The 247,214-nt window shown below is 42.1% G+C and overlaps 12 protein-coding genes across 22 annotated transcripts; 7 read left to right on the top strand and 5 right to left on the bottom strand.

The window, feature by feature from the left end:
- Window positions 1–8,234: 8,234 nt before the first annotated feature.
- On the bottom strand, window positions 8,235–13,984 carry LOC106024310 (E3 ubiquitin-protein ligase TRIM39-like; the record flags this gene model as incomplete). Its single annotated transcript, XM_013133974.1, has 2 exons — window positions 8,235–8,821; window positions 13,975–13,984. Coding segments are annotated over 2 exons (597 nt in total), but the record flags the coding sequence as incomplete, so codon positions are not given.
- Window positions 13,985–16,642: 2,658 nt separating this feature from the next.
- LOC105030746 (butyrophilin subfamily 1 member A1-like) lies at window positions 16,643–23,418 on the top strand. Its single transcript, XM_020046439.3, has 8 exons — window positions 16,643–16,735; window positions 17,029–17,121; window positions 19,554–19,904; window positions 20,022–20,303; window positions 20,873–20,989; window positions 21,076–21,093; window positions 21,949–21,975; window positions 22,600–23,418. The coding sequence occupies exons 2-8, from the start codon at window positions 17,052–17,054 to the stop codon at window positions 23,142–23,144; spliced, it is 1,410 nt and encodes a 469-aa protein (XP_019901998.3). The 5' UTR covers window positions 16,643–16,735; window positions 17,029–17,051; the 3' UTR covers window positions 23,145–23,418.
- Window positions 23,419–30,671: 7,253 nt separating this feature from the next.
- LOC105030745 (butyrophilin subfamily 2 member A1-like) lies at window positions 30,672–52,537 on the top strand. 2 transcript variants are annotated; one of them, XM_034292505.1, is made up of 16 exons: window positions 30,672–30,734; window positions 31,110–31,202; window positions 34,417–34,767; window positions 35,035–35,316; window positions 41,594–41,710; window positions 41,871–41,903; window positions 42,072–42,092; window positions 42,219–42,236; window positions 42,966–42,995; window positions 43,094–43,120; window positions 44,130–44,147; window positions 45,869–45,889; window positions 47,723–47,743; window positions 49,237–49,257; window positions 50,139–50,165; window positions 51,142–52,537. In XM_034292505.1, exons 2-16 carry the CDS (start codon window positions 31,115–31,117, stop codon window positions 51,669–51,671), a joined length of 1,605 nt encoding a protein of 534 aa, XP_034148396.1. In that variant the 5' UTR covers window positions 30,672–30,734; window positions 31,110–31,114; the 3' UTR covers window positions 51,672–52,537. The 2 variants fall into 2 exon arrangements, 1 of the variants encoding a protein (XP_034148396.1); XR_004575788.1 differs by lacking the exons at window positions 35,035–35,316; window positions 41,594–41,710; window positions 41,871–41,903; ... (8 more) ...; window positions 50,139–50,165; window positions 51,142–52,537 and adding an exon at window positions 32,299–32,794 and having other exon boundaries at window positions 34,417–34,497.
- An 11,727-nt stretch (window positions 52,538–64,264) lies between these two features.
- LOC105030739 (butyrophilin subfamily 1 member A1) lies at window positions 64,265–70,859 on the bottom strand. 2 transcript variants are annotated; one of them, XM_034292516.1, is made up of 9 exons: window positions 70,778–70,859; window positions 70,532–70,600; window positions 66,548–66,898; window positions 66,142–66,423; window positions 65,709–65,822; window positions 65,377–65,409; window positions 64,919–64,951; window positions 64,525–64,545; window positions 64,265–64,411 (listed from the first exon to the last, which is right to left on the bottom strand). In XM_034292516.1, the coding sequence occupies exons 2-9, from the start codon at window positions 70,596–70,598 to the stop codon at window positions 64,359–64,361; spliced, it is 954 nt and encodes a 317-aa protein (XP_034148407.1). In that variant the 5' UTR covers window positions 70,599–70,600; window positions 70,778–70,859; the 3' UTR covers window positions 64,265–64,358. The 2 variants fall into 2 exon arrangements, with proteins under 2 accessions (XP_034148407.1, XP_034148408.1); XM_034292517.1 differs by lacking the exons at window positions 64,265–64,411; window positions 64,525–64,545 and adding an exon at window positions 64,598–64,648.
- A 3,104-nt stretch (window positions 70,860–73,963) lies between these two features.
- LOC105010157 (butyrophilin subfamily 1 member A1) lies at window positions 73,964–104,156 on the top strand. The gene is made up of 13 exons (XM_034292508.1): window positions 73,964–74,003; window positions 74,343–74,417; window positions 79,234–79,584; window positions 79,708–79,989; window positions 84,840–84,956; window positions 85,600–85,620; window positions 86,654–86,674; window positions 87,661–87,681; window positions 91,084–91,104; window positions 91,674–91,694; window positions 92,568–92,585; window positions 102,560–102,586; window positions 103,499–104,156. The coding sequence occupies exons 2-13, from the start codon at window positions 74,348–74,350 to the stop codon at window positions 104,020–104,022; spliced, it is 1,494 nt and encodes a 497-aa protein (XP_034148399.1). The 5' UTR covers window positions 73,964–74,003; window positions 74,343–74,347; the 3' UTR covers window positions 104,023–104,156.
- A 7,251-nt stretch (window positions 104,157–111,407) lies between these two features.
- On the top strand, window positions 111,408–136,790 carry LOC117592744 (butyrophilin subfamily 2 member A1-like). Its single transcript, XM_034292509.1, has 11 exons — window positions 111,408–111,498; window positions 111,727–111,817; window positions 112,008–112,100; window positions 115,475–115,825; window positions 115,947–116,228; window positions 125,753–125,869; window positions 126,030–126,083; window positions 126,252–126,272; window positions 127,310–127,327; window positions 135,077–135,103; window positions 135,734–136,790. The coding sequence occupies exons 3-11, from the start codon at window positions 112,031–112,033 to the stop codon at window positions 136,264–136,266; spliced, it is 1,473 nt and encodes a 490-aa protein (XP_034148400.1). The 5' UTR covers window positions 111,408–111,498; window positions 111,727–111,817; window positions 112,008–112,030; the 3' UTR covers window positions 136,267–136,790.
- A 14,273-nt stretch (window positions 136,791–151,063) lies between these two features.
- On the top strand, window positions 151,064–156,824 carry LOC117594521 (zinc finger protein RFP-like). The gene is made up of 3 exons (XM_034292386.1): window positions 151,064–151,217; window positions 151,427–151,453; window positions 156,292–156,824. Exons 1-3 carry the CDS (start codon window positions 151,163–151,165, stop codon window positions 156,822–156,824), a joined length of 615 nt encoding a protein of 204 aa, XP_034148277.1. The 5' UTR covers window positions 151,064–151,162.
- A 5,842-nt stretch (window positions 156,825–162,666) lies between these two features.
- Window positions 162,667–194,784, top strand: LOC105008264 (butyrophilin subfamily 1 member A1-like). The gene is made up of 14 exons (XM_034292507.1): window positions 162,667–162,705; window positions 173,933–174,025; window positions 177,852–178,202; window positions 178,319–178,600; window positions 178,975–179,091; window positions 179,263–179,283; window positions 179,479–179,499; window positions 179,786–179,806; window positions 180,260–180,280; window positions 180,372–180,392; window positions 180,496–180,522; window positions 186,748–186,765; window positions 192,897–192,923; window positions 193,836–194,784. Exons 2-14 carry the CDS (start codon window positions 173,956–173,958, stop codon window positions 194,363–194,365), a joined length of 1,527 nt encoding a protein of 508 aa, XP_034148398.1. The 5' UTR covers window positions 162,667–162,705; window positions 173,933–173,955; the 3' UTR covers window positions 194,366–194,784.
- A 2,135-nt stretch (window positions 194,785–196,919) lies between these two features.
- LOC117594520 (putative GPI-anchored protein pfl2) lies at window positions 196,920–197,567 on the bottom strand. The gene is made up of 2 exons (XM_034292385.1): window positions 197,047–197,567; window positions 196,920–196,989 (listed from the first exon to the last, which is right to left on the bottom strand). The coding sequence occupies exons 1-2, from the start codon at window positions 197,565–197,567 to the stop codon at window positions 196,920–196,922; spliced, it is 591 nt and encodes a 196-aa protein (XP_034148276.1).
- A 2,017-nt stretch (window positions 197,568–199,584) lies between these two features.
- Window positions 199,585–212,861, bottom strand: LOC105008233 (aftiphilin). Of its 6 annotated transcripts, XM_029120072.2 has the most exons (9): window positions 212,679–212,861; window positions 212,147–212,265; window positions 211,785–211,944; window positions 210,736–211,255; window positions 209,055–210,226; window positions 208,191–208,420; window positions 204,890–205,016; window positions 201,668–201,766; window positions 199,585–201,200 (listed from the first exon to the last, which is right to left on the bottom strand). In XM_029120072.2, the coding sequence occupies exons 4-9, from the start codon at window positions 211,178–211,180 to the stop codon at window positions 201,177–201,179; spliced, it is 2,097 nt and encodes a 698-aa protein (XP_028975905.2). In that variant the 5' UTR covers window positions 211,181–211,255; window positions 211,785–211,944; window positions 212,147–212,265; window positions 212,679–212,861; the 3' UTR covers window positions 199,585–201,176. The 6 variants fall into 6 exon arrangements, 5 of the variants coding, with proteins under 5 accessions (XP_028975905.2, XP_028975906.2, XP_034148299.1 ...); XR_002196832.3 differs by lacking the exons at window positions 211,785–211,944; window positions 212,147–212,265 and having other exon boundaries at window positions 199,585–200,964; window positions 201,107–201,200; XM_029120073.2 differs by lacking the exon at window positions 212,147–212,265.
- A 2,631-nt stretch (window positions 212,862–215,492) lies between these two features.
- On the bottom strand, window positions 215,493–226,626 carry LOC105008256 (galectin-related protein). Of its 4 annotated transcripts, XM_020046888.2 has the most exons (6): window positions 226,298–226,626; window positions 225,611–225,712; window positions 225,152–225,240; window positions 222,522–222,711; window positions 221,536–221,723; window positions 215,493–216,183 (listed from the first exon to the last, which is right to left on the bottom strand). In XM_020046888.2, the coding sequence occupies exons 1-5, from the start codon at window positions 226,328–226,330 to the stop codon at window positions 221,580–221,582; spliced, it is 558 nt and encodes a 185-aa protein (XP_019902447.1). In that variant the 5' UTR covers window positions 226,331–226,626; the 3' UTR covers window positions 215,493–216,183; window positions 221,536–221,579. The 4 variants fall into 4 exon arrangements, with proteins under 4 accessions (XP_019902447.1, XP_019902446.1, XP_010865832.1 ...); XM_020046887.2 differs by lacking the exon at window positions 215,493–216,183 and having other exon boundaries at window positions 220,298–221,723; window positions 226,298–226,623; XM_010867530.4 differs by lacking the exon at window positions 215,493–216,183 and having other exon boundaries at window positions 220,298–221,723; window positions 225,611–225,706; window positions 226,298–226,621.
- Window positions 226,627–230,477: 3,851 nt separating this feature from the next.
- Window positions 230,478–246,740, top strand: LOC105008391 (ABC transporter G family member 20). The gene is made up of 20 exons (XM_034292283.1): window positions 230,478–230,690; window positions 231,733–231,877; window positions 232,735–232,894; window positions 233,399–233,553; window positions 234,757–234,864; window positions 235,415–235,508; window positions 236,580–236,654; window positions 237,056–237,230; window positions 237,703–237,799; window positions 237,990–238,158; window positions 238,866–238,966; window positions 239,495–239,565; window positions 240,002–240,051; window positions 240,930–240,986; window positions 241,166–241,236; window positions 242,387–242,475; window positions 242,748–242,851; window positions 244,071–244,230; window positions 245,544–245,648; window positions 246,539–246,740. The coding sequence occupies exons 2-20, from the start codon at window positions 231,741–231,743 to the stop codon at window positions 246,643–246,645; spliced, it is 2,085 nt and encodes a 694-aa protein (XP_034148174.1). The 5' UTR covers window positions 230,478–230,690; window positions 231,733–231,740; the 3' UTR covers window positions 246,646–246,740.
- Window positions 246,741–247,214: the final 474 nt, after the last annotated feature.

Here is a 247,214-nt window from a genome sequence, read left to right as displayed (position 1 = left end):
TCTACCTAAACCACACATGAACCACTACTACTGGATGTTCTGTTATCTCTACCTAAACCACACATGAACCACTAATACTGGATGTTGTGTTATCTCTACCTAAACCACACATGAACCACTACTACTGGATGTTCTGTTATCTCTACCTAAACCACACATGAACCACTAATACTGGATGTTCTGTTATCTCTACCTAATCCACACATGAACCACTAATACTGGAAGACTCATGTTTCAGAGATCAACCCAGTAAAATGTTGTCCTCCACTTGTATTTTCTCCACTGATGTTGATGTCATGATGTCATTGTATTTATCATAGCGTTTCTCTCCACAGTGGATGTGACTCTAGACCCTGATACTGCACATCCACAACTCATCCTGTCTGATGATGAGAAACAGGTGTGATGTGGAGACATAAAACTGAATCTACCTGACAACCCAGAGAGGTTTGATCCTACTTCATGTGTCCTGGGTAAGGAGGGCTTCTCCTCAGGGAGATTCTACTATGAGGGTCAGATGAAGGAGAAGACTGGAAGGACTGTAGGAGTTGCCAGAGTGTCAGTCAACAGGAAGGGGAATATTACATTGAACCCTGAGGATGGATACTGGACTGTGAGGCTGGATGATGGAGTGTAACAGGCTCTCACTGGCCCCTCTGTCACCCTCTGTGGATTATGAGGAAGGACAAGTCTCCTTCTTCAATGTGGAGGGCAGGTGTCACATCTGCTCTTTTACTGGACAAACCCTCACTGAGTAACTCTATACTTACTTCAACCCTGGTTTAAACTCAGGCCCCCTGGTCATCAGTCCTGTATATGTTACTGACTGCCTGTTTAAATCAAACATCCCACTGGTCATCTGTCCTGTAGATGTTACTGACTAACTGTTTAAATCAAACATCCCACTGGTCATCTGTCCTGTAGGTGTTACTGACTGACTGTTTTAAATCAGACAACCCACTGGTCATTTGTCATGTAGATGTCACTGACTGACTCTTTTAAATCAGACAACCCACTGGTCATTTGTCATGTAGATGTCACTGACTCTCTTAATCAAACAAGGCAAATACAAACAGTTCACAAGGCATTGATAAATGTTAGAACAATTAATGTGAGATTTACAAAAACCTTTATTTCTTCCCCTCTGCTCCCCACATTGTCGATCATTGTTCTATGTTGTCGTGTTGTGTTTCCGTCAGCTATATGTTTCAGATATAACAGATGAGTGCATTTGTTTTGCTGCTTAAGTCAGCCCTTTTCTTTCGTTGTTTTGGTTGTGCTCGGTGTTTAATTAACATCGACTACCTTCTGCCATGGACAGGTGTGGGCTATTCCTTCGTTATTTCTTCATCAATTAAGCAGCTCTCAGTGCAAGTGAAACAGGCTATCCTTTAAAAAAATCCATCAGAGAGATGGCAGGAAAATTAGGAGTGGCCAAATCAACCTTTTGGTACATTCGGAGAAAAAAGTATGCACTGGTGAGCTCTGCAACACAAAAAGGCCTGGACGTCCATGGAAGGCAACAGTGGTGGATGATCGTAGTATTCTTTCCATTGTGAAGACTACAGTAAATAACCATGTAAAAGTAGTAATTTCATTGTAAAAGACAATACCACAAAAACTCATTATTTTTTACAAAAAAATGTAAAGTGTATTCAGTGTACAGAATATTATATACAGTAAATGGTTTCATCTCAACCTAGTACTATTATGTGACCCTGCTGATTCTGCTCAACAGTTTAACCTCTGAGTCTGGTAAGTACAGTCATTACAACACTGTGTGTGAGAGCATGCATTCTTGCATGTTACTACAACCTCACATTTTGATGAATGCTACTTAGAAATGGTCAAACACAGAGGTAAAGTTGTTTAATATAGTCAGAGATTCGACAGCCATTTCACAAACAGTATGTGACAACTGCGCCCTCTGCTGCTTCACCTCCACCTGCAGCAGACAGGCTCCAGCGTTCTGACACCACCGTCCATCTCATCATGCATTTCACCTGTGTCTTGTTTAGCGCACCTGGTTCTCATCCTCATCATTCCCCCCAGTATAAATGTTCCCTCTGCTCCCCCTGTCTTTGTGTGTTATTGTCTCTGTATGCCCAAAGAGCTGGGTCACGCTTCGCTCATTTATATTGATTTACTAGAACATATTAAAAGACTGTGATCATTACGCCGTTCTCCTGCTCCTCCTTGTTCCACCCTCGAAGACGTGACACAGTGAGGGAGAAAATTATTTGATCCCTTGCTGATTTTGTACATTTGCCCACTGATAAAGAAATGATCCGTCTATAATTTTAGTGGTGGGTTTATTTGAACAGTGAGAGACAGAATAGCAACAAAGAAATCCAGAAAAACGCATGTCAAAAATGTTATAAATTGATTTGCATTTTAATGAGTGAAATAAGTATTTGACCCCTCTGCAAAACATGACTTAGTACTTGGTGGCAAAACCCTTGTTGTCAATCACAGAGGTCAGACGTTTCTTGTAATTGGCCACCAGGTTTGCACACATCTCAGGAGGGATTTTGTCCCACTCCTCTTTGCTGATCTTCCCCAAGTCATTAAGGTTTCGAGGCTGACGTTTGGCAACTCGAACCTTCAGCTCCCTCCACAGATTTTCAATGGGATTAAGGTCTAGAGACTAGCTAGGCCACTCCAGGACCTTAATGTGCTTCTTCTTGAGCCACTCCTTTGTTGCCTTGGCCATGTGTTTTGGGCTATTTTCATGCTGGAATACCCATCCACAACCCATTTTCAATGCCCTGACTGAGGGAAGGAGGTTCTCACCCAAGATTTGACGGTACATGGCCCTGTCCATCGTCCCTTTGATGCGGTGAAGTTGTTCTGTCCCCTTTGCAGAAAAACTCCCCCAAAGCATAAAGTTTCCACCTCCATATTTGGCGGTGAGGATGTTGTTCTTGGGGTCATAGGCAGCATTCCTCCTCCTCCAAACACAGCAAGTTGAGTTGATGCCAAAGAGCTCGATTTTGGTCTTATCTGACCACAACACTTTCATCCAGTTCTCCTCTGAATCATTCAGATGTTCATTGGCAAACTTTGGACAGGCCTGTACATGTGCTTTCTTGAGAAGAGGGACCTTGCGTGCGCTGCAGGAATTCAGTTCTTCACGGCGTAGTGTGTTACCAATTGTTATCTTGATGACTATGGTCCCAGCTGCCTTGAGATCATTGACAAGATCATCCCGTGTAGTTCTGGGCTAATTCCTCACCGTTCTCATGATCATTGCAATTCCACAAGGTGAGATCTTGCATGGAGCCCCAGACCGAGGGAGATTGACTGTTCTTTTGTGTTTCTTCCATTTGCGAATAATCACACCAACTGTTGTCACCTTCTCACCAAGCTGCTTGGCGATGGTCTTCATCTTCATCCGCTTATCCGGTATCGGGTCGCAGGGGCAGCAGCTCCAGCAGGGGACCCCAAACTTCCCTTTCCTGAGCCACATTTGCCACCTCTGACTGGGGGATCCCGAGGCGTTCCCAGGCAAGTGTAGAAATATAATCTCTCCACCTAGTCCTGGGCCTACCCCGAGGTCTCCTCCCAGCTGGACGTGCCAAGAACACCTCCCTAGGGAGACATCCTGGGGGCATCCTTACCAGATGCCCGAACCACCTCAACTGGCTCCTTTCGATGTAAATGAGCAGCGGCTCTACTCCGAGTCCCTCACGGATAGCTGAGCTTCTCACCCTATCCCTAAGGGAGAAGCCAGCCACCCTTCTGAGAAAACCCATTTCAGCCGCTTGTACTCGCGATCTAGTTCTTTCGGTCATGACCCAGCCTTCATGACCATAGGTGAGGGTAGGAAGGAAAATTGACCGGTATATCGAGAGCTTTGCCTTCTGGCTCAGGTCTCTTTTCGTCACAACGGTGCGGTAAAGCAAATGCAATACACTCCCAAAGCTTAAAACATTTCGGGACGGATCTTGTCAATCCCCGGAGCTTTGCCACTGTGGAGTTGTTTGACTACCTCAGTGACTTCTGCCATGGAGATTGACGATGCTTCCCCATCAGCCTCCAGCACTGCCTCCACTATAGAGGGCGTGTTAGTGGGATTTAGGAGTTCCTCAAAGTGTTCCTTCCATCGCCCAATTACCTCCTCAGTTGAGGAGTGTACTCCAAATCTCAGCTCGTTACCTGTTTAAAAAGGCATCTTACTTCACTCATTAAAATGCAAATACATTTTTGACATGGGTTCTCTGGAATTTTTTGTTTTTATTCTGTCTCTCACTGTTCAAATAAACCTACCATTAAAATGATAGACTGATATTTTTTTTGTCAAATGTACAAAATCAGCAGGGGATGAAATAATGTTTTCCCTCACTGTACATTGGCTGTATAGCCATTATTAAACATATATGTTTACGCAGTAATGTTTTCCTAAATTGCCTTACAAACTTCATTAAAACTGGGTTTGATTTTTACAACCTTGAGATTTTAGATTTTAGAGGAAGATACTGAATGCATTGTCTATAACACCCAAATGGAAAATCTTTGTTCCAGGAAAGCCATAGACGAAACAACCCTTTCTGAAATCTGAAAGTTCACAGCACCTGAAATATAATGATTTCAAAATATTTACTTTTCGTGACTGTAAAAGCTTTGCGGGGGTCCCAAAAGGAGTGGCACCTCGTACACTCCTTCAGTAAATAAAGATCATAGGTGGCCCAAAGGTTCCTTTTTGTCCGGTCACTTTGGTGTCATATAAGAGGACAATACACAGTGCCTCTAAGCTAGAGAGGCGGAAGACTGATGCTCAACCCGCCCAAAAAAGAGGGTCCAAAGACAAAAAGGCCAGGGACAAATATAAGGGTCTAATGGTTAACGTACCAGTCATTGCTCCACACTCATTGTTTTATACACAGGGACGCTCTGGTTCAAAGGCCCTTGATAGTTAGCGTAGTGGTGTGCTTGAAACAGACATTAACATTGTAATTGCGTGTCCTAAATGGCTGGCAAACCTGGCTTACTTAGTAGATACTTTTAATGGACTGAACAAACATGTCATTAGTTAACTTTTTTTTTTGTGATAACATTTTTATTGTTTTCTAGATACGACAAATCAACACAAAACAACATAACACAGCATAGAACAAACATAACATGCATTTACACACACATGACCTATACATTTACACATGCACATGACCTATAAATGTACACATACACATGACCTATACATTTACACATACACATGACCTATATATTTATACATACACATGACCTATATATTTATACATACACATGACCTATATATTTATACATACACATGACCTATACAGTATATTTATACATACACACAACCTATATATTTATACATACACATGACCTATACATTTACACATACACATGACCTATATATTTATACATACACATGACCTATATATTTATACATACACATGACCTATACAGTATATTTATACATACACACGACCTATATATTTATACATACACATGACCTATACATTTACACATACACATGACCTATACAGTATATTTACACATACACATTTATCCCTTCCCACCCACAACACCAGCATTTCAAAATCCATTTATATACATAATGATTTCAGCCTATCAAGAACTGTATTCCACATGTTAATGATGTCTGGTTTTGCATCATGCAGTCAAGATCATGCAGTCAAGCTCAAGTTGAGCAATATCTATGAAGGAATAGATCCATTGCTGCTGGGGCTGAGTGTGAGGGGGCTGCCAACGTAAGAACATCATTCTCTTGGCTGCTGTTAGACCAGCAAGCCAGATCCTTCTTTGAATGTTAAATTCAATGAGGAGTCATCATTCAGCAAGACTATTTTAGACGGATTTGGGATACATTTTGTCAAGATACTAGTCAATGAAGATGTCACAAAGCACCAAAAGGACAAAACCTCTGGGCACTCTCAAACCATGTGAATAAAACAGAGGTTGTGTTCATGTTCATCTGAAATAGTTTTCTTGGAGTCTGGTATGTAGTGTGCAAAATTATATTGTGTCATTTGGTGATTTTGGTTTCTTGATGGTAATGTAACACTGGATCAGACAATGCTCCAATTACTGTTTACTGGTATGGCTTTATTCACATTTAAATGAATTGGTCCCCTGAACCCCAGCGGATTCCATATGCACATAGTGCAGAACGAAGTTGCCAACAGAAAAAAAAGAAGAACCAGGTAGATTGTGTTGAATCTTTAAGTCTTGAAATGTACGCAGGGTGAAGCCGTCCACAAAATCAGATAGAACATGATCCCTCTCTCCCTCCATGCAGGAAATGACATTGTTCTGGTACCCATGATTATAAAAAAGTGTCATATAGAGGTGATGTTTAATAGTACATTTGCAATCATTTCCCATTAAACGCCAAGTCACTAGTAACATTATGTGAAATAATAGGACCAAAAGAAGATTTTACCTTTTGTAATTGAGATATTGCAATATATTAAATCTTGGAGTCTATACGGCTTTACTAGGTTCTCCTCTAGGGACCGCCAGCCTGCTGGGATATTAGGGTTCAACCACATTCGTAACGGCCGCATCATGAAGGCCCAAAAGTATAATTTAACGTTCTGGGAGATTTGGACCCCCATCTATCTTTTGTCTCTGTAAAATAGACATTTGTATATGGGGTCGCTTGTCCTTCCATACACATTTGGTGATCAATGTCTGCAGTTTCTTCCAATATCCCAGTGGAGGTGAAAGTGGAATCACAGAACTGTGAAAGTGAATTCATGGAAGTACATTCATTTTAATAATAGAAACAGAAGTCTGGATAGAATTAGAAATTGATTGTTTTGACAATTTTTGAAGGTCTAATTCTATTTGTTTATAAACAGATTTTTTTTTGATGGTGGTAGTATTCTGTATAGCAGGATGTATATCAATTCCTAAATATTTAAAATGACTGACAACAGGAATATTAAGAGAGAGGGGGGTGTTCTTCATGCTCTCATTGCCCAATACATTTTATAGCCTGAAATTAAACTGAATTCTTTAAAAATATTGTGAAGCGTTGGTAAAGGATGAGGACCATCGCCAGTGTATAAAACATAATCTGCATGAAGGGAAATATGGTGGTCAGAGTTCTAAGCAGTGATAAGGAGTATGTGTGGACTGACAGCCTGTCTGAGCAAGTGGTTCCAACGATAAAGCAAAAAGTACACTGCTAAGAGAACAGCCCTGCCCTGTCCCTCTGCCAGTTGAGAAATGTGTTGAAGAGTGTTTCCCAGTAAGGACCGCAGCAGATGGGTTGGAATATAATTCTTATCATATTAATAAAAATTTCTCCAAAGCCCATATGTTTGAGCACTGTCCAAAGGTACTGCCATTTAAGACGGTCAAAAGCCTTCTCAGCATCTAATCAGAGAATAGCGGTAGGTTATTTCAGATCTGAAGCTGCATATGTAGAAGACGGCAAATGTTGTCAGAAACCAGTGTTTTTATAAAACCTGCTTGATCATGATGAACAAAAGGTGTTCTAGTCCTCAAGCTTATACTTTGCCATATAATTTGACATATATATATAAAAAATACGATAATGGGCACGTTCCAAATAATTGATTTATTTGCATCTTGTGAAAAAGATCCTTCAGACATTGATTACTGAACCATATCTAGTAATATTTTCCTTAAACACTCCCAAAAACTAATAAGTAGCTCAGGCAGGATTCCATCAAAGCCAGGGAATTTCCCTATAATCGTAATATGGACAGCCTCCTTGAACTCCATTAAGCTGATCGGATAATCTGATTTTCAGGCAAAAGAATTAAAGAGTTGTCTGAGATTAAGCGTTTTAAGAAACTAGCTTGATTTTTCAGTCATCATGCACAGTCTTTGATCAATATAAATCTGAAAGAAATAGCAAAACACACTGTTAATTAGCTTTGGGTCTGTTTGCACTGCCCCCTGTGTAGATTTTACTGCAGTAATATTGGCAAACCCCTCATTGTAGACGACTGGGGCGTGCACTATTAAAATAATCATTTTGTCATGCTTTGTGCATGATGAATTCTGCACGTTGTCTGGATATTTTTATTTTTATTTTCTGCACACAAACCATATTATGATATGCAAGGCTAGTTGGTGTGTATTCAATTTCAGTGTTGTGGAACAAATTCTTTGACAGAAATATGTAGTCAATTCTAGAGAAGGACTTAATGGTTTATAGAGCGCTGAAGGAAGTGTGGAGATTTTACTAGAGTTTTCTAGACTCCATGACTTTATTCAGGACTGACAGGTATTTCCTCATAGACCTCTGGCTGTCCACAGACCTGGGTGTGGGGATTTACAGGACAAATTACCAATGGAGCTGAGTTTAAAGAATCATAACTGACACCAGGGCTAAAGACTGGATAGAGATTCTCAGTGAAGGTTTGACCAGTAAAAGAGTAGATGTGACACCTGGCTTCCACATTGAAGAAGGAGACCTGTCCCACCTCATAATCCACATAAACCCCCACCTTCTGGGGCTTCTCTCTCAGGGAGAGGGGGAGAGTGGGATAAGTGAGAGCCTTATGAAACCCATGTCTCAGTCCCACAGTCCAGAACCCAAACTCAGGTCTCTCTATAATCTCCCCCTTCCTGTTGACTGACTCTCTGGCCACCCCCAAAGTCCATCTGTTCTTCCCCTTCACCTGAACCTCATAATAGAAACTCCCTGAGAAGCCCTCCTTACCCAGGACATAGGATTCATAATCAAACCTCTTTGGGTTGTCAGTTAGACCCTGGCCTGTGTCTCCACGTCTCACTTGTTTCCCGTCATCAGACAGGATGAGGTAGGGATGTGCAGTATCAGGGTCCAGAGTCACATCCATTGTGGAGAGAAACACTATGATAAATACAATGACATCATGACAGCAACATCAGTGGAGAAAATACAAGTGGAGGACAACATTTACTGTGTTGATCTCTGACACATGAGTCTTCCAGTATTAGTGGTTCATGTGTGGTTTAGGTAGAGATGACAGAACATCCAGTATTAGTGGTTCACATGGGGTTTAGGTAGAGATAACAGAACATCCAGTATTAGTGGTTCACGTGGGGTTTAGGTAGAGATAACAGAACATCCAGTATTAGTGGTTCATGTGTGGTTTAGGTGGAGATAAAAGAACATCCAGTATTAGTGGTTCTTGTGTGGTTTAGGTGGAGATAAAAGATCATCCATGTTAGTGGTTCATGTGTAGTTTAGGTAGAGATAACAGAACATCCATATTAGTGGTTCATGTGTGGTTTAGGAAGAGATGTTAGATCAGTAGCAGCATGATCATCAGTGACAAGCACTAATGTTTATAATACATGATTCATCCTTAATGATGGTAAATAAATGATAGTTATAACAGGTTAATACTCTGTATTGTAGAGTATTCATGAGTTTTTACCAGATGGTATTGAGATCAGTATTAAAATTCATTCACATAGTAACTCTGGTAGAAAAAAAAACACTGACCTGCATGTCTTCTGATGGCTTTAAAAACTGAAATATAAATAAAGAGTCGGGTTGATTGTGACAATGAGACACATAATGAAGGATATTATAAACTAGTGTGTACATTTGTGTTGTGTAATCCAGCCTCAAACTATGCAGACATACACAACCATAACTTTAATCTTAGTTAAATAGCACTGAAATTGTGAACAATTATGTAATAGTTTTTGTGTTGGGAAAAACTGCCTAGAATTTATCTAGTGGGATGTAACCTTTGATCTGTGTGACCTGATGTTCTATAATTAATCAATGGGTGGGCTCATGACCATGTCACTGGCCAATCAGGGCTGTGTATTTATAAATTTTCCCGATTATGTTTCCTGTAGCCAACACCATCAGAGTGAGGGCAGATAGAGACTTGGTTGAAATAAAATAATCATTCATAATTATTGTCCTTTAATAAAAAGTGACTAATTAGACACAGAGATGTTGAAAAGAAAAAAAGTGATAGTAAATATCTGTCTGTTTGTCTGTGCATGCGTGTGTATTTTAAAAGGAAACTAAGGCAAACATCAATGCCATGCGAGAGCAGCGCCAGAGGGGTATATTTCTCTCTGCCCACTAATGCAATTTGGCAGAACTGTGAAACAATGGTTTCTAGGTGAACATGTTCTGTCACAGAGAAAACACCACTGGGAAACCCCAATTGATTGTGGTAAATATACCATACATGTGATTTGATAAAAGTCTCAGGTTTTTAAGTTAAAATCTCTCTTCCAAAAACTGCTTGAGGGCTTGTGGAGTGCATGACAGATCTACTGAGAAAACTCCTTGTACTTGATGAATGATGTACACCACTGGCGGCTGGGTAACCCCCGCAACCACCACAAGGTGAGGAGGGGGGCCACACCCCAAGGGCCCCACCCCCTGAATAGCTAAAAATAAGCTTGGTTTATATAAACCAGAAAAGGAATCAGGCAAGCCAAGTTCAGCCGGCCCACAATTAGAAGTAATGAATGTTGATACCATAACAGTAAACAGTTTTTTTGTCGGTTGCTACTGAAGGTTGTAGCGAGCAAAGTCTTTGTCTATCCTGACCCAAAAAGCATTCACAGGAATATAATTCGAAAATCCTAAAGAAATAGTCGCAATATAGCAGTAAACAATTTTCTTTTAGGCTTACAGTATTATAACGTAGCTCCTGAAGGTTGTAGCCATCAAAGTTTTAGTCTGTTCAGAACAAATCCTAATGCATAATTTATTTTGACAATAATGAGATTCAAACACGGGACATCTTGTCTGGTTGCCCACATCTCAAACCGCTACGCTATTTAACAAGGAGTAGTCAGGCAGTCATTCACTCAATAAGACACATTCGCACTTCTAGGCCGGTGTTCTGCCAAAAACATCCCGACTTGCTTGCTTGTTGAGAGGACAGTTTAGCCTACATATTTCACTAATCTTCGTAGAAAAAAAGTGTCGGCAAGGTCATTCTCCTGCCTGCTGAAATAATGTCTATCGTTTTTGTTTAAAAAATTTTCCCCCCTCTTTTTCAGTACTGAATATGTATAGTTAAAGGTAGACCGCCATCAGTCTATTGACACAGAAGGCAGTTGTGTAAGACAATAGATGGGAATAGGGTGTGAACATTGTCACTAATTAGCTGATCTTTTTGCGCACAATTATGTTTTTGTCTAGTGTGCCGGGATTCAGCAAAACATACCAACCAATACGTAGGCCCTATCAAACCACAGGCTGCCATATATAATGACAGTGATCACAGTAAGAAAGTGCTTATAGCCACACAAAACCAGGAGTATGATCTCCGTACCATTTATATAATAAACTAAATGTAGTTATTTATATTGTTATATTGTTTATATATGTACAAATATACATTGTTATATTTATATACATATATTAGGATATTACTAACCATTATCCTTCCAGAAGTCATCTGTAATATAGAGTAGATAGAAGACAGAGAGAACATCATAAACATGTCAAACAGTAGATGTAGTCTTTTTAGTAAATAATTACAATGTATGCATAACCTGGGTTAGGGTATGGATTATTGTTATAACATAATCTGATGTAAAGTACATTTAAATGTTTTATCTAACTCAATTTAATCAATTACATAGCCAACTGGGCGTTAACTGGTAAAACATTTATCTCCTACTGCAATTCCCATGGTCTGTACAGTGACCTCCGAGTGAGGACAGAATAATGACTTGTGGCCTTTCTTTGACTCCCTAGTCCACCTGTTTTTTTATGTCTCATTACTGAATACGTCTGGTAAATAGATGTAAGGGAATGTGACTATAACAGTGGCATAGCCTGAATTTTAATGTTGATGGGCATCTTAAAATGAGCGGGCATGTATATTATTACACGTAGGCTATAATGTCTGTATTAAATGTTGTCTGTATTAAATGTGGGCATTTTCAAGTGTTTGTGGACTGCGTGTGGAAACTAAAAAGCATTGCGCTTACACCATAACAGTTAACTTTACTGCATGAAAGGCTAACATGGAGGCGCCGATGTGATTACTAGCACCTAAACATTTCAAAGTAATATTTTTTAACTAATACAGACAAGAATATCATCATCATCATCATAATCTTCCGCTTATCCGGGGCCGGGTCGCGTGGGCAGCAGTCTAAGCAGGGATGCCCAGACTTCCCTCTCCCCAGACACTTCCTCCAGCTCTTCCGGGGGGACACCGAGGCGTTCCCAGGCCAGCCGGGAGACATAGTCCCTCCAGCGTGTCCTAGGTCTTCCCCGGGGTCTCTTCTCGGTGGGACGGGACCGGAACACCTTCCCAGGAAGGCGTTCCGAAGGCATCCGAAACAGATGCCCAAGCCACCTCAGCTAACCCCTCTCGATGTGGATGAGCAGCGGCTCTACTCTGAGCTCCTCCCGGGTGACCGAGCTTCTCACCCTATCTCTAAGGGATCGCCCAGCCACCCTGCGGAGAAAGCGCATTTCAGCCGCCTGTATCCGGGATCGTGTCCTTTCGGTCATGACCCAAAGCTCATGACCATAGGTGAGAGTAGGAACGAAGAATGACTGGTAAATCGAGAGCTTCGCCTTACAGCTCAGCTCTTTCTTCACCACGACAGACCGATACATCGACCGCGTTACTGCAGAAGCTGCACCGATCCGTCTGTCAATCTCCAGTTCCATCCTTCCCTATCTCGTGAACAGGACCCATAGATACTTAAACTCCTCCACTTGAGGCAGGCACTCTCCACCAACCTGAAGTGGGCAAGCCACCCTTTTTCGACTGAGGACCATGGCCTCGGATTTGGAGGTACTGATTTTCATCCCCACCACTTCAAACTCGGCTGCAAACGTCCAAGTGCATGCTGAAGGTCCTGGCTTGAAGGGGCCAACACGACAACATCATCCGCAAAGAGCAGAGACGAAATCGTGTGGTCCCCAAACCTGACACCCTCCGGCTCCTGGCTGCGCCTAGAAATTCTGTCCATAAAAATTACGAACAGAACCAGTGACAAAGGGCAGCCCTGCCGGAGTCCAACATGCACAGGGAAAAAGTCTGACTTACTGCCGGCAATGCGGACCATGCTCCTGCTTCGGTCGTACAGGGACCTGACAGCCCTTAGCAAAGGACCCAGGACCCCATATTCCCGAAGCACTCTCCACAGGATGCCGCGAGGGACACAGTCGAATGCCTTCTCCAAATCCACAAAACACATGTGGATTGGTTGGGCAAACTCCCATGAACCCTCCATCACCCTGTAGAGGGTATAGAGCTGGTCCAGTGTTTCACGGCCTGGACAAAAACCACACTGTTCCTCCTGAATCCGAGGTTCTACTATCGGCCGTATTCTCCTCTCCAGAACCCTGGCATAGACTTTCCCGGGGAAGCTGAGAAGTGTGATCCCCCTATAGTTGGAACACACCCTCCGGTCCCCCTTCTTAAAAAGAGGGACCACCACCCCGGTCTGCCATCCCAGAGGCAAGGTCCCCGACTGCCACGCGATGTTGCACAGGCGTGTCAGCCAAGACAGCCCCACAACATCCAGAGACTTGAGATACTCAGGGCGGATCTCATCCACCCCCGGTGCCTTGCCACCGAGGAGTTTCTTAACCACCTCTGTGACTTCAGCCCGGGTGATGGACGAGTCCACCTCTGAGCCCTCATCCTCTGCTTCCTCAATGGAACAAGTGACGGCGGGATTGAGGAGATCCTCGAAGTATTCCTTCCACCACCCGACGACATCCCCAGTTGAGGTCAACAGCTGCCCACCTCCACTGTAAACAGCGTTGGTAGGGCACTGTTTCCCTCTCCTGAGGCGCCGGATGGTTTGCCAGAATCTCTTCGAGGCCAGCCGATAGTCCTTCTCCATGGCCTCACCGAACTCCTCCCAGGCCCGAGTTTTTGCCTCCACAACCACCCGGGCTGCAGCCCGCTTGGCCTGTCGGTACCCGTCAGCTGCCTCAGGAGTCCCACAAGCCAACCAGGCCTGATAAGACTCCTTCTTCAGCTTGACGGCATCCCTTACCCCATGGGGAAAGGCCCGGCCACCAGGTGCTCACGAACGAGCCCCAACCCCGGGCCTGGCTCCAGGGTGGGGCCCGGCTGCGCCATGCCAGGCGACGTCACAGGACACAAATTATTTTTCATCATTAAGGGGTTTTTGAACCGCTCTTAGTCTGACCCGTCGCCTAGGACCTGTTTGCCTTGGGAGACCCTACCAGGGGCATATAGCCCCAGACAACATAGCTCCTAGGGTCACTCGGGTACTCAAACCCCTCCACCTCGTTAAGGTGGCAGTTCAAGGAGGGGTCTGAAGAACTATGATAGTGCAAAACGAGTAGCAAAGTCAACCTAAAGTTCGCTAGTTATCATTATTAGTTAAAACACCAACATGACATAGCTAAATGAAAAGGTGAAAAGTAATCCATACATGAACATGAAAACCCACCTGTTCAGTTTGACCGGTTAGCAGGTGCTTGTTGGTCAGTTTATTTTCAGACTGACCAACAGCTGTTGCTATGGAACCTCCAGGGGTGCGCTGTTTGTCTAGAACAGAGGTGTCAAACCGGTTCCACGGAGGGCCGAGTGTCTGCAGGTTTTTGCTCTCTCCTTGTACTTGATTGGTTAATTAGGTCACTGATTGGTTAGTTTCTACCCTCACCTGGTTGTGTAGGTCTGAACTGTGAACCAATTTAAAGGAAAAACCAAAAACCTGCAGACACTCGGCTCTTTGTGGAACCGGTTTGACACCTGTGGTCTAGAAGAAGGTGGCTGTACTGGAATCAGATTAACTGTTCCGAATGCTACTTGAGAAAATTAATAGATCAGCTCTTACTTTTAATTGCCTGAGGCCAATGGCCCTGCTCTATTGAATTGATCTACTGGAGTAACGGCCTCTAGGCTGACCAATCAGATTTCAGGGGTGGTGTTTGCCACCTCAAGCCACCCTCTGGACACGCCCCTGCATTGGATCACCTGAGCTGTCCTTCATGGAGGCTAAAGACTTAATGATCCCTGTCACTCCAGCAGCTGATTCTGGAACACTGCTAGAGTGTCACACACACACTGATGGATGGACACTCACTGACCAACACATGTGTAGATACAGCTGTACAAGATTAAAGATTGAACATGAATGAATGAGCCCATTTGTTGATGATCAGGAATGGGTTGAAAAGGTTTTCAGGAATCTGCTGTTCTGTTTGGACAGTAAAGTAGATACATGTTGTGTAATACACTGGCTGAGGTCTAAACAAAGAGTGAACCACTTTAATCTTCCTTATTCCCCAGATATCTCAAATCAATATGCTGTTTTTAATTTATTTCAAAGTTTTCAATTTATCCTCAAGGTGTGTGAAGTTCTTTATACAGGAAAATATATCTAAGAGTCATTTTTCTTTGTATTTCCATAAGATGTCCTTCATAACAACAATTAGCTTACCCACCTGACTCTAATAATGAACTAATCAAATCTAACTGACCCACCTGACTCTAATAATGAACTAATCAAACCTACCTGACCCACCTGACTCTAATAATGAACTAATCAAATCTAGCTAACACACCTGACTCTAATAATGAACTAATCAAACCTAGCTGAACCACCTGACTCTAATAATGAACTGACTCTAATAATGAACTTTTCAAACCTAGCTGACCCACCTGACTCTAATAATGAACTAATCGTGGTCTCCACTTTAGAATACAGCTAGTTTATTAAATGTGAAAGCTGGGGCTGTTTGGGTAATATATAAACCAATCCAGTCTCCTAAGATGTAAAAGACCATCCCAGGTGTTGAGTGGAGAAGAGAAGGTAGAAGCTGGATGAGAAGTGTACAGTGAGTACAGATGTGTAGTAGCCAGCTGCCTCATCTCTGACCCTGGAGGAGGGGGTCTTGATGGGGGGACGTTCCATCCTGAGAGTTGGGGCTGAGTCCACTGCTGCTCCAGGTTGGGACAAAGGCTGTGGTGGGGGTTGTTCTGTCATGTTGTGAGTTGCACTTTACTATAAAGACTTAACAGTGACTTATTTCATCCATGTGCCCTCTGATCTGATCTTATCATAGGTTTAGCAGGCAATCGTCTGTTCTAATTGTAATCACCATTGCTGACCATGGCATGAAAGCACCGATGGAGAATTATGAGGAACTCAGTACAGTAGTTAATAATAAGCTGAACTTTGGCCTGACAAAACCCCAATAAAATACATATATAAAACAATACAGGTTTACTGAGTGACTGATTCATAATATAATTACACTCACCAGCCACTTTATTACATTCACCTGCTTGTTAACGCAAATAGCCAAACAGCAAATCATGTGTCTGAAACTTCATGTAGAAAGCACACAGACATGGTCTTTTTAAAGAAAATTAAATATTCAACATATTAGTGTATAAATACCACAATTCCTAGTAGCCTAACTAATAAAAAATAAAATAATGTTAAGATATCTTTGTGTGCCATAACATTAGGTTTAAGGGATTTGGGAGTATATCATAATAATACATCTCCCAAAACGCCCTCAAATTTTGTATGTGAAACTTTTTCAGGTGTTTTACTTTTAAACTATTAATGCTGCTTGAGGATTAAGGAAATCTATAGAGTTGTAAGACTGTGACCTTAGGACTCTGTGAATGTACTGTGTTGGCTGAGGAGTCATATGTTAATTTCATTTTCATTCACAACATCTTTGTTAACCTTTATTTACCAACCGAAAGCCGGTCTGGATAAGAATGTCTGCTAAATGACTAAAATGTCAAATCCTCTCTGTCATGCTGTAAACTGGGTAAGAATATCTGAAGAAATCGATGTCTAAGTCATTTTGGCTGTTATTAAACTAAAGCCTGGATTCACAGAGCAGAGCTTGTTAATAGCATAGTTATGCCAATCATGAAGGGTTTGACATTCTGTGAAATGGTAAATTATATTTTGACAAGTGATCTCATAACTCTAAATTACTAGTTATACAATTTACTGCTTAAACGAAACAGAACAATTTTAAAAACTGCTGTTAGGAGGTTGTAGTCAGTTCTGTTTGTTGAGTGTTTTTGATCACTATGATTTCTGTTTCTTTGTTAGACCAACTGTCTCCTTCAGGAATAATGGTGACTGGACCAAACAGTTTGTATGTGACTCTGCTGATTCTTCTTTACAGTTTAACATCTATCTCTGGTAACTATAGTCATTACTTCTGTGGGTGTATATATATTTTTCCAATAGTGGTCAAGTCAGAAAAAAGGTAAATAATTGGGACCATTTTTGGTTGAAGGGTAGACACAGCAAAATCAACATTTGAACTTAGGCTGGTGTAATTAATATCACCAAACTATGAAAAATATACATCATACATCATCATGAAAATCCAATCACGTGAATTAAGCCTGAATCACCTGGTTTGATTTTGCTTGAAAGACCTGACATCACGTTGTCGTCTCATTTTAATACAGCCAATCATATGCTTGTTATTCATTTATTACTCAGAAGGGCATTTATTTACTCATACAGGCATGCATTTACTCATATGGGTATCCATTTACTCATACGGTCATCCATTTACTCAAACGGGTATGCATTTACTCATACAGGTATGCATTTACTCAGACGGGCATGCATTTACTGAGACGGGCATGCATTTACTCATACAGGCATGCATTTACTCAGACGGGTATGCATTTACTGAGACGGGCATGCATTTACTCATACAGGCATGCATTTACTCAGACGGGCATGCATTTACTCAGACGGGTATGCATTTACTCAGACGGGTATGCATTTACTCAGATGGGCATCCATTTACTCAGACGGGCATGCATTTACTGAGACGGGCATGCATTTACTCATACAGGCATGCATTTACTCAGACGGGCATGCATTTACTCAGACGGGTATGCATTTACTCAGACGGGTATGCATTTACTCAGACGGGTATGCATTTACTCAGATGGGCATCCATTTACTCAGACGGGTATGCATTTACTGAGACGGGCATGCATTTACTCATACAGGCATGCATTTACTCAGACGGGCATGCATTTACTCAGACGGGTATGCATTTACTCAGACGGGTATGCATTTACTCAGATGGGCATCCATTTACTCAGACAGGCATGCATTTACTCAGATGGGCATGCATTTACTCAGACGGGTATGCATTTACTCAGATGGGCATGCATTTACTCAGACAGTTATGCATTTACTCAGATGGGTATGCATTTACTCAGACGGGTATGCATTTACTCAGATGGGCATGCATTTACTCAGACAGTTATGCATTTACTCAGACGGGTATGCATTTACTCAGACGGGTATGCATTTACTCAGACGGGTATGCATTTATTCAGACAGGTATGCATTTACTCGGATGGGCAAGGTGAATGTCATAAGGTGGTGGAACTGTTTTTTGACTTGTTTTATTGGTAATTCCAACGAGTCAACAAATGAATGTACAGTGAGGGAAAAAGTATTTGATCCCCTGCTGATTTTGTACGTTTTTCCACTGACAAAAAGTCTATAGTCTATAACCAGTCTATAATTTTAATGGTAGTGAGAGTGTTATAAATTCATTTGCATGTTAATTTTCCCTCACTGTACATGATGAAAATATTCATCTGGAACCAAGGCCTTAGTCAGGGTGGAGGGAATTATGAACAGTTCCAAGTACCAGGCAATTTTGGCACAAAACCTTCAGGCGTCCATTAGAAAGCGGAAGATGAAGAGGAAGTTCAACTTTAAGCACAACAACGATGAAGATTAAAATTTTGGAATGATCCAGCCAGAGCCCAGACCTGAATCCAATTGAACATCTTTGGGGTGACCTGAAGAGGGCTGTGCACAGGAGATGTCCTCGCAATCTGACAGATTTGGAGCGCTTTTGCAAAGAAGAGTGGGCAAATATTGCCACGTCAAGATGAGCCAGGCTAATAGACTCCTCCTGTAATAAAATCAAAAGGTGCTTCATCAAAGTATTAGTATAAGGGTGTGCACACTTATGCAACCATTTTATTGTTTGTTTGTTTTTTCTTAAAGATTTCAGTTTGTTTTTCAATTGGATTGTTCACCTTTTAGGTCACATTAAAGGTGGAAAAAGTTCTGACAGGATTTCACTTTGTCTCATTCTTTTACATCACAAACACCTGGCATTTTAACAGGGGTGTGTATATTTTTTATATGTTTTCCTTCTTGGAGAGCCTGTAGAACTTTACAAATAGTGAATTGATCACTGTTTTCCAAAAAAAATTATCAGAAACATCTGTGTCCTTTGTACATTACAATACTCCAGAAGTAGACATCTGAATCTGCACTAACTAAAACTCAAAACACCAAAATAGGGTTTCAACATTTCCAATACTGCCCCCAGTCTCTGGTGAGGTTTTTAAAAATAATTTGATTAAGTGATGTTGCAACAGAGTGATGTTTCAAAACATATCTGTCATAATATTCTGGCAAAGTTTACAATTTGTTTATGTTGGTGTCAGGTGCCAATAGTTTAGATCTTACGAAACAGTGTTTTAACATTGCATGAATAACATATCATTTTCTGTAGTCTTTAGCGGTGGCTAATGCCCTTTCACAAATTCTCCTTAATTTTTGTATTTTCTGTTCAGTGAAGTTTGAAGTTCTTGGTCTACCTAAACCCATTGTTGCTGTGGCTGGTGATGACATCATTCTACCCTGTTACCTCAAACCCAACATCAGTGTTGAGGACATGACAGTGGACTGGCTGAACCTGGACTACATAGATGAACGTGTCTATCTTTACCAAAATGGAAGAATCATCCTGGAGGATCAGATTCCCTCCTACAGAGGAAGAACATCACTGTTTAAAGAGGAACTGTGGAGGGGAAACACCTCTTTAAAACTGACCAGGGTACAAGGGACTGATGAGGGACAGTATAAATGCTTTATTAAATCACAGAACTGGTATGACGATGTTACTATTCAAGTCCTTGTTAAAGGTGAGGTTCACTTTCATGTACTAAATTAAATGACGGTCACCTCTTTCCTTTGTATGACTGTATACAGTCTATGGTGGTTGTCATCAGTTAACATTCAGTCTATCTGTGTGTCTGTAGCTGTAGGATCCAGGCCAGTGGTGTCCATTGAAGGACACAGAGATGGAGGGATGGGTCTGGTGTGTCAATCTGAAGGCTGGCACCCTGAACCTGATCTGGTGTGGCTGGACAGTAAAGGAGTCAGTCTCTCTGCTGGACCTCCTGAGACACACAGAGACATAAAGGGATTCTACACAGTCAAACAACATGTCATTGTCCAGGAGACTGACACCAACCTTTTTACCTGCAGAGTCCTACAGAGACGAATCAAGGAAGAGGTGGAGACAGAGGTTCACATCCCTAGTGAGTAACACAATATAATCAATGAGGAGGTGGAGACAGAGGTTCACATCCCTAGTGAGTAATACAAAATAATCAATGAGGAGGTGGAGACAGAGGTTCACATCCCTAGTGAGTAATACAATATAGTCTTATTTAGGTGACATGAAATACTGGAGATATTTTCATGTTTTAGTGTACTGGAATGTATTACAAAAGAAAAAATGTAAAAGGATATTTCAGACAGTAATGAACAGAAGTGTTGAGTATCTTAGACTTTCACTGCTGTGGTGTATTAATGTAAAACCCTGTTGTTTCATGTCAAATGAATTGTGTGTTTATGTGAGTTGTTTCATGTCTAATGATGTGTGTGTTTAGGTGAGTTGCTTCATGTCTAATGATGTGTGTGTTTAGGTGAGTTGCTTCATGTCTAATGATGTGTGTGTTTAGGTGAGTTGTTTCATGTCTAATGATGTGTGTGTTTAGGTGAGTTGTTTCATGTCAAATGAATTGTGTGTTTAGGTGAGTTGCTTGATGTCAAATGATTTGTGTGTTTAATGAGTTGTTTGATGTGATGTGATTTGTGTGTTTAGGTGAGTTGTTTGATTACACAACTCCATGGAGGCGGTCCTTCATTGTGTTATGTTGTTTGGGAGTCTTCACTGTGATTGGGTTAGCCCTGGCTGTCTATTGGACACATATAAAGAAAGGTAATTGACATGTATGTTTATTTAGAAAAAACAAATAAAAAAGCCATGTTTTTTTCTCATTATATTCTATCTATTTTACCTTACAGATGACCTAAGGGAGTATGGTGAGTAAATACACACACTCGCATATTAAACACACATGATTTCATGGATTGACAAAATGCCATTTATAATATAATTAGCAAGCAAGCAAGTTTATTTATATAGCACAATTCATACATCGAAGCAATTCAATGTGCTTTACAAAGAAAAATAAAATAAAAAATATAAAAATACAATAACATAAAAACAAATACGCAAATGAAAACATCCAAACAAATGAAAACATCTTCAAAATAAAAATACAATAAAAAACATATAAAGATTATAAATGGGATAAAAACATAGGAAGCTATAAGGCTAAACAGTGTGGTTAAGTTTGGTTAAGTGGTTAAATGCTCAGTCATAGGCACGTGAAAAGAGAAGTGCTTTTAACCTGGATTTAAAAATGGATACGTTTGGGGCACGTCTAAGATCTTCTGGTAGTTTATTCCAGTTGTGTAATGCATGAGTGCTAAACGCAGCTTCTCCGTGTTTAGTTTGGACTCTGGGCTCTACTTGCTGACCTGTGTTCATGGATCTAAAAGCTTTGCTCGGTTTATATTCTTCAAACATATCAGAAATGTATTCGGTTCCCAACCATTAAGTGATTTATAAACTAAAAGCACCACTTTGAAATCTATTCTGTAACTGACTGGAAGCCAATGCTCTGAGTGTTGTGCTCTGTTCTCTTGGTCCTGGTTTACATTCTAGCAGTCAGGATGAACATAGTATTTTATAAAATCATTAATCAGGATGAAGAAAATAGTATATAATACCATTAATTTGTAAGAAACAAGTATGTTGCTTCATTTTAGTTTAGATATTTTTTTTCATTTTGCATGCATTTGAATCTGACAAGCTTTTTATTTGTGTTTCAGTTTTTGATGTCATCAGAAGACATGCAGGTCAGTGTGTTTCTCTCCACCAGAGTTACTATGTGACTGTTTTTATACTGACCTCTGGACCATCTGGTCTAAACTCATAAATACTCTACAATACTATTATTAACCTGTCTTAACTATCATTTATTTACCTAAATGTTGTACTTTGATCATATGTGTCAATGACAGCTGTCAGCATATATGTGAAATGTTAAATAAAGATAAATAATATATAAACATAAGAGGTGACCTGGATGTTCTGTTATCTCTACAAAAACCACATATGAACCACAAATACTGGATGTTCTGTTATCTCTACCTAAACCACACATGAACCACTAATACTGGATGTTCTGTTATCTCTACCTAAACCACACATGAACCACTAATACTGGATGTTCTGTTATCTCTACCTAAACCACACATGAACCACTAATACTGGATGTTCTGTTATCTCTACCTAAACCACACATGAACCACTAATACTGGATGTTCTGTTATCTCTACCTAAACCACACATGAACCACTAATACTGGAAGACTCAGGTGTCAGAGATCAACACAGTAAATGTTATCCTCCACTTGTATTTTCTCCACTGATGTTGATGTCATGATGTCATTGTATTTATCATAGTGTTTCTCTCCACAGTGGATGTGACTCTAGACCCTGATACTGCACATCCACGACTCATCCTGTCTGATGACGGGAAACAAGTGAGACTTGGAGACAAATACCAGAACCTCCCAGACAACCCAGAGAGGTTTGATACAACTCTAAGCATCCTGAGTAAAGAGGGCTTCTCCTCAGGGAGATTCTACTATGAGGTTCAGGTGAAGGAGAAGACTTGGTGGACTGTGGGTGTGGCCAGAGAGTCAGTCAACAGGAAGGGGGTAATTATAGTGAGACCCAGGTATGGATACTGGACTATTTGGCTGAGGGATGGAGTGTATAGGGCTAATACTGACTCCCCTGCCCCCCTCCCCCTGAGAAAGAAGCCCCAGAAAGTGGGGGTGTTTTTGGATTATGAGGAGGGACAAGTCTCCTTCTTCAATGTGGAGGCCAGGTGTCATATCTACTCATTCACTGGACAAACCTTCACTGAGAAACTCTATCCTTATTTCTTCCCTGGTCCTAATGATGCTGGTAAAAACTCAGCCCCATTGGTCATCTGTCCTGTAGATGACACTGACTGACTGTTTGAAACAACTCACTGGTCATCTGTCCTGCAGATGTCTATGAATGACTGTTTTTACATTAAACCATGCAAGTATTAACAGTTGACAATGTGAAATATCAGAACATTTTTAAGTGAGTTTTTAGATTTACATAGATCTTTTATATTTCTGGTATCACTTGCATTATTTCTGTTGTGATAAGAATGTGTATAATATCTTTGTGTTCACTGTGATATATGACAGTATGTGCTGTCAAGCAAATATAAAAACAAATACTCAAATGAAAACATCAAAATAACATCATAATAGTAAAAAATAATATAAAAAAATATAAAAAGAATAAAAATGGGATAAAAACATAGGAAGCTATATGGCTAAACAGTGTGGTTAAGTGCTCAGTCATAGGCATGTGAAATGAGTATTGTTTTTAACCTGGATCTAAACATTGATATGTTTGGGGCACATCTAAGATCTTCTGGTAGTTTATTCCAGTTGTGTACTAGCTGACCTGTGTTCGCAAATGTTCTTCTTTGTGATCCAAACACCTCGAACATAGAATCGTCTCTCCAGATCTTAAACTTTTCTTTATAGTGGCCAGTGTGACACATTACTTTTTCTTTGCAACTCTGCCTAGAAGGCCAGCATCTCTGAGTCGCCTCTTTACTGTTGACGTTCAGACTGGTGTTTTGTTGGTACTATTTAATAAAGATGCCAATTAGTGGTCTGTTTCTCAAACTAGACACTCCAGTGAATTTTATCCTCCTGCTCAGTTGGGCACAGGGGCCTGGCATTCCTCTTTCTATTCTGCTTGGAGTCATTTAGTTCTTTTCTGAGAAGGGAGTAGTATACAGCATTGCAAAAGTGTTTTCTAATAATCAATTCGACTTTTAAAATGATAAACTTTTATTAACAAACCGAACATGCAATTGGAAAACAGGAGTGATGGTTGCTGATAATGCGCCACTGTACACCTACGTAGATATTCCATTAAAAGTTAGGTATTTCAAGCTACAATAGTCATTTACAACATTTACAATGTCTACACTGTATTTCTGATCAATTTGATGTTATTCCTGAGTGACCCCAAACTTTTGAACGGTACACCATCCATGATACATACACCATCCATGATACATACACCATGCATGATACATACACCATGCATGATACATACACCATCCATGATACATACACCATGCATGATACATACACCATCCATGATACATACACCATGCATGATACATACACCATCCATGATACATACACCATGCATGATACATACACCATCCATGATACATACACCATGCATGATACATACACCATCCATGATACATACACCATGCATGATACATACACTATGCATGATACATACACCATGCATGATACATACACCATCCATGATACATACATTTATAGCTACCTATGAATAGATATACTGACCATCCATGAAACAAAGGGAGCCATGAATGGAAGGACTGATCATCCATGAAACATATAGAGGGCGCTATGAGTGGAAAAATTTACCATCCACGAAACCAAATTATAGTTTTATGGTAACCAAGCATTCGTTTCTAAACAATGCAGCATTACAATTAAGATATTCTGTATGCTTATTAAATAAATCAGTTGAACCTAAAATCAGACATTTATGTATTATTTTTCTTAAACCTTTGAATAATCAATATACAGTATAGTAAATTTAAGGTTTATTAACAGATTTACCAAAGTTGGTCCAGGTATGAAATGACACAGGCCAAGACGGGGTTTGGGCCTTCCTCTTCTGTTCTCTAGTAAGACGAGGTCAATGACATCGTAGATCAACAGGACAACTCCTAAATCGAAAGACAAAAATCACAATGATATTTACTTTTTTCATTTTTTTCAAACTTTAAGACACCATTTTGGGGACTTCATTCAAACATTTTCATATACAGTTTCAATGTAGAAAATAAAAATAGCCAAAATGATAGATATCTGGGAGGCTTTACTTATTGGCACAGCTTCTGGCCAAGTTAACTCCCAACAAATGCTTCTTATGCTTGTAGAATATCAATGGTTTCTTTTTTAACCGTTTTAGGGTCCTTTGAATGTGTTTGGGGTTGTCTTGATGTAAAATACCAAACCTTTAACAGAGACACAGGGTTTTGACACTGATTTGAAAATTTTACTTCAATAACCCCTTTTTAATATGTTGATTTGATAATGTCGTTCCACATTTAAGACCCCCCAGGACCAGAGTCACACAGAACCCTGTATCCCACTGCTGGTTGGACTCTGAACATCAGCAGGGTCACTGTTGAATGTTCCTGGATGGGAGACCAGATGCTGCTGGAAGTGGTGGAGGACCAGTAGGGGGCAGTCTTCCCCCTGGTCTAAATATCAAACCTCAGAACTGTAAGGCGACATTGATCTGTGTATGTTTCAATCTTTTAGATGGGATATTAAATTGGTTTTCTGACCTTTTGTGGTCACTAAATATGCCATGTCATTTTTAAGACATTAACCCTGGTATCCTGGACACATACATTTCTAGTCATTTTTAAGTATGCTATGTCATTTTAACCAATAAAACATTTAAAACAACAATAAATAACGATAATACATCTTTGACGCCTCTGGGATAAACCATCATGCGGTTGGTCCTCCATCACAACAGATGACAGTAGAAAGCTTAAAAGAAAAACAAGTGACACTCCCCTTTACACTAAACAATGATTAAAGTCAGGGTTACACTTTATATTGAGTCCCAGTTTCCAACTAAAGATAGTAAAAAAAAAAAAAAGACTTTCAACAAACTGTCTGATAAGCAACTGCTTGCTAAGGTTAGGGTTGTGGTTGAAGTTAAGGTTAGTGTTATGAGATAGTTAATTCAAATACTACTCAGAATCCAGAGATAATCTATAGAGCATCTATAGAGACAATCATTGCATATATGAGATGGCTTTACATATGTGTTAACCGTCCAACTACAGAGGTGTAGTAATGAACTACCGATTTCACCCGTCCAACTACAGAGGTGTAGTAATGAACTACCGATTTCACCCGTCCAACTACAGAGGTGTAGTAATGAAGTACCGATTTCATGAATTTCTAATAAGGTTTATTTGCTGTTTATTCCATCCATGTGTATTTGAGGGGGATCTGTTGGAACTGGGTGTCGGCCATACAGACTGTGGTGTCAAATGGCTCAAATGGTGACAGCAGCGTTGCCGAAAACAAACTGATGTTACCTTCTGATGGGAACGGTACGTGATCAACGAATAAATGTCCATACACATTGACTCCGGCAGCTAGGAACTTTGTCTCCTGAGTTTCCCACTTGTAATTCCGACATGAGGCTCATTCAAGAGTCAATTTCCACTGGGAAATAACTGACCGATCAGGAACCCAAATTTATGACTGAAAGTGCTTTTTTCTTTAGTAAAGGATCCCACAGCAATCTACAAAAAAGTATGTTAAACTGTATCTAAATACTAATTATACTGAACATTAAAAGGGTTTCTTGTAGATTTTTGCAATAGCACTCTGTGACATTAAATATAATTTCTATCAATTCTGTGATTCCTAAAAAATGCCCAATAAGGTATATCTGCGGACCGCAACTTGGGGGCGTTACTTAATATGGGGGTTCCTGAATATTAAGTTACAGCCACTGAATATTAAATTACGCCCACTGATGTTCGCCATTGGTCAGTATAAATGGGTGTTCCTGAATATTAAGTTACGCCCACTGATCGCCATTGGTCAGTTTGGGGACATCCTGGTTGTCCAAAACCATTTGTTTCAGGATTGAAGGATTGCCTCTAAAAATAGTTTTAAATGTTTTGGTTAGTCAAGAATGAGACACTGGTGGTTTAGAAAGCTGCTGAGTGCAGTTATAAAAGACACATATATATGCCTGCCACTATGCCTGCCATGGTCAGTTTTTCTTTAAGAAGCCATTGATTGGTTATATGTGATACAGAAGAGGGTCATCATTTGGAGGTTAACGGTTGAGAATGCTGCTTATTGCAGTTACAAAATAGTAGATCTAAGCTCATGTTACAAAGTGAAACAGGCCTCCCTTTTGCACAAATGTATAAAGGATTACCATTTATGCATTTTCCATAGATTCAACATATTACACAAATGTGAACATTTGAGCAACAACTTCAGTGTCAGCTGAACTGTTCTGAAGGTCCCTTGCAGAGACCTGTGGGTTCTGCTGTGTAGATCTGACAATTTTTCAAACAAATCATTATAATGGTTTGTTCTTCCTTTGATTTTGTTCAATTTAACAGCATTTTTCTAGAAAGTTGAAATTAGTAACTGGAAGTGTTGAATTTTCTATAGCCTGTTGCATATAGGTGGCAAGTTTCATTTTGCATCATGTAGAGGTCAGGTCAACATCTGTTTACAGAAATAATATTTTTTCCAGGGGGGTGCCTACAGCAATGACGAGGTTATGGACTTCAAACATTGTTGGGAGGAATATACAGTATCTCTCAAAAGTGAGTACACCCCTCACATTTTTGCTAATATTTGATTATATCTTTTCATGTGACAACTGAAGAAATGACACTTTGCTAGAATGTAAAGTAGTGAGTGTACAACTTGAATAACAGTGTAAATTTGCTGTCCCCTCAAAATAACTCAACACACAGCCATTAATGTCTTAACCGCTGGCAACAAAAGTGAATACACCCATAAGTGAAAATGTCCAAATTGGGCCCAATTAGCCATTTCCCCTCCACAGTGTCATGTGACATGTAGTGTTACAAGGTCTCAGGTGTGAATGGGGAGCAGGTGTGTTAAATTTAGTGTTATCGCTCTCACACTCCCTCATACTGGTCACTGGAAGTTCAGCATGGCACCTCATGGCAAAGAACTCTCTTAGGATCTGAAAAAAAGAATTGTTGCTCTACATAAAGATGGACTAGGCTATAAGAAGATTGCCAAGACCCTGAAACTGAGCTGCAGCATGGTGGCCAAGACCATACAGCGGTTTAACAGGACCGGTTCCACTCAGAACAGGCCTCGCCATGAACGGCCAAAGAAGATGTGTGCACGTGTTCAGCGTCATATCCAGAGGTTGTATTTGGGAAATAGACCTATTTGGGAAATAGCCAGTATTGCTACAGAGGTAGAAGGGGTGAGGGTCAGCCTGTCAGTGCTCAGACCATATGCCGCACACTGCAACAAATTGGTCTGCATGGCTGTCCCAGAAGGAAACCTCTTCTAAAGATGATGCACAACCAAGCCTGCAAACAGTTTGCTGAAGACAAGCAGACTAAGGACAATGCTTTACTGGAACCAGGTCCTGAGGTCTGATGAGACCAAGATAAAGTTATTTGGTTCAGATGGTGTCAAGCGTGTGTGGCAGCAACCAGGTGAGGAGTACAAATCAAGCATGGTGGTGGGAGTGTCATGGTCTGGGGCTGCATGAGTGCTGCCGGCACTGGGGAGCTACAAGCTGTACACTCACTACTTTACACTGTAGCAAAGTGTCATTTCTTCCCTGTTGTCACATGAGAAGATATAATCAAATATTTTCAAAAATTGAGGGGTGTACTCACTTTTGTGAGATACTGTAAGTGTTACATGGCTTGGAATTGATTATCTGAGGTCTAATTTATCCCTAATTCATCCTAAAAGTTGATTCAATAACACAGATTACATGTAGAACAGGTCCAAAAGAGCACAACAGACATTACTGAAAGTCAATTAACGTAGTCAAAAAGCATGAATTTAATGGCATAACCTAAAAATAAAAAATAAAATATGCCAGTTAGACATTTAAACATTTAATCACCCCATCAAATATTCAAAACATTACATTCCAACAATGACAAAACTAAACTGTTTCTCTGTAATTTGTATTTAGCTTTGCCCACATTCTGTAGGCTTTGGTTTCATCCTATCATGTTGAATGGCCAAGTGAACACTTCCAAAACACTGTCCAGTTAATCTTGCTAAACAACTGATGTTTCTTGTCTCTTTGTCTCATCAAACTATATTGTGTTTTCTTGATCTTGTAATTTTTGGTGTGTGGAAAACAGCATTAAATGATTGTTTAAAGACAGCTAATAGGTCTCCTCATCAACAAAAATAATTAACAGAGAAGCTCAAAAGTCCTCTTTTGTCTATTTCTTCCATGAATGTTTTAGTGTCTTCAAAATTATAAAACAAAAACATGAATGGGGAGAGAGCTTCTTGTTCTTCCTCTAGAGTTGAAGCCTCTCTGTGTATCTGCACAGCACCCTGTATTTCCTCATCATTCAGGGGTGAGGACTTGTACCCGGTCTCAGAAGAGGCCCGTGTTGGCATTTACCCAGACAACAGCATCCCCCAGGTCAACAATGCATCTTGGCTACCGAAATGAAAGATCACAACAATCACATAGAAGTAAAGATGTACAAAGTACTAAGTAAAAGTACTCAACTGGGTTCGACTGTGTTCACCACTTTAGGGAAGTATCTAATTAGGATCTAAGTAACCAGGTAAAGGGAGTTCAAAACAAACCAGTGATCAATAAAATAAAAAGGAAGAGTGTAAATTATCATTTAAGGTCATTGGTTAGTTATGAACTCTGTTTAGTAAATTTAGCTCATCCTTAGTAATTTCCCAAAACTGGTAAACACAGCCAAATACTTTTAACACAACTGTGTAGAAGATGGCTATGACAAATTATTATTCTGTTTACATTTCTATATAATGACAAATAGTATATATGAAGCTAAAAAGATAAATGGATCTTGCCTGCTTGCATATAGTGATAGGTGCATCAAGCATCTTTGGTTAGTTATAACGTACCCTAATTGACTAGAGCTGTCTAACAAGTGGGATGAAAAAAGCTACGTTTTTGTCAGCTTTATTCTGAAAGTCCTGAAAGTCCTGACTGTTTTCCAGTAACAGACAATAAGTGGGTGTGGTTGTTGGAATGTGCTCTGTCATTCCATTAATTTCACCGACGTGCTGTAATCCGTAGCGTCATGCTGGCAGCATTAGAGATTCCGTAGCAACAATAAGACTTCCGGTTTTGGGATTTTGCCTACAAAATAAATGTCCGCGGCAAAACGCGATATTAATAATATTACATGAATCGGTTTTGCCCCTATGCTTAGTGTATAATGTAAAAATGTACTGTAGGAACATGAAAATGCAAATAAATTAAGGGGGCACTAAGAATTTGCAATTGTTGCTTGCATTTTACTCCTCCCATACCATTGGCCATGTATACATGTTATAACTCAATGGAAATATATATTGCTTTATACAGACAAAATCTATTGTATACGCCGCAGTGAATGTATTCTAGGAAATGTTCAGGAGACTGAAAATTTCAGGGGCATGGTGTATTTGCAATTGTTGCTGGTATTTTACTTACGCCATTTCACTTTTGCCCTTGGAACGTGTTCTAATAGCCACTTTCATTGAAATTACACTTCAATATGATCAAAAATGAATTGTTGTCAATGTTTTGAGAGTTACATTTTATTAAACAATTAATAAACTCAATTTGTCAGTGGAAGTAATACGTTCTCTTTATTTTGAAAATTTAAAAACCGAAAGTGTTTCTTTAATGTTGCTCACAAGACGCTGGTACAAGACGCTGTTGCTGAAGTAACGGTATGGCTTTTTATATCTTTAAAATAATGAAGGTTTTTAATCGTTACATTTTGGCAAAATAACGTAACCCAACATTCGTATAGCAAATCTTAGTTACTGGTTTTGTCTGTCAGAATCTTTCCCCAACAGGTCAACATTCTGTGCAAAGTCAAACAGCAAATTGCCATGTCATTGACATTACTCTCTGAAGTCTTAATGTATTTGTAAAAAGAAATACTGCTTAAGCAAATCAAGTTGTTTAACTGTGAGGATAATTTGAAAATAATTCAGGCTAAAGAATAACAAAGTACATGTTGTTTCCTAAGTGAGGTAAAGGCAGGCTAATTATGGTAGTTGTTTTGGTTGATGTGTTTTTGATGTCTGTTTCTTTGTTAGACCAAATGTCTCCTTCAGGAATAATGGTGACTGGACCAGATAGTCTGTATGTGACTCTGCTGATTCTCCTCCACAGTTTAACCTCTGTGTCTGGTAACTACAGTCATTACGTCTCTCTGTGTATATGAGCTATTCCACTTAACGTGTCAACAAACGTGGATTGTTATTTCATTGACACATTCCTAGACTGTGTTATTGATTTATTGGTTTGTATGAAGTATGTTATAAAATGTCCCTGCCAGTATTACATGTAAAATGTTAGACTATAATAATTGCATCTATGTGTGGACCATGTATCATCCTCTATGAATATTACTGGTTACTAGTCTGGTGGTGAATGACTGCTTCCTGTATCTCACCACTATCACAGTCTCTCTAGTCTGGTGGTGAATGACTACTTACTGTATCTCACCACTGTCACAGTCTCTCTAGCCTGGTGGTGAATGACCACTTACTGTATCTCACCACTGTCACAGTCTCTCTAGTCTGGTGGTGAATGACTACTTACTGTATCTCACCACTGTTACAGTCTCTCTAGTCTGGTGGTGATGAATGACTACTTACTGTATCTCACCACTGTCACAGTCTCTCTAGTCTGGTGGTGAATGACTACTTACTGTATCTCCCCACTGTCACAGTCTCTCTAGTCTGGTGGTGAATGACTACTTACTGTATCTCCCCACTGTCACAGTCTCTCTAGTCTGGTGGTGAATGACTACTTACTGTATCTCACCACTGTCACAGTCTCTCTAGTCTGGTGGTGAATGACTACTTACTGTATCTCACCACTGTCACAGTCTCTCTAGTCTGGTGGTGAATGACTACTTACTGTATCTCACCACTGTTACAGTCTCTTTAACCTGGTGGTGAATGACTACTTACTGTATCTCACCACTGTCACAGTCTCTCTGGTCTGGTGGTGAATGACTACTTACTGTATCTCACCACTGTCACAGTCTCTCTAGTCTGGTGGTGGGCCTTTATTTACATTTACATTTAAGTAAATTAGCAGACTCCAAACATGGATGAATACATTTGAGTGCTTTCTTACTGTATTAAAAGGAGTCGGTTTTGTTTTCTTCCTATTAATGTTTCTTACTTTTTAATCTTTAAGCAAAACAATATTATTCCACTTCCTAGAAGATAAGCCTTTCAGGAACAATAACTTTTTGTCTTGTTTTCACTTCAGAACCAACTATACAGGACCAGGCAGTAAAGCAGCTTGGGGGAGAATAACATAATCAATGACACTATTCTACACTACAACTATACTCAATGACACTATACTACTACTGCCAGTCTACATTGCCTTTGGAACATATTCAGACCTCTTTCCTGTTATGCTATAGACATTTATAATTGATAAAAATGATAATTTATACAAATTAAAAAATTGCTATACAAAACAAAAATGACTAAATAAGACTACTCTTTATAAATGTTTGCCGGTTTAGTGAAAATAAACATCTATAATAAAAGGTCTCATTCTTCACAGTGCATGTCAAAGCAAAAAAACAAGCCAGTAAGTCCAAGGAAAACTTGTTTCAAGGGATGTATCTGTGGAAAGCTATACATTATTGTTATAGCATTGAAGGTTCCCAAGACCACAGTGGGCTCCATCACTGTGAAATTTGAAGTTTGGAACCACCAAGACTCTTCCTGGGGCTGACAAACTAATTTACCGGGTAAGACAGGCCTTGGTCAGTGAGGTGACCAAAACCCAATGGCCACTCTAACAGAGCTTCTATAATGGTTCTGGTGAGGGTTGAAGGAACAATTAACAGAGTAAATGAAGAGCAGATCCTTAAAGAAAACATTTGTTTGTCCGTTTCTGCCATAGAACAAGTTCTAGAATTATTAATAACGTACCAACAAACCTGGCAATGTCTGCAACGTATGGCAGTTTGCCATGGGACACTTTGTAAAACACTGGTAATTCTAGAATTTTTCACACAACTACTCATGAATGTGCTTAAAGCTACAGGTATATCATGGTTTACTTTTTGGGGACTTTTACCACTTTTAGTAACAGCTGGTTAATTGAGGAAAGTTTCCAGAAATACCTGCCAAAGTTGGTTTCACTGGTAAATAATTAGATCAGTACATTTTATACATTGGAATACAGCAGAAGAAGATTTGTAATTTTGACCTACAACTCAAAACTTCTAAACAATCTTTAGACTTTGACTCTGGCAATCATTAAACAGTTTTCCAGGAACACTGATGGTTTTCTCTAATATTTGTTTGGATCCCACTAGTTGTGATGTTACAAAGGACTTAGGTTAACCATGGTCGACGTCCGCGATCCCGCGGACAGTGCTAATTTGCATAAATATTACGAAAAATAGATTCTCCATAATCGTCCGATTCCAATGGTATATTATTTGTAGCCACTTTCCTGAAGCGTTCGGTGTATAATTGGGGTTTTCCGTGTATAATATGGGTTGTATAGTTGTATAGTTTGGGTTGCTATGAGAACTTTTCACCAGGCAACGACATTGCCTATTCATCTTAGAAAGGCTCATTTGTACATCAGTATAAATATTACAAGCGTGTACATCACTATATATGATGTTTTGAACCATAATACATCGTTTGTATTATATATAAGATATAAAAATTAATATTTAGTCAAAATAGTAGGGGGATGTTCTTGAGTTTTTGGGAAGAAGTTGGTAATTTTTCTGAGTTTATAAAATATATAAGTCCAAACGTAACTAGCGATCTAGTGCCGTTTTGAGTCATTACACCTATTACATGGGATTTTACATTCAATCTTATTTATTTCATAATGTTTTATTTCTAGGTAGAAGAACCAAATTTTTTGGGGGTGCCTATATTTTTTACCTTCTATTATATAATTATTTCATTATTTTCAACCCAATTACAGTGTAATTTGATAGTAAAGGCATGAAAGTATGAGGAAATACCATTGACACAAAATCTCATAATGCTTTCAAAAAAAAATCTTGATGCTGAATGGCAGAAATGTTTTCCGAAAACAATTTTTTTGCCTGTCAAACAGATGAGTTTTATAAATAGTGACCCAGAAGTCTGTTTTTATGTGTTTTTATTGTAGCCAGAGGGGTTGCTATTAAAAGGATACATCATAATAGGTTGTATCTGTTACAGAAATGAATCTAGGACCCAAAATGTCCCACTAGTGAAATCCGGCCGAAAGCCCCATAGGCTACCAAGGGTAATGGATCTCACTGCTGTGGACAGTGAATGAATCAATAATGGAAAAGTTTGTGTGTCTTTAGCTATTGCAGTTCAATTCTCCTTGATTAATATATTTTCTTTTCAGCAAAGTTTGAGGTTCTGGGTCCAACTGAACCCATTGTTGCTGTGGCTGGTGATGACATCATTCTGCCCTGTTACCTCAAACCCAACATCAGTGTTGAAGACATGACAGTGGACTGGCGTAACCTTGACTTTGTAAATTATCCTGTCTATCTATACCAAAATGGCAAAAACATCTTAGAGGATCAGAATCCCTTCTACAGAGGAAGAACATCACTGTTTAAAGAGGAACTGTGGAGGGGAAACACCTCTTTAAAACTGACCAGGGTACAAGGGACTGATGAGGGACATTATGAATGCTTAATTAAGTCACAGAGCTGGTATGATGATGTTGAAATTCAAGTCCATGTTAAAGGTGAGTTGTATTTCTTGTAAAAGTTATAATTTAACAAAAATGAAATGCCATGCACTAGTCCTTTATATTAGTGCAGAGGTATTCAACTCTGTCACTATGAGGTCTGGAGCCTGCTGGTTATCTGTTCGACATTATTATTAGTTGCATCCACCTGGTGTCCCAGTTCTAAATAAGTCCCTGATTAGAGGGTTGGAATCAAAAAACTTGTGTATTAGTGTATACAGCCTGTCTCATCAGTTAACATCCAGTCTATCTGTGTGTCTGTAGCTGTAGGATCCAGACCAGTGGTGTCCATTGAAGGACACCGAGAGGGAGGGATGGGTCTGGTGTGTCAGTCTGAAGGCTGGCACCCTGAACCTGATCTGGTGTGGCTGGACAGTAAAGGAGTCAGTCTCTCTGCTGGACCTCCTGAGAAACACAGAGACTTAAAGGGATTCTACACAGTCAAACAACATGTCATTGTCCAGGAGACTGACACCAACCTCTTTACCTGTAGAGTCCAACAGAGACGAATCAAGGAGGAGGTGGAGACAGAGGTTCACATCCCTAGTGAGTAACACAATATAATCAATGAGGAGGTGGAGACAGAGGTTCACATCCCTAGTGAGTAACACAATATAATCAATGAGGAGGTGGAGACAGAGGTTCACATCCCTAGTGAGTAATACAATATAATCAATGAGGAGGTGGAGACAGAGGTTCACATCCCTAGTGAGTAATACAATATAATCAATGAGGAGGTGGAGACAGAGGTTCACATCCCTAGTGAGTAACACAATATAATCAATGAGGAGGTGGAGACAGAGGTTCACATCCCTAGTGAGTAATACAATATAATCAATGAGGAGGTGGAGACAGAGGTTCACATCCCTAGTGAGTAATACAATATAATCAATGAGGAGGTGGAGACAGAGGTTCACATCCCTAGTGAGTAATACAATATAATCAATGAGGAGGTGGAGACAGAGGTTCACATCCATAGTGAGTAACACAATATAATCAATGAGGAGGTGGAGACAGAGGTTCACATCCCCAGTAAGTAACACAACACAGAATTACTTAACTCACACAAAATACTGCAGGCATTTTGATGTATCAATGTACAGTACAGGTGCTGGTCATGAAATTAGAATATCATCAAAAAGTTGATTTATATCAGTAATTCCATTCAAAAATTGAAACTTGTATAATGTATACATTCATTCCAGACAGACTGATATATTTCAAGTGTTTATTTCTTTTAATTTTGATGATTATAACTGATAAATTATGAAAACCCCAAATTCAGTATCTCAGAAAATTTGAATATTGTGAAAAGGTTCAATATTGAAGACAGCTGGTGCCACACTATAATCAACTAATTAACTCAAAACACCTGCAAAGGCCTTTAAATGGTCTCTCAGTCTAGTTCTGTAGGCTACACATTCATGGGGAAGACTGCTGACTTGACAGCTGTCCAAAAGACGACCAATGACACCTTGCACAAGGAGGGCAAGACACAAAAGGTCATTGCTAGAGAGGCTGGCTGTTCACAGAGCTCTGTGTCCAAGCACATTAATAGAGAGGCGAAAGGAAGGAAAAGATGTGGTAGAAAAAAGTGTACAAGCAATAGGGATAACCGGACCCTGGAGAGGATTGTGAAACAAAACCCATTCAAAAATGTGGGGGAGATTCACAAAGAGTGGACTGCAGCTGGAGTCAGTGCTTCAAGAACCACCACTCACAGACGTATGCAAGACATGGGCTTCCTTGTGCATTCCTTGTGTGAAGCCACTCTTGAACAAGACACAGCGTCAGAAGCGTCTCGCCTTGGCTAAAGACAAAAAGGACTGGTCTGCTGCTGAGTGGTCCAAAGTTATGTTTTCTGATGAAAGTAAATTTTGCATTTCCTTTGGAAATCAAGGTCCCAGAGTCTGGAGGAAGAGAGGAGAGGCACATAATCCACGTTGCTTGAAGTCCAGTGTAAGGTTTCCACAGTCAGTGATGGTTTGGGGTGTCATGTCATCTGCTGGTGTTGGTCCACTGTGTTTTCTGAGGTCCAAGGTCAACGCAGCCGTCTACCAGGAGGTTTTAGATTACTTCAAGCTTCCTGCTGCTGACCAACTTTTTGGAGATGCAGATTTCATTTTCCAACAGGACTTGGCACCTTCACACATATTTTCTGAGATACTGAATTTGGGATTTTCATTAGTTGTCAGTTATAATCATCACAATTAAAAGAAATAAACATTTGAAATATATCAGTCTATGTGCAATGAATGAATATAATATTACTGATATAAATCAACTTTTTGATGATATTCTAATTTTATGAACAGCACCTGTACATATATCAAAGAAAGGTTTTACGCCATTAAAAAAGAAGATAGCGTTTATTTTCTCCAGTAGCAAGTGGCAACAAAGGATGCAAAGATGGCAGCCCCAGCTCTCCTTGTTAAAGTTCATGATACTCCTACCAAAGCCACGTGTCCAGCTCCCATTTATTTCAAATCGATACGTAGCGTCGACAAGCGATTAGTGCAGCGGAAGTGTTTACCAGTACACCGAAGAAGGAGGAAAAAGAGAGGCAAATGTGCGGGTATCCTATGTAGATTTTGGATGAGATTCTGCAAACCGCCACTATCAAGCATTTTACTCACACAGGTTCAATCCCTAGACAATAAAATGGACGAACTACACGCACGGATTAACTTTCAACAGGACATTGCAAACTGTTGTGTGCTAGTGTTCGTAGAAACCTGGCTGGATCCCATGGTGTCAGACTTGTGCGTCACCCCTGCTGGCTTCTCTGTCTTCAGGCAGGACAGAACGTCTGAGTCAGGTAAACATAAGGGAGTAGGGGTCTGCATTATGGTCTAGTCTCACAGGGGGAACGAATGTTGCGGTATTTTCAACAAGGACTAGTGGACGCCCACCCTGAGGCAGCCTCTGTTGTTGTTGGTGATTTTAATAAAGCTCATATAAAAGTTTTGCTGAAATGCCACCAGTACATTAACTTTCCTACCCGGGGTGATCACACCCTTGACCATTGTTATTCACAAATATGAAATGGATACAAACCCCTCCCCTGCCCGGCTTTCATAAAGGCAGATCATACACCAATCCTGCTCCTCTAATCCTATATACAGTGACTAAAACAGGAAGAAACTTTCTCGCTGGAATGAGGAATCCATTACTGCCCTACAGGACTGCTTTGAAACAACAGATTGGCAGGTGTTCTGTGATGCAGCCGATGGGAACACTGTCTCAGCATATATTTCCAAATGCATCAACGATGTCGTCCCGAGGGTCAGTGTGAGGACTTTCCCCAACCAAAAGCCCTCGGTAAATGTTAATGTCCATGCTAAGCTCAACGCATGGTCCTTTACCTATAACTCTGGGGACCTGGAGGCTTTGAGGAGATCCAGATATGACCGACGGAAGGCTATCAGAGATGGAAAAAGGGACTACAGGGATAAGGTGGAGTTTAACTATCACAGCTCTGACCCCAGGCGCATGTGGGGAGGACTGGGACATCACAGAATACAAAGGGAGGAATAGCAATGATATTCGTCCCAGTGCCTCGCTCCCTGACGAGATCAACATCTATGCACGGATTGAAGCACAATTCCTTTGGTGAGACTTGCTGAGGACCAGGACGACTGCACTCTGCCCCTAACCACGGCTGACGTGAGGAGGGTTTTTAAAATAGTGAACACTCGGAAGTCACCAGTGTCCTCAGGGGGTGCGCCGACCAAATAGTGGAGATCTTCACCTCCATATTCAACCTCTCCCTGTCTCTGTCTGCAGTCCCTCCTGCAGACAGAGGCCACCATCATCCCCGTATTAAAGATGCTTTCCATCACCTGCCTGAACGACTACCTCCCTCTAGCACTGACACGTTTATGAAACAACTGAAAACCTCCTTAACAGACTTTGCAAGGCAGTGTCAGAGTCCAGTACTGCAAAGGGAGTAGTGCAACAAGGTCCCTGAGAGGCAGTACTAAGTAGGGGGCGGGTGGGTATGGTTAGTGATGGGTCACAGGGTTCAGCAGGGTTACAGTAGATGAGAAGCTTTTCCTGAGCCTGCTGGTGTGGGAACAAAGAGACCTGTACTGCCTGCCTGATAGGTAGGAGGGCAAACAGTTTGTGGCATGGATGTGAAGGGTCCCTAATGATGCTGTGCGCCCTATGCAGGCACCGCTGACGTTGGATTTCTGCAAAGGCTGAGAGCTGGGCACCAGTGATGTGCTGAGAGCTGGGCACCAGTGATGTGCTGGGAGCAGGGCACCAGTGATGTGCTGGGAGCTGGGCACCAGTGATGTGCTGGGAGCTGGGCACCAGTGATGTGCTGGGAGCTGGGCACCGGTGATGTGCTGGGAGCTGGGCACCGGTGATGTGCTGGGAGCTGGGCACCAGTGATGTGCTGGGAGCTGGGCACCGGTGATGTGCTGGGAGCTGGGCACCAGTGATGTGCTGGGAGCTGGGCACCGGTGATGTGCTGGGAGCTGGGCACCAGTGATGTGCTGGGAGCTGGGTAGAAGTGATGTGCTGGGAGCTGGGTAGAAGTGATATGCTGGGAGCTGGGTAGAAGTGATGTGCTGGGAGCTGGGTAGAAGTGATGTGCTGGGAGCTGGTTAGAAGTGATGTGCTGGGAGCTGGGTAGAAGTGATGTGCTGGGAGCTGGGTAGAAGTGATGTGCTGGGAGCTGGGTAGAAGTGATGTGCTGGGAGCTGGGCACCAGTGATGTGCTTGGCAGGTTTTCACAACTCGTTGCAGGGCCTTCCAGTCGGACCAATCACATGGGTGCAGTTAGTCAGAATGCTCTCGATTGTGCAGCGGATTAAAGTTCACAAGGATCTGGGAAGACAGGTGGGCCTTCTTCAGCCTCCTCAAAAGGTACAGGTGTTGCTGTGCCTTTTTGACCAGGGCGGAGGTGTTGAGGGTCCAGGAGAGGTCCTCTTAGAAGTGGACACCTAGGAATTTGAAGCTGGACACGCTCCACCTCAGTACCATCAATGAGAACTGGGGATTGCAGCCTTTGGACTTCCTGTAATCCACCATGAGCTCCTCAGTTTTCTTTGCATTTAGGGACAGATTGTTTTCCATGCCGCCAGGCACTTGACCTCCTCCCTGTAGGCTGACCCGTCATTGTCACGGATCAGGCCTACCACCATGGTGTCATCTGCGAACTTGACGATGGTGTTTATAACTGTGTACAGGAACATAGTTGTGGGTGAATAGGGAGTACAGGAGCGTCTGGGGTGTGTTGGTCAGGAAGTCCAAAGACCAGTTGTAGAGAGATTGTTGACCAGCCTAGAGGGATTGACCATGTTGAATGCTGAGCTAAAGTCTATCAATAGCATTCTCACACAGGTGTTTGTTTTGTCCAGGTGGGTCAACGCAACATGTAAAGCTGTGGAGATGTGGTGTACTCTGTAGACCTGTTCAACCAGTAGGCCAACTGGTAGAGATCCAGTGTTGGGGGGAGGCAGGACTTAAGGTGGGCCAGAAATTGTCTTGTGAAGCACTTGATTGTGGGGGTGGATGCCACAGTTTGGAAGTTATTCAGGCTAGATGCGGTCGACTGCTTCGGCACTGGCACAATGTTTACGGTCTTGAAGCATGTGGGATAACCGACTGGGCCAGTGACAGGTTGAAAATGCCAGTAAAGACCTCGCCAGTTGCCCAGCACATGCTCTGAGCACATCAGGACCAGCAGCCTTGCGTGCATTCACCCTGATCAGTTCAGATGACACTTCTGTGGTGGTTGTCTGTGGGGAGTTCATCTTTAATGGCTGGATCTTAGATGTCCCTGTCAAAGCGAGCGTAGAACCTGTTTAACCCGTCGGTGATGGAGACATTGCTGGCTGTGGGGGTGGGGTTATTTGGCCGGTAGTTTGTGATGGCTTGGATGCCCTGACATGTGTGTCGGGGTTGGGAGTTATTGTTGAAGTGCTCCTCAGTCTGCAGTTTGTGGTCGTGTTTAGTCATCTTGATGCCCCTTTTCAGGTTGGCCTTGGATGTGCTGTAGGCCTCTGCATCGTTGGATCTAAAAGCGGCGTTGCATGCCTTCAGGAGTTGTCCGACCTTTCTGTTGTTAGATTCTTTCCAAGTTTGTTCCATGAACAAAGTAAATGCAACCGGAAGTCAGGGGAGAGCCATCTTTATTCAGCATGAGTCTATGATTTTGACCTTGAATTTTTCTCTAATTTTCTCTCTCTCCAATAATTACAGAGTTAAAACAGTCCTTTATACCAGGGTACATAGGAGGTGGCCACTGAGCATAACCAACCATTACACACTCCAATACCCTCCAATAAGAAAGATTGTATGGTATGTTCCAACCTATGGTCATTGGACCTATCCATATAGCCTATGTCAGTCACATGGACAACTCCTATCAGGAGGTATGGACAAAATGTGTGGGGCCCATCAGTACCAGGCAACACGTCCTATCTATGGTCCTTTGTTCAGAGTTAGTCAGCACATCTGTGTTGTGTTAAGTTTCTCATGCCCATTTCCTACCACTGCTCATCGGCTTCTGGTTGGGGAAGGTCTTTATTAGTTTATGGGTGGTGACATTGTTGATGTAGATGTTTTTTTTAGATTAGATTCAACTAATCTTAAAAAGTAATCCAGAACGGAAGAAGCATATGTTTCATTGTTCGTATGGGAGTCAAGGGTGGCTTGAGTGGCAAACAAACTCCAGTAACGAAGTAAGGTGACTAGTTACTTTATGGGAACTGTAACTACTAACTGTAATTAGTTACTTTTAAAGTAACGTTCCCCAACTCTGCTGATTAAAAAAGGGTTTTGTTTGATGTCTAATGATTTGTGTGTTTAGGTGAGTTGTTTGATTACGCAACTCCATGGAAACTGTCCTTCCTTGTGTTATTCCCTTTGGGAGTCATCACTGTGATTGGGTTAGCTCTGACTGTCTACTGGATACATAAAAAGAAAGGTAATGGAGACATTATATTAACATTTAGTTATTAACAAAATACAGTTTCTTCCCAATGCTATTTTCACACATAGACACATTCTCATTTCATAGTGGTTGTATTATATAGACAGAGGATAGTATATTACACCTGCAGGTGATAAGAATGTTTTATCTCCAGGTGCGAAAATAGATCAACTCATCCAACATCAGGGTAAGTAGTGTTTTAGTGTCTCTAATCCAGATTACTCTGTCATGTTTATTATGTTCCCTCTGTCTTCTATCTACCACACATTACAGATGACCTCAGGGAGGATTGTGTTGAGTATTATTCTATGTTTAGTATGTGAATCATTGACTCTATGTATCTGTTTATCTACAGAACAACAGAAATCTGTGCTGGGTAAGTAATGTGGTGTTTACAGGATCCAGATTACAAACTAATGACTGTAAGTATTAAACAGACTACATCTACTGGTTGACATGTTTATAATGTTCCTTTATAATGTTTTATTACTCTGTATTACAGCATACCTATGGAAGAATGGTGCGTAGCATTACAAGACATTCTATTATAGTACTGTATGTATTGTTCATGGTTATGATGGTCTCAATGTCTTCCATCTTTTATATACATTACATACAGATGACCTCATAATGGAGACCAGTTGAGCAGTACCAGATATACTCACTAGTCTCTTTATTGAGCCCTCCATAAGTATTGGGACAGTCAAGTCACAATTGCTATGTTTGCTGTACAGTGAAGGCATATGAGAATATGATTTGATGCATAATTAGAGAATGTCACCTTTTATTTCTGTCCATTTCAAGCAAGCAAGCAAGTTTATTTATATGGTAGATTTCATGCATAAAAGCAATTCAATGTACTTTACAAAGAAAAAGAAAAAAATACAATAGAATAAAAAAAAATGCTAGAATATAACAATGGGCACTCTAACCACTTTAAATAACAAGGGGGACTCTAACCACTTTAAATAACAAGGGGGACTCTAACCACTTTAAATAACAATGGGCACTCTAACCACTTTAAATAACAAGGGGGACTCTAACCACTTTAAATAACAAGGGGGACTCTAACCACTTTAAATAACAAGGGGGACTCTAACCACTTTAAATAACAAGGGGGACTCTAACCACTTTAAATAACAAGGGGGACTCTAACCACTTTAAATAACAAGGGGGACTCTAACCACTTTACTATACTGAATGTAGTGTTCATGTCTATGATGTTCTCACTGTCTTCTATCTACTATAGACAAGACTGATGACCTAAGGAAGGAGAATGGTGAGTAGTATCATATATATGTGTTCTACTATATATTCTACTATACTGTATGTATTGTTAATGTCTATGATGTTCTCACTGTCTTCTATCTACAATAGACAAGACTGATGACCTCCTAAACCTTGGTGAGTATCCTTCATACATACTGTGTCTTAAGAAAGTATTCCTACCCCTTCACTTTCTCCACGTTCTGTTGTCTTTTAGACTTCATTTACATCAATCAAATCAATCAAATACATTTTATAAAGCACTTTTTACTTCAGTAAGGAGTGCTGGTTGGAAAGCTGACACTCACTCTTTGGGCCCAAACAGAGACAGACTGGAGCAGATTCAACAGAGAACAGATGAGAGACACACATTTAGACTCAGCGTGTCTATTTTCCACCTTTCTTTCTGGGTGGCATTGAAGTCCCTTCTTCACCTGATTATTTCTAAGCAGAGGCAGCTGGGCCCAGGTGGGGCTTTCCTCCCCATCCCAGTCCAGAGTAATCCAGAGGCAGCTGGGCCCAGGTGGGGCTTTCCTCCTATCCCAGTCCAGAGTAATCCAGAGGCAGATGGGCCCAGGTGGGGCTTTCCTCCCCATCCCAGTCCAGAGTAATCCAGAGGCAGCTGGGCCCAGGTGGGGCTTTCCTCCTATCCCAGTCCAGAGTAATCCAGAGGCAGTTGTGCCCAGGTGGGGCTTTCCTCCCCATCCCAGTCCAGAGTAATCCAGAGGCAGTTGTGTCCAGGTGGGGCTTTTCTCCCATCCCAGTCCAGAGTAATCCAGAGGCAGCTGTGCCCAGGTGGGGTTTTCCTCCCATTCCAGTCCAGAGTAATCCAGAGGCAGCTGGGCCCACGTGGGGCTTTCCTCCCATCCCAGTCCAGAGTAATCCAGAGGCAGCTGGGCCCAGGTGGGGCTTTCCTCCCATCCCAGTCCAGAGTAATCCAGGCTCTCCTTTCATTTCTTTACACCTGCTTTGGCCTACCTGGAATATTCTCTCTCTCTTGGTGTGTGCTGTCAGAGGTGCTGATATATGTGGCGAGAGACTGATGTCCCAGCGCACCACGAATAATACATACACACATACATATATATTACTACATCGTACTATATCATGGTGATGATGTTCTCACAGTCTTCCATCTACTCTACAGATTACCTGTGGAGAGAGGGTGAGTACATCATACGTACATAAACACACATACACACAGACACACACATACAACACACACAAGCACACAGACACACACACACATACAACACACACAAGCACACAGCCACACATGCAAGCACAGACACACACATACAACACACACAAGCACACAGACACACACACACATACAACACACACAGGCACACAGCCACGCATGCAAGCACAGACACACACAGTGGTGTGAAAAAGTTTTTGTTATTATTAAGGGAAAACAAAATCCAAACATACATGGCCCTGATTGAAAAGTGATTGACCCCTACAACCTAATAACTGGTTGGGCCACCCTTTTTCTGAAATGCAGTGTTACTTTTACACCAGATGTCATGGGGGACACACCTTCCAAAAAGTTCAACTTTTGTCTCGTCAGTCCACAGAGTATTTTCCCAAAAGTATTGGGGATCATCAAGATGTTTTCTGGCAAAAATTAGACAAGCCTTAATGTTCTTTTTCCTCAGCAGTCTTGGAACTGCCATGCAGGCCATTTTTACCCAGTCTCTTTCTTATGGTGGAGTCATGAACACTGACCTTAACTGAGGCAAGTGAGGCCTGCAGCTCTTTGGATGTTGTTGTGGGGTCTTTTGTGACCTCTTGGATGAGTCGTCGCTGCGCTCTTGGGGTAATTTTGTCGACCGGACAATCCTGGGAAGGTTCACCACTGTTCCATATTTTCACCATTTGTGGATAATGGGTCTCACTGTGGTTCGATGGAGTCCCAAAACTTTAGAAGTGGCTTTATAACTTTTCCAGACCGATAAATCTCAATTACTTTCTCATTTGTTCATGAATTTCTATGGATCTCAGCATGATGTCTAGCTATTGAGGATCTTTTGGTCTACTTCACTTTGTCAGGCAGGTCCAATTTAAGTGATTTCTTGATTGAGAACAGGTGTGGCAGTAGTCAGTACTGGGTGTGGCTAGGGAAATTGAACTCAGGTGTGATAACTCACAGTTTTCACAGGGGGGGGCAAAAACTTTTTCACACCACTGTACATAAACACACATGCAATGCACACAAGCACAAACATGCCACGGAATGCATTCATGTGAGGACAGTAAATGTAGCAACATTATAAAGTACTTTCCCTACTTCCCAGCCTCAAACCCTAAATGTCAGACTTACTCTAACACTTACCCTATCCTTATCTTATCCCTAACCTTATTAACCTAACTTTTATGCCTAAACATAACCTACCCTAACACCTAAACCTAACCCCTTAAAGCCAGTTTCACAGACACAGATTATGATTAGTCCCTGAATGCAAAATAAAGTTCAATAGAGATATTCATTCAGTTTGAATTTGTTAGTCCAGGATTAGGCTCTATCTTTGTCCGTGAAACCGGCCCTTAATGTGTTAACTTAATCCTTTTCCTAATTGTAAACCTAAAATCCTTTCTAACCTTAATCTTAATCTCAACCCTTAAAATTGGTACTGTGTATGTGAGGACTAGACAAAATCTTCCCAAAATGTCCTCCCTTAAATAGTGTAAACAAACAGTGAGTACACAAATTATACACACATGATTGGTCAACTCAACCAAGAAGGGAAATCATATTTTAGTGTTGTTAACCCAGATTACATATACTACACATGACTATAAGGATTTACTAAACAGAATACATGTACTGGTTGACATGTTTATAAAATACTCACTGCTGTCCTTCTACTCTGTACATGACAGCATACCTCAGGAAGGAGAAAGGTAAGTAGAGTTATAATGTACACTGATGAGTCAAACATTATGACCACTCACAGGTGAAGTGAATAATATTGAACATCCCCCAACAAAGGCACACGTCAGGGTCTGGGTAGATTAGATGGTAAAAAACCATCAGTTCTCGTAGCCAACATGTTGGAAGTAGGAGAAATGGGCACTAATAAAGACCAGAGTGACTCTGACAAGGGCCTAGTTACGGTGAGACGACTGGGTCAGAGCATCTCTGACATGGCAAGACTTATGGAGTGCTCTTGCAGTGGTGAGCACCTACCGACAGTGATGAGTACCTACCGACAGTGATGAGTACCTACCGACAGTGATGAGTACCTACAGACAGTGATGAGTACCTACAGACAGTGATGAGTACCTACCGACAGTGATGAGTACCTACCGACAGTGATGAGTACCTATAGACAGTGGTCTTAGGAGGGACAAACCACTGACAGGGTGTTGGGCGCCCAACACTCATCGATGACGAGGGCAAAGAAGGCTATCCTGTCTGGTCTGAACCGACAGAAGGTCTACTGTGCTGCAAGTCACAGAAAAGTTTAATGATGGTTATGGGAGGAATGTGTCACAACACAGAGTCCATCGCACCCTGCTGTGTATAGGGCTGTGTAGCCACAGACTGGTCAGTATCCATGATGACCCCTGTCCACCGTCGAAAGTGTCTACAATGGGCATGTGAGCACTGGAACTGGACCTTGGTGTTGTGGAAGAAGGTTACCTTGCCCTGTTTACCTGGGAAAGTGATGGCACCAGGATGCACTGTAGGAAGACGACAAGCTGGTGGAGGGAGTGTGATGCTCTGGGTAATGTTCTGCTGGGAAACCCTGGGGACGGACATTCATGTGGATGTCAATATGACTTGCCACCTACCTAAACATCATTGCAGACCAGGTACGCCCCTTCATGGCAAAGGGATTCCCTGATGGCAGCTGCCTCCTTCAGCAGGATTATGTGCCCTGCCACACTGCACACATTGTTCAGGAATGGTTTGAGGAACATGATGAAGATGAAGAGTTCAAGGTGTTGCCCTGCCCTCCAAATTCCCCAGATCTCAATCTGATTGCTCATCTGTGGGATGTGCTGGACCAAAAAGTCTGATTCATGGCGGCTCCACCTCGCTACATACAGGACATGAATGTGGGGAAATGTAGAATATACATTGATAGAATAATATAGTTGTTATAATAGAATTGTGAGTTAAAAGCTAGACCCCCCCCCCCCATATAATAGTTTTTGTCATTTCAGTTATTTTATTAATAATGGTTATTTAATTATTCAGTACATGCATGTACATTTGTAGTATACAGCTATGTGATGGGTGTCCAGTTGGTGGCAGTAAGCCAGAGGAAAACCCCCCGGAGAAAAACCTAAAAGAGGAAATAAGAGTTAGTTCACGCGAGGTTTAACGAGATTATCAGTTTAGTTATTTTGTACTGTGTGGTACGGAGCTGTTGCAAATTACGCGGGCTGAATAAAAGTCCCCAACCAAATCACATGCTTGTCCATTCCTTCAAGTGTGCTACATGAAGGATCTGCTACTAATATCTTGGTGCCACAGGACACCTTCAGGGTTCTTGTAGAGTCCATGCCTCGGAAGGTCGGCGCTGTTTTGGTGGCCCACAGAGCATATTAGGCATGTGGTCATAATGTTTTGACTCCTCAGTGTATATTCTAATCAATCAATCACAAATTATTTTATAAAGCCCTTTTTACATCAGCAGTTGTCACAAAGTGCTTTTACAAAAGTGTTTAAAAAGAACGAACAACATGTTTATGATGTTCTCACTATTTTATTTATAAACATTACAGATGAACTCAGGAAGGAGACTCGTGAGTAATATCTATCTATTTGTATGCATACATACATACAGTATCTCACGTAAGTGAATGCACCCCTAACATTTTTGCTAATATTTGATTATATCTTTTCATGTGACAACACTGAAAATATGACACTTTGCTACATTGTAAAGTAGTGAGTGTACAGCTTGTTTAACAGTGTACATTTGTTGTCCCCTCAAAATAACTCAACACACAGCCATTAATTTCTAAACCGCTGGCAACAAAAGTGAGTACATTCATACAGCTCTGGAAATAATTGAGAGACCACTCTTAATTTTTCTCAAATCAGCATCTTTACATGTAAGGCAGCCATTCCATTCCAGTGTCTGTTAAATTTCAACTCATGCACACCTCATTTTACTTAATGAGGTACTGATTAGGTAATTACCTGAACCAAATCTAATTTAACAAGGACAAGTATAAAAACCACTGCTGTGGTCAAAGCTATCCTCTTGCAATAGGACCAGCTGGATGGCAAAAACAGTGCAAGTAGTACCTCAAATGTAATTTGAATAAAAAAACAACTATTCTGCATGACAAAAGAAAAGCTTTGAGTGAGGAAAAGAAGGGTTCAATTCTGGCTTTACTGGCAGAGGGATAGAGTGAGCATCACGTTTCCATCCTGATAATTTCAAAGATGGTTGTTCATAAGAACAAGGTCAAGCAACAGACATTGGGGACAACAAAGCTACAGACTGACAGAGGGCAAAAACGACTGTCTACTGACCGAGATGACATCAACTCATTCGAATGTCACTCAACAACCGTAGAATGACATCAAGTGACCTACCAAAACAATGTCAAACAGCAGCTGAGATGAAGTGCACGGCGAGGACGGTTCGAAGCAGGCTCCTAGGGGCAGGGCTGAAGATGTGCAAAGCTAGAAAAAAGTCCTTCATCATCTGTCAGTATATATGTGTTAACTCCTTGTAAATACCTGGATTTCTGCAAACATTGGAGTCATACTCTTGCATCCCTGGACTGTGAATGTTTACATGGTGTGTAAAGAAACATTACAACGTACAAATGTTTGTGTTTTATTAGTTTAAGGAGATCTGTGTTTGTCTGTTGTTGTGACATAGGTGAGAGATCCGATCACATTTTATAATCAATGTCTTGATTATCAATCTGAGTAATCTTAAAGGATTCACATACTTTTTCTTGCCACTGTAGAACCGCAAACTCACACACACACACACACACAGACCCAAATACATAGAAAATGTACATACATATATGAACACACACATATAGGCACGTAAAAACACACAGAAACACATAGACCGGTCCTCATTTTGATAGCAATTTGAGTAGACAAATGACACCATTGGTCAAGTCAACCAACAGCAAGGTCAGTAGTGTTTTAGTGTCTGTAACCCAGATTACACACTAATGAATGTAATGATTTACTAAACAGACTACATCTACTGGTTGACATGTTTATGATGTTCTCACTGTCTTCTATTTACTCTGTATTACAGTTGATCTCAGGAAGGACTATGGTGAGTATTATTTCACACACACACACAGTCTGTGTTCTTTGAAGGGAGAGAGACAGAAAATATAGCAAACACCACATTCGTTCTTTTCCTCCTGTCCTCCTTTTGTACCCCACTTTATTACCATGGACAAGAGGGAGGTGTGGCGGTGTGGCGTTCACTGTATTCCCCTTTGAGCTACTCCACCACCACATATGTGAACTCCTCTTCCCTTCCCCTTGATTGGTCCATTATTTCCAAATGGAACTCATAGGAGACCTTGTTTGTAGAAAGTTTTGTTTACTCAGGTTGCATTTTGAAGTGGTCAAACACCAACCCTATCCCAGGGGTAGCTGACCCAAATCCAGAACATGGTTAGTACCCGCTTCTCAGGGTTAACCCCAGAAACATGGTGACAAAATAACCAGTGTGAAACTTGGTCAAAAACAAAAGCACGCTGTTACCAACAGCTACACTGGAACTCTGTTTTGGTCCCATCACACAGCAAACCTTTCTCGTTACAGTTTACTGGCTTAATCTAAGTGAAATAGCTGTTGTAGCTAGCTTGTAAAGTAAATGTAAAAAAAAATATCGAAAGATGAACTGGTCACATTCTCTGCCAATTTTTTATTAACAAAGTTGTCAGAGCAGAGTTAAGTGAATCATGGGACCATAACATTGATTGATGTGCATGTAACATTATTTGTGTGGCAGAGAAGACGTAACATTTATAGTTTGTTGAATGTAAAGTAGTAGTAAATGTCTTTACAGTGTAAAAAGGCCTTACCAGTTTGCAAGGTTGGAGACCTGGACTATACAACACAAATATACACAGTCATTAATAATATCATTCATCATTATGTTGCTCTTTGTCAGAACCAACCAACTCTTTATTTGTATTTCAGTTTTGGAAGCCATCAGAAGATATGCAGGTCAGTGTGTTTCTCTCCACCAGAGTTATTACAGTGAGGGAAAATATAATTTGTTCCCCTGCTGATTTTGTATGTTTGCACACTGACAAAAAATGATCAATCTATAATTTTAATGGTAGGTTTATTTGAACAGTGAGAGGCAGAATAGCAACAAAAAAATCCAGGAAAACTTTTATAAAAAAATTATAAATTGATTTGCATTTTAATGAGTGAAATACGTATTTGATCCCTCTGCAAAACATGACTTAGTACTTGGTGGCAAAACCCTTGTTGGCAATCACAGAGGTCAGACGTTTCTTGTAGTTGGCCACCAGGTTTGCACACTTGTCAAGAGGGACTCCAAACACAGAAAGTTGAGTTGATGCCAAAGAGCTCGATTCACACTTTCACCCAGTTCTCCTCTGAATCATTCAGATGTTAATTGGCAAACTTCAGACGGGCCTGTACATGTGCTTTCTTGCGCAAGGGGACCTTGCGGGCGCTGCAGGAATTCAGTCCTTCACATGGGTTTGCCACCATGTACTAAGTTTTTTTTTTGCAGAGGGGTCGAATACTGATTTCACTCATTAAAATGCAAATCAATGTATAAAATTTTTGACACACGTTTTTCTGGATATTTTTGGTGTTATTCTATCTTTCACTGTTCAAAAAAACCTACAATTAAAATTATAAACTGATAATTTCTTTGTCAGTGTGCAAACGTACCAGATCAGCAGGTGATGAAAATAAAAATCCACACATGTAAACCACACGTGAACCAGTAATACTGGATATTCTGTTATCTCTACCAAAACCACACATGAGCCACTAATACTGGATGTTCTGTTATCTCTACCTAAACCACACATGAACCACTAATACTGGAAGACTCATGTGTCAGAGATCAACACAGTAAATGTTGTCCTCCACTTGTATTTTCTCCACTGATGTTGATGTCATGATGTCATTGTATTTATCATAGTGTTTCTCTCCACAGTGGATGTGATTCTAGACCCTGATACTGCACATCCAGAACTCATCCTGTCAGATGACGGGAAACAACTGAGTCCTGTAAGCATAAAACAGGATCTCTGTGACAACCCAAAGAGGTTTACATATTATCCCATTGTCATTGGGAAGGAGGGTTTCTCCTCAGGGAGATTCTACTATGAAGTTCAGGTGAAGGAGAAGACTGACTGGACTTTAGGAGTGGTCAGAGAGTCAGTCGACAGGAAGGGGGGGATGACAGTGAGCCCTGGTAATGGATTCTGGACTGTGTGGCTTTTGAATGGAGGTTATAAGGCTCTCACTGACCCCCCTGTCCCCCTCTCCCTGAGAGAGAAGCCCCAGAAGGTGGGGGTGTTTGTGGATTATGAGGAGGGACTGGTCTCCTTCTTCAATGTGGAGGCCAGGTGTCACATCTACTCTTTCACTGGTCAAACCTTCACTGAGAAACTCTATCCTTACTTCTATGCTGGTTATGACTCAGAACCACTGGTCATCTGTCCTGTAGATGTCACTGACTGACTGTTTTAAATCAAACAACCCACTGGTCATCTGGATAACTCTTTATAATAAGATGCCCTAAAGGGTTTATAAAGGCTTTATTATGATGCTATTAATGTTATTTAATAATTTTTAATGTAGTATACACCATTTATTAACCATTATAACACATTGCTCAAAAGAGTGCAATAACTCGTCAGTTCTTGCCAAATAGTTGGCCAATATATTATTTCAGTAAATGCTTTATTTCAAGTGTTCATAAAGCATTTACAACTGCTTCTATGATGACCTGTTATGTACCTGGTTGTGAATGTTTGCAGTTGGACAATGCAGTTCTTTGCTGTTATTTTCCCCCTTTTGGGTTTGACGTGTTGGTGCTGTCCCATGAACAGCGGTTGGTTTAATGTCTAATTATGTTTCTTTGCCCATATTTACAACTGACATCATGTAATCATATTATTATACTTACCCTTCACTATATCATTTAAATTATAACACACTTTTATTCAATAATCCATATTTAGTGTGTGCACCAATGTGAATTGTAACTGTACATACCTTTGGTCTTCAGTCTTCTCATTCTTCAGTCTTCACGCTTCATCTTTTCTTATTTGTTATTTACTTTTACCTTGATCGCCTATAACCATTTACAAATGAGTAAGAATGAGTTATAAATGCTTGAAAGGATACCTTATTATAAAGTGACACACAAATTACCGTTTATAAAGGATTAACAGGCAGTTATAACTGCTGGAACGATACCTCATTATCAAGTGACACACAAATTAACGTTTATAAATGATTAATAGGCATTCATAACTGCTGAAGGATACTATATTATGGGCATGAAAAGAATGAAATTAAGCTTGATTGAACAAGTCATTATAGTACTAACTGACAACTGCACAAAGGACACTAGGTAGGAAATATGATGCCCCATTACTAACAGGTCCCACACACCCTGTCCATACCACTTGTTCATACTACCTGTCCATACCACCTGCTAAGAACTGTGTATGTAACTGTCATAGGACTCTCTGAATAGACCCTTGGACCACAGGCTGGAACATAACATACAAAGATAAAACTTTCTTATAATTTACTAATGTTTGGCTATGACCATTGAACACCTCCTGTGTCCTGACATAGAAGACTGTGTTAACTTTGTAATCAATGGAGAGCATGTAATAACTATGGAAGATCAACATCTTTGACTCATGCTAATAAAGTTGAGCTAATTATAATACCCCCCTGACTTCTGGTTTTATGATTTCATTCATGGATCAAAAGTGGAGTGAATGACACCGTATTATAAAGTGAAATACCAATTACCATATATAATGCATTAATAGGCATTCATAACTGCTGAAAGGATACCTTATTATTAAGTGACACACTAATAACCATATACAAATGAGTTATAACCACTTATAATAAGGACACCTTATTTTAAAGTGATGAACCAATTACCATTTCTGAATGAGTTATAAACATCCATCCATCTTCTTACGCTTATCCGGGGCCGGGTCGCGGGGGCAGCAGTCTAAGCAGAGATGCCCAGACTTCCCTCTCCCTAGACACTTCCTCTAGCTCTTCCGGGGGGACACGAGGCGTTCCCAGGCCAGCCGGGAGACATAGTCCCTCCAGCGTGTCCTAGGTCTTCCCCGGGGTCTCCTCCCGGTGGGACGGGACCAGAACACCTTCCCAGGAAGGCATTCAGGAGGCATCCGGAACAGATGCCCAAGCCACCTCAGCTGACCCCTCTCGATGTGGAGGAGCAGCGGCTCTACTCTGAGCTCCTCCCGGGTGACCGAGCTTCTCACCCTATCTCTAAGGGATCGCCCAGCCACATTGCGGAGGAAGCTCATTTCGGCCCAAAGCTAATGACCATAGTTGAGAGTAGAAACGTAGTTTGACCGGTAAATCGAGAGCTTTGCCTTGCGGCTAAGCTCTTTCTTCACCACGACAGACCGATACATCGACTGCATTACTGCAGAAGCTGCACCGATCCGTCTGTCAATCTCCCGTTCCATCCTTCCCTCACTCGTGAACAAGACCCCTATATACTTAAACTCCTCCACTTGAGGCAAGAACTCTCCACCAACCTGAAGTGGGCAAGCCACCCTTTTCCGACTGAGGACTATGGCCTTGGATTTGGAGGTACTGATTTTCATCCCGACCGCTTCACACTCGGCTGCAAACCGTCGCAGTGCACGCTGAAGGTCCTGCTTCGGTCGTACAGGGACCTGACAGCCCTTAACTAAGGACCCATGACCCCATACTCCCGAAGCACCCTCCACAGGATGCCGCAAGGGACACAGTCGAATGCCTTTTCCAAATCCACAAAACACATGTGGATTGGTTGGGCAAACTCCCATTAACCCTCCATCACCCTGTAGAGGGTATAGAGCTGGTCCAGTGTTCCACGGCCCGGACGAAAACCACACTGTTCCTCCTGAATCCAAGGTTCTACTATCGGCCGTATTCTCCTCTCCAGTACCCTGGCATAGACCTTCCCGGGGAGGCTGAGAAGTGTGATCCCCCTGTAGTTGGAACACACCCTCCGGTCCCCCTTCTTAAAAAGAGGGACCACCACCCCGGTCTGCCATCCCAGAGGCACTGTCCCCGACCGCCATGCGATGCTGCAGAGGCGTGTCAACCCAGACCGCCCCACAACATCCAGAGACTTGAGGTACTCAGGGCGGATCTCATCCACCCCCGGTGCCTTGCCACCGAGGAGTTTCTTGACTACCTCAGTGACTTCATCCTGGGTGATGGACGAGTCCACCTCTGAGCCCTCAGCCTCTGCTTCCTGAATGGAAGACGTGATGGCAGGATTGAGGAGATCCTTGAAGTACTCCTTCCACCGCCCGACGACATTCCCAGTTGAGGTCAATAGCTGCCCATCTCCACTGTAAACAGCGTTGGTAGGGCACTGTTTCTCTCTCCTGAGGCGCAGGACGGTTTGCCAGAATCTCTTCGAGGCCAGCCGATAGTCCTTCTCCATGGGCTCACCGAACTCCTCCCAGGCCCAATTTTTTGCCTCCACAACCACCCGGGCTGCAGTCCGCTTGGCCTGCTGGTACCCGTCAGCTGCCTCAGGAGTCCCACAGGCAAACCAGGCTTGATAGGACTCCTTCTTCAGGTTGACGGCATCCCTTACTTCCGGTGTCCACCACCGGGTTCGGGGATTGTCGCCTCGACAGGCACCGGAGACCTTACGCCCACAGCTCTGAGCGGCCGCTTCAACAATGAAGGTGGAGAACATGGTCCACTCGGACTCAATATCTTCAGCCTCCCTCGGGATCCAGTCGAAGCTCTGCCGGAGATGGGAGTTAAAGATCTCTCTGACAGGAGACTCGGCCAGACGTTCCCAGCAGACCCTTACAGTACGCTTGGGCCTGCCGAGTCTGTCCAGCTTCCTCCCCCGCCATCGGATCCAACTCACCACCAGGTGGTGATCAGTTGACAGCTGCGCCCCTCTCTTTACCCAAGTGTCCAAGACATACGGCCGCAGGTCAGATGAAACGACAACAAAGTCGATCATCGACCTACGGCCTAGGGTGTCCTGGTGCCACGTGCACTGATGGACACCCTCATGCTTGAACATGGTGTTCGTTATGGACAAACTGTGACTAGCACAGAAGTCCAATAACTGAACACCGCTCGGGTTCAGATCAGGGGGGCCGTTCCTCCCAATCACACCCCTCCAGGTGTCACTGTCGTTGCCCACGTGGGCGTTGAAGTCCCCCAGTAGAACGATAGAGTCCCCAGTCGGAGCACTTTCCAGCACCCCTCCCAGAGACTCCAAGAAGGTCGGCCCGTAGGCACAAACAACAGTGAGAGACCTATCCCCGACCCGTAGGTGCAGGGAAACGACCCTCTCGTTCACCGGGGTAAACTCCAACACATGGCGGCAGAGCTGGGGAGCTATAAGCAAACCCACACCAGCTCCCCGTCACAGAACGCAAGAAAATGTTCATCATTAAGGGGTGTTTTGAACCGCTCGTAGTCTGACCCGTCACCTAGGACCTTTTTGCCTTGGGAGACCCTACCAGGGGCATATAGCCCCAGACAACATAGCTCCTAGGGTCACTCGGGTACTCAAACCCCTCCACCACGTTAAGGTGGCAGTTCAAGGAGGGGGAAATATATTTTGATAGCAGAAATGTCTTTTGAATAAAGTTAAATGTATTTAGACATGGTTATTAAATACATTTTAGAGTATAAGGTGAAATACATTTTGATACCTGAAATGTATTTTGAATTAAGATACATTTATTTGACATATATTCATCATATATTCTACATACATTTTGCATTGCAAAAATATGTTTATTTTCCATATGTGACAAAACCGCAGGATTGGATTTGAACCCGGGTGTCCCACGTGAGAGGCCGTGTCTTCAACTACTACGTCATGCATTAACATCACGCCAAGTTTGAATATGTCACTAGGCACCATTAAGCGTTGTGTTAAAATGAGTAACATTTCTTATCAAGTTTACCTCCATCACAAATAGCATCTATGAACTATGGCTTTTGCCACCGGCCGTTTTAACAGCTTATTAGCCATTCGTGAATAACATTGATACAATAACTAACAACACAGGCAGTGATGCCGACAGGCAATTGGCCCCTACATGTGTAAATATGTATGACAGGACAGACGAAGACACAAGCAGGGATAGGAAGGGATAAAGGAACAAACGCATTCTAACCACACCCATTTTACCGTATAAGGATTGTTCTGTGTTACTCCGTGAGGGGCCTCACGGTTTATTCTGTAAACTGTGAAGCTTCTCTCTATTTGCAAATAAACTGCTAATTGTACCACGAGAATTTTGTCTCTGTACTTTCTTCCATTTAGAGTTCTAATTGATGGAATTACCATCACCACACATAATCATCACAGTATAACACCATGTCAATTAAACTTCAGGGGTATCAATCTGTCCAGTTAGGAAGCATAAGTGATTGTGAATCAATGTCACCTGTTTTGGTGCAAATTAAAGTGACAACAGGTGCACTGGAGAGGCAACAGCAAGACAACCCACAAAACGGGAATGGTTTTGCAGTTGGTGGCCACAGATAGTTGCTCTCTCCTTATCCTTCCTGACTGATTCTTCTCTAGTTTCCTACCAGTAGTGTCCTTGTCACTACTGGTAGCATGAGTCTATTCAGGTTGCCTAGGTAGTCCAGCTCCTCCAGGATGACACCTCCATACGTGCCGTCGCCAGAAGGTTTGCTCTCCTAGTACAGTCTCAAGAGCATGGAGGAGATACCAGGAGACGGGCCGTTACACAAGGAGAGCTGGACAGGGCCGTAGAAGGGCATCAACCCAGCAGCAGGACTGTTATCTGCTCCTTTGTGTGAGGAGGAACAGTAAATTTAGGGGCACTGCCAGAGCCCTACAACTCCAGCAGGTAACTGGTGTGCATGTTTCTGACCAAACTGTCAAAACAGACTCCATGATGGTGGCTTGAGGCCCCATGTACTCTAGTAGGAACTGTGCTCACAGCCCAGCACTGTGTAGCTCGATTGCCATTTGCCAGAAAACACCAGAATTGGCGCCCTGTTCTCTTCACAGATGGGAGCAGGTTCACACTGAGCACATGTAACAGTTGTGAAAGAGGCTATAGATGCCGTGGTGATTGTTAGCCTGCCAGCAACATCATCCAGCTTGACCGGTATGGCGGTGGGTCAGTGGTGGTCTGGGGAGGCATATCCTTGGATATGCATGACCCAGCGGTGGGTTAGGCATATCCTTTGAGGATCACACAGACCTCCGTGAGCTAGCCAACGGTACCCTGACTGCTGTTAGGTACTGGGATGAAATCCTCAGACCCATCGTCAGCCCTTATGCTGGTGCAGTGAGCCCTGGGTTCCTCCTGGTGAAGGACAAAGCCTAACCTCTTGTGGCCAAAATGTGTAGGCAGTTATGGAATAAGAAGGCATTGATGCCATTGGCTGGCTCTCACTTTCCATGGACCTAAATAAAATTGAGAACCACTGCAACGTTATCTATCGGTGCATCCTCGCCGCCAAGTAGCGCCACAGACTGTCAAAGTCTTCTATTTATCAAATGCACAGAGTAACACAGCGTTATTCTGAACAATACAATGATTGTTGTATTGGGCATGGCACACAGCTTCTACACAGTAAGATTTAAGCAATATGTAAAGCAAACATATAGCAGAAATACACAAAGTAATCTAGCAGCAATTTTAAAGAGTGTATTATGGGCAATATGAACAATATGGGTAGAATTGTTGAATATTATAAATATGATATAGGTATAATATGCCTGTGAATGGTAAATTAATGAATGGTCCAGGAGCTCACTGATGCTCAGATCCAGGTCTGGGAGGAGATCATCCAGGACACCATCTGCAGTCTCATCAGGAGAATGCCCAGACATTGTCAGAAGTGCATACAGCCATACTCACTACTTTTTTTAGCAGTGTATTTATCTTGTTTTGTGGTTTATTAAAGAGCAGTGGTTCACATCCCGCTGCAGCATTTCATATATACCAAAGACAGCAGATTAGACAACATAGGACAGTAAAGGACTCATTTCTTACTTTGTGGTAGTTATGACAACAAAAACCCAACTTCATGAAGCCGTGAAATCAGCTGCTGAGAAATATCAAGGCGCTCATCTAAACTTTAATCCCTCTGCAATGTTAGATTCTGTCCATTTTTTATCCATGAACAAAATTAATGCAACCGGTAGTCAGGGGAGAACCTTTATTTGAACCTTTATTGAGTCCAAGATGTTGTTTTTCCATAGTTCTTCCATGTTCTCCAATAATTACAAAGTTAACACAGTCTTTTATGCCTGGACACATAGGAGGCGGTCAGTGGTCATAACATACCATTACACAGTCCATAATCCTCCAGCACATCCCTTCCAATATCTGTCTTCCAATCACATACAGTGGATATAAAAGGTCTACACACCCCTGTTACAATGCCAGGTTTTTTTGATGTAAGAGAATGAGACAAAGATAAATCATGTCAGAACTTTTTCCACTTTTAATGTGAACAATTAATTGTGAACAATTAAAATGAAAAACATACTGAAATCTTTGAGGGGGAAAAATGAAAAATAAAAACCTTTCAATAACCTGGTTGCATAGAAGTAAAATACATGCGTATCATGAGGTAAAGACAGGCTTCCTCACAATGGTATGTTCCAACCTACGGTCCATGGGCCTACTCATAGAGTCTATGACAGTCACATGGAAAACTCCTCCCAGGAAGTATGAACAGAATGTGTGAGGCTCATCAATAACAGGCCTAGAAAGACCTAGAAATATCATCTAGCTGCTAACTGACCTTGAGGCACAGAATGGTATGTTATGTTCAAGACATTTTGAAATAAAGAATAAATAAATGAATGCAATTATTCATCTTTTTCATTATTAAATAAAAAAATCTCCCCCTCACTCTGAGCTCCAGAACTCCCCTCACAGGTTCAATGATGTTCAGATCTGGTGATTGAGGAGGAAGGCAGATAACATCATCCTGGTGTTCATAAAACCCTTCTAGAATGCGTTTAGCATATTGTGTGGCGGATTATCATCCTGGAATAATGCAACAACATAAGGGGACAGTATTTGCACCAATGAAGTGCACCTGCACATTATGGTCAAACGCATTGTTTGTCTTTCTGCAAACGTAAACCTGTCGGAATGTAGGGAATCTGGTGAAATATGACTCCTCGGACCATATACAATTTTTCCAATGCTCATGTGTCCAGGTTATATGCTCCTTACCAACTTGTGTGTCTGTTTGAATTGGATTAGATACAAGCAGTTCCCGAATGGCAGCCAAGCCATATATTCCAACTATGTTTAACTCACAATGTACAGTTTGTGTTGATACTGGGTCACAGAGATGCCGACTCAAATCCATGCGTGTCACATAATTATCAGATTAACGGCTGTCCGTGCCCTTTCGCAGGCAGTCAGTTGATGGATGGCTGTCGGCTCAGATAGCTGTTCCTCAGCGCCCCCATTTGACACCCAGGGATTAAGGACACCCAGGGATGCGTAGTGCTTGTACACTGTCCGTGGTGCTCATTGCCAACCTTGATACAAAAAACGAATACTCAAAAGGTATACGGACAAGTCTCAAAAAACAAGAAGATACAACACATAGCCAAAGCCGAATCTCCAAAGATAAATGCATGCTGCGTGGCAGCAGTAAAAACAAAATGAAGTTGTCTTGCCACCTGTATCACAGAACTCCAAATGTGGCCTTGCTGTCCAGCCTGGCACTGATCAAGGTCCTCATTAGGTTGTCAATGTCCAGACTGTCTAGAAAAACCGTGAGGAATTGGTACAGTTTAATGTGGTTTTCAGCTTCTTTGAAAAAATGTATTTGTTTGTGGATGGAGTTTGGACATACTTGTGTCTATGTCTTTTACCGTGCTACAAGGAGAACCACCGAAGATGTCTCAGAGCATGTTCTCCACCACTGCATCATCTCGAAGTGCTTGCATGCTCTTTCTAAGCAATTCGGTAAATGAGGGCACCCAATGCGCTGGCTTTGGGGTTCTGTAAACTCCTGGCCACCAACTCGCAGGGCTCGAAAAGTGCTTCGCAACACAGGAGGCCAAAGTGGGTTTTAGCTCTCATTGCTTGCTTAAACTGGCCTCCGATCTTGGCTCTAGCATCTCCCCTCACACCTTTGTCATCCTTAAGCTGCTCCACAGTTCCAATGATTTCTCTGTAGGCCCAACAAGCACACTTGATAGCTATTGTTCGTATGCACTGTCTTGTTGGACATACGGCCAGTATGGTAACTACCTCTTCGCAGCCAAAAATTGACTTGCAGAGTTCCTAGCATTTGGATCACAGATTACCACAGCTATGCCCTGAACCAAGTTCATGGAATCACCTCATGGGCGGCCACTTGTGGTCAAGTGAATGGTTGGCACAGTGGATGAACAGAGACTCCAGGCATAGTCCTTTCAGTCAAAACAGTATCCTTGAAGATGTTCACCCTGAGAAACACATCTGTGATGCACTTGCACAGAGTCCCTCCGCTGCTGTCGGGAGCATTGTAAAACCCAAGGAAATCAGAGTGAATCTCCATGTTCTCATCTACTTATTGCAGTGTTTTGACCTGTGACATGAGCTTAAATGGTGGGGGCATGGCTCCTGTGTTCCCTATCAGTCCTGGGGAGGGTGCCTTGGTCATTTCGGACGTGTTGGACTTGGCCGAGAGTCTGCCTCTGCAAACTCACTGAATCTTCTTTTTGTTTTGAGGCTTTCCAAAAAAGTATTTCGACATTTCCTACCTAGTGTCATTCATACAGAGATAGTTAGTACTCTCATACATTGTGTCAAGTTAAAATTAAATTACATTTCATGCCCATAATCTCTCACCCAGATCCATGCCTCGACACAATCCGGTCTCAGACCTCATCAGACAACTCCTTGGACTTCATGGCTTGGTTTTTGCTCTGACGTGTACTGTCAGGTGTGATTCCATGAGTCAATGAGTCAATGTCAGGTGTGGTTCCTTACACAGTGTGTGCCTTTCCATAAGGAGTCAATGAGTCAATGTTAGATGTGATTCCTTACACAGACAGGTGTGTGCCTTTCCATAAGGAGTCAAAGCATTGTGTGTAGATTGATGAGAAAATATGGGAATTTAATCAATTTCAGAATAAGTCCTTTACATAAAAAACGAAGTTAAAAGAGAGAGGTCTGAATACTTACGAATGCACTGTATGTACTGTCAGTTGGTAATCAACATAATGTGATAGTAATATAATGTGACCTCTGCTGCTGTGATTTGTTAGGTCATGTGATATATCAAGGGCAAATAACATGCATTGGATAAATTATTGTTTCTTGCTGGTTTTAAAACAGTCCTTCTGTAATTTCTACAGGATGACAAGTGAGACAGTGTCAGTATCACCTGGGCAGAACAGTGGATGGACTGTTTCATTATTAAATATGCAGCCATTGAAGGTGTAGATACGACAACTGGCCTCCACATTGTAGAAGGAAACTTGTCCATTATTAAAATCCACTAAGACCCCCACCATATGGGGCTTCTCTGTCAGGGATAGTTTGGAGAGGGGGTTAGTGGCAACCTTGTACTTTCCATTCCTCAGCCACACAGTCCAGAATCCATTATCAGGGCTCAGTGTAATCTTCCCCTTCCTGTTGATGGACTTTCTGGCCACTCCTAAAGTCCACTCTACATTCCCTGTCACCTGAACCTCATAGTAGAAACTCTGTGAGGAGAAGCCCTCCTTACCCAGGACATAGGGACAATAATCAAACCTTTCTGGGTTGTCAGGACAATTACGTTTTTGGTTTCCCATTTTCACTTTTTTCATGTGATTAGACAGGATGAGGTAGGGATTTGCAGTTTTTGGGTCTAGAGTCACATCCTCTGTGGAGAGAAACACTATGATAAATACAATGACATCATGACATCAACATCAGTGGAGAAAATACAAGTGGAGGACAACATTTACTGTGTTGATCTCTGACACATGAGTCTTCCATAATATATTTAGGCAATAAGGCATGAGGGGGTGTGGTATTTGGTCAATATACCACAGCTAAGAGCTGTTGTTAGGCACCATGCATCACAGCTTAGCTGTGATATACTGACAATATACCACAACACCTGAGATGCCTTATTGCTATTATAAACTGGTTGGCAATGCAATCAGGGCAGTAAAATGTGATTTGACGTGACGTGATGTGACGTGATGTGACGTGATGTGATGCCTGTGGTGTATGTTGTCATTTACGATGTCATATCAACATTCAGGATTTGAACCACCCAATTTATAAATACACACATCTCCACTCAGCACAGGCAGCACTATTACAACAAAAGTCTGGGATTCTTTGTGCAATCTGTATTTAATTCTAAACATGTATTTTCTGTGTTCTGTTTTGTAGTGTAGCAGCAAAATGTTGTTGAAATGTTAAGTGAAAATGCTGAGGGAAATGCTTAATTTTTTCTTGATAGGCTACGAATATGCTTATCAATATGAATAATATGATAATAATATAGCCAAACCAATTCAATGCCATACATTTTATTTAAAAGATATAGCCTACGACATTAAGTATACTTGAAGTGAAAAGTGCCTATATGTTTACCTTTTGTTTAAGTTTTGACAAAAACTGAATGGTGAGAATTCCCTGTGACCAGAGTGTTTGTTTGTGAAAGGGTTGGGAAAGGCTTGAAGTGGTGGAGCGCTGGAGCGATGCACACAAATTGCTCCAAGAGTAATGAGCAGCATTTGCTGAACAGCTGAACTTTGCTCACATACTCTGGTACTTAATATTTATGGTAACACTCTATTTCTCAGAATCCCAATTTCCACCAGTAGGTGTTCAACGAAAAATAATACTATCAACAAGAAATCTACAAACTATTGATAAGTTAGGGTTATTGTTAGGATTATGTTTAGAATAAGGTTAAGGCTGAGGGTTATGATAAAGGTTAAGGTTAGTTTAATAGATGGTAACAATGTTACTGATAGTCAGTAGATTATCTGTAGAGCAACTACAGATACAGTTTTGGGACTCATAAAATACAGTTTTACCATATGTATGAGTTTTGATCAAATCCAGTCAGAGCACTGTTCCTCCTCAAAATAAAACAATAGAAACATAGCATAAAACCAACCTTTATATTGTTCTCTTATAGTTTCAATATCTGAAATATAGAGTAACAGTATGTTGGTGATGACAATGAATAACCTATTAATAAAAATATCTACAATAACTACTATGAGTGCATAGGTGTGTTTTCACCTCAATCTATGCAGACTTATGAGAATGTTTAAGTGAAATAGCGGACATCTGACAATAGATTAAATAGTAATGTACCTAAACCCCAGAATGCCAAACACCAACCCAGACTTACACAATGTAATAAAAAATTAATCCAAATAAATATAACATAACAATACAGAGAAGGAATGTAAAAAAGATGGAAGACAGAGAGAACATTGTGAGTCTTGAAAGTATGTGAACCATTTCTACATAATAATCTAAATTACCCCATACATTTGACTAATTCCATATTTTGGTTTAGGAAATCAGGCGTTTAGTAGAATAATTATTTAAATTAATTAATTAAAAAAAAAGGAATAAGTGCAGCTGCAGACATAAGTGAACCCCAAGTTGCACTGGTTAAATCAAGTAGGTAAGTAGAATCATAATGGGTTGGTAGATAATTGTGTGTCAACCAATCGAAGTAGGGATTAGGATAGAGTTTGAAGAAAAATATCCAATCGAGATGTTGTGACATTACCTGTAGAGGGCAGTAAGTGCCACACACCCCTCCAACCTCACCTAATTGAGTTCTGTAAGGAGTGGCTATAGGAAATGTTCACTCCAAGTTATTGCTACTAATGGAGTTGCCTCAAGCTATTGAATGAAGGGGTTCACAGTTTTTTGCACACATGAAATAATTTTCTTATTAAAAACTATGAAAATATACAATATGGTATGTTTGTGTCCTTGAATTGGTATGTATGTATGTGCAATGAATTGGGGTTTAGATAAGGATTTCCTGAGTTTATTTAAAAATGTTATACAAAAATAATGACCATCCCTGTGTGGTTCACACACTTTCAAACTGTACATATAAACACTGGAAGGTGTAGACTACTGTAGTGCAACATACAATGATCTTTAATGCAGTAAAAATCAGCTACTTAAGATTTCTTAATCTTAAGATAATACCAATCTCCTCCTCATGGCGGCCTGTAGACATGTAGAATGGATGGATGGCAGTGAGAACATTATAAAAATGTACACAAATACATATATATTACATAGAACATTTACATATATATATAGTTTTTCTCATAACTTACCAAGCCCCTTCTGAAGTTCACCTGTACGTATGTAGAGGACAGTAAGAACATTAATGATCCATGTGTCAGAGAATACCTCTCTAGTCTAGAGTGCTTCTACAGACTCAAACTCTTCTGAAAAACCCTGTTCCATATTACCCTTTTTACATCAGCAGTTGTCAGAAAGTGCTTTTACAAAACACCCAGCCTGAAACCCGAAAGAGCTAGAAACAACAGCGTTGATGAACAGTGGCTAGGAAAAACTCAAAACTGGGCTGTGCCCAGAGTGATGGGGGGGGGGTGGTTGTACAGTGGAGTGGAAGCCAAAATCATCAGGTATCATCAGCTACTTGATCTGCAACACAAACAATATATAGGGCTTTCTATATATTGGGAGATGAAGGACTCTACTTACCAATCTGATGATAAAGTTCTTTATTTCTTTTATCTATGGGAGACAGTGATTATAAACATGTGAACTAGAACATACAGTTCCGGAACAAATTAAGAGACCACTGCACCTTTTTCTTTCCTTTTCAAAAAAGTTGAAAAGGAATGTTTGAAGTGAGGAACAGAAGGGTTAAAATTAAGAGACTACTGCAATTTTAACCCTTCAGTTCCTCACTCAAAACTTTCCTTTTCAACATTTTTGGAAAGGAAAGAAAAATGTGCAGTGGTCTCTTAATTTGTTCATGAGCTGTATAGGTGTAATCCATTTTTTCTGGAGCTGAATGGGTGTAATCTGGGTTAGTGACTGGTTAATCTCTCATGGAGAGACACTGTAAACTCAACTTAAGCATTTAAATTAAACAATAATTAGCCTTAATAATAATAATAATAATAAGATACCGGAAAAACAAAATCACTACTCACCCTGATCCTGTTTGAGCTTATTTACTTGCACACCTGTTGATTGAAGTGCAAAATCAGTCAAAGTGTAAATATATTATTCACTTGTATGTGTAGAATGGGTTGCAAGCAGGAGGCAGGACATTTTCAATAAAAGAACAAAACAAGGTTACAAATGGAAACCAAAACAATGGCACACAAAATGCAAGAGGTTAAAATGAGGTTAAATAAAGACAGTGATCAGGGACACAGGTGAGGACAATGACAAGGAACAGGTGTCTGTGCTCTAATACAATGTAGTGTGTCCTACATATTAATTTAAAACAATTAAAACATTCATGTCAGGTCTGCATTACCTTTCTTATGCATCCAGTAGACAGCCAGAACTAACCCAATCACAGTGATGACTCCCAAACAACATAACACAATGAAGGACAGTCTCCATGTGGTTGTGACATCAAAAAACTCACCTAAACACACAAATACACACTCAACAATCCTTTAAAACATTAAAATATCAAAATATATCCAATGTTTCATGTCACCTTAATAATACTATGTTGTATTACTCACTAGGGATGTGAACCTCTGTCTCCACCTCCTCATTGATTATATTGTATCACTCACTAGGGATGTGAACCTCTGTCTCCACCTCCTCATTGATTATATTGTGTTACTCACTAGGGATGTGAACCTCTGTCTCCACCTCCTCATTGATTATATTGTATTACTCACTAGGGATGTGAACCTCTGTCTCCACCTCCTCATTGATTATATTGTATTACTCACTAGGGATGTGAACCTCTGTCTCCACCTCCTCATTGATTCGGCTCTGTAAGACTTTGCAGATAAAGAGGTTGGTGTCAGTCTCCTGGACAATGACATGTTGTTTGACTGTGTAGAATCCCTTTAAGTCTCTGTGTTTCTCAGGAGGTCCAGCAGAGAGACTGACTCCTTTACTGTCCAGCCACACCAGATCAGGTTCAGGGTGCCAGCCTTCAGATTGACACACCAGACCCATCCCTCCCTCTCTGTGTCCTTCAATGGACACCATTGGTCTGGATCCTACAGCTACAGACACACAGACAGACTGGATGTTAACTGATAACAGACTCAGACTGTATAAAGTCATATAAAGGAATGTGGTGACTTTCATATTACTGTAGTTAGTTAATTACTAGCAAGCGAACCTCACCTTTAACAAGGACTTGAATAGTAACATCATCATACCAGTCTTTTGACTTAATAAAGCATTTATATTGTCCCTCATCAGTCCCTTGTACCCTGGTCAGTTTTAAAGAGGTGTTTCCCCTCCACAGTTCCTCTTTAAACAGTGAAGTTCTTCCTCTGTAGGAGGGAATCTGATTCTCTTGTATGATTCTTCCATTTTGGTAACGATAGACACGTTCATCTATGTAGTCCAGGTTAAGCCAGTTCACTGTCATGTCCTCAACACTGATGTTGGGTTTGAGGTAACAGGGCAGAATGATGTCATCACCAGCCACAGCAACAATGGGTTCAGTTGGACCAAGAACCTCAAAATTAACTGAAGAGAAAAGGGCAGATTTACAGTTTGAAAACATTAAAATGTCACTCTCATCTGCACTGATCTGAAATATATTTAATCATAGGGAGGAGGCCTCAGAAGAGTTGTTTTTGTGAGCTTGCCTCTTGTCTCTCCTCCCCCCACCCAATCTCTGTCACCGGTACAACCACCACTTCCCATTCACCCTGAACACAGCACATCCTCCTGGTCCCACCGATTCAACCACCACTTCCTATTCACCCCGAATGCAGCACATCCTCCTGGTCCCACCGGTACAACCACCACTTCCCATTCACCCCGAACACAGCACAGCCTCCTGGTCCCACCGGTATAACCACTACTTCCCATTCACACCGAATGCAGCACATCCTCCTGGTCCCACCGGTATAACCACCACTTCCCATTCACCCTGAACGCAGCACATCCTCCTGGTCCCACCGGTATAACCACCACTTCCCACTCACCCCGAACGCAGCACATCCTCCTGGTCCCAATCACTTGAATTCTAGACACCTGTTCCTATTCTCACCTGTGCATTTAAGCCTGCCTGTTTCCTTCTCTCCCCATGAGGTATTGATTGTGACACTGTGACTGGGGTTTCCTGTTCTCAATTGACATCTGCACAGACCTGTTCTGCCTGTCCCGGCTTTGTTGCCTGCCTTCTGATTCAGTACCGTAGTCCATCGGATTTCCTGACGCCTGAACACTATTGCCTCTGGCTTCACTCTATCTGGGTCCAAATCGTATTCGAGTTTTCACCTATATAGTTATTTTTTCCATCAGTTCAGATGAAGGTGTTGTGTAATGAGAAATGTCTGTTGAGGAAGAGTGGACGTGTATTCCATAAAGAGGAGCGTCTGGCCCCACCAAGTCTCCAACACACTTTTGGTGATGTTAATCATGTACCCTGCATAAAATGTGCTTCTCTGAAGATCTGGAACACCAGGTGTGGGCCATCAGCCTCCTGAGCTCACCAGGAGAGGTGTGAAACTCTGACGCCTCGTTTCCACTGGTGCTTTACCCGTTACCAGGGCTACACCAGTGATTTATGCTAATGTTGGCTCTAGATTTTCCTGTTTCCACTATACATTTGGTACCAAGGACTTAAGGAGGGGCTCAGATGGGGATGGAGGAGTAAACTATCAGTTAGATTTGGTTTTCAGGCTATGAAAAATAAAAGGTGATATTTTTCTGATAGTAAAATAAAGTAAACAATAACACTATGCTCAGTTTGTTTACAATATGGCATTTTAACTTTAGTAATAAAACACATTTCTTCCTTAAACAACTGTGACTGGCTTCTTCTCCACCTACACTCGTAATACAGCAACTAAGCCAGTGAATTCCTTATTTAGTTTAATACAAGTATTTTGTCAAAACTATCTACAGTTAATAGAAGGATTTGGGAATGTTACAAGGTAATGTTGTGTTGTTATAGGTTCTGCAGGCAACATCTCAGTCTCGCCACTACGTATTTCTACTGAGTCAATGGTATCATACCACATTTGTTCATTGCATCTCTTTCTGTTGAGTCTTTGTTTTCCTGTAGTGATGAAATTATTTATTTAATCATGGATTTGTTTGTTAGATTGGATGAAACCCATCACAAAAAGCCTAAGACTAAGCAAATCATACAGCTTGCTCTTCAAATAGCACAACATGCGCGTTTTCACAGCACATAATGCATCAAATCGCAAAATCCACCCTAAAGTCCTAAATCCTGGGACTTGGCGGCAAGTTAGAGCCGGGCTACTTGGGCACTGGCACCGGTCTTTTGTCAATGGAAACAGAACATTTTCTGGACTTTGGGGTAAATCAGCAGTGTTCGGCACCAGTGGAAACGAGGCATGAGTGAACTGGAATGTCACTAAATGCATGATATTGTGGACATTTTTCTTTAGTGTTTCGATTACCCTTGATCCCCATAAATGGATGAATCGTCTGATATGCTTTATTGTACTGTATGGGTTATGGATCAAGAACATTGTAGAAATGTTTGTCCTTGTTGCATGTCTGACAACAACTGGCGGCAACGCCTCGTCCATTCGATTATTATTCAATCATTAAGTGGGACAGTTTCTGTCCTTTGTGTTCATTGTGTTTGCCACGGTAAAGTAATGCTAATAACTATTTGGGGGAGTGTTTTCAGATTTTAGAATAAATAGCCATGTTTCCAAGAAGTTCTTGGAGTTTGTCATCGTTAAAGAGATCTCCCAACACATCGTGTTGTAGTCATATTTAGGAGTTTGTCATCGTTAATGAGACCTCCCAACACATCGTGTTGTAGTCATATTTCTGAGTTTGTCATCGTTAATGAGACCTCTCAACACATCGTGTTGTAGTCATATTTAGGAGTTTGTCATCGTTAATGAGACCTCCCAACACATCGTGTTGTAGTCATATTTAGGAGTTTGTCATCGTTAATGAGACCTCCCAACACATCGTGTTGTAGTCATATTTCTGAGTTTGTCATCGTTAATGAGACCTCCCAACATCTGGTGTAGTAGCTTGCTGTTTACCCAAACACTTGTAACTATGTTCGGTATGACAAGTGTATTACTGGATTGGAATAATTTGTATTACTTCAATGTCGATTATGTTACTTGTTCATCTTTATCAATCCCCTAAGGCTACTGATAATTTCACACATATATACGTCTAAATGACCAGACTTCGAAGCAGTCTGGTTAAGCCCAGGAACATAAATCATTGACTTGTCATCACTGAGTCCTGGGTTTCTTAACATTCTGTGTAGCCCCAGGAACACATGCCTTTTTACTGTACGGTTTGTGTTAAACAACCTACACCTTATGGGCGCTTATGATAACTGATATAGGTACACACACATATGTAAGTCAAAGTGACCAGATTTGACATCCCAGAGTTCTGGGTCTCTGAACAGTCAGGGTGGTCCCAGGGACACATGCCATTGTGGGCATCCCTGAGTTCTGGGTCTAGGTTGGTCCCAGGCACACATGCCATTGTGGGCATCCCTGAGTTCTGGGTCTCTGGGTAGGCCCAATAACACATACCATTGTGGGCATCCCTGAGTTCTGTGTTTCTGACACATCATTTTAATGTCAGGCTCGCTAACCTTTACAAAGGACTTCCAACATATGGTCATTTATGATAACATGTATTTACTAACAATATGGAGTCAGTTTATATACATATATTTATCACTACGGTTATGTTCCCTTGCATTCATTTCCCTAGCTGACCCCCTGTAACCTTCACTACCTTTCTCTCACACGTTTACTACAAAGGAATAGAGACTAAGACAGTAACCTACTTTAGACCAGTTACCCAAAGACTACAAATGAGACAATTGATAATTACACACCATTGTTTTACTACTCTTTTGAAGACAAAGATTTAATTTCTCAGACGCTCCTATACAGAGCAATGTACAGTACTGAGTGCAATTATTTTCTTACTTGCCCAACATGGGAATCAAACCCACAACCCCGGTGTAATAAGAGCCATGTACTGACAACTGGTTCATAGTTCATACAAAGAACGTGAGAGAGTAAATAATTATACCACTGTACCAGATCCTGCTGTGTGGAGGAGATGCAGAAACACAGACATGTATTGAAAGCAGTGAGACAATATATTATTATACTACTGTACCAGATCCTGCTGTGTGGAGGAGATGCAGAAGAGTCACAACCAGACAGTGCAGTCGAGTCACCATCATTCCTGAAGACGAACATTACATTTGTAAATTATAGATGTCTAATATAATGTAAAACCAGGAAGGCAATGCTTTAACACTGCTTATGCAAAGCAATAGGCTAAACATTGGATAACATATTATAACAAGCTAACATTAATGTAATTCAGTATATTCAAAAGCAAAGTAGTCAATACTATTACCAAAGTGAATCGTTGCCTTTCCAGACAATTTGCTGTTAACTGCAACCTTGCCAGATGATCATTCTAGTGTGATTTATCAAAGCTATTTTCATGAGCCTATTTTCTTCTTCCACTTTCAATTCATTTTAAGAACCTGATTAACTGCATAGCTGCACTCAACTGTAGTGTAGTGAGTTCAGTATCAGATGACCAGTATTGACTGGGTGACTGAGTTTTGCTGTGGATAACAAGTTCCTCCTTCATGTGGACGACATGACCCAGCAAGAGGAGCTATGTAGCCAAAATTTTGTTATAGAAAACACTTCATCCTGGGACATAATCATAATATTAATAAATTATATTTGTATTGCACTTTACATTTCATCAATCTCAAAGTGATACAGAGCATAAAAAAATACAAAAGAAATAAAGGGCCATACATTTTATAAAAGGCTTTTTTTAAAAGATACGTTATTAGGTCTCTTTTAAAAACATCTGTATTCTGAGGGGCCCTCAGGTGGTCAGGGAGGGCGTTCCACAGCCTTGGAGCTGCAGATGAAAAAGCATGCTACAGAGCTTGGTTCTGGGAGTTTGGAGGGTGTTTGTGGTTGCAGATGGGAGGGTACGTAAGGAAGTCTGGGGGGTGAGGAGTTCCTGTAGGTAAAGGGGAGCATGTCCGTAAAGGCAGTGGTGGGTGAGGAGGGAGACCTTATATTCAGTTCTGAGTGGGACAGGGAGCCAGTGAAGAGATTTCAGGATGGGGGTGATGTGGTCTTGCTTGCGCACCCTCATCAAGATCCTGGCAGCGCTGTTCTGGATGTATTGTAGTTTCTGGATGCTCTTGCCAGAGATCCCGATGAGGAGTCCATTACAGTAGTCCAGCCTGGACGAGACAAAGGTGTGGACAAGCTCTCTGCATCGGCCAGGGTGAGTGTTGGACGGAGTTTGGTGATGATCTTGAGGTTATAGAATGATGTTTTACATCTTACATGATGATATTAGTCTTTGGCAAACCTAAGGAATTGTATATGCTTCTGACAGATATTTACAGTACATATTATTCAGCCCTTAATGGCTCTCTCAACATTCAATGACAATTCAGTTCTTATGTAGCCAGAAACAAATAGCAGACTCCAAATGCAAAGCACAGAATGAAGACAAGACTGACTAACTAGAAACATCTGTTACAACAACTGTCTCAGTATATTTGGTACCTTGAAATACGTAGAGCAGGTGGACTGCATAAGAAGTGTTGTCATTTCTAAATGGTGAATCCAATAAGTAGTCAAATGCCGATATACACCACTAAAAAATCTCATATCTCGATGCAGGAAATATATTGAAGATCAAAATCTTTACAGTACATTGTGTAATTTGACAACAAAATGAAATAGAAACCGTCAATGGAAAACAAAATCACCAAAAAATTGAGGGCTGTATTGAAACTCACTCTTACAATCAAAGTAAACAGTTGAAATCACAGGCTGTTCCATATTGTGTGAATTTCATCACAGCAACTCATAATGTGACTCAGTAATGAGAATGGCCACCACATGCCTGTATGCTCTCCTGACAACGTCTGGGCATGCTCCTGATGAGATGGTGGATGGTTTCCTGGGGGATTCTGCCTAAAGGCTCAGCCCACCTGCATCTACTGATCCACCAGTAATCGGAACATGCATCCAAAAATTTCATGTATTCTTATAAATATCACCCAGCACAGCCGAAGAGGAACCCTCAAAGTCTGGCTCCTCTCTAAGTTTCTTCCTAGGTCTCATTCTCACTGTGCACCAATTATTTTGGTGTATATGCACTTTGTGACAACTGGCAATGCAAAAAGGATTTTAGGTGAGGTGGGTCGGGCATCTGGTAAGGATGCCCCCAGGACGTCTCCCTAGGGAGGTGTTCTTGGCACGTCTAGCTGGGAGGAGACCTCGGGGTAGGCCCAGGACTAGGTGGAGAGATTATATTTTGACACTGGCCTGGGAACGCCTCGAGATCCCCCAGTCCGAGCTGGCTAATGTGGCTTGGGAAAGGGAAGTTTGGGGTCCCCTGCTGGAGCTGCTGCCCCCACGACCCGATATCGGATAAGCGGATGAAGATAATTAAGATCTAAATGTTGTTTACTCTATATCACCTAAGTAGTAGTACAGAATTATAAACTGGGTAGTCAAACACTAAATGATGATTATCTGTAAGATCTGGTACAAGTTAGTAACAGGTTCATAATAGTAGTAACGCAGGACATTTCAGGTGATTGTCTGATATACAATGTAAAGAAATGTATCCAGGCGTTCTGTGTCACTTTGTGCCTAAAACAAACCTTAGTTGTTGTATATTGGTCAAATACTACACCCCTTCCTGCCTAATTGCTTAAATATCTTAAATCACCATTTATTATTGAGACAACTGAAGTATGAATATTAAAGAATGACTGACAAAAAAGGTCATTCAAATAATCCTATTAAATATGGAAACGCATTCAATCCATGTCAAATACACATACATAAGTCCCAGGGTTCCTTTGAGTTTCGTTGTGGCCCATGATTTCCGCAAAGCAAAACGCCAGCAACAATTGCAAATACACACAAATGTTTTTGCATATAATCACTCTATAGAGTCTCCTGAACATTTCCCAACATAATTTTACAATATACACTAAGCACAGTGGCAAAACAGATTATTTTAATATTATTATTATCGCGTTTTAACGCAGACTTTTATTTTGAAGGCTAAATACGAAAACCGGTAGTATTAGCATGACGCCAATACAAGCTAGGCTGTTCCGGATAAGTCGGTTGGCAGTCTCTCTCAATCATTTTAAAAAGCATTTTTTGGAATAAGATATCGCACGCATCCGAACAATTAGCAACAACGATGTTTTCTTTTGTAGCCTACTATCCTTTCCATCCGCCAGAAATGCTACGTTGCTTTGGTCTGAAACTGTGAGATAACCACGCCCCATTCATTTGAATATATCAAATGTGTCGTTATGAAATACAATTTTTTCTTTTTATATTTTTGTAATTTTTTTTATGACATACAAGTCACTTGAAATAAATAAATGTGGCATTATGAAATAAAAGTTAATTGAAATAAATAAAAGTAGTCATCTGAAAAAATAAAAAAATAAAGAAATAAAACCTATTTATTCATATATTGACTCCATTATAAACATTTAAAAAGTCATACCGTTATTTCAGGTTACTTTCATTTTCACTCTCCGTACCGTCTCCCTGAAATAACGGTATGACATTTTAAATGTTTATAATGGATGTTTTTAAGCCCTTCCTTATTGGCAAAACAAGATAAACCTATATTCATATAGCAAAGAATAATAATAAAAAAATTTTCTGTCACAATATATCACCAAAAGGAAGTCAAACCGCAAATACCCATGTTCTGGACGTTGCGCTCTGAAGTATTTATGTTATTGTAAAAAAAAAAAAAAGCTTAAATATGAATTTATATATTTTTTATGAAACTATTGTTAGGATAAATAGATGAAGCTAATGAAACTAGTTCTGTTTGATGCTTTTGACCTTCATGATGTCTGTTTCATTGTTAGACCAACTGTCTCTTTCAGGAATAATGGTGACTGGACGAGATAGTCTGTTTGTGAGTCTGCTGATTCTCCTCCACAGTTTAACCTCTGAGTCTGGTAACTACAATCATTAATTATCTCTGTGTATATTAGTTATTCCACTTAATATGTCAACAGACATTAATTGTTATTTGAAACATACCTAGACTGTTCTCGATGCAGTCCTGTTGGTTTGCATACAGTATGTTAGAATTGCCATTATTACTGACTGGGCCAGATCCCAAAAGCAATCCTTTAGAGTCTCCTGGACATGTAGAACTTTAACCCATTTAATTCTGAATATCTGGTTCAGAGAAATTTCAGTGTACTAGTTATTACTTTAATGTACACTACCATTCAAAATGTTGGGGTCACTTAGAAGTTTCCTTGTTTTTGAGGCATATGGAAATATCAAAACATCAAATTGATCAGAAATACAGTGTAGACATTGCTAATGCTGTAAATGACTATTGTAGCTGGAAACGGCTGATTTTTTAATGGAATATCTGTATAGGTGTACAGAGGCCCATTATCAGCAACCATTTGTCCGGTGTGTTTTGCTAATCCAAATTTATAATTTTAAAAGGCTTTGTGACCTTTGGCAATAATGTTATCACTGCTGAAAACTGTTGTTCTGAATACAGACTTTCTTTAGACTATTTATGAATCTTAAGAATCAGCAATTGCGGATTTGATTACAGGCTCAAAATGGCCCGAAACAAAGACGTTTCTTCTGAAACTGGTCAGTCTATTGTTCTGGGAATTAAATTCCATGCGAGAAATTTAGGTAAGGAACTAAAGATCTTGTACAACGTTCAGTACTACTCCCTTCTAGGCAGAGTTGCAAAGAAAAAGCCATATCTTAGACTAGCCAATAAAATAAAATATTTAGATGGGAAAAAGAACACAGACACTGGACAGAGGAAGATTGGAAAAAAGGACAGCATCCCGGATTCACCTCATTACTATTGACGTTGAGACTGGTTGGTGAAATGCCTTTGGTTTCGTTGTTTTTGTAAGGAAACAATTTAAAGGAACATTTTATATCTCGGGACCTCTTGTCCTGCCTACCTGCAACCGTGACAGAATTATCCATCCTCCAAAGACGCAGCAAAGCTGGACCATGGAGGAACTCCTCAGGAGGATGGTCCAAAAAATGTATCATTCTTTCTCGCTTTTGAACTCACTGCACAGTGGTGACACCTGCTGGTCAGGAATAAATGTCAGGTTTTATGTTTAAAAATACTTATTTTCCATAACGTCCTACAAGACTTTGTGGCGCAGTGGTTAGACGAAGGGAATTGGAATGCAAGGTTCATGTTCCACATTCTTCTTGCCTTTCCAGCTAGCATTTTTCAACTGTGCATCTTTTCTAATTTTCTTAAGGCAAGAGTGTCATAAGATATATTAAATACAACCAATTACTGGTGTATGGTCCAGGCTGTGGTGAATCTCTATGCACCTGGGGGTCATAGTTAGGGCCTGACAGCAGAGATGTTTAGAAGCGCTGCTATTTTTTGCTGTGCGTGTCTGGGATGGCAGCACACTCGGGTAGACGTTGTGGATGAACCTGTGTGTACGTGCTGCGCCGTCCTCCCTCTTCAAGAGCGGATGACTCGGCTGGCTGGTTTTGCTGTCCGAGGAGGACTCCTTTGCTGAGGAGTCGGCTTTTTCCACTAGAGCATAGCTCTAGCGGTGTCCATTGTCACTGAGAAAACCTGACTGATTCTTCGGATGGTTTGTGGTTTTGATCAGCACTTTTTCACTACTTCTTCAATCACATTGAATCCAATGATTGGTTGGACAGCAACAGTGGGGTCAGTAGACACCAAAATAGGGACTAGCAGTATCTTGTCTGGGTGTTGGTCACAGTCTAAGTGAAACTCTATCTCCACCCAGCCATCAAAAGGTATTTCAGTTTGATTTGCTGCTAATGCAACCAATGGCTCTGACAACAGTTCAACAAGTGGCCGGGCTGTGCTGTGTGGAAAGTGTTGCTTTCTCCACTCATTATTGATTAAGCTTGCCTGAGCTCCGGTATCCCACAGAGCCTCAGTTGCCACATTGTTTAGATGACACCGGACCAGACATCTCTTCCCAATGAGATTTATGAGCTTGGCGTTGGCAGGGAACATGGCCGGTAGGTGTGTCACAGGTTGGCTGACTTTTATCTGACTGTGTCGTAGCAGGAAGACTGTCTCTTTTCTCACCTGATACAGTTAACCTGGGACATGGAGAGTGGTTGGGCTACTGTGTGTCCCGGCTCAGCAGCCCCCTCCTGTTTCCCTGCGTCAGCCTCCTCTGCCTGAAGCCACGGGAAAGATGGCCCTCCTGTCTACAGAGGTAGCAGTGCCTACATGATTCACCAGCCTGCGCTTCTCTGCAAGCCTGGCATCTTCATACCTCACAGCTGAGGATAGTGCGCCTGTATCGGCACTGGGGTGTGACTTTGTTGCCTCTAACGTCTGACTGAAAAAAATAAATTATCTCAAGAACATCAGCTTTGAGACCCTCAATCAGATTAGTGGTGTCTGGATCAAGGTCTTTACCCTGTCATTGTTTCTTTTTTGTGAATCCTGTTGCACCTTCCCTTTTCCAAATTTTTTCGTTTGTGTCTGTGTCTTTGTTGAGCGACAACTGACTGTTACTGGCATGTTGCTCAGTGTAGATCTCATTTACTTTTGTGGACTTTAACCCTTCAGAAACCAGCCTGTATCTACAGGACATGTTGTTTAACCATTCAGAAACCAGCCTGTATCTACAGGACATGTGGTTTAACCATTCAGAAACCAGCCTGTATCTACAGGACATGTAGTTTATCCATTCAGATACCAGCCTGTGTCTACAGGGCTTTTGCTAGAGGGTTGTGGTATTGGTTGAATGTTGGTCACTAATTTTAACAAATATTTAATTTGATCCCCAACTGCATAGTATCAACTTTAAGAACTTGGCACTCTAAGGTAACTGTGACAAATGTTGACCTGGCAACCACTAGGTCGCTCGTCTTACCTGCTTGCTAACTCACCTCATGCTGTGTTTTGATGAACTCCCACAGCTAGCGTCTAGATGCTCTGAGCCAATCAGAAAACAGGAGAAGAAATCACTATTAAAAGTCAAAGAGGGAGAATTGGAGTGTGTTTCTTGTGTGTGCACACAGCTGTCTACATTATTAACTATAGTCAGTTTGAACATGTCAATAGCTAATCAGGAAAAGGTGCTAATTTCTCTTGCATCTGAACATAAACCAAGCGCCTATATGCCCGAGTCTTGTTTAGAGAAACTAACATTGAAAGACCATGACAGCACATCTACCAGCCTGTTTTATGTTGATCAGAGTGATCTGAAGATCATTAATGTGTTACCTCCATTTCTGAGTTCTCAGTACTTCCCCATACATCTCCTCTACTCTGGTCTACATAGTTGACTTACGTCCATGTTCATTTAACCACCTGCCCATGTCTGTTCCTGTTGGTGTGGTAGTGATGGAAAATGTATTTACATGCAATTAACATACTACATGTTAATATATAAAACGACACACGTATGCTGCTGAACATTAAACTCCAAAGAAAAAGAATCAGTGAGCATGTTTTCCACAGCTTGACTGAGAGGACACCATAGAGTCAATCAATCAGTCAAATTTATTTATAAAATTTGTTTATACATTTTTGGGACGGTGACAGGGGTTGGGAAAAGCAATTTTATCATCTATACTTGCTGCAGTGCCTAGTGGCCCCACCAGGCCTGTCAATCAATCAATTCATCAATCAATCAAATGTATTTATAAAGCCCTTTTTACATCAGCAGTTGTCACAAAGTGCTTTACAGACACACCCGGCCTTAAACCCCAAAGAGCAAACAACAGTGTTGAATTTCAGTGGCTAGGAAAAACTCCCTAAGAAGGTCGAATTTTAGGAAGAAACCTAGAGAGGACCCAGGCTCAGAGGGGTGACCAGTCCTCTTCTGGCTGTGCCGGGTGAGATATTAAGAGTCCAATTGGAATAAGATATACATTTCTCTGGGCTAAATCCAGAGTCTATTTGATTCTAGACTAGGTCAAAAGTATGACCAGGTGGACAAGGACAGGGACAGCAACGGGCCACCCCAAACCAAGTAATCCGCAGGTGTGGACCAGGACCTCATCTCCTCCTAAAATTTAAAACTGGAGGAGACTGAGAAAAGTTAGTAGAGTCATCTGGTGTTACTGGGGGAAGTTTCATTAGACCCACACTACTGAGTCATCTGGTGTTACTGGGGGAGAAATTATTAGACCCACGCTGCTCTCATAGTGGAAGACTATGATGTTGATGGTCTGTGGTTTATGGATGAAGAGGTCCCAACATTTTTGTAAACAGAGTTGTAATTTGCACAACTTTTAATCACGTTATTTCACTTTGTCATTATGGCCAATTGATTGTAGTTTAACAGCAAAAATGTTTTGAGTGAATTATAAATTTGGTATTTAATAACATAATGTGAAGAAAGTGAAGGGGTGTGGATACTTTCTGAAGGCACCATATTTGCAATAAAGACCAAAAGCTATGCTTGAATCCTGAAAATGGAATCCTGAAAAATGATTTGTTTGTCAGTTTCTGCCATAGAACAAGTTCCAGAATTGAAAATAACTTGACACCAATTCTTGCAATGGCTGAAACGTATGACAGTTTGTGTTGGAACACTTTGCATCGCATTCAGTTTAGAATTGTTCACACAACTACTCATGAGTGTGGCTAGAACTCAAAACTACGATTATGACTCAAACACTCTTTAAATTCCAGTCGTTTTTATGTTACAAAGGACTTAGTTAATGGATGGATCAAACATGTGATTGTCTGTGTGTGTAGTAGTGGCTATTGCACTTAAATTCTTTTTCATTTCTATATTTTCTATTCAGCAAAGTTTGAAGTTCTTGGTCCAACTGAACCCATTGTTGCTGTGGCTGGTGATGACATCATTCTGCCCTGTTACCTCAAACCCAACATCAGTGTTGAGGACATGACAGTGGACTGGCGTAACCTTGACTTCGTAAATGATCCTGTCTATCTATACCAAAACGGCAAAATCATCTTAGAGGATCAAAATCCCTCCTACAGAGGAAGAACATCACTGTTTAAAGAGGAACTATGGAGGGGAAACACCTCTTTAAAACTGACCAGGGTACAAGGGAATGATGAGGGACTTTATGAATGCTTAATTAAGTCACCAAGCTGGTATGAAGATGTACAAATTCAAGTCTTTGTCAAAGGTGAGATTTATTCGTAATAAAAGTAATAATTTAACAAAATTTCAATGACTTGCTCTAGTCCTTCATGTAAATGTATCCATCCTGTCTTGTCAGTTAACATCCAGTCTATCTGTGTGTCTGTAGCTGTAGGATCCAGACCAGTAGTGTCCATTGAAGGACACAGAGAGGGAGGGATGGGTCTGGTGTGTCAATCTGAAGGCTGGCACCCTGAACCTGATCTGGTGTGGCTGGACAGTAAAGGAGTCAATCTCTCTGCTGAAACTTCTGAGACACACAGAGACTTGAAGGGATTCTACACAATCAAACGACATGTCATTGTCCAGGAGACTGACACCAACCGCTTTACCTGCAGAGTCCTACAGAGACGAATCAATGAGGAGGTGGAGACAGAGGTTCACATCCCTAGTGAGTAATACAATATAATCAATGAGGAGGTGGAGACAGAGGTTCACATCCCTAGTGAGTAATACAATATAATCAATGAGGAGGTGGAGACAGAGGTTCACATCCCTAGTGAGTAATACAATATAATCAATGAGGAGGTGGAGACAGAGGTTCACATCCCTAGTGAGTAACACAATATAATCAATGAGGAGGTGGAGACAGAGGTTCACATCCCTAGTGAGTAACACAATATAATCAATGAGGAGGTGGATACAGAGGTTCACATCCCTAGTGAGTAACACAATATAATCAGTGAGGAGGTGGAGACAGAGGTTCACATACCTAGTGAGTAATACAGTAATTGTATTGTTTTGGTGACATGAAACACTGCAGGTATATTAATGTATCAATGTACGGTTTATACTTCAAAGAAAGGGGTTGAGACATCAATAAAGAGTTGAGTGTGTATGAAGTGTGGAAGCATAGCCCCATATAAGAATGTGAGAGGTGGAAAACACAAGTAATTAATCAATCACTTCTTTTACATTACCCAAAACAAAAAGACCCTGTGGGTGGCTCCTCTCGAACTTGCAAACTAATAATACTGACTCTCTAAATGCCACAAAAAGGGGGTCTAAATAGGTTTTAAAATGTGTGCATTAAGGCAGAAACTAATGATTGTGAAATAACCCAAGCTTTCCTAAAGAGCACATAGCCACCATGGACAAAACCTACAGCAAATTTACAGTACAATGAACAATAAGGGAATGGGTGTTAAGAATATATAATCATAATATAAGCAAGAAATCACAATGTGGGGGTGCACTGCAAACATGTTATTTTTAAGCAAACGAAGAATCCTACTTAACTTGTAAAACAAATAGTTATATAAATGACAGCAGCTATACGTTACTTCCCTCTTGTCCAAATGACTCCGCCCCATTTTGGGGGAACAAGCTGTGTAAAAGTGCCTGTGCCGGTGAAGACCACTGGTGTAGACACTGGCACCAAATGGAAATATTACTGGCACATAAAAAAATAATCTGCTGTGTCACGTTTTGTGAGTCAAACAAGAAAATAATCTTACACTTTTTTTTACTTCCATAAAAAGCAAAGGAAAGTAAAGTTAGAGACCTCTGCCTCACATTAATTATTTGGTGTGATGCAACGATAATCAGTAAATGTCTGCATGTGTATGTGAACTGTATGTGAGTGGTGAGGATGGAATTGTTACTGTCTACTGTAAGTTATAGATTACCTTATAGTAGTAGTATGCTAGCTATTTAGCCTACTAAACATGTTAGCGATAGTAATTAGTTTACAGTAATGTCACATTGGACAGACTACCAAAACAGCAAAATAAAGTGAAAGATTTATTATATCTGTAAAAGGATTTTTATTTAATTAAGTGAGATACAATAAGTTAGTTACATACCCACTGCTCAAAACACAAGGGAACACTTAAATCACACACTGAGTCTCAATGAATGAAATATATTAAAGTAAAAAATCTTTACATTGTGTCATTTGTTCAGAACAATGACATAACAATGATCAAGGGAAACCAAAAGCATGAACCAATTGAGGGCTGGATTCAAACTCATCAAGTTTGTCAAAAGTAAACAGTTGAAATGACAGGCTATTCCATCTGTGAATTTAGTCATGGCAACTCATAATGTGCCTCAGTATTGTGTATGGCCCCCACATGCCTGTATGCAGTCCTGACAACGTCTGGGCATGCTCCTGATGAGATGTCGGATGGTGTCTGAGGATTTCATCCCAGTACCTAACAGCAGTCAGGGTACCATTAGCCAGCATGTGGAGGTCTGTGTGACCCTCCAAAGTAATATCTCCCAGACCATCACTGACCCACCGCTAAACCAGTCATGCTGAAAAATGTTGCAGACAGCATAATGTTCACCACGACATCTTCAGACTCTTTCACGTCGGTCGCCTGCTCCATGTGAACCTGCTCCCCACTGTGAAGAGAACGGGGCGCCAGTGGCCGACCTTCCAATTCTGGTGTTCTCTGATTATTCCAGATAGCAATTCTGTAGTGAGTAATCGGGAGAATCGGGACCATTCCCGCTGGGCTGCAGGTTTTTGGGATGTGACGAGGGTTGGGAAAAGCAATTTTATCATCTGTACCTGCTGCAGTGCATAGTGGCCCCACCAGGCCTGTCAATCAATCAATTCATCAATCAGTTAAATGTATTTATGAAGCCCTTTTTACATCAGCAGTTGTCAAAAAGGGCTTTTACAAAAACACCCGGCCTTAAACCCCAAGGAGCAAACAACAATAGTGTTGAATTTCAGTGGCTAGGAAAAACTCCCTAAGAAGGCTGAAATTTAGAAAGAAACCCAGAGAGGACCCAGGCTCAGAGGGGTGACCAGTCCTCTTCTGGCTGTGCTGGGTGAAATAATAAGAGTTCAATTGTAATAATAAATGCATGTGGGCTAAGTCCAGAGTATTTAAACTTAAACCAGGTCAGAAGCATGACCAGATGGACAAGGACAGGGACAACACGGGGGAGGGAGGAGGTGTCAGCATAGTGGGAGCTGAAATCGTCAGGTATCGTCTTGATCTGCAACACAACCAGGAGGACTTTGGACAGGGACAGCAACGGGCCCCCCAAACCAGGTACTCTACAGGTGTGAACCAGGACCTCAAGTTTAAAACGGGAGGAGATTAGGAAAATTCAGAAAATGCATTCCTCATATCAACAACGATTTATAATGGAGAAGGAGAACTGACCCTACTCCCCCAGCACAATAATATAGCAGCATAAGACCTTGGGACTGAGACAGGGGGGTCCGGTGACACTGTGGCCCTATCCGGGGGAGGCCCCGGACAAGGCCCAACAGACAGGAAATCAATCCACCCACATTGCCAAGCATCAACCAAAGGGACACCCACCAACCAAAACCACCCTGAATGAGGGCTGAGTATTGCCAGTACAGCCCAATTGCACAAGTGCGCAACAGAGAGACAACAACAAGCCAGTAACTCTTCCCCCGAAAGGCATTGGAGGGAGGGCATCCCAGTGGTGACGAGAGCCCATCTGGCAAGACAGCAAGGGTGGACAGTATCAAGCCTTCTGGTCACCTTCACGCCCCTGGGCCAGGCTACACCTAATCATAGACCGTGCTGTACAGATTAGTTTTTGGTAGACACTTGAAAGTTTGCACTGAGTTTGCATTTCTAACCTTAATTGGCAGATCATTCCACTGTAGTGGAGCTCTATTAGAAAAATGCCCTGCCTCCGGGTGTTTGTTTAGAGATTCTAGGTCCAATTAAAAGGCCTGCATCTTGCGATTCTAGGTATGTATGGCTGGATCATTTCAGTGAGTTAAGTAGGAGCAAGTCCATGTATTGATTTATAGGTTAACAATAAAACCTTAAAATCAGCCCTAACCCTAATAGGCAGCCCGTGTGCAGCACTAATTGAAGTTTATTTATAGATTTGTCAGGGTAACCGGAAAGAAGAGCATTGCAGTAATCTAGTCTAGAAGTAACAAAAGGATGGATTAGTTTTTCTGCATCAGTTTTTGATAGAAAGTTTCAGGTTTTTGCAATGTTTCGAAGATGGAAATAAGCAACTCTTGAGACATATTTTATATGTTCATCAAAGGAGAGGTCAGGGGTAACACCAAGGTATCTTACAGTTTTTTGGGATACGACCATGCAGCTGTTGAGGTTCACAGTGAGATCTGCAAACAACACTCTTTGTTTCTTGGGTCCTAAAACGAGCATTGCTGTTTTTCTTGAGTTTAAAAGTAAAACGTTCTCTGTCATCCACTTCCTAATATCTGAAAGTCCCGGTGTAGTAAAGTTGGGTAAAAATATTGTGTTGGTAAACTCTTAAAGTAGAATTTGTCCAATTAGTTTATATAGAATACATTCGAAAAAGTTTGGCAGGTAGCCAGGTAGGTAACAGCAGGCAGCTTATAGCACATCAACAATTCCACAATGCAATGTGGCTGCAGGCAGTGCATGACACAGGCGCTGTTGATGTGCAGTAGAGCGGCCCACTCTCCAACGCTGTTCACATGTTACATTATCTATTTGTATACAAACACACAAGCTCTGTTCATGTGTTACATTATCTATTTGTATACAAACACACAAGCTCTGTTCGTGTGTTACATTATCTATTTGTTTACAAACACACAAGCACGATAATCCGTTCTTGTGGTTGTTTTCAGTTGCAAACTACAAACAAACTTACAAACAAACTGACTGCTGACTACAAGATTTTGACACTTGCAGGGACACAAACACTATGGTGGCTTTCAGGGCTTTCAGGGCTTCACAGCCAGAGCCAAGGGCAAAGACAGCCAAGACCATCGTGAAATTCCTTCCATAAATTAAGATGGTCAGCTGCTCTTCAATTTCAGTCACACTGTTTAAATGATGTTGGCATATAGAGTGCTCAAATTATATTGTCATACAGTAAGTGAATGAGACCTTCTAATAAACATCTTGTACTGATGAAGTGTGACAGAAATTCCCATTATAAAAACAGCAGAGTGTAGTATCTTGTTCCTATGGAGCATCTTATTACTATAGAAGTTCTTTGATGGTAGTTTTCTTAATGTTTACCTCTGCTACATTTGTCAGTCAGTCACGCCTGCACGCTTTGGATGATAGATCACAAAAAATGAGAGGCTTAAAGGATTTCAGAAAATAACTGTTTAACATTTTCAAGTGGGTTGAGATGAAAAACAGGGTGGGTGAAGCCTCCCTAAATAGGCCTCCCTAAATAAATCACCAATGTATCAAATACATTTCCAGTGCTGTGTGTTATCAGTGTAAAACCATGTTGTTTATGATTAATAAACCCTTTTGTTTTTATGTTTTGTGTGTTTAGGTGAGTTGTTTGATTACACAACTCCATGGAGACTGTCCTTCCTTGTGTCATTCCCTTTGGGAGTCATCTGTGTGATTGGGTTAGCTCTGACTGTCTACTGGATACATAAAAAGAAAGGTAATGGAGACATATATTAACATTTAGTTATTAACAAAATACAGTTTCTTCCCAATGCTATTTTCAACCTAGACACATTCTCATTTCATAGTGGTTGTATTATATGGACAGAGGATAGTATACTACACCTGCAGGTGATAATAATTTTTTATCTCCAGGTGCGAAAATAGATCAACTCAACCTTAAACTAACCTCAATTAAGTAACATTTATGCCTAAACTTTACCTAGATGTAATGCCTAACCTTAACCCTAAACTTAACCAACAACGCCTGGACCTTAAAGAAACCCCAATTCTAACTATAAAATTGTAAGTTTGACCCTAAACCTAAACCCTGAGCCGGAAATTGACTTCTGCCTCACGAGGACCGGCAAAATGTCCCAATTAGGTCAGGTTTTACTATACTCATTGGGACATTTGGTCCCCATTCATCCCCCCCCCCCCACACACACACACACACACACACACACACACACACACACACACACACACACACACACACACACACACACACACACACAGTTCTGTTTTATATGGATTATACCTCACAACTGACTTCAGAAAGGACTATGTTATCTTTCTATTTGTATACATTCATACATTAATGTGAGTCTCATTGACTCTATGTATCTGTTTATCTACAGAACAACAGAGATCTTTGCTGGGTAAGTAATGTGGTGCTTACAGGATCCAGTTTTATAACGTCAATAAGAAATAATGTCAGCAGGTGTTTTATTGTTTATCTATATGTGGTAAAGGGAAGCTGAACATAACATGAAACCTATTCTGACCTATAGAACTGTGCAAAAGTCATAGGCCACCTGAGAAAATTGTATAAAGCTAATTATTCAGGCAGAAATTTTTCATTTGCTTTTAGAAACTACATGATATTATAACAAATATAAAGAAGCATAGTACAATATAAAGTAGGGAGCATTCCATGTTGACCAAAAGATAATTGATATCTGTCAGGGTTGAGTGGGGTGTGCAGGAAGTGAGCACAGACAGGACAGGAGTTCAAAGAGACAGGTCAGTTTAATCCAAGATACTCAACATAAACACAACAGTGTCTAACAACAAACAATAACTTATCCAGACAGAACTAAATACACAGGAAAATGAGGAAACTGGGCACAGGTGAGTACAAACACAGGTGAGATTAATTAAACTGATTAACTGAGTCTGTGAGGGAAGACAGGAAGGAAAGACCAAATAAGGAGAAGACAAAATGAAAACCTAGACTGGAACATTTCCATTAGGCTGGGATCGTTACAATATCTTACAAGGTTTTCAGCCATCTCAAAACGTATCAATTACCTACCAAGAAAATATACTTTTTTCACAGCTACTATTTCTATTCCTTATTTTGAGAGGAAAATGTGGAAAGACAGAAGTGAGAAGTTTTTCTGAAAGAGCAAATACACATTTATCACCAAGATAAACAGCTTTAAACCATGTTGTCATGTGGCCTAAGACTTGTGCACAAACACACACAGACACACACAGAATTGTTCATAAATACACAGGCAACCACCCACACATACCACCTGGTCACCTCAAACAGCAGGGTCAGTAGTGTTTTAGTGTCTGTAACCCAGATTACACAGTAATGACTGTAATGATTTACTAAACAGACTACATCTACTGGTTGACATGTTTATGATGTTCTCACTGTCTTCTATCTACTCTGTATTACAGATGACCTCAGGAGGGACTATGGTGAGTGATATCTCACACAAGCACACACTCACACACACACTCACACATTACATCAGTACCCATGGGATTACAGATTTCCTATAGAAGAATGGTATGTCTACAGAGCACACAACTACAGTCAAACACACACGAACACACACACACACACACATAGTGTTCATAGCACACAACTACAGTCAAACACACACACACACAGTGTTCATAGCACACAACTACAGTCAAACACACACTCACACACACACACACACACACACACACATAGTGTTCATAGCACACAACTACAGTCAAACACACACACACACAGTGTTCATAGCACACAACTACAGTCAAACACACACTCACACACACACACACACACACACACACACACACACACACACACACATAGTGTTCATAGCACACAACTACAGTCAAACACACACTCACACACACACACACACACACACATAGTGTTCATAGCACACAACTACAGTCAAACACACACACACACAGTGTTCATAGCACACAACTACAGTCAAACACACACACACACAGTGTTCATAGCACACAACTACAGTCAAACACACACTCACACACACACACACACACACACATAGTGTTCATAGCACACAACTACAGTCAAACACACACAAACCCAGAACTGACTTTCTCTTCATCCAATCCCCAAACCCTGAATTTAACCCCAAACATAATGAATGGGATCGTGTGTGTGAGGAAGTTCTTACTTGTCCTCACTTAAATAGTATAAAACTCAGACTGGTCCTCGAGTGACAGCACTTCGAGGTACAGAGATTACAAGATTGATTAGATTAAAATCAACTTTATTATCATTGAACATATATAAGTACAGTACAACGAAATGCAGTTAGCTACTAACCAGAAGTGCAAATAGAAGACGGCAGAAAATGTACAATTTTAAATATATTTATATTACAAGTGGAATGTTTATGTTGTTCTCACTGTCTTCTATCTACTCTGTATTACAGATGTCCTCAGTAGGGACTATGGTGAGTGATATCTCACACACACACACACACACACACACATACACATATTACAGATGACATCAATACCCATGGGATTACAGATTTCCTATGGAAGAATGGTATGTCTAAAGAGCACACAACTACAGTCAAACACACACACACACAGTGTACATAGCACACAACTACAGTCAAACACACATGAACACACACACACACACACAGTGTACATAGCACACAACTACAGTCAAACACACATGAACACACACACACACACACACACACAGTGTACATAGCACACAACTACAGTCACACACACACACACACAGTGTACATAGCACACAACTACAGTCAAACACACATGAACACACACACACACACACACACACAGTGTACATAGCACACAACTACAGTCAAACACACATGAACACACACACACACACACACACACACACACAGTGTACATAACACACAACTACAGTCAAACACACACATACCCAGAACTGTATTCAAACCGAGGACAGAAGATGTAGTACACTTTTTTTTTTGTACATTTTCAAAACTCTCAGTACAAATATCCAAAGTGATCACACTTGTAACGCAGCTAGTCATTCTTTCAAAACCTGATGTAATGTTTTCAGTCCACATGATCATCGTTTCAAACACAAGATTATTGTAATCTGTAATGAGAACATTTGGTTTAATCACCAAAACACAACAGTATGATCTTCTTTCAGTTTAGTACTTTTAACAGTCAGTTCATCCAACAGCAAACAATACAAGATACATGTTTCAAATCAGCCTTAGAAGTGCTGAAATTAATATGCTATAGTACTATAAAATACATATTACACAGTTACACATTAGGCAATACACTTACATTACTTACATTTACATAATCTATCATTTCCAAAATATCTCTCCTATGTGTAATCAAGTGAAGGATCAATGAAGACATCCTCAATCATTTGGGCAAATTAGTTTTTATTTTTCAGATATAATTGTAACATAGTTATATTTTCTATAATGTAACTAAATGAGAACAAAACACAACAATTAGTGCACACATTACATTAATTTGGCTCAAGCCTGTCTTGAGCATTTGGCCATAGATTCTCGTCCACATCACAATGAATGTTTTCATTGTTCAAGCACCTTGGAAAAAATCTTTTGGCATGACGAATCCATGCTTGACATTGGTCTACATTGATGTCATCACATGCATCATCCATGGCCTGAAGGAGGGTGGCACGCTCAAGGGGATGGCGATCATAGACCTTCCACCTCCATGCTGAAAAAAATCCCTCAATAGGGTTGAGGAAAGGAGAGTATGGAGGCAGGTAGAGGGTCATGAATCGAGGATGGGTCTGAAAACATGCTTGAACTACCTCTGCGTGGTGAAAACTGACATTGTCCCACACAATTACATATGTGACCCCTTCACCTTGACAGGCCAGCTCAATTTCATTGAGAAACTCAATAAGATGTGTAGCATTATAGGAGCCAAGTAATGGCCTACGTCCTAGGACACCATCTTCAGAGATAGCTGCGCACATAGAGATGTTTCCTCCACGTTGTCCAGGCACTTGGACAGTGGCCCGTTGGCTGATAATGTTACGTCCACGGCGACGAGTTTTGGCAAGGTTAAAGCCCGCTTCATCAACAAAAACGTACTTGTGATGGTTCACATCAGCGTCAAGCACCATAACCCTCTAAAAAATATAATTTGGTTAGTTCTTTTTACAGTGTTGTTCCAATATACATATGATGCAAGTGATGCTTCAAATAGTAACAGTAAAACAATATACAGTATAGTGCTGTACCTGAACATACTCAGCCCTTAGTTGTTTCACCCGGTCATTGTTTCTCTCAAAAGGCACCAGGTAAATGTGTTTCATTGATACCTGGTGCCGCTTTAAAAGGCGGGCTACTGTTGGTAGGCTGATGGATGCCACATTGGCAAAGGTGTCATTGTTCTCCTCAATTGCCTGCTTTATTTCTGACAGCCGTATATCATTCCTGGCCCTCACCATTTCCACCACTGCCAACTCTTGCTGGTCGGTCAGCACACGGCCACGACCACCACTATGGGGTTTTCTGTTAATTCTAAGCATAGAACAGAGAATACTATCAATAGATCATGCTGTACAAATACTGTAACATGTTACTAACATGCATTACAATTTACTGTGAATGTAATAGTATACATCTTCCACATTTACCGGTTTTCTTGGCGAAAGGTTCGGATGATAGAATTGACAGTTTATCTTTTTAGATTTGGCTCAACTAATCTGGCAGCTTCTGCCATAGTAAGGCCTCGGTTCACCACATGATCAACGATGATGGCCCGGACTTCATTAGAGACAACAGTTCTGCCTCCCCCTCTCCGATGACCAACCCTTTGATGGGCCCCATGCCCACCTCTCTGACGGATCCCATGCCCACCTCTCTGACGGATCCCATGCCCACCTCTCTGACGGATCCCTCGTCCACGAGCTCTTCCAATTCCTTGCTGTCTATCCTGGTCCATGTTGAAAGAAATTGACAGTGTTTAGACCCTCACTTTTATATCTAATGACCAATTGTGGTTACCCCATCTGAAATCAATTAGCAATAACAAGTTTTCATCAGGTGTGGTTATTTTACATGTTCTTACAAACACATATTTTATTTCTATAGTTCTCAAAATCCATATACTGTATTGCTGAAATGGAAATATATATGTTTACCAAATGGTTAAGTGATTAACCATTAAGATCAGTTGGATTAAGTGTTGGTCAAATGTATTTGCACAAATCAGATGAGAAGCATATCAAAAGTATTGTGAGCATTGCATTGTGAAAGACAATTACTTCATATGAAAGGTAAGTCTTGATGACACACTGATTAGGTGTGGTGAAAGAGTGAATGTGTAATTTTGTGCGTTGTACTTAGTCAATTGAACATGTGATTACATGTTTGAAAAAAAAAACTTTTTGATGATCTGCTTTGAGTTTTGTACTAACAGTTGTGAGGTTTTACCACATACTTGCGATAATAGTACCAAAGCGAATAAAAAAAACTGTAAAAAAAAGACATTCTCTACATCCAATCCCCAAACCCTAAACTTAACCCCAAGCATAATGAATGGGATCGTGTGTGTGAGGAGGTTCTTACTTTCTAAAGATGTCCTCAAATAAATAGTATAAAACTCAGACTGGTCCTCACTATGACAGCACTTCGAGGTACAGAGATTACAGGATTGATTAGATTAGATTCAACTCTATGGTCATTGAACTGTATAAGTACAGTACAACAAAATGCAGTTAGCATCTAACCAGAAGTGCAAATAGAAGACGGCAGAAAATGTACAATTCTTACGTATATTTATATTACAAGTGGAATGTGTATATGTTCTCACTGTCTTCTATCTACTCTGTATTACAGATGTCCTCAGTAGGGACTATGGTGAGTGATATCTCACACACACACACACACACACACATTACAGATGACATCAATACCCATGGGATTACAGATTTCCTATGGAAGAATGGTATGTCTACAGAGCACACAACTACAGTCAAACACACACACACACACACACAGACACAGTGTACATAGCACACAACTACAGTCAAACACACACACACAGTGTACATAGCACACAACTACAGTCAAACACACATGAACACACACACACACAGTGTACATAGCACACAACTACAGTCAAACACACACACATAGTGTACATAGCACACAACTACAGTCAAAAACACACACACACAGTGTACATAGCACACAACTACAGTCAAACACACATGAACACACACACACACACACACACACAGTGTTCATAGCACACAACTACAGTCAAAAACACACACACTTTCCAAAATATGTCAGCACATATTGTTCTGTTTTCTATCGATTATACCTCACAACTGACTTCAGGAAGGACTATGTTATCTTTCTATTTGTATACATGCATACATTAGTGTGAGTCTCATTGACTCTATGTATCTGTTTATCTACAGGACAACAGAGCTCTGTGCTGGGTAAGTAATGTGGTGTTTACAGGATCCAGTTTTATAACGTCAATAAGAAATAATGTCAGCAGGTGTTTTATTGTTTATCTGTATGTGGTAAAGGGAAGCTGAACAAAACATGAAACCTATTCTGAACTATAGAACTGTGCAAAAGTCATAGGCCACCTGAGAAAATTGTATAAAGCTAATTATTCAGGCAGAAATTATTAATTTGCTTTTAGAAATTATATGACATTATAACAAATATAAAGAAGCATAGTACAATAAAAAGTAGATCAAGATGTAGTACACTTAAAAATAGATATTCTCTACATCCTATCCCCAAACCCTGAACTTAACCCCAAGCATAATGAATGGGATCGTGTGTTTGAGGAGGTTCTTACTTTCTAAAGAATCCCTCACTTAAATAGTATAAAACTCAGACTGGTCCTCACTATGACAGCACTTCGAGGTACAGAGATTACAAGATTGATTAGATTAGATTCAACTCTATGGTCATTAAACAGTATAAGTAGAGTACAACAAAATGCAGTTAGCATCTAACCAGAAGTGCAAATTGAGGAGGGCAGAAAACAAGTATTAAGTATAGTGGATGTTAAAAGTGGAATGTATAGATGTGCAATGAAAGCAAATGCAGTACAAATGGCAATACTAAATGAGCAATAAGGCAAATAGTGGAGGGCAGAAAGTTTACAAGTATTAGGTAAAGTGGGATAATAGTTGTTTGGGTACAAAAGGCATTTGGTCAGTCGGTCCACTCTAACAGCAGGGATTTAGTTGATCTAACACTAATGACTGTGAGGATTTGCTAAACAGACTAGATCTACTAGTTGACCTGTTTATGATGTTCTCACTGTCTTCTATCTACTCCACACACTACAGATGACCTCAGGAAGTATGGTGAGTAATATCTTACATACATGTTTGTTTTTATATCCATGTGGGGACTAAATAATGATGACTTATTTTCCCTGTCCTCTAACCCCAAAATCATCCTAACTCTGATCTCCACCTAGAATATTATGTTACTGTATGACTCAACTCAAATTGTACATTTTACCGTAAACCTAACCTCTTACTGTATGACTTAACTCCAATTAGAGGTTTCACTGTAAACCTAACCTCTTACTGTATGACTTAACTCCAATTGTACGTTTTACCGTAAACCTAACCTCTTACTGTATGACTTAACTCCAATTAGAGGTTTCACTGTAAACCTAACTTCTTACTGTATGACTTAACTCCAATTGTACTTTTTACCGTAAACCTGACCACTAAGCTGGAAATAGTATGTTCCCTTGTGGGGACTGAATTGTAAGTTGAAACACAGTGAACGGATGTTGGACGGGTGTTCAGGACCCTGGAGGGATTTATCAACAGAAATCACAGGAGGAGGAAATCTCTAAACAAAACTGCTGTGGAAGGGAGGTCACCTCATCTGGGGTAGAGGTTTTGGGGGTACGGGTGCCAGCATTTTAAAAGTTAGACAGCCCCTTGTCTCCAGCTGGTGATTCTTCTCTGATTCCTGATTGGTTGAGGCTTCTGCAGCTTTCTCTTCTTCCTACCCAGAACAGTTTCCCTGGTCTCCTCTGATCTTCCCCTAAATAAAGCCTGATGGGGGTACAGATGTCACTCGTTTAATTCCAGTGTTTTCTTACCACGGTAAGATCAGGTAGATTGCGTCAACATACGGCATCAAACTGTGATGCACTATTCCAAACAAATGGGGGAGCTAGAACGCTGAAAATGCTATTAGTTCTCGAAAATAGTTTTCTAAATGACAGTACACACAATGTTCTCCTACAATAATAGGTTATAACGAATTTAAAAGTGAAATGTTTCTAGTTGTAACTTCATCACTGATATAATTACGAAATGTTTTAATGAACAAATACACCGATAGCCTACTGAGAAATAAAGACTATTTGTTTAAACATTTCGAATTATCTTTCGAAATAAGCATTTGAAATAATAAAATACAAAGCAGAACTGTTTATTACGATCCTAGTTTTGAAGTACAGCATGGTAGTAAAACACATCTTATGACAGTTGGTGAATAGGCAGTCAGAGAACTGAAGGTACATGAAGGCTGTGGTAGAAAGCCTACGCTACACAGCTTGCCAGTGGATCACACAACCAGGCCACGGTGAGGGGGAGGAGTCATCTAATAGGGGACATTTTCGCGAGCTGCATGTCATTGGAATGTTTGATGACAGTGGACAAGAAGTTAGCCAGCAATCCATCAAATGCCAAATACGTTTTCCATGACATACAAAATGAGATTTGCTGTATTGGCTGATATGATACGAAATTAAATCAGTGAAGAGGTGAGGGATGCAGAGTACTTTGCTGTTTTGTTGGATGAAAGTAAAGACATCAGTAAAAAGGAACAGATTTCAGTGATCGTGATCGTAATCAATGCCATCTCAGAAAAGCGCACAGATGAAACATGGAAAGAAATCCGAAAGCTGGCGGAAGACCTGTGCGCAAATACAGGATTTGCAACACGGGCTCCACTGCGTGAGAGAAGGCAAACAGCTCGACATCCGGAGGATTTTGTTGTGGATACCCCATTAGAGAGAGCACTCATAGACAGCATGGATTACCTGAAAACGCACTCTTTCTATCCTGTTATAGACAGTTTGGTAATGGAGATGGCGCTTTTCAACAAAGACAAATTATGCACTTAGAGGTGTGCCAGCCCTAAACCCCAAACACACATTTTCTGGACAAACAGCGCATTCCATACCGTCACATGGAATCAGTGAGGAAAACCTGTCTGCAGAGATCTACCTGGCTCGCCGGCTACTGCAAAGGAAAGATGAACAGGGACACACTATCACAATCACTCAGGAGTTCATATCCCTCATGAAGCCTTACAAAGATGCATTTGTAGACTTATACAAACTGATATGCATATCTCTGATATCAGTAAGCTGTGAGCGCAGTTTAACTTGTCTGCGTCGTTTGAAAATCTACCAGAGGAACAGCAGTGGGGACTCTCAAATCAGTAACCTGGTACTGTTGGCAACACTGAGAGAACAAGGACCCTGGACAGTAACACAATTATTGATGCCTTTACACTCAACAAGACAACAGGCAGGTTGTTTTGTTATGAAGATTTCTAATGGTGAGTGCAATTTCCCTCTCTGTTGCCTATTAGAAATGTAATGCATTTGTGGTTGAGGCACAATTTCGGACTCCTTATAGTTATCTATATGCTCATTCATATAACATGTAACAGAATACTGTTGATTTATCAGTGGAGGTGTTAACAAACATAAGTCCTGTGGTTGAATTGTGCACAAACCTGTGTCTGTTAACTGCATATATTTCTTCATTATTTTGTACAGTTTAAAGTTCGGGATAAAGTTCTCTGCCAATCACGGGAATGCAGGGTATGCGTGGTCAGTAAGCCTGCTCGTGGTCGGTGGAGCAGAGGGGGGCAGGTTGTTTAATACATTCTCCCTCTGGTTTGCTGGTTTATTAGACTGCTGCGCAGCGGGTGTGTGTATCTGCCTGTGTACTGTGTGTCTAGGGAAACTATAAATTTAAGAGCACACACACTGAAACGTCGAGCTTCCCCGTAGCACCAACAAAACAACATCTCTGACGCCGCCACCTCCCATCTCCCATCTGTTGCACCAACTACACTGGGTGGTCCAGCTATGGCCTTGAAGTCCATCCATCCATCCATCTTCTTCCGCTTCATCTGGGGCCGGGTCGCGGGGGCAGCAGTCTAAGCAGGGATGCCCAGACTTCCCTCTCCCCAGACACTTCCTCTAGCTCTTCCGGGGGGACACCGAGGCGTTCCCAGGCCAGCCGGGAGACATAGTCCCTCCAGCGTGTCCTAGGTCTTCCCCGGGGTCTCCTCCCGGTGGGACGGGACCGGAACACCTTCCCAGGAAGGCGTTCCGGAGGCATCCGAAACAGATGCCCAAGCCACCTCAGCTGACCCCTCTCGATGTGGAGGAGCAGCGGCTCTACTCTGAGCTCCTCCCGGGTGACCGAGCTTCTCACCCTATCTCTAAGGGAACGCCCAGCCACCCTGCGGAGAAAGCTCATTTCGGCCGCCTGTATCCGGGATCTTGTCCTTTCGGTCATGACCCAAAGCTCATGACCATAGGTGAGAGTAGGAACGTAGATTGACCGGTAAATCGAGAGCTTCGCCTTGCGGCTCAGCTCTTTCTTCACCACGACAGACCGATACATCGACCGCATTACTGCAGAAGCTGCACCGATCCGTCTGTCAATCTCCCGTTCCATCCTTCCCTCACTCGTGAACAAGACGCCTAGATACTTAAACTCCTCCACTTGAGGCAGGCACTCTCCACCAACCTGAAGTGAGCAGGCCACCCTTTTCCGACTGAGGACCATGGCCTCGGATTTGGAGGTACTGATTCTCATCCCCACCGCTTCACACTCGGCTGCAAACCGTCCCAGCGCATGCTGAAGGTCCTGGTTTGAAGAAGCCAACACGACAACATCATCCGCAAAGAGCAGAGACGAAATCGTGTGGTCCCCGAACCTGACACCCCCCGGCCCCTGGCTGCGCCTAGAAATTCTGTCCATAAAAATTATGAACAGAACCGGTGACAAAGGGCAGCCCTGCCGGAGTCCAACATGCACTGGGAACAAGTCTGACTTACTGCCGGCAATGCGGACCAAGCTCCTGCTTCGGTCGTACAGGGACCTGACAGCCCTTAGCAAAGGACCCAGGACCCCATATTCCCGAAGCACTCTCCACAGGATGCCGCGAGGGACACAGTCAAATGCCTTCTCCAAATCCACAAAACACATGTGGATTGGTTGTGCAAACTCCCATGAACCCTCCAACACCCCGTAGAGGGTATAGAGCTGGTCCAGTGTTCCACGGCCCGGACGAAAACCAGACTGTTCCTCCTGAATCCGGGGTTCTACTATCGGCCGTATTCTCCTCTCCAGAACCCTGGCATAGACCTTCCCGGGGAGGCTGAGAAGTGTGATCCCCCTGTAGTTGGAACACACCCTCCGGTCCCCCTTCTTAAAAAGAGGGACCACCACCCCGGTCTGCCATCCCAAAGGCACTGTCCCCGACCGCCACGCGATGTTGCACAGGCGTGTCAACCAAGACAGCCCCACAACATCCAGAGACTTGAGGTATTCAGGGCGGATCTCATCCACCCCCGGTGCCTTGCCACCGAGGAGTTTCTTGACCACCTCAGTGACTTCAGCCCGGGTGATGGACGAGTCCACCTCTGAGCCCTCATCCTCTGCTTCCTCAATGGAAGATGTGACGGCGGGATTGAGGAGATCCTCGAAGTACTCCTTCCACCGCCCGACGACATCCCCAGTTGAGGTCAACAGCTGCCCACCTCTACTGTAAACAGCGTTGGTAGGGCACTGTTTCCCTCTCCTGAGGCGCCGGACGGTTTGCCAGAATCTCTTCGAGGCCAGCCGATAGTCCTTCTCCATGGCCTCACCGAACTCCTCCCAGGCCCGAGTTTTTGCCTCCACAACCACCCGGGCTGCAGTCCGCTTGGCCAGTCGGTACCCGTCAGCTGCCTCAGGAGTCCCACAAGCCAACCAGGCCTGATAGGACTCCTTCTTCAGCTTGACGGCATCCCTTACTTCCGGTGTCCACCACCGGGTTCGGGGATTGCCGCCTCGACAGGCACCGGAGACCTTACGTCCACAGCTCCGAACGGCCGCTTCGACAATGGCGGTGGAGAACATGGTCCACTCGGACTCAATATCTCCAGCCTCCCTTGGGATCCAGTCGAAGCTCTGTCGGAGGTGGGAGTTAAAGATCTCTCTGACTGGAGACTCGGCCAGACGTTCCCAGCAGACCCTTACAGTACGCTTGGGCCTGCCTAGTCTGTCCAGCTTCCTCCCCCGCCATCGGATCCAACTCACCACCAGGTGGTGATCAGTTGACAGCTCCGCCCCTCTCTTCACCCGAGTGTCCAAGACATACGGCCGCAGATCAGATGAAACGACAACAAAGTCGATCATCGACCTGCGGCCTAGGGTGTCCTGGTGCCATGTGCACTGATGGACACCCTTATGCTTGAACATGGTGTTCGTTATGGACAAACTGTGACTAGCACAGAAGTCCAATAACTGAACACCACTCGGGTTCAGATCAGGGGGGCCGTTCCTCCCAATCACACCCCTCCAGGTGTCACTGTCGTTGCCCACGTGGGCGTTGAAGTCCCCCAGTAGAACGATAGAGTCCCCAGTTGGAGCACTTTCCAGCACCCCTCCCAGAGACTCCAAGAAGGTCGGGTACTCTGCACTGCCGTTCGGCCCATAGGCACAAACAACAGTGAGAGCCCTATCCCCGACCCGTAGGCGCAGGGAAACGACCCTCTCGTTCACCGGGGTAAACTCCAACACATGGCGGCAGAGCTGGGGAGCTATAAGCAAACCCACACCAGCCCGCCGCCTCTCACCATGGGCAACTCCAGAGTGGTGAAGAGTCCATCCTCTCTCAAGGAGTGTGGTTCCAGAGCCCAAGCCGTGCGTAGAGGTGATTCCGACTACCTCCAGTCGGAACCTCTCGACCTCACGCACTATCTCAGGCTCCTTCCCCGCCAGCGAGGTGACGTTCCACGTCCCTAGAGCTAGTTTCCGTGTCCAGGGATCGGGTTGCCTAGGCCCCTGCCTTCGACTGCCGCCCGATCCTCTACGCACCGACCCCTTATGGTCCCTCCTGTGGGTGGTGAGCCCACGGGAAGGCGGCCCCACGTCGCTCCTTCGGGCTATGCCCGGCCGGGCCCCATGGGGAAAGGCCCGGCCACCAGGCGCTCGCGTGCGAGCCCCAACCCCGGGCCTGGCTCCAGGGTGGGGCCCCGGCTGCGCCATACCGGGCGACGTCACGGAACTCAAATAATTTTTCATCATTAAGGGGTGTTTTGAACCGCTCTTAGTCTGACCCGTCGCCTAGGACCTGTTTGCCTTGGGAGACCCTACCAGGGGCATATAGCCCCAGACAACATAGCTCCTAGGGTCACTCGGGTACTCAAACCCCTCCACCACCCCTCCACCGCCTTGAAGTCGGTTTTGTTTATTTGTAGTTGGCGAGTCCACACATCTAATATAGTAAAACTATCTAATTTAGCATTATTGGGTGTTAGGTACAACTCTTATTATTTCTTAGTTCATTATCTGTATTTTACAATTCTATAACCTAATTAACATAAACCTTTAATAACTTCCTATCCAGATGACAGGCATCTCTAAAACTCTTGCATTTTGTTCACTGACTTTCCTTGTCTAGGTTACACCCCTTAGATTTTCCATTTTCAATTTAATAGATTTTTAGCAAGTTTATTTATATAGCACAATTCATATACAGAAGCAAATTAATGTGCTTTACAAAGAAATTTATAAAACATAGAATAAGGAAATAGAATAAAAACATAGGAAGCTATAAAAGCTGCAATGCTAAACAGTGCGGTTAAGTTCAAGTGCTCCATCATAGGCGTGTGAAAAGAGAAGTGTTTTTAACCTGGATTTAAAATTGATATGTTTGGGGCACATCTAAGATCTTCTGGTAGTTTATTCCAGTTGTTTGCAGCATAACTGCTGAATGCATCTTGTCCATGTTTAGTTTGGACTCTGGGCTCTATTAGCTAATCTAAGAGCCCTGCTCAGTTTATATTCTTCAGACATATCAGAAATGTATTCGGGTCCTAAACCATTCAGTGATTTATAAACTAAAAGCACCACTTTAAAATCTATTCTGTAACTGACTGGAAGCCAATGCAAAGATTTAAGAACCGAAGTGATGTGTTCAGTTCTCTTGGTCCTGGTTAACATTCTAGCAGCAGCATTCTGAATGAGCTGCAGTTGTTTTACTGTCTTTTTGGGGAGTCCAGTTAAAAGGCCATTACAGAAGTGAACCTTATTAGAGATAAAAGCACTTTTTCTGTCCACTGAACACAATTAGTGCAACCAGTATTCAGGGGACAATATTTTTTCTATATTTCCATTCAATCAAAGGAGAAATGCAAACATTTATTTTACCTAAATTATTAAATAGGACAACAAGTAGAGGTCAGTGTTTGGAAGTCGCAAGCTTGATTTCTACTTCTCCATAGTTGAACATAAACCTCTCTGTGAAGTGCCTCAGAGGAAGGGGTTTTGGGTAACTGTAGCTCACAGAGGAGCTTTTATGCCTCCCAATACTTACCAATGTGTTGTGTTTTCTGGGATGCTGGGGGTCAAACAAACAGTGACCCCCAGCATCATATCTGATGAACATGGAGGGATTCAATACATTCACTACCTTCTTTCTCCTGTCCATGTTTCTGCTCTCAATGCAATGAGCAGTGCTACATCTCTTTGTTTACAACTTTTTACCATTTCCGTTTGCAAGCTCAAGCCTCTGGCCTTTTCCTTCGATCAGAGGTTGAAATGTTGAAGTAGCAGAGCATCTGGGTTGTACCATTCATTAGTCATTAGTGTGTTATGAGGAGAGACACAGGGAACTGATATCAGATGAGTGTTCAGTGTCCTGGAGGGATTTATCAACAGAAATGACAGGAGGAGGAATCTCCAAACAAGACTGCTGTGGACGGGAGGCTGGTTCATCTGGGGTCACCTCACTGGTGGAGGTTTAGTTGTTTTGGGGGCCAGTTGTTTAGTTGTTTGGGTGACCTGTGTTCCCCTCATCTCCAGTTGGGGATTCTTCTGTCTCCTAGTTTGTTGAGGCTTCTGCACCTTCCACTTCTTCTTCTCTTCCTGTCCAAATTGTTTCCCTGGTCTCCTTTAATCTGCCCCTAAACAAAGTCAGATGGGGGCAGGTGGGCCTGGTTTAGGGGAAGCTGCCAAACTGTGTTCAGGTCCAGTTGGGGTTTTGTCCCATTAGTAATGACAGGCCTTGCTGAGATATTTCAACCCAGTCTGCTGGAAGTGATAGGGCCGAGGCTTGTATCCTGGTAACAATATCACATGATTGATGGCGTTTGAAGCTTCTTGTGGTGTATTTGAATGATCACTCTGTGTTCTATTAAGTTAGACTGTTCATGATGCTTATGGATGGATTGCTCATGCCTGGTAGTTGTTCTGGGTCTGTCAGAGTAAAGAGCAAGATGTTAAACCTTCAGCCTCGATTCTGTACCATTATTGAAAGTAAATGTTATAACGTGTTTTAAGGTACATCCACCCTCCACTCAGGTAACATTACATTAATAACAGGTAAAATACAACACTTCAGACCAATGATCCAAGCAATCATGTGACAGTGTTTTAAAGACATGGTGCTTCCAAACATATGTGACTAAACTAACCTAGTCAACAGTCTAATTATCTAAAACTAATGACATTCACAAATTAACCGGTGAATGTAAAAACATTTCTCCTACACGTCATTCATTATCAGTAACAAGTGGGTATCCACAATACTGTAGGGTATTGTTAGAATGGTCTTACATATTTGGTAGAGACATCAGCTGGCTGACAGGCTAGCTCAACGTGTGGAGCTGTGGATGGATATGTCACTATCTTAGAAAGCCTGGTTCCAGTCCCAGACAGACACATGGCACATGTAAGGCTCAACCTGTACAGAGCACATGCCCCTTTGCTACCTAGTGGTCCTTCCAATTGACATGTGCCCCTTTGCTACCTAGTGGTCCTTCCAATTGACATGTGCCCGTCCGTCTCTGTGACATGCGTCGCCCTGTCTGATGTCTGATAACCAGGTGATTAATGAGGTCTCATGGAGATGTATCATTCAGATGTATGATCACCAGGTGATTAATGATGTCTCATAGAGATGTATCATTCAGATGTATGATCACCAGGTGATTAATGATGTCTCATAGAGATGTATCATTCAGATGTATGATCACCAGGTGATTAATGACGTCTCATAGAGATGTATCATTCAGATGTATGATCACCAGGTGATTAATGTCGTCTCATAGAGATGTATCATTCAGATGTATGATCACCAGGTGATTAATGACGTCTGAAGCTTTGTTTGATCCTTGTCTTTTTCAAAGCGGACTGCAGATGTCATTCTCCACTGACTGGCACCAGGACTTTCCTTCATGCCAAGTTATTTACGAGTGCTTCCTATATATTACACATGAATGACCTCTATTGGTCACCATATTTAGTCATTCATTTTTTTAAATTTTTTTAGCATTGTAAGTCCAGCAGTGGAGCAGCAGGTTGATTCACCGACTCTCAAAAAACATCTTGTTGTCGTGTGAGATCAAATCCAGATCATGTTACACTTTAAGAGTGCAAACAATACTGTTTATTGTTGTTTAAATAATTTATTCCTGACCAGCAGGTGTCTCCACTGCGCAGTGAGTTCAAAAGCCTCTAGACAATGAATTATTAATTGGTCCAATTTGACGAAATCCTCAACTGCTTCAGAAAGCCTTGATTTCCCATCACTACCTATCATTACCCAATACTGCTGAAGGAGGGCTTCTCTGAACCACACTAATTAATGTAGTAAAACAATCATCACACACACACACAAACATACACACACACACACACACACACACACACACACATACATACACACACACGTGACTCTAATATTACACACACATTACTGTAAGGTTTTAATCAACAGAAAATGTGTCCCATCTGAACATGATGAAAGTCCTTTTATCCACACAAAACACCATTATTTTCAGTGTTATTTCAACCAGCAGCATTGAAATATCCTGACAGATGAAGGGAAATCACTTTAATCTGCCCTACTGTCATTATACTGTATACTGCTGGTATGTTAACATCCATTATGTCAATCAGAAGGAATTATTATACTTCATAGTATGAGAGTGGTTTGAAGATCACATATATACTCAGTAGTTTATAATACCATTCATCATTGTTATAACCAACTGACTCTCTTTATATTTCAGTTTTTGAAGCCATCAGAAGACATGCAGGTCAGTGTGTTTCTCTCCACCAGAGTTACTATGTGACTGTATTTATACTGACCTCTGGACCATCTGGTCTAAACTCATAAATACTTTACAATACAGAGTAGTAACCTGTTTTAACTATCATTTATTTACCTAAATGTTGTACTTTGATCATCAGTCATGTGTCTTTGACAGCTATCAGCATATATGTCATATATCAAATATGAATAAATAGTATATTAACATAAGAGGTGACCTGGATGTTCTGTTATCTCTACCTAAACCACACATGAACCACTAATACTGGATGTTCTGTTATCTCGACCTAAACCACACATGAACCACTAATACTGGATGTTCTGTTATCTCTACCTAAACCACACATGAACCACTAATACTGGATGTTCTGTTATCTCTACCTAAACCACACATGAACCACTAATACTGGATGTTCTGTTATCTCTACCTAAACCACACATGAACCACTAATACTGGATGTTCTGTTATCTCTACCTAAACCACACATGAACCACTAATACTGGATGTTCTGTTATCTCTACCTAAACCACACATGAACCACTAATACTGGATGTTCTGTTATCTCTACCTAAACCACACATGAGCCACTAATACTGGATGTTCTGTTATCTCTACCTAAACCACACATGAACCACTAATACTGGATGTTCTGTTATCTCTACCTAAACCACACATGAACCACTAATACTGGATGTTCTGTTATCTCTACCTAAACCACACAAGAACCACTAATACTGGATGTTCTGTTATCTCTACCTAAACCACACATGAACCACTAATACTGGAAGACTCATGTGTCAGAGATCAACACAGTAAATGTTGTCCTCCACTTGTATTTTCTCCACTGATGTTGATGTCATGATGTCATTGTATTTATCATAGTGTTTCTCTCCACAGTGGATGTGACTCTAGATCCTGATACTGCACATCCCAACCTCATCCTGTCTGATGACGGGAAACAAGTGAGACGTGGAGACATAGACCAGAATCTCCCTGACAACCCAAAGAGGTTTACATATTATCCCTGGGTCCTGGGTAAGGAGGGCTTCTCCTCAGGGAGATTCTACTATGAGGTTCAGGTGAAGGAGAAGACTAAGTGGACTATGGGAGTGGCCAGAGAGTCAGTCTACAGGAAGGGGATGATTACACAGAGTCCTGGAAATGGATACTGGACTGTGTGGCTGTGGGATGGAGAGTATCAGGCTCTCACTGACACCCCTGTCACCCTCCCTCTGAGAGAGGAGCCCCAGAAGGTGGGGGTGTTTGTGGATTATGAGGAGGGACAGGTCTCCTTCTTCAATGTGGAGGCCAGGAGTCACATCTACTCTTTCACTGGTCAAAACTTCAATGAGAAACTCTATCCTTACTTCTACACTTATCACAACCCACTGGTCATCTGTCCTCTACATCTTACTGACTGACTGTTTTAAATCAGACAACCAGAAATCAGACAGACAATCAGAAATCCAGGATGGAGAACAGTTGGCAAGAATATGAAATATGAGAACATTTATGTGAGACCGTTGATGTTTCTAGTACCCATACTATGTGATTTGTGTGGAATTATATGAATGTATGTTTCATTGGAAGTTAAATGTGCCTATCAATCAATCACATGTATTTATAAAGCCCTTTTTACATCAGCAGTTGTCACAAAGTGCTTTTACAAAATACCCGGCCTTAAACCCCAAGGAGCAAACAACAGTAGTGTTGAATATCTAGATAATGAGAACAACAGAAACATCTGTGTTTAGATTCTCTCTCAGTTGGTCACACTCTGCCAACCCCATTAATGTGAAATGTTTATATTGACCATTTAACATGGGGGTCCTTTGGGGGTTTTGTGGAAATATGATCTGTGTCAGGTAGACACCCCCTTCATTGTATTTACCAGCTAGCAACCATCTTTACACTAATATTGATTTGAACAGCCAAGAGGAAACACTTACTGCAATAGTTTTAATAAAATGTGAATTCTGTCCCTTGACTTTCGACGGGTTTGTGATTAACAACAGAGATCACTATACAAAAAGACTGTTTGTCTTACATTTATTACTGTGTTTGTTGTCTCTCTGTTCTGTTGTGTGTTTTTAGCAGCAGCAAAATATTATATATTAGTTGGTTTATAAATACTCATCTGTTAATTACTTTTCAGGGGAGGAGAGATGAAGGGAAGGAGGAAGGAGATTAACATGGATGGAGAGAAGGGATGAGAGATTGATGGAAGGGATGAGAGATTGATGGAAGGGATGAGAGATTGATGGAAGGGATGAGAGGTTGATGGAAGGGATGAGAGATTGATGGAAGGGATGAGAGAGAGAAGAGAAGCAGGGAGGGGGAGAGAGGGAAGGTGTAGAGAGGGTGGAGGAAAGGATGGATGGAGAGATTCAGAGATGAGAGAGGGAGAGAATGGATGGAGGACGAGGAAGGAAGGAGCAAGAGAGAGAAGAGGGACAGAGGGCAAGAAGGAAATACAGAATTAAAAATTCAGGTACGAAGGAAGGAGGTGAGGAGGGTGAGGGAGGAGGGTGAGGGAGGTGGGTGAGGGAGGAGGGTGAGGGAGGAGGAATCTGAATCAGAGTTGATTTGGGTTCAGGTGTTCAACCCATCAGTTCTCCCCAACTAATTAATGTGCCAGAGGGAGTTGCCATGTTTCACTAATTATAGAGAACAGAGAGGCTTTATTTGGATAGTTGATATGTAGATGCTTTACAGACTGTCTACAGACCACCAATAACATTTAAATTAACTACTAACACCCACACTTACTTTAATCCTCATCTAATCCCTAAACGTAACCCTTTCCCAAACAGTTATTCTAAATCTAACACTAACCTTAACCTTATCAATCATGAACTGTGTTTGTTGATGGGGTGAATATCTGTAGGATCTCTACAAATGGTCGTTTTTACTAAATAAACTGTAACCAAGTGAACAAGTGAAACACTTCAGGAAAGACAACTGGGATGAACACAACATAGGAGTCTGGAGGGACAAGAATCCCCGGGGAGCAACAGAGAACCTGCAGAACCAAGGACTGACCTCCTCATAGGAGGAAGCAGAGAGAAGGGAGCGGAGGAACGTCTACCAGCAGGAGAACAGTAGAAGAACCCCTATAGTGGAACCTCCTCCCTAAAGATCATTTCTACTGTCACACCGGTCAACAAATGTCCCTCCATCCACAAGCCTGCTGTTATGTCATTACTAAACAACACAAGGAAATGTCCATCAGTCAGATCATCACCAAAAGGCTGTCCTTGTATCTAGCTGGAGAAACTGATCTGGGGTCTGTTTTCTATTTTCCTAATAAATGGTGAGGATGAGGGGAAGCTGATCCCAGATCTGTATTTAGGGAAAACCTCACCCTGATCATTAGATTAGATTCAACTATATTGTCATTGAAGAAGTACAGTACAATGAAATGCAGTTAACATCTAACCAGAAGTGCAAATAGAAGAGGGCAGGAAATGCTGTGATGGGGAGAGAAGACACTCTCTCCTCTGGTTCCGTCTCCTCCTCCTCCTCGTCATCTTCCTCCCTCCCTGCTCCCAGTTCTGGGTCCTGTGTAAGTGATCTGAGGGTACCATGCCAGCTGGTACTGGATGTCCTGTTCCCAGATTCACCTGGTCCTCCCAGCTCCTCACCCCCAACAGGGAACCTCTCTTGGGGGGGGCAGAAAGGCCAGGGGGGCCCTGAAATGGGAGGATGGGCTCCAGGCTGGTTAGCTTACAGTGTCCTCGTTCTGCCAGCTCCATCTCGTTGAACACAGAGAAGTCTGCAAACCCTGGCTCCTGGCTGGGGCCTCTCAGACCAGCTGGTACAAGACCTGTGGAGAATGAATGGATCACAAATATTACTACACATTTAACAACTATCACACCTGAAACTGAAAAAAAGTGTGGAAAAACCCCATTACCCCCTGGTACACAAAACCCCCTGACAAGTCAGCTGAGCCCTGATGTTGTGGTTAAATCTAAAGGCCTTGGTGAACTCTTATCCCTCACAGGGTTGTAGGCTACATGTTCCATGCTCATTCACACTAGTGCATTACATTTGACTAGGTCAGAAGTTGAGCACTACAGTGTACAGAACATTGTGAGTGCACTGTACCTGTTTAACGGCCAGCAATAATAATAAATAATTATAAAAAGGCCCGGCGCCAGGATGAAGTTTGTCTGTTTATCGATCTCCTCCGGGTGTGTTTCAGTCCTAAATACAACTGAATACAAAAACACTAAGCCCCTTAAGACCCTCATGGTGCCTTGGGCAGGGAATGATCGTGTAGGTGACTGTATCGATGCCTGTTCAAAACGCTGCAAACGTAAATAAATCGTTCCATTGTTCATTTTGTCATTCTTATTTGTGTCATGATCACGTTTAATGTGTTTGTACTTAGACTATGTATAGCCTGTACGGGAAACAGTTTGAGATGTTTGTTGACCCTGCAGCTCGAACGCAGAGTGGATACGGTCGTTAGTTGTGGTAGAGTGCAGTGCGCACAAATTAACTTGTGATACAACATCTGCATCTACCATCGGTCATGTTTTATATTCATATCCTTTCATCATTCACACCTACCAAAATCAAATCCTCAACATAGGCAACACAACAGGTGTGGTGTAATAAACACCATATAAGGACCTTTTCTCCTTAAGATACATGATATGTGGAAATGCTATAACAAATGACATGAACCTCTCATACAACCATGACTACATCTACTGTATCTGAATCAATGAACATTTAGGATTGCTAAACATGTGTCCAGTGTCCCTGGTGGCGAACTGCCCCAGCAGCGACATCATGTTTTACAAGGTTAAGCTAAGAACAAAAACAAATAAATCGTACACACACCTCAAGTTCAGATATCAAGGTACTGAAAAGGTAAAACATCCTACTCACCCTGCCAGACCTCGGTCATTGTATAGCGCCCAGCAATGGATAGATACGCATTCACAATCTATGTGAATCTATGTAAATGCATTCTTTAGGGTGTATTTTGCCTTTTGGCAGGTGGATGTTCCTCCAGCTGTTGGTGAAGTGCATGTTTGTGTGCATGTTGTGATGACCCAGCCAGTGGATCCAACAATTTCTTCAATTTGGCAGGGATCCTCTCCTCTGGCTGGACATAATGTATTAAATGGTCCATGTTGATGTTGATTTGTTTTCTCCCCCTGACTGCCATAAGGTCAGCTGGTTTCCCCTGCAGTAGAAGGATTTTAAAGGGTCCCAGCATATCTGACTCCAGCTTGCCCCTTTTCCTTGCTCCTGTCTAACATTCTTACGGAGAACTAAATCCCCTACTTGAAAATCATCCTCCTGGCCTCTCTTGTTTTCTTTTTCAGATCCTGTCCTGGCTTTTCTTTACATTGGCCTTTACTTCTTCACATACAGAGTCCAGCCTATGGAGGCTTTTTCAGGTGTCCTCCATCTGTATCAGGCTTTGTCTTCTATGTCCTGCCGCAAATCACAGTAAGGAAGTAGAGAATATGTACAGTATGTATGTATGTACGTATGTATATAAATGGGAACATTGCGCAGTCTTACTTCATACTCTTTTTCCACCTCTGAGGGGTACCTCGCCTCCCTCCCAAACATTAGCAAGTATGGGCTGTACTTTGTCATCATCCACTTCTTTGATTCCCAGCCTCTGACACAACCCATAGTTGACCTTTACCATGAGATGTTGGACAAACATTAAACCAGTCAGCACAGCACTAGACCTACTTTCACAATGGAGACACAGAATGTATCGTTACTGTACCTTGTTGCAAAACTCTGAGCCCTGGTCTGTGAGCAGTTTTTAATTGGTTACAATTCTTAGTTGACACTAATTTTTTTAACTGTTGTTTTGGAAAGAGTACATTTTGTCTAATTTGAAATAATGTAGAATTTCTTCAGACAGAAAATCTCGGATCTGCTGATGTCCTTAAAATGGGGTCCAGGATCCACCTCCCAGAATCCTTTACTAGACCCCAACACAGAGTTAAATTCACATAAACCCCAGTATGTGTTAAATCTAATTAAGTCACTTTGGACAGAAGTCTGTTTTTAACAGTATGATCAAACGATAGAAACCACAATTTTTAGAAAGACAATGTGTGTATCCCAAATGGGCCCTAATACACTCATATTGACCAGGGTCCTATGGAACATGTAGGGAATAGGGAACCATTTGGGACACAATCCTTTGTCTTTAATTAGAGTAAACAATGCATTCATTCTAAATGACTTGATGTTTCTATGACCGGTTCTCTTCACTAATACTGAATGAGTCCTGAAGGATTAACACTACAACTAATGAACATGAATCAATACAGGATGGATGAGGTAGCTGATAAGGAAGAAAAACAAAGAACCTGAGGATTCCACAGTATTAACTGAAGAGACTGTGAAAGACAGTGGTGAACACATCTACTCTAGAGAGACAGTGAAAGACAGTGGTGAACACATCTACTCTAGAGAGACAGGGAAAGACAGTGGTGAACACATCTACACTAGATAGACAGGGAAAGACAGTGGTGAACACATCTACTCTAGAAAGACAGGGAAAGACAGTGGTGAACACATCTACACTAGAGAGACAGGGAAAGACAGTGGTGAACACATCTCCACTAGAGAGTCAGGGAAAGACAGTGGTGAACACATCTACACAAGAGACAGGGAAAGACAGTGGTGAACACATCTCCACTAGAGAGACAGGGAAAGACAGTGGTGAACACATCTACACTAGAGAGACAGGGAAAGACAGTGGTGAACACATCTACACTAGAGAGACAGGGAAAGACAGTGGTGAACACATCTACACTAGATAGACAGGGAAAGACAGTGGTGAACACATCTACATTAGAGAGTGTGATGGTAATTCCATCGAACGACACTATTAAAGGAGTAAGAAACAGAGACCAAATTCTCTTGGCACAATTTAACCATTTTATTATTATTTTCAAATAAGAGAGACGCGTCAAACGCTTACAGACATAATCATCCAAGGAGTCTCTAATGTGATACATGAACAGCTCGTATTTATCACAGTTAAAAGGGGTGTGGAAAGTTGTTGTCCTAACTCAACAGAGCACATTCCCTTTGTTCTATTACTACCTAGGTTTCACAAGGGGCAAGCTATCCTCCCCCACATGGGTAACCTCTTCAACTCTAGGAGAAGACTCACAGCACCTGGACAAACAACAGATAGAAACTGATGGGTTATACAGATGCGCAGATAAAGAGTAACCATTTCATCTGCTGATACCAGTCAATGATGCGCCCTAGGCAATGAACTAATCAAACCTAGCTGACCCACCTGACTCTAATAATGAACTAATCAAACCTGGCTGACCCACCTGACTCTAATAATGAACTAATCAAACCTAACTGACTCACCTGACTCTACTAATGAACTAATCAAACCTAGCTGACCCACCTGACTCTAATAATGAACTAATCAAACCTAACTGACTCACCTGACTCTAATAATGAACTAATCAAACCTAGCTGACCCACCTGACTCTAATGTGGAATTAATCAAACCTAGCTGACCCACCTGACTCTAATAATGAACTAATCAAACCTAGCTGACCCACCTGAATAATAATGAACTAATCAAACCTAGCTGACTCACCTGACTCTAATAATGAATTAATCAAACCTAGCTGACCCACCTGACTCTAATGAGGAATTAATCAAACCTAGCTGACCCTACTTACTCTAATAATGATCTAATCAAACCTAGCTGACCCACGTGCCTCTAATAATTAACTAAATGTGGTCTCTAGTTTAGAATACAGCTAGTTTATTATGTGGGAATGTTGGGGCTGTTTGGGTAATATATAATACAATCCAGTCTCCTAAAATGAAGACCATCCCAGGTGTTGAGTGGAGAATAGAAGGTAGAAGCTGGATGAGAAGTGAACAGTGAGTAGAGATGTGTAGTAGCCAGCTGCCTCATCTCTGACCCTGGAGGAGGGGGTCTTGGGGGGGGCATACCATCCTGAGAGTTGGGGCTGAGGCCACTGCTGCTCCAGTCAAGCTGGGACAAAGACTGGGGTGGTTTGTTCAGTCATGTTGTGAGTTGCACTTTACAATAAAGACTTTACAGTGACTTATTTCACCCATGTCTTGATTTTAGCCCTCTGATCTGACCTCATCATAGGTTCAGCAGGCAATCGTCAGTTCTAACAGTAATCCTTGGTGACCATGGTATGATAGCACAGACGAAGTATCATAAGGAACTCAATACAATAGTTGAAAATGAGCTGAACTTTGGCCAGACAAAACCCTAATAAAATAGATAGCTGATATATTAAACAATACAGGTTAAATGAGTGACTGATTCATAATATAATTACACTCACCAGCCACTTCACAAGACTCACCTACTTGTTAACACAAAGAGCCAAAGAGTGAATCATGTGACTGAAACTCAACACACAGACATGAACTACCTTTTTAAAGAGTATCTAAATATATGAATGCTATTATGCCAAAAATACTAATATTATTAATATTGAAGTTTTTAAGATAATGTGGGAGCTGTAAAATTGAGGTTACTGGATTTGGGATTATTTCATGTACAACACTGTTTCCAGACAAGTTGGGACGTTGTGTAAAATGTAAAGAAAGACAGAATGCAATGACCCATGCATGAGAGACTTGTACATCTGTGAAGGTAACATTAATGTTGAACATAATATACAGGCTTTGGAGCAACATGCTGCCATTTTAAAATGTTAATGCTGTGTGAGGGTTAAGTAAACCAACAGGGTTGTAGAAGTGACCTTTGGACTCTGTGAAAGTAACTTGTTGGCTGAGGTCTTCTCTGTTAATTTCTTCACTAAGTGTAAGTCTCTCTGGATAAGAATGTCTGCTAAATTACTCAAATGATAAATCTTCTCTGGGTAAGAATACCTGAACAAATCTGTGTCAGTTATGTCTTGTTGATTATTATGAAACAAAAGCCTAAATGTTTGTTACTTTACGAATTATTCAAAAGTATCAGTTATAGAAAATATATATATAAACCTAAACCAAATATTTTTTTTAAAGACTACTGTTAGGAAGTTGTATTTAGAAGGTTCTGTTGGTTAATATGTTGTTTATCTTCATCATGCCTGTTTCTTTGTTAGAACAACTGTCTCTTTCAGGGATAATGGTGTCTGGACCAAATAGTTTGTTTGTGACTGCTGATTCTTCTCCACTGTTAAACCTCTGAATCTGGTAAGTACGGTCATTACTTCTGTATATTAGCTATGTGTGTGTGTGTGTGTGTGTGTGTGTGTGTGGATGGGGGTCAAAGATATCCCCCAACAGTGGTCAAGTCAGAAAAAGGTGAATAAATGGAACAATTCCATAGATTTACATTAATGTGTTTCTGTGTTCTGATCTTTATTATTTGATTCTTTGTCAGGCGAACTGTCTCCTTCAGGAATAATGGTGAATGGACCAGATAGTCTGTATGTGACTCTGCTGATTCTCCTCCACAGTTTAACCTCTGAGTCTGGTAACTACAGTCATTACTTCTCTGTGTGTGTGTGTGTGTGTGTGTGTGTGTGTGTGTGTGTGTGTGTGTGTGTGTGTGTGTGTGTGTGTGTGTGTGTGTGTGTGTGTGAGTGTGAGTGTGTTGGGGGAGGGGCGGGTTTTACCATATCAACAAGGATAAAACTGTCCCCAAACTGTGGTTATGTCAGGTGACTAATTGGGTAGTTTCTCAAAAATAGTTTAGACTATAGGTCAACAGATTAAATACGTGTTAGAAGTAAAGTTAGGGTTAGGAATTACAAGTAGGTTTAGGATTGTTTTTAGGGCAAATCGACGGTGGTGTCCCCATTTAGATAGCTTGGTGTGAACATTTAATTCAGGTTAGGTTCAAAGGTATGGGTTTTTTTCCAGTTCTGTATTGGCTATGTACATAGCAGACCAGCCAACCTAAAAAAATTATTGATCATAATTATATTAATGGTTTTCATACATGGTAGATCAGACATGGTGACATCACACCAGATTAAATGAAATTTTAATGGCAATTTTCAACGAGTCAAAGCAAAGAAACAAAAAACAAACCACAAACCCTATCAATGAAATCTTCAGGAGAGTCACCAGGACATGTAGTTTAACCATTCAGAAACCAGCTTGAATCTACAGGACATGTAGTTTAACCATTCAGAAACCAGCCTGTACCTACAGGACATGTAGTTTAACCATTCATAAACCAGCCTGTACCTACAGGACATGTAGTTTAACCATTCATAAACTAGCCTGTACCTACAGGACATGTAGTTTAACCATTCAGAAACCAGCTTGAATCTACAGGACATGTAATTTAACCATTCAGAAACCAGCCTGAATCTACATGACATGTAGTTTAACAATTCAGAAATCAGACTTTATCTACAGGACATGTAGTTTAACCATTCAGAAACCAGCCTGTATCTACAGGACATGTAGAGGTCCAAACCCCAAGACATGTAGTTTAACCAACCGCAGAGGTTTGTGGTGTTTATAGGGGGGTCAGGGTCAATGGATCATAGGAATTTCACTCTTTTCCAGGGGTTCACATTGACCTGTCTGTAATATTGGGGGGTTCATGACCCCTGATTGCTAACTGACCTCATGCCATGTTTTGATGACCTCCCTCAACTAGTGTCTAGATGCTCGGAACCAAACAGAAAACAGTAGAAGAAATTGCTATTAAAAGTAAAAGAGAGAACATTACAATAAATAATCAAGACAAGGTGCTAATATCTCTCACATCTGAATGTAAACCAAGCGTCTATATGCCCAATAATTTATCCTTTCTAGTTCAGAGAATCTAACATTGAAAGACCATGACAGCACATTTACCAGCCTGTTTAAAGTTGATCAGAGTGATCTGAAGATCATTAATATGTTACCTCCATTTCTGAGTTCCCAGTACTTCCCCATATAGTACATCTACTCTGGTCTACATAGTAGAGTGTCTCCATCCCCTCCTAACATACGTCCATGTTCATTTAACCACCTGCCCATGTCTGTTCTTGTGGGTGTGGTAGTGATGGAAACTTTATTTACATGCAATTAATATACTGTATGTTAATATATAAAATGACATATGTATGCTGCTGAAAATGAAACTCCAAAGAGACGGAATCTGTGAGCATGTTTTCCACGCTTGAGTGACAGGACACCATAGAGTCATCTGGTGTTACTGGGGGAGGTTTCATTAGACCCACACTACTGAGTCATCTGGTGTTACTGGGGGAGGTTTCATTAGACCCACACTACTGAGTCATCTGGTGTTACTGGGGGAGATTTCATTAGACCCACACTACTGAGTCATCTGGTGTTACTGGGGGAGGTTTCAATTGACCCACACTACTGAGTCATCTGGTGTTACTGGGGGAGATTTCATTAGACCCACACTACTGAGTCATCTGGTGTTACTGGGGGAGGTTTCATTAGACCCACACTACTCTCAAAGTGCAGGCTGTTCAGTTTCCCTCTCAGGAAGAAAGAGAGTCTATGATGTTGATGGTCTCTGGTTTATGGATGAAGAGGAGGTGGGTTACTGGATCCTCATGTGGGTTGACTCCTGACAGACAAAATAGAGGTGGTGCAATTGATTAGCAGTTGTCACAAAGTGCTTTTACAGATATTCAGTCTGAAACCACAAAGACCAAGCAACAACAGAGGTGGTTCATTTGTCAGTGTGTAATGGTGGAGTTCTGACTACTCTGGGTGAGACTGACAGGAGCAGGTTAGGAGGAAACAGGTTGCTTGGATTGAATCAGCATGTTTGTCATTCTAACCACACTGTCACAGTCTCTCTAATCTGGTGGTGAATGACTACTTACTGTATCTCACCACTGTCACAGTCTCTCTAGTCTGGTGGTGAATGACTACTTACTGTATCTCACCACTGTCACAGTGTCTCTAATCTGGTGTTGGGCCTTTATTTATATTTACATTTAAGTAATTTAGCAAACTCTAAACATGGATGAATACATTTGAGTACCTTCATAATTTAATAAAAAGAGTAGGTTCTGTTGTCTTCCTATGAATGTGTTTCTTACTTTATACAAAACAATATTTTTCCACTTGCTAGAAGATAAGCCTGTCAGTACACTAATACTGCAAGTCTCCATTACCTTTTGTGACGGTTGCTCCCTGTTTGCATTACTGTCCCTGTTTGTTCCAGTCGTTATTGTCCCTGTCCCATCTTTTTTTAAACATGTTGCTGCCATCAAGTTCACAATGGGTATATACTGTATTTTTTAAGAAACAATAAAACATTTCAGTTTCAATATTTTACATGTTTTCGTTATACTATTGACTATAGTGTTTAAATGATTTGTATATCATTGCATTAAGTTTTTCTTTACATTTCTAAAAGCGTCTCAAATTTTTTTTAAACAGGGTTGCAATTTGCACACCTTTTTATCACGTTATTTCACTTTGTCATTATGACCAATTGATTGTAGATAAACAGCTAAAATGTATTGAGTGAATTATAAATTTGGTATTTAACAACATAATGTGAAGAAAGTGAAGGGGTGTGGATACTTTCTGAAGGCACCACATTTGCAATAAAGACCGTAAGCTATGCTTGAATCCTAAGGCTTTTAGTAAGGAAATGATTTGTTTGTCAGTTTCTGCCATAGAACAAGTTCCAGAATTATAAATAACTTGACACCAAACCTCGCAATGTCTGAAACGTATGACAGTTTGTGTTGGAACACTTTGCATTGCATTCAGTTTAGAATTGTTACTCAAAACTCCAAAATCTTTAAATTCCACGAGTTTCTATGTTACAAAGGACTTAATGGATGGATCAAACATGTGTGTGTAGTGGTGGCTATTGCACTTAAATTCCCTTTCATTTCTATATTTTCTATTCAGCAAAGTTTGAAGTTCTGGGTCCAACTGACCCCATTGTTGCTGTGGCTGGTGATGACATCATTCTGCCCTGTTACCTCAAACCCAACATCAGTGTTGAGGACATGACAGTGGACTGGCGTAACCTGGACTCAATAGACAATCTTTTCTATCGTTACCAAAATGGAAAAAATATCCTAGAGGGTCAGATACCCTCCTACAGAGAAAGAACATCACTGTTTAAAGAGGAACTGTGGAGGGGCAACACCTCTTTAAAACTGACCAGGGTACAAGGGACTGATGAGGGACTTTATGAATGCTTAATTAAGTCACCAAGCTGGTATGAAGATGTAAAAATTAAAGTATTTGTCAAAGGTGAGATTTATTCGTTAGAAAAGTAATAATTTAACTACATTTTATTGACTTGCTCTAGTCCTTTATGTAAATGTATACATCCTGTCTCATCAGTTAACATCCAGTCTCTGTGTGTCTGTAGCTGTAGGATCCAGGCCAGTGGTGTCCATTGAAGGACACAGAGAGGGAGGGATGGGTCTGGTGTGTCAATCTGAAGGCTGGCACCCTGAACCTGATCTGGTGTGGCCGGACAGTAAAGGAGTCAGTCTCTCTGCTGGACCTCCTGAGACACACAGAGACTTAAAGGGATTCTACACAGTCAAACAACATGTCATTGTCCAGGAGACTGACACCGACCTCTTTATCTGCAGAGTTTTACAGAGACGAATCAATGAGGAGGTGGAGACAGAGGTTCACATCCCTAGTGAGTAACACAATATAATAAATGAGGAGGTGGAGACAGAGGTTCACATCCCTAGTGAGTAATACAATATAATCAATGAGGAGGTGGAGACAGAGGTTCACATCCCTAGTGAGTAATACAATATAATCAATGAGGAGGTGGAGACAGAGGTTCACATCCATAGTGAGTAATACAATATAATCAATGAGGAGGTGGATACAGAGGTTCACATCCATGGTGAGTAATACAATATAATCAATGAGGAGGTGGAGACAGAGGTTCACATCCCTAGTGAGTAACACAATATAATCAATAAGGAGGTGGAGACAGAAGGTTCACATCCCTAGTGAGTAACACAATATAATCAATAAGGAGGTGGAGACAGAAGGTTCACATCCCTAGTGAGTAATACAGTAATTGTATTGTTTTGGTGACATGAAACACTGCAGCTATTTTGCTCTATCAATATGCGGTGTACATTTCAAAGAAAGGTGTTAAGACATCAATAAAGATAGTTGAGTGTGTATCAACTGTGAGAATGTGAAATGTGGAAAGCACAATTTATTAATCAATCTCTTCTGTTATGTGTGATGGTGATTCCATCGATAAACACTCTTAAAGGAGTAAGTACAGAAAAAAAAATTTCTTGGCAGAATTAACAGTTTATTTGCAAATAGAGAGATGTGTCAAACGCTTACAGAGTAATCATCTGAGGAGTCTCTGAGGTAGATACATGAACAGTCGATATTTATTACAGTCAAAAGGGGTGTGGTAAGCTGCTGCCCAACTGTCTTATGTCACACAGGTTTTACACAAAGGGAGGGCTGTCCCCCCACCTTAACCTTCCTGCCATAATGTTTACTGTTGTGTAACTTCCTCTATCCTGTCCTAAAACCCCTTGGTTTGCATCTACCCCCATCCTGCTGAAGATTTACGTTAACCTCGACACCCCATGCTTCCTTTCCCACAGCACAACCGACATTCCTTTTCTCATCTAAACATGGGGACTCAATACATTCATCAATAAGAATACATCAGTTCAAGACATTTCCATAACATACATTACCCAAAACAAAAAGCCCCTATGGGTGGCTCCTCTCGAACTGGCAAACAAATAATACTGACTCTCTAAATACCACCAGTAGAAGATTCCGAGGCAGAGTGCCAAAGGTTCTGTGGTCAGATGAGACCAAAAAGTTACTTTTTTCCATCCCAAGAACACCATGCTTACAGTGGCAGCATCCTGTTGTGGGGTTGATTCTCTTCAGTAGTGACTGGAACACTTGTCAGGATAGAAGTAAAATTGGACAGTGCAAAATACTGACAGATTCATGAGGAGACCCCTGCAACCCTCTGTCAGGAAGTTGAACATGTGAAGATGGTTCACATTTCAATATAACAATGTTCTGAATCACACCACCAAAGCAACCAAACATTGGCTGAAGGACAACAAGTTGAATGTCCTTGATTGGACTAGTCAGAGCCCTGACCTAATACCATTGAGAATCTATGGAATGACTTGAAGAGTGTAGTCCAGGGCTTCCCAACGCTGTTCTTGGTGATCTACTGACCTGAAGATTCTCTCCAACTTTAAACTTTAAATAAAAAACCACAGTATACCATGGGGAAAACAATTATTTGATACACTGACGATTTTTCAGGTTTTCCTACTTACAGAGCATGTAGAGGTCTGTTATTTCTATCATAGGTACACTTCAACTGTGAGAGACGGAATCTAAAAAGAAAATACAGAAAATCACATTGTATGATTTTTAAATAATTATCTTTCATTTTATTGCATGACATAAGTATTTGATCACCTACCAACCAGTAAGAATTCCGGCTCTCACAGACCTGTTCGTTTTTCTTTAAGAAGCCCTCCTGTTCTCCACTCATTACCTGTATTAACTGCACCTATTTGAACTTGTTACCTGTATAAAAGACACCTGTCCACACATTCACACACTGTCAAACAGACTCCAACCTCTCCACAATGGCCAAGACCAGAGAGCTGTGTAAGTACATCAGGGATACAATTATGGACCTGCACAAGGCTGGGATGGGCTACAGGACAATAGGCAAGCAGCTTGGTGAGAAGGCAACAACTGTTGGCACGATTATTAGAAAATGGAAGAAGTTCAAGATGACAGTCAATCTCCCTCGGTCTGGGGCTCCATCCAAGATCTCACCTAGTGGGGCATCAATGATCATGAGGAAGGTGAGGGATCAGCCCAAAACTACACGGCAGGACCTGGTCAATGACCTGAAGAGTGCTGGGACCACAGTGTCAAAGAGAACCATTAGTAACACACTACGCGTCATGGATTAAAATCCTGCAGCGCACGCAAGGTCCCCCTGCTCAAGCCAGCGCAAGTCCAGGCCCGTCTGAAGTTAGCCAATGACCATCTGGATGATCCAGAGGAGGAATGGGAGAAGGTCATGTGGTCTGATGAGACAAAAATAGAGCTTTTTGTCTAAACTCCACTTGCCGTGTTTGGATGAAGAAGAAGGATGAGTACAACCCCAAGAACACCATCCCAACCGTGAAGCATGATGGTGGAAATATCATTCTTTGGGGATGCTTTTCTGCAAAGGGGACAGGACAACTGCACCTTATTGAGGGGAGGATGGATGGATCCATGTATAGCGAGATCTAGCCCAACCATCTCCTTCCCTCAGTAAGAGCATTGAAGATGGGTTGTGGCTGGGTCTTCCAGCATGACAACGACCCGAATCACACAGCCAGGGCAGCTAGGGAGTGGCTCCTTAAGATGCATCTCAAGGTCCTGGATTGGCCTAACTAGTCTCCAGACCTGAACCCAATAGAACATTTTTGGAGGGAGCTAAAAGTCTGTATTGCCCACGACAGCCCCGAAACCTGAAGGATCTGGAGAAGGTCTGTATGGAGGAGTGGGCCAAAATCCCTGCTGCAGTGTGTGCAAACCTAGTCAAGAACTACAGGAAACGTATTATCTCTGTAATTGCAAACAAAGGTTTCTGTACCAAATATTAAGTTCTGCTTTTCTGATGTCATGCAATAAAGTAAAAATGAATTACTTAAAAATCATACAATGTGATTTCCTGGATTTTTATTTTAGATTCCGTCACTCACAGTTGAAGAGCATTTATGATAAAAATTACAGACAAACCTGCAAATTCGGCAGTGTATCAAATACTTGTTCTCACCACTGTACAGTACATATTTGATTGTCAGTAACATAATTGGGTATTAAAATATCCTTCCAGAGAGCAATGCTGGAGTGAGTAATCGGGAGAATCGGGATCATTCCCGCTGGGCTGCAGGTATTTGGGACAGTGACAAGGGTTCGGAAAAGCAATTTTATCATCTATACTTGCTGCTGTGCGTAGTGGCCCACCGGGCCTATCGATTTGCTGTAGTGCGGCCCACTCTCCAACACTGTTTATGTGTTACATTATCTATCTGATACAAACACACAAGCTGTTCATACGTTACATTATCTATCTGATACAAACACACAAGCTGTTCATACGTTACATTATCTATCTGTATACAAACACACAAGAGCTGTTCATACTTTACATTATCTATTTGGATACAAACACACAAGCCTGTCAAATGGGCTGGCACGCCCCTGCGGCCCGCACTCAACCAGCAGTCCTGTGACAGTCACCTGACCTGTTTACATCAGAGAGACAGACTGACTGATAACATGTTCAGCACTAAATAAGTCTGCTATCTATCGATCGATAACTAGTTAGCTTGCTTAACTGCATGTAATCCGTTCTTGTGGTTGTTCTCAGTTGCAAACTACAAACAACCTTACAAACTAACAAACCGACTGCTGCAAAATTTTGACAGTTGCAGGGACACAATCACTATGGTGGCTGTAGGGCATACAAGCATTTTCGAGCGGGAGCAAAGGGCAAAGACCGCCAAGGCCGTCGTGAAATGTCTACCCAGATGGCTGTTATATCCAGGCCCTCAAGCTGCACTGCATAAAAACAGACAAGATCCGGTAATGGAAATCACTGCATGGGCTCAGGGACACTTCCGAAAACCATTGGCTATGAACGCAGTATGAAGAATACAGATATTAACATGATCCAGAATTGACGGTGCCTTCTCTGGGCCCAAGCTCATTTAAGATGGACTGAAACAAAGTGGAAAACTGTCCAGTGGTCTGATGAATCAACATTTTTAATTCGTTTTGAGAATCATGGACACCGTGTCCTCTGGACTAAAGAGGAGAGGACCATCAGCGCACAGATCAAAACTCAGGCAAGGGGAAACCTCCTAACTGTTGAGCAGTTACTCAAGCAAGAATGGGAATACATTTCACTTTCAAAACTACACCTGTACCGAACTACTGAACTACACCTGTTCATGTACCTAAGAAACCTTCCATCACCAGCCGGAATAACTACCACCCTGTAGCCCTGACCTCCACCATCATGAAGTGAATGACCCACCTCCCTGTAGCCCTGACCTCCACCATCATGAAGTGAATGACCCACCTCCCTGTAGCCCTGACCTCCATCATCATGAAGTGAATGACCCACCTCTCTGTAGCACAGACCTCCATCATCATGAAGTGAATGACCCACCTCCCTGTACCACTGACCTCCACCATCATGAAGTGAATGACCACCTCCCTGTAGCACTGACCTCCATCATCATGAAGTGAATGACCATCTCCCTGTAGCACTGACCTCCACCATCATGAAGTGAATGACCCACCTCCTTGTACCACTGACCTCCACCATCATGAAGTGAATGACCCACCTCCCTGTAGCATTGACCTCCACCATCATGAAGTGAATGACCCACCTCCCTGTAGCCCTGACCTCCATCATCATGAAGTGAATGACCACCTCCCTGTAGCACTGACCTCCACCATCATGAAGTGAATGACCACCTCCCTGTAGCACTGACCTCCACCATCATGAAGTGAATGACCCACCTCCCTGTAGCACAGACCTCCACCATCATGAAGTGCTTCGAGCGGCTGGTCAGAACTCTCATCTGCTCCACCATTCCTGACAAATTGGACCCCTTTTAATTTGCATACCGCCCCAATAGATCAACGGATGATGCCATCGCCCTGACAACACATCGCCCTCTCCCACCTGGAAAAAGGCAACACATATGTCAGGATGCTGTTTGTGGGCTAAAGCTCTGCATTCAACACTTCTGTGCCCAACAAGCTTGTTCCTAAGCTGGGGACCCTGGGACAAAATCCAAATCCAGGACTTCCTGACAGGCAGACCTCAGGTGGTGAGAATGGGCAACCTCACCTCCTCTACGCTGACCCAGAGCACTGGAGCCCCCCAGGGCTTCGTTCTCAGTCCCATCCTGTACCCCCTATTCATGCATGACTGCGTAGCCACACACAGCTCCAAAGTCATCCTTAAGTTTGCAGATGACACAATCATACTGGTTCTCATCTCCCACATTATTATATTATTATAAGGCCATTTACAGAGAGGAGGTAGGGGACCTGGCTACATGGTACCAGGACAACAACTCAACGTACGCAAGACTAAGGAGATGATCGTGGATTTCAGGAAGCGGTAGATGGGGGTCAGGCCCCCATACACATTAATGGAGCTGAAGTAGAGAGTGTCTCTGACTTCAAGTTCCTCAGTATGTTCCTCAAAGATGACCTCACCTGGTCCAGACAACAGATTCTGCCTAATTCTGCGGGGGAAAATAAAAAATAAAAAACTCACAATAACCTGGTTGCATAAGTGTGCACACCCTTAAACTAATACTTTGTTGAAGCATGTTTTGATTTTATTACAGCAATCAGTCTTTTTGGGTCGGAGTCTATTAGCATGGCATATCTTACCATGACAATATTTGCCCGCTCTTCTTTGCAAAAGTGCTCTAAATATGTCAGATTCGAGGACATCTCCTGTGCATAGCCCTCTTCAGATCACCCTACAGATGTTCAATTGGATTCAGGTCTAGGCTCTGGCTGGGCCATTCCAAAACATTAATCTTCTTCTGGTGAAGCCATATTTTTGTGGATTTGAATGTGTGCTTTGGGTCGTTGACGTGAACTTCATCTTCATCTTTCTAACGGACGCCTTAAGGTTTTGTGCCAGAATTGCCTGGTATTTGGAACTGTTCATAAGTCCCTCCACCCTGACTAAGGTCCCGATTCCAGTTGAAGAAAAACAGCCCCAAATCATAATGCTGTCACCACCATGCTTCACTGTGGATATAGTATTCTTTGGAAGCCTCACTGACCAGTTTTCTTCTTGTCATTTCATCAATTTAGAGGGACGTCCAGTTCTTGGTAATGTCTCTTTTGTGCCATATCTCCACTTGATGATGACTGTCTTCATTGTATTCCATGGTATATCTAATGCTTTGGAAATATTGTAACCTTCTCCTGACTGATATCTTTCAAAAATGAGATCCCTCTGCTGCTTTGGAAGCTCTCTGCTAAAACAGCTGAACTTTATTTGTGATTAATCAGAGTCACTTTAAATGATGGCAGGTGTGTAATGACTTCTATTTAACATGAGTTTGAATGAGATTGGTTTATTCTGAACACAGCCACATCCCCAGTTATAAGAGGCACACTTATGGAACCAGGTTATTTTTATTTTTCATTTTTACCCCCTCGAAGTATTCAGTTTGTTTTTCAATTGAATTGTTCACATTATAGGTCAGATTAAAAGTGGGAAAAGTTCTGACATGATTTATCTTTGTCTCACAATAACAAGAACCTGGCATTTTAACAGGGGTGTGTATACTTTTATATTCACTGTACCATTCACAGGCACATTACACTTATACTTTAATTTATAATTTAAAATATTTCTATCCAAATTTTACATTTACCCCGTTCTACACTCTTTTGAATTGCTGCTAGTTTAAATAGTTATGTATATTTTTGCTTTATATTTTTCATGTGTAGATGTCGCATTAAGCATTAACGCATAGATGTTGTGTGCCAAGTTACAAGAATGTCATTGTTCAGAATGATGTTATTCGGTGCATTTGATAAATAAAAAACTTCGACTTTGACTACAGCAATTGGTCTCTTCAGTTCTCAAATGCTTACAGAGTTCTGTTAGAAGTAGAGGTGATGCAACACAGTAGTAAACATGCCCCTCTCCCAACTTTTTTGAAATGTGTTGCTGGCATCAAATTCAAAATGGGCATGTATGTTTCCGCCCTGAGTACCTCAAGTCTCTGGATGTTGTGGGGCTGTCTTGGTTGACACGCCTGTGCAACATCGCGTGGCGGTCGGGAACAGTGCCTTTGGGATGGCAGACCGGGGTGGTGTTCCCTCTTTTTAAGAAGGGGGACTGGAGGGTGTGTTCCAACTACAGGGGGATCACACTTCTCAGCCTCCCCGGGAAAGTCTATGCCAGGGTTCTGGAGAGGAGAATACGGCCGATAGTAGAACCTCGGATTCAGGAGGAACAGTGTGGTTTTCGTCCGGGCCGTGGAACACTGGACCAGCTCTATACCCTCTACGGGGTGTTGGAGGGTTCATGGGAGTTTGCCCAACCAATCCACATGTGTTTTGTGGATTTGGAGAAGGCATTCGACTGTGTCCCTTGCGGCATCTTCTGGAGGGTGCTTGGGGAATATGGGGTCCTGGGTCCTTTGCTAAGGGCTGTCAGGTCCCTGTACAACCGAAGCAGGAGCTTGGTCCGCATTGCCGGCAGTAAGTCAGACTTGTTCCCAGTGCATGTTGGACTCCGGCAGGGCTGCCCTTTGTCACCGGTTCTGTTCATAATTTTTATGGACAGAATTTCTAGGCGCAGCAAGGGGCCGGAGGGTGTCAGGTTTGGGGACCACACGATCTCGTCTCTGCTCTTTGCGGATGATGTTGTCGTGTTGGCCTCTTCAAGCCAGGACCTTCAGCATGCGCTGGGACGGTTTGCAGCCGAGTGTGAAGCGGTGGGGATGAGAATCAGTACCTCCAAATCCGAGGCCATGGTCCTCAGTCGGAAAAGGGTGGCTTGCTCACTTCAGGTTGGTGGAGAGTGCCTGCCTCAAGTGGAGGAGTTTAAGTATCTAGGGGTCTTGTTCACGAGTGAGGGAAGGATGGAACGGGAGATTGACAGACGGATCGGTGCAGCTTCTGCAGTAATGCGGTCGATGTATCGGTCTGTTGTGGTGAAGAAAGAGCTGAGCCGCAAGGCGAAGCTCTCGATTTACCAGTCAATCTACGTTCCTACTCTCACCAATGGTCATGAGCTTTGGGTCATGACCGAAAGGACAAGATCCCGGATACAGGCGGCCGAAATGAGCTTTCTCCGCAGGGTGGCTGGGCGTTCCCTTAGAGATAGGGTGAGAAGCTCGGTCACCCAGGAGGAGCTCAGAGTAGAGCCGCTGCTCCTCCACATCGAGAGGGGTCAGCTGAGGTGGCTTGGCCATCTGTTTCGGAGACCCCGGGGAAGACCTAGGACACGCTGGAGGGACTATGTCTCCCGGCTGGCCTGGGAATGCCTCGGTGTCCCCCCGGAAGAGCTGGAGGAAGTGTCTGGGGAGAGGGAAGTCTGGGCATCTCTGCTTAGACTGCTGCCCCCGCGACCCGGCCCCGGATGAAGCGGAAGAAGATGTATGTGTATGCATGTATGTTTCCGACAACAATACAATTTCTTAATTTCAACAATGCGATACAGAGGCAGTTTATGTGAGAATCTGTCGTCTATGTGACTACTACAAGGGTGCCTGTTTAGTCTACTCTCTCACTTGCCTTTCGCTCAAACCTATGCCCACATTTGAAGAAAACCTTCTGTTTATCCATCTATGGAGTACACTTCCATTGGCTACTTATACAAACTTCTGGCCACTTTTAGTACATTATCAGTCAACACTTAGGGCCGGTTTCACAGATAGAAATGAAACCTTGTCTAGGATGAAAAAAACAAGCTCAATGGAGTTTTCTATTATAATGTATTTTTTCACGTCTGTGAAATAGGCTCTTATTGTCTTACATTGGAGAATACCCATCTGCATCTGGTTGTTAGCTTACTTATGTGACATGCACCTTCACAGTCGCTATGCAGTCCATCACAATTTACTCTGTGTGGTTGAGTGGATGATAGCAAAGATCTTCTATAAATGAAGATGGTCAACTGCACTTCAATTTCAGTCACGCTTTTTACAATAGAGAGAGCTCAAACAATATTTTCATACAGGAAGTGAATGAGACCCTCTAATAAACATCTTGTACTGATGAAGTATGACAGTTATTCCCATTATAAAAACAGCAGAGTGTAGTATCTTGTTACTATGAAGCATCTAATTACTATAGAAGTTCTTTGATGGTAGTTTTCTTAATGTTTACCTCTGCTGCATTTGTCAGTCAGTCACGCACGCTTTGGATGATAGATCACACAAAATTAGAGGCTTAAAGGATTTCAGAAAATAACTGTTAAACATTTTCAAGTCGGTTGAGCTGAAAAACAGGGGGGCTGAAGACCCTCTAAATAAGGTTTAAATCACCAATGTATCAAATACATTTCCACTGCAGTGTAAAACCATGTTGTTTATGTTTAATAAACCCTGTGGTTTGATGTTGTGTGTTTAGGTGAGTTGTTTGATTACACAACTCCATGGAGACGGTCCTTCATTGTGTTATTCCTTTTGGGTGTCATCTGTGTGATTGGGTTAGCTCTGACTGTCTACTGGATACATAAAAAGAAAGGTAAAGGAGACATTATATTAACATTTAATTATTAACAAAATACTGTTTCTTCCCAATACTATTTTCAATGTAGATACATTCACATTTCATAGTGGTTGTATTATATGGACAGAGGATAGTATACTACACCTGCAGGTGATAAGATTTTTTTTATCTCCAGGTGAGAAAATAGATCAACTCAACAAACATCAGGGTCAACTCATCCAACATCAGGGTAAGTAGTGTTTTAGTGTCTCTAACCCAGATTACTCTGTCATGGTTATTATGTTCCCTCTGTCTTCTATCTACCACACATTACAGATGACCTCAGGGAGGATTATGTTGAGTATTATTCTATGTTTAGTATGTGTCTCATTGAATCTATGTATCTGTTTATCTCCAGAACAACAGAGATCTGTGCTGGGTAAGTAATGTGGTGTTTATAGGATCCAGAAAAGTGTTTTAATGTTTCACTGCATGTGGTAAAGAGAAGCTGAACAAAACAATAAACCTTGTCTTAACTATTTAGTCAAAATTCACTGTCCAACTGGACGTACGTTAGTTAGATAGATCACACACACACGCACGCGCACACGCACACACACACACACACAAATGTTCCAAAATATGTCTCACTATTACAGCACTTCTAGGTACAGAGATTACACACACGATTGATTAGATTAGATTCTACTTTATTGTCATTGAACTGTATAAGTACAGTACAACGAAATGCAGTTAGCATCAAACCAGAAGTGCAAATTGAGGAGGGCAGAAAATGTACAAGTATTAAGTATAGTGTATATTGAAATGTATAGATGTGCAATGAAGGCAAATGCAGTACAAGTGTCAATACTAAATGTGAAATAAGGCAAATAGTGGAGGGAAAATAGAGGATAATAGTATTAGGTAAAGTGAATGTTACAAGTGGGATAATAGTATTAGGTAAAGTGGATGTTACAAGTGGGATAATAGTATTTGGTAAAGTGGATGTTAGATGTGGGATAATAGTATTAGGTAAAGTGGATGTTACAAGTGGGATAATAGGATTAGGTAAAGTGGATGTTACAAGTGGGATAATAGTATTAGGTAAAGTGGATGTTACAAGTGGGATAATAGTATTAGGTAAAGTGGATGTTACAAGTGGGATAATAGTATTAGGTAAAGTGGATGTTACAAGTGGGATAAAAGTATTAGGTAAAGTGGATGTTACAAGTGGGATAATAGTATTAGGTAAAGTGGATGTTACAAGTGGGATAATAGTATTAGGTAAAGTGGATGTTACAAGTGGGATAATAGTTGTTTGGGTACAAAAGGCATTTGGTCAGTCGGTCCACTCAAACAGCAGGGATTTAGTTCCTCTAACACTAATGACTGTGAAGATTTGCTAAACAGATTAGATCTACTAGTTGACCTGTTTATGATGTTCTCACTGTCTTCTATCTACTCCACACACTACAGATGACCTCAGGAAGTATGGTGAGTAATATTTTACATACATGTTGGTTTGTATATCCATGTGGGGACTAAATAATGATTTTCCCTGTCCTCTAACCCCAAAATCAACTCTGATCTCCACCTAGAATTTTATGTTACTGTATGACTCAATTCAAATTGTAAGTTTTACCTTAAACCTAACCTCTTACTGTATGACTAAACTCCAATTTTAAGTTTTACTGTAAACCTCTTACTGTATGACTTAACTCCAGTTTTAAGTTTTACCGTAAACCTGACCACTAAGCTGGAAATAGTATGTTCCCTTGTGGGGACCGAATTGTAATGTTTAATCTCAGTGAACAGATGTTGGACGGGTGTTCATTACCCTGGAGGGATTTATCAACAGAAATCAAGGGAGGAGAAAATCTCTAAACAAAACTGCTGTGGAAGGGAGGTCACCTCATCTGGGGTAGAGGTTTTGGGGGTACGGATGCCAGCATTCAAAAGTTAGACAGCCCCTTGTCTCCAGTTGGTGATTCTTCTCTGACTCCCGATTGGTTGAGGCTTCTGCAGTTTTCTCTTCTTCCGACCCAGAACAGTTTCCCTGGTCTCCTTTGATCTTCCCCTAAATAAAGCCTGATGGGGGTACAGATGTCACTTGTTTAATTACAGTGTTTTTTTACCACAGTAAGATCAGGTAGATTGTGTCAACATACGGCATCAAACTGTGATGCACTATTCCAAACACATGGGGGAGCTAGAACGCTGAAAATGCTATTAGTTCTCGGAAATAGTTTTCTAAATGACAATACACACAATGTTCACAATGTTCTCTTACAATAATAGGTTATAACGAATTTAAAAGCGAAATGTTTCTAGTTGTAACTTCATCACTGATATAATTACGAAATGTCTTGATAAAAAATACACCGATAGCCTACAGAAATATAAAGACTATTTGTTTAAACATTTTAATTATCTTAAGAAATAATAAAAAACAAAGCAGAACTATTTGTTACGATCATAGTTTTGAAGTACAGCGTGGTAGTAAAACACATCTTATGACAGTTGGTGAATAGGCAGTCAGAGTTTACTCTATTCATTTATTAGACAAGTGGGTCAGTCGCCTATTTGTTGCATCAACTCTTTTGTTTTATCAAATCAGTCAATATGGCCGTTAAAATTCCATTAAAAAATATAAAATAGCTACCAAACATGTTTTAAATAGACATATTGAATAATAGCCTACATTTAAACAGCAATAAAACACAAATTCTATGATCCAACAATTGTTTTTTAAATTAGTCAGCATAATGAACTCTACACAATCTTTGGGAACTGAGCATATAATAAAGGCGACACCAGAGACCTATGATCTCATTGTCATCTGTGTTCATTTTCTTTATCAAACCTCTTGCTCTATTTAACAGCAAGACCTAAAAGTGGCAAGCGAATTGTGCCGTTCGCTTGCCAGACTCCAACCTTTATACTAAAAATCATACATATATTTTTTAAGTACCATACCATACCATACCATCTTCTTCCGCTTATCCGGGGCCGGGTCGCGGGGGCAGCAGTCTAAGCAGGGATGCCCAGACTTCCCTCTCCCCAGACACTTCCTCTAGCTCTTCCGGGGGGACACCGAGGCGTTCCCAGGCCAGCCGGGAGACATAGTCCCTCCAGCGTGTCCTAGGTCTTCCCCGGGGTCTCCTCCTTCCATAAAAATTACAAACAGAACCGGTGACAAAGGGCAGCCCTGCCGGAGTCCAACATGCACTGGGAACAAGTCTGACTTACTGCCGGCAATGCGGACCTAGCTCCTGCTTCGGTTGTACAGGGACCTGACAGCCCTTAGCAAAGGACCCAGGACCCCATATTCCCCAAGCATCCTCCACAAGATGCCGCGAGGGACACAGTCGAATGCATTCTCCAAATCCACAAAACACATGTGGATTGGTTGGGCAAACTCCCATGAACCCTCCAACACCCCGTAGAGGGTATAGAGCTGGTCCAGTGTTCCACGGCCCGGACGAAAACTACACTGTTCCTCCTGAATCCGAGGTTCTACTATCGGCCGTATTCTCCTCTCCAGAACCCTGGCAAAGACTTTCCCGGGGAGGCTGAGAAGTGTGATCCCCCTATAGTTGGAACACACCCTCCGGTCCCCCTTCTTAAAAAGAGGGACCACCACCCCGGTCTGCCATCCCAGAGGCACTGTCCCCGACCGCCACGCGATGTTGCACAGGCGTGTCAACCAAGACAGCCCCACAACTTCCAGAGACTTGAGGTACTCAGGGCGGATCTCATCCACCCCCGGTGCCTTGCCACCGAGGAGTTTCTTGACCACCTCAGTGACTTCAGCCCGGGTGATGGACGAGTCCACCTCTGAGCCCTCATCCTCTGCTTCCTCAATGGAAGACGTGACAGCGGGATTGAGGAGATCCTCGAAGTACTCCTTCCACCGCCCGACGACATCCTCAGTTGAGGTCAACAGCTGCCCACCTCTACTGTAAGCTCGACATCTGGAGGATTTTGTTGTGGATGCCCGGTTAGAGAGAGCACGCATAGACAGCATGGATGACCTGAAAACGCACTCTTTCTATCCTGTTAAAGACAGCTTGATAATGGAGATGGCGCTTTTTTAACACAGACAAATGATGTACTTAGAGGTCTGCCAACCCTTAGCCCCAAACACACATATTTTCTGGACAAACAGCGCAGTCCATACCGTCACATGGAATCAGTGAGGAAAACCTGTCAGCAGAGATCGACCAGGCTCGCCATCTACTGCAAAGGAAAGATGAACAAGGACATATTATCCCAAAGGAAACATGAATAAACTATCACAATCACTCAGGAGTTCATATCCCTCATGAAGCCTTACAAAGATGCATTTGTAGAATTATATAAACTGATATGCATATCTCTGATCCTTCCCGTGATATCAGTAAGCTGTGAGTCAGTTTAACTTGATCTGAGTTGTTTGAAAATCTACCAGAGGAACAGCAGTGGGGACTCTCAAACCAGTAACCTGGTACTGTTGGCAACACTGAGAACAAGGACCCTGGACAGTAACACAATTATTGATGCCTTTGTACTCAACAACGACAACAGGCAGGTTGTTTTGTTATGAAGGTTTCTAATGGTGAGTGAAATTTCCCTCTCTGTTGCCTATTAGAAATGTAATGCATTTGTGGTTGAGGCACAATTTCGGAGTCCTTGTAGTTATCTATATGCTCATTCATAAAACATGTAACAGAATACTGTTGATTTATAAGTCGAGGTGTTAACAAACATAAGTCCTGTGGTTGAAATGTGCACAAACCTGTGTCTGTTGTTTACTGCATACATTTCTTAACATTTTCATTATTTTGTAGAGTTTAAAGTTCGGGATTAGCCTGTTATCTCTCATCTCTCTGCCAATCACGGGAATGCAGGGTATGCGTGGTCAGTGAGCCTGCTCATAGTTGGTGGAACAAAGGGGGGCAGGTCGTAATCTCTTGTTGGCTGCTGAGTGAGCGTTTTTCTCCTCTGCTCCCCACATTGTTGATCATTGCTATTGTCGTGTGTGTGTGTGTGTGTGTGTTGCTGTTACTTGTAAGTACTGTATACCCGCAGCTTGGTTTCGTTTTGCTGCTTTAGTCAGCCCTTTCCTTTCGTTGTTTTTGTGCTCGGTGTTACTTTGTTTCAATTAAAAAGAACATCAACTACCTCTGCCTGCACCTGGTTCCTTGCTCCCGCAACACACCGCATCATTACATGTAATGCTAAACAGTGTGGTTAAGTTTAAGCGCTCAGTCATAGGCATGCGAAAAGTGAAATGTTTTTAACCTGGATTTTAAATTGCTATGTTTGGGGCACGTCTAAGATCTTCTTGTAGTTTATTCCAGTTGCCTGCAGCATAACTGCTAAATGCATCTTTGCCATGTTTAGTTTGGACTCTGGGCTCTACTAGCTGGCCTGTGTTCATGGATCTAAGAGTTCTGCTCGGATTATATTCTTCAAACATATCAGAAATTTATTCGGGGCCTAAACCATTCAGTGATTTATAAACTAAAAGCACCACTTTAAAATCTATTCTGTAACTGACTGGAAGCCAATGAAAAGATTTAAGAACCAAAGTGATGTGTTCTGTTCTCTTGGTCCTGGTTAACATTCTAGCAGCAGGATTCTGAATGAGCTGCAGTTGTTTTACTCTATTTTTGGGGAGTCCAGTTCAGAGGTCATTTACAGTAGTGAACCTTATTAGAGATAAAAGCTTTTTTTCTGTCCACTGAACAAAATTTGTGCAACCGGTATTCAGGGAAGAATCTTTTTTCCATTAAATCAAAGGAGAAATGCAAACATTAGTTTTACTTAAATTATTAAATAGACAACACGTAGAGGTCAGTGTTTGGAAGTCGCAAGCTTGATTTATACTTCTCCATAGTTGAACATAAACCTCTCTGTGAAGTGCCTCAGAGGAAGGGGTTTTGGGTAACTGTAGCTCACAGAGGAGCTTTTATGCACACCTCCCCATACTTACCAATGTGTTGTGTTTTCTGGGATGCTGGGGATCAAACAAACAGTGACCCCCAGCATCATATCTGATGAACATGGAGGGATTCAACACATTCACTACCTTCTTTCTCCTATCCATGTTTCTGCTCTCAATGCAATGAGCAGTGCTACATGTCTTTGTTTACAACTTTTTACCATTTCCTTTTACAAGCCTCTGGCCTTTTCCTTCGATCAGAGGTTGACATTTTGAAGTAGCAGAGCATCTTGGCTGTACCATTCATTAGTCATTAGTGTGTTATGAGGAGAGACACAGGGAACTGATATCAGATGAGTGTTTAGGGTCCTGGAGGGATTTATCAACAAAACTGTTGTGGACGGGAGGCAGGTTCATCTGGGGTCACCTCACTGGTGGAGGTTTAGTTGTTTTGGGGGACAGTTGTTTAGTTGTTTGGGTGACCTGTGTTCCCCTCATCTCCAGTTGGTGATTCTTCTCTGACTCCTTAGTTTGTTGAGGCTTCTGCACCTTCCACTTCTTCTCCTCTTCCTGTCCAAATTGTTTCCCTGGTCTCCTTTAATCTGCCCCTAAACAAAGTCAGATGGGGGCAGGTGGGCCTGGTTTAGGGGAAGCTGCCAAACTGTGTTCAGGTCCAGTTGGTTGACACAGGGGTTTTGTCCCATTAGTAATGACAGGGCGTGCTGAGATATTTCAACCTAGTCTGCTGGAAGTGAAAGGGCCGAGGCTTGTATCCTAGTAACAATATCACATGATTGATGGCGTTTGAAGCTTCTTGTGGTGTATTTGAATGATCACTCTGTGTTCTATTAAGTTAGACTGTTCATGATGCTTATGGATGGATTGCTCATGCCTGGTAAGTTGTTCTGGGTCTGTCAGAGTAAAGAGCAAGATGTTAAACCTTCAGCCTCGATTCTGTACCATTATTGAAAGTTACTGTTATAACGTGTTTTAAGGTACATCCACCCTCCACTCAGGTAACATTACATTATAACAGGTAAAACACAACACTTCAGACCAATGATCCAAGCAATCCTGTGATAGTGTTTTTAAAGACATGGTGCTTCCAAACATATGTGACTAAACTAACCTAGTCAACACTCTAATTATCTAAAACTAATGACATTCCCAAATTAACCGGGGAATGTAAAAACATTTCTCCTACACGTCATTCATTATCAGTAACAAGTGTGTATCCACAATACTGTAGGGTATTGTTAGAATGGTCTTACATATTTGGTAGAGACATCAGCTGGCTGATAGGCTAGCTCAACGTGTGGAGCTGTGGATGGATATGTCACTATCTTAGAAACCTGGTTCCAGTCCCAGTCAGACACACGGCACATGTAAGGCTCAACCTGTGCAGAGCACATGCCCCTTTGCTACCTAGTGGTCCTTCCAATTGACATGTGCCACTTTGCTACCTAGTGGTCCTTCCAATTGACATGTGCCCGTCCGTCTCTGTGACGTGTGTCGCCCTGTCTGATGTCTGATAACCAGGTGATTAATAACGTCTCATAGAGATGTCAAATCTCTCTTTTTTTACTAATTGTTTTTTTTAGGGATTTAATTTATATAATATCTTTATTTGACAATTTCGGTAACATCTTGTCTTATGAACGCTTCATGAACATTCATAATTTTCCTATTCATTTTAAAGAATACAATACTATGCTTAAAGCTATTCCTACAGGTCTAGTGCAACTGGTTAAGAGCCACTTATTATACAACCAAAATGATACGAAGGAATCAGCTTTGTTATTGGATGGCATTAGTATTTATGATAGGAAATGCAATAATAAACATTTTCACCAGATTTTTTTAAAAAGAGATCTAACTTGTCCTAGAGGCAGATCCCATTGGGCTGCCTTTATTGGAAATATTGAATGGAGAAGAGCGTGGTTATTACCACATAAATATTTTATTCCCAACAAGACTAAAGAAGTCCACTTTAAAATATTACATAAGATATATCCTGTTAATGCAACGGTGTCCAAATATTTTGATATTTCTAGTACTTTTTGTGGTGATGAAGATGAAACATTAATGCACTTATTTTATTCTTGCAAATTGGTTCAAAAATGTTGGTCTGAGGAATTTTCTCATTTAAATAAAACCCCCATTCATGCAAACTCTTTTAATTTGAAAGATAATATTTGTTATTATACTGACCCCCACACATTCAAAGAATACATTTTAAACTTTTGTATTTTATTTGGCAAATTTTTCATTCATAAACAGAAATGTATGGGCTCACTTCCTACTTTCTCTCATTTTCTGGTTGAAGTAGACTCACTGCTTAAATCTTTTAGTTTAACTAGCAATAAAAAATGTGATAGATTCCTGAAACTATATGGATAATTATTTTGTAATGGCTCGGATATTCAGAATTAACCAGCTTTCCATCATTGTTTTATTTATTTGTATTATTATTATTTTTTTTTATTTTTTATCATTTTCTTTTATTGTTTCCCTACATAAAGGTTTTAGGTTCTTAATTTAATTACTTCATATCATAGAGATGTATCATTCAGATGTATGTTCACCAGGTGATTAATGACGTCTCATAGAGATGTATCATTCAGATGTATGATCACCAGGTGATTAATGACGTCTCATAGAGATGTATCATTCGGATGTATGATCACCAGGTGATTAATGACGTCTCATAGAGATGTATCATTCAGATGTATGTTCACCAGGTGATTAATGACGTCTCATAGAGATGTATCATTCAGATGTATGATCACCAGGTGATTAATGAGGTCTCATAGAGATGTATCATTCGGATGTATGATCACCAGGTGATTAATGACGTCTCATAGAGATGTATCATTCAGATGTATGATCACCAGGTGATTAATGACATCTCATAGAGATGTATCATTCAGATGTATGATCACCAGGTGATTAATGACATTTTCTGAAAGTTTTAGTGTCTCTAATATTACACACACATGACTGTAAGGATTTAATCAACAGAAAATGTGTCCCATCTGAACATGATGAAAGTCCTTTTATTCACACAAAACACCATTATTTTCATTGTTATTTCAACCTGCAGCATTGAAATATCCTGACAGATGAAGGGAAATCACTTTAATCTGCCCTACTGTCATTATACTGTATTCTGCTGGTATGTTAACATCAGTATTTCCATTATATCAATCAGAAGGAATTATTATACTTCATAGTATGAGACTGGTTTGAAGAGCACATATATACTCAGTAGTTTATAATATCATTGTTATAACCAACTGATATTCTTTATATTTCAGTTTTTAAAGCCATCAGAAGACATGCAGGTCAGTGTGTTTCTCTCCTCCAGAGTTACTATGTGACTGTATTTATACTGACCTCTGGACCATCTGGTCTAAACTCCTAAATACTCTACAATACAGAGTATTAACCTGTTTTAACTATCATTTATTTACCTAAATGTTGTACTTTGATCAACAGTCATGTGTCTTTGACAGCTGTCAGCATATATGTCATATATCAAATAAGGGTAAATAATATATTAACATAAGAGGTGACCTGGATGTTCTGTTATCTCTACCTAAACCACACATGAACCACTAATACTGGATGTTCTGTTATCTTTACCTAAACCACACATGAACCACTAATACTGAATGTTCTGTTATCTCTACCTAAACCACACATGAACCACTAATACTGGATGTTCTGTTATCTCTACCTAAACCACACATGAACCACTAATAATGGATGTTCTGTTATCTCTACCTAAACCACACATGAACCACTAATACTGGATGTTCTGTTATCTCTACCTAAACCACAGATGAACCACTAATACTGGAAGACTCATGTGTCAGAGATCAACACAGTAAATGTTGTCCTCCACTTGTATTTTCTCCACTGATGTTGATGTCATGATGTCATTGTATTTATCATAGTGTTTCTCTCCACAGTGGATGTGACTCTAGACCCTGATACTGCACATCCCACCCTCATCCTGTCTGATGACGGGAAACAAGTGAGATATAGAGACATAAGACAGGATCTCCCTGACAACCCAAAGAGGTTTAAATATTATCCCAGGGTACTGGGAAAGGAGGGCTTCTCCTCAGGTAGATTCTACTATGAGGTTCGGGTGAAGGAGAAGACTGGATGGATTTTAGGAGTGGTCAGAGAGTCAGTCAACAGGGAGAGGGGGATAATAGAGATACCTGGTAATGGATACTGGACTGTGTATCTGCATTATGGAGTGTATAAGGCTCTCACTGACCCCCCTGTCATCCTCTCCCTGAAAGAGGAGCCCCAGAAGGTGGGGGTGTTTGTGGATTATGAGGAGGGACAGGTCTCCTTCTTCAATGTGGAGGCCAGGTGTCACATCTACTCTTTCACTGGTCAAACCTTCAATAAGGAGAAACTCTATCCTTACTTCTACACTGGTTATGGCTCAGCTCCACTGGTCATCTGTCCTGTAGATGTCACTGACTGACTGGTTTAAATCAGACAACCCACTGGTCATCTGTCCTGTAGATGTCACTGACTGACTGTTTTAAATCAGACAACCCACTGGTCATCTGTCCTGTAGATGTCACTGACTGACTGTTTTAAATCAGACAACCTGAAATCAGAAATCCAGGATGGAGAACAGTTGGCAAAAATATGAAATATGAGAACGTTTATGTGAGACCGTTGATGTTTCTAGTATTCATAATATGTGATTTGTGTGTAATTATATGAATGTATGTTTCATTGGATGTTAAATGTGTCTAGATAATGAGAACAACAGAAACATCTGTGTTTAGATTCTCTCTCAGCAGGTCACACTCTGCCAACCCCATTAATGTGAAATTTTGATATTGACCATTGGACATGGGGGTCCTTTGGGTTTTTTTTTGGAAATATGATCTGTGTCAGGTAGACACCCCCTTCAGTGTATTTACCAGCTAGAAACAATCTTTACACTGAGATTGATTTGAACAGCCAAGAGGATACACTTACTGCAATAAAATGTGAATTCTCTCCCTTGACTTTTGACTCACTCAACTAATCAAGGTAAACACTATATACAATATCTAGTTCTATTTAGATGTTAGTTGATGTGTTTCTATTTTGTCCATGGAGGGAGGGAGTGAGGGAGGTGGGATGGAAGGAGGGGGGAGTGACGTGGGAGAAGAGGGAGAAATGAAGGAGGAGAGAGTCAGGGAGGGGAGGAGTGAAAGAGGGGAGAAAGGGGTTGAATAAGAGGAGAAAGGAGAGGCAGGGAGGAGACAGGAAGTGAGAAGCGACACCACTGCTAATGTCCCCTTACAGCTCTGAGGTTTGATATTTAGACCAGAGGGAAGACTGCCCCCTACTGGTCCTCTAACACCACTTCTAAAGTCCCCTTACAGCTCTGAGGTTTGATATTTAGACCAGATGGAAGACTGCCCCCTACTGGTCCTCTAACACCACTTCTAATGTCCCGTTACAGCTCTGAGGTTTGATATTTAGACCAGAGGGAAGACCGCCCCCTACTGGTCCTCCATCACTTCCAGCAGCATCTGGTAATATGTTCAGATCAGCGCTTTCTTAAAGCACATTGAAATTGTAAACTAAAGTTGAATTAAAATGTTGATTAATAAGTTTATAGTAATGCTTATTGTGATTTAGGAGATGTCATAAGGTGGTCCAGGTATGAAATTACACAGGCCAAGAGTGGGTTTGGGCCTTTCTTATGTTGTCTAATAAGGGGAGGTCAATGACATCATAGAATCCGGTGGAGGCCCCGGACAGGGCCCAACAGGCAGCAAATCAATCCACCCACATTGCCAAGCATCAACCAAAGGGACAAGCATCAACCAAAGGGATAAATAAAATCTCATTTTCACAAGTCCTGTTATTATTACTAGAGGAGGTTGGTCATATAATTAGGTTGTTATTCCAGTGGACACAGTGACACTTGAGAAGTGTTGTAGACTATGGATGAGACTGGGAACTGGTCATTTCCTATGCTGCTTTGTTTTCTGTTAACAGCAAGAGTTTCACTGGGCACAGAGCATTTCTATTGATACATTTGGCGATGTTCAATTCATTGGCAAATAAAGTAGACTACAAAATTTTTCTAATAGACTACTGTTTCCATGCTCAAACTACAAACAGCACCGGGTGAAGCTCTGCCATCACTCAAACCCCAGGATGTTGATTCAGACAGGACTTGTGTTATGAGAGGACTCATCCTCCTGAAGGTTTTCACCAGTGGGTTGTAGATAGTTGTGGCTCCTCTGTCTTGCCCTCAGGCTGGGTGTCCAGAGCCTCTAGCAAGACCCTGAGGCTGGGTACCAATTCAACACTCCTCTCTTCTTTCTCCTCTAACCCCATATCTTCCTCAAGGCCCACCAACCCACTCTGATCCAGTTCTGGGAATGTCACTGAAGGGAAGCTGGTCTGGAGGATCCTCAGTAACTGAATAGACAGGGAGGCCTGGAGGGAAGTGACACAAAGTGCTCCTTTCAGATCTAGTGCTTCCTTAACACCTAGTGCTTCCTTAACACCTAGGGCTTCCTTAACACCTAGGGCTTCCTTAACATCTAGGGCTTCCTTAACATCTAGGGCTTCTTTATCAATTACTGCTTCCTTAACATCTAGTGCTTCCTTAACATCTAGTGCTTCCTTAACAATTACTGCTACCTTAACATCTAGTGCTTCCTTAACATCTAGTGCCTGCCTAACATCTAGTGCTTGCCTAACACCTAGGGCTTGCCTAACATTTAGTGCTTGCCTAACATCTAGGCTTGTTAAGAATTCACTAGAAATATAATCGCTGAATTATATCCATGTATCATATCAAACTGGTCTATTCTCAGTTATGAATAGTATGTCACATTGAGGGAAAGGGGAGGTGTCTGAGCTGGGTCTGTCTTTCCTGCATCTCTGTAATATAAAACATCTCTAACTGAGAAGACCACTCACCTTCAGACTATCCCTTCGAACCAGCAGTCAGTCCCTCCAGGAAAGAGTTATACTCTTGCCAAAGACAAGAGCCTCCTGAGTCTGAGGAGGAGTGGCCTGAGCCTGAGGAGGAGTGGCCTGCACCGCCTGAGCCCGAGGAGGAGTGGCCTGCACCGCCTGAGCCCGAGGAGGAGTGGCCTGCACCGCCTGAGCCCGAGGAGGAGTGGCCTGCACCGCCTGAGCTTGCCGGGGTCTGGCCGCCACCGCCCTCTACTGTCCCGGCCGCTCCGCCTCCCCGGCCTGTCTCGGCGGCTCCTTTCTTTATGATGCTTGGGGGCTATGACAGAGGTTTAAAAGATTTATCATATTAATATTACTTTTCCTAAAATACCCTCAAGTATTCCCTACTTGAAACATTTTTCAGGTATTTTGCTTTTAAAATGCTAATGCTGGCCAATGGCTAAGGAGAACAATAGGTTTGTAGAGTGTGACCTTTGGAGAATGTGATGTGTTGGCTGAGGTCTTATCTCTTAATTTCATATTCACTTGTCACACCTTAAGCTTTATTCACGGGAGAGATCAAAACTACATATACCTTAATGAGCCAAACATTATGACTACCTGCCTGTTAATCCTCTGCATGCTGCCAAAACAGCGCCACCCTGTGGTATCTGAAACCGAAACCGAAAATTAGCCACAGATCCTTCAAGATCCTTCAGATCTCACAACCTCCAAATTCTCCGGTTGTGAGGTGGGAGCCGTCGTGGATCGGACTTCTTGGTCCAGAACATCCCACATTCTCAATTGGATTGAGATCTGGAGAACTTGGAGACCCGGGCAACACCTTGAAGTCTTCCTTATATGTTCCTCAAACCATTCCTGAACAATGTGTGCAGTGTGGCAGGGTGCATTCTCCTGCTGAAAGAGCCACTGCCATCAGGGAATACCATTGCCATTTAGGGGTGTACCTGGTCTGCAACAATGTTTAGGTAGGTGTCACGTGTCAAATTGAGGTCCATATGAATGACAAGACACAGGGTTTCCCATCAGAGCATTACCCAGAGAATCAAATGGCTTGTCGTCTTACCACAGTGCATCCTGGTACCATTAATTCCCCAGATAAATGGCGCACATGTACACAGCTGTACAAAACACGGGAATCATCAGACCAGAAGACCTTCCACTGCTCCAAGGTCCAGACGTTCACATGCCCATTATAGTTGCTATTGACAATAAACAGGGGTCATCATAGGTACTCTGACTGCTGTGTGGCTACGCAGCCCCACACTCAGAAGGGTGCCATGCATTGTGTGTTATGACACATAACTTCCATAACAACCTTCATTAAAATATTCTGTGACTTGTGCCACAGTAGACCTTCTGCTGTTTCGGACAAGATGGGACAGCCTTTGATGAACCTTGGGCACCCAACACCGTAGCTGGTTTGTGGTTTGTCCCTCTATCGGTAGATTCTCACCACTCCTGACCAGGAGCACCTCTTGTTTTGGAGATGCACTGACCCAGTCATCTGGCCATAAAAATGTGGCCCTTCTCAAAGTCGTTCAGGTCTTTACTCTTGCTCATTCTTCTGCATTCAACACCATCTGATCACTGATTACTTTCCTTTTAAATATACACACAGTAACAGTTAAAAGTTTGGACACACTTACCATTTCACTTGTAGGTAATTACTGTTGGAGTGAGTTTTAGCTGTGGATTCCAAGTTCCACTTTCATGCAATAACACGACCAGACTGGTCTGTAAACAATTTGACATAAAACTTTGACAGGCAAATTCGTAAGATATATTACGTTAGGTCAAGTAACCTTAGAGTAAATACCAACTATTAGAGGCACTGGTGAGTAAGAGTTAAATACACATTTTTGGAAGGGCATTGTGGTCTGGGATGCTGGATGGGCAGAAACTCCAATTCGGTCAATTTCAAATCCAACCAGAGGCAAGATTGTTTATAACCTTACCCCAAGTACTGTGATACCTAACGATAAAACAACCTGGACTTTTTCGTTTTATAACCTTAATCCAAACCTTAATGTTTCTGGCCCTGACTGGATACTGACAGACACTGGGAATGGGGTTCTGGTCCTGACTGGATACTGACAGAAACTGGGAATGGGGTTCTGGTTCTGACTGAATATTGACAGACACTGGGAATGAGGTTCTCGTCCTGACTGGATACTGACAGACACTGGGAATGAGGTTCTCGTCCTGACTGGATACTGACAGACACTGGGAATGAGGTTCTGGTCCTGACTGGATACTGACAGACACTGGGAATGAGGTTCTGGTCCTGACTGGATACTGACAGACACTGGGAATGAGGTTCTGGTCCTGACTGGATACTGACAGACACTGGGAATGAGGTTGTAGTCCTGACTGGGAACTGACAGACACTGGGAATGGGTTTGTTGTCCTGAATCTCAAATTAGAAATGGGCTTTTGCCAGAGGGCTTTTGCAAGCAACACGGTCATGTTGTCTCTTGTCTTTCTAATCCACCCACCCAACTTTTCTTCTACCTCATCATCATCTTTCTCTCCCATTTCTCATTCCCCTTATCTTTCCATTTTCCTCATCTTTTTGTTGCTCCCATTTTTCTCCCTCTACTTTCAACTCCCCCCTCTCTCCTCCTTTTTCTTTTATTTCTCCTCCACCACACCCACCCTTTACCTTGGAACAGGAGCCTGTTGGACTGCATACCAGAACACCACTGATACTGTATGACTCCCAGCACCACTGATACTGTATGACTCCCAGTAAAGGTTTAAGATTAAGTTCAAAACCAGACATTCATTTTGAGTATTTTCTTTATTTGAATGTCACTGGCAAGATCTATAATATATAAAATATACTTTGCTTTGTTTTAGTGATTTAGCTGACATTCTTATTCAGAAGGAAATCACATACATTATTTATTGAATAAGCAACAATTGAATGAATGAGGGATTATTAGGTTGCCATTACAACAAGAGGACAATATTGGAAATGTCTCCAGTAGGTATTAAACAGCAGACCTTCATAGAGGCTGAGATGTTGACAGTAATACATAATAGTCATCCATTCACTATGTTAAGTCTAATGTTTCTATCACACCTGCAGTGTAAATGCTCTCTGGTACACTGGAATTATATTCATTTTTAATGAAACTGCAATGGCCTTGAATCATCGTGGGAAGTCTTAGTTGTTCTATATACTCTGTATTCCTCCCTCCAACCACATAGTTGTAGTTATGAACTATTGACTCCTAGGAATTTCTAATACGTTTATTTACTGTTTGTTCCATCTGTGTGTGACCAGGTTGGGCTAATCTATTTTTCCTATCGACAACGCCACCTAGAATTAACAAGAGCTCTAGGAACTCAACCAAAAGTTACAATAACTTCTCATCAGACTACAAACTATGCTCAGGTTCGTTTGGAGGGAGGAGCAGTATATAAAGTATCCCAAAGGCGAAGCTATACTTTAATCAATATTTTATTTCACCACAACTTCAATAGGTATTTACATTAACAATAAATTACATTACAATACTTAAAACATCGAGCAATAAAATATATATGAAAAACCATATCCATGCAAATGTCCCAGTCCCTGAGATGCAGCGTACACCGGCGACCAGCCGAGCAATCCGCTTCTTTCCACCGGAGTTCGGCCTTCGTCTAACTGGCAGGAAAGGGACTCTGTCCGGGTCACAGGCAGTAGTAGCCCATTCCCCGGGGTGCGCACGTCTAGCCTTATGGGTATACGGGATCCTGCGTGGATCCTCTGGCTCGTAGATCTTGTGTCTCACGTAGTAATTTCTTCCACCGCTTCGAGCTGTCTCCGGTAGCCTTCTGCTCCTCTCCTTCTCGGTGTCCGGTCTTTATTTCCTGTTCTTATTCTACAGTCCAATCAATAGCCTCATTGTACAGGTCGAAGTTCACGGGTTGTTAGCCAATTAACGAATAGAAAAATAACACAAAAGCACTACAACCAAAACACCAATCACAACACTAAACCACACACAATATCCAAACCAAAATCACAGTAGATCAAGTCACAAACATAATCAAAATACATGCACAATTAATATCCAACCCGTGACATGTGTATCTTTGAGAGGGATCTGAAACTGGGTGTCAGCCATACTGACTGTGGGCTCGAGTGGCCCAAATGCTGACTGTAACTTTGCCAAAGTCAAACTGATGTTACCATTTGAAGGGAAAGGTAAAATATATATATATATATATATATATATAAAGATATATCAAAACAAGGTTACTCTGGTAGCCAGCAACATTGTCTCTTGAGTTTCCCTTTTGTAATCCCAATTTGAGGCTCATTCCCACTAGGAAGCCAGAGACAACTGACAGAAAAGGAACATCACTTTATGCCTGGAAGTGCCTTTGTCAAACTACAAAGTACCTTTCAATTGTACCTGAAAAGTGGGTATACTGAATATTAAAGCTTAAAAGGGTTTCATGTAGATTCTTGCAATAGTACTCAGTGACATGAAATATAATTTTCAAAAAAGGGTTTAGTGATTTGTATAATTCTTTCATATTATAGCCCACTTTACAGCACACACTTTTGTTATGTTTATTTTGATTAGGTTACTATGCTTAGGAGTAAAATAATGAAAGTTTCTGCTTCAAAACAAGGTTGAGAAAAGCAAGGTTGGCCAACTTCCTTAAACAAGTCTTGAATATCCTGACTGTTTTCCAGCTGACAGACAATAAGTGGGTGTGTTGGAATGTGCTCTGTAACAGGATCTGTGTCGTGTTGACTGAGGTCATATCTGTTACTTTCATTTCCACTCTCTTCTTCACCGACGTGCTGTAATGACGGTATGGCTTTTAAAATGTTTTTATATAATTAATGTTTTTTAAGCCTTTCCTTATTATCAAAATAACATAAACCAACATTCATAGATCAAGTCATAGTAATAACATGGTTGTCTGTCAGAATTTATCCCCAATGTAAATATTCTGTGCAAAGTCAAATATCAAACTGTCATATAATGAACATCACTAAAGCATTAATGTTATTGTAAATAAATACTGCTGGACCTTTTCATCTTTTTAGGAAACATTTGTTCTGAGAAGTAGAATATATTTGATGTTAAAGAATAAGAAAGTACATGCTGTTTCATGAATGGGGCCAAGGCTGGCAAATTAAGCTGATTCTGTAGGTTGATGTGTTTTTGAACTTGATTTCTGTTTCTTTTTTAGACCAGCTGTCTCCTTCAGGAATAATGGTGACTGGACCAGATAGTCTGTTTGTGACTCTGCTGATTCTCCTCCACACTTTACCCTCTGAGTCTGGTAACTACATTCATCACATCTGTGTATAATATGACAAAAGACATGGGTTGTTAATTAATTGACACATAGTTAGACTTACTGATGTATTGGTTTGTATGTTAGAATTTACATTATTATTGGCTGGACCAGATCCCAACTGAGATCCTTCAGAGTCTCCTGTACATGTAGAACTTTGCCCCATTATTTTCTGATAATCTGGATCAGAGAAATTAGAATTAATGAATCAATGTGGGCGTTGTCATCCTGGTTGAGACCACTCCCATCAGGATAGAAATGTTTCACCACAGGTTAAAGGTGATCAATCAGAATAACTTGGTAATGATTTACAGGGACTCTTCCCTCTAAGGAGACAGGTTTACCCACACCATGCCAGGAGGTGTGTACTTGTATGTTCATAGGCCTCAGGAGGGCCTTTGTGCAATATGATCTTTATTTATAAAAATGTTTAACTTTATTTTAACAGGGGAAAATGATTGAGACCTGACTGAGACCAAACTAGTAATTACATGAGTGTTTCTACCTGAAATTTTAGGAAAATACTTGAAATTTGTTTTCTTAGGATTTAAAAGTTTTAGCTGTATAAGAGACCTCCGTAGTATCTTAACATCAGACTCCAACTGCAGAAGGACAAGCGTCAGAAGGATAGTATGGTCTACAGTGTCAGAAGGATAGTATGGTCTACAGTGTCAGAAGGATAGTATGGTCTACAGTGTCAGAAGGATAGTATGGTCTACAGTGTCAGCAGGATGGTATGGTCTACAGTGTCAGAAGGATAGTATGGTCTACAGTGTCAGAAGGATAGTATGATCTACAGTGTCAGAAGGATGGTATGATCTACAGTGTCAGAAGGATAGTATGGTCTACAGTGTCAGAAGGATAGTATGGTCTACAGTGTCAGAAGGATAGTATGGTCTACAGTGTCAGAAGGATAGTATGGTCTACAGTGTCAGAAGGATAGTATGGTCTACAGTGTCAGAAGGATAGTATGGTCTACAGTGTCAGAAGGATGGTATGATCTACAGTGTCAGAAGGATACTATGGTCTACAGTGTCAGAAGGATAGTATGGTCTACAGTGTCAGAAGGATGGTATGATCTACAGTGTCAGAAGGATAGTATGGTCTACAGTGTCAGAAGGATAGTATGGTCTACAGTGTCAGAAGGATGGTATGATCTACAGTGTCAGAAGGATAGTATGGTCTACAGTGTCAGAAGGATAGTATGGTCTACAGTGTCAGCAGGATGGTATGGTCTACAGTGTCAGAAGGATAGTATGGTCTACAGTGTCAGAAGGATAGTATGGTCTACAGTGTCAGAAGGATAGTATGGTCTACAGTGTCAGAAGGATACTATGTTCTACAGTGTCAGAAGGATAGTATGGTCTACAGTGTCAGAAGGATAGTATGGTCTACAGTGTCAGAAGGATAGTATGGTCTACAGTGTCAGAAGGATTGTATGGTCTACAGTGTCAGAAGGATACTATGGTCTACAGTGTCAGAAGGATAGTATGGTCTACAGCAGGGGTGTCAAACCGGTTCCACGGAGGGCCGAGTGTCTGCAGGTCTTTGGGTTTTCCTTTAAATTGGTTCCCAGGTCAGACCTGAACAACCAGGTGGGGGTAGAAACTAACCAATTAGTGAACTCATTAATCAATCAGGTACAAGGTGAGAGCGAAAACCTGCAGACACTCGGCCCTCCGTGGAACCGGTTTGACACCTGTGGTCTACAGTGTCAGAAGGATAGTATGGTCTACAGTGTCAGAAGGATGGTATGATCTACAGTGTCAGAAGGATAGTATGGTCTACAGTGTCAGAAGGATAGTATGGTCTACAGTGTCAGCAGGATGGTATGGTCTACAGTGTCAGAAGGATAGTATGGTCTACAGTGTCAGAAGGATAGTATGGTCTACAGTGTCAGAAGGATAGTATGGTCTACAGTGTCAGAAGGATAGTATGGTCTACAGTGTCAGAAGGATTGTATGGTCTACAGTGTCAGAAGGATACTATGGTCTACAGTGTCAGAAGGATAGTATGGTCTACAGCAGGGGTGTCAAACCGGTTCCACGGAGGGCCGAGTGTCTGCAGGTCTTTGGGTTTTCCTTTAAATTGGTTCCCAGGTCAGACCTGAACAACCAGGTGGGGGTAGAAACTAACCAATTAGTGAACTCATTAATCAATCAGGTACAAGGTGAGAGCGAAAACCTGCAGACACTCGGCCCTCCGTGGAACCGGTTTGACACCTGTGGTCTACAGTGTCAGAAGGATAGTATGGTCTACAGTGTCAGAAGGATAGTATAGTCTACAGTGTCAGAAGGATGGTATGGTCTACAGTGTCAGAAGGATAGTATGATCTACAGTGTCAGAAGGATAGTATGGTCTACAGTGTCAGAAGGATAGTATGGTCTACAGCACAGGTGTCAAACCGGTTCCACAAAGGGCCGAGTGTCTGCAGGTTTTTTGGTTTTCCTTTAAATTGGTTCCCAGTTCAGAACTAACACAACCAGGTGAGGGTAGAAACTAACCAATCAGTGACCTAATTAACCAATCAAGTACAAGGAGAGAACAAAAACCTGCAGACACTCGGCCCTCCGTGGAACCGGTTTGACACCTCTGGTCTACAGTGTCAAAAGGATAGTATGGTCTACCAGGACTACCATTTTCAGGGTAATGGTTGAAAACAGTAAGACAAATCAACTGACTGGCCGGGACTACAGTTGCCGAAAATGTGTTCAATTTCTTACTGTGTGATTATTAAGCAGAGCATTTTTATCAGACATAGAGGTAAAAATAGAAGTTAACATCCCTTCATAGATGAAGCATGTTGCATGTGGACATTTGTGACCATTAAACAAGTGAATTGCGTTCTTTTAGATTAATCCTGAACCTGTGGACAATAACCAGTAAAATGGATTTTGGCCTCTGAAACATAGTCATGTTTGTGAATACTATGGTCCTCATTCATGATTGGCATTCACAGTGAAAAAAGGTTCAGTGCCTAAAAGACCCTTCAAATGTCTGATAAAAAAATATTTTATTCTTATCTGTGATTGTTTTTTTTGGTAATGTGTGTATTTCATTTTTTATTGTGATAATAAAGGGCTCAGCTATGAAAAACCTGGGATTGAATATATTTCTTTGTATAAATAAATCTTATTAAAAAAAATATTAGCTCATTAGTGAGGATTTACAAAGCACTTACTTTCAGGAGTTTATGAAATTAATTTCACTGTCTGTGTGTCTTTAGCAGTAGCATTAACTGCACAAATTCCTCTTTAATTTTATTTTTCAGTGAAGTTTGAAGTTCTTGGTCCAACTGAACCCATTGTTGCTGTGGCTGGTGATGACGTCATTCTGCCCTGTTACCTCAAACCCAACATCAGTGTTGAGGACATGACAGTGGACTGGCGTAACCTTGACCCAATAGATGATATTTTCTATCGTTACCAAAATGGAAGAATCATCCTGGAGGATCAAATTCCCTCCTACAGAGGAAGAACATCACTGTTCAAAGAGGAACTGTGGAGGGGAAACACTTCGTTAAAACTGACCAGGGTACAAGTGACTGATGATGGACTTTATGAATGCTTGATTCAGTCAAAGGACTGGTATGATGACATTAAAATCCAAGTCCTGGTTAAAGGTGAGATTCACTTTCATGTAATTATCTAACTACAGTAAATGACTGTTACCCCAATCCTTTATACAAACCGTTTCCAAAAACGTTGGGAGAGTGCGTTAAGTGCAAATAAAAATAGAATGCAATGATGTGCAAATCATGTAATTCCTACTCTATATTTACTTGGAAATAGTACAAAGACAACATGTCAATTCTTGAACCAGAGAAAATTTTATTGTTTTTGGAAAAAGACATACCAATTTTAAATTTGATGCCAGCAACATGTTTAAAAAAGTTGGAACAGGGTCATGTTTACCACTGTGTTGCATCACCTCTTCTTTTAATACTCTGTAAGCATTTGGGAATTAAGGAGACCAATTGCTGTAGTTTTGAAAATTAAATGTTTTAATTTTCTTGCTTGATATGAAGTCCTTTTGCTCTCTGGGCACCACCATTGCCCAGGACAGGAAGTGGGATCTGAACGTCACCTCTCTTACAAAGAAAGCTCAGTAGAGGATGAACTTCCTGCGGCAGCTGAAAAAGTTGCCAAAGAATATTATGGTGCATTTCTACACTGCCATCATAGAGTCCATCCTGACCTTCTCCATCACCATCTGGTACACTGCAGCCACTGCCAAGGACAAGGGCAGGCTGCAACTCATCGTCCGCTCTGCAGAGAGTGTGATTGGCTGCAATCTGGCATCTCTACTTGACCTAAACACCTCCAGGATGTGGAGGCAAGCGGCAAAGATTAGGGCCGATCCCTCCCCTGGAAATGAACTATTCAGAACTCTCCCCTCTGGCAGAAGGTTGAGGTCTATTAGGACCAAAACCTCTCACCACAACAGCAGTTTCTTTCCTACACCAGTAGGCCTCATGAACATGCTCCCAGAGCCAAACCGACTACATCACCCTCCCCACATATACACACAACCCTCAACTGGACAAATCTATAACCCCTCCCCACATACACACAACCCTCAACTGGACAAATCTATAACCCCTCCCCACATACACACACCCTCAACTGGACAAATCTAACCCCCACATACACAACCCTCAACTGGACAAATCTTGCCCCTTACATATTTTATTGTATATTCTTTTGTAATATATTAATATTCAGTCTACTTTTTTTATGCTCAGTCCACTATTCTTATTTGTTTTTATTTATTTTCTTGTACAAAATTGTTGCACTAACGGACCAGAACAAATTCCTAGTCTGTTGTGGAACTTACTTGGAAATCAAACTCTTTTTGATGTGCACTAATGCACCCCCAGACCATCACGGATGGTTGGCAGTTTGAACTGTGCGCTGATAACAAGCCGAATGGTCCCTTACCTTTTTACCCAGGAGGAAGCGGCGTCCATGATTCCCATAAAATAATTTCTAATTTAGAGTTTTCAGACCACAGGACGATTTTCCACTTCGCCTCAGTCCATTTTAAATGAGCTAAGGCCCAGAGAAGGTGACAGCATTTCTGGATCATGTTTATAACTGGTTTATTTTTTGCATGGTAGATTTTTAACTCGCATCTGTGGATGCGGTGAAAAACTGTGTTCACAGACCATGATTTTGGAAGTGTTCTTGAGGCCATGCAGTGATTTCCACTACAGTGTCATGTCTGTTTTTAATGCAGTTTCACCTGAAGGCCCCAAGATCACGGCAATCCAGTACTGGTATTCAGCCTTGTCCCTTGCGTACAGAGATTTCTCTGGGTTCTCTGAATCTTTTAATGATATTATGTACAGTAGAATATGAGATCCCCAAACTCTTTGCAATTTTACAGAGAGAATTGTTATTCTTAAATTGTGTTGCTCTATTTGCCTGTGTAATCTTTCACAGAGTGGTGAACCCAGTGAAAGACTTTACTCCTGAAAGACTCATCCTCTCTAGGATGGAATTTTTATACACAATCATGTTACTGACCTGATGCCAATTAACCTAATGAGTTATGAGATGTTCCACCAGGTTATTTCTTTTGTATTACACTTCTATTACACAAGTCTTTTGTTGCCCCTGTCCCAGCTGTTGTTAAATGAGTTACTGGTATCAAATTCAAAGAGGGCACACTTATTTCCATTTCATACCGCATCCCAACATGTTTTCGTCAGTTAACATCCAGTCTGTCTGTGTGTCTGTAGCTGTAGGATCCAGACCAGTGGTGTCCATTGAAGGACACAGAGAGGGAGGGATGGGTCTGGTGTGTCAATCTGAAGGCTGGCACCCTGAACCTGATCTGGTGTGGCTGGACAGTAAAGGAGTCAGTCTCTCTGCTGGACCTCCTGAGACACACAGAGACTTAAAGGGATTCTACACAGTCAAACAACATGTCATTGTCCAGGAGACTGACACCAACCTCTTTACCTGTAGAGTCCTACAGAAACGAATCAATGAGGAGGTGGAGACAGAGGTTCACATCCCCAGTGAGTAACACAATATAATCAATGAGGAGGTGGAGACAGAGGTTCACATCCCTAGTGAGTAATACAATATAATCAATGAGGAGGTGGAGACAGAGGTTCACATTCCTAGTGAGTAATACAATATAATCAATGAGGAGGTGGAGACAGAGGTTCACATCCCTAGTGAGTAATACAATATAATCAATGAGGAGGTGGAGACAGAGGTTCACATCCCTAGTAAGTAATACAATATAATCAATGAGGAGGTGGAGACAGAGGTTCACATCCCTAGTGAGTAATACAATATAATCAATGAGGAGGTGGAGACAGAGGTTCACATCCCTAGTGAGTAATACAAAACCATTTAGATGACATGAAACACGGGAGATATTTTTATGTACAGTTTTTTTTTTAGTACAACACCGTGTTGATCCTGTGATTTGTGTTTAGGTGCGTTGTTGAATTACACAACCCCTTGGAGACTGTCGTTCATCGTGTGTTGTTGTTTGGGAGTCATCACTGTGATTGGCTTAGCTCTGACTGCCTTCTGCACATGTAAGAAGACAGAAAATGATAGTAATATTTAGTTGTTTAAAATTAATGTTTGTAATGTTTTTTTCAACCTTGACACATTCACATTTCTTATTGGTTATATTCAATAGACACCGGCTAATATATTAAACTGTAGGTGATTAATGTGTTTATTGCCACTAACCACAAATATTTATTTTTATGCTACATGTGACGTCATAATTATAGGTCGACTTAAAAAACAGCATGGTAAGTTGGGTTTTATTAGCTCTAACTGGATTACACAGATGACTGTAAAGACAAAACTACATCTGCTTGTTGACATGTTTATAATGTTACATATAATAATGTGTTTATTGCCACTATCCACAAATATTTATTTTCATGCTACATGTGACATCATAATTATAGGTCGACTTAAAGAACAACATGGTAAGTTGGGTTTTACTATCTCTAACACAGATTACACAGATGACTGTAAAGACTAAACTACATCTGCTAGTTGACATGTTTATAATGTTCCCACTGTCTTACATGAACTCAAAACATTAAAGATGATCTCAGGAAGAAAAATACATATTTGATTAATATGAATATTAAAAAACTATTATCCACAGATTACAAGAATATAAACTGGAGTCCAGGTAACAGAAATAAAAATATATGCTATGTAAAATATGGCATAATACTAAAACTACAGTATCTGAAAGTTATGTAAATTAAACATTAAAGTTAATGTGTGTCTAATTTGTTTTGAGGTCTGGATTACACAAAACAAATGTTTTAAATGGTTAATGATTTAAATGGTTAACAGATATTTTTGTAAACAAAAGACTCTTTCTCTGTGTTTCAGATTTTAAACTCTCCAGGAGACATGAAGGTCAGTTTGTTTCTCTCCACCAGAGTTATTATGTGACTGTATTTTAGGTAGTGACGGGACGCATGAAGCCAACAGTTCGAGGCTTGATTTGAAATTCAAACCCAGTCTGCTCAAAGAGAAAGGATCTAGGCTTGTATCTGAGCAACAATATCACGTGGTTGATGACATTTGAAGCTTCGGACCTCAGGCAACCATCTGATAGGGTTATGATATACATGGAGCTTTCCAACCATCTGATAGGGTTATGATATACATGGAGCTTTCCAACCATCTGATAGGGTTATGATATACATGGCGCTTTCCAACCATCTGATAGGGTTATGATATACATGGAGCTTTCCAACCATCTGATAGGGTTATGATATACATAGCACTTTCCAACCATCTGATAGGGTTATGATATACATGGCGCTTTCCAACCATCTGATAGGGTTATGATATACATGGAGCTTTCCAACCATCTGATAGGGTTATGATATACATGGAGCTTTCCAACCATCTGATAGGGTTATGATATACATGGAGCTTTCCAACCATCTGATAGGGTTATGATATACATGGAGCTTTCCAACCATCTGATAGGGTTATGATATACATGGCGCTTTCCAACCATCTGATAGGGTTATGATATACATGGAGCTTTCCAACCATCTAATAGGGTTATGATAAAAAACTAAATTAGTCTATAGCCTAATTATCAAAAACTAATGAAATTCACAAATTAACCTGTGAATGTCAAATAATTTCTCCCACATATCATTCATTCTCAATAACAAGCAGGTAGCCACAATAAAGTAGACTGTTGTTAGAATTGTCTTACAATTTTGGTGGAGACCTCCGCTGGTTAATCAATCAATCAATCAATCAATTTATTTATAAAGCGCTTTTTACAACAGCAGTTGTAACAAAGTGCTTTACAGAGACACCCGGCCTTAAACCCCAAGGAGCAAACAACAGTAGTGTTGAATTTCAGTGGCTAGGAAAAACTCCCAAAGAAGGTCGAATTTTAGGAAGAAACCTAGAGAGGAGCCTAGGCTCAGAGGGGTGACCAGTCCTCTTCTGGCTGTGCCGGGTGAGATATTAAGAGTCCAATTGGAATAATAAATAAATTTATCTTGGCTAAATCCAGAGTATATTTGATTTTAGACTAGGTCAGAAGTATGACCAGGTGGACAAGGACAGGAACAGCAACGGTCCCCCCAAACCAGGTAATCCGCAGGTGTGGACCAGGACCTCATCTCCTTCTAAAATTTAAAATTGGAGGAAACTGAGAAAAGTTAGTAGTACATCCCTCATGTCCCCCAGCACAATAATATAGCAGCGTAACACCTTGGAAACTGAGACGGGGGGGTCCGGTGACACTGTGGCCCTACCCGGGGGAGGCCCCGGACAGGGCCCAACAGGCAGGAAATCAATCCAACCACATTGCCAGGCATCAACCAAAGGGACACCCACCAACCGCAACCCCCCTGAATGAGGGCCGAGTATTGCTAGTAGCGTACAGCCCAACTGCACAAGTGCGCAATAGAGAGTCAACAACAAGCCAGTGACTCTTCCCCCGAAGGGCATTGGAGGGAGGGCATCCCAGTGGCGACGAGAGCCCACCTGGCAAGACAGCAAGGGTGGACAGTATCAAGCCTACTGGTCACCTTCACGCCCCCGGGCCAGGCTACACCTAATTATAAACCGTGCTGTAGAGATGAGTTTTTAGTAGGCACTTAAAAGTTTGCACTGAGTTTGCATTTCTAACCTTAATTGGCAGATCATTCCACAGGAGTGGAGCTCCGGCTTTATCAACAAATAGCTTAACATGTACAGCTGTGGTTGGAAATGTCATTTATTTTAGAATGTCAATCTCCACTGACTGGCACCAGGGCTTTCTTCCATGCCAAGTTATTTACAAGTGCTTCCCACATATTTCACATAAATGTTGGCTATGTAAGTACATTTGGTAATTAAATAATAATCTGACATCACTGTCACAGTGTTAAATCCAGTATTAGTTTAGGTTTTATGTGCCAGCACACTTATTGAAATAATTATATTTATTATGTTATGTTAATACTTCAGCAGCCTCAATAAAACCAAGAACACAAACGATTTTCAATTATTGTTGATCAGGAGATGTAACTAAATTATAACTAAATAAATCGAATCTTGCTTTGAAATTTCAACCCATTTTAATCCATGCAAAAAGGCAGTGGCTTGCATTGGTGTAATACCACGTGATTAATGAAGTCCGAAGCCTTGTTTGATCACGCCCTTCTTCCTGCTTTTTCCAAAGCCTCTTGTAAAATGCAAGCAGGCTTTTATGGTAGTTCGGTGCCTGACACTTTCCAGACTTTCCAAATCACCTTATTTCCTGATTTATTTTAAAAAGCTGATGACATTATAAGTGCAGCTGGTAGTGTCGCCAACTCAGTCTTTATCTTGTTCTGGTGCGAGATAGAATCCAGATCTTGTTAAAGTTTTTGAATGCAAACAATACTGTTTATTGTTGTTTAAATAAGTTGTTGAATTTAGTGTATCTAATGAGTCTTGTCTTAATAATACAAAACATTAGAACGGATGCACATTAGAAAAACTCTAGCTGGAAAAGAAAGAAGAGTGTGGGATACAAACTTTGCATTCCAGTTCCCCTACACATAGCGCACACCTAACCATTACACCATGAAGTCATGTAGGATATTATGGAAAATAGGTTTTTAGAAACATTAAACATTGACATTTATTCCTGACCAGCCGGTGGCATAAATGTGCAGTGAGTTCAAAAGCATCGAGACAACAAACCATTTTTGGTCAAAGTTGACCAAAGCATTGAATGCTTCAGAAAGTCTTGATTTCCAATCACTAATTTTAGGGAGTAATGCTGACATCTGGAACATTTGGTCTAAACTCATGAATACTATATAAATACCTGTCTTAACTATCATTTATTTACCTAAATGTTGTACTTTGATCATCAGTCATGTGTCTTTGACAGCTATCAGGATATATGTCATATATCAAATATGGATAAACAATATATTAACATAAGAGGTGACCTGGATGTTCTGTTATCCATCCATCCATCTTCTCCCGCTTTATCCGGGGCCGGGTCGCGGGGGCAGCAGTCTAAGCAGGGATGCCCAGACTTCCCTCTCCCCAGACACTTCCTCTAGCTCTTCCGGGGGGACACCGAGGCGTTCCCAGGCCAGCCGGGAGACATAGTCCCTCCAGCGTGTCCTAGGTCTTCCCCGGGGTCTCTTCCCGGTGGGACGGGACCGGAACACCTTCCCAGGAAGGCGTTCCGGAGGCATCCGAAAAAGATGCCCAAGCCACCTCAGCTGACCCCTCTCGATGTGGAGGAGCAGCGGCTCTACTCTGAGCTCCTCCCGGGTGACCGAGCTTCTCACCCTATCTCTAAGGGATCGCCCGGCCACCCTGCGGAGAAAGCTCATTTCGGCCGCCTGTATCCGGGATCTTGTCCTTTCGGTCATGACCCAAAGCTCATGACCATAGGTGAGAGTAGGAACGTAGATTGACTGGTAAATCGAGAGCTTCGCCTTGCGGCTCAGCTCTTTCTTCACCACGACAGACCGATACATCGACTGCATTACTGCAGAAGCTGCACCGATCCGTCTGTCAATCTCCCGTTCCATCCTTCCCTCACTCGTGAACAAGACCCCTAGATACTTAAACTCCTCCACTTGAGGCAGGCACTCTCCACCAACCTGAAGTGGGCAAGCCACCCTTTTCCGACTGAGGACCATGGCCTCAGATTTGGAGGTACTGATTTTCATCCCCACCGCTTCACACTCGGCTGCAAACCGTCCCAGTGCATGCTGAAGGTCCTGGTTAAAAGGGGCCAACACGACAACATCATCTGCAAAGAGCAGAGACGAAATTGTGTGGTCCCCAAACCTGACACCCTCCGGCCCCTGGCTGCGCCTAGAAATTCTGTCCATAAAAATTACGAACAGAACCGGTGACAAAGGGCAGCCCTGCCGGAGTCCAACATGCACTGGGAACAAGTCTGACTTACTGCCGGCAATGCGGACCAAGCTCCTGCTTCGGTTGTACAGGGACCTGACAGCCCTTAGCAAAGGACCCAGGACCCCATATTCCCCAAGCACCCTCCACAAGATGCCGCGAGGGACACAGTCGAATGCTTTCTCCAAATCCACAAAACACATGTGGATTGGTTGGGCAAACTCCCATGAACCCTCCAACACCCCGTAGAGGGTATAGAGCTGGTCCAGTGTTCCACGGCCCGGACGAAAACCACACTGTTCCTCCTGAATCCGAGGTTCTACTATCGGCCGTATTCTGTTATCTCTACCTAAACCACACATGAACCATTAATACTGGATGTTCGGTTATCTCTACCTAAACCATACATGAACCACTAATACTGGATGTTCTGTTATCTCTACCTAAACCATACATGAACCACTAATACTTGATGTTCTGTTATCTCTACCTAAACCATACATGAACCACTAATACTGGATGTTCTGTTATCTCTACCTAAACCACACATGAACCACTAATACTGGATGTTCTGTTATCTCTACCTAAACCACACATGAACCACTAATACTGGATGTTCTGTTATCTCTACCTAAACCACACATGAACCACTAATACTGGATGTTCTGTTATCTCTACCTAAACCACACATGAACCACTAATACTGGATGTTCTGTTATCTCTACCTAAACCACACATGAACCACTAATACTGGAAGACTCATGTGTCAGAGATCAACACAGTAAATGTTGTCCTCCACTTGTATTTTCTCCACTGATGTTGATGTCATGATTTCATTGTATTTATCATAGTGTTTCTCTCCACAGTGGATGTGACTCTAGACCCTAAAACTGCACATCCACGACTCATCCTGTCTGAGGACGGGAAACAAGTGAGACTTGGATACACATACCAGGATCTCCCTGACAACCCAAAGAGGTTTAATAGTTCTCTCTGTGTCCTGGGTAAGGAGGGCTTCTCCTCAGGGAGATTCTACTATGAGGTTCAGGTGAAGGAGAAGACTAGGTGGGTTTTAGGAGTGGCCAGAGAGTCAGTCAACAGGAAGGGGTGGATTATAGAGAGTCCTGGTAATGGATTCTGGACTGTGAGGCTGTGGGATGGAGTGTATCAGGCTCTCACTGACCCCCGTATCACCCTCCCTCTGAGAGAGAAGCCCCAGAAGGTGGGGGTGTTTGTGGATTATGAGGAGGGACAGGTCTCCTTCTTCAATGTGGAGGCCAGGTGTCACATCTACTCTTTCACTGGACAAACATTCAATAAGGAGAAACTCTATCCTTACTTCTACACTGATTATGACTCAGACCCACTGGTCATCTGTCCTGTAGATGTCACTGACTGACTGTTTTAAATCAGACAACCAGAAATCAGACAATCAGAAATCCAGGATGGAGAACAGTTGGCAAAAATATGAAATATGAGAACATGTGAGACCTTTGATGTTTCTAGTATTCATAATAGGTGATTTGTGTTGAATTATATGAATGTATGTTTCTTTGGAAGTTAAATGTGTCTAGATAATGAGAACAACAGAAACTTCTGTGTTTAGATTCTCTCTCAGTAGGTCACGCTCTGCCAACCCCATTAATGTGAAATGTTTATATTGACCATTTAACATGGGGGTTCTTTGGGGGTTTTGTGGAAATATGATCTGTGCCAGGTAGACACCCCCTTCAATGTATTTACCAGCTAGCAACCATCTTTACACTGAGATTGATTTAAACAGTCAAGAGGAAACACTTACTGCAATACTTTCAATACAATGTGAATTCTCTCCCTTGACTTTCGACGGGTTTGTGATTAACAGCAGAGACCACTATACAAAAAGACTGTATGTCTTACATTTATTACTGTGTTTGTTGTGTCTCTGTTCTGATGTGTGTTCTTAGCAGCAGCAAAATATTATATATTATTTGGTTTATAAATACTTATTTGTTAAAAACCATTCAGAAATAAAGTATTTCTAAAATAATGTGTGATCTGTCAGACTCTTGTACTACTGCATCACTAGTCTCATCTGGTCTCCCTTCCAAATCCCATCTGTCTCACTCAACTCATCAAGGTAAACACTATATACAATATCTAGTTCTATTTAGATGTTAGTTGATGTGTTTCTATTTTGTCCATGGAGGGAGGGAGTGAGGGAGGTGGGATGGAAGGAGGGGGAGTGACAAGGGAGAAGAGGGAGAAATGAAGGAGGAGAGAGTCAGGGAGGGGAGGAGAGAAAGAGGGGAGAAAGGGGTTGAATAAGAGGAGAAAGGAGAGGCACGGAGGAGACAGGAAGTGAGAAGAGACAGAGGGAAGGATGGGAGGAAGGAATAAAATAGAGGAGTGAGAACAGAGGAAAGGGAGGGAGGAATGAGGGAGGGAGAGACAGGGGGGAGAGAAGACTGTCATGGAAGGAGGGGAGGAGAGATGAAGCGAAGGAGAGAGGAGATTCACAGGGATGGAGAGAAGGGATGAGAGATTGATGGAAGGGATGAGAGATTGATGGAAGGGATGAGAGAGAGAAGAGAAGCAGGGAGGGGGAGAGAGGGAAGGTGGAGAGAGGGTGGAGGAAAGGATGGATGGAGAGATTCAGAGATGAGAGAGGGAGAGAATGGATGGAGGACGAGGAAGGAAGGAGCAAGAGAGAGGAGAGGGACAGAGGGCAAGAAGGAAAGGAGGTAGGAGGGTGAGGGAGGAGGGTGAGGGAGGAGGGTGAGGGAGGAGGTATGAGGGTGAGGGAGGAGGGTGAGGGAGGAGGGAGGAAGTAAGGAGCGTGAGAGAGGAGGGTGAGGGAAGAGGGTGGAAGTAAGGAGTGTGAGAGAGGAGGGTGAGGGAGGAGGGTGTGCTCTAAAACTTCCTGGTAGATGGCTGACTTTGGACCTCAGAAAACACAGTGGACCAACACCAGCAGAAGACATGGCACCCCAAACCATCACTGACAGTGGAAACTTTACCCTGGACTTCAAGCAATGTGGATTCTGTGACTCTCCTCTCTTCCTCCAGACTCTGAGACCTTGATTTCCAAAGGAAATGCAAAATGTACTTTCATCCGAGAACATAACTTTGGACCACTCAGCAGCAGTCCAGTCCATTTTGTCTTTAGCTCAGGCGAGACGCTTCTGATGCTGTGTCTTGTTCAAGAGTGGCTTGACACAAGGAATGCGACAGCTGAAACCCATGTCTTGCATACGTCTGTGCGTGGTGGTTCTTGAAGCACTGACTCCAGGTGCAGTCCACTCTTTGTGAATCTCCCCCACATTTTTGAATGGATTTTGATTCACAATCCTCTCCAGGGTGCGGTTATCCCTATTGCTTGTACACTTTTTTCTGCCAAATCTTTTCCTTCCCTTCGCCTCTCTATTAATGTGCTTGGAGACAGAGCTCTGTGAACAGCCAGCCTCTTTAGCAATGACCTTTTGTGTCTTGCCCTCCTTGTGCAAGGTGTCAATGGTTGTCTTTTGGACAGCTGTCAAGTCAGCAGTCTTCCCCATGATTGTGTTGCCTACAGAACTAGACTGAGAGACCATTTAAAGGCCTTTGCAGGTGTTTTGAGTTAATTAGCTGATTAGAGTGTGGCACCAGGTGTCTTCAATTTTGAACCTATTCACAATATTCAAATTTTCTGAGATACTGAATTTGGGGTTTTCATTAGTTGTCAGTTATAATCATCAAAATTAAAAGAAATAAACACTTGAAATATATCAGGGTGGAATGAATGTATACATTATACAAGTTTCACTTTTTGAAGGAATTACTGAAATAAATCAACTTTTTGATTATATTCTAATTTTATGACCAGCACCTGTATATATTACTACATCGTACTATATCATGGTGATGATGTTCTCACAGTCTTCCATCTACTCTACAGATTACCTGTGGAGGAGGGAGAGTACATCATACGTACATAAAAACACATACACACATACACACAGACACACACATACAACACACACAAGCACAGACACATACATACACAAACTTACACATACAACACACACAAGCACACAGACACACATACACATACAACACATGCAAGCACAGACACATTGTGATGGAAATTCCAATGTATCGACACTCGGAGTAAGGAACACAGAGACAAAGTTCTCTTTGTACATTATAACAGTTTTATTAACTATTATGCACATATGAGAGACATGTCAACCGCTTACACACACATAATCGTCTGAGGAGTCTCTAACTCAACATAGCTCATTCAACCGTATATATCACATAGAAAAAGGGGTGCGGTAAGATGCTGCCATCGGTCTTGTCACAAGAGTTTACCCAAAGGGCGGGCTGTCCCCCCACCTTATCCTTCTCAACCCCTGAGGAGACACAATGTCTGGATAGTCAACAGAGACACTAAAGGGTTATACAGATTTACGAGTACCCCTCTAATCCACCCGTGCCGGTCAAGGATGTCACCTATTCAAACACCAGACCCCTCTCGGCACCTTTAACTAGTAACTCATTCATACATGTATAGGACGACAAAGAACACATCCTTCTTCTAGGCAGGAGGACATGGCCCAAATACCTAATAATCCTCTGATATTATACAGACATGTGTGTCACAATCAAAGTACAGATTTACATACCAGCCAATAGAGAGACAGACATTTCTCAAATGCACCTTAGTTCAAAATTTCCATAACAACATACATACACAAACAAACATACACACACACAAGCACACAGACACACATACACATACAACACATGCAAGCACAGACACACACACACAAACACACACACACACACAAGCACACACACGCCACGGAATGCATTCATGTGAGGACAGTAAATGTAGCAACATTATAAAGTACTTTCCCTACTTCCCAGCCTCAGACCCTAAATGTCAGACTTACTCTAACACTTACCCTATCCTTATCTTATCCCTAACCTTATTAACCTAACATTTCATGCCTAAACATAACCTACCCTAACACCTAAACCTAACCCCTTACAGCCGGTTTCACAGACACAGATTATGATTAGTTCCTGAATACAAAATCTAATTCAATAGAGATATTCATTGAGTTTGAATTTGTTAGTCCAGGATTAAGCTTTATCTGTGTCTGTAAAACCGACTATAAGGATTTACTAAACAGACTACATCTACTGGTTGACATGTTTATAAATACTCACTGCTGTCCTTCTACTCTGTACATTACAGCATCCTCAGGAAGGAGAAAGGTAAGTAGAGTTAAAATGTACACTGATGAGTCAAACATTATGACCACTCACAGGTGAAGTGAATAATATTGATCATCCCCTAACAAAGACACACGTCAGGGTCTGGGTAGATTAGATGGTAAGCAAACCATCCGTTCTCGTAGCCAACATGTTGGAAGTAGGAGAAATGGACACTAATAAAGACCAGAGTGACTCTGACAAGGGCCCAGTTGTTACGGCGAGACGACTGGGTCAGAGCATCTCTGACATGGCAAGGCTTGGGGAGTGCTCTTGCAGTGAGGAGTACCTACCGACAGTGGTGAGAACCTACAGACAGTGATGAGTACCTACCGACAGTGGTGAGTACCTACAGACAGTGGTGTGTACCTACCGACAGTGGTGAGTACCTACAGACAGTGGTGAGTACCTATCGACAGTGATGAGTACCTACAGACAGTGGTGAGTACCTACAGACATTGATGAGTACCTACCGACAGTAGTGAGTACCTACAGACAGTGGTGAGTACCTACAGACAGTGATGAGCACCTACCGATTGTCTGCTATAATAAACTGTTCATTGTGCAACTGAGTTTTCCTTTGTCTTACCTACCATTTTCGTAAACTGTTAAGAAACTGCCATCACAGAAACTCAGCAAGGCGTTTACTTTACTTACCATTAAGGTTTTCAACTTGGGTTGGTTACTATTCTATCACTTACATTGAGAAAGACAAGTGCCAACATGATGTAGCCTTGCCATCCTCCGTCTCATTCTGGCCCTCTGGATCAGGTGCCTCTTCTCAGCGTCTTCCTAAATATACATCTATCTAATCGGTTGTCTTGACTATCTTTTACTTCTGCTTTTAAACGCTGGTAGAGTTAATGTGCTTCTGAAATTCACGAGGCACCAGCGAGAAAACGCTGAGGAAAAGGATAGGCAACCAATTGGATAGATAGGCTAAATAGATATGAGGTATACAAATATATCTATATATTGAGGTACAGACGGCAATTCACACGGCATCGTAACACTTTTTATAGCATTTTAGTACTATCCTATGAAATGAGTGAAATGAAAAACACTCGTTTTGAGTTTGTCTTTAACTTTATGAAGTCTACATTAAAAACAAAAATAATACACAAACATAATACAGTAAAAGTTTATCACATGTTGCGCTGATAATGCCAGTGTTTTTATGTCGCTGCCTAAAGAGCTGAGCCCAGGGAATTGCGCAATAGCCAACCACACATGCATCTCAATTTAGATAGGTGCGTACTCCGTCTTCACGATCTTGCAAGACCATTCTCTCAAGGACACTTGGCAAGAAGGTTCTTCTCAAGGACAAGTACTTTCTAATCGTTCTTGGAGATGATAAACAGAATATTAAATGAATATGGCTCCCAGAATTCTCAGAAATATTGAGAGAGGCTGCCAACCGCCTCGACGGGACGGGACGCGGTATGGGCTCGAAATTCAGGACATCCTGGCTTGCACATTCATTTGATTCAGGTAAGTTTTAGCCAAATTTGCTTTGAAGTGAAGATCATTACTTTCGTGTTATATGTAGCTATCTAGATGTGTGTTGTATGTAAACCAAATTAACATGAAAACACTGTGGACACAAGTGATGACAAAATGTTAGATACAGTAGCTAGCTACAGTCCTAATGTAGCTACTTATGTGTGTTGAGTTAGCAATTGTTTTTGCTAAATAACAGTACAGCAAGCTAACGTTTGCTAAGTTAGACTAATCGTTAGTAATAACAAATGCTACCAGTAATGTGTATCTTGTTAGTTAATCAATGTAAACAAGTGCAACCCTAGCTACCAATCATGTATTTATTATGTATTTATTCAGTCCATACTGTAGTTGCTTTAGATACTGATATAGCCTAAATTGACTAATTTGCCTTGATTTTTGGTTAGCTTGAAAACTCACTACTTTACAGATTACTCTGTTTTTTATGTTCACCTCTAGGATACAGATGTACCAGGATAAGTGTGAAGAACTGGTGCCCACTGTTGATCATCCTGTAGCTGGTCCATACACTGTTGGAGGTGTGACAGGCAGGGTTGGGTAGGTCACTTTTTAAATGTAATCTGTTATAGTTACAAGTTACCTGTCCACATTTGTAATCAGTAATGTAAATTTTTGATTACTCAAACTCAGTAATGTAATCTGTATTACTTATAGATTACTTTCATATTAAGAGGCATTGGAAAAAAAATATCAATAGCCTATAACCAATTGAACACCTGTTGTGGGATAAATCAATGTTGGAGTTTGCATAGCTGAATTAGCATTTTACCTTAAGGGTTATGTACAGTGCCTTTGGAATGGGTTTCGAAACCATTGCTTCCTACTTCAATATGGTTGGGCTACATTCTCTATATTACACGCTAAAGATCTGTAAGATATTCAGTCATTCCAATGAATCTAATAACCCTTGATTGTCCAGAATCTGACTTTATCTGAACATAACCCAAATTCTAAGGATGTGTTAGCCTATTCTGTTATGTGGTTTTTTTCATGTTATTAATTGCTTCAAAACAAATGAAAAGATGTTGACATAAACTTATATAAAAATCAAGATACCTCTAGCTTTTTGCATGTACACTAAGTCTGCAGTAGTCAGCTGTTTTGCTCCACAACCACCAACATTGTCAAAACATTGCAGAAACCCCAGGCATGTTCACAATCGTGAACACCAGCACGATTGTGAGTGTTATCCCCGCGAACGTAAACTACAATTAGGCCAGCGATGCATTTTCAAAATATAAATTAAAGAAATAGCATAATCTATGATTATACACCTGCACTCTTCGCTTAAAGTCAATGTCGTCAGCAGCCAAAAATAACCAATGAATCCAATTTTCTGAGATGCAAAGCAAGCAGAAACGCATGGCCTACCTGTATGGACGGAGTTGAGTTGGCTGCATCAAATGCAAGTCATCATCCTTTGGCAGAGTGCTTCCCAACACACCTTTTCTCCCCAAATATGATGAATTCCCTGTACAATTATTATCTTGAAGGCAAAAAGGTATAACACCAGGTATGCCTATCGCCTATCATTGTTCTGAGAAAGATGCATTGATAGTAGATAACTAAATCACATTTTATACGAGTCAGATAATATTACCGTAAATACACTCTGTTTACCAAATCTGGCTTAATCGGTAACTAATCTGGTTATTCGTGCGCACCTTTGGGCTTTCACAGCTTTTACCTTTTCGCGGGATCACCTGATCAACTTACCTCCTTTTATTTATCAGACCTCAGTTTTAATCAGGTGACGGCACCAAGCGTCTTTGGTTATTTCACACTTGCCCTGGGATCTTTTTATTTAGATTTTACGCCTTTGGAGGGATTACAGGGAACTCAGTTTACCAGGCACAGGATTGTAGCGTAAGGCTGCCAGGTCAGTAAACTTCCACCCTGGCTTATGACACGCGTCCTAAGTCTGGAACAGACTTTTGAAGTTGCTACTCAATGGTTCCTATCGCTCAACAATATTTGTAGTCACACTTATTTAGTTCACTCACTGAGCCTGAGGTACTTAAAGTCACCCCTATTGCACTTGTGCTGGCTTTAAATAGTCATTAGTCCCCCCTTTGGTCCGTTTAAACTACTGTCTGGTGCTCTCCAAGGTGTGGGTATTTCCCAGCTGTAACTCACCAACCCTTGTCAGCCTGTTCCCCTCCTATCTGGCTCTAAGCCAACCTCCTAGCACTCAGGGAATGTCTGCCCAGACGCAATGCGAGGACGCAGGGCTCCGTTTTCCTTCTCGGGAACGAATCCCTGGTCAACCTGCTTCTTTTGACCTGATCATACACTACGAAAAATATACTTACTTTTAATTAAACCCAGAACAAACACCTCAAAGAATTAAAGTATTTTTACCCAACCTTGGAGCAAACCATTACCAAACACACTCTCACCAATGATCGCATCTACCCCTTTCTCTCAGTTGCCAGCAAGGGACCTGGACAGGGAACTGATCTTGTCCCAAGGTCTAAGTTTTGATTTACAGAGAACGCAGTTAATCCCACTGGCTACTGTCTCTAGTAAAAACAGGACTGTGGCTCAGAGACAGAGGAATTATGATCAAGTATTTGACAATCACACATACACACAGAGACCAAGAGGGAGACAGCGCTCTTACAAGTTCCTACCTTTATTGGGGTTAGTCAATCACTAATAAAGACAGTGCCGGGTTCCGGGAGGGTCCAGTAGCCAAGAGTCAGATCAACTCTTCTCGAGTCCTCGCTCATAAAGCCCTTGTCATGGGACCCTCCAGGCCCTTTTATAATGTTTTTTATTCATGATGTTTATTAGGGAAGTACACATTTTATGTAATTCTACAATGATTGGTTTACCATGATATCATCTTTCAGGTCCCTCCCTTTGTATATGAAGGATACACAGTGGGGCAAAAAAGTATTTAGTCAGCCACCAATTGTGCAAGTTCTCCCACTTAAAAAGATGAGAGAGGCCTGTCATTTTCATCATAGGTACACTTCAACTATGAGAGACAAAAGGAGAAAAGAAAATCCAGAAAATCACATTGTAGGATTTTTACATATTATACAACATTGTTCAATGATTGGTTTATCATTAACGCACCTGACCCCAGACTTTACCACCCCTCCCATTGTCCTTATTTGGGCTCTATGTAGGCTCTCCCCATTTCTTCACAGAGCTTTTGAAAATTTTCTCTTTTAATGTTGTCTTTGTCTGTTTCATAAACAAACACCAGGGGGGAGGGGGGTAGTTGTATGTCATCGGTCTCAGGTCCTGGTGTAGATTAACACCAAGGGGAAGGAGGGTAGTTGTACGTCATCCGTCTCAGGTCCTGGTGTAGATTAACACCAAGGGGGAGGAGGGTAGTTGTACGTCATCCGTCTCAGGTCCTGGTGTAGATTAACAACAAGGGGGAGGGGGGTAGTTGTACGTCATCCGTCTCAGGTCCTGGTGTAGATTAACACCAAGGGGGAGGGGGGAAGTTGTACGTCATCCGTCTCAGGTCCTGGTGTAGATTACTGACCCGTCGTCGGCTGCTGCTCCCGAAACCCTCGGGTCACCTCCTGCCCTCTGCCCTTTTTCTCAACAGTGTGCAGTTGTTTTTTGGGTTCAAATAAAGATCTAACATGCCAAGTGTAATAATAATTTAATGCACATATTGTTTTTCAATTGAAGGAATCCAAGAAGCAATCATAAATCTTTTCACAAGTATCTGTTATCCAATTATAATATTTTAGTTGGTAACGTAATGGATTACAGTTACTGTTTTTTTTTGTAATCTGTTACACCCCAACTATAATCAAACGTCTAATATATAAAATACCGAAGCAGCACAAATGAACATTTTAAAGGCACAAACCAGTGCAAATGAAGCACTAACAAACTAGACTATTTTGGTTGATTTTGGAGGATATTGAGGGGCTGAGTGACCTCAGAATTACCTATAAAATATAATATATTATCTATAAAATGATCGCAGCACAAACAAGGTATTTACATAGGTGGGATGGTCGGGTGTGCACATACTTTGGGTCTTGTAGTGTATTTTCAATCGAAACATATGGAAATGACAAACCACAAAACAAAATAGTCAACAAATCCTTATAGTAAGAATTTAGTTTGCAACATGTTTGTTTAATATTTATTTTTTTTGTCATGAAGCTACCGAGGACCAAAAAAGTTTCACTTGTATGAGTCAGGGAAAAATAAATGTCTTCATAAAACAACGTCTTCCGAGTGCTGAAAGATTCAATGTTTTCCAGTTCACAGCTAGTAAGGGTGGGTGTGAGACTGTACTCTCCTGTAGGAATAATCTGGGAATGTCTTTCTGGTATGACAATAACAATCTGTTATTTTCTATTTGTTGGCTTAGGTTTTAGGTTTAGGTCAAAACGTTTAATTTGGGTTCGGATTAGAATTAAAGTTAGGGTTATAATTACAGGTTATGTTTAAGGGTAGCAGTTAGGTTCATTTTTTGGGTTAAGATTTCGGAGATTATGGTTATGTCAAGGTTAAAGTTGGGGTAAGGTTTCAGATGTCAAAAGTCGCATATTTCAAAATTGTGAAAGTCCTTGCTAATTTCTCCCCCTGCCATTATTTTTCGTCCCTTGTGGTTGTGGTAATGATGCAACATTTATTTGCATGCTATTAACATACGTTTATATTAATATGCCTAAAAAACATCTGTATTTTGCTCAGCATTGGACTCAGAAGAGACTGCATCAGTGAGCATCTTATACACAACATTAGTACACCCTTCATGCATAGATTTTCTTTCTTTTTAAGATATGTGTTTGGCCATTTTTATGCTTTATTTGACTGGAAACATTTGAGTGGGTCAGGCCTTCTCTGAAAAAGACGTTGTCTGGATGGCAGCATATGTTGCTCCAATACCTGTATACGTGTATTGGTAAGCATTCACAGATCTCAAGTCACCCATGCCATGTGGTATTCAGAAGAGTCACTGGCTTGTTGCTGTCTCTGTTGCGCACTTCTGCAATTGGGCTGTACTCTGCTGGCAATACTCGGCCCTCATTCAGGGTGCTTGCGGTTGGTGGGTGTCCCTTTGGTTGATGCTTGGCAATGTGGGTGGATTGATTTCCTGCCTGTCGGGCCCTGTCCCGGACCTCCCCCGGATAGGGCCACGGTGTCGCCGGGAACCCCCCTGTCTCAGTCCCAAGGTCTTACGCTTTTATATTATTGTGCTAGGGGAGTAGGGTCAGTTCTCCTTCCCCAGTAAGATCTCCTTCTCCACTATAAATCATTGCTGATATTAGGAATGCATTTTCTGACTTTTTCCAGTCTCCTCCTGTTTTAAACTTTAGGAGGACATGAGGTCCTGGTCCACACCTGCGGAGTACCTGGTTTGGGGGGCCCGTTGCTATCTCTGTCCAAAGTCCTCCTGGTTATGTTGCAGATCAAGACGATACCTGATGATTTCAGCTGCCACTGTGCTGACACCTTCCCCTCCCACTTGTTGTCCCTGTCCTTGTCCATCTGGTCATGCTTCTGACCTGATCTAAATTTAAATCAACTCTGGATTTAGTCCACATGCATTTATTAATTATTCCAATTGGACTATTAATATTTCACCCGGCACAGCCAGAAGAGGACTGGTCACCCCTCTGAGACTGGGTCCTCTCTAGGTTTCTTCCTAAATTTCGGCCTTCTTAGGGAGTTTTTTCTGGCCACTGAAATTCAATCTACTGTTGTTTGCTCCTTGGGGTTTAAGGCCGGGCGTTTTTGTAAAAGCACTTTGTGACAACTGCTGATGTAAAAAGGGCTTTATAAATACATTTGATTATTGATTGAATTATTCCGTAGAGACGAAAACTTCACTAGCTAAAACCTTCAGTATCTCCATTATAGTAAGCCTGAAATAAAACAGTTTGCAGTTTTATTGCGACTGTTTCTGGTGGATTGGGTCAGGATAGACAAACACTTAGATGGCTACAACATATAGCAGTTACATTATAGTAAGCCTCAACTAAAGCCTTAACTAAAACCTTAACTAAAACTGTATACGGTTATATTGTGACTGTTTCTGGAATGGAAAACTTAATCTTCAGTCTCGCTAGAAATTGCTCATTTATTATGATTATTCCTAGGATGTTAGTAGATACTAGTAAGCCTATTACTGGCTAATAAGCTGTTAAAACGACCAGTGGCAAATGCCATACAGTGCATAGAGTCTATTTGTGTTGGAGGTAAACATAGTAAGAAACGTTAGTGAGTTTAACTTTAACAGTGTCATTCAGAAATGGCCAATTATCAGTTAAAACGGCCAGTGACAAAAGAGGATTTGTTCAGACACAAGAGGCTGTACTGACGACCCTATGCAAATGTACAGCTCCGTGGTGTAGTGGTTAATGACACCGCTTTCCAAGTAGGCGACCCAGGTTTGAATCTTGAAAGGTCAACACTTTCTATTGCAGGCCGGCTGAACTAGGCTTGCCTGGTTACCTGTTTTAGCATTACACAACTTTTTCATAATTTTTTCCCCCCTGTCCCAGCTTTTTTGAAACGTGTTGCTGGCATAAAATTCAAAGTGTGCATATACAGTATCTCACAAAAGTGAGTACACCCCTCACATTTTTGTCAATATTTGATTATATCTGTTCATGTGACAACACTGAAGAAATTACACTTTGCTACAATGTAAAGTAGTGAGTGTACAGCTTATATAACAGTGTGAATTTGCTCTCCCCTCAAAATAACACAACACACAGCCATTAATGTCTAAACAACTGGCAACAAAAGTGAGTACACCCCTAAGTGTCCAAATTGGGCCAAAGTGTCAATATTTTGTGTGGCCACCATTATTTTCCAGCACTGCCTTAACCCTCTTGGGCATGGAGTTTACCAGAGCTTCACATGTTTCCACTGGAGTCCTCCTCCACTCCTCCATGACGACATCACCGAGCTGGTGGATGTTAGAGACCATGCGCTCCTCCACCTTCCGTTTGAGGATACCCCGCAGATGCTCAGTAGGGTTTAGGTCTGGAGACAGGCTTGGCCAGTCCATCACCTTTACCCTCAGCTTCTTTAGCAAGTCAGTGGTCGTCTTGGAAGTGTGTTTGGGTTTGTTATCATGTTGGAATACTGCCCTGTGGCCCAGTCTCCGAACAGTACATGTTGGCATTCATGGTTCCCTCAATGAACTGTAGCTCCCCAGTGCCGGCAGCACTCACGCAGCCCCAGATCTTGACACTCCTACCAACATGCTTGACTGTAGGCAAGACACACTTGTCTTTGTACTCCTCACCTAGTTGCCGCCACACACGCTTGACACCATCTGAACCAAATACGTTTATCTTGGTCTCATCAGACCACAGGACATGGTTCCAGTAAAGCATTGTCCTTAGTCTGCTTGTCTCCAGCAAACTGTTTGCGGGCTTTCTTGTGCATCATCTTTAGAAGAGGCTTCCTTCTGGGACGACTGCCATGCAGACCAATTTGATGCAGTGTGCGGCGTATGGTCTGAGCACTGACAGGCTGACCCCCCACCCCTTAAACCTCTGCAGCAATGCTGGCAGCACTCATACGTCCACTCATATTTCCCAAAGACAACCTCTGGATATGACGCTGAGCACGTGCACTCAACTTCTTTGGTCGACCATGGCGAGGCCTGTTCTGAGTGGAACCTGTCCTGTTAAATCGCTGTATGGTCTTGGCCACCGTGCTGCAGCTCAATTTCAGGGTCTTGGCAATCTTCTTATAGCCTAGGCCATCTTTATGTAGAGCAACAATTCTTTTTTTCAGATCCCCAGAGAGTTTTTTGCCATGAGGTGCCATGTTGAACTTCCAGTGACCAGTATGAGGGAGTGTGAGAGCGATAACACTAAATTTAACACACCTGCTCCCCATTCACACCCGAGTCCTTGTAACACTAACGAGTCACATGACACCGTTAGTGTTACAAAGCTAGATGGCGCTAGTATGGCGACACGCGGCAGCAGTGTGTGAGAGTTGTTTGGAACACAAGCTTTTTTTAATGGGAGACTTCAACCACTGTAAACCCGGGAAAGCACTTGGTCACTCTTTTCAATATGTCACTTGTCCGACTCGGCATTCTAAGTGTCTTGATCTTTGTTTTGGGACAGTCAAAGGAGCATATAAATCACTCCCGAGAGCTCCTATTGGTGCGTCCGACTACAGTGTTGTTTATCTTGTTCCGACATATAAAACTGTCCTGAAGAGGAACAAGCCTGAGCGAACTCTGGTGCCGGTCTGGTCGGATGAATCAGTGAATGATCTACTAGAATGTTTTGCTGATACTGACTGGGACGTTTTTAAGAATGCCTGCACAGATATAAATGAATTAACAGATAACATGATTGTCCCCAAAAAATCCTATCTAATTTATGCTAATAATAAACAATGGGTCTCAAAATCTGTAAAGAAAATGATTGATCAGAGGAATATTTATTTTTATCAAGGAGAAATGCAACAATATAGGGAGCTTTCAAAGCAAGTTAAGAGAGAACTTAAACTTGCAAAGTTTGCTTATAAAGATAAAGTTGTAAACTTATTTAGTGTTGGTAATGCATGGGAAGGTGTGAAGAATATGATGGGTATGCCAACAAAGAAGAGTATAGTCTCACTTAATGGGATAAATGACTTACAACTTTCAAATGAATGTAATGTTTTTTTTAATCGTTATGATAACTGTCACGTTTGTAGATTAGGAGACGGAGGCAAGCGCAGAAGGTTGAGGGATTCCCCTTTTTATTTAACAAAAATTAAAGAACAGAGTGCCGGGCACTGCAAAAATACCCCTGAGTTCAGGGGAGCACAGGAGCACAGGAGCACAGGAGCACAGGAGCACAGGAGCACAGGAGCACAGGAGCACAGGAGCACACAAACATGACGGGCAAACACACACAATGACTAACCATAACAGGGAGAAAATGGCTGAACTAAATACACTGAGAAACGAGGAGAACATAAACAGGTGGGGGCTAAAACACAGGTGAAATGAATATACCGATTAACTGAAACAAGAACAGGAAAGACCATACAAGGACAAGATAAGGACACACAGAAAACACAAAGTGGAATGGTCCCTTCAGGAAGGGACCGTTACAATAACCATAATTTTAGCAAAGAGGTGTCTGTCTTTAAGGATACTGATTTCCTACCACTAATGTTCACATCGATAAATGTTCTGTCATTAAAGCTTTTAGATCAGTCAAAGAGCGGAAAAGCCCTGGTCCTGATCATATTGGAGGACGACTTTTTAAAAACTGTGCTGTACAGCTGGCGGACATTTTCACATACATCATTCAATTATCACTGCAGTTGCATATGGTCCCTCGTCTCTGGAAGGACTCTATAATTGTTCCAGTCGCTAAAATTAAAGCCCCAAAGCTACTTAATGATTTTCGACCTGTAGCACTCACTTCCCTGGTGATGAAATCATTTGAAAAACTGGTGAAGACTGCCATAATGGACTCTGTGCAGGGCAGTCTGGACCCTTTACAGTTTTCTTATAGACCAGGTCGAGGTGTGGATGATGCTATGGGAACACTTTTAAATCCTCGAAGGGGCAGGTTCTCTGGTCCGTTTGGTTTTTGTTGATTTTTCTTCCGCATTTAACTGTATTCAGCCTCATGTTTTAGCTGATAAACTGAAACAAAATCTTAACATTGATCCAGGCTTGATCAGTTGGCTGATGGACTTTTTAACAGAGCGGCCTCAGCAAGTTAGGGTGAATGGGATCCAATCGGATGTTCTTTTGTCATCGACCAGATCTCCGCAGGGCTGTGTACTGTCGCCACTTTTATTTGTCCTGTATACTAATGACTGTCAGAGCAGCTATCCAGGATGTCACGTTGTTAAGTTTGCAGACGACTCTGTTATCGTTTCACTTCTAAGTCAGAAAGACTGTGGGTATGGTCCTGTTTTATCAGATTTTGTTGAGTGGTGTGAAACTGCTTTCTTAAACATTAATGTAAACAAAACTAAAGAAATGTACATTAACTTTGGCAGGTCACCTGTGTCTCTTCCTCCAGCTTTTACCAACAGCCAGGGTATGGATCAGGTAGAGAACTATAAATACCTGGGCACAGTCATTGACAATAGGTTGCGCTTTGAGTACCAGGTAGATGCTGTTTGTAAGAAGGCACATCAACGTATGTATTTTTATCTAAAACTTTTTTTAAATTTAAATTTGGACACTACTTTTATGAAATTGTTTTATTCCTGCTTTATTGAATCAATTCTTACTTTCTCATTTATCTGTTGGCACGGTTCCCTCTTGGAGAAGCAAAAGAACTGTCTTAATGATGTTGTCAAAATATGTAGTAAAATTGCTGGAATTGCCCTAAATGACCTTAGCGAGGTGTACAGGGTCAGATGAGGAAGGCAAAGGCCATCATTACTGACCCTTCTCACCCCTTGTGCCAAGAGTTTTTACCACGGGCTAACACCAACAGGTTCAAAAAATCCATGATCCTAGAGTGATTAGTCTTTTAAATGTATGAGTATATTTAAGGTATTATTTTATATGTGTTCTATTGTTTTGTGTTGATGGTACGTTGTATGTGTCTGCTGGCTGTAAACAAAATTGCCCCATGGGGGATAATAAAGCTTAACTAACTAGCTAACCAGGGAGGGAAAATGGCTAATTGGGCCCAATTTTGACATTTTCACTTAGGGGTGTACTCACTTCTGTTGCCCGCGGTTTAGACATTAATGGCTGTGTGTTGAGTTATTTTGAGGGGAGAGCAAATTTACACTGTTATACATGCTGTACACTCACTACTTTACATTGTAGCAAAGTATCATTACTTCAGTGTTGTCACATGAAAAGATGTAATCAAATATTTTCTGAAATGTGAGGGGTGTACTCACTTATGTGAGATATAATATTTTTCAAGAAACAATAACATTTCTCAGTTTCAACATTTGATATTTTGTCTTTGTACTATTTTCTATTGAATAGTGTTTGAATGATTTGCACATCATTGCATTGTTTTTCTATACGTTTTAGAAAAGGGGTTGTACTATTTCAAAGATTTTGACTCTGAAAAAGGTCTTGTTAGGCCGCAATCACAACTGAATGCCTTTAAATGACCTTGTCCTGATGAAAGGAAACATTGTTTATAATGTAAATGAACTGAATACTCTTGTATGTAGTTTCTTGGAATAGGCCTCTTGCTTTCAATAGTATTTCTGTCATTACTTTCCTTCCTGCAAAATGTGTTGGGACTTTTGATTCACTTTCTGGGACAACCAGAATAACAGGAAAGATCAGCTATTACATACAGACTTCACCTTCAATACCTAATTATGCAGTGCAAGAAAACCACTTATGGTCCACTTTTATTTACATCATAGATTAAACAAAACTATAATGAAATGCAAAGAAATCTCCCTGATTGACTACAGTAGGAATTTTTGATGAAAAGGTTTGATTAATTTTTTACTTGTTACAAAGTCATGAAGCTGCTGAGGAAAAAGACAGTTGAATAAGTCAGAAAAAAAATACATAAATAACTCAGTCAAGATCCTGAAAAATGTAATGAATTCCAGTTCTCAGCCAGTGATTGTGGGTGTGGGACTGTACTCTTCTGTAGGAATAATCTGTGAATGTCTTGTTGGATGAAGTCATATCTGTTATTTTCATTTTCACTCCTATACATTCTTCTTTATGGACGTGCTGTAAAGAAGGTAACAATCATTGTGTCTATTATAATCAGTCATCAATAGATATACATTGTGTTTGTTGGTACTGATCTTTATGATTTGTTTCTTCGTAAGGTGAACTGTCTCCTTCAGGAATAATGGTGACTGGACCAGATAGTCTGTATGTGACTCTGCTGATTCTCCTCCACAGTTTAACCTCTGAATCTGGTAACTACAGTCATTACTTCTCTGTGTGTGTGTGTGTTGGGGGAGGGGAGGGTTTTACTGTATAAACGAGGATAAAACTGTAAAAGGAGACTAATTGGGAATTTCTCATGTCCACAAATGAAAAGAAAGTTAAGACTTTAGGTCAAAGATTAAGTTAGGGTTAGGAATTACAGGTATGTTGAAGGTGAGGAGTTGGGGTTTTGTTGAGGGTTTAGGATTGTTTTTAAGGCAAATCAACGGTGGTGTCCCCATTTAATTAGCTTTGTAAATGTTTGTGTGCATGAACATTAAGTTCAGGTTAAGTTCACAGGTATGGATTTTTCTCCAGCTCTACGTATATAGGCTATGTACATAGCAGACCAGCCAACCTAGAAAATGTTCCTGATCATAATTGTTTTTAATGTTGGTCATTCATGGCAGATCAGACAGTGTGGCTCAAAACATCAGACCAGATAACATTTTATACTATGAACTTTTTAAGGAAATGTTCAAGGTGTAAAACATCTTCAGTATGTCACAGAGAAACTATCATTGAAAGACTACGACAGCACATCTACCAGCCTGTTTAATGTTGATCAGAATGATCTGAAGATCCCTAATATGTTACCTCCTTTTTTGAGTTCCCAGTACTTTTCCATATATCTCCTCTACTCTGGTCTACATAGTTGAGTGTCTCCATTCCCTCCTAACATACATCCATGTTCATTTAACCATCATCTGTTTTGTAGGTGTGGTAGTGATGGACATTTTATTTACATGCAATTAACATACTGTATGTTAATAATGAAACATGTATGTTAAAAATGAACATACTGTATGTTAATATATAAAATGACATCTTTATTCTGCTGAACATTAAACTCCAAAGATCCGGAATCTGTCAGCATGTTTTACATGCTTGAGTGACAGGACACCATAAAGTCATCTGGTGTTACTGGGGGAGGTTTCATTAGACCCACACTACTGAGTCATCTGGTGTTACTGGGGGAGGTTTCATTAGACCCACACTACTGAACCATCTGGTGTTACTGGGATAGATTTAATTAAACCCACACTACTGAGTAATCTGGTGTTACTGGGGGAGATTTCATTAGACCCACACTACTGAGTCATCTGGTGTTACTGGAGGAGATTTAATTAGACCCACACTACTGAGTCATCTGGTGTTACTGGAGGAGATTTAATTAGACCCACACTACTGAGTCATCTGGTGTTACTGGGATAGATTTAATTAAACCCACACTACTGAGTCATCTGGTGTTACTGGGGGAGGTTTCATTAGACCCACACTACTGAGTAATCTGGTGTTACTGGGGGAGGTTTCATTAGACCCACACTACTGAGTCATCTGGTGTTACTGGGGGAGGTTTCATTAGACCCACACTACTGAGTCATCTGGTGTTACTGGGGGAGGTTTCATTAGACCCACACTACTGAGTCATCTGGTGTTACTGGGGGAGATTTCATTAGACCCACACTTCTCTCATAATGTAGACTTTTCAGATTCCCTCTCAGGAAGAAGGAAAGTAAATGATGTTGATGGTCTGTGGTTTATGGATGAAGAGGAGGTGGGTTACTGGGTCCTCGTGTAGGTTGACTCCTGAGAGACAAAAAAGAGTTGGTTCAATCGATTAGCAGTTGTCACAAAAGTGCTTTTACAGACACCCAGTCTGAAACCCCAAAGACCAAGCAACAACAGAGGTGGTTCATTTGTCAGTGTGTGCAGGTTAGGAGGAAACAGGTTGTTTGGATTGAATCAGCATGTTTGTCATTGTAACCACACTACTTTACACAGAGACACTCGTTACATCTCTGGGTCTGCTGATAGTTGTGTCTTCATGTCTGTAACACCATCTCAGTATCACATGGATCAACTGACTGTGTGGTGTATCTCCCCACTGTCACAGTCTCTCTAGACTGGTGGTGAATGACTACTTACTGTATCTCCCCACTGTCACAGTCTCTCTAATCTGGTGGTGAATGACTACTTACTGTATCTCACCACTGTCACAGTCTCTCTAGTCTGGTGGTGAATGACTACTTACTGTATCTCACCACTGTCACAGTCTCTCTAGTCTGGTGGTGAATGACTACTTACTGTATCTCCCCACTGTCACAGTCTCTCTAGTCTGGTGGTGAATGACTACTTACTGTATCTCCCCACTGTCACAGTCTCTCTAGTCTGGTGGTGAATGACTACTTACTGTATCTCACCACTGTCACAGTCTCTCTAGTCTGGTGGTGAATGACTACTTACTGTATCTCACCACTGTCACAGTCTCTCTAGTCTGGTGGTGAATGACCACTTACTGTATCTCACCACTGTCAAAAAGTTCATAGTATAACATTTTATCTGGTCTGATATTTTGAGCAACCCTGTCTGATCTGAGATGAATGAAAAATGTTCAGGTCAGCTTGTCTGCAATGTACTTAGCCAGTACAGAGCTGGTGAAAAATCCATACCGTTGAACCTAACCTGAACTTAATGTTCACACACACACAACCACTAACCAAGCTATCTAAGTGAAGACACCAGTGTTGATTTGCCTTAAAAACAATCACACTATTGTGTCAATAACAGACAGAATAGGGTGTGCAAAACAGGGCATGAATGATGGAAGAGAGTGAACATACAGTGAGCGGACAAGAGCTCAGACAGACATAATTTGAAGGCAGTAAGGGGAACAATCAATTCAAGTTTGGGAGACATTTTGTGGCACGGCAGTTCTGTAGATGACATCACTGAAATCTAGAATTGGTACGACTGACATTTTCACCATCGGAAGTTTGAGCATCATGAGTGAAGGAGGCCCTGTTGCGGAATAGAGTGAAGGAGGCCCTGTTATGGAATAAAGTGAAGGAGGCCCTGTTATGGAATAGAGTGAAGGAGGCCCTGTTATGGAATAGAGTGAAGGAGGCCCTGTTATGGAATAGAGTGAAGGAGGCCCTGTTATGGAATAGGAAGCCAATCCTAGACTTTATTTTAGATTGGAGGTGGTTTATGTGGAGCTGAACTGTCAAACCAGACACCTAAGTATTTGTATGTGTCCACGTATTCTAATTCAGACCCATCTAGCGTAGTGATGCTAGTCAGATGGACAGGTGTGGGCAGCGATCGATTGAAAACCATACACTTAGTTTTACCAGAGTTTCGGAGTTGTTGAATGTTTTGGAAAGAGAGCTGAATGGCATCAAAGCTCTTTCTTTGTCCTCAACACCTCTGTCTGACACACTAAGACCAACCAGTGTTATCCAGTGTGTCTAGCAATATTGTATGGTCTGTTGAAGTATATGAACGTATGCTTGTTATGTTTACGTAACAAAAGAACATCTGTTTATCTGTACACATGAAGCCAAGTTCATTCAAAGCGGGACAGTAAATAGCCAATGGGCTTAAGTGTATTCTGTCTTGCAATGTCTTTAAAACAGAGGACCACTGGAAGTTCTTTGAGATTGAGTTTATAAGACATTGTGCATGAAGACCCAGTCTGTAACATCATGAACAATAGACTATCATATAGACTATCATATAGACTATTATATAGACAATCAAATGCTGCAATAAATAACTGAATTACTATCTCCCTTGATGACCAGGAACACCATCATTATTTCAACCACTGTATGAAACGGCTGATTTCTAACAGGTCAACTGTGACAAACTTCACATAAGGTCCAATATCACTAGGATTGGAAATATAGTTTTCTTTGATTATACCTATGAAGGCTGAAAATGGACCGTTTATAAATTACATTTTACCTGTCTGTCATTAGTGGCTTTTGCTCATACAGTAACTGTTTCTTCATGTCTGTATTTTCTCTTCAGTGAAGTTTGAAGTTCGTGGTCCAAATGAACCCATTGTTGCTGTGGCTGGTGATGACATCATTCTACCCTGTTACCTCAAACCCAACATCAGTGTTGAGGACATGACAGTGGACTGGCTGAACCTGGACTTCATAGATGAACATGTCTATCGATACCAAAATGGAAGTATCATAGAAGAGAATCTGATTCCCTCCTACAGTGGAAGAACATCACTGTTTAAAGAGGAACTGTGGAGGGGAAACACCTCTTTAAAACTGACCAGGGTACAAGGGACTGATGAGGGACGTTACAAATGCTTTATTAAATCACAGAACTGGTATGACGATGTTACTATTCAAGTCTTTGTTAAAGGTGAGTTCACTTTCATGTACTAAATTAAATGACTGTCACCTCTTTCCTTTGTATGACTGTATACAGTCTATGATGGTTGTCATCTGTTAACATCCAGTCTATCTGTCTGTCTGTAGCTGTAGGGTCCAGACCAGTGGTGTCCATTGAAGGACACAGAGAGGGAGGGATGGGTCTGGTGTGTCAATCTGAAGGCTGGCACCCTGAACCCGATCTGGTGTGGCTGGACAGTAAAGGAGTCAGTCTCTCTGCTGGACCTCCTGAGACACACAGAGACTTAAAGGGATTCTACACAGTCAAACAACATGTCATTGTCCAGGAGACTGACACCAACCTCTTTACCTGTAGAGTCCTACAGGAACAGATCAATGAGATATCAGAGACAGAGGTTCACATCCCCAGTGAGTAATACAACATAGTATTGTTTTGTTGACACACTGCAAATATAGTATATTGATGTTTCAAATACCGTATATATATAAAAATAGATTGCAATGATGTGCAAATCATTTAAACCCTATATAGATAATTGTACATGGACAACATTTCAAATGTTGAAACTAGGAAATGTTATTGTTTCTTGAAAAAAAAAATATACATTTTGAAATACACATCATTGCATTCTCTTCCTATTAGCATTTCACACAGCGTCCCAACTAGTTTGGTGTTATATTTCAAAGATGTTAAGACAGAGGATAGTTGAGCACCTTCCATTAAATCCACTGTTATTAGAGTGAATCCCTGTTGTTTGATGTCTCATGATTTGTGTGTTTAGGTGAGCTGTTTGATTACACAACTCCATGGAGACGGTCCTTCATTGTGTCATTGTCTTTGGGAGTCATCACTGTGCTTGGGTTAGCTCTGACTGTCTACTGGTTATGTAAAAATAAAGGTAGTGAAATTAAAGTTTTAGTGCCCTTAACCCAGGTTACTGGCTTTCATGTCTATAATGTTCCCATTGCCTTTTATCGATTACATATTATATTTGAATTCAGGAAGTACATTGTTGACCTGTATCTATGGATATGTGTGTGAATGACTCTATGTATCTATTTATCTCCAGAAAAACAGAGATCTGTGCTGGGTAAGTAATGAACTAGTCTGAGTAATGACCCCCCCCCCCCCCCCACACACACACACACACAGGGAACATTATATGTCTATAATGCTCCCATTGTCTTTTATCGATTACATATTACATTTGAATTCAGGAAGTACATTGTTGACCTGTATCTATGGATATGTGTGTGAATGACTCTATGTATCTATTTATCTCCAGAAAATCAGAGATCTGTGCTTGGTAAGTAATGAACTAGTCTGAATGACTGGGTAATTAATGAACTATTACATTTGAATTCAGGAAGTACATTGTTGACCTGTATCTATGGATATGTGTGTGAATGACCCCGAGTAAGTAATGTTTTAATGTCTAACCCAGATAACACACTAATGACTGTAAGGAACTAAACAGACTACATCTTATGGTTGTTATGTTAATAATGGTCCTACTGTCTTCCATCTACTACACATTACACTTGAGTATACATACATAACTATCATTGAGTCTGTTATCTGTTTATCTACAGAAAAACAGACATCTGTGCTGGGTAAGTAATGTGGTGTTTACAGGATCCAGCCTTATAACTTCACTAACAGAAATAAAGAGGATCAAAATGGAATGACAGATAATGTCAACAGGTGTTTTAATGTTAAGCTGTATGTGGTAAAGTGATGCTTACCAAAACAATAAACCTAGTCTGAACTATAGAACTGTGCAAAAGTCTTAGGCCACCTGAGAAAATTGGGTAAAGCTATTTATCTGCGCAGTTAGTTGCACAATTTGCTTTTAGAAACTATTTTATTACAAATACAAATAAGCATGAATACAGTAAAAATGTGGGGAAATTCCATACAGTATGGTATCCAATAGATCATTTATATCTAATTAACGTATTTAGCCATCTCATAAGATATTGATTACCTACCAAGAAAATATACTTTTTTGATATCATGACATGTTTATTATGTTCCCACTGTCTTCTATCTACTCTATATTAAAGATGACCTGTGGAAAGGGACTGGTGAGTAGTCATATAAGACATTCTACTATATTATTTTAAATGTGTTGTTGATGGTTAAGTTGTTCTGACTGTCTTCTATCCTGTATTACAGTGTACCTATGGAAGGGAAATGGTGAGTAGACTCATACATACTGTATTTAGAATACAATATATAATATAATACTGTATGTAGTGTTTATGTTTATGATGTTATCACTGTCTTCCATTTACTATAGACAGGACAGTTGACCTACCAAACCTTGGTAAGTATTGTCACAGCCCGCCTCTTAGGCCAGTTGGATAATTGTCTGTGAAGACCACCAAAGGGACCTCACCAGACCCCACATACACCTCAAAACAAACAACAAACAAACTCCACCCTAGCCTTTAGTTAATCAGTAAGCGGGGCAATCACAGTAGAACAGTCCCGACAAAACCCACATTAATAACTCACCAAACCAAGGAAACGCATGAGCTCCGTATTTGATGTAGGAATTATTTTGTTATGCATATCGTCAAATTAGCCTGCCCAACGTCTAGTTGGCATGGTCCTGCTATGTGCCACTCCTTTCATTGGGAACTTGAACTTCTGTTGTACCAACCTAACCGCAAAACCATGTACAAGTTGAAAATATTGAATGCATGCGTTACACTAAATGCACCGCAATGCAGGATCGCATTGGACACACACCTTTTCGGAAACATTCCATTGAGAATGAATGACTTCCGGCACAACGCAATGAGTTTGAAGCATTTGGTGGACATCGGCCGTAAACGTCGGACCATAAGTTACTGCCACAGGAAGTTACTGCTACAGGAAGTTACTGCCACAGGATGTCCCGAAACCCAAACCAGAGCATCCAACACAGTGGGCCTCTCAAAAGGAGAAGACCCAGATGTTTTACCTCCAATCTTAAGGTCGGGACATTCCCTTTTCCAATGACCTCTAAACCTGCAATAATGACAGGAGTCAGTACTAGGGCCAACCGACTCCTGATCAGGGGGCGGGAACGCCTCAACCCCCCAAGAAACAAGATCTATAGGAACGAGACCCAGAGGAGCAACTTGACCAACCTTCCTCAACACGATCATGACCCAACACAAAATTACCCCTATGAGTCAACACATACTCATCAGCCAAAACCACAGCCTCCAACAGACTCTTCACTTTACGCGCAGCAATATATGTTCAGGAGCCGAACACCACCAATTGAACTGAGACGATACCACTCATGCAAACTCGACATGAGTTTGTTCAACTGTTTTAGACACAGAAAAGAAAGACTTTGCCAATAAGCTTCAGGAACCAGTTCATAGTCTAGTAACACTGCCGCTTTTACCCTACCGTAGACCTCGCTATCGGTCACTCTAAGAGCCGAATAAGCTTCCTGAAACTTTCCAGTCAAGACACACTGTAACATCAAGGTATGGTCTGTATTCGGCCATCGTCAGGCATCAACGACCAATTCAAACAATAAGAAACATGTCTCAGGTCTGATTCACTAAACTTTGGCCAAAGTCGTAAATGAATGTACCCACAACACCTGCGGAACATAACCCAGGGAAAAACAACCCCTGGGTGACCCAGGAACTACTCCAAAACACTCTTTCTAAAGCTTTCCATCCTTTGTCAAAGAAAACTGTTCTTGTTGCAGTTTAATCTTAGCCCACTCTAGCTCACTTTTATATACCAGCTCCTATTCGTGCTTAACCCTATCATATTCCAAGTGCAACAACAATAACAATAATAATGCTCAGATGAAAAACCACTCAGCACAACCAAATTAATAGGTTACATGCTAACAAACCCACAGGAAGAACAAGGTTCCTCTACAGAGGCTAGATCAGGCGTATCCTCCACCAATACACCCTGGTGGAACAAGTTTGCAAGCAATATGGATCGAACTGAATCCTTCAAACGATTGTCACTGATCTCACTACCGTAGTGCCCAGCCAACCGCAATAACTGATCTTTCGTACACCTGTCGAGGATTTCCTCCAACAAACCTTCAAGAAACTCATCAATAACCGACGCCATGACAACCTACAACCCAATCAATCCACCATGTACAACACAAGAGAGGAAAGATGTCAAAGTACAGTAGCTCAATCCCAACTACAGTAGCTCAACCCTAGACTTTGTGTGACTTTGCTGTGGGTAATTAATCACACAAGCCCAAAGGTTACCACACATCAACAAAGAGTATAAATAACGTATTAAATTATTAAAACAAGCACGCAACCACAATGTCCCCGGCAAGAGACCCTTCACACCTGCAAAGCCAGCCTTTAAAGCCCCTCCTCGGGTGCACGAAATCAAGCTCCACAAACATCTTCAAAACAAAAGCAGAACACAAAAAGAAGACAGGGCTGGAAATTAAGAGACCACTGCACCTTTCCAAAAAAGTTGTGAGGAGCAGAAGTGTTCAATTTGCAGTGGTCTCTAAGTTTTAACCCTTCTGTTCCTTATTCAAAACCTTCCTTTTCAACTTTTTTGGAAAGGAAAGAAAAAGGTGCAGTGGTCTCTTAATTTTTCCAGAGCTGTAGAACTAATTTATAATTTATTTAATAAAGAAATGTCATCAATAGTTACTCAAAATAAGTGACGATGTGATGATTTGTTTTAGAAGGGACCTTCTTCTGAAACATACATGTCAGTCCATTTGTAATGTTAATAATCCATATGAAGTAGTTATATTATAGTCTTATGTTTAACCATTGATGAATTATTATAACAGAGAAAATGGGAAAGTAAATAGGAATCTTATTCTAGTCTAGAGACAGATGGGAGCTATTTGCAGAAAGTAGTGTCTTGAAAGATTTTATGTTGTTATCTTCCTTCTTATTAATTTATTTTAGATGCAGAATCAATAAATAAATCAACATGCTATTCCAACTACCATTTCCACAGGTTAGAATGGGCACTTTTCATTAGGACATTGTCAGTCTCATATCTCAGCCAGGATGAACCAGACAATAGCCTATATATCCGCAAAATGAAGGGTTTCATAGACTTTCCATACGATCGACATGTTGGAATCTAGTGGAGTTAGAATTTTCTAAACTGATCAGAGGCCCCCAGAAAGACATCAAAGCACCATCCCAAGAATAGTATGTCAAGCATGGTGGTGGCTCACTGGTGTTTTGTGAGTGTGTGAGCTCTAAAGGCACAGGGAATCTTGTGAAAATGTATGGCAAGATGAATGCAGAATATAATGAGAAAATACTGGCAGACAATTTGCATTCTTCTGCAAAAAAGCTGTCCATAGGACGCTCTTGGACTTTCCAGCACGACAATGACCCTAAGCACAAGGCCAAGTTGACCCTCCAGTGGTTACAGCAGTAAAAGGTGAAGGTTCTGGAGTGGCCATCACAGTCTCCTGACCTTAATATCATCGAGCCACTCTGGGGAGAACTCAAATATGTGGTTCATGCAAGACGACCAAAGACTATGCATGACCTGGAGGCATTTTGCCAAGACAAATGGGCAGCTATACCACCTGCAAGAATTCGGGGCCTCATAGAAAACTGTTACAAAAGACTGCACGCTGTCATTTATGCTAAAGGGGGCAGTACACAGTATTAAGAACTAAGGGTGTGCAGACTTTTGGGGTCAGTTAATTTTTTTCTTTGTTGCCATGTTTTGTTTTATGATTGTGCCATTCTGTTATAACCTACAGTTGAATATGAATCCCAAATAAATAAAAGATGTGTTTTGCCTGCTCACTCATATTTTTTTTACGAATGGTACATACACTCACCTAAAGGATTATAAGGAACACCATACTAATACTGTGTTTGACCCCCTTTCGCCTTCAGAACTGCCTTAATTCTACGTGGCATTGATTCAACAAGGTGCTGAAAGCATTCTTTAGAAATGTTGGCCCATATTGATAGTATAGAATCTTGCAGTTGATGGAGATTTGTGGGATGCACATCCAGGGCACGAAGCTCCCGTTCCATCACATCCCAAAGATGCTCTATTGGGTTGAGATCTGGTGACTGTGGGGGCCATTTAAGTCCAGTGAACTCATTGTCATGTTCATGAAACCAATTTGAAATTATTTGAGCTTTGTGACATGGTGCATTATCCTGCTGGAAGTAGCCATCAGAGGATGGGTACATGGAGGTCATAAAGGGATGGACAAGGTCAGAAACAATGCTCAGGTAGGCCATGGCATTTAAACGATGCCCAATTGGCACCAAGTGTGCCAAGAAAACAAGTTGCTCTTCTATCAGCTTGAATCAGTCGGCCCATTCTCCTCTGACCTCTAGCATCAACAAGGCATTTTCGCCCACAGGACTGACGCATACTGGATGTTTTTCCCTTTTCACACCATTCTTTGTAAATCCTAGAAATGGTTGTGCGTGAAAATCCCAGTAACTGAGCAGATTGTGAAATACTCAGACCGGCCCGTCTGGCACCAACAACCATGCCATAGTAAAAATTGCTTAAATCATCTTTCTTTCCCATTCTGACATTCAGTTTGGAGTTCAGGAGATTGTCTTGACCAGGACCACAACCCTAAATGCATTGAAGCAACTGCCATGTGATTGGTTAATTAGATAATTGCATTCATGAGAAATTGAACAGGTGTTCCTAATAATCCTTTAGGTGAGTGAATGTTACCAATTCTCCAACAGTATGCAAACTTTTGAGCACAAATGTATGTGATGCATAAAATATGTTGCTGAATGTGAAGGTGTCAGGTGGAACACGACATGTTAAATCTGTAGAACCACATCAGAGGAACTGTTGTCTAGGACAGATGAGGGACCTGTTGTTGAAGGTTGAATACTCATGTAAAGAACAGCATTTATTCCATTGCTAAAGAAATTTTTATAATCCTAAATTCCTCTCTTTAGTGAAATGTTTTATACTCGTCAAGATGTCAACAAGCCAAATAAATAATTATAACAAGCATTACATTTTTATCACAATGATGATATACAGTGGGGAGAACAAGTATTTGATACACTGTCCATTTTACAGGTTTTCCTACTTACAAAGCATGTAGAGGTCTGTAATTCTTATCATAGGTATAAAAGACACCTGTCCACACACTCAATCAAACAGACTCCAACCTCTCCACAATGGCCAAGACCAGAGAGCTGTGTAAGGACATCAGGGATAGAATTGTAGACCTGCACAAGGCTGGGATGGGCTACAGGACAATAGGCAAGCAGCTTGGTGAGAAGGCAACAACTGTTGGCGCAATTATTAGAATATGGAAGAAGTTGACGGTCTGAATGATACGGAAGAAAGATGACGGTCAATCTCCCTCGGTCTGGGGCTCCATGCAAGATCTCACCTTGTGGGGCATCAATGATCATGAGGAAGGTGAGGGATCAGCCCAGAACTATACGGCAGGACCTGGTCAATGACCTGAAGAGAGCTTGGACCACAGTCTCAAAGAAAACCATTAGTAACACACTACGCCATCATGGATTAAAATCCTGCTTCGCACGCAAGGTCCCCCTGTTCAAGCCAGCTCATGTCCAGGCCCATCTGAAATTTGCCAATGACCATCTGGATGATCCAGAGGAGGAATGGGAGAAGGTCATGTGGTCTGATGAGACAAAAATAGAGCTTTTTGGTCAAAACTCCACTTGCCGTGTTTGGAGGAAGAAGAAGGATGAGTACAACCCCAAGAACACCATCCCAACCGTGAAGCATTGAGGTGGAAACATCATTCTTTGGGGATGCTTTTCTGCAAAGGGGACAGGATGACTGAACCGTATTGAGGGGAGGATGGATGCGGCCATGTATCGCGAGATCTTGGCCAACAACATCCTTCCCTCAGTAAGTGCATTGAAGGTCATGGCTGGGTCTTCCAGCATGATAACGACCCGAAACACATAGCCAGGGCAACTAAGGAGTGGCTCCGTAAGAAGCATCTCAAGGTCCTGGAGTGGCCAAGCCAGTCTCCAGACCTGAACCCAATAGATAATCTTTGGAGGGAGCTGAAAGTCTGTATTGCCCAGCGACAGCCCCGAAACCTGAAGGATTTGGCGAAGGTCTGTATGGAGGAGTGGGCCAAAATCCCTGCTGCAGTGTGTGCAAACATGGTCAAGAACTACAGGAAACGTATGATCTCTGTAATTGCAAACAAAGGTTTCTGTAGCAAATATTAAGTTCTGCTTTTCTGATGCATCAAATACTTATGTAATGTAATAAAATGCAAATTAATTACTTAAAAATAATATTTGTTTTTTAGATTCCGTCACTCACAGTTGAAGAGTACCTATGATAAAAATTACAGACTTCTACATGCTTTGTAAATGGGAAAACCTGCAAAATCGGCAGTGTATCAAATACGTGCTCTCTCCACTGTAATTACTTCTATGTCACTCTCAGAAAAATATATGTAATGTTATATGTTAGTGTCTCTAACCCACTAATGATTTACTTAAGAGACTAAATCTACTGGTTCACATGTTTATAATGTTCCCACTGTCTTCTAATGTATTAAATATTTACATTACAGATGAACTCAGGAAGTACGGTGAGTAATAACTTACATATATGTTTGTTTTCTATTCATGTGGGGACCAGAAAAATAATGATGACTTATTTTTCCTGTCTTTTAATCCCAAAATCTTCCTAACTCTGATCTCGACCTAGAATGTATGTTAATGTATGCATTGACTCCAATTATTAGTTTTACCATAAACTCAACCTGTTACTGTATGCTTCCATTTACAAACAAACTCCAATTATATTTTGCATCTAATCCTGACCACTACACTGGACATAGTATTTTCCCTTGTGGGGACCATGTCAGGACTTATTACTTCTGTAACAGGGAGACACTCAGGGAACGGATATCAGATGTGTTCAGGGCCCTGGAGGGATTTATCAACAGGAGGTTGATAAATATCTCAAAACAAAACTGCTGTGGAAGAGAGGCTGGTTCATCTGGGACCACCTCCGGAGGGTTTGGGGGTTATGGGTGCCAGCGGACAAAGCTTTGCCTGGCTCTGCTCCCCTCCACTTGGTGAATCAATGACTCCCACTTTTTGCTCAATGTGTTTCCCGGGTCTCCTGTTATCTTCCCCTAAAAAACAAAAATGCCTTGGAAGGGAAGCTGCTTGGGGCTGATGTGTCTGGTATAGGGGAAGTCATAGAGCTGTGTTCAGGGTTCAGTCAGTTGATACAGAGGTGTTGTCCTGATAATGATGTAGGAGAGGACTATACTGAACCACACATCTAATATAGTAAAACGATCTAATATCAAATTGTCCTGATAATGATGTAGGAGAGGACTATACTGAACCACACATCTAATATAGTAAAACTATTTAATATCTAATTGTCCTGATAATGATGTAGGAGAGGACTATACTGAACCACACATCTAATATAGTAAAACTATCTAATATCTAATTGTCCTGATAATGATGTAGGAGAGGACTATACTGAACCACACATCTAATATAGTAAAACTATCTAATATCTAATTGCCCTGATAATGATGTAGGAGAGGATACTGAACCACACATCTAATATAGTAAAACTATTTAATATCTAATTGTCCTGATAATGATGTAGGAGAGGACTATACTGAACCACACATCTAATATAGTAAAACTATCTAATATCTAATTGCCCTGATAATGATGTAGGAGAGGACTATACTGAACCACACATATAATATAGTAAAACTATCTAAAATAGCGTTATAAGGTGTTAGGTAAAACTATTATTCTTTCCAAATTCATTATCTATATTTTACAATTCTATAACTTAATTAACATAAACTTTTAATAGCTTCTTATCCAGATGACAGGTACCTCTAAAACTTCTTGCATTTTGTTCACTGACCTTCCTTGTCTAGGTTACACCCCTTAGATTTTCCATTTTCAATTTAATTGATTTTAGCGAGCAAGCAAGTTTATTTATATAGCACAATTCATATACAGAAGTAATTCAATGTGCTTTATAAAGGGAAAAGGACAAATATAAAAATGAAATAGCATAAAAACAAATACTCAAATGAAAACATCAAAGCAACATCATAATTATAAAATATAGAATGAGAAAATGGAAATAGAATAATAACATATGAGGCTATAAAAGCTGTAAGGCTAAACAGTGTGGTTAAGTTTAAGTGCCCAGTCATAGGCGCGTGAAAAGAGAAATGTTTTTAACCTGGATTTAAAAATGTCTACTTTTGCGGCACGTCTAAGATCTTCTGGTAGTTTATTCCAGTTGTGTGCAGCATAACTGCTAAATGCATCTTTGTCATGTTTAGTTTGGACTCTGGGCTCTACTAGCTGACCTGTGTTCATGGATCTAAGAGCCCTGCTCAGTTTTTATTCTTCAAACATATCAGAAATGTATTCGGGGCCTAAACCATTCAGTGATTTATAAACTAAAAACACCACTTTAAAATCTTTTCTGTAACTGACTGGAAGCCAATGAAAAGATTTAAGAACCGAAGTGATGTGTTCAGTTCTCTTGGTCCTGGTTAACATTCTAGCAGCAGCATTCTGAATGAGCTGCAGCTGTTTTACCGTCTTTTTGGAGAGTCCAGTTCAGAGGTCATTACAGTAGTGAACCTTATTAGAGATAGAAGCACTTTTTCTGTCCACTGAACAATATTAGTGGAACCTGTAGTCAGGGGAGAATGTTTTTTCCATTTTTACCATTAAATCAACAGGTGTACCTTGCTCTCTACCTTCAACCTATTGTATATACTGTATATCACTGGTGCCACTTCAAATTGACATTTGCCCGTTTGCTACCTCGTGCCCCTTCCAATTGACACTCACTCTGACACTTTGCCCACATTTTCAGTTTCAACACATGGCCCTCAGAAGGTCTGTGCACGGTACTGGTCCCAGTGATTATTTTTTCATATCGTTTTGTTGAAAACACTGGCAACGCTGTATTGTAATGTCTATGTCTGGAATATTTGATTTTCTGTTTTTAATATCACATCTTAAATCAATGGACTCGTCCATCACCCGGGCTGAAGTCACCGAGGTGGTTAAGAAACTCCTCGGTGGCAAGGCACCGGGGGTGGATGAGATCCGCCCTGAGTACCTCAAGTCTCTGGATGTTGTGGGGCTGTCTTGGTTGACACGCCTGTGCAACATCGCGTGGCAGTCGGGGACAGTGCCTCTGGGATGGCAGACCGGGGTGGTGGTCCCTCTTTATAAGAAGGGGGACCGGAGGGTGTGTTCCAACTATAGGGGGATCACACTTCTCAGCCTCCCCGGGAAAGTCTATGCCAGGGTTCTGGAGAGGAGAATACGGCCGATAGTAGAACCTCGGATTCAGGAGGAACAGTGTGGTTTTCGTCCAGGCCGTGGAACACTGGACCAACTCTATACCCTCTACGGGGTGATGGAGGGTTCATGGGAGTTTGCCCAACCAGTCCACATGTGTTTTGTGGATTTGGAGAAGGCATTCGACTGTGTCCCTCGCGGCATCCTGTGGAGAGTGCTTCGGGAATATGGGGTCCTGGGTCCTTTGCTAAGGGCTGTCAGGTCCCTGTACGACCGAAGCAGGAGCTTGGTCCGCATTGCCGGCAGTAAGTCAGACTTGTTCCCTGTGCATGTTGGACTCCGGCAGGGCTGCCCTTTGTCACCGGTTCTGTTCGTAATTTTTATGGACAGAATTTCTAGGCGCAGCCAGGGGCCGGAGGGTGTCAGGTTTGGGGACCACACGATTTCGTCTCTGCTCTTTGCGGATGATGTTGTCGTGTTGGCCCCTTCAAGCCAGGACCTTCAGCATGCACTTGGACGGTTTGCAGCCGAGTGTGAAGCGGTGGGGATGAAAATCAGTACCTCCAAATCCGAGGCCATGGTCCTCAGTCGGAAAAGGGTGGCTTGCCCACTTCAGGTTGGTGGAGAGTGCCTGCCTCAAGTGGAGGAGTTTAAGTATCTAGGGGTCCTGTTCACGAGTGAGGGAAGGATGGAACGGGAGATTGACAGACGGATCGGTGCAGCTTCTGCAGTAATGCGGTCGATGTATCGGTCTGTCGTGGTGAAGAAAGAGCTGAGCCGCAAGGCGAAGCTCTCGATTTACCGGTCAATCTACGTTCCTACTCTCACCTATGGTCATGAGCTTTGGGTCATGACCGAAAGGACAAGATCCCGGATACAGGCGGCCGAAATGAGCTTTCTCCGCAGGGTGGCTGGGCGATCCCTTAGAGATAGGGTGAGAAGCTCGGTCACTCGGGAGGAGCTCAGAGTAGAGCCGCTGCTCCTCCACATCGAGAGGGGTCAGCTGAGGTGGCTTGGGCATCTGTTTCGGATGCCTCCGCAACGCCTTCCTGGGAAGGTGTTCCGGTCCCGTCCCACCGGGAAGAGACCCCGGGGAAGACCTAGGACACGCTGGAGGGACTATGTCTCCCGGCTGGCCTGGGAACGCCTCGGTGTCCCCCCGGAAGAGCTGGAGGAAGTGTCTGGGGAGAGGGAAGTCTGGGCATCCCTGCTTAGACTGCTGCCCCCGCGACCCGGCCCCGGATAAGCGGAAGATGATGCGATGCGATCTTAAATCAAACATTGGATACACCATATTTATAAATGTTTAACTCTGGTGTTTCTCTCATAGAGATGTATCATTCAGATGTATGATCACCAGGTGATTAATGACGTCTCATAGAGATGTTTCATTCAGATGTATGATCACCAGGTGATTAATGAAGTCTCATAGAGATGTATCATTCAGATGTATGATAACCAGGTGATTAATGACGTCTCATTAAAATGTATCATTCAGATGTATGATCACCAGGTGATTAATGACGTCTCACAGAGATGTATCATTCAGATGTATGATCACCAGGTGATTAATGACGTCTCATAGAGATGTATCATTCAGATGTATGATCACCAGGTGATTAATGTCGTCTCATAGAGATGTATCATTCAGATGTATGATCACCAGGTGATTAATGACGTCTCATAGAGATGTATCGTTCAGATGTATGATCACCAGGTGATTAATGACGTCTCACAGAGATGTATCATTCAGATGTATGATCACCAGGTGATTAATGACGTCTCATAGAGATGTATCATTCAGATGTATGATCACCAGGTGATTAATGTCGTCTCATAGAGATGTATCATTCAGATGTATGATCACCAGGTGATTAATGACGTCTCATAGAGATGTATCGTTCAGATGTATGATCACCAGGTGATTAATGACGTCTGAAGCTTTGTTTTATCCATAACTTTTTCAAAGCAGACTGCAGATGTCAATCTCCACTGACTGGCACCAGGGCTTTCCTCCATCCCTAGTTATTTAAAAGTGCTTCCCATGTATTACACATGAATGACCTCTATTGGTCACCATATTTAGTCATTTATTTGTAAATGTTTTTTAGTGTTGTAAGTCCAGCAGTGGAGCAGATGATTGATTCGCTGACTCTCAAACATCATGTTGTTGTGGTGTGAGATCAAATCCAGATCATGTTACACTTTAAGAGTGCAAACGATACTGTTTATTGTTGTTTAAATAATTTGCTTACTTATGACACTCCTGCCTTAATAAAAGAAAATGTAAGAATAGATGCACAGTCAGTGGCGTCGTTAGGCCTGGGTGTCCTGGGCTTTAGCCCCGGATCTTTTATGAATAGCCCCGGATCTCAAATGGAACAAAAATAATAATAAAAAAATATCCCCTGATTTATTCATATATAATTCTGAATGTGCATTATGACAATGTAGACGTGTAGGCCGCTAGCGTGTACATTTATATTTTCTGTGTGTACATCTATATTTTCTGCGTGTACATCTATATTTTCTGTGTGTACATTAAAACCCTGTACTTTCTGTCCCGGGCAGGGTGGGACGGTGGGCTAAGCCCTCAATGTATTGTGATCCTAGTGACGCCTCTGTACACAGTCTAATTCCCCTTCACAAAGCACCCATCTAACTACCGGACCATGAAGTCTTGGAGGATGTTGTGGAAAATACGTCTTTACAGTATAAACATGTGACATTTATTCCTGACCAGCAGGTGTCTCCACTGTGCAGTGAGTTCAAAAGCCTCTAGACAATGAATTGTTAATTGGCCCAATTTGACGAAAGCCTCAACTGCTTCAGAAAGCCTCAGCTGCTTCAGAAAGCCTCATCTGCTTCAGAAAGCCTTGATTTCCCATTATTACCTATCATTACCCAATACTGCTGAAGGAGGGCTTCTCTGAACAACACTATCTAACTTAGTAAAACAACCATCACACACACACACACGATTCTAATATTACACACACACACAGGTGACCATATAGCTGAACAAACACTGGAATAAGTGATGTTTTAGTGTCTCTAATATTACACACACATGACTGTAAGGATTTAATCAACAGAAAACGTGTCCCATCTGAACATGATGAAATTCCTGCCATTTAATCCACACAAAACACCATTATTTTCAGTGTTATTTCAACCAGCAGCATTGAAATATCCTGACAGATGAAGGAAAATCACTTTAATCTGCCCTATTGTCATTATACTGTATACTGCTGGTATGTTAACATCAGTATTTCCATTATGTCAATCAGAAGGAATTATTATTCTTCATAGTATGAGACTGGTTTGAAGAGCACATATATACTCAGTAGTTTATAATACCATTCATCATTGTTATAACCAACTGACTCTCTTTATATTTCAGTTTTTAAAGCCATCAGAAGACATGCAGGTCAGTGTGTTTCTCTCCACCAGAGTTACTATGTGACTGTATTTATACTGACCTCTGGACCATCTGGTCTAAACTCATAAATACTCTACAATACAGAGTATTAACCTGTCTTTACTATCATTTATTTACCTAAATGTTGTTCTTTGATCATCAGTCATGTGTCTTTGACAGCTGTCAGCATATATGTCATATATCAAATAAGGATAAATAATATATTAACAAAAGATGTGACCTGGATGTTCTGTTATCTCTACCTAAACCACACATGAACCACTAATACTGGATGTTCTGTTATCTCTACCTAAACCACACATGAACCACTAATACTGGATGTTCTGTTATCTCTACCTAAACCCCACATGAACCACTAATACTGGATGTTCTGTTATCTCTACCTAAACCACACATGAACCACTAATACTGGATGTTCTGTTATCTCTACCTAAACCACACATGAACCACTAATACTGGATGTTCTGTTATCTCTACCTAAACCACACATGAACCACTAATACTGGATGTTCTGTTATCTCTAACTAAACCACACATGAACCACTAATACTGGATGTTCTGTTATCTCTACCTAAACCACACATGAACCACTAATACTGGATGTTCTGTTATCTCTACCTAAACCACACATGAACCACTAATACTGGATGTTCTGTTATCTCTACCTAAACCACACATGAACCACTAATACTGGATGTTCTGTTATCTCTACCTAAACCACACATGAACCACTAATACTGGATGTTCTGTTATCTCTACCTAAACCACACATGAACCACTACTACTGGAAGACTCATGTGTCAGAGATCAACACAGTAAATGTTGTCCTCCACTTGTATTTTCTCCACTGATGTTGATGTCATGATGTCATTGTATTTATCATAGTGTTTCTCTCCACAGTGGATGTGACTCTAGACCCTGATACTGCACATCCACATCTCATCCTGTCTGATGACGGGAAACAAGTGAGACTTGGAGACACCAAACAGGATCTCCCTGACAACCCAAAGAGGTTTAATAGTTCTCTCTGTGTCCTGGGTAAGGAGGGTTTCTCCTCAGGGAGATTCTACTATGAGGTTCAGGTGAAGGGAAAGACTGCATGGGTTTTAGGAGTGGTCAGAGAGTCAGTCAACAGGAAGAAGGGGGCAATTACAGAGAGTCCTGAGTCTGGATTCTGGACTGTGAATCTGTGTGATGGAGTGTATCAGGCTCTCACTGACCCCCGTATCATCCTCCCCCTGAGAGAGGAGCCCCAGAAGGTGGGGGTGTTTGTGGATTATGAGGAGGGACAGGTCTCCTTCTTCAATGTGGAGGCCAGGTGTCACATCTACTCTTTCAGTGACCAAACTTTCACAGAGAAACTATATCCTTTCTTCCATCCTAATGAATCAGACCCACTGGTCATCTGTCCTGTAGATGTAACTGACTGACTGTTTTAAATCAGACAACCAGAAATCCAGAATGGAGAACAGTTGGCAAGGATATGAAATATCAGAACATTTATGTGAGACCGTTGATGTTTCTAGTATCCATACTATGTGATTTGTGTAGAATTATATGAATGTATGTTTCATAGGAAGTTAAATGTGTCTAGATAATGAGAACAACAGAAACATCTGTGTTTAGATTCTCTCTCAGTAGGTCACTCTGCCAACCCCATTAATGTGAAATGTTTACTTTGACCATTTAACATGGGGGTACTTTGGGGAGTTTAGTGGAAATAATATCTGTGTCAGGTAGACACCCCCTTCAATGTATTTACCAGCTAGCAACCATCTTTACACTGATATTGATTTGAACAGCCAAGAGGAAACACTTACTGTGATACTTTCAATAAAATGTGAATTCTCACCCTTGAATTTCGATGGGTTTGTGATTAACAACAGAGATCACTATACAAAAAGACTGTATGTCTTACATTTATTACTGTGTTTGTTGTGTCTCTGTTCTGATGTGTGTTTTTAGCAGCAGCAAAATATTATATATTAGTTTATATATATATAAATACTCATTTGTTAACTACTTTTCAGAAATAAAGTACTTCTAAAATAATGTGTAATGTGTCAGACTATTGTACTACTGCATCACTAGTCTCATATGGTCTCCCTTCCAAATCCCATCTGTCTCACTCAACTAATCAAGGTAAACACTATATACAATATCTAGTTCTATTTAGATGTTAGTTGATGTGTTTCTATTTTGTCCATGGAGGGAGGGAGTGAGGGAGGTGGGATGGAAGGAGGGGGGAGTGACGTGGGCGAAGAGGGAGAAATGAAGGAGGAGAGAGTCAGGGAGGGGAGGAGTGAAAGAGGGGAGAAAGGGGTTGAATAAGAGGAGAAAGGAGACACAGGGAGGAGACAGGAAGTGAGAAGAGACAGAGGGAAGGATGGAAGGAAGAAATAAAATAGAGGAGTGAGAAAAGAGGAAAGGGAGGGAGGAATGAGGGAGGGAGACACAGGGGGGAGAGAAGACTGTCATGGAAGGAGGGAGTAGATTGACATGGATGGAGAGAAGGGATGAGAGATTGATTGAAGGGATGAGAGATTGATGGAAGGGATGAGAGATTGATGGAAGGGATGAGAGAGAGAAGAGAAGGAGGGAGGGGGAGAGAGGGAAGGTGGAGAGAGGGAGGAGGAAAGGATGGATGGAGAGATTCAGAGATGAGAGAGGGAGAGAATAGATGGAGGACGAGGAAGAAAGGAGCAAGAGAGAGGAGAGGGACAGAGGGCAAGAAGGAAATACAGAATTAAAAATTCAGGGATGAAGGAAGGAGGGAGGAGGGTGAAGGAGGAGGGGGAGGGAGGTGGGTGAGGGAGGAGGAATCTGAATCAGAGTTGATTTGGGTTCAGGTGTTCAACCCATCAGTTCTCCCCAACTAATTAATGTGCCAGAGGGAGTTGCCATGTTTCACTAATTATAGAGAACAGTGAGGCTTTATTTGGATAGTTGATATGTAGATGCTTTACAGACTGTCTACAGACGACCAATAACATTTCAATTAACTACTAACACCAACACTAACTATAAACAGTTATTCTAACCCTAACCTGAACCTTATCAAGCATGAACTGTGTTTGTTGATGGGGTGAATATCTGTAGGGTCTCTACAAATGGTCATTTGTACTAAATAAACTGTAACCAAGTGAACAAGTGAAACACTTCAGGAAAGACAACTGGGATGAACACAACATAGGAGTCTGGAGGGACAAGAATCCCTGGGGAGCAACAGAGAACCTGCAGAACCAAGGTCTGACCTCCTCACAGGAGGAAGCAGAGGAACGTCTACCAGCAGGAGAACAGTTGAAGAACCCCTATAGTGGAACCTCCTCCCCAAGATCATTTCTACTGTCACACCGGTCAACAAATGTCCCTCCCTTCCACAAGCCTGCTGTTATGTCATTACTAAACAACACAAGGAAATGTCCATCAGTCAGATCATCACCAAAAGGCTGTCCTTGTATCTAGCTGGAGAAACTGATCTGGGGTCTGTTTTGCATTTTCCTAATGAATGGTGAGGATGAGGGGGAGTTGATCCTAGATCTGTATTTAGGGAAAACCTCACCCTGTTCATTAGATTAGATTCAACTATATTGTCATTGAACAAGTACAGTACAATGAAATGCAGTTAACATCTAACCAGAAGTGCAGATAGACGAGGGCAGGAAATGTACAAGTATTAAGTATAGTGGATGTTACAAGTGGAATGTATAGATGTGCAATGAAGGCAAATGCAGTACAAATGGCAAATCTAAATGTGCAATGAAGGACACACACTGATGACTGACACAAACAAACACGCACACACATACACGCTGATGACAGACACATATACTCACACACACACACAATGATGACAGACACACACACACACACACAGACACAGACAATGACATAAAGATGACCAACACACACACAAAGACAAAAAATTGGATTGCAGGTTTCCCCAATTTCTATTTTCACCGCTGTAAAAACACAACATTAATCTTATCCATTAAGTTTGATTATCAGGTATTGATCAGAGTGTGTTGGTATGTAGGCTGTCTGTGTTTCTGACCTGGTGGAGGTAGAGGTGTTCTCCATGGAGGACATGAGGAGGTTCAGGGTGTCTGACCTGGTGGAGGTAGAGGTGTTCTCCATGGAGGACATGAGGAGGTTCAGGGTGTCTGACCTGGTGGAGGTAGAGGTGTTCTCCATGGTGGACATGAGGAGGTTCAGGGTATCTGACCTGGTGGAGGTAGAGGTGTTCTCCATGGAGGACATGAGGAGGTTCAGGGTATCTGACCTGGTGGAGGTAGAGGTGTTCTCCATGGAGGACATGAGGAGGTTCAGGGTGTCTGACCTGGTGGAGGTAGAGGTGTTCTCCATGGAGGACATGAGGAGGTTCAGGGTGTCTGACCTGGTGGAGGTAGAGGTGTTCTCCATGGAGGACATGAGGAGGTTCAGGGTGTCTGACCTGGTGGAGGTAGAGGTGTTCTCCATGGAGGACATGAGGAGGTTCAGGGTGTCTGACCTGGTGGAGGTAGAGGTGTTCTCCATGGTGGATATGAGGAGGTTCAGGGTGTCTGATAGATGTCTGCTGGTGTCACTGGGTTCCAGTTTGGTAGTGGTCTGATCATAGAGCTCTGGATCCATCTGTTCTTACATACACACACAGGCATACAAACACTATTTTGTTCACTCATTAATTGTGTATTGTGTGTGTATGAAGGAAATGTAGGGGTGGACAGGTCTACAGTAGAGAGACTAACAGGAATGGTGACGCTCTACTGAAGAGATACCCAAGTGCCCATCCAGTCCCAAAAACCATTACATTACTCTTATTTAGAAGAGCCCTCTATTCAACTCTATGTTGTTTTTCTATTCATCAAATGCATGTTAATCACTATTTATTGTTGTTTTAAATTTTTTATTGGTTAAAATAACAACAGATCACTGCTGGTGTCACTGGGTGTGACTTTATACAGTGGAGCAGGCATTCCCAACCCTGCTCCTATAGGTTTACCATCCTGCAGGGTTTCTGTAATACTCCAATTGTAAATGTCCTGATTTACCTTCGCAAGCAGCAAGTTACTTGAATCACCTGTTAAATTGGTTTCGGACAGAACCTATAGGACAGTATTTTTCCAGGAACAGAGTTGGACAGAACCTATAGGACAGTAGTTATCCAGGAACAGGGTTGGACAGAACCTATAGGACAGTAGTTTTCCAGGAACAGGGTTGGACAGAACCTATAGGACAGTAGTTATCCAGGAACAGGGTTGGACAGAACCTATAGGACAGTAGTTTTCCAGGAACAGGGTTGGACAGGTCTGTAGTAGAGAGACTAATAGGACTGGTGGCGCTCAACTGAAGAGATACCCAGGTGCCCATGCAGTCCCAGAAGCCATTAAATTACCATTATATGAAAGACCCCTCTATTCAACTCTGTTTAGTTTTTCTATTTCTCTGGACTCTGTTCAAGCTCTCTGTCAACTGCATGATGGGTTATCCCAGAGGTGTCAAGATGTATTATCACCAGTTATTGTTTAAAATGTTTTATTGGTTAAAATAACACTGCATACATAAAAATGATTAGACATTTATTTGTCTAGGATACTAGGGGATAATGTCTTAAAATGACATGGCATCTTTAGTGACCACAGAAAGTTAGGAAACCCATTTTATATCCCATGAAAAGATGGAGACCTACACAGATCAATGTCCCCATACAGCTCTGAGGGTTGATATTTAGACCAGAGGGAAGACTGCCCCCTACTGGTCCTCCAACACCTCTACTAATGTCCCCTTACAGTTCTGAGGTTTTATATTTAGACCAGAGGGAAGACTGCCCCCTACTGGTCCTCCAACACCACTACTAATGTCCCCTTACAGCTCTGAGGTTTGATATTTAGACCAGAGGGAAGACTGCCCCCTACTGGTCCCCCAACACCTCTTCCAGCAGCATCTGGTCTCCCATCAAGGAGCATTCAACAGTGACCCTGCTGATGTTCAGAGTCCAACCAGCAGTGGGATACAGGGTTCTGTGTTAAGGACTTAAAAGGCTTTTCTGACTCTGGTCCTGGAGGGTCTTAGTGTGCAATTACAAAATAAAGTGTTGATATGCTAAATCAAGCATAAGAATGAATTGTTGAGAGTTAACAAGGTCAGAAGCTGTGCCAATATATAAAACCTCCGCCCATCATTTAGTCCATCTTTATTTTCCACATTGAAATTGTAAACTTAAGTTGAATTAAAATGTTGATTTGAAGTCCCTAATATGATGTCTTGATGTTGGGGAAAAAATTAAAGATGGTTATAGTAATGTTTGTTGTGATTTAGGAGATGATCTGTTATTCTATGATGTCACTGACCTCCTCTTACTAGACAACATAAGAAAGGCCCAAACCCCCTCTTGGCCTGAGTCATTTCATACTTGGACCACCTTGTGACATTTGATTTAGTTCAGTAAAGCAGGTGTTAATGGGGGTGAAAGGAGAGTGGAGATCCACTTTAAAGAAGAACATCATCTCACTCAGTTGACTACTTCAAAATGGTAGACGTCCTTAATGGTGCTAAACCAGGATCTGTATGACGGGAGCCCTCTATCCATGTCTATGGAGGAAAGTAGTCAGTAACACAATAGCCCAAGAAACCCAAGAGACAGGACAGATAAGTGTAATATATTAGAGGTTTATTCAGGTATTTACAGAGTTTCAGACAAGTGTGTATTGCAATCACACTAAAATAACCTTGAAATATGTAAATGATTGGGGCTGGGGGGACCTTAAAAAATTTTGCTTTTATGTTTATACTGTATAAATCACAGTGATGGATCTGTTAGTCTACTGTATATACTGTATGCAGTCATCTTACTTGGAAATACAACTGAAAAAACTGATACAAAAGGGCTTTAGAACAAACCAGCAAATAGCAGCTTTAATCAAATAAAATGTGAGGATCCAGGCTTCCTCTAGGATTTCTAAAATGTTTACTGTTGTTTTGAAAAGAGTACATTTTGTCTAAGAGTGAAATAATGAGGAATTTCTTTAGACAGAAAATCTCTGATCTGCTGAAATCCTTAAAATGGGGTCCAGGATCCACCTCCCAGAATCCTTTACTAGAGCCCCAACACAGAGTTAAATTCACATGAACCCCAGTATGTGTTAAATCTAACTAAGTCACTTTGGACAGAAGTCTCTGTTTCTAACAGTATGATCAAACAATAGAAACACAGATTTTAGAAAGACAATGTGTGCATCCCAAATGGGCCCTATTACTTATACATTACACTCATATTAACCAGAGTCCTATGGAACATGTAGGGAATAGGGAACCATTTGGGACACAATCCTTTGTCTTTCATTTGAAATGGCCTAGTGTTTCTATGACTGTTTCTCTTCACTAACACTGAATGAGTCCTGAAGCATAAACACTACAACTAATGAACATGAATCAATACAGGATGGATGAGGTAGCTGATAAGGAAGAAGAACAGAGAACCTGAGGATTCCACAGCATTAGAGACAACTGAAGAGACAGTGAAAGACAGTGGTGAACACATCTACACTAGAGAGACAGGGAAAGACAGTGGTGAACACATCTACATTAGAGAGACAGGGAAAGGCTGTGGTGAACACATCTACACTAGAGAGACAGGGAAAGACAGTGGTGAACACATCTACACTTACTCACCTGACTCTAAAAATTAACTAATCGTGGTCTCCAGTTTAGAATACAGCTAGTTAATAAATTTTGAAAGCAGGGGCTATTTGGGTAATATACAGTGGGGGGAAAAGTATTTAGTCAGCCACCAATTGTCCAAGTTCTTCCACTTAAAAAGATGAGAGGCCTGTAATTATCATCATAGGTACATTTCAACTATGAGAGATGGATGAGAGGTGGACAGTGAGTAGAGATGTGTAGTAGCCAGCTGACTCATCTCTGACCCTGGAGGAGGAGGTCTTGAGAGGGGGGCGTACCATCCTGAGAGTTGGGGCTGAGGCCACTGCTGCTCCTTTCAAGTGAGGACAAAAGGCTGGGTGGCCCCCTGCTGGCAGGATGAACAAACTGCAGTGAGGCTCAGAGGTGTGTCCTTGATTTATCAAAGTTCCCCCTTTAACTCAATGGATCTAAATGACTTCAAGGCTCCAACTTATGAACATGTCAGAGAAGTAGTGGTGAGTCTGTTTTACTGTAGATGAGTCAGGAGCTCCTGTAGGTGGAAACATTCCTAGTCTTCACATCAGAGCCTCAGTTCGCCCTCTACTGGTGCGACATGGTAAAGACCTGGGGATGTAATACACTGTTGATGAATGACTGAAAATAACTTTGAAATACTGATCTCAATATTTGTATGTATTTTGTGTTGTGAGGATAATGGGCCTCATCACAGAATGTTTACTCTGCAGGATAATGAGGTGAGAAATGGATGATGTCACAAGTGATCTAGATTTAGTTTTTCAAGGGCTGGATTAAATACTTTATTAATTTGAAAATCTACATATGATCATATGATACTGATTACCACTTAAAATGACTGGATGGAGACACACTAGAACCTTCCTCCATCTCAATGACTGGTTGGAGACACACTAGAACATTCCTCCATCTCATGTCTCCACCAGCACTGTTCTGATTTGATTGAAGTACTGAATGAGTGAACACTTCATAAGGAAGGGAATATATTAGTGTGTCTGTACCTGTGTGGAGGTGGTTGTGACCTCTGACCCAGGAAGATAATAGTGTGTCTGTACCTGTGTGGAGGTGGTTGTGTCCTGTGACCCAGGAAGTGCTGCGAAAGCAGCTTCCTCTGCAGCTGGGGCTGCTCTCACCTGGTGAGACTCCAGCATTTCCTGAGAAAAGATGAGACAGTAGAGAGACAAACGTAATCAAGAATATAGACAGGGTGGAAACTGAATGGAGCACCAAGTCATCAGCCTATTACTTTACACACACAGAGACAGACACTTTATTTACAGATCTGTGAATATTTAGAGGCTGTCAGTTAGCAAGGCTAAGGGGGGCTGTCTGGTACCAGATCTGTTGGTGTCATGATGGGACCCTCGACTTGGAGAAAGGTGCTATGGGCAGGAATGGAACAAGACCCTATGGACTATGGACTATATCTTAACGAGCAACTATAATTAGAGCTGTAACAATTCCAAATGTTGCAGTATAATTAATTGTCTCAGATTAAATTGCGATTAACAAATTTAATAAATCACTTGGTTATCTGTTCTGCCACATTACAGGGTGCACGTGGGCATTAGAAATGTGTTTGATGGATGCAAACAAGTGTGACCAGGCATTGACCCATCTTGTTAACCCTTTAGACCCCAGTATATTTCTAGAATGCTGCTGGTAGATTACTGAGAATTCTCTAAATATTTTTTTCTTCATACATTTCAAACAAACAGATATAGCACAACTACCTAAGAACAAATATAAATTAAAAGATTACTTCATTTTAAAGAACATACTTTATCTTTTTTCATTTGAAACCACATCCAAGTAACTTCAAAAACAAGAAACCCGGGTCGCCCACGTGAAAGGCTGTGTCGTTAACCACTACACCACAGAGCTGTACAGTTGACAGGTGTCAGTATAGCCTCTTGTGTCTATCCTGAACAAATCCTCATTTGCCACTGGCTGTTTCAACTGATAATTGTCCATTCATGTATGATATTGATACAGTTAAACTGACTAACGTTTCTAACCAAGTTTACCTCCACCACAAATAGAGTCTATGAACCGTTTTAACAGCTTATTAGCCAGTAATAGGCTTTACCAGTATCTACTAACTTACTGGAATAGTCAAGCATTGAGCAATTACTAGCAGGTCTGACAAAGCTATTTCATTTCATGGCATAAGAACATATTTTTTTCTTTCAAGGTAATAACAACAAACCTTTTTCTTTCATTGATGAATGACATTGATACAATAACTATCAATAAAGGTGACGATAACTAAATTTGTGAAAAGACGAGAGAATCGTGGAATCTACAAGAAATAGTTGCAATACTGTATAACGTAGTTTTATTGCTGCCCACAAATAAAATGTAAAAATCAATAGATTTGAACGTAGGTCTTCCATGTGAAAGTCACTGTCTTTACCCACTACGCCACGGAATTACACGTTTCAGCAGTCGCTAGACACCATTGAGCATTGCATTAAACTGACTAAAGTTTCTTATTCAATTTACCTTCATCATAGCATCTATACGTGTTAACAGCTTATTTGCCCGTAATAGGCTAACTAGTATCTACTATCTTCCTAGGAATATTCATAAGACTTGAGCAATTGCAAGCGAGACTGAAGATGTACATTTCCATGCCAGAAAAAGTCACAATATAACCATATTACAGTTTTAGTTAAGGCTTACTATAACATAACTACTATATGTTAAGACAGCAAATGTGTTAATCTATCCTGACCCAAAACACATGCACGGATGCGTACTTCGAAAATCCACCAGAAACAGTCACAATATAACAGTAAACTGTTTTATTTCAGACTTACCATATTGTGGATACTGAAGTTATTAGCCTGCAAAGTTTTGGTCTATACGGAATAAATCATAATGCGTACTTCGCTTTGCCTGTGTGGAGATGAGAACACAGGACCTATAGTTTACAGGTCCGCTTCTCTAACCACTACGCTATATAACAAGGGGTACTCAGTCAGTCAGTCAGTAACAGACATTCGCTCTTGTTAGCTTAGCTTCTCAGCTTACGCGGTCCTGCAAATATAAAACGTTTTCTCCCATTTAGTAGACACTGAACAATCACCCTCTCAGTCTTCCTACTCCTCTCTCTCTGTGAGCACAGCACCCATTTTCCACAACACAATATCACAATAGTCTGATAGACTAACCAGATAGTAAACTAACTTCAGCACGCAGTTGTGCTCGTTTCTATATGATTGATCGCGGTAAAAACAAGAACGAACATCTATGGCAAGTCGTTTTATTATATACTCAATGAATCATTGAGATCAACAAAAAAAATTTTTTAGATCAGATATTAATTTATTGTGATAAAAAATAAATGATCTCAATTATTCAATTTTTTTTATCTCAAAAAAGGCATTTGTATTTGTTACTCAGTACAACATCATTGTCATCATTTTGTGATATTTACACAAATATTATTGTTCTGCCCGCTTCTGTGTGTGAGGCACGGTCTAGCCTGTTACATTAGCTCGGCAGATAGCTAACAGTTTCCTCAAGTCAAGAATGAAGCTTGTGTATCCTTTCCAAACTTTACTCGAGAAGTACTGTAAAACTGCAAAGAACAATGAATACATCTCAGTATTTCATTCGGTTACAGACGTGGTTCAAGAACAATACTGATATATTTTCTGTTAAAAACGTATGAAACAAATGCGCTAGCTTAATGCTAACCTCTATGGAAGATTCCATTACGATGCTAACGTTTAGCATATACTTTCAAAACACGCATTTAAAACAACTTAACTTCATTAACAAAGGACTTCATTACTACTATTTGTAGTACTCAATGTCAAGATAACTGTATGGGCTCGTACTTACAGGCAAACGTTTTTCTGGCCAACTTAAGTCCAGAGAGAAAATGTGTGACCTTTACTTCACCATGTATCATCGAACTGTAGCAAGACTGCTAGTACAACATAAACATTACGTTAGGAGTCACCACTAGAGGTCTCCCTTTCTCCAGATAAACAACAGAACATCACAATTACTGTTAAAGAAACACAACTGTCCGTCCGCAGATGCTACAGCATTCTAAAGGAAGGCCATCGACAGCCGCTATTGGTTCTAAAGGGTTACAAAAAAAATCTTAAACTGCGGTTCAACAAAGAAACCACGATCACTTCAAAAAAAGTGGTTGAACTCCTGGAATTTCATTTCTTCATGGTTTGCAGTGAGGTGTTGGTGATCCAGTCTTTATTACAGATTGTGTCTTTACATCTAAGGGCTGTACCGTCCCAACTCACCATGTTCCAGGTGTCCATCCCCAGACAGTGAAGCAGGGCCCTGTTGCTATGGGAACCGCCCCACTGGAACCCCAGGCCCACGGCATCATGGACGTCCTGAGGTTGCCGCCACGCGCCCCTAGGAACCCTGGGTAACGGAAACGAGACAAGAAGGTCAGGAGTAGCCTCTGACACCATCTGTTGTTTTCCCACTGAACCGTTAGTCCATTATAATCTACAGCATGATTATCTATCAACATTAATCATCCTCAACATTATCAACATTAATCTTCCTCAACATTAGCAACATTAATCAAAGGTTTCTCAGACAGTTCAACACTGGAATGAGGAATCCATTACTGCCCTACAGGACCGTTTGAAACAACAGATTGACAGGTGTTCTGTGATGCAGCCGATGGGATCATTGATGAATACACACAGACTCTGTCTCAGCATATATCTCCAAATGCATCAACGATGTTGTCCCGAGGGTCACATTCAACAGTTTCACCAAAAGCCCTGGGTAAATGGTGATGTCCATGCTAAGCTAAGAGCTCGGTCCTCCGCCTATAGCTCTGGGGACCAGGAGGATTTGAGGAGATCCAGATATGACCTACAGAAGGCTATCAGGGATGGAAAAAGAGAATACAGGGATAAGTTTGAGTCTAACTACCACAGCTCTGACCCCAGTTGTGGGGAGGACTGCGACGTCACAGAATACAAAAGGGAGGAATAGTAATGATGTTCGTCCCACTGCCTCGCTCCCTGACCAGCTCAACTCCTTCTATACACAGTTTGAGGCGACCAACACAACTCCTTCAGTGAGGCTTGTTGAGGACCAGGACGACTGCACTCTGTCCCTAACCATGGCTGACGTGAGGAGAGTTTTTAAAAAGTCCTTGGAAGTCACCAGGGCCAGATGGCATTCCAGGACATGTCCTCGGGGGGTGCACTGACCAACAAGCAGAGGTTTTCACCTCCATTTTCAACCTCTCCCTGTCTACAGTCCCCTCCTGCTTCAAACAGACCACCATCGTTCCTGTACCGAAGAAACCTTCCATCACCTGCCTGAACAACCACCGCCCTGTAGCCCTGACCTCCATCATCATGAAGTGAATGACCACCTCCCTGTAGCCCTGACCTCCATCATCATGAAGTGAATGACCACCTCCCTGTAGCCCTGACCTCCACCATCATGAAGTGAATGACCACTTCCCTGTAGCACAGACCTCCACCATCATGAAGTGAATGACCCACCTCCCTGCAGCACTGACCTCCACCATCATGAAGTGAATGACCCACCTCCCTGCAGCACTGACCTCCACCATCATGAAGTGAATGACCCACCTCCCTGCAGCACTGACCTCCACCATCATGAAGTGAATGACCCACCTCCCTGCAGCACTGACCTCCACCATCATGAAGTGAATGACCCACCTCCCTGCAGCACAGACCACCACCATCATGAAGTGAATGACCCACCTCCCGGTAGCACAGACCACCACCATCATGAAGTGAATGACCCACCTCCCGGTAGCACAGACCTCCACCATCATGAAGTGAATGACCCACCTCACTGTAGCCCTGACCTCCACCATCATGAAGTGAATGACCCACCTCACTGTAGCACTGACCTCCACCATCATGAAGTGAATGACCCACCTCACTGTAGCCCTGACCTCCACCATCATGAAGTGAATGACCCACCTCCCTGTAGCCCTGACCTCCACCATCATGAAGTGAATGACCCACCTCACTGTAGCCCTGACCTCCACCATCATGAAGTGAATGACCCACCTCACTGTAGCCCTGACCTCCACCATCATGAAGTGAATGACCCACCTCCCTGTAGCCCTGACCTCCACCATCATGAAGTGAATGACCCACCTCCCTGCAGCACAGACCACCACCATCATGAAGTGAATGACCCACCTCCCTGTAGCCCTGACCTCCACCATCATGAAGTGAATGACCCACCTCACTGTAGCACTGACCTCCACCATCATGAAGTGAATGACCCACCTCCCTGCAGCACTGACCTCCACCATCATGTCAGAACTCACATCTGCTCCACCCTTCCTGACACTTCGGACCCCTTTCAATTTGATATCGCCCCAAAAAAATGGTACTCATCGAAGTACGCATCCGTACTTTGGATCCTGGACTTTCTGATGGGCAGACCCCAGGTGGTGATAATGGGCAAAACCTCCTCTACACTGACCCTGAACACTGGAATATCCAGGGCTGTGTTCTCAGTCCCCTCCTGTACTCCCTGTTCACGCACGAATGCATGGACACACACAGCTACAACATTATCCGCAAATTCACAGATGACACAACCATCCTGGGTCACATCTCCAACAATGATGAGACAGCTTCCAGGAGGTAAAGAACCTGGCTACATGGTGCCAGGACAACAACCTCACTCTCAACGTCTGTAAGACTAAAGAGATGATTTTGGACTTCAGGAAGTGGCAGCCCCTACTGTCTCTCATACTCATCGATGGAGCTGAAGTGGAGTCTCCCAATTCAAGTTTCTTAATGCGTTTTATAAGAATGAACTCGGCAGTGAAAACTGCCCAAAAGAATGACGACACTTCCTGAGGAGACTCAAGAAATGTGTCATGTCTGTAAAAAACTCTCACCAACTTCTACAGGTGCACCATTGAAAGCATCCTCTCAGGCTGCATTACTGCCTGGTCCGGCAGCTGCTCCACTGCTGATCGCAAGGCCCTCCAGAGGGTGGTAAAGTCTGCAGAGCGTGTCATAGGCTGCCATCTCCCCTCCGTGCAAGGCATCTACCATACACGGTGCCTTAGGATAGCGGAACATCAAAGATCACAGCCACCCAGGCTCTGGTCTGTTCACACAGCTGCCGTCTGGTAGATGCTACCGGAGCATCGGGGCTCGCACTTCCAGACTAAAATGTTTTTTATTCCCTCAGGCCATAAGGCTCCTCAATCAGTAACACTGATCCATGATCATAATGACCACGCACGACCATTCCAGATGCTCTGATGCCCTTTCAGGTACTTTAATGGACATAAGAATATTTAAAATCGATGCTAGTAATTTATTTTTTATTGTATATTACTGCCATACTTCCTCTATTGATACATTTGGCGATGTTCAAATCATTGGCAAACAAAGTAGACTACAAAACACTTCACGGTTTCAGGTATACATTTTTCTAATAGATTACAGTTTCCATGCTCAAACTACAAACAGCACCGGGTGAAGCTCTACCATCACTCAAACCCCAGGATGTTGATTCAGACAGGACTTGTGTTATGAGAGGACTCATCCTCCTGATGGTTCTCACCAGTGGGTTGTAGATAGTTGTGGCTCCTCTGTCTTGCCCTCCTCAGGCTGGGTGTCCAGAGCCTCTAGCAAGACCCTGAGGCTGGGTACCAATTCAACACTCCTCTGTTCCTTCTCCTCTAACCCCATATCTTCCTCAAGGCCCACCAACCCACTCTGATCCAGTTCTGGGAATGTCACTGAAGGGAAGCTGGTCTGGAGGATCCTCAGTAACCGAATAGACAGGGAGGCCTGGAGGGAAGTGACACAAAGTGCTCCTTTCAGATCTAGTGCTTCCCTAACACCTAGGGCTTCCTTAACACCTAGGGCCTGTCTAACACCTAGGGCCTGTCTAACACCTAGGGCTTCCTTAACACCTAGGGCTTCCTTAACACCTAGGGCCTCCTTAACACCTAGGGCCTGTCTAACACCTAGGGCCTCCTTAACACCTAGGGCCTCCTTAACACCTAGGGCCTCCTTAACACCTAGGGCCTCCTTAACACCTAGGGCCTCCTTAACACCTAGGGCCTGTCTAACACCTAGGGCCTCCTTAACACCTAGGGCCTCCTTAACACCTAGGGCCTCCTTAACACCTAGGGCCTCCTTAACACCTAGGGCCTGTCTAACACCTAGGGCCTGTCTAACACCTAGGGCCTGTCTAACACCTAGGGCCTGTCTAACACCTAGGGCCTGTCTAACACCTGTGGCTTGTTAAGAATCCATTAAAAATATAATTGCAGAATTATATCCATGTATCATATCAAACTGGTCTATTCTTAGTTATGAATTGTATGTCACATTGAGGGAAATGGGAGGTGTCTGAACTCGGTCTGTCTTTCCTGCATCTCTGTAATATAAAACATCTCTAACTGAGAAGACCACTCACCTTCAGACGATCCCTTCGTACAGAAGCACTTCCCTCCTCTTCCTCAGTCCTGTAGTTTCTTTCCTCTCCAAACTCCGCCCACGACTCCCTTTCCAACAGACCTCTCTGTTCTCCAAATGCCCAACAGCTCTCCTTGGTGTCACCCTGCTCCTCTGTGGAGGTCTTTAGAGGAGCAGAGTGGAAGTCTGCAAAGCTGTCACTGGGTGGGAGGACTCCTTCCCCCCACTCCTCACCCCTGTTATCCTCACAGGTCTGGGTCAGGTCTGGGTTGGTCTGGGTCAGGTCTGGGTTGTCCTGGTCAGAGTCTGCCAAGCCCTTGTGGTTCTCAGAGACTGATTGATTGAAGTTTGAAAAGCCCTCCTGTGTCATGGATTCTGATTGGCTTAAGTCTGTAAATCCCTCCTGATAGGTTCCATTGTTCACCTTTTTCTCCAAGTTTGCGGCCTCCATCTTTGGATTTTCCCTGCGGTTACTCTGCTGCACCTCCTTTTCAGTTTCCTCTTTCTCCTCAATTTCCACCACCTCTTTCTCAGCTTCCTTCTCTTCCTTCTCCCCTGGCGACGAAGGAACAAAGACTGTCTCTGCAAAGTCGCCAAGCTCCTCCAGAGCGTCTGGGAACACAGCCTCACAGAAGGAGGCAAACTCCTCACTCACTGACGCACTGACTGTGGTGGGGAGAGAAGACACGCTCTCCTCTGGTTCCGTCTCCTCCTCCTCGTCATCTTCCTCCCTCCCTGCTCCCAGTTCTGGGTCCTGTGTAAGTGATCTGAGGGTACCATGCCAGCTGGTACTGGATGTCCTGTTCCCAGATTCACCTGGTCCTCCCAGCTCCTCACCCCCAGCAGGGAACCTCTCTTGGGGGGCAGAGAGGCCCTGAGATGGGAGGATGGGCTCCAGGCCAGTTAGTTTACAGTGTCCTGGTTCTTCCAAACACAGAGGGTCTGGCTCTCCTCCGGGCTCCTGCTCAGTGTCCTCCTCTAGGGAGTGTCCCTCACAGAAGCCGTTGGTTAGGTTTGACCCTTTCGTCCTGCCGTTCTTCTGGTGTTCCGTAGTGCCGGTGTGGGAGAAGCCACAGCACCAGGCTTCCAGGTCCATCTCCGGTTCGGTGAACACAGAGAAGTCTGCAAACCCTGACTCCTGACTGGGACCTCTAAGACCAGCTGGTACAGGACCTGTGGAGAATTAATGGATCAAAAATATTACTACACATTTAAAATACATTATACCTATATCAAAAATGATTAAAAACAAATTACAAAAAATACTTCAATGCCAAAAAGGATGTCACTAGATTAACTTACTAACAACTATTTGACAGCTCTGAGGACTAAACCTGTTACTTGGTCCCCTGGTAATGAGTAAACCTGTACCTGTAGACATGGTCCCCTGGTAATGAGTAAACCTGTACCTGTAGACATGGTCCCCTGGTAATGACTAAACCTGTTACCTGTAGACATGGTCCCCTGGTAATGACTAAACCTGTTACCTGTAGACATGGTCCCCTGGTAATGACTAAACCTGTTACCTGTAGACATGGTCCCCTGGTAATGACTAAACCTGTTACCTGTAGACATGGTCCCCTGGTAATGACTAAACCTGTTACCTGTAGACATGGTCCCCTGGTAATGACTAAACCTGTTACCTGTTGACATGGTTCCCTGGTAATGACTAAACCTGTTACCTGTTGACATGGTTCCCTGGTAATGCTGCTCAAATAAACCATTGGTGAGAGGACGTTCAGGCAGGTCACAGTGACAGTGCCGCCCTTTGACCTCTAAACCTGAACGATCCGTCTTGAATTCTGAAGTCACAGAGTAATCGGGTTGAGATGGGTCCATCGCCTGTGGCCTCTTCAGGTCTCCGGTTCCTCTTGTCAGTGTTCCGTTGTTATGTCCAGCATCAGCCAAGGCAGGGTTCCTGACAGCAGAGTGATCTGTTGATGGGGTCGGGGGGACGGGGCCTGTCGTCAAGGAGTGATGCTGGCTGGATGACACCGTCACACCCCTAACAGAGGCCACGCCCCCGGAGAAAACCCCCAAATTGTCATCCTCCTCCTCCTCTCCCCCTGATTCGTCATCCTTCGCAGGTGGTGATGAGGAGTATATGCGCATCACTTCCTGCTCCATAAAAGAGTTCTCCCAGCTGGACGCCTCCTTCTCCCAGCTGGACGCCTCCTTCTCCCAGCTGGACGCCTCCTACACCTGGAGGGAGAACACATGCTGAGTACAGACCATCCTGCAAGAAGATACTGCACCCAAGGACAGCTTCATGATATGAAATGTTTTTGAATGTTAGACTGAACTGACATTTCCTTTTCTTGTTGTGTAGCATCATAGAGATATTTTAGATCAAAGTTACATTCCAGAGTGAACAATCACTCCTGAAACTTCAACTGATCTTTAGCGATTGTTTGAAGTGTGGAAAACCCCTGATTAATGCTACTCAAACAAGAACAAAATGAACACATTCACAGGGCTGTCCTTGGCTTCCTCGTGTGATGTCACTAAACAGGAACTAAATACACTAATCCCCCTGACAAGTCAGCTGAGCCCTGATTTGGTTGTTAAATCTAAAGGCCTAAATCTAAAGGCCTAGGTACACTAATACCCCTCAGGAGGATGTAAGTTAAATGTACCACGCCCAGTAATATTAGTGCACTACATTTGACCAGGTCAGATCCAAAGTAGAACACTACATAGGTAATGAGGTGCCATTTGATTTGACAGTTACCATTACTATGTGAACAGACCGGCAGAGCTTGATGATGCTGGAGACCGTCCCCTGGTCAGGCTTGGTCTGACTCAACTCACTAGGTTAATTCAAAGGGGATCTTTTTCCCACTTCCCACTGAGATGTAGATCTTCAGTCAGGTGATCAGTAGGTAGACAACCTGTAGTGTTGATTACATGTTAGCCTGTGTCCCAAAAGGCACCCTACTCAGAATTATAGGGGTCAAAAGTTGTACACTACATGGAGATAACAGACCAGGGGTTTTGCAAAAGCACTTTGTGACAACCGCTGATGTGAAAAGGGCTTTATAAAATAAATTTGACTTGATAACATTTGTAGACAGTGTGAAGGATGTGCCTCACGCCACACGTAATCCCCCTTCGCCGAGGTCTTCCTTAACAGACACTGCCAGGCACACCCACCACCAAAACGTCCATCCCGCCAACCCTGGACTAGGGCAACGTTGTCTATAGACTTGTCACTGAAACGTGACGCAATAAATTAGATGAAATTTGCCTCACCATCAACCCTGTTGTTCTTGCTTGATTAAGCCACTTGTTTTTAATGCTTGCACTGGTCCATCCGCTTACGTCGGATACAGCTGGTGCCGATCCACGCATGCGCGTATTACAGAGGTAGCAAGTCAGCGGTACCTTATTCCAGCATTGAAACGTTTGCCTGATCTTTACCAACATATTTACTTCGGTTATTCACATAAGGGCATATACTGCCAGTCACTAAACAAATAGTGACACAAAAAGTCTGAGGTATGCTGTCATGCCTTTCAGGTATGCTAATGCCGCAATTACTGTAACAACCAGGACCAGAGATAACAGCTAGGTACTATAGCTGATGGCTACTTAGCAAAGCTAGTATGTATTTATTTCATCTTACCTTCAGATATAGTTATGGTGTGTGCATCTCATCCACGGGATGTGCACGTAAACAAAAAAATATTGATAAAGAAATAGATGTTACGATAATTCAAATTGGCTCGAAGGTGCCTGAAATGTGTCTAGCTAACACCACCTTCACTCTCCTGGCATGATGACAAATGAGAACATAGTGCCGAGTCGTCACTTCCGGCAATGACACGATGACGCTTGGCATGGAATTCTGTTTACCTATATTACATTCCACTCTAATTTGCCAGGAGTTTTACAATACTACTGTGTTAAAATATGAAAGACATATAAAATAATTTAAAACATTTTAATGTGTTACAGTTCATGTGCCGACATCAGTCACTTGAACAAAAAGTTTAATTCCTAAGGCCCTAATTTATGAATTTCAAATGATAGAAATAAGGTGTTTTTGCATATAGACATTTTTGTCATTTAGCAGATGCTCTAATCCAGAGTGAATTTACTGGCACCCAGACTAACGTTGGGCAAAAGTTATAGAAGCGGGCTTCATCACAGAAATGTCCACATATTCTTCAACATTTCAGAGAAGAGATAAGTGTAACTGACCTTGGCTCTACTGCATTCAGTAACCCACATAGACCTCAGATCACCTATTTAAATCTGCATTGTGAATGAAGGATATTCAGTGAGTGCAGCACCACTTTTATTTATTAGAAAAATATAAAGAGATGCATACACAGACAGACAGACACAGACACATGAGAGAGACATGCACAAATAATCAGACACAGACATATGAGAGACATGCACATATAGACAGATATAGATAATTATCATGACGGACTATTAGAATCCAAGTAATTTGGTGATGCTCATTTGGTGACAGTCATTCGGTGACAGTCATTCGGTGACGGTCATTTGGTGACGGTCATTCAGTGACTGTCATTCGGTGATGGTCATTCAGTGATGATCTGGTCCCTGTAAGCGAAGCTCTATATGGCCTCTGCTGTTGGTTATGTGGGCTGGACTGCACCCACAGTGAATAATCTGTTATTGATAGAGTGTCAAGGTCGACGCCTCAATGAGACGGGGGTCCTTCTCCGGTCACCTGGTACACTGACGACATCCAGGCTGTGTCCTTGACGATGCCACCAGCTGAAGACATCCATGCTGTGCCCTTGACGATGCCCCCAGCTGATGACATCCATGCTGTGCCCTTGACAATGCCTGCAGCTGAAGACATCCAGGCTGTGTCCTTGACGATGCCCCCAGCTGATGACATCCATGCTGTGCCCTTGACGATGCCTGCAGCTGAAGACATCCAGGCTGTGTCCTTGACGATGCCTGCAGCTGAAGACATCCAGGCTGTGTCCTTGACGATGCCTGCAGCTGAAGACATCCAGAATGTGTCCTTGACGATGCCTGCAGCTGAAGACATCCAGAATGTGTCCTTGACGATGCCTGCAGCTGAAGACATCCAGGCTGTGCCCTTGACGATGCCCCCAGCTGAAGACACCTTGGTTCCATGCTTCATTCATTCTGTCAGCATTTCTGTACAAACAACAGTCCTCTGTGTCCTAAACGTCGCTCTACTCCCTGTAAAGTGCACTTGTTTTGACCACAGCTGGACTTAGGGAATAGGGTACCATCAGTCACACAAATAGCCCTCCATCCAATACTGACGTCCGCAATGCTGGAGCCTGCTGCAACCTGTCAATACACACAGTCATGGTAACGCCTCATTTGCATACTCAAGCATTTTTTTTCTCCTCTCCTTCTCAAAACCCGTTGCATTAGGAAGTCAGAGATCGTGATACGTGGCCCGGGGCACCAGGTGAGCTTGGTTTGCCGATTTTAGACTATTCCATGAGGGTTTAAGTTACCTCTCCACCCACCCAGGACGCCAGTGACTGAGTCACAGAAATCTATTCACCTGGGACTCTGATTAGGTCAAGCAAACACTCTAACCAGATTACTGTGTAACAAGCAGTCATGTCAGACAATCCCTGTAATCTGCTAGGATTGCATAATCGCATCAATCTTAATGAAGAACATAAAATCAATTCCTTCAAAACTAAGTTATTATATAATATTTTCATATTTTTTAAGAAGAAAAACGGTTGATAGGTCTCAATTCATATGAATGTGGTGCAAATGGCATCTTTGACAAATGGTCCTAAACAGTGCAAACATTCCAATGGGAACAGTCTGTTGAAATGACAGCAGGGGGCGGTAGAGAGCATGAACCAATCACCACACGAGGGTCCTCTAGGAAATAGCCTTTTTTCCAGCCCAAAAACACCCTCAACTTCCTATCTCCAACTTTAACCCTTAAGCAACGTTGCCATAGTTAATCTCTGGGTGATCCAGGTGTTCTACAGATCTAAGATCAGCTTCCTCTCCCTTTAGTCAGGAAAATGCAAAGCTGTTCTTAGATCAGTGTCTAAGTGCAAATTTACCCTAATCCCCGCGATTCATCCCTTGGTTAGGGAAAGCATAATAATAACCCAATAACATTTCACTCTTCCTGCTCAACTTCCTGTCTGTAATCACTCAGTGCCTGTGACATTTGTATGTGCCATTTAAAGACATCAAACGTGAAAGCAGAGGACTCTGCCCTAACGCTCCTTCTCAACCTTCCATTATCTCTCCAACACAATGCCTTGTTCCTACATGTGTCTATCTCTCAGAGACACACACACACACTCCTCTTCGCTTTTCTTCTCTCAGCTCTTGAGCTCAGCAGGGGCAGGACACAGACTCGGTTGTTTCCTTAACGGCACGTTGTCCAGAGACCTGTCAGTGGCTCAGCGAGGTCAGAATGAAACACAGTGAGCACCGGAACATTCCAACATTACGCGTTTATTGGTCGGCAAAGCAGTTGGTTTTACAAAAAGCATGGGGATAATAGAACAGAACCGGGTTACATAGAACAGAACCGGGGTACATAGAACAGAACCGGGGTACATAGAACAGAACCGGGGTACATAGCACAACTGGTAGAATGACCAACTTAATGCAGAACCAAAGGCACGTGGTCAACAATGCGAGCACCAATGCAGTTACATTTGGACCGGTTAGGACCGGAAGGAAAGTTGGAAGAACATATTCCAAATGGCACCTCGTTCCCAACAGAGTGCACTAGCTTTAACCAGAGAGCCTTCCGGCACGTTCTTTCGCCCAAGTCTAGGGTCAAAAGTAGTGCACTAACTACAGGTTTACATACACCTCAGCTGAGGTAAATGTAAAGGGCGCCATTTGACAAGAGTTTAATTTCTGATTGACTGACTGGATTCAGGGTCCTGTGAGAAACACAGAGAAAATAGTATTCATGTCTTATACATGCAGGCATCTTCTTCCATTGGGTGTTCAGTAGGACAACAGTGTCGTCAGACAGAAATAAACGTTTGCGTTTATTAGCCAAATTCATTTACTTGTCATTCCAAATAACATCAGCTTTGATTCGGTCGTGCTTTCCTTTAATCCTCATCAGTAATCCTCCATGGAATAGTGATCACCAAACCTTGAGTCAACTGGTGAGACAACGATTAGGTCATTATTGATGTTTCGAATGTATTGTGACTCAAATTATTTTTACATCTTTACATTGTTAATTTAACAGGCATAGATTATTTATTTTTTATTAGTAAACTTAAAAAATAAATGAAATTAGGAAACATGTGCAACCATAGGGTACATCTAAAATAGCACAAACTAAGCTACACAACCACTAAACAGTACACTCCATAAAAAGGATTTCTTTATTTTTTATTTTCTATTAAGAATAACTGCATCTCATATATCACCCTATGTCCGATACAATGCAGTAGTTTTAGCCAGAGCCTAAAGGGCTCCGTTCAAAAGTGGTACACTACTGAGGGAATAGGGTATGATCTAGGACACAACTTGACGTAGGTTTTTTTTCTAAAAACAAAAGCTAAATCCTGGACTACACTCTAAGGACTAGGTTGGTAGGGAAAATAACGACTCACATGCTTGTCCAATCTACAAAAAAAAGAAGAAAAATACATCCATGGCTTTCTTTGATATTTGATAAATATTTGGATAGTACACGGTTTAAAAAAAAAAACATGAGTTCAAACGGTACTTGAAATCGTTTAAATTCCTTGTCATGTTTGCTCCAGTCTACTTAGAGAGCCAGGTGGGTGGGACAAGCACTCAATGTGACCATTCCATTGGTTCTAATGTGGCCAGCCCAATCAAGACCACATCCAGTACTGTTTGTGACATCAAGTAGTATTTGAACTCAGGTCTGTTGACAACACGCGCGTACCGAAACGCCTCACCTACACAGACAGACTTCCTCATATAAAATTCAAGGCCGTGTTCAGAGCATGTACACATCCATGGTCCACAGCCATGTAAACACAACCAGATTACAATCAAGGAGCAGCGACATTCATTTCAAATCAGGCGTCTTGTCTTCCTGTAAAGTCTTAGACCAGTGTAGCGCCGGGCGGTTTTGATTACGAAGTCTCTTGAAGATAATGACTGCTGTGGCCGGATTCAGCTGAGCGCAAAGGGGGAGAGTCAAAGAAGAAACGTCGTCCATGTTCCTGTACCGCAGCAATTCACACTTACATTCGCATCCGATAACAGTCAAAAGACATTCAGTCAAATCCCAGTTTTTTTTATCCACTTAAAATGTACCTATTGATCAGCTATTTACATTTCAGTTTTTACAGCCGTTAGAGGATCTGAGCAATAACTGAAAGGTGAAATTATCTGACATTCGTACTCGAGCAAGACAGTTTTAAAACAAATTGCTCCTATAAATTGGTCCAGACAGTATCTGCTGAATCACTGAAATGTAAAGTGTATATTGCTGGAATGTAAATGCATATATACATGGGGGGTCTCTTGATTAAACCACAAATGTGGGGTTTTACACCTTATTTTTTATTATGATATTGTAAAGTGAAGTAGGTTTATATTTTAGGATTTCCTTGCAGTTTTCCAATGTAAGTTGTTTACTTTCATTGTCAATGTGGAGTCTGGATATTTGTTTGTATTTTCACAAAGGATGACAGCACCGACAAGAGTCTGATAATATAAAATGAAGGCTAAGATTTGCTGACTAAGATCAATGCAGTGGAAAAGTACACAGAAATTGACTCTCTGTTCTTGGTCGTGTCTCCCTGCTGCAGCCCATAGTAGTTTCCCTGGGTTGGTGTCCAACGGAAACGAGTGCCTGCCATGCAAAAATTAGTTCTCTATTTAAAGCCCAAACCCTGCGTTGACCATGCAAGAGAAAATGAGGAAACACTCAGTACTTACTGTCAGAAAGAAAGAACAAATAAATAAAAGGACGGCTCACGCATATTGTTCCTGGTGTACATTCTGCATCCCAGAAACACTGTCATGGATTCCTGTTTGGCCAATCACCGCCTCCCTGTGACAAACCTTTCTGTTCATGAGGTCTGAGACAGTTGGTGGAGTGGCATAAAGGGGCAAAATCCAGGAGGTGTCCTATTTTAAGCCCCTTAAAGAGGGGAGGTTTAAGGACAGAAATGAAAGGAAACAAAAAGTTACCATGTCTTAACCCAAAGACACGGGCACAAATTCCAAAACGCCAAGTCGTTAACGTCAGGAAGCATGCACCTCTAATGGCAAATATGGTGTCTTACCTCTGACCGGGGGCCTTTAAGGTCAAACTGGGTGCTATTTGGGACGCGACCTAAGAACCAGAGGGCGAGCTTCCTGCAACCATCGAGCCCAGTCGGAGACAAAAGGGCTCTCTGACAGAGGACAATAGCACCCTTTGGCACCATGCGTTACCCGTGTGGCCGACCCACCGGTTCCAGCGAGAGAGAGCTCTGAAGAGGACTGGCAGTCATGAGGAAGTGTTATGGAGAAACATCAATGATGAACAGGATCTACTGACATGGGGCAGGTCACTACTCTCTGGTCCACTCTGTCTCTCTGTTGGTTCAGTCTGTCTCACTACTCTCTGGGCCACTCAGTCTCTCTGTTGGTTCAGTCTGTCTCACTACTCTCTGGTCCACTCTGTCTCTCTGTTGGTTCAGTCTGTCTCACTACTCTCTGGGCCACTCAGTCTCTCTGTTGGTTCAGTCTGTCTCACTACTCTCTGGTCCACTCTGTCTCTCTGTTGGTTCAGTCTGTCTCACTACTCTCTGGTCCACTCTGTCTCTCTGTTGGTTCAGTCTGTCTCACTACTCTCTGGGCCACTCAGTCTCTCTGTTGGTTCAGTCTGTCTCACTACTCTCTGGGTCACTCTGTCTCTCTGTTTTTTCAGTCCCTGTCTCATTACTCTCTGGGCCACTCAGTCTTCCAACTCCTGCCACCTGTCTCTCCTCCTCCAGCACCTCTACCCTAACTTCAGTCACTGAATCACTAGTTTACGATCAACTGTCCAAAATGAAAAAAAGTCCTTTGATTGTATAAAGCCGTTACAGGGGGTTATTGAAATTAATTAGATTTTATTACTTCATATTAAAAAATGTATTAAAAAGTTTTTGTCAGTGAAATATTTTGGCTTTGTGGTCACCTTGTTAACATACTTTCCATTTGTGGGCTCTTACTCTGAGAGGTGAACAATTACTCTATTTTCCCTTTTCCCCTGGTTTCACAGGCAAAATATGAACCCATTATCTAGATACCGGTTTAATTACTCACAAAACTAGAATGCAGGTGACAGCATTACCATAGATAACTTTTAAATGTATAGACAACGTAGCTAATTATAGACACGGAAGAGTCGTCTGTCTGGGAGAGGTATCTTTACGGTTTCACCGTCCGTACAGGAACGATTATCTCACTACCAAGCAAGTTAGATCCAATGAACAAATTTGTTAATCGAACTGCCAATTATGCTCTTTCGTACCGTTTTCCTTCAAAAATGAATGAATATTTTCTTACCGAAGTAATGGGTGTATTTCAATGTACTTTCACCATGGGGCGGCCCAAGGGATTCCGTAGCAGATTCGTCGGTTCACCCTCTGCTACTGAATCTCTGAAGCAGATTACAATCACCGTGTCACTATCGTTCTAATGAAAGAACCCTTCTGGGTTCCTCTGAGAACCAGAATTGATTCCTATTCTTTACAACAATCAACCACTAACCTGCTAGCTGACAGAGCCGTCTGTACATTTTTGGTGTCAACTTCTTGTTTTAGTTCTTCCTATTATGCACTACCTCGGTTACCAAGGAGATTCAGTCCAGACATTAGGGGAGAATCTGGGTTGTGTCCATACGGGTCCTTGTTGAACAGAACCTAATAGGATGGGCTGTGATAAGAATATTTTATTTTTTAGATTTATTTTGTACCCTAATATGACCATAGTTCAGTCAGTGCTCCAGGGCATAACTGTGTCCACCAGCATACAGAGTAATAATCCTGTTTCTGATGGGCATGTTTGAGTGAAAAGGTTTAGGCCAAGTGTAGGCGTTTTCAGAAACACATTTTCCTTGTATAAAACTTGGACATCTAGCACACAACTTAAAGGGATAGTTCACACCAAAATAAATGTTGCTGATGTTTTGAAGTCCTAAAAAATTATCTAAACAAGACCTTTGGAGTCCATATTCTACACCGCGAGTTGTGCAGACCGTCGTGTACTCAAGGAGAGACATACTTCTAGAAATCAAATCAATAGGAAAGAGTGTCACATCTAATTCCATTTTATTAGCCCCACACAGAACACCCTTGAGGTATAAAACACATCTGACAAAATGCTGACATTGGGGTGAACTACCCCTTTAATGAACCACTCCTTGATCCCTCTGAGATAGGCTAAGCAATGTAAACAAAGCTCAAAAGGAACCGTACAGAACATTCAACTCACTACCTAGTAGCTCTATGTCAGTGCAATTTCTATCTATCTACGGAAGAGGAATGGTTGCAATTAACTGCCATTTTGAGTAAGAACCATACAGTTACAAGACATTTCAATCAAAGAGCCGCTACAGTACATTTTATTAAGACTTCACAATATTACACTCGTTTCCCTGGGAGCCTGCCAGATGACACAGTAAGTCCCTACAAAGGCATCATTACCCCAATGGGCCCTCATCATAGCTAGTGTACTACATAGAGAACGGTGTAATTTAGTACTCAGACTCTGTATGTAGGTCATTGAGTTGGGATGCCAAATAACCATGACAACCAACCAGCAAACCCAATTCAAGGATTGTGAACGAGCCCAACGAATGGGGGCTGCGTGGCACTGCTAATCACACTAACCAACCGAATAACCCAGATTCACAATGACGATCGTCCCCTTCGTGGTCTACACTACGTTTTAGCTGATTAATACAGTCGATTCCTGAGAAACCTCCTGAGAATTGTGGGATTTCTCTACATGAAAGCGAAGCCTTCAAGGTACTAAATCTGAATGTGCGTCCCAAACGGCGCCATGTTTCCTATTTAGTGAACTGCCTTTAAGCAGGGCCCATAAAGCTCCGATCAAACTCAGTGCACTACTTTGAAAATAGGCTGCCGTTTGCTACGCAGACTCACAGCCTTGGCGAACTCCCAGTGGGACGCTTCTATACCACGAGCACGCGTTTATATTGTGAGATCACTGACACACAGAACTGACAGAAGGAGAAAACAAAGGAAAAGTTTCATGACAGACACACCGAGCAGTGCTGCATTGCACCCATTCAACCAAGAATTAAGAACAACAAAATAACTTCAGACCTGTGTTAAATTAGGAACAAGAAAACAACTTCAGGCCTCGGTTAAATTAGGACTTGACATGAAGAGAGAGAAGGGGGTCAAAGAAGAAGCAGTGTGATTCCAGAACCAAACTGTAATGGCGAGGCCTTCCGAAGCACTAGGCCCACTGTCGATGCAGTGTTGCGTGATGAGTATTGTTGTAACAGGCGTGTGCGCATTCACCTGTCTTGAGTTCTTGTCGCGCGACGCCGAGCGGCACGGATCGGTTAACCAAGCTTGGTGATCTGTAGGCCGCCGTCTATCCTCACCGTGTCGATTGAAGGCAAGGATTTCACTTTGTGAAAAAAGTCAAAGAGCGGGTTTCCGTCCACGAATACCCGGAAACGCGTGTGCTCGCAGTGGATCTCGATCTGGACAGGGAAATATGGGGGGAGAGATGGGGGGAGAGATGGAGAGAGATGGGGGGAGAGATGGAGAGAGATGGGGGGAGAGATGGGGGGAGAGATGGGGGGGAGATGAAAAAGCAAATGGAGAGAGCACAGAAAGAGTCATGATTAGACACAAGAGACAGAAAAAGGGGATTATACAATTTAAAAAAAAAAGAAAGAAAAAGAGAGAAAGCAAAGAGAGGGAGAGAGGAAAGAGATGGAAATATCCTGTTCTGTACCAAGTCACCACGGCCTCATGTGGCCATGTGGTTTTTCCAGCCAAATGAAAGAGAGGCTGTTGGCTTTTGCATGACTTATCACTTATGGCTCACGCTATCTTTAACACTCATCCTCTGACTATCAATGTCATCCACTATCTCAGAAGCACATCTTCGAACAAACACTGTGACTGGAGCGACCTGCTTTACAATAACAGGGAAGAACGTCTGTTCCTGGTCACTGGGCAACTTCTATTTGTAATATGTGCACTGAATCTTGTCAAAGAAACAAAGAAATGAAGTCAGAGACTGGTAGAGAGTGTGAGATAAAAACACGGTGTGGCGTCTCAAATATGCAGCCATTTCACACAGAATTTAACTAAAGAGAGAAGGGCGAAGTGGAGACACTCGCTACATTAGGTGATAAATGACCTAAATCCAAGTGTAGTTTGAACGTAAAAAAGGTTAGAGGTCAGGGGTAAGTGTGACAGGTACCCTGAAGGGCTTGTGCAGACATGGTTAGGTAATAGATTTTAAAGGTATGAGGTCAGGGGTCAGGTACCCTAAAGGGCTGGTCAGGGATGAAGGGGAAGTAGTCGATGGACTTCTCCTCCTCGCTCCATTTTCCGGAGACGCGGGCGTTGCGCAGGAATTGCCGGTCGGTGAATCGGGCGCGGAGCTTCAGGGCCACGTCGGGCTGCGGCTCCTCGTCCTTCGCCGTGCCACGGCCACAGGTCAGGCTGACGTCAAAGCTGAGACGGTGAGAGAAAGGTCAAAAACGTGTTTATATAGGCGTCACCACTGTTTATCCAAGTTACACGGTCCCTCAGTGGGATCGAAAACGGGCCACGGTGACCACCCGCTGGACAGCATCCTGGCAGCAGGTCCAATAAAGGGCGTGGAGATGTTTCCACCCGGGCAGTGAGGTTAGGAAAGCTATCTGTTACAGAAGGAGACATAATGAAAGGGCACATTGTTATGGTACATTAGGAGGGCACTGCAATGCAGTGTGGGAAAACCACTCCGTACCGCCGTCGTACATGGACTTTGCTTCTGGAAAAACGTGGACATAAATCGTGGGCCAGACATTTAGAAGCGACGTCACATAGGATGTTTTTTTTTTTAAACCGAACATTTGTTTCTATTTTAGGGGACACACCCTGAAATGTCTCCACAAGCTCAGTGTCCCAAATTGCACTCTGCTCCCTTTGTAATATACTTTGTTTTTACCAAGACCCATAGGACTTAGGTCAAATGTAGGCTACAGCACTAGTACTGTTTGGGACACATCCAAAGCTCTGACTCACCCGGGCCCAACTGGGCCTTGACTTGCAGAGTAAATAAATAGAAATCTGTAGCTGAAATAGCAACTATTTTCTCTGACCTTTAGAAAGAAAATTATAACTTTTGCTGAACAAAAACTGAAGCAGAGAGGGGAGACTAGAGAAATAAGCAGGGGGTTTAATCTGTTTAAATTATTTTTTATTTATTAATGTTTTAATTTGCTTGTTTGTGCTTTCATTTGGTGCACATCTCATTGTTCTAAGATTTTGTGTCTGTTTTTTTGTGCACACTCCCCTGATCTGATTCACCGGATAACGTAGCCCACCTCACTGCTTCATATGTCCAGAACGAAACAGATTAATTAAAACCCACATCACTGCTTCATATGTCCAGAACGAAACAGATTAACTAAAACCCACCTCACTGCTTCATATGTCCAGAACGAAACAGATTAACTAAAACCCACCTCACTGCTTCATATGTCCAGAACGAAACAGATTAATTAAAACCCACATCACTGCTTCATATGTCCAGAACGAAACAGATTAACTAAAACCCACCTCACTGCTTCATATGTCCAGAATGAAACAGATTAACTAAAACCCACCTCACTGCTTCATATGTCCAGAACGAAACAGATTAACTAAAACCCACCTCACTGCTTCATATGTCCAGAACGAAACAGATTAACTAAAACCCACCTCACTGCTTCATATGTCCAGAACAAAACAGATTAACTAAAACCCACCTCACTGCTTCATATGTCCAGAACGAAACAGATTAACTAAAACCCACCTCACTGCTTCATATGTCCAGAACGAAACAGATCAACTAAAACCCACCTCACTGCTTCATATGTCCAGAACAAAACAGATTAACTAAAAACCCTGCGGCTTTCTAAACTAATACTCCCAAAAAAATTATAAATAACCTGTGGCTGATGTTTTGTAGGCTAATTTACAATGCAGGCACGGCTTGAACCGGGACAGGTTTGGTGTTTGCTAGATTTCCACCTCGGGACATCCACGTTGATAACAGTTTAACAGGGGGCTTGTTCATTCTGCATGACCGCTACCCAGAATGGGCATTCCAATGTAAATCTCCTCACCCACCCTAGGGACTGCTTGCCCTTAATTTGAGTCGACAAAAACAAACAAGTTATATAATAATCATTTTTAAAATATTGTTTTCATTACGCCCCATCAAACGTACTGAATAACGCTGGCTAACTGCTTGGTGGTAAATGCTATATTTTGTTGCCTGAGATCAGATTATTATTCAAAGGGATATTGGTTTTCAATTGTTGCCAGTAAATGTCCACAGCAGCTACTCTTTCCACTCAGGGTGGTCTAGTGGTCTAAGCCACTGCCTCGGATGGGCATGCACTGCTGCACCGTGGGTTCAAATCTGGCAACATGTTTTTTCAACAAACACTCTTCTTTTTCCACTTTCCTGCCGACTGAAGCAAAGCATGTATGAAGAACACATACATTAAGGCATCCTTCCTCAGCACAACCACCTGGCATTCTCTTCCCTCGGGACTTGCTTTCTGCCACGCAGCTAACAGACTAAACCCCCTTAAGTATTTTCTCTTTCTGACACTATATGAAATCCTCTCTTAAACAACACATGCTTTTTCTACTTATTAGGCTACACTTACAAACAGACAATAATATAACTTAGAGAAAACACAGCAATTCACCTATTAACAATTACAAAAGACTCCTACAGAGTCATAATTCAAACTCTTAAGTCGATATTTAATTCAGAGAAGCAGGGTCCAGTAGGTAGCAGACAGTGATAGATCTAATTCTCGTTTCTTCCAGAAGTTGAATGTGGTTCCGCAGCAGAGCCCTCTACGTAACGTCCTGGACCCGAGTTGACAGGGAGGTTACCGGAACTGCCTACCTGTCGGGTTCCTGGTCAACAATCCCCATGACGATGACCTTCTTCCCGGGTCTCATGCCACCTCTGATCCGGCCGCTGAACGGTACCGTCTAGGATCGCGAGACAACAATGTATTTTATTCGCTGCAAACAATTAACGCAACACGTCTAAAACAAATGAAAGAGGAAGAGTAGTTAGGAGCGATGGTATATTTTCCTTGTAGGCCTTTGTTTCCCCATCCTCCACGAGTGACTATGGGGATTTTGTATTACTTTTATATACGTGTGTGCGTCTGTGCGCGTGCATGTGTGTTTTACGTGTACATGCACAGTTTATAGGCCATACATTTATAGTATAACAAATATTGTCCAGAAAATAACATGTATCACTACTAAAACCAAAAGCACAATGTGCAATAATACAGTCTCATCTAACAGTATACATATTGATGAACGTGGGTGGTGGCAGAATATTCCCAACCAGAAGCCGTGAGATGTCGTCCCTATCCGGCGAGATAAGCCCGGGGTTCCCTAGGGAATCGTTGAGATGGTCATCTTCAGTATTCTTCAAAACCACCGTAGACAAAAGAGAGAAGATATAATTTATTAACCAGGTATTCGGTCTGAATACTAGAATATTCTCTACTAGTCTACACGCAGTTGTGTAGCCTAAGGCTCATGTTGCTGTTTGACCGCTCAAAAAGCCAACAGTGGCCCTCAGCCTGCTTTTCAACAATGAAAGGGTGGGGAAACCCGTAGCTGTGTTTAAGATGTCATGTTCTTGTAGTGCAAATAGACCCGCGATAACGTTTGGTTATGATCTGCAATGGTGAGCACGGAATATACAACCTATCCCCAGAACATGTATACCAAGAGATTATGGAACACCGCTAGCAATACCATATCGGTCAAACCGCCTATCACTTTGGTGAGCCCCACAGATATTGCACATTCCATCATTCAGAATCACATTGAATTTACTCCGCGTCCACATCAAAACCGACTCTGCGCTCGGGAACGCACCGGGCAGCCTACACGCGACGAATCCCAACTGACATATTTCCCCACGCGACAACAGAAATCCAGGTTTCCCTAAAAATGAAACGCATGCATATACAAATCCGGGCAAACCGCCGTATTCCTGTAATTTGCAATAACCTTTACTTACTATTCTTTCCTTTTCCGTTGCCGACACCGCCATCTTGACTTGCACAGACTAGGCTACCATAGGATGCTTATCAGAAGAGAGGCAGGCAAGGCACTCCTCTCATGGAATGTGTCAGCGTCGTGGCAGCAGTGACTCAGTCTAAGGGAGCCAATTCCTAGGTAACTACACTCCAGTCCACGCGCGCAGTGGGGTGATCTAGTGGAATTACCTATTCCGGATTTAGGGGGACGTATCGTGTTGTAAAGGCTGGGCGCAGGCTGTAATTCACCGCTCTAGAAATGAGTGGATATATAGCACGGGAATAGCCTGTTTGTTTTGCTGACCTATGGTTTGTAATAATTGGGGGTTCGGTAATCCCCATCTGGTCGTGAACGAGCCGGGCTAATCAGATTTTTAGGTTGTACAAAGCCCCCTCACCTAATTAAGCAGTGCACAAAACAGCTTATTCTCTCCAGACACTTGAAAATATTTTTGCCTTGGATAGCAGTATAGAAATCAATATTACGATTCTAACTGAATATTACGATTCTAACTGAACTAATGTATTTCTTGCATTAAATGTATTGCATATGTGTTCGGTTTTTTCTCCAGGGGAAGCCCGAGGATCCAAATAAATGCTCAGGCACACAGAAGTTGATTGCCCTTAAAAAATATTATTTTACTAATCCTAACCCACATCCTATAATTATAACCTTAACCTCAACCTAATGCCAACCTTAATCTCAATAACCAAACTCTGATGTCTAAACCTAACCGAGCACTAATGCCTCAGCGATGCCTAACCCTAATTCTAACCCTACCCCAATTGTAACATTTCTTTAAAATTGACACTTAAGACAAAAGTGGAAATTCAGATTCCTTTTTCAAAATGGGGACAGGGAAATGTCTGGTTCAACCAATTTAGTTAAATTGTCCTATAGTGCTATAGATTTGTGCTATAACCATATATAGTTAAATCTATAGCACCACACACATACACACAAGAACACACACTGATTTAAATTGCTCAGAGACTGATCTCCTGTGGCAGATCACAGTACTACAAATGCAAATGCTCAAATCTAGACCTAGATCATTTTCTGTTGTTTTGCATTTGCAAATTACAGAAACAGGAGCTAATTAGGACAGTGTCTTAAAAGACTGTTCCACTGCTGATGTAGACAGAGATCGAATGGCAGGATTTCTTCCTGGACATAAAACAATTCTGGATCTCAAGACTACTGTCTGCCTGTTTGAGAAAGACAGAAGGAAAGCAAATGGCATCAAAAAACACTGAAAATGCATTTTGCACTAACTTTGCCTGATCTGCTTTGCTGGTTAAATATTTTTTCAATAAATTAGCAGACTTAGGGTTGATATTTGAATATGATTGGCTGATGTAGAAGAATGGGTGGAGTTTAAACAGCGCCTCCCAGACGCATTCCATGGCACCTTTGTCACTTGTAATTGGTATATTTGGGGCTGCGTGAGGTATACCCACATGAGGTAACCCTGGACAAGGTAACCTCACTTAAAGTAACCCTGGACGAGGTAACCCTGGACGAGGTAGCCCTGGACGAGGTAACCCCACATGAGGTAACTCCAGACTAGGTAGCCCTGGATGAGGTAACCCTAGATGAGGTAACCCTGGACGAGGTGACCCCAGATGAGGTAACTCCGGACGAGGTAGCCCTGGATGAGGTAACCCTAGTTGTGATAACCCTGGACAAGGTGACCCCAGATGAGGTAACTCCGGACGAGGTAGCCCTGGATGAGGTAACCCTAGTTGTGATAACCCTGGACGAGGTGACCCCAGATGAGGTAACTCCAGATGAGGTAGCCCTGGATGAGGTAACCTTTGTTGTGATAACTCTGGGCGAGGTGACCCCAGATGAGGTAACTCCGGATGAGGTAGCCCTGGATGAGGTAACCCTAGTTGTGATAACCCTGGACGAGGTGACCCCAGATGAGGTAACTCCGGATGAGGTAGCCCTGGATGAGGTAACCTTTGTTGTGATAACTCTGGGCGAGGTGACCCCAGATGAGGTAACTCCGGATGAGGTAGCCCTGGATGAGGTAACCCTAGTTGTGATAACCCTGGACGAGGTGACCCCAGATGAGCTTAGAGAGACAAAGACACTGGGACTGAATTTGTTACTGAATGGTTGCTAGTATCAGAGTACTGCCCCTTCTATTGGTCACTTGAGCAAGACACTAAGTACCAAAATAGCCCTTTGTTCAGGGTTGCAGTACAGTGGTTGACCGTGTGTCTCCCTGTATGTGTGTGTGTGTGTGTGTGTGTATACAAGCTGGGGAAAGGCTTTACCAGGGCTAATGATCTATTACGCAACTCTGTGAAAGGATGACTGTCGGACAGGAAGGCACATCATACTCTGTCCATTGAAGTACCTCTCCCTCAATGCGTGCAGAGTGGTCCACACACACACACACACACTGACACACACACTGACACACACACAGACACACACACAGACACACACACTGACAAGGACACACACACAGACAACACAGTTTAACACTCAGACTCAATCGTGTTTGATGTCACCAAGGAACATCACATGTGATGATGAATGTATCTGAGGTGAGGAAGGGAGGAGTTACACATCCTGAGATGCATCAACTCTTGCTCCATGGGGTTTCCAGGCCGGGTGTCTGTAAGAGCACTTTGTGACAACTGACAATGTAAATTTCATTGATTGGTTGAATATCGGGGGCGCCATTCCCCTTCTGTGGTTGGAACCTAAGGAAACCTCTGAAACCTTTTCAAATAGTATATAAAATACCCCTCCAACAAGCTATCTTAACATGAATGCAACTATAAGTCACTCTGAATGAGAGATAATAAAGATTGTAAGATCACATGACTTTTTAAGGCCACATCAAGATAAGCGACAGCATGATTTGTCAGGCAGAATCAAGATAAGCAACACAACCAGGTCAACTTTGGACAGAGACAGCCTGGAGTCGTCAGGCCAGATATTCCTGAGGCATCGACTTAGGTTTCTTGGGGGTCAGAGGTCATTGTTATCCTGTCCAAAGATACCCAGGATTTGGTTAACAAGGCGCATTGTCAAACACATGTTCAGACCACCAAGGGGACATCATAAAGAATATTAGTTTTTTATTGTAGATGCCGTGTTTCTGTTCTTTTATCAGAATCAGAATCCTGTACATATAGCCCAGGATTAGTTTCATGTCATGCGTATATATAACGCTCCGTAAGGACATCTTGCACCTGGGCATCACAACCCTATCCCAGTGCAACGCTACGCCAGTGCAGGGCTACGCTAGTGCAACACTACGCCAGTGCAACGCTACACCAGTGCAGGGCTACGCCAGTGCAACGCTACGCCAGTGCAACGCTACACCAGTGCAGGGCTACTCCAGTGCAACACTACACCAATGCAGGGCTAACCCAGTGCAACGCTACGCCAGTGCAACGCTACACCAGTGCAAGGCTAACCCAGTGCAACGCTACGCCAGTGCAACGCTACGGCAGTGCAGGGCTAACCCAGTGCAACGCTACACCAGTGCAGGGCTACGCCAGTGCAACGCTACGCCAGTGCAACGCTATGCCAGTGCAACGCTACACCAGTGCAGGGCTAACCCAGTGCAACACTACGCCAGTGCAACGCTACACCAGTGCAGGGCAACGCCAGTGCAACACTACGCCAGTGCAACGCTACGCCAGTGCAGGGCTAACCCAGTGCAACGCTACGCCAGTGCAGGGCAACGCCAGTGCAGGGGGATAAGTAATGCTTTACAGCTTAAGAGGAAAACCCAGACATGAGCACCAGCCTTAAAAGCCAGAGGCCCTGGTGTAACATTTCTTGGTTCTAGTCAAGATTCTGGCAGTCGTGTTTAACACTTAGCCAGAGAGAAATTAACTGCAATTCTCTCATTTAGAAGTAAAGCATCTGATATTTTACTATCATGGGTATAGTGGGAGAACAGGTAATGCATAGCAATACGTTGTGATTGACCCTCCTTTCAGTCTTCACATGTTACTGTACACGGACCTAATGTCCTGATGTGGCAATCCCATAACACACCTGAGATTTCCTGCCGTCCAACACGCACTTATTGATAAAGCCATTGATGACAAAGCCCAAGGAATGTCTGGCTGTGTTTCTGGGACAGGCTAGCTCCTCGACGTCCCTGCGATGAAGGTGAACAGGTTCCCAGAAGTATGTCACAGGTGCAAGACGTCTTAAGGCCCAACCTGTTCTACCTCTTCACAACACCCAGTTCAATCTGTCAGCTGATCGTCACACTGGATTTAGTTCAAAACCTCCAGGTTTTCAGCAGGTAGCCCAGGCTACTCTGGCAGCAGTGTGGACAGACACTGTCTCGTCAACTTCAGCTTCGCCCTGAGCAGAACGAAGATTTGCAGGTGAATCCCTGTTGCAGATCTGAAATCTTGTTTTTAGCTACTTGCTTGAATTGGAGCTTGTGTTTTTCTGTTTGCTGTTGTTAAATGCTTTTAAAGGCTTTGTCTGTGATTGTCTCAAGGAGACAGTGTCTGGAGCAGGGTGCTTTAGTAGCTGATAGAAGTCCCTTGTAACTCAGCACTGTGCTTTGCAGTTCCAGGGGGGGTTTATGGGGACCATTGCAAAAACAAGTGTATGAATCTGCTTTAAGTCACTGTGGATAAGTGCACAGGCAAAATGACTAATATGCAGGCCTAAATGTATCAGTAAATGACTAATATGTAGGCCTAAATGTATCAGTAAATGACTAATATGTAGGCCTAAATGTATCAGTAAATTACTAATATGTACGCCTAAATGTATCAGTAAATAACTAATATGTACGCCTAAATGTATCAGTAAATGACTAATATGTAGGCCTAAATGTATCAGTAAATGACTAATATGTAGGCCTAAATGTATCAGTAAATGACTAATATGTAGGCCTAAATGTATCAGTAAATGACTAATATGTAGGCCTAAATGTATCAGTAAATAACTAATATGTAGGCCTAAATGTATCAGTAAATGACTAATATGTAGGCCTAAATGTATCAGTAAATAACTAATATGTAGGCCTAAATGTATCAGTAAATTACTAATATGTAGGCCTAAATGTATCAGTAAATTACTAATATGTAGGCCTAAATGTATCAGTAAATTACTGATATGTAGGCCTAAATAAACTTCCAGAAGATTTTAGACATGCCCCAAACGTATACATTTTTAAATCCAGGTTAAAAACACTTCTCTTCTCACATGCCTATGACTGAGCACTTAACCACACTGTTTAGCCTTATAGCTTCTTATGTTTATATCCCATTATTAATCTTTATATATTTTCTTATTGTATTTTTTATTATTATGATGTATTTATTTGCTTTGATGTTTTCATTTGAGTATTTGTCTTTGTGTTATTGTACATTCATATATTTTTCTTTGTAAAGCACATTGAATCGCTTCCAGGGGGAAAGATGAAGGTCGACCAGGAAGCTCATCCCCTGTCATCCGGACTGGAGCGTTCGGCGATCCGGTGTCGGGAGGTTTGTCGGTCGTACGGGAAACTGAAAGTGCTGAGCAGTCTCAACTTGACCCTGCCCCAGGGACATATGTGAGTGAACCACACTACTTTACTGGTGTGAAAATATGCACCTAAAGGGAGACTCAACCAAAAAAAGATGCAGAAAGTAAATAGCATAATTCAATTTACGTAAATAAATGAATGGCAATGCAAAACATTGCCTCTGCTTGGTCCTGGGTTACCAGGCTAATAGAGGGCGGTGCAATTTGACCAAACCATCAGGCTTGGACCTCTGGGAACTCAGTTGAGGTAGAAGGCAGGAGAGTGTGTCCTTCCAGCGTGTAAGGATTCTGGTATAGACTTCCTGGTTGGCCCGAGCAGCATGATAACACCCTGTGCTTCTGTAGACATGTCGTGAAATCAACCAAGTCCACTGGAAGTTACAAGTGCTTTGGGGAGAAAAACAGGGTAAAATTTAAATAAAATGTAATTGTGATAAATTATGTTTTTTATCTTGAACATGGCCCACTTTCAGCAACATTTTGCTTATTCTACATTTTAAGGAGAAATAACTATTTTCCAACTTAAAAGGTTCCTCCAACTTTATGTAGAGCTTGGGCCAAGATAAACAGTAATCACTCATACATATATATATATTTTTAATAAAGCAGTTGTCACAGAGTGCTCTTACAGATACCTAACCTAAAACGCGAAAGCAACAACAGAGTTAATGAACAGCGAGGAGGAAAAACTCCCTAGTAGAGTCTAAACTTAGGAAGAAACCTAAAGAGGAACCAGAGAGTGGTGGCCCAGATCCATGGTTCATCTTTCTTTAAACATCAAGTACACCACTGGCTAATGGGGTAAAAATCTATGAAATGGGGTGATAATGTGATAATTTGGGGAAAAAAATTCAATCCAGTATGTCTTTCTCACTTACCTTGCAGCTACGGCCTGCTGGGTCCGAGTGGGTGTGGGAAGACCACACTGTTGAAATGCATTGTGGGAGCGCTGAAGATCTCCCGGGGACACATCAGCGTGTTGGGGAAGCCGCCCGCGTTTCCTGGACACGAGGTCCCTGGGAAGATGGTGGGGTACATGCCACAGGTAAACATCTACCTTACAGGTACTGGATCTGAACTGCCACAGGTAAACATCTACCTTACAGGTACTGGATCTGAACTGCCACAGGTAAACATCTACCTTACAGGTACTGGATCTGAACTGCCACAGGTAAACATCTACCTTACAGGTACTGGATCTGAACTGCCACAGGTAAACATCTACCTTACAGGTACTGGATCTGAACTGCGACAGGTACATTTCAAATTTGCAGGTATATGATTTGAACTGCCACAGGTAAACTTCAACTTTACAGGTACTGGATTTGAACTGCGACAGGTACATTTCAACTTTACAGGTACTGGATTTGAACTGCCACAGGTAAATTTCAACTTTGCTGGTATATGATTTGAACTGCCACAGGTAAACTACTTTACAGGAACAGGATCTGAACTCCACCAAAGGTTAACTTCTAATTCACAGGACATGCAGTAGCTGAAACAACAAATACCATGACAGAACATAACATTACCTTGTGCTCCTCTCCAGGACCTGGCATTGTATCACGAGTTTACTATCAGTGACACGTTGAATTTCTTCGGCCGTATTCATGGCCTGTCAACTAAGGTCACACAGCTTCGCATTGACTTCCTGGTTGACTTCCTTGACCTCCCTCAGCAAAGCAGCCTGGTTGGAAAACTCAGGTAAATATGGTTGTGAAATTCTCGAATCTCCAGGTTTTCTATAAACTTCTCCTTGAGACCTCAAAACATTGATATCCCAATGTTGTTTTATAAGGACGGATCAGGCCCTAACATGCTGTCACAGTCACACTCTATGCTAGCTCTCTGAATCAAAACAACAAACGTGTGTGTGCAAAAGCATTTTCTCACAAAATACACATTAGCTGTTTCATCACGGTTCTCAACTGACCCAAGTCCACATATGCAGGAATCTTTCACCAGCCACTGTCACTGGCCATAGTCCTGTCACAACCATGCATAACAGGCCATAGTCCTGTCACAACCATGCATAACAGGCCATAGTCCTGTCACAACCATGCATAACAGGCCATAGTCCTGTCACAAGCATGCATAACAGGCCATAGTCCTGTCACAACCATGCATAACAGGCCATAGTCCTGTCACAACCATGCATAACAGGCCATAGTCCTGTCACAAGCATGCATACATGTACTATGTAATGATGACAACAGATTAGTTCAACTGGAATGGCACAATCCCTCTCAGCTAACAAATGAGCTGCGAATAAACAACACCCCAAAGTATTTTCTCCATTACCACAAACAAAGCAAATAACTGTGTTAACAGTAAAGAACTACTGAAGCACCTTCTATTCTGGTGTGCTTCTAACAAGACTAACAAAAATAAACAGGTCCCAACTGAGTGACTCAGGCTTCTGTCATGTAAAAAGGCTAGGGTGTCACCAAACCTTGACAAATGCTGGCTAAGTCTGTGTTCTGAAACAAGCCTTTGTCAAGCCGTCCGTGTTAAAAAGAAGACTCCCTAACCAATGGCGTCGATAGCCCCGGGCGTCTGCGGCTTTAGCCCCAGATCTTTTATGAATAGCCCCGGATCTCAATCGGACCCAAAAAAATAAGCTCTGAATGTATTGTGATCCTAGCGAAGCCTCTGTCCCTCACTACAATAAAAACATCTCTTAATGATTGTACCTCACAGTTTTATCGTGGTGGGGACTGGGAATTCACTATCAGATGTCAAAGAGTAACAATCATCCTGGTATCAGCTAATGGAGTTCTGAATTAAAACTGAATTAAAAATGTTTGTAATTCTATTATTACAGTGCTTATGGCTTGGTTGGATGTTGTTGTGTGTGTGTGTGTGTGTTTGTTGTGTGTGTGTGTGTGTGTGTGTGTGGTTTTACAGTGGAGGACAGAAACGAAGAGTGTCACTGGGAGCAGCTTTACTTCAAAACCCCCAGTTACTGATTCTAGATGAACCAACAGTTGGCGTGGATCCTGTGCTGAGAGCCAAGTATGTACACTCTCTCACACACACACACACACACACACACACACACATTCACACACACACACACACACACACACACAGTCCATAGTCCCTATATACTGTACTATTATGACCCCATACTCCCTAATTAGTGTACTACATACAGTACCAGAGCCCTGGTCATAAGTAGTGTACTACATACAGTACCAGAGCCCTGGTCATAAGTAGTGTACTACATACAGTACCAGAGCCCTGGTCATAAGTAGTGTACTACATACAGTACCAGAGCCCTGGTCATAAGTAGTGTACTACATACAGTACCAGAGCCCTGGTCATAAGTAGTGTACTACATACAGTACCAGAGCCCTGGTCATAAGTAGTGTACTACATACAGTACCAGAGCCCTGGTCATAAGTAGTGTACTACATACAGTACCAGAGCCCTGGTCATAAGTAGTGTACTACATACAGTACCAGAGCCCTGGTCATAAGTTGTGCACTTTGTAGGGAAAGAGTACCATTTGTGACACAACCGATGTTGACCTTAAACGGGGGCGTGTCCTTTGACCCTGCAGGATCTGGCAGCATCTAGTAGAGATTGTGAAAACTGGAAAGGTGTCCGTCATCATCACCACTCACTACATAGAAGAGGCCAGGCAGGCCAATGTGGTAAGACGCACACGCACACACACTCTCACACACAAACACACACACACTCACACACACACTTTTGTTTACTATATTTTGTACAGATCTTTTTGGCACTGACGTTTCCCTAAATCTTAGAAGCAACCCTAACTGTATCTCCCAAAACCTGAACATCTAAACCCAAAACTAAATGAAGACTGGAAAAATGTCCTACTGAAATGGGTTCCTGCAATAATCTCTTTACAGTAAAACAAGCATATTTGCCACAATTTACCTATTTTGATATTTGAGATCATACTAGCTCACAGAAGGTGACAGAATATAGCATTTTTATAGTTCATAAATTAAATAATTTGAAGCAGTCGAGTATGATTCAAGTATGTTTATGACCCAGGTGGAGTCATGTTTTCTCAGAAAGCTCCTTCGTATTTAATCTGTCTTTGTTTCCTCACATCCTCTCTCCTTCCCCACTGGGAATGACCTGGCTGTTTCCTCACATCCTCTCTCCTTCCCCACTGGGAATGACCTGGCTGTTTCCTCACATTCTCTCTTCCTTCCCCACTGGGAATGACCTTGCTGTTTACTCACATCCTCTTCCCTTCCCCACTGGGAATGACCTGGCTGTTTCCTCACATCCTCTCTCCTTTCCCACTGGGAATGACCTGGCTGTTTCCTCACATCCTCTCTCCTTCCCCACTGGGAATGACCTGGCTGTTTCCTCACATCCTCTCTCCTTTCCCACTGGGAATGACCTGGCTGTTTCCTCACATCCTCTCTCCTTTCCCACTGGGAATGACCTGGCTGTTTCCTCACATCCTCTCTCCTTCCCCACTGGGAATGACCTGGCTGTTTCCTCACATCCTCTCTCCCTTCCCCACTGGGAATGACCTGGCTGTTTCCTCACATCCTCTCTCCTTCCCCACTGGGAATGACCTGGCTGTTTCCTCACATCCTCTCTCCTTCCCCACTGGGAATGACCTGGCTGTTTCCTCACATCCTCTCTCCTTCCCCACTGGGAATGACCTGGCTGTTTCCTCACATCCTCTCTCCCTTCCCCACTGGGAATGACTTTGCTCTTTTTAACCCCTACAGGTGGGTCTGATGAGGAATGGACGACTTTTGGCCGAGGGGGAACCTGAAACCCTGATGAGACAGAACAGTGCAATGGTGAGCAATAACCATTTGTAAATCAGATCAAGACAAAAGGTTTTGATGTCTTTCTTTGATATTTTATATGAAATGAAATGGACCTGAAAGAAAAACATCTCCAAAGGTTTTTTCATGTACGCTTATAACAGTAACGGAGATCCTAAAGGCTAGGAGACAACACGATATCTTCTGAATCTAAGTCGGGGGGATTAGTCAATTAGAGAAGGATAATCATATTAACATTATTATTAACCGGGAGCGAACTCAAAATTAGCAATGACTGCTAACAAGCTAACGATGGTTTGACGAAGACCCTGTGCGCTACGTCTTCTTTGATATCTGCCCCTCACATTCGCCCAGCGCGTGTAGACCTCTGCTCATTCAAACCCTCCCACTGACCTTGTCTGTCTCCCCTACAGACCCTGGAGAAAGCCTTCCTGCAGCTGTGTGAGACCTTCGACCAGGTCGGCTCCAAGCGCAGCGCGTCCCAGCGGGGTCAGCAGGGCGTGGTCCCGGAGAACAGCCAATCAGGCGAGAGTCAGCCCATCCTGGGAGTCGGACCGGGACCGGCAGAAGAGCTGCCCAAATACTCAGGTGAATTTAGGGTTCCAAAAATCCAGAAAGGTTAAAAAACACTTGTAGGAAAGTCAGGACAGGATGTCTAGGATTCCTGGTTAGACGTCTCCCAGTTGGAACTTCTGGCTAAAATCGTGAGTAACGTAAATTCTCTAAGCTCAAGTAAACCATGAGGAATCTGGTTAAGTAAAGACATGGCTTTAAGTTGCTCTGAATCACCATTTCTAATGTTGTTTTTGAAAGGTATTGTGATACCAATTTGTGTCAGTATTTGTGTGTATGTGCTTGTCTGTGTGTGTGTTTGTGTGTGTGTGTGTGTATGGTGTCATGTGCAAAAGTTAATGGAAATAATCTGAAGGTGCTTATGGGCCCAGGAGTGCAGCAAGTGGCTGGAGATTCAGTTAGTTTGTTGCTTGTGGGTAGAAGCTGTAGCAGAACCTGTAAGTCCAATGCCTGATTTTCCAGTGTATGTGTGTGCGTGTGTGTGCAGCGGACTGGAAGGTACAGGTCAGGCATGTGGTGCCAAAGTGGAGGAACATTGCGGCTCTGATTATCAAAACCACGGTGCGGATGAAGAGAATGCCTGGGTGAGGTTGACGACAATTAACATAATGAGGATGATGCTAAACACACTGATGATATTGATGTTGAGAAAAAGGTTGAGGATGAAGATGGCTGGAGCAATGAGACTGAGGATTTCCCTGGGTGCTTCCAACCAGAATATGTGGAATACATTCTGGTGAAAGTTACCCGGAATGGCATTTTGTATCTTTACAGGTCCCTGTTTTTCCAGTTCCTGCTGCCAGTCATGCAGATCTCCCTGATGTGTCTCTGTATCGGAGGAGATCCTAAAGGAATACAGGTGGCTGTGGTCAACAACGAGACCTCCTCCGGCTCCTTCAGCCAATCTCTGCTATCCTTCCTGGACAACTCCAGCATACAACAGGTACTGGGCCAATCAAATGTGTTTTTAGTTAGAGGTAATACCAAATCTAGGATCGGCTTATCTAACACTGTGGGGTGTGTGGGCAGCGAGTGTGTGAATGTGAAGCAAAAACGAAAACACCAAGACGACGGCGACACGAAGAACAACTTTCTGAACCTTTATCAAATCAGTGCAGTAACTGAACCACACAGTCTCTGAACTCACAGGACACAATGACCCGTGACGAGCAAGTGACAGAACAAGGAACTTAAATAGCAAAATTAGCAAGGAGGAGCAGGTGTGTCGGTGGTGTGAGCTGCTGCCGTCATCTCCTGCCGGCGGTTAGTACGCCAGCGAGGTGCAGCAACATGGAGAGGGGGAGCAATGTGGAGAGGGGGAGCAATGTGGAGAGGGGGAGCAATGTGGAGAGGGGGAGCAATGTGGAGAAGGGGAGCAATGTGGAGAGGAGGAGCAACATGGAGAGGAGGAGCAACGTGGAGAGGAGGAGCAATGTGGAGCAACTGTCACAAAAAAAACAAATCCCTCCAAACTGAGGTTGTTTTTTCTTATTAGAGTTATGGGTTTGAGACTGATGGCAAATAGCAGGATGTTTTAATATCACAGTGTTCCTCCAAGGAAAGTACTGCACTCCTTGGACGAAGATGGTGTTATTGAAGACATATTAATAGTCACTGTGCCACCTGACCTGTGACCCTTCTGAACCCCAGGTTAACCTCACCCACACTGAGGCTTTTGCAGGGGCCTATAATGGGGAGTACTGGGGGGTCATTGGGTTTGGAAAGAATTTCACCAGCAGCCTGACCAAGAGGTGAGTCCCAGCTCACACACACACACACACACACACACGGTCACACACACACACACACAGGGCACACACAGTCACACCATGTCGCACATCACAAATTTTGATTGTAGCCGATGTGTGTTGTATCTTGATGTGTGTTGTGTCTTGATGTGTGTTGTGTCTTGGTGTGGGTTGTGTCTTGATGCGTGTTGTGTCTTGCTGTGTGTTGTGTCTTGGTGTGTGTTGTGTCTTTGTGTGTGTTGTATCTTGATGTGTGTTGTGTCTTGATGTGTGTTGTGTCTTGATGTGTGTTGTGTCTTGGTGTGTGTTGTGTCTTGGTGTGTGTTGTGTCCTGATGTGTGTTGTGTCTTGATGTTTGTTGTGTCTTGGTGTGTGTTGTGTCCTGATGTGTGTTGTGTCTTGATGTGTGTTGTGTCTTGATGTGTGTTGTGTCTTGATGTTTGTTGTGTCTTGGTGTGTGCTGTGTCCTGATGTGTGTTGTGTCTTGATGTGTGTTGTGTCTTGATGTGTGTTGTGTCTTGATTTGACCAGGATGCTCCAGCGACAGGTTTCCAAGGAGACCGTGGAAGCTGGGTCGGTGCGTGTCTGGTTAGACCTCACCAGTAAGTTTTTCCTCTACAGGAGGATATATGTTACATATATTTTTCTAATTTGATTAAATACACCAGCTGATATGAGAATCATATGGAAAAACCAGCTGAATTCCTTGTCCTACTCATAAGCGGAGTTCAACGGTATTCGCTATAAAACAGGATGTTTGATACATTGACTGGTAAGGACTTTTCATCCGTCGGATAGTAAAATTGGTTTTGACTGGCAAATTACCTCTTTTAAGGATTATTGTATTATGATGGAATTATGTAATGTACCATCAAATAAAATGTTATATTCGTTTTATGTCGGTAGAATTGAAAATAATTGAATGGAATGTAATCTGTTTTATTTCACATGAATGTTCAAAGCAATCAAATGTATCAAACTATTCTTAACTGCTGATATTTAGACAGTTATGATCCTCTTCTCATGTGTTTTCTGCAGATCGACAAATCGCCTTAATGCTTCAGAAAAAACTGGAAGATGCTTTTCAGGTACAGAGTTCCAAATTATCTCCTTTGTTATAAATTGACATAATTCTGTTTTTAGACATGGCATTCTGTTTAGAGAAATGACATTCTGTTTAGAGAAATGACATTCTGTTTAGAGACCTGGCCTTCCATTTAGTGACCTGGCAGTCTGTTTTGAGATGTGGCAGCCTGTTTAGAGACATGGCAGCCTGTTTAGAGACATGGCAGTCTGTTTAGAGACATGGCAGCCTGTTTAGAGACATGGCAGTCTCTTTTTAGGAGCTGCATTTAGAGACATTACATTCTCTTTATTTAGAGACATTGCATTCTGTTTTGGGACATGGCATTTTGATACATGGGATTCTGTTTAGGGACTTGACATTGTATTTTGAGACATGGTATTCTATTTAGAGACATGTTGTTTTGAGACATGATGTTTTGAGACATGGTGTTTTGAGACATGGTGTTTTGAGACATAGTGTTTTGAGACATGGTATTCTGTTTAGAGACTTGACATTGTGTTTTGAGACATGGTATTCTATTTTGAGACATGGTGTTTTGAGACATGGTGTTTTGAGACATGGTATTTGGAGACATGGTGTTTTGAGACATGGTATTTTGAGACATGGTGTTTTGAGACATGGTGTTTTGAGACATGTTGTTTTGAGACAGTGTTTTGAGCCATGGTATTTTGAGACATGGTGTTTTGAGACATGGTGTTTTGAGACATGGTATTTTGTGACATGGTGTTTTGAGACATGGTGTTTTGAGACATGGTATTCTGTTTAGAAACATTCTGTTTGGAGTCAATGAACAGTACAAGTGCAGTACAACGAAATGCACTGAATGCATTTAGAGGATGCTAATGTGTAATGGTATCTATTTCTCTGTTCCCTCATCAGGACTTTGTCCGACATAAGACTGGCAGCAAGTCTCACCTGGTCTCCCTTCCTGTCAAGGTAGGACAAAGAGGAGCTCGTCACATGTTCCCAAGGGCACTACAGGGCTCTGTTTAAACGCAGTGCACTACAGAGGGAACAGAGCACCGTTTGGGAGGTTGACCCTGTGTTGATGCATGTTTATTCATACCAAGAGAACAGCTTTTTTCTCACTATTTATTTTTTGGTCGTCGACACAGTTTGAGGAACCCATCTACGGCAGCCTGAACTCAGACTTCACCACGTTTGTGACACCGGGAGCCGTTCTGAGGTAGAATTTCCATTCATGTCTGAAATGAACCTAGTCAGTGTCACTGGTACGAGATGTTATAACCACCTAAACATTTACCTGTTATATATTATAGCTTCTCTTTTGTTGTTTTTCTTTCTTTCCTGTTTGTCTCTTATTCCTCTCTATTTTCTCCTTGTAACTATTCACCCTCTTTATTTCCATCTTTTTTTATCCATCTATCATTCAATCTTCTCTTCTCACCAACTCTGTTCTTTTCACATCCACTTTTCTTTAGACTTCCTCCTCTCTCTCCACAGCATCACCTTCTACCTGTTGGACTGTGGTTATAACCTGTATAAGTCCTCTCTCTCCACAGTATCACCTCCTACCTGTTGGACTGTGGTTATAACCTGTAGAACTTCTCTCTATCCACAGCATCACCTTCTACCTGTTGGACTGTGGTTATAACCTGTATAAGTCCTCTCTCTCCACAGTATCACCTTCTACCTGTTGGACTGTGGTTATAACCTGTAGAACTTCTCTCTCTCCACAGCATCACCTTCTACCTGTTGGACTGTGGTTATAACCTGTAGAACTCCTCTCTCCACAGCATCACCTTCTACCTGTTGGACTGTGGTTATAACCTGTAGAACTCCTCTCTCCACAGCATCACCTTCTACCTGTTGGACTGTGGTTATAACCTGTAGAACTCCTCTCTTCACAGCATCACCTTCTACCTGTTGGACTGTGGTTATAACCTGTATAAGTCCTCTCTCTCCACAGTAACACCTTCTACCTGTTGGACTGTGGTTATAACCTGTAGAACTTCTCTCTCTCCACAGCATCACCTTCTACCTGTTGGACTGTGGTTATAACCTGTAGAACTCCTCTCTCCACAGCATCACCTTCTACCTGTTGGACTGTGGTTATAACCTGTAGAACTCCTCTCTCTCCACAGCATCACCTTCTACCTGTTGGACTGTGGTTATAACCTGTAGAACTCCTCTCTCCACAGCATCACCTTCTACCTATTGGACTCTGGTTATAACCTGTAGAACTCCTCTCTCTCCACAGCATCACCTTCTACCTGTTGGACTGTGGTTATAACCTGTAGAACTCCTCTCTCCACAGCATCACCTTCTACCTGTTGGACTGTGGTTATAACCTGTAGAACTCTCTCTCTTCACAGCATCACCTTCTACCTGGCTGTGGGCTTGACGGCTCTGTCCTTTGTGATTGAGAGGAAAGAGGGGCTGATGGACAGGTGTTGGGTTGCAGGTGAGAGGTCACAATTGTTCATAACATGGGCAGCAAAATGGCATCCTATTCTATATTTAGTGCACAGTGTTTGACCGGGGTCTTATTTGACTCCCTTGTACTGACCAGTCCCAACCACTAGGGGGAGTCAGTCAATCATTTATCCTACGTATGTTCTTACTATGCTATTATTTCATCTCTCCCCCTCTCTCCCCATCTCTCCCCCTCTCTCCCCATCTCTCCCCCTCTCTCCCCATCTCACCCCATCTCTCCCCCTCTCTCTCCTTCTCTAGGTGTAAGTTCAATGGAGACTGTGCTTGCTTACCTCATCTCCCAGTTGATTATAATCAGTGTGCAGATCTTTCTGTTACTTCTGATAATGCTGCTGGTCTTCAAGGTAACACACACACACACAGTCACACACACACACACACACACACAGAGACACACACACACACACAGACACACACACACACAGAAACAAGGGAGGGAATGACAGTTAGCCTGACTGGGATCATAAGGGAAGGAATGACAGTTAGCCTGACTGGGATCATAAGGGAAGGAATGACAGTTAGCCTGACTGGGATCATAAGGGAGGGAATGACAGTTAGCCTGACTGGGATCATGAGGGAAGGAATGACAGTTGGCCTGACTGGGATCATAAGGGAAGGAATGACAGTTAGCCTGACTGGGATCATAAGGGAGGGAATTACAGTTAGTCTGACTGGGATCACAAGGGAGGGAATGACAGTTAGCCTGACTGGGATCATAAGCGAGGGAATAACAGTTAGCCTGACTGGGATCATAAGGGAAGGAATGACAGTTAGCCTGACTGGGATCATAAGGGAGGGAATGACAGTTAGCCTGACTGGGATCATAAGGGAGGGAATGACAGTTAGCCTGACTGGGATCATAAGGGAAGGAATGACAGTTAGCCTGACTGGGATCATAAGTGAAGGAATTACAGTTAGCCTGACTGGGATCATAAGGGAAGGAATGATAGTTAGCCTGACTGGGATCATAAGGGAAGGAATGACACTTAGCCTGACTGGGATCATAAGGGAAGGAATGACAGTTAGCCTGACTGGGATCATAAGGGAGGGAATGACAGTTAGCCTGACTGGGATCATAAGTCTGACTGGGATCATAAGGGAGGGAATGACAGTTAGCCTGACTGGGATCATAAGGGAAGGAATGACAGTTAGCCTGACTGGGATCATAAGGGAAGGAATGACAGTTAGCCTGACTGGGATCATAAGTGAAGGAATGACACTTAGCCTGACTGGGATCATAAGGGAAGGAATGACAGTTAGCCTGACTGGGATCATAAGGGAGGGAATGACAGTTAGCCTGACTGGGATCATAAGGGAAGGAATGACAGTTAGCCTGACTGGGATCATAAGGGAAGGAATGACAGTTAGCCTGACTGGGATCATAAGGGAGGGAATGACAGTTAGCCTGACTGGGATCATAAGGGAAGGAATGTATGTGTGAGTTTATATCAGTCTTTTCCCTTCTCTTCTTCCATCCCACATATCCTCCAACATGTCCTCAATCTCCTCCTCTTGCTTGTTCTCCTCCTCCCCAAATCCATCCTCCCCCACCTCCCTCTCCAGATTCCTAACGAGGGGAACCTGGTCTTGGTCATAGCCCTGATCGTTTTGCAGGGCATAACAGGAACCTCCTTCGGTCTGGTCATCTCCTCCGCCATCGATGATGAACAGAACGCCACCCAGGCTGCCTTGGGCATCTTTTACCCCAACCTCATTGTCAGTGGTATGTTACACACCTACTAAGACATCTGCTATCCCAACCTCATTGTCAGAGGTATGTTACACACCTACCAAGACATCTGCCAACCCAACTTCATTGTCAGCGGTACGTTACACACCTACCAAGACATCTGCTATCCCAACCTCATTGTCAGAGGTACGTTACACACCTACCAAGACATCTGCCAACCCAACCTCATTGTCAGAGGTACGTTACACACCTACCAAGACATCTTCTATCCCAACCTCATTGTCAGAGGTATGTTACACACCTACCAAGACATCTGCCAACCCAACCTCATAGTCAGCGGTACGTTACACACCTACCAAGACATCTGCTATCCCAACCTCATTGTCAGAGGTACGTTACACACCTACCAAGACATCTGCCAACCCAACCTCATTGTCAGAGGTACGTTACACACCTACCAAGACATCTTCTATCCCAACCTCATTGTCAGAGGTATGTTACACACCTACCAAGACATCTGCCAACCCAACCTCATTGTCAGCGGTACGTTACACACCTACCAAGACATCTGCTATCCCAACCTCATTGTCAGAGGTACGTTACACACCTACCAAGACATCTGCCAACCCAACCTCATTGTCAGCGGTACGTTACACACCTACCAAGACATCTGCTATCCCAACCTCATTGTCAGAGGTACGTTACACACCTACCAAGACATCTTCTATCCCAACCTCATTGTCAGAGTTACGTTACACACCTACAAAGACCCTGGATTTATTTTTTTATTGCCATTACTCTTGACAGCAAAGAGGTATTCTCTGTCATTCTAAATAACTTTTTTTGAAGTGTAGCTGTTATCTGAACGCTTTCTGAAAATTGTTTGCTGTGTGGCAATCATTCAAATTTTATGTCATGGAATTCAACTCCTTTTGCCCGTATGGCAAACATATTTATTATTCTATTTAACAGCACATTTCCTGCTAAAATACACATTTTGACCCAGCAGAAGAAAATATTGAGGTGGCCTCTCTCTCTCACCCTCCATCACGCTAACTTTTTGTCACTAACTCTTTCACTATTTTTCTCTCCCACACTCTGTCTGTCTCTTTCCCTGGTCCTCTCCTTCTGACCATCTGTCTCTGTCTGTCTCTCTCTCTGTCATTCCCTCTGGTCCTGTCTCTCTGTCCTTCTGTCTTTCTCCTTTTGTCCGTCTTTCCCTCTCTCTCTATGTCTGTCTCTGTCTGTCTGTCCATCTGTCTCTGTCTGTCTGTCTCTGTCTCTCTCCCTGGTCCTCTCTATCTATCTGTCTGTCTCCCTGTCCGTCTCTGTCTGTGTGTGTGCAGGTATAATCTGGCCAGTAGAGTGCATCCCCTATCCACTTCGGTACATCAGCCTGGCCCTTCCCCAGACCTACGCCTCTGAAGCCCTCCGCTGCATCATGTACAGAGGTCAGACACACACACACACACACACACAGACTCTGATATAGACACTCAAACATAAAAAAACAGAATGAGCTGGCAGCCTGTGTGGGAGTGAAAGGTACTTCCTGGATAGAAGGTCCCATGTGACCATGTGTTCTGACATTCCACACATGGCTGTCATGTGACAAACTTAAAGAACTCCTTATAAGGATGTCAGCGTTGAGAGGAGGGCGGGGTCTAGTGCTCAGAAAGGTAATTGCGCACACACACACAAACACACACACACACAAACACACACGTCTTGCTGGGTCACGGCACACAGACGGCGATGACTTTGTAGAGCTAACAGCAGGGTTCCATTTGATGACCTCTCACCCTCAGGCTGAACTATCTGTGTGGTTCTGATGACCTCTCACCCTCAGGTTGAACTATTTGCATGGTTTTGATGACCTCTCACCTTCAGGTTGAACTGTCTGGATGGTTCTGATGACCTCTCACCCTCAGGTTGAACTATCTGCATGGTTCTGATGACCTCTAACACTCAGGTTGAACTATCTACATGGTTCTGATGACCTCTCACCCTCAGGTTGAACTATCTGCGTGGTTCTAATGACCTCTCTCCCTCAGGTTGAACTAACTGCAGGGTTCTAATGACCTCTCTCCCTCAGGTTGAACTAACTGCAGGGTTCTAATGACCTCTCTCCCTCAGGTTGAACTAACTGCAGGGTTCTAATGACCTCTCTCCCTCAGGTTGAACTAACTGCAGGGTTCTAATGACCTCTCTCCCTCTGGTTGAACTAACTGCAGGGTTCTAATGACCTCTCTCCCTCTGGTTGAACTAACTGCAGGGTTCTAATGACCTCTCTCCCTCAGGTTGAACTAACTGCAGGGTTCTGATGACCTCTCACCCTCAGGTTGGGGTCTGTCCAGGATGATGGTGTGGAGGGGGTTCGTGGTCACCATGGGCTGGAACACTTTCTTCGTCATCCTGGCCATTGTCATCCTCAAGCTGCGGATGTAATACGCCTACCCCGGGATCCAGGGGCGTTGGACTGGGAGGAAAAGGGGTACTAAGTATATAGGGCCCTAATGTGTAGAGGGGCCCTCAAAATGTTTAAATCTTGAATAAAGTGGGGAGGGGCCCTCAGAGACCGCCTATGTACAGGGCCCAGAATTTTGTGCTACATCCATGCCGGGATCCTGTCTTGAACCGGGGGAAAGCCGCCAGGCGAGGACCAGGCTCCACACAGAGGCCTAGGGCCCTTCCTCATCTCTGGATGTTTGTCAGTGGACAGTGCTTCAACAGGGTATGAGCTGGCGTACCATGTCGTTGATGCTCCCCTTCCTCTCTATCTGACTTCCCACCCATAAGTCCTGTTACTTTCCCGTTTTACTTACCAGTTAACTCCTCTGACATCCCCCCGTTACATTACTAAAGTCAAAACCAGCATGAAAAATGTCTGAACGTGTATGCACTCGTTACTGTAAGCCTTTCTGGATAAAAGTGTGAGCTGAATTACTGAAATGTAAATGTGGGTTCTATATTTACTTTTCTTTTTAACTCAGAGTGTAAGTTTACAGCTGGATTCC

This window comes from Esox lucius, chromosome 5, assembly GCF_011004845.1.
Source record: "Esox lucius isolate fEsoLuc1 chromosome 5, fEsoLuc1.pri, whole genome shotgun sequence".
In the NCBI taxonomy this organism is placed as follows: Eukaryota; Metazoa; Chordata; class Actinopteri; order Esociformes; family Esocidae; genus Esox; species Esox lucius.
This window is presented reverse-complemented; position numbering and strand designations above follow the sequence as displayed.

Excerpts from the sequence above, each read along its gene's own strand:
- LOC105010157 (XM_034292508.1), top strand. The coding sequence starts at position 74,348 with ATGGTGACTGGACGAGATAGTCTGTTTGTGAGTCTGCTGATTCTCCTC. Across the intron at positions 74,418-79,233 it reads CAGTTTAACCTCTGAGTCTG|CAAAGTTTGAAGTTCTTGGT; the intron begins GTAACTACAATC and ends TTTTCTATTCAG. Across the intron at positions 85,621-86,653 it reads ACAACAGAGATCTTTGCTGG|ATGACCTCAGGAGGGACTAT; the intron begins GTAAGTAATGTG and ends TCTGTATTACAG.
- LOC105008264 (XM_034292507.1), top strand. The coding sequence starts at position 173,956 with ATGGTGACTGGACCAGATAGTCTGTATGTGACTCTGCTGATTCTCCTC. Across the intron at positions 179,807-180,259 it reads AAAACAGACATCTGTGCTGG|ATGACCTGTGGAAAGGGACT; the intron begins GTAAGTAATGTG and ends TCTATATTAAAG. Across the intron at positions 192,924-193,835 it reads AGCCATCAGAAGACATGCAG|TGGATGTGACTCTAGACCCT; the intron begins GTCAGTGTGTTT and ends TTCTCTCCACAG.
- LOC105008233 (XM_029120072.2), bottom strand. The coding sequence starts at position 211,180 with ATGGAGCAGGAAGTGATGCGCATATACTCCTCATCACCACCTGCGAAG. Across the intron at positions 201,767-204,889 it reads GGATGGACACCTGGAACATG|GAAATGCTGGAGTCTCACCA; the intron begins GTGAGTTGGGAC and ends ATCTTTTCTCAG. Across the intron at positions 201,201-201,667 it reads ACACAACCACCTCCACACAG|GTCTTTACCATGTCGCACCA; the intron begins GTACAGACACAC and ends TTACATCCCCAG.
- LOC105008391 (XM_034292283.1), top strand. The coding sequence starts at position 231,741 with ATGAAGGTCGACCAGGAAGCTCATCCCCTGTCATCCGGACTGGAGCGT. Across the intron at positions 231,878-232,734 it reads ACCCTGCCCCAGGGACATAT|CTACGGCCTGCTGGGTCCGA; the intron begins GTGAGTGAACCA and ends CTTACCTTGCAG. Across the intron at positions 237,231-237,702 it reads AGAGCTGCCCAAATACTCAG|CGGACTGGAAGGTACAGGTC; the intron begins GTGAATTTAGGG and ends GTGTGTGTGCAG.
- LOC105030739 (XM_034292516.1), bottom strand. The coding sequence starts at position 70,598 with ATGATGGTGACTCGACTGCACTGTCTGGTTGTGACTCTTCTGCATCTC. Across the intron at positions 65,823-66,141 it reads GACAGAGGTTCACATCCCTA|GTGAGTTTTTTGATGTCACA; the intron begins GTGAGTAATACA and ends TTGTGTGTTTAG. Across the intron at positions 64,546-64,918 it reads AGAACTTTATCATCAGATTG|GTGAACTTCAGAAGGGGCTT; the intron begins GTAAGTAGAGTC and ends ACATACGTACAG.
- LOC117594521 (XM_034292386.1), top strand. The coding sequence starts at position 151,163 with ATGAATATTAAAAAACTATTATCCACAGATTACAAGAATATAAACTGG. Across the intron at positions 151,218-151,426 it reads GAATATAAACTGGAGTCCAG|ATTTTAAACTCTCCAGGAGA; the intron begins GTAACAGAAATA and ends TCTGTGTTTCAG. Across the intron at positions 151,454-156,291 it reads ACTCTCCAGGAGACATGAAG|TGGATGTGACTCTAGACCCT; the intron begins GTCAGTTTGTTT and ends TTCTCTCCACAG.
- LOC105030746 (XM_020046439.3), top strand. The coding sequence starts at position 17,052 with ATGGTGACTGGACCAAACAGTTTGTATGTGACTCTGCTGATTCTTCTT. Across the intron at positions 19,905-20,021 it reads TATTCAAGTCCTTGTTAAAG|CTGTAGGATCCAGGCCAGTG; the intron begins GTGAGGTTCACT and ends GTGTGTCTGTAG. Across the intron at positions 21,976-22,599 it reads TGTCATCAGAAGACATGCAG|TGGATGTGACTCTAGACCCT; the intron begins GTCAGTGTGTTT and ends TTCTCTCCACAG.
- LOC105030745 (XM_034292505.1), top strand. The coding sequence starts at position 31,115 with ATGTCTCCTTCAGGAATAATGGTGACTGGACCAGATAGTCTGTATGTG. Across the intron at positions 34,768-35,034 it reads AATTCAAGTCCATGTTAAAG|CTGTAGGATCCAGACCAGTG; the intron begins GTGAGTTGTATT and ends GTGTGTCTGTAG. Across the intron at positions 35,317-41,593 it reads GACAGAGGTTCACATCCCTA|GTGAGTTGTTTGATTACGCA; the intron begins GTGAGTAACACA and ends TTGTGTGTTTAG.
- LOC117594520 (XM_034292385.1), bottom strand. The coding sequence starts at position 197,567 with ATGGATCCAGAGCTCTATGATCAGACCACTACCAAACTGGAACCCAGT. Across the intron at positions 196,990-197,046 it reads AACACCTCTACCTCCACCAG|GTCAGAAACACAGACAGCCT; the intron begins GTCAGACACCCT and ends TACCTCCACCAG.
- LOC105008256 (XM_020046888.2), bottom strand. The coding sequence starts at position 226,330 with ATGGCGGTGTCGGCAACGGAAAAGGAAAGAATA. Across the intron at positions 225,713-226,297 it reads CAACGGAAAAGGAAAGAATA|TCTACGGTGGTTTTGAAGAA; the intron begins GTAAGTAAAGGT and ends TTCTCTCTTTTG. Across the intron at positions 221,724-222,521 it reads TCCCTGACCAGCCCTTTAGG|ATCGAGATCCACTGCGAGCA; the intron begins GTACCTGACCCC and ends TTCCCTGTCCAG.
- LOC117592744 (XM_034292509.1), top strand. The coding sequence starts at position 112,031 with ATGGTGAATGGACCAGATAGTCTGTATGTGACTCTGCTGATTCTCCTC. Across the intron at positions 116,229-125,752 it reads GACAGAGGTTCACATCCCTA|GTGAGTTGTTTGATTACACA; the intron begins GTGAGTAACACA and ends TTGTGTGTTTAG. Across the intron at positions 125,870-126,029 it reads CTGGATACATAAAAAGAAAG|GTGAGAAAATAGATCAACTC; the intron begins GTAAAGGAGACA and ends TTTTATCTCCAG.